This window comes from Balearica regulorum, chromosome 3 (genome assembly GCF_011004875.1).
Source record: "Balearica regulorum gibbericeps isolate bBalReg1 chromosome 3, bBalReg1.pri, whole genome shotgun sequence".
NCBI classification, from domain to species: Eukaryota; Metazoa; Chordata; class Aves; order Gruiformes; family Gruidae; genus Balearica; species Balearica regulorum.
The window spans coordinates 868,820-1,150,082 of record NC_046186.1 but is presented as its reverse complement, the minus strand read 5'-3'; the positions used below and the strand labels follow the sequence as shown (position 1 = coordinate 1,150,082).

The following is a 281,263-nucleotide window of genomic DNA, read 5'->3' as shown; positions in this document are numbered from 1 at the left end:
ATAAACATGTAAAGGAAAACTCAGCTATAAATCAGCAGAGGTTGTTGGTGCGACGGGGCGAAAAGAGAACTGGCCTTTCTTGAAACCATTAAAATTTAAGCTGGGAAAACAGTGGGTAACACATCAATTTTTGTACATGCCCAAATGTCCATTGCCTTTATTGGGACAAAGTTTATTAAGCAAATTAGATGCACAAATAATTTTTAAAGATGGAGAAATTAGATTACTAATACCAGAATCAAAAGCCATAGAGGCGAGAGTGTTTATGTTACAGGATTCCGCCAAGGAGGAACAGATTCCAGAAGCGGTGGACAATGCAGTAACCCCTTTAGTATGGACAAGTGAAGTTCCAGGACGATCCAAACTGGCAGAACCGGTAAAGGTGACTTTAAAACCTGGAGCCAAGCCGGTAAGACAAATCCAGTATCCTATTAAGTGGGAGGCTCGAAAGGGATTAGAGGAAATAATTACAAAATTTTTAGAATATGGGCTGTTAGCAGAATGTGAATCAGAATACAATACCCCGGTATTACCAGTAAGGAAATCAGGAGGTAAGGAATACCGATTGGTTCAGGACCTGAGGGCTGTAAATCAAATAGTTCAAGATATACACCCAGTAGTGGCCAATCCATACACTTTACTGACATCTTTGAAAGAGGAACATAAATGGTTTACTGTACTGGATTTAAAGGATGCCTTCTTTTGCATACCTCTGGATACAAAAAGTCAAAGCATGTTTGCTTTTGAGTGGAAAAGTCCTGCTACAGGACGAAAAATGCAACTAACATGGAGTGTACTTCCGCAAGGATTTAAAAATAGCCCCACGCTATTTGGAAATCAATTGGCAAAAGAGTTAGAAATGTGGAAGAAACAGAATCAAGGAGAGGGTATATTATTACAGTGGATGACATCCTGATAGCAGCAGAAAGCAAAGAAACATGTTTTAAAATGATTGTCAGTTTATTGAATTTCCTGGGCCAAGGAGGATATAGAGTTTCCAGAAACAAGGCCCAGACAGGGAAAGAAGCAGTGATTTATTTGGGATTTGAGATATCTCAAGGACAGAGACAATTGGGGAACGAAAGAAAAGAAGCCATTTGTCAGATCCCTGAACCTAAGAGCCCAAAGGAACTGAGAGCCCTTCTGGGAATGATTGGGGGGTGTCAACTCTGGATTCTAAATTATGGACTGTATGTGAAACCCCTATATGAAGCCCTGAAGGAATCCAAAGACCAATACTTGACTTGGACACCTGAATGCCAAAAATCATTTAAAGAACTCAAAAGGCATTAATGATGGCCCCAGCATTGGGTTTACCTGATCTAACCAAACCTTTTGAGCTGTTTGTGCACGAAAGGCAACCTCTGGCCCTTGGAGTGCTGGCGCAACAGCTGGGATCCTGGAAGCGGCCAGTGGGGTACTTCTCCAAACAACTTGACACCGTGAGTAAGGGATGGCCGGGATGTTTGCGTGCTGTGGCAGCAACGGTGCTGCTGATTCAGGAAGCCCGAAAATTGACTATGGGCCAAAAGAGAGTGGTATACGTACCGCATATGGTCATAACTGTCTTAGAACAAAAGGGGGGTCACTGGCTATCCCCTAGCAGAATGTTGAAATACCAGGTTGTCCTATTGGAACAAGATGATGTGGAATTAAAAACCACAGCAATTGTAAATCCAGCAATGTTCCTGTCAACAGAAAATCCTACTGAGAAATTGGAACATGATTGTCTGCTAACCGTTGAACAAGTTTATTCCAGCAGACCGGACCTGAAGGACGAACCTTTGAAGGGTCCTGATCTGGAACTGTTTGCGGGTGGAAGCAGTTTCATGCAAGAAGGAAAGCGAATGGCTGGGTATGCTGTTGTCACCATCGACAAGATATTGGAGTCAGGGACGCTACCTGCAAATACATCAGCGCAGAAAGCAGAACTGGTGGCGTTAAAGCAGGCTTTACGGACGGCAGAAGGGAAAAGGGTAAACATATGGACGGATTCCAAATGTGCATTTGGTGTCATCCACGCTCATGGAGCCATCTGGAAAGAAAGAGGACTGTTATCAGCCCAAGGATCACTGATAAGGCATAAGGAGGAAGTTCTTCAACTCCTGCAAGATGTGCAGGAACCGAAGGAGGTGGCCGTAATGCATTGCAAGGCACATCAATTTGGTCAGATGGCTGTAACTATCGATTGGTGGATAAAACTGCAAAGGTGGCTGCAGAACAACGTGTCCTTGCACTAGCACCAGTAAAACAGATGAAAATTCCAAATTTAAAAGCAAGGTACAGTAAACTAGATGAACAATTGGCAGAGCACTTAAAAGCATCTCAGAATATGGAAGGATGGTGGGTAACACCAGAAAATCAGGTAATAGTAACTCCACAAGTTATGTTAGAACTTGCACAAGAGAAACATGAGCAGACAAGCTGGGGTGTAGATGCTATGGTTACAAGTTTCAGAACATCTGTAATGTGTCTAGGATAGGAAAATATGAGTGGAAGTATTGAAAAGTGATTATTTCAAAACTTCCAAAGGGGGGAAATGTAACCGTAGGATAGGGGCTGTGAAACAGAAACTATAGAATCGGGTTGAGATAATTAGTTTGTAACCAAGGTAATAGGTAATGAAGCTAACTGACCATGGCAAGGTACAATGCTGCTACGTTCCTTGGACAGTCCCTCCCCAGCCGGACAATAGGTTCGGGGACATCAATCTTGTGAAGTAAGTTGTTATGGAAGGGTGCACCTGCAAAAAGGATACTGCGCATGCCTGCATGAAGGGAGTCATCCAGCGGACACGGGTGCAAGACCACTGACGACCACCAGAGACCCTTGAGGACCACCGACTCCAATCACTGAGCATGCCTGACAGGGAGGAGCATATGGAAATGGACTCTAAGAAATGATTATCATAGGACTGCCTTTTCTGAGAAAGATGATGAATATGTATGTTTTGATCCTACATAACCTGTGGGTTGGTGATCACCTGTGTCCTGGTTTCAGCTGAGAGGATTGATTTTCTTCATAGTAGCTAGTGTGGGGATACGTTTTGGATTTGTGCTGGAGACAGCATTGATAATATAGAGATGTTTTTGTTCTATGGACTTAGTGTTGAGCAGTGTTTATGTGGGGCCAAGGCCTTTTCTGCTTCTTGCACTGCCCTGCCAGCGGGATGGCTGGGGTGCACAAGAAGTTGGGAGGAGACACAGACAGGACAGGTGACCCAAACTGACCAAAGGGATATTCCACACTATATGACGTCATGCTCAGTTTATAGGGAGCTTGGGGGAAGAGAGAGGGGGGGCGGCGGCGATCGGAGCAATGGCGTTTGTCTTCCCAAGTAACCGTTACGCGTGATAGAGCCCTGCTTTCCTGGAGATGGCTGAACACCTGCCTGCCCATGGGCAGTGGTGAATGAATTCCTTGCTTTGCTTTGCTTGTGCGCGCGGCTTTTGCTTTACCTATTGAACTGTCTTTATCTCAACCCACGAGTTTTCTCACTTTAACTCTTCCAATTCTCTCCCCCATCCCGATGGGGGGGAGTGAACGAGCGGCTGCGTGGTGCTCAGCTGCCGGCTGGGGTAAAACCACCACATCCAGGCTTTGCCGTTGCTTTTCCGTTCTCCTCCCCATCCCGCTGGGGGAGGGGTAAGTGAGCAGCGGTGTGGCGCTCAGCTGCCGGCTGGGCCTAAACCACATCAAGAAGAGAAGGCTGCAGGGAGACCTTGGAGCCCCTTCCAGTCCCTGCAGGGGCTCCAGGAAAGCTGGAGAGGGGCTGGTGCCAAGGGCAGGGAGGGACAGGCCAAGGGGAATGGCCTGAAGCTGCAGGAGGGGAGATGGAGATGGGATGGGAGGCAGCAATCCTTCCCTGGGAGGGTGCTGAGGCCCTGGCCCAGGGTGCCCAGAGAAGCTGTGGCTGCCCCTGGCTCCCTGGCAGTGTTCAAGGCCAGGTTGGATGGGGCTTTGGGCAACCTGGGCTAGTGGAGGGTGTCCCTGCCCATGGCAGGGGTGGCACTGGGTGGGCTGTGGGGTCCCTGCCCACCCAAACCAGTCAGGGGTTCTGGGATCGGGGGTAAGAGCCAAGAGCCCCAAGCACTGCCCGGCCCCTGCTGCCTTTCACCCCGGTCACAGGCAGCAGCTCTGCCAGCACCCCGCCGGAGCTGGATGGGTGCCCAGGGCTGGTGCTGCCTTCTGAACAGCCTGCTCAGCTCCAGCACGGGAAGCAGCTGCCAAGTTTCACTTTCTCACACTGTTCCAGGCAATACCCTGATTTCCAGGAAGGTTTAACTTCTGCTTTATGCTGCTATAAAGAAGCAGCAGCAGCCCACGTAAGAGCTCGGGGACTATAGAGAGAGTTTGGGCTGACACCAGCCCGGGAGCTGCCGAGCACCGGAGGGAGACGGTAGGACCTTCCGGATGAGCGCTGGGGCTGGGGACCAGCACAGAGCAGGGATCTTGTTTGTCTTCTGCTTCATAGTTCATGTGTTTTCCCATCACTTGAGAGATGCCGGGGAAGGAAAAACGGGGTCGTAGGGCAGCAGGTGAATTGTGTCTGCTCCGAGCGTGGGATGGAGGAAGCAGCCTTTGCTCGCCAGCCCCTTTGAGGAGGCTCGGTGGACCTTTGTGTGCTGCAAGGGTTGAACTGGGAGGGTAGGAAGGAAGCGGGAGGGTCAGAGCAGGAGCCGGTGGGGAAGGAGGAGGCATCTGGGGGGATTCAGGGGCGGACTGGTGTCTGCAGAGGGGCGAAGCCGGGGTTCAAGAGCTGGCAGCGGGGCTGGCTGGGGAGGGACCCGCTGCCTGCTCTAGGGACAGACCCCTTGCAGAGCCCCTGCCCTGCTGCCGGCCCGTTCCCGGGTTGGGAACCGCTCCCCCCAGCCAGGGCTGACCCTGTCCCGGGCACCACCAGCCCCGCGGCGGGTCAGGATGGTGCTGGCCTGAAGCCCAGCCGCACCGGGGGCCAGGGCGGCTGCGGAGCTGTGCATGCTCCTGCACCCTGGTGCCGTTTGCTCCCCCGCTCCGGAGACCGGGAACCGGGCTGGGACGTGTCGGAGCGAGACTGCAGGGCCAAAGGGGAGGTGGGAGGGCAGCCCTGCGGGTGCTCCCGTGGCCTCGGAAGCTGAAACGGGTCATTTGGGGAACACGATTGATAACAGCCTTTTCTGCGGCCTGCTCTCTGTCAGCGTTACGGGGGTGCAGAGGCAACGGGTGCTGGGGTGCAGTCCTCGGGCTGGCGGCACGGGCAGCGGGTGGTGGTGCGTACCTCCCGCGCCGCTCGTTAGAGACCGTGGGCAGCAGTGGGTAATGAGCGGCATTCGTGGGACATCCTGCTCTGTGCCCAAGCCGAGGGGAGAGGTTTTCCTTTGCCTTTCTGTGGAGCGATGGTGGGATGCAGCTCCCCCAGCCTCTCCCGCAGTCAGACTTCACCACCCGAAGCGCTCTGGTCCCTGGAGCGGCCCCTCGCAGGCACAAGCCCTTCCAGAGCCCGGTTCCCCGCCGCGGGGCTGGGGAAAACGCTCTCGAGGGGGCTGTGCCCGTGAAACGGGGTGCAGGCAGTGCCACGGCAGCTGCGGGGGGTTGACCCAGGCTGGAGGCCAGGTGCCCCCAAAGCCGCTCTGCCACCCCCCTCCTCAACTGGGCAGGGGAGAGAAAATCTAACGAGAGGCTGGTGGGTCGAGGTAAGGGCAGGGAGAGATCACTCGCCAGTTATCATCATGGGCAAAACAGCCTCAACTTAGAAAGCATTTCATCTAATTTCTTACCAAGCAAAACGGCGTAGAGCAATGAGAAATAAACCCAAATCTTAAACCGCCTCCCCCCACCCCTCCCTTCTTCCTGGGCTTGACTTCACCCCCCTTTCTCTCCCTCCTCCCCCAGCGGCACAGGGGGACGGGGAATGGGGGTTGTGGTCAGTTCATCCCACGGTGTCTCTGCCGCTCCTTCCTCCTCAGGGGAGGACTCCTCACACTCCTCCCCTGCTCCAGCCTGGGGTCCCTCCCACGGCAGACAGTCCTGCACCAACTTCTCCAACGTGAGTCCTTCCCACAGGCTGCAGTTCTTCACCAACTGCTCCAGCGTGGGTCCCCCACGGGGTCACAAGTCCTGCCAGCAAACCTGCCCTGGTGTGGGCTCCTCTCTCCACGGGGCCACAGGTCCTGCCAGGAGCCTGCTCCAGCGTGGGCTTCCCATGGGTCACAGCCTCCTTCAGGTGTGGGGTCCTCCACAGGCTGCTGGGGAATCTCTGCTTCCGGCGCCCGGAGCACCTCCTGCCCCTCCTTCTGCACTGACCTGGGTGTCTGCAGAGTTTCTTACGTCTTCTCACTCCTCTCTCTGGCTGCAAAAGCTCCCACTACGTTTTTTTTCCTTCTTAATTCTGTTCCCCCAGAGGCACTGCCACCATCACTGGTGGGCTCGACCTTGGCCAGTGACGGGTCCTTCTTGGTGCCATCTGGCTTTGGCTCTGTCGGACATGGGGGAAGCTTCTGGCAGCTTCTCGCAGAAGCCACCCCTGTAGTGCCCCCCTCGCTACCAAAACCTGGCCACACAACCCAATACACAGCTCATGCTGCCCTCCTTCACTTCCAAGGAAGAAAGCGATCCCAAGTTACGCCATAAGTATGCTTGGTGGTCCTCTGCGTGCACTAACACAATTGCGTGGGGCTTCTTCCTTATCCTTGAAGAAATCTGAAGCCACGCTGGGACTTCAGAGTGTGCCAGGGTCCGGCTGGGCTGGAGGTAACGTTCTCCATCGCAGCCGTGCGGAGTTTTGGGCATCTGAGACTGAAAGAGGTTGTAACGGGTCAACAGGCGAGAAGTTGGGAGGGGACGGAGCTGGGACCCGAGCGGACCATGCCGCACGGCGTTGTGCTCAGCAATCAAAGCTGGGGGAAGGAGGAGGAAGGGGAGATGCTGGCGGCTGCGGCGTTTGCAGTTGGGCATCTGCCCGCCGATGGGAAGTGGTGAATAAACACCCCGCTTTGCTTTGCGGGCACGCGTGGCTTTCCTTTCCTGAGGAAACTCTCCTTACCTCGACCCAGGAGGTTTTTTCTTGCTTCTCCTTTTCCACTTCTCTCCCCGTCCTGCTGGTGGGGGCTTAGTCGCTGGAGGGAGCCAGCCCCGGCGGTGTTTCTCCCCGTCTCTTCGGGGCTTGAGCTTCACCCACAGCAGCAGATGTGCGATTGTCGTGGTTTAACCCTGTCGTGGTTAAACCCGGCCGGCAGCTAAAACAACCACACAGCCATTTGCTCACCTACCCCACCCCCGCCAGTGGATGGGGGAGAGAATTGGAAAGGAAAAAAACCCCCAAACTTGTGGGATGAGATAAAGAGAGTTTAGTAGGACGGAAAAAAAAAATAAATATACCAAACACGTGATGCACAGCACAATTTCTCACCACCTGAAGCCAATGCTCAGCTAGTTCCCGAGCTGTCCCGCCTCCCCGCCAACCCCCCAGTTATATCTGGAGCATGACATCATATGGTATGGAATATCCCTTGGGCAGGGGGGTCAGCTCTCCTGGCCGTGTCCCCTCCCAGCTTCTTGGGCACCTCCTCGCTGGCAGGGCACGGAAGCTGACAAGTCCTTGACTTAGCACAAGCCTTACTGAGCAACAGCTAAACCGTCAGCGTGTTACCAACGTTATTCCCAGCCTAAATCCGAACCACAGCACTATACCCGCTGCTAGGAAGGACATTAACTCTCCCCCAGCAGGTAGTCGGGTACTGGGGGAGGATCTCTGTGCTGGGGGATCCTTTTAAAATTACAGTCAGATTGAGCTTTGACTTCATGGCCAGGCTTGGTCTGCCTCCCCGTGATGCTGTTGTGGTGTAAGGCATTACAGTCCTGTCCCAAGGCACCTTCTGGGCACCTTTTGCTGCGTGCAGAAGAGACTTCAAGCAGGAGATGGGTACCTTGCAAAACCGTCCCTGGGCTAACGTACACCATGAGTACGTGGGTTTAGGTCCCAGGTGAAACCCTTGTCTGGTCACCACCCCAAATGCCCCGACGAGTCTTTGCTGGCCGGGCAGTCATCAGTGGTGGAGAAGGGACGGCCTCCACTGCCCCCTGGCATGAATCCTCCGTGGTGATGGGTTGCCATCTCCTGACTGTCTGGTCTTCTCCTTTAGGGTTTTGGGCCTTTCCTTCCTGCTGTTCTTCCTCCTGAATTCTTGAGGTGGTCCCCATCTTCCTCTTAACACCCCAGGCTTGTCTACCGTGTGACGGTGTGCTGTCTCAGCTGAGCTGGGGACCTTGGCTGCCTGCGTCCTCGGGAAAGCCAAGCTTCTGACCAAAAGGAGCATCTGCTGTGAGGTGAGATGAATCAGACCCCACATCCATTGAGCATAGTGCCTGAATCTTCACTGACTTTAAAGGCAAAGCTGACACTAAAGGCTCTGAAAGGGTTTGAGAGCCCAGTCACAAGCACCGTGGATCAATACCTGTGTTGGTAAGAGTCTTGTGTCGTTGGTGGGACAAAACCTGAATGCGCAGGAAGGTTTTGTGCACTGAATAAATCTCTTTGGTACCCAACTGAATTGAGACAGAGACAATTGTCAGGTTTGGATGACAGTGTTTAAAAAAAAACAAAACAAAAGGGTGTAAAGGTACATGGACAGTGAGAGCATCAGCTCCATTGAAGTTACCAGTCAAGGACCTTTCCCATGTAGATGGGATAATCAATGACAGGGGAAACGATAAACAAACCCACACAAACTGGAAAGACAGGGGGTCCCGGAGACAATGCCAGAGACCCAAAGTCTCCAGTCACTAATGATGGGCCAACAGGATGCTCCAGGTGCAGCTCTGGACAGGGACAACCCGGAGTTTTTCCCATCCACCAGAGAGAAGCAGCTCCTGGGGTGAACGGGCGTGAGCAGGGCGAGTGAGGGGCTCTGTGCCGGCCGCTGGAGAGGGACCACAGGTCACAGCCCGTGTGCTCGGTGCTCCGTGTTCAGGGTGAGCGTGTCCTGTGAGTGTGGGGTGTCCGTGAGATGAGTGTGTGAGCGCGTGCCTCTGTTTGCTGGTGAGCACCGAGCTGGACCAGCCAGCGAGCAGGAGACGCGTGGGGCTGGTAAGAGGGTGCAGGAATGCCCGCGGCTGTCTGTATGTATGGATTTATGAGTCCTGTTTGGTATACGTGGGTGCTGTTGAAGGCAGCACCTTGTCCATGGCGGTTGTGTGGCCACATCAGAGTGAGGGTGTGTGGTGTCTCTTGGATGCACACTCAGCTTCAGGGTTGAACCTGCAAATGAGAAAGCAGCGGGCACATCCATGTCCTGGATGGAGACCCTCTGGGTCTTGGGGTGTCCCAGGCTGGGCTCCTGCAGCCAGGTAGGAGGAATCCAGCAGCTGCTGGACAGCCCTCTTCTAAGAGGCCATGGCTTCTGATAACATACCTTAAATAAAGTCTGTTTTCCTCTTCCACAGGGATGGATTCCCAGGAGAACATAGTAGAGGATGATGAAAAGGCACAACTTGCTAAAAAACTACTGGCAGAAGCATGTGAGAAGGAAGGATTGGATGATGGATACTGGCTCCCCCAACTGTCGGAGACACTGGGAGTCAAGTCCAGAGAAGCCCTGAAACATCTGCAATATGAAGACTACCTTAAGCTGGAGTGCAAAGTACGGTACGCCTGGGAAAGAAGGGCGCTCCAAAAACTCCTGGAACTAACAGACAACAAAGAAACTTTTGAGGACCTGCAGAAGCAGCGCTTTGGAGATGACAAAGCAGAGACAAGAAGAGGCCAAGCTAGCCCTGGAAGAGCTGCAAAAAATGCACAAAAGCCACAGCCACAACAAGGATGATATAAGACAGAAAGAGGAGGCTCTGTGGCAAGCCATGGAGATTCCCAAAGAGTACTGGGCACCACCACCAGAGAAGTCATTGGTGCATGTGCTGGAGAGCATCCAGAAGCGCCTGGAGCAGCAGGAGCTGTCAGTGGGCAGGGGTGAGAACGTCCCCGACACGGAGGTCCTGAGGCGGGCGTCGGGGGGGCTGGCCCTGCAGGGCATTTACAGAACCAGCAGCCTTGCAGATGTGCTGGCAAAGCGAGATCAGCTCATCAGGGTTCCCGATGGATTCAAGCTCGCTGGTCCAGAGCAAGGGTCGCTGCTTGAGAGGAAGGAGTTCTCCTCCTCTGCAGCAGAAGCCACTTTCACCAAGTCCATGGAGCAGCTGGGGTTCAGCGTCAGCGTTTCTGCCAAAGCCGGGTTCTGGGGGTTTAATGTTGAAGCTGGTGTAGATTACAGAAGCTCCTCGCGGTCGGAGAGCACCCACCAGTCCCGCTCTGAGAAGAGCTACATTTGCACCACCAAGTACCAGTACATCCCTCTGGCCTCCTGCTACTTCCAAAATCATCAGCTTCGCCTCTCGGATGCGGCCCTGCGGGAGCTGCAAGAGATCGAGCATCTTCTGAGCATCACTGAGGAAGCAGACAGGCCCAACATGCTGAAGAGCAGGTGTGCGAGCTTCTTCAACAGGTTTGGGTCCCACGTAAACCAGGGTCCCCTCCACTTTGGGGGGATATTCTGGTGGAAAGCATCTACGGAAGGATTCAGAGCTGAGCAGCGGGAAGAGATGAAGCGACAAGCGTCTGAAGCACTGAACTGCTACATTGGGGCCAGCTTCAGGGGCTTTGGTGTCAGCGTGGGAGTGGACGTGGACGTTTCAAAATCCAGCTCACAGGCTTCTTTTCAGGGAAGAGATGGAAAGAGTGCCCACACAGCGGTTCAGGTCTACGTGACCAACACAGGGGGCCCATCAGAGACGGATTCTCTTCCTCAGTGGAAACTGGGGCTTGTAAGTAATAACACAACCTGGTGTGTTATCGACCGAGGCTTTCAGCTGATCCCAGTGTGGGATATAATCCTGTTCAATCACGTCAGTGATTTTAAGTCCATCTATCAAATGAGCAGCAGCCTCAGGGCTGCGTATGAAGCGCTAACGAATCAAAGCGTTGGCACCATGTTTGGAGAGGAACTGGTCAGTGCGGTGGAAGAGGCCAAAGCTTTCATGGAGTGCGTGAAGGCCTGGGAGGCGACGGCGGATGAAAGAAAACTGCTCACCCTGATAGATTTCAAACAGAATCTGAATGAAAAAACCAAAACCATAGCGTCTGGATCAACATATGCCTGTCGGACAAAGCACTGCAGGAGTTCCTGGTGAATACCGTTCTGTTTTGCACGAGGTCACCTCCGGAAAACACCACCTCTATCAAGTCTCTGTTGAGGTGCCTCCTGGATCCTCATGTCTATTCTGTCAAGGACTTCCCCAGGTCTTCCTTCATTATGCAGTGGATCTTCCATACTGAGCACATGCTTCCCGAAACTCCCAATGTTTTCTGAGCTTGAAGATCTCACCAAGACACTGCTGCAAATGAAGGAGTACATCCAGGAAGTCACCTATGCACCAGAAACCTCTGCATCTGCCATTCATGAAGCAAAGATAAAAGCCACCTTGACTACAAGCCTAGCTGTTTACTCCTTACTCCAGTTTCTCCAGGAAAGGGCGCAGAAAGACATAGAACTGTTGGTGCTCTTAATTACAACCAGCACGGGATACCAGGTGGAAAGCAGCACTTTTCAGTACCTCCTTGGATGGCCAGAAATTAACTTCATGATAAATGAAATGCAAATGACACATAAGGACTATCTGAATCTGAAGGAGCAAGAAGTTTACAGAGCCCAGGCCTTCCTGCTGCTGACGGGTCTAACTGTAACGCCTGAATATAGAGAGGTGGTCGCCTGAGCAGAAGAATGAGCGTTTAGTTTTCATGGAAGATCAGATGAAAAGCTTATGGTCCGCAGAGATAAAAGCTCTCCTCGAAAAGCACAGAGCAGTCAAAGACTGGGAGATGCTGGAAAGTGACTTGCGTGCCTTCATCAGTGGGCGCTTGGAGGACACATGCGACGATCTGAAGAAAAACAGTATAATCAAAGACATGGAAGACACTTTTCAGAGAATGGAGCCTTCAGTCTGTCCCAACCCAAATCAGATGGCGGCGAATCCAGAGCAAATCAAGCCATTGCAAACCAAGATTTCCTCCACTTACTTACACGCCTTGGACTAGAAAGTCACTATCCAAGAAAAATGGGGACGGAAGATTTCCACATCATATATAAGACATCTGTACATGACAGCCAGCCCAGCAAGGACAATGAACTACCTTTTACTTCTTGCAAAAGCTATTGACTGTGGATTATCAGGTGAGGTACCTGACGTGCAAGGACGAGAGCAACCCAGGACTCGCATCTGTGCCAAAAATCACACCGCAAGAGCATGAACCCTTGGATTCCTTTGATGACTTTTTCGCTGATTTGGAGGAAGAAGCCCCTGAACATGCAACCAGGGAGAGTTCTGTGCACCCCATGGACCTCCAGATGGCAATTTTTCATTGCGCTGACGATTTCATGAGACAGTACATTTCAACAAAGCTTGCTTTCTGCCAATTTGCGCTACCTCTCCTGGTACCCAACCCGTGCACTTCACGGATAGAGTTCCCCCTCTGGTCCCTCAGCCAAATAAAAAAGAGCTGGAAAGGGGCTGTGAAGTCAGGAGAGGAGGTCAGAATTAACAGTTACAAAAACAAACTCATTTATCAGGCAGAGACACCCATCGTGTCCTTCATACGGATCGGCAGTTCTCCCTCCTCTTCCAAGTCTCAGATCCTGAATGCTCTGCTGAGCAAACAAAAACACGACACTTTTTTCCACCGACATTGCAAAGGCAGCACCAAAAACTGTCTGCTGATGAAAGGTGTTGTGGAGATCTCCTGGTACTGTCCCCGGGGTAGCGACAATGACAGCTTTGACTGCTGTGTGGCTTTCTGTAACCTGCACGGAGATGCAAGGGATCATGAAGAACAGCTGCAGTTTCTACAGGAGATATCTGCCGTGAACGTGGCTCTCGTAGCCGAGTCTGATCAGAGTGACAAGAAAGGGATGGAAATTTTACGTGACCTGTGGCAGTCGCAAAAGCCTCTGGTTTGTCTTTTCACTGAAAAAGAGAACGTTTTAGCTGGCCGATCTAGCCAAAACATAAGAATAGGTATCAAGAACAGAAACGAAGCAGAATTGATGGGTGAGCTGACAAAAACAATCAGGGATCTCCTAGAAGGGTCTAACACGCTTTTCAGCCTTGACGCCTGCCTGGACAAAGCTCGCAAGCACGGATTCTTAGTCGATGAAGATACAGACGCATGTGTGACAGCCAAAGAAAAGGCACAGGCACTGGTGAAGCTTCTGAAGAAAGAGAAGTTGTTCGAGATCAAATCCCAGCTACTGCCTCTTCAAGGAAAGCTGTGGTCCACATGGTGCAAAAAGGACAAAGAACTCACTCGCTTGCAGGAAAAGAGGAACAAGAGCATAGAGCATCATCGGAGCCAAATTGAATCAGAGAAGTCGGCAATAAGAAGGAAGCAACTGGAGAAAGCGTTCCCCCTCAATCAGCTGATGAAATCAGTCCTCAGTTTTCTCCAGTCACAGCCAGCAGATACCAAGAAATACTTCCTGCAGTGGATGAAGGTCTTTATGGATGACCTGACCTCCGATCGCCTTGACGAACTGAAGAGACAGTATCACCAGTTATGGTCGCAAATCCTGGCAATAAAGAAAAGAAACGAAAAAAAACAATCTGAAACCTCTGTTGCTGCCTAAGTTAGATGCCCTCTCCAACGAAATCAATGATTCGTCCATTGGCCTTGAGCATATTTTGAGAGAGGTAGGGCAGATTTATGAAGCTCTGGAATCAATGAACTCAAAGGAGATATGTTTTGTCAAACTACCTGAAATTGCAGCTGATCTGATGGTTTCAGGGTATCCCATTGAGCTGATGGATGGCGATGCTTCTTACGTACCGTTACGATGGGTTGGCGCAATCTTTGACAGATTAATTGTGAAGCTAGGGGACAAACGAGTATTTGTTCTCTCAGTGCTTGGCATCCAGAGCACAGGGAAGTCAACCCTGTTGAATGCCATGTTTGGTCTTCAGTTTAATGTCAGTGCGGGGAGATGCACCCGGGGAGCGTTCATGCAGCTAATTAAAGTGGACGAGAAGCTGCAACAGGACTTGGGCTTTGATTACATGCTTGTTGTTGACACAGAGGGACTTCGTGCCATAGAGATGGCCAATAAACAGTCCCTTAATCACGACAACGAGCTGGCCACCTTTGTCATTGGCATCGGCAACATGACTCTGATCAATATCTTTGGAGAAAATCCTTCAGAAATGCAAGATGTCCTTCAGATTGCTGTGCAGGCTTTTCTGAGGATGAAGCAAGTCAATCTTTCTCCAAGCTGCCTGTTTGTGCACCAAAATGTGGGCGAGATAACTGCCAAGGAACAGAACATGGAAGGACAAAGACGTCTGCAGGAAAAGCTGGATGAAATGACCGTGACAGCTGCCCAGCAGGAATTCTGTGACGTCTCCTGCTTCAGTGACGTCATCCGCTTTGACGTCAACACCCACATTCATTACTTTGCTCACCTGTGGGAAGGAAACCCCCCGATGGCACCGCCCAACCCCACCTACAGCCGCAACGTCCAGGAATTAAAGAGCAAAATTCTCCAAGCTGCCAAGAAGGAGTCGCAGGGCAGTGTTTTGAGGCTCTCGAGCTTGAAAGTTCGTATTAGTGACCTCTGGAACGCTTTGCTGAATGAAAACTTCATTTTCAGCTTCAAGAATTCAGTGGAGATTGCTGCGTACAAGAAACTGGAAACCGCATTTAGCCAGTGGACCTGGCAGCTGAGGAGTCACATCTTGGACTTGCAAATGAAACTGGACAATAAAATTCGGAATGGGGACTTGCAGAAGGTCACCACAGAACACCTTGAAAACCTAGTGCAAGGGACAAGTGATGCCATCAGGAGAGAGATGGAAAAGTATTTTGCTGAAGACAGAGACTGTGAGATACTGATCCAGTGGAAAGGCAGCACGGAACTGAAGCTGAAAGAACTAAAAGAATCTCTTCTTCTTGAAACTAGAAAGAAGTGTGAGAATCTTATCGAACTAAAGAAGAACCAGTGTAAACTGGATGAAAGGAAGTCAGAGTATGAAAAGCGAGCTCCTGAAAAGGAGCAGGGAGCTGGCTCTGTCTCTAAAAGGCCAGAGTCTAAGTGAAGGGGAACTGAGAGACAACTTTATTTGTCTCTGGACAACCTGGATTGCTGAAGTCTCCTCTGCTGCTCCCCCCTCCGGAACAGGTTGATATCGATGTGGAAATAGAAGATGTCCTTCTAGAGCACTTCCAGGAGCCTAACTTACCTGCACGAATCAGGACATTTCCCAAACACGGAGCATTTTCTGTTGACTTGAAGAAACATGTCACTAAGAAAAAAGGTTGGCTACCCTCTTGGACTACGAATTTTGATCATGCTGAGGTGAGCAACATAGAACGCATTACAGATAACATCATAGAGTGTGTGAAGGCAAACATTGATAAGAAGGAAAGGGAGAAAAGGGATTACAGTCGAAGTTTTATTCATGAAATACTAAATGAAGTACGGAAAGGTGTGAACTCGGTCCCCTAGCGATGCAAATTACAGGTTTAATAAAGACTACAGCATAGATTTATCACTGCATCTGTGCAGAAGGGCAGCAGAAAGGTTTTAAAGCCATGCACACAGCATTCAAAAAAGCAAATGATCCAAGCATCTACCTGGAGAGCAAGAGAGAAGATTTCTTTAAGTGTTTCCAGATTTCCTGCCAGGGAGCCACTTCTATCACAACATTTGCTGTTTTCCTGTGTGACAAGATTGTCCCAGCTCTTCGCGAGGCGGTCTATGAGAGGACAGCTCTTGCCATAGCTCGAGACGTAAAGGGTAAATTCCCAGATTTCAATGGCAGTAGAGCCTCTCTGGAAGTTTGCATACTGAGATACCTGCAGAAGAAGAAAATTTTGAGAAATTCATGCAGTACCTCAAACGCCCACGAGACTTTTTACAGAGATACATTGAGACACGTGTTGAGACGTACTGTTTAGATGGGAACAGGAGGCTGGAGAAGTTTTTAGATGACTCCCTTACTCACTGCTATGAGTGCATCCAGTCAGCTGTTTTTACCTCAACCAGGATTGTCAAAGACAGAAAAGACAGAAATGACAAAATCTCTCTTTGGCTGGATGAATTTTGCAGCGCTCTTGGAGAGGTGCTACGCTTGCCCAGGACGGAGCTGAAGGGCATTGAGCATCAGGAGATAACAGACATAGAGTTCCTGAATAATGCCATGACGGAAGCACTGGCTCCCCTGAAAGATCACCTCAGGGAAGAGTTCGCTAGTGCCAATATGAGCTCATTTGAAAGGCAGCCTCACACAATCCTGGCCGAGCAGTTTGCAGGGTGCTGGGAGCAGTGTCCCTTTTGTGGGGCTGTTTGCACAAACACCATGCCGAATCACGATGGAGACCATCAGGTTGTCTACCATCGTCCGGAAGGTTTGACGGGATACAGGTGGCGTTATACAGACCATCTGGTCATTGATATTTGTTCTAGTTTGGTTGCAAGTGACTGTACATTCAGGATTGGTGAAGACACATGGATCCCCTACAAGGAATACCGGGATGCAGGATCTCCATATAACACTTGGAAAATTACTCCTGATCCATCCATGCAAGCGTACTGGAAATGGTTTGTGTGTCATTTCAGGTCAGAGCTAGAAACATGGCACAACGGGAAATTTCAAGGCAAAGGAGAAATCCCTGCTTTGTGGCACAATATTAAAAAGCAGGAAGCACTTGATGAACTGAAGGCGCTTTAGGCCAAGTCGATATGAAGGAAGAACCGCAACTGCTTTGCATTTTAGAACAGCATAGTACAAGCCTGTCTGCAAAATATTGTTGTAATGACCACGACCTCAAGCCACATGAAGAAAATGGGATCTATCTGCTTAGGAAGTTGGGTGAAATAAGGTGTGCTACTCCTGCCATCGCTCAGAAATTCCCTTGCTTCACGATAAACTTAGAATGCTCTTCCCTTCTTGCCATAAACATTTGCATCTGTTTGGCCTTAGAGCAAAAAACCAAAAACATTCCTGCAGTCATATGGCCAAGATTAAGACCAAGCACCGGATGAAGAGCAAAGGCCAGCATTAGAAAGGACCAATTTTATCATCTACTATGAGACAATAAGTGACAGTGGCAAAAAAATAGTTTTCCTGCAGCAAGTACTTGTCACCCTGTAACAAAAGGGCTGTGGGATCCGAGAGCAGCTCAACACTGGCTGCAAGCTGTGCTGCTTTGCTTTTCGGGATTATCCTTCCCTTGTCGACCCCTTATTGGTAAACTGAGCTAGTCCTCAGACCAGTAGCTGTTCTGTCTGTGATGCTGTTAAAGGTGAGGTGGGTTGAGAACTGGCTGAACGGCAGAGCCCAGAGGGTTGTGATCAGCGGTGCAGAGTCTCGCTGGAGGCCTGTAGTGAGTGGTGTGCCCCAGGGGTCAGTGCTGGGTCCGGTCTTGTTCAACATCTTCATCACTGACCTGGAACAGGGGACAGAGTGTGCCCTCAGCACGTTTGCTGGCGATCCCAGACTGGGAGGAGAGGCCGACAGAGCAGGAGGCTGCGCTGCCATTCAGCCAGACCTGGGCAGGCTGGAGAGTTGGGCGGAGAGGAACCCAATGGAATTCAACAAGGGCAAGTGGAGGGTCCCTGCACCCAGGGAGGAATAACCCCAGCACCAGGACAGGGTGGGGGTGACCTGCTGGGAAGCAGCGCTGCGGAGAAGGGCCTGGATGTCCTGGTGGACAACAAGCTCTCCATGACCAGCAGCGTGCCCTCGTGGCCAAGGCGGCCAACGGTGTCCTGGGGTGCACGGAGAAGAGCGTGGCCAGCAGGTCGAGGGAGGTTCTCCTCCCCCTCTGCTCTGCCCTGGTGAGGCCACATCTGGAGTTGTGTGTCCAGTGCTGGGCTCCCCAGTTCCAGACAGACTGGGAACTACTGGGGAGAGTCCAGCAGAGGGCTACGAGGACGAATTATGTATCTTTGCAGCTTCCTCCAGCAGCGTGTGACATTCGTGTTCATGCTGTCGGGACAGGCTGGTGGCAACGGAGCCATGGTCTGGAGAAACATGACCACCAGTGAGGTGGTTGGTGCTTTTTGCCACGCAGTTCCCTGCAATGCCGCTTGAAACCCAAAGACCAACCCCTCCTGGAGAGCTGGTCAAAGTGGTGATTCACTGTAATCCCTTGTAGTCTTTGCTAAAAACTAAATAAACTAATAAACTAAAACGAGTTGGTCTCTGCATCCTTTATCTCCAGGTGGGCCACAGTTTGTGTGTGACTTCAGCGTTTGTGCTGTGAAGACAGGAAGGTGGCAGCTGGCGAGGGTCTGTGTAAGGGTGTGTGTGTCTGCTCCTTTCAGGGTGTCTGGTCAAGGACCTTCTCCAGTGCCTCAAGGGACAGTAAGAAGGGGAGGAAGCCATAAACAGGAACAGCCAGTTAAACACATCTGACCTGCAAATGATAAGGGAGGCAGTGGTGGGGACCACACTAATTGATGAGTGAGAGGGTGGGAAGGTTTATTCTAGCGAGGTTATCTGATCGGGGAGGTGGTCAACTGGGAAACTAAGGGAAAAAGGGGGAACCAAACTCAAAATATACCAAGACACAGACCTGACAGAACCAGACATGGAGACAACGGCAGGAAAACAAACCTTGCCAGTGTGAGCGTGCGCTGCAAGGACTAAGGGCCGGTTATTGGTGAGACCTGTGCGGGGATTTGGGGCCAGTTACTGGGGTCAGACTGGGCGTGTAGGTGGCCCTGACCCATCGTGTCAGCCACTGGAGTGAGTGGGGGTCTTTAACCTCCAGCCACTGGGGTGGGAATGGTGCGTGTCCTGAAAATGAACTACCTGGGGGAACGGTGTGAAGGTGGGTGAGGGGCTGAGCACCTGCAGCTGGAGCAGGACCGTGGGTCACAGCCCACGTGCCTCGTGCCAGCTGCTGGGCAGGGAGCAAGTGTCTGTATCCCAGCCTGGGTGTGCGTGGAGCGTGTGTGTGAATTCACCACCAAACTTCAAGCTGGACCAGCTGGTGAGTGGGGTGGCCTCAGGCTCGGCTGGGGTATCAGGCGGGTGGAGGGTCTGTGCCGGTACCTTTGTGCCGGTGTGCCTGAAGCACTCTTCCGGGGCTTTTTTCTCCCACGTGTACTGTGCATTGCTTGCAAGCTTTAGGTAATCTTCATCTTTCAGATGTCTCAAGGCCTGTGTGCCAGTAACACCAACTCCTTCTCCAGTCCAGGGAGGCAGTCCTCCTTCCAGTGTGTCTGCCAGTCCGCCCTCAGAGGGATCGTCTGGCACGTCCTTCCTTGCAGGCCTTGCTGTGGGAAGGAATGCAAAGATGCCTTCAAGTCACACAGGGATGCAGCAGCTCTCGCTGTCTGCAAGGTTTGTAATTAATGTTCTCAGTGACTCTCTGAGAAGAGGCCGTTAGGGAAGGCAAAAGGCCTGACGATGGTGGGATGTGACTGTAAAGTTGACCAGGGACTGTCCGGTGGGGTGGGAAAGATGGGGGCTGGAGAGGGCAGGCGACCGGGGCCGGGGGAAGGCCGGGATGGTGCTGGAAGTGGAGATCTCTTGGGGAAGGGGAATGGGGGCTGCACACAGGGAGGGGGGCCGGGAAGGACAGAGCGGGGAGGGTGAGAACAGTTGCCCCTTCCCCACGGGACCCCCAACAGAGCCCTGGCCCCCCCGCCTGTCCCTGGAGCCGGTGGGACACGGGCAGGCTCCTCGCCTGGGACCCCGCCAGCCCAAGCTGCATTGGAAGGTCCCTCTGCTCTGGGCCCCTTGCACCACCGTTCTCTTCCACTTTTCTTTAAGGGAAAACCGATAAAACTGCAGCGAGACGCAGGGGGTCGGCAGCCGCGGGGAGAGGCGGGCCGCCCGGGTTCGGCAGTGCCTGGTCTCCTCAGGGACAGCCGGCCTCCCTCGCCTCCGCGGGCGCCCCTGGCCCGACCTCCTCTGGCCCTTGCGGCGAGATCCACCCCGGCGGGACCTCCCCGGCTCTTTATTTCTTTATTTCTGCCCCCAAAAGAGCCTTTTAGAGGCGGTAGTGCCAGCGGGAAACGTTCCGTCAGCGGGGGGGGGGAGAGCGCGGCGTCCTCCCGCCCGAGAGGCGGCGCCCTCCGGCAGCCGGGCCCCTGGCCTTGCCGTGGGGCGTGGCGCGTGACGTCACGGCCACGCCGGGTGGGCCGATGCGGCGGCGAGAGGCGGGCTACGGCGGCCGGCGGGGGCCTGGGCGGGCGCGGAGCGGCGGGGCCGGGCCGGGCAGCGGGCTGCCATGGAGTACGTGACCGCCGAGCAGCTGGCGGCTTCGGCAAGTACAAGGTACCGGCGCGCCGAGGCGGGACGCGGGGTCGGGGTGTGCTGGTGCTGGCGCTGGTGGGGGCCCGGCCGTGGGGCGCCTCGGGGCCTGTCCGGTGTGAGGGGGTGTCGGGCGGGGGGCTCGGGGGACGCCGTTTGGGAGGGAGCTACACCGGGGGGGTTAGGTGCCGTGGGGCCCGGAGCTGAGGGGAACCCCCCGTGCCGTGCCGTGCCGTGGCGGGGCGGGGCGGCGGGGCTGCCGTAGGTGGTGGCCCCGTGGAGGCCGGTTCGGTGGGGGGGGGGGGGGGGCAGCCGCAGCGGGGCCCGGTGCCGTGGAGGGGGGGGGTGGGTGCGGTGGAAGGGCTGTACGAAGCGTGTGTCCCCCCGGTGCCCCGCCACGGCGGCGGTGAGGTCCGGGTGGGTGCTCGGCTCCGTGCAGGGTCCCCCGTCCCGCCGCACGGGCTGTTCCCGGGTGGGCCGTGCAGAGTGGGGGCCGGGCAATGCGGTGTAACAACGCGCTTTTCCCCTGTCCTTCCCGCCCTGCCCCCCCGGGCTGTTTCACGGTGGGGGGTGCTGAGTGCAGCGAGGACCAGCGCAGTGGAGGTGTGACCGTGTGAGACGTGGGACCCCTCCTTGGGGACGACGACAGGGGGACCGTCATGTGCCCTGCAGGGAGTTAAGGGGTGTCCGCCTGCAAACGGGGCACCCCCAGCCCGTTGCCCAGTGAAGCTAAAAGGTTTCACCTCACCTTCTCCTTTGCTTTGCTCTTGTCCTAGGATCCACCACGTCGGGCCACGTTGCAGTCATCCTTCCAGGGTGGTTCATGGGTTGTCATTTAAGTGTGCAGGACGGTCAGGACGAGTCTGATGCGTTCAGGGAGCGAAGCAGGTGACGTGCTGTCTTGGACAGCTGGGTGAGGCTGTGTGCGCGGGTCTGATCTCCTCCTGGAGCAGTCTGGGGGGGCAGGAGTGGTCAGGGCTTGCTCACATTCTCCTTTGCACGCTCAGAGCTGATCAGGTGGAGATAAATGGACTTGGTAGAGCGAGTTTGACCAATGTGACAGGTTGCACGAGGTTCCCCGTGGAAGATAGATTGTGTGTGGAATTGTGAGTAAACTTTAAGCGTGTTTAGAAAGGCCATGCAAGAGAGTGATTTTGTGTGGGTGCTGCAAAAGGTAAGCAAAGCCGCTCAGCTTTGAGCCAGGCCTCCTGAAGTGACTGATTTTGCTTCTGCGAAGACAAGGCTTTTGCTGAAAGAGGGGGGACTGTTGTGCGTTCAGCCTGTTTCTGGTAGTGCCTGGAGGGATTGTGGTGTTGCTGCCTTCCCTCTCAGTACTCGTGCGGTGGGAAGGGGGTCTCCACCCTTGACGTGGTTTAGGCCCAGCCCATAGCTGAGCGCCACATGGTCGCTCGCTCACCCCTCCCCTGGCGGGATGGTGTGTTGGGTTTGTGTGGCCAGGCTTTGGTAGCAGGGGGGCTACAGGGGTGGCTTCTGTGAGAAGCTGCTAGAAGCTTCCCCTGTGTCTGATAGAGCCAACGCCAGCCGGCTCCAAGACGGACCCGCCGCCAAGCCAATCAGCGCCTCTGTGATAACATATTTAAGAAAGTGGAAAAACAGTTAGAGAGAGCTTTTGCAGCTGGAGAGAGGAGCGAGAAGGTGTAAGAAACTCTGGAGACACCCAGGTCAGTGCAGAAGGAGGGGCAGGAGGTGCTCCAGGTGCCGGAGCAGAGATTCCCCTGCAGCCCGTGGTGAAGACCATGGTGAAGCAGGCTGTCCCCCTGCAGCCCCTGGAGGAAGGATGAGGGGGTGTAGAGATTTCACCTGCAGCCTGTGGAGGACCCACGGTGGAGCAGGTGGAGGCACCTGAAGGAGGCTGTGGCCCCGTGGGAAGCCCAACGCTGGAGCAAGCTCCTGGCAGGACCTGTGGCCCCGTGGAGAGAGGAGCCCACGCCAGGGCAGGTTTGCTGACAGGACTTGTGACCCCGTGGGGAACCCACGCTGGAGCAGTCTTCTCCTGAAGGTCTGCACCCCATGGGAGAGACCCACGCTGGAGCAGTTGGTGAAGGACTGTAGCTTGTGGGAGAGACTCACGTTGGAGAAGGTCGTGAAGGACTGTCTCCTGTGGGAGGGACCCCACGCTGGAGCAGGGGAACGATGAGAGGAGTCCTCCCCCTGAGGATGAAGAAGCGGCAGAAACACCGTGTGATGAACTGACCGTAACCCCCATTCCCCGTCTCCCTGTGCCGCTGAGGGGGAGGAGGTTGAAGCCGGGAGTGAAGTTGAGCCCGGGAAGATGGGAGGGGTTGGGGGTGGTGTTTTAAGATTTGATTTTATTTCTCATTCCTCTATGCTGTTTTACCTAGTAATAAATGAGATGAATTCCCTCTCTAAGTTCGGTCTGTTTTGCTCATGACGATAATTAGTGAGTGATCTCTCCCTGTCCTTATCTCGACCCATAAGCTTTTCGTTGTACTTTTTCTCCCCTGTCTAATGAAGGAGGGGAGTGACAGAGCGGCTCTGGTGGGCACCTGGCCCCCAGCCAGGGTCAGCCCACCACAGATGGGGAGGAGGAAGGGAAAAACAACGGCAAAGCCTCGAGGGTTGGGATAAGGGCAGTTTACTGGGACAGCAAGGGAGAGGGGAAAACAATCAACAACAGTGCTGATAACAGATATTCACAATGGGTGATAACAGAGAACAATTTACCGATCCAACGATCGACGGACCAGACAGACGGACCAGACACTCAGCCCGTCCCAGAACTGCGGAAACCTCCCAGAACTGCAGAAATCGCGTCGCTGCCTGGCCCGACTAGCCCCCTTCTATGGTGAGCATGACTTCACACGGTATGGAATAGCCCCCGGCCAGCTTGGGTCACCTGTCCTGGCTTCTTGGGAAATTAACTCTGTCCTTGCCAGAACCAGGACATTATCCACCCCTTATTCCATACCATCTACGTCATGCCCAGATTGTTTCACTGACACCATTCTCTTACTCCATGGGCCATTGCTCTAAAGCGTCCATCGAGTTCATTTAGTCCATGGCTTTGGGTTCCATCTGCCAGTACAGTCTCTCAGAGCAGGAGCAATGGTGCGTGCTGCCGGATTGTTGCACGCTGCATCCGGAGTTTTTTTGCGGCTGGTGTATCTGCTGTGGTCCATGCTTGCAGTCTGGACGTCAAAGATGTGATTTTTCAATGAAGTTCCTGGGCACCAGTTTGAAGTCAGTTCTAGTTCCAAAGTCCATCCTTCATTAGTTTTGGGTGATTCTTATGGTCCTACCATTGATACAGTATATAGCTATTAACATCATACAATTTAATTTATTGGCTATTTTCATGCATAATCAAATCCCCTTGGGGTACACACCGGACTTCCCCATCCTTTCTCATCACCCACCAAGTGCACCCTGGTCCCTGAGCAAAAAGCAATCCCGCAGATGGGCTTGCCTTTGCCTGAAGCAGGGATAACCCAAACTGTTTTACCCAACATATTCTTCATGCGCACTAGAGGAACTTTATCCCCTTCTACTGGGTGTGGAAATTTTGATTGGGCAGGGCCAGCTCGATTGGCAGATCCCCGAGTGTTAACTAACCAGGTGGCCTTTGCTAAATGTGTGTCCCCAGTGTTTGGAGTCCCACCACCCATTGCTCTCAGGGTAGTTTTTAGCAGTCCACTGTGCCTTTCAAGTTTCCCAGAGGCTGGTGCATGATAGGGGATGTGGTACACCCACTCAATACCATGCTCTTTGGTCCAGGGCTCTGTGAGGTTGTTCGAAAATGAGTCCCGTTGTCTGACTCGGTTCTCTCTGGGGTGCCATGTTGTCACAGGACTTGCTTTTCAAGACCCAGAATAGTGTTCCGGGCAGTGGCATGGGGCACAGGATATGTTTCCAGCCATCCGGTGGTTGCTTCCACCGTTGTAAGAACATAACGCTTGCCTTGGCAACTTTGTGGGAGCGTGATGTAGTCGATTTGCCATGCTTTCCCCATAGTTATATTTCAACCACCGTCCTCCGTACCACAGAGGCTTACCCACTTGGCTTGCTTGATTACAGCGCATGTTTCACATTGGTGGATGAGCTGTGAGATGTTGTCCATGCTCAAGTCCACCCCTTGATCACGGGCCCACCTATATGTCGCATCTCTTCCTTGATGTCCTGAGGTGTCATGGGCCCACCGAGCTAGAAATAATTCACCCTTAACGCTGCCAGTCCAAATCCACCTGAGCCACTTCAATCTTGGCAGCCTGATCCACCTGCTGGTTGTTCTGATGTTCCTCAGTGGCCCGACTCTTGGGTACGTGGGCATGTACATGACGTACCTTTACAACTAGCTTCTGTAGCCGGGCAGCAATATCTTGCCACAGTGGGGCAGCCCAGATGGGTTTGCCTCTACGCTGCCAGTTGCTCCGCTTCCACTGCTGTAAACCACCCCCACAGGGCATTGGCCACTATCCATGAGTCGGTATAGAGGTACAGTGTTGGCCACTTTTCTCTTTTCAGCAATATCTAAAGCCAGCTGGATGGCTTTCACCTCTGCAAACTGGCTCGATTCACCTTCTCCTTCAGCAGCTTGTGCAGCTCACATGTAGGACTCCATACAGCGGCCTTCCACCTTCGATGCTTTCCCATGATGCGACAGGACCCATCAGTGAAGAGGGATATGGTTTCTCATCTTCTGTTAGTTTATGATACGGTGGGCTTCTTCAGCACGTGTCACCTCCTCCTCTGGCGACATTCTGAAATCTTTCCCTTCTGGCCAGTCTGTGATCACTTCCAGAATCCCTGGACGTTTGGGGCTTCCTATTCGAGCCCGCTGTGTAATCAGTGCAACCCACTTACTCCACGTAGCATCGGTTGCATGATGTGTAGAAGGAGCCCTCTCTTTGAACATCCAGCCCAGCACTGGCAGTCGGGGTGCCAAGAGGAGCTGTGCTTCGGTGCAATCACCTCTGAATCAGCTCAAACCCCTTCATAGGCTGCCAATATCTCCTTTTCTGTTGGAGTGTAGCGGGCCTCGGATCCTCTGTATCCCCGGCTCCAAAACCCCAGGGGTCGACCTCGAGTCTCCCCTGGTGCTTTCTGCCAGAGACTCCAGGTAGGGCCATTCTCCCCCGGCTGCGGTGTACAGCACATTTTTTACATCTGGTCCTGCCCGGACTGGCCCAAGAGCTACGGCATGAACTATTTCTTGTTTAATTTGTTCAAAAGCTTGTTGTTGCTCAGGGCCCCATTTGAAATCATTCTTCTTCCGGGTTACGTGGTAGAGAGGGCTTACTATCAGACTGTAATTTGGAATGTGCATTCTCCAGAAACCCCACAACGCCTAAGAAAGCCTGTGTCTCCTTTTTGTTGGTTGGTGGAGACATGGCTGCTATTTTATTGATAATATCCATTGGGATCTGACGCCGCCCATCATGCCACCTTATTCCTAAAAACGAGATTTCCTGCGCAGGCCCCTTCACCTTCGTTTACGGCCGTGATCAATTTCCTCCGCTTCCAAGGCAGCTATTCCAAAAGCCACCGGTAGCCTTTTGGGTCTTTGAAATACCCTTTCTGGAGGTAGTCTATGCCCAGGATGCATGGAGCCTCTGGCCCAGTCACAATGGGGTGCTTTGCCACTCATTCCCAGTTAGACTTACTTCAGCCTCCAACGGAGTCAACTGTTGGGATCCCCCCGTCACACCAGAAATAGAGATCGGTTCCACCCTTCATAGTTCGATGGCATTAGGGTACACTGTGCACCAGTGTCCACTAGGGCCTTGTACTCTTGTGGGTTCGATGTGCCAGGCCATCGGATCCACACAGTCCAATACGCTCTATTGTCCCTTTCTTCCACATGGCTGGAGGCAGGGCCCCTCTAATCCTGCTCATCATAGTCACTACTCACCTCTTGCAAAAAGGACTTAGAAGTCCCTTCAAGAGGGTCATAAGTGCGATCAGGCCTTCCACTTGATCTGGGGGCTGCCCAGTGGAACTGGAGCAGCGTTCTTTCTGGAAGAGTCCCTTTGTACAGCTGTCTTGCCTTGTAGCTCATGTATGCATGCCCACAGGGTTGAGGTAGGCTTCCCATCCCATTTCCTCATGTCTTCTCCGTGGTCCGCAGATAAAACCACAGGATACCTCGTGGTGTGTATGCTCCATATCCCCTCTCCGGAGCAGAAAAATGCTTACTCCTAACAGCTGAAATGCGGGTCTGTGCAGGTGGGGAGTACGATATATCCTCTTTGAGTTGCCGGACGTCCTGGGACAGTTTCTACACAGCCGAGACGAGGGAGGAAGAAAGGCTCTCTTCATATTGCTGGAGTCAGCCAGCCACTTCATCCACTGTGGGTGCCTCTTCACTTTTCCAGTCAATTACTGCCAGTGAGTTGGCGTACGATGATGGTGCACTTTGCACAAATTTTCGCCACATGGGTTGGGTACATCATTGGACTTCATCGGGGTTCTGTGGGCAACTGTTCATTGTCTGGATCATAATACACCATCTCCCGCACAGCTAATTCCCTCAGATATTGGATACCTCTCTCCATGGTAGTACCACTTGCCTGGCCGACATACGACATCTTTGCTGAAAGGATACCTTTCCCTCACACTTGACAGGAGTCGCCTCCAGAGGCTGAGGGCCTGTGCCTTCTTCCAATTGCTTTGTCAATGCCCCCTTCCCTAGACAAGGATCCTAGCTGCTTGGCCTCCCTGCCCTCCAGTTCCAGGCTACTGGCCCCGTTATCCCAGCAGCGGAGCAGCCAGGTAATAATGTGCTCCCCTGGAAGGTGGCTGAAGTCTTTCCGCATATCTGGCAGCTCACTCAGGGGACAGAGATCGAGTGATCACTTCTGGTTCTGGCTCTTCTTCTTGTTCTCGTGATGGTCTCAGTTCATCATCATCTCTCACTAAGCGAACCGATTTTCTTTGTGTATTTCTTTTTGTGTATAGGGGTGACTGATACTGATATGGGTTGATCTTTTGGCTCGGCTACAGTGCCTGTTGTGGGGGCTTGGATAGCTGCAGTGCCTGTGGGTCCGCTCTCTCCCTCTGGATGGTGCTGTCTACTATCAAGCAGTGTTTGATAGACTGTGGCCAGGGCCCAGCAACAGTGCAGTAAGTTGTATCTCCTCAGAATCCCCACAGCATTTTCCTTTCAAATATCCTACCATTTTATCAGGGTCTTGCAATTGTTCAGGAGTGAAGCTCCAAACCATTGGGGGTGAAAAGGTCTCTAGATACCCGCCCATACTCTCCCAGATGCCATGCCAGCCCTGACCATTCAGCCTTGGGGAAGATCCCTGGGTGGTATTCTTGAAACAATTTTGCTAACCCTGAACAGGACTTGCAAAACATGCAGGAGACCTAGCAATAGGAATGTACTGGCCTGAACATTCCAAGGGTATTCAAAATTCTCACAAATTGTTGTGACCAACCAAAAGGAAAAGGGGAGGTGAAAGAGTGGGAGAAGGTATCCCCCCCGTCTTCCCATAGATTGGGTGCAATTATGAATCAATTCTGAAAGATATTGACCGAGGTACGGGCCTGACCGAAATGCTACATACACGTATCCAGCTCAGACCCATGACTGTCGATGATATCTTATCATAAGTCATTATCACTGTCGTGGTTTTACCCCAGCCGGCAGCTGAGTACCACGCAGCCGCTCGTTCACTCTCCCCCATCGGGATGGGAAGAGAATTGGAAGAGTTAAAGTGAGAAAACTCGTGGGTTGAGATAAAGACAGTTCAATAGGTAAAGCAAAAGCCGCACGCACAAGCAAAGCAAAGCAAGGAATTCATTCACCACTGCCCATGGGCAGGCAGGTGTTCAGCCATCTCCAGGAAAGCAGGGCTCTATCACGCGTAACGGTTACTTGGGAAGACAAACGCCATTGCTCTGAACGCCGCCGCCCCCCCCCCTCTCTTCCTCCAAGCTCCCTATAAACTGAGCATGACGTCATATAGCATGGAATATCCCTTTGGTCAGTTTGGGTCACCTGTCCTGTCTGTGTCTCCTCCCAACTTCTTGTGCACCCCCAGCCATCCCGCTGGCAGGGCAGTGCAAGAAGCAGAAAAGGCCTTGGCCCCGTGTAAACACTGCTCAACACTAAGTCCATAGAACAAAAACATCTCTATATTCTCAATGCTGTCTCCAGCACAAATCCAAAACGTATCCCCACACTAGCTACTATGAAGAAAATCAATCCTCTCAGCTGAAACCAGGACAAATCACACAATACAACAACATGAGAACAGGAACCCCTCTCCCAGAGGTGATAAACAGCACCGCAGGGATTGCATAGAGTAAAACACAGGTTTAAAAACCAGAGCCATGTGACCAACCAGAACATCATTATGACCAGCGACTGTTTCAATAACATTATAAATGCTTATAACAACTTTGTTTTAACACACTTGGGTCAGACTTGTCATTATCACAACCCCTCGTGCCCCACGTTGGGCGCCAAAATGACTGACGTGGTTTAGGCCCAGCCGGCAGCTGAGCACCACACGCCGCTCACATCACTCCTCCCCCAGCGGGATGGGGAGGAGAACAGAAAAAACAACGGCAAAGCCTCGAGGGTTGGGATAAGGGCAGTTTTACTGGGACAGCAAGGGAGAGGGAAACAATCAACAACAGTGCTGATAACAGATATTCACAATGGGTGATAACAGAGAACAATTTACCGATCCAAGATCGATCGACGGACCAGACGGACCAGACACTCAGCCCGTCCCAGAACTGCGGAAACCTCCAGAACTGCGGAAACCGCGTCGCTCCCCTGCCCGACTAGCCCCCTTTTATGGTGAGCATGACCGTGACATGGTATGGAGTAGCCCCGGCCAGCTTGGGTCACCTGTCCTGGCTCCTTGTGACATTAACTCTGTCCTTGCCAGAACCAGGACATAGTCCTTGCAGCGCACACCCACACTGGCAAGGTTTGTTTCCTGCCGTTGTCTCCATGTCTGTTCTGTCAGGTCGGTGGTCCTTGGTGTATTTTTGGGTTTGGTTCCCCCTTTTTCCCTTAGTTTCCCAGTTGACCGTCTCCCCCATCAGATAACCTCGCTGGAATAAACCTACCTGGTTTGAGGTAGGGTTTTCACCTCCAAGCACCAAGGAACAGGGGGATGTCCAAGCGCTCCTTGGGAGGAGATGGGGGTTGCCCCTCTCAGGAGGGTCCTCACTTCCATGATGTGGTTTCTGATGCCCCCTCCTCTCCATCCCTTGCAGTCTCCAGGCCACAGACGTCCCCAAGGACCTGAAGGTGTAACCGTAGGATAGGGGCTGTGAAACAGAAACTATAGAATCGGGTTGAGATAATTAGTTTGTAACCAAGGTAATAGGTAATGAAGCTAACTGACCATGGCAAGGTACAATGCTGCTACGTTCCTTGGACAGTCCCTCCCCAGCCGGACAATAGGTTTCGGGGACATCAATCTTGTGAAGTAAGTTGTTATGGAAGGGTGCACCTGCAAAAAGGATACTGCGCATGCCTGCATGAAGGGAGTCATCCAGCGGACACGGGTGCAAGACCACTGACGACCACCAGAGACCCTTGAGGACCACCGACTCCAATCACTGAGCATGCGTGACGGGGAGGAGCATATGGAACATGGACTCTAAGAAATGATTATCATAGGACTGCCTTTTCTGAGAAAGATGATGAATATGTATGTTTTGATCCTACATAACCTGTGTGTTGGTGATCACCTGGCATGCACGTTGGGTGGAGCAATCCCCCGTGCATCCAGCGCTGCAAGAAAGAATGCCTGCCTTTTAACACTACATTGGTGTTACGAGGTTTATTCCCAGATTTCGGTGACAGTTTTTGGCACCCCAGATGGGACTCTGCTCTTGAACCTCGACGGATCCGTGGGATCGCAGGACCTCCAGCCGGCACCGGGGAATTCTCGGGGAGAACCTCCGATCCCCGGACCGAAGAGCTTTGAGCAAGACCCCTGGGAGAGGTAAAGGCATTCTTATTTGATTTAAATATTTGCTCTTTTGAATATTTGCTCTTACCATCGTGGCGGGACAGGCCCGCACCAAGAGCACAAGTTGAAGGCCTTATTCAAGGAGCCCCGTGGCTCTCATCACCGTGGCGGGACAGGCCCGCACCAGGGGCGCACGGGAGGCCTGCTCGTAAGGGCGCGGTGAAAGCTGCGCAGAGTTGGGCTGGGGAGACGTCTCAGGTAAAAGTCTCTGCTAGGCGAAAGCCTGTGGAGCAGGGCCCACTGGGGAGGGGAAGCCTCCAAGGTTGAGATTTCTCTTACCACCGTGGTGGGACAGGCCCACACCGAGAGAAATCCCTGAGGGAGCTCTAACACAGGTTGGGGTCCCTCTGACTAAGTGCTTGTGATAGTGCACAATCACAACCACTGAGTCCCTGGGAAATGGGTACTTTTCCGAGTAAGAAACCAATCCCATGAAAAACACCACTGGGATGTATTTTGGAACATTGGAAAGATCTGGGAAAAATTGATCCTTTGACTCGGAAACAATTGATTGAATATTGTAATCATTGGTGGCCACTGTATAGAGAGTGGGGAAAAGTGGCTGGAAAATGGGACATTGCAGTATAACACAATTTGCAATTGATGTTATTTTGTAAAAGGGAAGGTAAATGGAATGAAATGGCATATGTGGATTTGTTTTTTCACACTGCGAAATCATCTGGAATGGCAAAGGCAATGTGAACTGGTTTCATCTCATTCTGTGGTAATGGCATTAAAGGGGCAGGAACCTGATAAAAATTTGAAAAAGGTTGCTCAGCTTGTGATATTGGTAAACAGTGGTTTAAATGTGAATTTGAAAGACGATGATGTTGAATTATTGGTTGCACCTCGCAGAAGGCTAGGAAATGATCCAGGGGATCAAAATCTGGGGGCTAATAATGCTTCCGCCCCTTCTGTGGAAGGGGAGGCGGAAGGATTCAGCCCAGTTTGTTGGGAGGACAAGGGGAAGAGGGGGAGGAGACGGATTAACTCCCCTCCAGGCCCCTCTTCGACAGGCAGTTGGTAACGAGGGTCCGGTAATGGTCAAAGTTCCCTTCTCAAGAACTGATTTAAGACCAGGGGAAAGAAACTGCAGGCACTTAACGAGATGATCTTAAAGGAGTTGCCAAAGTAGTTGAAACAATAATCAGAACCCAGAACCCCAACTGGAGGATTTCAAAGTAGTATTGGATACTTGTTGGAAGACACTGAAAAGCAAATGGTATTAAATACAGCCAGAAAACAAGTGGAAGGAGCTCATGCTAATGGGATTATACAAGGGACAGTGGACCAGAATTTTCCATCCACAAATCCAGAGTGGGACCCTAATCAACCGGGACCCAGAGGGATGTTTAGGTATCAGGTGGATTTTGTTTGGTGTTAGACATGCAATGCCAAAAGCAAGTAATCGGTCTAAACTTTATGAAGTGAGACAAGAATTAAATGAGTCCCCTTCAGCCTTTATGGAAAGACTGAAGGTGACTACTAGAAAATATACTAATTTGGACCCAGAGGAGAAAAACACAAACAAACCCACAAGCAAACAAACAAAAAACACCACAGAAGAAGCTATACAATTGGCCTCTATATTTATGGGAATATCGGCCCTAGAAAAAAACTCCAGAAACTGGAAGGGGCTGAGTCCAGAGACTTAGGTAAAATGCTTGAAGTAGCCTGGACTGTGTATAACAACAGAGAAAAAGAAGAAGAAGTCAGACAAATGCAAAGGGATGGAAAAATTCTGGCAATCTTGACTGAGAATAATAAACATGTAAAGGAAACTCAGCTATAAATCAGCAGAGGTTGTTGGTGCGACGGGGCGAAAAGAGAACTGGCCTTTCTTGAAACCATTAAAATTTAAGCTGGGAAAACAGTGGGTAACACATCAATTTTTGTACATGCCCAAATGTCCATTGCCTTTATTGGGACAAGTTTATTAAGCAAATTAGATGCACAAATAATTTTTAAAGATGGAGCAAATTAGATTACTAATACCAGAATCAAAAGCCATAGAGGCGAGAGTGTTTATGTTACAGGATTCCGCCAAGGAGGAACAGATTCCAGAAGCGGTGGACAATGCAGTAACCCTTTAGTATGGACAAGTGAAGTTCCAGGACGATCCAAACTGGCAGAACCGGTAAAGGTGACTTTTAAAACCTGGAGCCAAGCCGGTAAGACAAATCCAGTATCCTATTAAGTGGGAGGCTCGAAAGGGATTAGAGGAAATAATTACAAAATTTTTAGAATATGGGCTGTTAGCAGAATGTGAATCAGAATACAATACCCCGGTATTACCAGTAAGGAAATCAGGAGGTAAGGAATACCGATTGGTTCAGGACCTGAGGGCTGTAAATCAAATAGTTCAAGATATACACCCAGTAGTGGCCAATCCATACACTTTACTGACATCTTTGAAAGAGGAACATAAATGGTTTACTGTACTGGATTTAAAGGATGCCTTCTTTTGCATACCTCTGGATACAAAAAGTCAAAGCATGTTTGCTTTTGAGTGGAAAAGTCCTGCTACAGGACGAAAAATGCAACTAACATGGAGTTGTACTTCCGCAAGGATTTAAAAATAGCCCCACGCTATTTGAAATCAATTGGCAAAAGAGTTAGAAATGTGGAAGAAACAGAATCAAGGAGAGGGTATATTATTACAGTGGATGACATCCTGATAGCAGCAGAAGCAAAGAAACATGTTTTAAAATGATTGTCAGTTTATTGAATTTCCTGGGCCAAGGAGGATATAGAGTTTCCAGAAACAAGGCCCAGACAGGGAAAGAAGCAGTGATTTATTTGGGATTTGAGATATCTCAAGGACAGAGACAATTGGGGAACGAAAGAAAAGAAGCCATTTGTCAGATCCCTGAACCTAAGAGCCCAAAGGAACTGAGAGCCCTTCTGGGAATGATTGGGGGTGTCAACTCTGGATTCTAAATTATGGACTGTATGTGAAACCCCTATATGAAGCCCTGAAGGAATCCAAAGACCAATACTTGACTTGGACACCTGAATGCCAAAAATCATTTAAAGAACTCAAAAGGCATTAATGATGGCCCCAGCATTGGGTTTACCTGATCTAACCAAACCTTTTGAGCTGTTTGTGCACGAAAGGCAACCTCTGGCCCTTGGAGTGCTGGCGCAACAGCTGGGATCCTGGAAGCGGCCAGTGGGGTACTTCTCCAAACAACCTTGACACCGTGAGTAAGGGATGGCCGGGATGTTTGCGTGCTGTGGCAGCAACGGTGCTGCTGATTCAGGAAGCCCGAAAATTGACTATGGGCCAAAAGAGAGTGGTATACGTACCGCATATGGTCATAACTGTCTTAGAACAAAAGGGGGGGTCACTGGCTATCCCCTAGCAGAATGTTGAAATACCAGGTTGTCCTATTGGAACAAGATGATGTGGAATTAAAAACCACAGCAATTGTAAATCCAGCAATGTTCCTGTCAACAGAAAATCCTACTGAGAAATTGGAACATGATTGTCTGCTAACCGTTGAACAAGTTTATTCCAGCAGACCGGACCTGAAGGACGAACCTTTGAAGGGTCCTGATCTGGAACTGTTTGCGGGTGGAAGCAGTTTTGTGCAAGAAGGGAGGCGAATGGCCGGGTATGCTGTTGTCACCATCGACAAAATATTGGAGTCAGGGACACTACCTGCAAATACATCAGCGCAGAAAGCAGAACTGGTGGCATTAAAGCAGGCTTTACGGACGGCAGAAGGGAAAAGAGTAAATATATGGACGGATTCCAAATATGCATTTGGTGTGATCCATGCTCATGGAGCTCTCTGGAAAGAAAGAGGACTGTTATCAGCCCAAGGATCACTGATAAGGCATAAGGAGGAAGTTCTTCAACTCCTGCAAGATGTGCAGGAACCGAAGGAGGTGGCCGTAATGCATTGCAAGGCACATCAATTTGGTCAGATGGCTGTAACTATCGATTGGTGGATAAAACTGCAAAGGTGGCTGCAGAACAACGTGTCCTTGCACTAGCACCAGTAAAACAGATGAAAATTCCAAATTTAAAAGCAAGGTACAGTAAACTAGATGAACAATTGGCAGAGCACTTAAAAGCATCTCAGAATATGGAAGGATGGTGGGTAACACCAGAAAATCAGGTAATAGTAACTCCACAAGTTATGTTAGAACTTGCACAAGAGAAACATGAGCAGACAAGCTGGGGTGTAGATGCTATGGTTACAAGTTTCAGAACATCTGTAATGTGTCTAGGATAGGAAAATATGAGTGGAAGTATTGAAAAGTGATTATTTCAAAACTTCCAAAGGGGGGAAATGTAACCGTAGGATAGGGGCTGTGAAACAGAAACTATAGAATCGGGTTGAGATAATTAGTTTGTAACCAAGGTAATAGGTAATGAAGCTAACTGACCATGGCAAGGTACAATGCTGCTACGTTCCTTGGACAGTCCCTCCCCAGCCGGACAATAGGTTCGGGGACATCAATCTTGTGAAGTAAGTTGTTATGGAAGGGTGCACCTGCAAAAAGGATACTGCGCATGCCTGCATGAAGGGAGTCATCCAGCGGACACGGGTGCAAGACCACTGACGACCACCAGAGACCCTTGAGGACCACCGACTCCAATCACTGAGCATGCCTGACAGGGAGGAGCATATGGAAATGGACTCTAAGAAATGATTATCATAGGACTGCCTTTTCTGAGAAAGATGATGAATATGTATGTTTTGATCCTACATAACCTGTGGGTTGGTGATCACCTGTGTCCTGGTTTCAGCTGAGAGGATTGATTTTCTTCATAGTAGCTAGTGTGGGGATACGTTTTGGATTTGTGCTGGAGACAGCATTGATAATATAGAGATGTTTTTGTTCTATGGACTTAGTGTTGAGCAGTGTTTATGTGGGGCCAAGGCCTTTTCTGCTTCTTGCACTGCCCTGCCAGCGGGATGGCTGGGGGTGCACAAGAAGTTGGGAGGAGACACAGACAGGACAGGTGACCCAAACTGACCAAAGGGATATTCCACACTATATGACGTCATGCTCAGTTTATAGGGAGCTTGGGGGAAGAGAGAGGGGGGGCGGCGGCGATCGGAGCAATGGCGTTTGTCTTCCCAAGTAACCGTTACGCGTGATAGAGCCCTGCTTTCCTGGAGATGGCTGAACACCTGCCTGCCCATGGGCAGTGGTGAATGAATTCCTTGCTTTGCTTTGCTTGTGCGCGCGGCTTTTGCTTTACCTATTGAACTGTCTTTATCTCAACCCACGAGTTTTCTCACTTTAACTCTTCCAATTCTCTCCCCCATCCCGATGGGGGGGAGTGAACGAGCGGCTGCGTGGTGCTCAGCTGCCGGCTGGGGTAAAACCACCACATCCAGGCTTTGCCGTTGCTTTTCCGTTCTCCTCCCCATCCCGCTGGGGGAGGGGTAAGTGAGCAGCGGTGTGGCGCTCAGCTGCCGGCTGGGCCTAAACCACATCAAGAAGAGAAGGCTGCAGGGAGACCTTGGAGCCCCTTCCAGTCCCTGCAGGGGCTCCAGGAAAGCTGGAGAGGGGCTGGTGCCAAGGGCAGGGAGGGACAGGCCAAGGGGAATGGCCTGAAGCTGCAGGAGGGGAGATGGAGATGGGATGGGAGGCAGCAATCCTTCCCTGGGAGGGTGCTGAGGCCCTGGCCCAGGGTGCCCAGAGAAGCTGTGGCTGCCCCTGGCTCCCTGGCAGTGTTCAAGGCCAGGTTGGATGGGGCTTTGGGCAACCTGGGCTAGTGGAGGGTGTCCCTGCCCATGGCAGGGGTGGCACTGGGTGGGCTGTGGGGTCCCTGCCCACCCAAACCAGTCAGGGGTTCTGGGATCGGGGGTAAGAGCCAAGAGCCCCAAGCACTGCCCGGCCCCTGCTGCCTTTCACCCCGGTCACAGGCAGCAGCTCTGCCAGCACCCCGCCGGAGCTGGATGGGTGCCCAGGGCTGGTGCTGCCTTCTGAACAGCCTGCTCAGCTCCAGCACGGGAAGCAGCTGCCAAGTTTCACTTTCTCACACTGTTCCAGGCAATACCCTGATTTCCAGGAAGGTTTAACTTCTGCTTTATGCTGCTATAAAGAAGCAGCAGCAGCCCACGTAAGAGCTCGGGGACTATAGAGAGAGTTTGGGCTGACACCAGCCCGGGAGCTGCCGAGCACCGGAGGGAGACGGTAGGACCTTCCGGATGAGCGCTGGGGCTGGGGACCAGCACAGAGCAGGGATCTTGTTTGTCTTCTGCTTCATAGTTCATGTGTTTTCCCATCACTTGAGAGATGCCGGGGAAGGAAAAAACGGGGTCGTAGGGCAGCAGGTGAATTGTGTCTGCTCCGAGCGTGGGATGGAGGAAGCAGCCTTTGCTCGCCAGCCCCTTTGAGGAGGCTCGGTGGACCTTTGTGTGCTGCAAGGGTTGAACTGGGAGGGTAGGAAGGAAGCGGGAGGGTCAGAGCAGGAGCCGGTGGGGAAGGAGGAGGCATCTGGGGGGGATTCAGGGGCGGACTGGTGTCTGCAGAGGGGCGAAGCCGGGGTTCAAGAGCTGGCAGCGGGGCTGGCTGGGGAGGGACCCGCTGCCTGCTCTAGGGACAGACCCCTTGCAGAGCCCCTGCCCTGCTGCCGGCCCGTTCCCGGGTTGGGAACCGCTCCCCCCAGCCAGGGCTGACCCTGTCCCGGGCACCACCAGCCCCGCGGCGGGTCAGGATGGTGCTGGCCTGAAGCCCAGCCGCACCGGGGGCCAGGGCGGCTGCGGAGCTGTGCATGCTCCTGCACCCTGGTGCCGTTTGCTCCCCCGCTCCGGAGACCGGGAACCGGGCTGGGACGTGTCGGAGCGAGACTGCAGGGCCAAAGGGGAGGTGGGAGGGCAGCCCTGCGGGTGCTCCCGTGGCCTCGGAAGCTGAAACGGGTCATTTGGGGAACACGATTGATAACAGCCTTTTCTGCGGCCTGCTCTCTGTCAGCGTTACGGGGGTGCAGAGGCAACGGGTGCTGGGGTGCAGTCCTCGGGCTGGCGGCACGGGCAGCGGGTGGTGGTGCGTACCTCCCGCGCCGCTCGTTAGAGACCGTGGCAGCAGTGGGGTAATGAGCGGCATTCGTGGGACATCCTGCTCTGTGCCCAAGCCGAGGGGGAGAGGTTTTCCTTTGCCTTTCTGTGGAGCGATGGTGGGATGCAGCTCCCCCAGCCTCTCCCGCAGTCAGACTTCACCACCCGAAGCGCTCTGGTCCCTGGAGCGGCCCCTCGCAGGCACAAGCCCTTCCAGAGCCCGGTTCCCCGCCGCGGGGCTGGGGAAAACGCTCTCGAGGGGGCTGTGCCCGTGAAACGGGGTGCAGGCAGTGCCACGGCAGCTGCGGGGGGTTGACCCAGGCTGGAGGCCAGGTGCCCCCCAAAGCCGCTCTGCCACCCCCCTCCTCAACTGGGCAGGGGAGAGAAAATCTAACGAGAGGCTGGTGGGTCGAGGTAAGGGCAGGGAGAGATCACTCGCCAGTTATCATCATGGGCAAAACAGCCTCAACTTAGAAAGCATTTCATCTAATTTCTTACCAAGCAAAACGGCGTAGAGCAATGAGAAATAAACCCAAATCTTAAACCGCCTCCCCCCACCCCTCCCTTCTTCCTGGGCTTGACTTCACCCCCCTTTCTCTCCCTCCTCCCCCCAGCGGCACAGGGGGACGGGGAATGGGGGTTGTGGTCAGTTCATCCCACGGTGTCTCTGCCGCTCCTTCCTCCTCAGGGGAGGACTCCTCACACTCCTCCCCTGCTCCAGCCTGGGGTCCCTCCCACGGCAGACAGTCCTGCACCAACTTCTCCAACGTGAGTCCTTCCCACAGGCTGCAGTTCTTCACCAACTGCTCCAGCGTGGGTCCCCCACGGGGTCACAAGTCCTGCCAGCAAACCTGCCCTGGTGTGGGCTCCTCTCTCCACGGGGCCACAGGTCCTGCCAGGAGCCTGCTCCAGCGTGGGCTTCCCATGGGTCACAGCCTCCTTCAGGTGTGGGGTCCTCCACAGGCTGCTGGGGAATCTCTGCTCCGGCGCCCGGAGCACCTCCTGCCCCTCCTTCTGCACTGACCTGGGTGTCTGCAGAGTTTCTTACGTCTTCTCACTCCTCTCTCTGGCTGCAAAAGCTCCCACTACGTTTTTTTTCCTTCTTAATTCTGTTCCCCCAGAGGCACTGCCACCATCACTGGTGGGCTCGACCTTGGCCAGTGACGGGTCCTTCTTGGTGCCATCTGGCTTTGGCTCTGTCGGACATGGGGGAAGCTTCTGGCAGCTTCTCGCAGAAGCCACCCCTGTAGTGCCCCCCTCGCTACCAAAACCTGGCCACACAACCCAATACACAGCTCATGCTGCCCTCCTTCACTTCCAAGGAAGAAAGCGATCCCAAGTTACGCCATAAGTATGCTTGGTGGTCCTCTGCGTGCACTAACACAATTGCGTGGGGCTTCTTCCTTATCCTTGAAGAAATCTGAAGCCACGCTGGGACTTCAGAGTGTGCCAGGGTCCGGCTGGGCTGGAGGTAACGTTCTCCATCGCAGCCGTGCGGAGTTTTGGGCATCTGAGACTGAAAGAGGTTGGTAACGGGTCAACAGGCGAGAAGTTGGGAGGGGACGGAGCTGGGACCCGAGCGGACCATGCCGCACGGCGTTGTGCTCAGCAATCAAAGCTGGGGGAAGGAGGAGGAAGGGGAGATGCTGGCGGCTGCGGCGTTTGCAGTTGGGCATCTGCCCGCCGATGGGAAGTGGTGAATAAACACCCCGCTTTGCTTTGCGGGCACGCGTGGCTTTCCTTTCCTGAGGAACTCTCCTTACCTCGACCCAGGAGGTTTTTTCTTGCTTCTCCTTTTCCACTTCTCTCCCCGTCCTGCTGGTGGGGGCTTAGTCGCTGGAGGGAGCCAGCCCCGGCGGTGTTTCTCCCCGTCTCTTCGGGGCTTGAGCTTCACCCACAGCAGCAGATGTGCGATTGTCGTGGTTTAACCCTGTCGTGGTTAAACCCGGCCGGCAGCTAAAACAACCACACAGCCATTTGCTCACCTACCCCCACCCCCGCCAGTGGGATGGGGGAGAGAATTGGAAAGGAAAAAAACCCCCAAACTTGTGGGATGAGATAAAGAGAGTTTAGTAGGACGGAAAAAAAAATAAATATACCAAACACGTGATGCACAGCACAATTTCTCACCACCTGAAGCCAATGCTCAGCTAGTTCCCGAGCTGTCCCGCCTCCCCGCCAACCCCCCAGTTATATCTGGAGCATGACATCATATGGTATGGAATATCCCTTGGGCAGGGGGGTCAGCTCTCCTGGCCGTGTCCCCTCCCAGCTTCTTGGGCACCTCCTCGCTGGCAGGGCACGGGAAGCTGACAAGTCCTTGACTTAGCACAAGCCTTACTGAGCAACAGCTAAACCGTCAGCGTGTTACCAACGTTATTCCCAGCCTAAATCCGAACCACAGCACTATACCCGCTGCTAGGAAGGACATTAACTCTCCCCCAGCAGGTAGTCGGGTACTGGGGGAGGATCTCTGTGCTGGGGGATCCTTTTAAAATTACAGTCAGATTGAGCTTTGACTTCATGGCCAGGCTTGGTCTGCCTCCCCGTGATGCTGTTGTGGTGTAAGGCATTACAGTCCTGTCCCAAGGCACCTTCTGGGCACCTTTTGCTGCGTGCAGAAGAGACTTCAAGCAGGAGATGGGTACCTTGCAAACCGTCCCTGGGCTAACGTACACCATGAGTACGTGGGTTTAGGTCCCAGGTGAAACCCTTGTCTGGTCACCACCCCAAATGCCCCGACGAGTCTTTGCTGGCCGGGCAGTCATCAGTGGTGGAGAAGGGACGGCCTCCACTGCCCCCTGGCATGAATCCTCCGTGGTGATGGGTTGCCATCTCCTGACTGTCTGGTCTTCTCCTTTAGGGTTTTGGGCCTTTCCTTCCTGCTGTTCTTCCTCCTGAATTCTTGAGGTGGTCCCCATCTTCCTCTTAACACCCCAGGCTTGTCTACCGTGTGACGGTGTGCTGTCTCAGCTGAGCTGGGGACCTTGGCTGCCTGCGTCCTCGGGAAAGCCAAGCTTCTGACCAAAAGGAGCATCTGCTGTGAGGTGAGATGAATCAGACCCCACATCCATTGAGCATAGTGCCTGAATCTTCACTGACTTTAAAGGCAAAGCTGACACTAAAGGCTCTGAAAGGGTTTGAGAGCCCAGTCACAAGCACCGTGGATCAATACCTGTGTTGGTAAGAGTCTTGTGTCGTTGGTGGGACAAAACCTGAATGCGCAGGAAGGTTTTGTGCACTGAATAAATCTCTTTGGTACCCAACTGAATTGAGACAGAGACAATTGTCAGGTTTGGATGACAGTGTTTAAAAAAAAAACAAAACAAAAGGGTGTAAAGGTACATGGACAGTGAGAGCATCAGCTCCATTGAAGTTACCAGTCAAGGACCTTTCCCATGTAGATGGGATAATCAATGACAGGGGAAACGATAAACAAACCCACACAAACTGGAAAGACAGGGGGTCCCGGAGACAATGCCAGAGACCCAAAGTCTCCAGTCACTAATGATGGGCCAACAGGATGCTCCAGGTGCAGCTCTGGACAGGGACAACCCGGAGTTTTCCCATCCACCAGAGAGAAGCAGCTCCTGGGGTGAACGGGCGTGAGCAGGGCGAGTGAGGGGCTCTGTGCCGGCCGCTGGAGAGGGACCACAGGTCACAGCCCGTGTGCTCGGTGCTCCGTGTTCAGGGTGAGCGTGTCCTGTGAGTGTGGGGTGTCCGTGAGATGAGTGTGTGAGCGCGTGCCTCTGTTTGCTGGTGAGCACCGAGCTGGACCAGCCAGCGAGCAGGAGACGCGTGGGGCTGGTAAGAGGGTGCAGGAATGCCCGCGGCTGTCTGTATGTATGGATTTATGAGTCCTGTTTGGTATACGTGGGTGCTGTTGAAGGCAGCACCTTGTCCATGGCGGTTGTGTGGCCACATCAGAGTGAGGGTGTGTGGTGTCTCTTGGATGCACACTCAGCTTCAGGGTTGAACCTGCAAATGAGAAAGCAGCGGGCACATCCATGTCCTGGATGGAGACCCTCTGGGTCTTGGGGTGTCCCAGGCTGGGCTCCTGCAGCCAGGTAGGAGGAATCCAGCAGCTGCTGGACAGCCCTCTTCTAAGAGGCCATGGCTTCTGATAACATACCTTAAATAAAGTCTGTTTTCCTCTTCCACAGGGATGGATTCCCAGGAGAACATAGTAGAGGATGATGAAAAGGCACAACTTGCTAAAAAACTACTGGCAGAAGCATGTGAGAAGGAAGGATTGGATGATGGATACTGGCTCCCCCAACTGTCGGAGACACTGGGAGTCAAGTCCAGAGAAGCCCTGAAACATCTGCAATATGAAGACTACCTTAAGCTGGAGTGCAAAGTACGGTACGCCTGGGAAAGAAGGGCGCTCCAAAAACTCCTGGAACTAACAGACAACAAAGAAACTTTTGAGGACCTGCAGAAGCAGCGCTTGGAGATGACAAAGCAGAGACAAGAAGAGGCCAAGCTAGCCCTGGAAGAGCTGCAAAAAATGCACAAAAGCCACAGCCACAACAAGGATGATATAAGACAGAAAGAGGAGGCTCTGTGGCAAGCCATGGAGATTCCCAAAGAGTACTGGGCACCACCACCAGAGAAGTCATTGGTGCATGTGCTGGAGAGCATCCAGAAGCGCCTGGAGCAGCAGGAGCTGTCAGTGGGCAGGGGTGAGAACGTCCCCGACACGGAGGTCCTGAGGCGGGCGTCGGGGGGGCTGGCCCTGCAGGGCATTTACAGAACCAGCAGCCTTGCAGATGTGCTGGCAAAGCGAGATCAGCTCATCAGGGTTCCCGATGGATTCAAGCTCGCTGGTCCAGAGCAAGGGTCGCTGCTTGAGAGGAAGGAGTTCTCCTCCTCTGCAGCAGAAGCCACTTTCACCAAGTCCATGGAGCAGCTGGGGTTCAGCGTCAGCGTTTCTGCCAAAGCCGGGTTCTGGGGGTTTAATGTTGAAGCTGGTGTAGATTACAGAAGCTCCTCGCGGTCGGAGAGCACCCACCAGTCCCGCTCTGAGAAGAGCTACATTTGCACCACCAAGTACCAGTACATCCCTCTGGCCTCCTGCTACTTCCAAAATCATCAGCTTCGCCTCTCGGATGCGGCCCTGCGGGAGCTGCAAGAGATCGAGCATCTTCTGAGCATCACTGAGGAAGCAGACAGGCCCAACATGCTGAAGAGCAGGTGTGCGAGCTTCTTCAACAGGTTTGGGTCCCACGTAAACCAGGGTCCCCTCCACTTTGGGGGGATATTCTGGTGGAAAGCATCTACGGAAGGATTCAGAGCTGAGCAGCGGGAAGAGATGAAGCGACAAGCGTCTGAAGCACTGAACTGCTACATTGGGGCCAGCTTCAGGGGCTTTGGTGTCAGCGTGGGAGTGGACGTGGACGTTTCAAAATCCAGCTCACAGGCTTCTTTTCAGGGAAGAGATGGAAAGAGTGCCCACACAGCGGTTCAGGTCTACGTGACCAACACAGGGGGCCCATCAGAGACGGATTCTCTTCCTCAGTGGAAACTGGGGCTTGTAAGTAATAACACAACCTGGTGTGTTATCGACCGAGGCTTTCAGCTGATCCCAGTGTGGGATATAATCCTGTTCAATCACGTCAGTGATTTTAAGTCCATCTATCAAATGAGCAGCAGCCTCAGGGCTGCGTATGAAGCGCTAACGAATCAAAGCGTTGGCACCATGTTTGGAGAGGAACTGGTCAGTGCGGTGGAAGAGGCCAAAGCTTTCATGGAGTGCGTGAAGGCCTGGGAGGCGACGGCGGATGAAAGAAAACTGCTCACCCTGATAGATTTCAAACAGAATCTGAATGAAAAAACCAAAAACCATAGCGTCTGGATCAACATATGCCTGTCGGACAAAGCACTGCAGGAGTTCCTGGTGAATACCGTTCTGTTTTGCACGAGGTCACCTCCGGAAAACACCACCTCTATCAAGTCTCTGTTGAGGTGCCTCCTGGATCCTCATGTCTATTCTGTCAAGGACTTCCCCAGGTCTTCCTTCATTATGCAGTGGATCTTCCATACTGAGCACATGCTTCCCGAAACTCCCAATGTTTCTGAGCTTGAAGATCTCACCAAGACACTGCTGCAAATGAAGGAGTACATCCAGGAAGTCACCTATGCACCAGAAACCTCTGCATCTGCCATTCATGAAGCAAAGATAAAAGCCACCTTGACTACAAGCCTAGCTGTTTACTCCTTACTCCAGTTTCTCCAGGAAAGGGCGCAGAAAGACATAGAACTGTTGGTGCTCTTAATTACAACCAGCACGGGATACCAGGTGGAAAGCAGCACTTTTCAGTACCTCCTTGGATGGCCAGAAATTAACTTCATGATAAATGAAATGCAAATGACACATAAGGACTATCTGAATCTGAAGGAGCAAGAAGTTTACAGAGCCCAGGCCTTCCTGCTGCTGACGGGTCTAACTGTAACGCCTGAATATAGAGAGGTGTCGCCTGAGCAGAAGAATGAGCGTTTAGTTTTCATGGAAGATCAGATGAAAAGCTTATGGTCCGCAGAGATAAAAGCTCTCCTCGAAAAGCACAGAGCAGTCAAAGACTGGGAGATGCTGGAAAGTGACTTGCGTGCCTTCATCAGTGGGCGCTTGGAGGACACATGCGACGATCTGAAGAAAAACAGTATAATCAAAGACATGGAAGACACTTTTCAGAGAATGGAGCCTTCCAGTCTGTCCCAACCCAAATCAGATGGCGGCGAATCCAGAGCAAATCAAGCCATTGCAAACCAAGATTTCCTCCACTTACTTACACGCCTTGGACTAGAAAGTCACTATCCAAGAAAAATGGGGACGGAAGATTTCCACATCATATATAAGACATCTGTACATGACAGCCAGCCCAGCAAGGACAATGAACTACCTTTTTACTTCTTGCAAAAGCTATTGACTGTGGATTATCAGGTGAGGTACCTGACGTGCAAGGACGAGAGCAACCCAGGACTCGCATCTGTGCCAAAAATCACACCGCAAGAGCATGAACCCTTGGATTCCTTTGATGACTTTTTCGCTGATTTGGAGGAAGAAGCCCCTGAACATGCAACCAGGGAGAGTTCTGTGCACCCCATGGACCTCCAGATGGCAATTTTTCATTGCGCTGACGATTTCATGAGACAGTACATTTCAACAAAGCTTGCTTTCTGCCAATTTGCGCTACCTCTCCTGGTACCCAACCCGTGCACTTCACGGATAGAGTTCCCCCTCTGGTCCCTCAGCCAAATAAAAAAGAGCTGGAAAGGGGCTGTGAAGTCAGGAGAGGAGGTCAGAATTAACAGTTACAAAAACAAACTCATTTATCAGGCAGAGACACCCATCGTGTCCTTCATACGGATCGGCAGTTCTCCCTCCTCTTCCAAGTCTCAGATCCTGAATGCTCTGCTGAGCAAACAAAAACACGACACTTTTTTCCACCGACATTGCAAAGGCAGCACCAAAAACTGTCTGCTGATGAAAGGTGTTGTGGAGATCTCCTGGTACTGTCCCCGGGGTAGCGACAATGACAGCTTTGACTGCTGTGTGGCTTTCTGTAACCTGCACGGAGATGCAAGGGATCATGAAGAACAGCTGCAGTTTCTACAGGAGATATCTGCCGTGAACGTGGCTCTCGTAGCCGAGTCTGATCAGAGTGACAAGAAAGGGATGGAAATTTTACGTGACCTGTGGCAGTCGCAAAAGCCTCTGGTTTGTCTTTTCACTGAAAAAGAGAACGTTTTAGCTGGCCGATCTAGCCAAAACATAAGAATAGGTATCAAGAACAGAAACGAAGCAGAATTGATGGGTGAGCTGACAAAAACAATCAGGGATCTCCTAGAAGGGTCTAACACGCTTTTCAGCCTTGACGCCTGCCTGGACAAAGCTCGCAAGCACGGATTCTTAGTCGATGAAGATACAGACGCATGTGTGACAGCCAAAGAAAAGGCACAGGCACTGGTGAAGCTTCTGAAGAAAGAGAAGTTGTTCGAGATCAAATCCCAGCTACTGCCTCTTCAAGGAAAGCTGTGGTCCACATGGTGCAAAAAGGACAAAGAACTCACTCGCTTGCAGGAAAAGAGGAACAAGAGCATAGAGCATCATCGGAGCCAAATTGAATCAGAGAAGTCGGCAATAAGAAGGAAGCAACTGGAGAAAGCGTTCCCCCTCAATCAGCTGATGAAATCAGTCCTCAGTTTTCTCCAGTCACAGCCAGCAGATACCAAGAAATACTTCCTGCAGTGGATGAAGGTCTTTATGGATGACCTGACCTCCGATCGCCTTGACGAACTGAAGAGACAGTATCACCAGTTATGGTCGCAAATCCTGGCAATAAAGAAAAGAAACGAAAAAAACAATCTGAAACCTCTGTTGCTGCCTAAGTTAGATGCCCTCTCCAACGAAATCAATGATTCGTCCATTGGCCTTGAGCATATTTTGAGAGAGGTAGGGCAGATTTATGAAGCTCTGGAATCAATGAACTCAAAGGAGATATGTTTTGTCAAACTACCTGAAATTGCAGCTGATCTGATGGTTTCAGGGTATCCCATTGAGCTGATGGATGGCGATGCTTCTTACGTACCGTTACGATGGGTTGGCGCAATCTTTGACAGATTAATTGTGAAGCTAGGGGACAAACGAGTATTTGTTCTCTCAGTGCTTGGCATCCAGAGCACAGGGAAGTCAACCCTGTTGAATGCCATGTTTGGTCTTCAGTTTAATGTCAGTGCGGGGAGATGCACCCGGGGAGCGTTCATGCAGCTAATTAAAGTGGACGAGAAGCTGCAACAGGACTTGGGCTTTGATTACATGCTTGTTGTTGACACAGAGGGACTTCGTGCCATAGAGATGGCCAATAAACAGTCCCTTAATCACGACAACGAGCTGGCCACCTTTGTCATTGGCATCGGCAACATGACTCTGATCAATATCTTTGGAGAAAATCCTTCAGAAATGCAAGATGTCCTTCAGATTGCTGTGCAGGCTTTTCTGAGGATGAAGCAAGTCAATCTTTCTCCAAGCTGCCTGTTTGTGCACCAAAATGTGGGCGAGATAACTGCCAAGGAACAGAACATGGAAGGACAAAGACGTCTGCAGGAAAAGCTGGATGAAATGACCGTGACAGCTGCCCAGCAGGAATTCTGTGACGTCTCCTGCTTCAGTGACGTCATCCGCTTTGACGTCAACACCCACATTCATTACTTTGCTCACCTGTGGGAAGGAAACCCCCCGATGGCACCGCCCAACCCCACCTACAGCCGCAACGTCCAGGAATTAAAGAGCAAAATTCTCCAAGCTGCCAAGAAGGAGTCGCAGGGCAGTGTTTTGAGGCTCTCGAGCTTGAAAGTTCGTATTAGTGACCTCTGGAACGCTTTGCTGAATGAAAACTTCATTTTCAGCTTCAAGAATTCAGTGGAGATTGCTGCGTACAAGAAACTGGAAACCGCATTTAGCCAGTGGACCTGGCAGCTGAGGAGTCACATCTTGGACTTGCAAATGAAACTGGACAATAAAATTCGGAATGGGGACTTGCAGAAGGTCACCACAGAACACCTTGAAAACCTAGTGCAAGGGACAAGTGATGCCATCAGGAGAGAGATGGAAAAGTATTTTGCTGAAGACAGAGACTGTGAGATACTGATCCAGTGGAAAGGCAGCACGGAACTGAAGCTGAAAGAACTAAAAGAATCTCTTCTTCTTGAAACTAGAAAGAAGTGTGAGAATCTTATCGAACTAAAGAAGAACCAGTGTAAACTGGATGAAAGGAAGTCAGAGTATGAAAGCGAGCTCCTGAAAAGGAGCAGGGAGCTGGCTCTGTCTCTAAAAGGCCAGAGTCTAAGTGAAGGGGAACTGAGAGACAACTTTATTTGTCTCTGGACAACCTGGATTGCTGAAGTCTCCTCTGCTGCTCCCCCTCCGGAACAGGTTGATATCGATGTGGAAATAGAAGATGTCCTTCTAGAGCACTTCCAGGAGCCTAACTTACCTGCACGAATCAGGACATTTCCCAAACACGGAGCATTTTCTGTTGACTTGAAGAAACATGTCACTAAGAAAAAAGGTTGGCTACCCTCTTGGACTACGAATTTTGATCATGCTGAGGTGAGCAACATAGAACGCATTACAGATAACATCATAGAGTGTGTGAAGGCAAACATTGATAAGAAGGAAAGGGAGAAAAGGGATTACAGTCGAAGTTTTATTCATGAAATACTAAATGAAGTACGGAAAGGTGTGAACTCGGTCCCTAGCGATGCAAATTACAGGTTTAATAAAGACTACAGCATAGATTTATCACTGCATCTGTGCAGAAGGGCAGCAGAAAGGTTTAAAGCCATGCACACAGCATTCAAAAAAGCAAATGATCCAAGCATCTACCTGGAGAGCAAGAGAGAAGATTTCTTTAAGTGTTTCCAGATTTCCTGCCAGGGAGCCACTTCTATCACAACATTTGCTGTTTTCCTGTGTGACAAGATTGTCCCAGCTCTTCGCGAGGCGGTCTATGAGAGGACAGCTCTTGCCATAGCTCGAGACGTAAAGGGTAAATTCCCAGATTTCAATGGCAGTAGAGCCTCTCTGGAAGTTTGCATACTGAGATACCTGGCAGAAGAAGAAAATTTTGAGAAATTCATGCAGTACCTCAAACGCCCACGAGACTTTTTACAGAGATACATTGAGACACGTGTTGAGACGTACTGTTTAGATGGGAACAGGAGGCTGGAGAAGTTTTTAGATGACTCCCTTACTCACTGCTATGAGTGCATCCAGTCAGCTGTTTTTACCTCAACCAGGATTGTCAAAGACAGAAAAGACAGAAATGACAAAATCTCTCTTTGGCTGGATGAATTTTGCAGCGCTCTTGGAGAGGTGCTACGCTTGCCCAGGACGGAGCTGAAGGGCATTGAGCATCAGGAGATAACAGACATAGAGTTCCTGAATAATGCCATGACGGAAGCACTGGCTCCCCTGAAAGATCACCTCAGGGAAGAGTTCGCTAGTGCCAATATGAGCTCATTTGAAAGGCAGCCTCACACAATCCTGGCCGAGCAGTTTGCAGGGTGCTGGGAGCAGTGTCCCTTTTGTGGGGCTGTTTGCACAAACACCATGCCGAATCACGATGGAGACCATCAGGTTGTCTACCATCGTCCGGAAGGTTTGACGGGATACAGGTGGCGTTATACAGACCATCTGGTCATTGATATTTGTTCTAGTTTGGTTGCAAGTGACTGTACATTCAGGATTGGTGAAGACACATGGATCCCCTACAAGGAATACCGGGATGCAGGATCTCCATATAACACTTGGAAAATTACTCCTGATCCATCCATGCAAGCGTACTGGAAATGGTTTGTGTGTCATTTCAGGTCAGAGCTAGAAACATGGCACAACGGGAAATTTCAAGGCAAAGGAGAAATCCCTGCTTTGTGGCACAATATTAAAAAGCAGGAAGCACTTGATGAACTGAAGGCGCTTTAGGCCAAGTCGATATGAAGGAAGAACCGCAACTGCTTTGCATTTTAGAACAGCATAGTACAAGCCTGTCTGCAAAATATTGTTGTAATGACCACGACCTCAAGCCACATGAAGAAAATGGGATCTATCTGCTTAGGAAGTTGGGTGAAATAAGGTGTGCTACTCCTGCCATCGCTCAGAAATTCCCTTGCTTCACGATAAACTTAGAATGCTCTTCCCTTCTTGCCATAAACATTTGCATCTGTTTGGCCTTAGAGCAAAAAACCAAAAACATTCCTGCAGTCATATGGCCAAGATTAAGACCAAGCACCGGATGAAGAGCAAAGGCAGCATTAGAAAGGACCAATTTTATCATCTACTATGAGACAATAAGTGACAGTGGCAAAAAAATAGTTTTCCTGCAGCAAGTACTTGTCACCCTGTAACAAAAGGGCTGTGGGATCCGAGAGCAGCTCAACACTGGCTGCAAGCTGTGCTGCTTTGCTTTTCGGGATTATCCTTCCCTTGTCGACCCCTTATTGGTAAACTGAGCTAGTCCTCAGACCAGTAGCTGTTCTGTCTGTGATGCTGTTAAAGGTGAGGTGGGTTGAGAACTGGCTGAACGGCAGAGCCCAGAGGGTTGTGATCAGCGGTGCAGAGTCTCGCTGGAGGCCTGTAGTGAGTGGTGTGCCCCAGGGGTCAGTGCTGGGTCCGGTCTTGTTCAACATCTTCATCACTGACCTGGAACAGGGGACAGAGTGTGCCCTCAGCACGTTTGCTGGCGATCCCAGACTGGGAGGAGAGGCCGACAGAGCAGGAGGCTGCGCTGCCATTCAGCCAGACCTGGGCAGGCTGGAGAGTTGGGCGGAGAGGAACCCAATGGAATTCAACAAGGGCAAGTGGAGGGTCCTGCACCCAGGGAGGAATAACCCCAGCACCAGGACAGGGTGGGGGTGACCTGCTGGGAAGCAGCGCTGCGGAGAAGGGCCTGGATGTCCTGGTGGACAACAAGCTCTCCATGACCAGCAGCGTGCCCTCGTGGCCAAGGCGGCCAACGGTGTCCTGGGGTGCACGGAGAAGAGCGTGGCCAGCAGGTCGAGGGAGGTTCTCCTCCCCCTCTGCTCTGCCCTGGTGAGGCCACATCTGGAGTTGTGTGTCCAGTGCTGGGCTCCCCAGTTCCAGACAGACTGGGAACTACTGGGGAGAGTCCAGCAGAGGGCTACGAGGACGAATTATGTATCTTTGCAGCTTCCTCAGCAGCGTGTGACATTCGTGTTCATGCTGTCGGGACAGGCTGGTGGCAACGGAGCCATGGTCTGGAGAACATGACCACCAGTGAGGTGGTTGGTGCTTTTTGCCACGCAGTTCCTGCAATGCCGCTTGAAACCCAAAGACCAAACCCTCCTGGAGAGCTGGTCAAAGTGGTGATTCACTGTAATCCCTTGTAGTCTTTGCTAAAAACTAATAAACTAATAAACTAAACGAGTTGGTCTCTGCATCCTTTATCTCCAGGTGGGCCACAGTTGTGTGTGACTTCAGCGTTTGTGCTGTGAAGACAGGAAGGTGGCAGCTGGGCGAGGGTCTGTGTAAGGGTGTGTGTGTCTGCTCCTTTCAGGGTGTCTGGTCAAGGACCTTCTCCAGTGCCTCAAGGGACAGTAAGAAGGGGAGGAAGCCATAAACAGGAACAGCCAGTTAAACACATCTGACCTGCAAATGATAAGGGAGGCAGTGGTGGGGACCACACTAATTGATGAGTGAGAGGGTGGGAAGGTTTATTCTAGCGAGGTTATCTGATCGGGGAGGTGGTCAACTGGGAAACTAAGGGAAAAAGGGGGAACCAAACTCAAAAATATACCAAGACACAGACCTGACAGAACAGACATGGAGACAACGGCAGGAAACAAACCTTGCCAGTGTGAGCGTGCGCTGCAAGGACTAAGGGCCGGTTATTGGTGAGACCTGTGCGGGGATTTGGGGCCAGTTACTGGGGTCAGACTGGGCGTGTAGGTGGCCCTGACCCATCGTGTCAGCCACTGGAGTGAGTGGGGGTCTTTAACCTCCAGCCACTGGGGTGGGAATGGTGCGTGTCCTGAAAATGAACTACCTGGGGGAACGGTGTGAAGGTGGGTGAGGGGCTGAGCACCTGCAGCTGGAGCAGGACCGTGGGTCACAGCCCACGTGCCTCGTGCCAGCTGCTGGGCAGGGAGCAAGTGTCTGTATCCCAGCCTGGGTGTGCGTGGAGCGTGTGTGTGAATTCACCACCAAACTTCAAGCTGGACCAGCTGGTGAGTGGGGTGGCCTCAGGCTCGGCTGGGGTATCAGGCGGGTGGAGGGTCTGTGCCGGTACCTTTGTGCCGTGTGCCTGAAGCACTCTTCCGGGGCTTTTTTCTCCCACGTGTACTGTGCATTGCTTGCAAGCTTTAGGTAATCTTCATCTTTCAGATGTCTCAAGGCCTGTGTGCCAGTAACACCAACTCCTTCTCCAGTCCAGGGAGGCAGTCCTCCTTCCAGTGTGTCTGCCAGTCCGCCCTCAGAGGGATCGTCTGGCACGTCCTTCCTTGCAGGCCTTGCTGTGGGAAGGAATGCAAAGATGCCTTCAAGTCACACAGGGATGCAGCAGCTCTCGCTGTCTGCAAGGTTTGTAATTAATGTTCTCAGTGACTCTCTGAGAAGAGGCCGTTAGGGAAGGCAAAAGGCCTGACGATGGTGGGATGTGACTGTAAAGTTGACCAGGGACTGTCCGGTGGGGTGGGAAAGATGGGGGCTGGAGAGGGCAGGCGACCGGGGCCGGGGGAAGGCCGGGATGGTGCTGGAAGTGGAGATCTCTTGGGGAAGGGGAATGGGGGCTGCACACAGGGAGGGGGGCCGGGAAGGACAGAGCGGGGAGGGTGAGAACAGTTGCCCCTTCCCCACGGGACCCCCAACAGAGCCCTGGCCCCCCCGCCTGTCCCTGGAGCCGGTGGGACACGGGCAGGCTCCTCGCCTGGGACCCGCCAGCCCAAGCTGCATTGGGAAGGTCCCTCTGCTCTGGGCCCCTTGCACCACCGTTCTCTTCCACTTTTCTTTAAGGGAAAACCGATAAAACTGCAGCGAGACGCAGGGGGTCGGCAGCCGCGGGGAGAGGCGGGCCGCCCGGGTTCGGCAGTGCCTGGTCTCCTCAGGGACAGCCGGCCTCCCTCGCCTCCGCGGGCGCCCCTGGCCCGCCCTCCTCTGCCCTTGCGGCGAGATCCACCCCGGCGGGACCTCCCCGGCTCTTTATTTCTTTATTTCTGCCCCCAAAAGAGCCTTTTTAGAGGCGGTAGTGCCAGCGGGAAACGTTCCGTCAGCGGGGGGGGGGAGAGCGCGGCGTCCTCCCGCCCGAGAGGCGGCGCCCTCCGGCAGCCGGGCCCCTGGCCTTGCCGTGGGGCGTGGCGCGTGACGTCACGGCCACGCCGGGTGGGCCGATGCGGCGGCGAGAGGCGGGCTACGGCGGCCGGCGGGGGCCTGGGCGGGCGCGGAGCGGCGGGGCCGGGCCGGGCAGCGGGCTGCCATGGAGTACGTGACCGCCGAGCAGCTGGCCGGCTTCGGCAAGTACAAGGTACCGGCGCGCCGAGCGGGACGCGGGGGTCGGGGTGTGCTGGTGCTGGCGCTGGTGGGGGCCCGGCCGTGGGGCGCCTCGGGGCCTGTCGGTGTGAGGGGGTGTCGGGGCGGGGGGGCTCGGGGGACGCCGTTTGGGAGGGAGCTACACCGGGGGGGTTAGGTGCCGTGGGGCCCGGAGCTGAGGGGAACCCCCCGTGCCGTGCCGTGCCGTGGCGGGGCGGCGGGGGCTGCCGTAGGTGGTGGCCCCGTGGAGGCCGGTTCGGTGGGGGGGCGGGGGGCAGCCGCAGCGGGGCCCGGTGCCGTGGAGGGGGGGGTGGGTGCGGTGGAAGGGCTGTACGAAGCGTGTGTCCCCCCGGTGCCCCGCCACGGCGGCGGTGAGGTCCGGGTGGGTGCTCGGCTCCGTGCAGGGTCCCCCGTCCCGCCGCACGGGCTGTTCCCGGGTGGGCCGTGCAGTGGGGGCCGGGCAATGCGGTGTAACAACGCGCTTTTCCCCTGTCCTTCCCGCCCTGCCCCCCCGGGCTGTTTCACGGTGGGGGGTGCTGAGTGCAGCGAGGACCAGCGCAGTGGAGGTGTGACCGTGTGAGACGTGGGACCCCTCCTTGGGGACGACGACAGGGGGACCGTCATGTGCCCTGCAGGGAGTTAAGGGGTGTCCGCCTGCAAACGGGGCACCCCCAGCCCGTTGCCCAGTGAAGCTAAAAGGTTTCACCTCACCTTCTCCTTTGCTTTGCTCTTGTCCTAGGATCCACCACGTCGGGCCACGTTGCAGTCATCCTTCCAGGGTGGTTCATGGGTTGTCATTTAAGTGTGCAGGACGGTCAGGACGAGTCTGATGCGTTCAGGGAGCGAAGCAGGTGACGTGCTGTCTTGGACAGCTGGGTGAGGCTGTGTGCGCGGGTCTGATCTCCTCCTGGAGCAGTCTGGGGGGGCAGGAGTGGTCAGGGCTTGCTCACATTCTCCTTTGCACGCTCAGAGCTGATCAGGTGGAGATAAATGGACTTGGTAGAGCGAGTTTGACCAATGTGACAGGTTGCACGAGGTTCCCCGTGGAAGATAGATTGTGTGTGGAATTGTGAGTAAACTTTAAGCGTGTTTAGAAAGGCCATGCAAGAGAGTGATTTTGTGTGGGTGCTGCAAAAAGGTAAGCAAAGCCGCTCAGCTTTGAGCCAGGCCTCCTGAAGTGACTGATTTTGCTTCTGCGAAGACAAGGCTTTTGCTGAAAGAGGGGGACTGTTGTGCGTTCAGCCTGTTTCTGGTAGTGCCTGGAGGGATTGTGGTGTTGCTGCCTTCCCTCTCAGTACTCGTGCGGTGGGAAGGGGGTCTCCACCCTTGACGTGGTTTAGGCCCAGCCCATAGCTGAGCGCCACATGGTCGCTCGCTCACCCCTCCCCTGGCGGGATGGTGTGTTGGGTTTGTGTGGCCAGGCTTTGGTAGCAGGGGGGCTACAGGGGTGGCTTCTGTGAGAAGCTGCTAGAAGCTTCCCCTGTGTCTGATAGAGCCAACGCCAGCCGGCTCCAAGACGGACCCGCCGCCAAGCCAATCAGCGCCTCTGTGATAACATATTTAAGAAAGTGGAAAAACAGTTAGAGAGAGCTTTTGCAGCTGGAGAGAGGAGCGAGAAGGTGTAAGAAACTCTGGAGACACCCAGGTCAGTGCAGAAGGAGGGGCAGGAGGTGCTCCAGGTGCCGGAGCAGAGATTCCCCTGCAGCCCGTGGTGAAGACCATGGTGAAGCAGGCTGTCCCCCTGCAGCCCCTGGAGGAAGGATGAGGGGGTGTAGAGATTTCACCTGCAGCCTGTGGAGGACCCACGGTGGAGCAGGTGGAGGCACCTGAAGGAGGCTGTGGCCCCGTGGGAAGCCCACGCTGGAGCAAGCTCCTGGCAGGACCTGTGGCCCCGTGGAGAGAGGAGCCCACGCCAGGGCAGGTTTGCTGACAGGACTTGTGACCCCGTGGGGAACCCACGCTGGAGCAGTCTTCTCCTGAAGGTCTGCACCCCATGGGAGAGACCCACGCTGGAGCAGTTGGTGAAGGACTGTAGCTTGTGGGAGAGACTCACGTTGGAGAAGGTCGTGAAGGACTGTCTCCTGTGGGAGGGACCCCACGCTGGAGCAGGGGAACGATGAGAGGAGTCCTCCCCCTGAGGATGAAGAAGCGGCAGAAACACCGTGTGATGAACTGACCGTAACCCCCATTCCCCGTCTCCCTGTGCCGCTGAGGGGGGAGGAGGTTGAAGCCGGGAGTGAAGTTGAGCCCGGGAAGATGGGAGGGGTTGGGGGTGGTGTTTTAAGATTTGATTTTATTTCTCATTCCTCTATGCTGTTTTACCTAGTAATAAATGAGATGAATTCCCTCTCTAAGTTCGGTCTGTTTTGCTCATGACGATAATTAGTGAGTGATCTCTCCCTGTCCTTATCTCGACCCATAAGCTTTTCGTTGTACTTTTTCTCCCCTGTCTAATGAAGGAGGGGAGTGACAGAGCGGCTCTGGTGGGCACCTGGCCCCCAGCCAGGGTCAGCCCACCACAGATGGGGAGGAGAAGGGAAAAACAACGGCAAAGCCTCGAGGGTTGGGATAAGGGCAGTTTACTGGGACAGCAAGGGAGAGGGAAAACAATCAACAACAGTGCTGATAACAGATATTCACAATGGGTGATAACAGAGAACAATTTACCGATCCAACGATCGACGGACCAGACAGACGGACCAGACACTCAGCCCGTCCCAGAACTGCGGAAACCTCCCAGAACTGCAGAAATCGCGTCGCTGCCTGGCCCGACTAGCCCCCTTCTATGGTGAGCATGACTTCACACGGTATGGAATAGCCCCCGGCCAGCTTGGGTCACCTGTCCTGGCTTCTTGGGAAATTAACTCTGTCCTTGCCAGAACCAGGACATTATCCACCCCTTATTCCATACCATCTACGTCATGCCCAGATTGTTTCACTGACACCATTCTCTTACTCCATGGGCCATTGCTCTAAAGCGTCCATCGAGTTCATTTAGTCCATGGCTTTGGGTTCCATCTGCCAGTACAGTCTCTCAGAGCAGGAGCAATGGTGCGTGCTGCCGGATTGTTGCACGCTGCATCCGGAGTTTTTTTGCGGCTGGTGTATCTGCTGTGGTCCATGCTTGCAGTCTGGACGTCAAAGATGTGATTTTTCAATGAAGTTCCTGGGCACCAGTTGAAGTCAGTTCTAGTTCCAAAGTCCATCCTTCATTAGTTTTGGGTGATTCTTATGGTCCTACCATTGATACAGTATATAGCTATTAACATCATACAATTTAATTTATTGGCTATTTTCATGCATAATCAAATCCCCTTGGGGTACACACCGGACTTCCCCATCCTTTCTCATCACCCACCAAGTGCACCCTGGTCCCTGAGCAAAAGCAATCCCGCAGATGGGCTTGCCTTTGCCTGAAGCAGGGATAACCCAAACTGTTTTACCCAACATATTCTTCATGCGCACTAGAGGAACTTTATCCCCTTCTACTGGGTGTGGAAATTTTGATTGGGCAGGGCCAGCTCGATTGGCAGATCCCCGAGTGTTAACTAACCAGGTGGCCTTTGCTAAATGTGTGTCCCAGTGTTTGGAGTCCCACCACCCATTGCTCTCAGGGTAGTTTTTAGCAGTCCACTGTGCCTTTCAAGTTTCCCAGAGGCTGGTGCATGATAGGGGATGTGGTACACCCACTCAATACCATGCTCTTTGGTCCAGGGCTCTGTGAGGTTGTTCCGAAAATGAGTCCCGTTGTCTGACTCGGTTCTCTCTGGGGTGCCATGTTGTCACAGGACTTGCTTTTCAAGACCCAGAATAGTGTTCCGGGCAGTGGCATGGGGCACAGGATATGTTTCCAGCCATCCGGTGGTTGCTTCCACCGTTGTAAGAACATAACGCTTGCCTTGGCAACTTTGTGGGAGCGTGATGTAGTCGATTTGCCATGCTTCCCCATAGTTATATTTCAACCACCGTCCTCCGTACCACAGAGGCTTTACCCACTTGGCTTGCTTGATTACAGCGCATGTTTCACATTGGTGGATGAGCTGTGAGATGTTGTCCATGCTCAAGTCCACCCCTTGATCACGGGCCCACCTATATGTCGCATCTCTTCCTTGATGTCCTGAGGTGTCATGGGCCCACCGAGCTAGAAATAATTCACCCTTACGCTGCCAGTCCAAATCCACCTGAGCCACTTCAATCTTGGCAGCCTGATCCACCTGCTGGTTGTTCTGATGTTCCTCAGTGGCCCGACTCTTGGGTACGTGGGCATGTACATGACGTACCTTTACAACTAGCTTCTGTAGCCGGGCAGCAATATCTTGCCACAGTGGGGCAGCCCAGATGGGTTTGCCTCTACGCTGCCAGTTGCTCCGCTTCCACTGCTGTAACCACCCCCACAGGGCATTGGCCACTATCCATGAGTCGGTATAGAGGTACAGTGTTGGCCACTTTTCTCTTTCAGCAATATCTAAAGCCAGCTGGATGGCTTTCACCTCTGCAAACTGGCTCGATTCACCTTCTCCTTCAGCAGCTTGTGCAGCTCACCATGTAGGACTCCATACAGCGGCCTTCCACCTTCGATGCTTTCCCATGATGCGACAGGACCCATCAGTGAAGAGGGATATGGTTTCTCATCTTCTGTTAGTTTATGATACGGTGGGGCTTCTTCAGCACGTGTCACCTCCTCCTCTGGCGACATTCTGAAATCTTTCCCTTCTGGCCAGTCTGTGATCACTTCCAGAATCCCTGGACGTTTGGGGCTTCCTATTCGAGCCCGCTGTGTAATCAGTGCAACCCACTTACTCCACGTAGCATCGGTTGCATGATGTGTAGAAGGAGCCCTCTCTTTGAACATCCAGCCCAGCACTGGCAGTCGGGGTGCCAAGAGGAGCTGTGCTTCGGTGCCAATCACCTCTGAATCAGCTCAAACCCCTTCATAGGCTGCCAATATCTCCTTTTCTGTTGGAGTGTAGCGGGCCTCGGATCCTCTGTATCCCCGGCTCCAAAACCCCAGGGGTCGACCTCGAGTCTCCCCTGGTGCTTTCTGCCAGAGACTCCAGGTAGGGCCATTCTCCCCGGCTGCGGTGTACAGCACATTTTTTACATCTGGTCCTGCCCGGACTGGCCCAAGAGCTACGGCATGAACTATTTCTTGTTTAATTTGTTCAAAAGCTTGTTGTTGCTCAGGGCCCCATTTGAAATCATTCTTCTTCCGGGTTACGTGGTAGAGAGGGCTTACTATCAGACTGTAATTTGGAATGTGCATTCTCCAGAAACCCACAACGCCTAAGAAAGCCTGTGTCTCCTTTTTGTTGGTTGGTGGAGACATGGCTGCTATTTTATTGATAATATCCATTGGGATCTGACGCCGCCCATCATGCCACCTTATTCCTAAAAACGAGATTTCCTGCGCAGGCCCCTTCACCTTCGTTTACGGCCGTGATCAATTTCCTCCGCTTCCAAGGCAGCTATTCCAAAAGCCCACCGGTAGCCTTTTGGGTCTTTGAAATACCCTTTCTGGAGGTAGTCTATGCCCAGGATGCATGGAGCCTCTGGCCCAGTCACAATGGGGTGCTTTGCCACTCATTCCCAGTTAGACTTACTTCAGCCTCCAACGGAGTCAACTGTTGGGATCCCCCCGTCACACCAGAAATAGAGATCGGTTCCACCCTTCATAGTTCGATGGCATTAGGGTACACTGTGCACCAGTGTCCACTAGGGCCTTGTACTCTTGTGGGTTCGATGTGCCAGGCCATCGGATCCACACAGTCCAATACGCTCTATTGTCCCTTTCTTCCACCTGGCTGGAGGCAGGGCCCCTCTAATCCTGCTCATCATAGTCACTACTCACCTCTTGCAAAAAGGACTTAGAAGTCCCTTCAAGAGGGTCATAAGTGCGATCAGGCCTTCCACTTGATCTGGGGGGCTGCCCAGTGGAAACTGGAGCAGCGTTCTTTCTGGAAGAGTCCCTTTGTACAGCTGTCTTGCCTTGTAGCTCATGTATGCATGCCCACAGGGTTGAGGTAGGCTTCCCATCCCATTTCCTCATGTCTTCTCCGTGGTCCGCAGATAAAACCACAGGATACCTCGTGGTGTGTATGCTCCATATCCCCTCTCCGGAGCAGAAAAATGCTTACTCCTAACAGCTGAAATGCGGGTCTGTGCAGGTGGGGAGTACGATATATCCTCTTTGAGTTGCTGGACGTCCTGGGACAGTTTCTCCACAGCCGAGACGAGGGAGGAAGAAAGGCTCTCTTCATATTGCTGGAGTCAGCCAGCCACTTCATCCACTGTGGGTGCCTCTTCACTCTTCCAGTCGATTACTGCCAGTGAGTTGGCGTACGATGATGGTGCACTTCGCACAAATTTTTGCCACATGGGTCGGGTACATTGGACTTCATCGGGGTCTGTGGGCAACTGTTCATTGTCTGGATCATAATACACCATCTCCCGCACAGCTAATTCCCTCAGATATTGGATACCTCTCTCCATGGTAGTCCACTTGCCTGGCCGACATACGACATCTTTGCTGAAAGGATACCTTTCCCTCACACTTGACAGGAGTCGCCTCCAGAGGCTGAGGGCCTGTGCCTTCTTCCCAATTGCTTTGTCAATGCCCCCTTCCCTAGACAAGGATCCTAGCTGCTTGGCCTCCCTGCCCTCCAGTTCCAGGCTACTGGCCCCGTTATCCCAGCAGCGGAGCAGCCAGGTAATAATGTGCTCCCCTGGAAGGTGGCTGAAGTCTTTCCGCATATCTGGCAGCTCACTCAGGGACAGAGATCGAGTGATCACTTCTGGTTCTGGCTCTTCTTCTTGTTCTCGTGATGGTCTCAGTTCATCATCATCTCTCACTAAGCGAACCGATTTCTTTGTGTATTTCTTTTTGTGTATAGGGGCGACCGATACTGGTATGGGTTGATCTTTTGGCTCGGCTACAGTGCCTGTTGTGGGGGCCTGGGTAGCTGCAGTGCCTGTGGGTTCGCTCTCTCCCTCTGGATGGTGCTGTCTGCTATCAAGCAGTGTTTGATAGATTGTGGCCAGGGCCCAGCACAGCGCAGTAAGTTGTGTCTCCTCAGAATCCCCACAGCATTTTCCTTTCAAATATCCTACCATTTTATCAGGGTCTTGCAATTGTTCAGGAGTGAAGCTCCAAACCATTGGGGGTGAAAAGGTCTCTAGATACCCGCCCATACTCTCCCAGATGCCATGCCAGCCCTGACCATTCAGCCTTGGGGAAGATCCCTGGGTGGTATTCTTGAAACAATTTTTGCTAACCCTGAACAGGACTTGCAAAACATGCAGGAGACCTAGCAATAGGAATGTACTGGCCTGAACATTCCAAGGGTATTCAAAATTCTCACAAATTGTTGTGACCAACCAAAAGGAAAAGGGGAGGTGAAAGAGTGGGAGAAGGTATCCCCCCCGTCTTCCCCATAGATTGGGTGCAATTATGAATCAATTCTGAAAGATATTGACCGAGGTACGGGCCTGACCGAAATGCTACATACACGTACCAGCTCAGACCCATGACTGTCGATGATATCTTATCATAAGTCATTATCACTGTCGTGGTTTTACCCCAGCCGGCAGCTGAGTACCACGCAGCCGCTCGTTCACTCTCCCCCATCGGGATGGGAAAGAGAATTGGAAGAGTTAAAGTGAGAAAACTCGTGGGTTGAGATAAAGACAGTTCAATAGGTAAAGCAAAAGCCGCACGCACAAGCAAAGCAAAGCAAGGAATTCATTCACCACTGCCCATGGGCAGGCAGGTGTTCAGCCATCTCCAGGAAAGCAGGGCTCTATCACGCGTAACGGTTACTTGGGAAGACAAACGCCATTGCTCTGAACGCCGCCGCCCCCCCCCCCTCTCTTCCTCCAAGCTCCCTATAAACTGAGCATGACGTCATATAGCATGGAATATCCCTTTGGTCAGTTTGGGTCACCTGTCCTGTCTGTGTCTCCTCCCAACTTCTTGTGCACCCCCAGCCATCCCGCTGGCAGGGCAGTGCAAGAAGCAGAAAAGGCCTTGGCCCCGTGTAAACACTGCTCAACACTAAGTCCATAGAACAAAAACATCTCTATATTCTCAATGCTGTCTCCAGCACAAATCCAAAACGTATCCCCACACTAGCTACTATGAAGAAAATCAATCCTCTCAGCTGAAACCAGGACAATCACACAATACAACAACATGAGAACAGGAACCCCTCTCCCAGAGGTGATAAACAGCACCGCAGGGATTGCATAGAGTAAACACAGGTTTACAAACCAGAGCCATGTGACCAACCAGAACATCATTATGACCAGCGACTGTTTCAATAACATTATAAATGCTTATAACAACTTTGTTTTAACACACTTGGGTCAGACTTGTCATTATCACAACCCCTCGTGCCCCACGTTGGGCGCCAAAATGACTGACGTGGTTTAGGCCCAGCCGGCAGCTGAGCACCACACGCCGCTCACTCACTCCTCCCCCAGCGGGATGGGGAGGAGAACAGAAAAACAACGGCAAAGCCTCGAGGGTTGGGATAAGGGCAGTTTACTGGGACAGCAAGGGAGAGGGAAACAATCAACAACAGTGCTGATAACAGATATTCACAATGGGTGATAACAGAGAACAATTTACCGATCCAAGATCGATCGACGGACCAGACGGACCAGACACTCAGCCCGTCCCAGAACTGCGGAAACCTCCCAGAACTGCGGAAACCGCGTCGCTCCCCTGCCCGACTAGCCCCCTTTTATGGTGAGCATGACCGTGACATGGTATGGAGTAGCCCCCGGCCAGCTTGGGTCACCTGTCCTGGCTCCTTGTGACATTAACTCTGTCCTTGCCAGAACCAGGACATAGTCCTTGCAGCGCACACCCACACTGGCAAGGTTTGTTTCCTGCCGTTGTCTCCATGTCTGTTCTGTCAGGTCGGTGTCTTGGTGTATTTTTGGGTTTGGTTCCCCCTTTTTCCCTTAGTTTCCCAGTTGACCGTCTCCCCCATCAGATAACCTCGCTGGAATAAACCTACCTGGTTTGAGGTAGGGTTTTCACCTCCAAGCACCAAGGAACAGGGGGATGTCCAAGCGCTCCTTGGGAGGAGATGGGGGTTGCCCCTCTCAGGAGGGTCCTCACTTCCATGATGTGGTTTCTGATGCCCCCTCCTCTCCATCCCTTGCAGTCTCCAGGCCACAGACGTCCCCCAAGGACCTGAAGGTGTAACCGTAGGATAGGGGCTGTGAAACAGAAACTATAGAATCGGGTTGAGATAATTAGTTTGTAACCAAGGTAATAGGTAATGAAGCTAACTGACCATGGCAAGGTACAATGCTGCTACGTTCCTTGGACAGTCCCTCCCCAGCCGGACAATAGGTTCGGGGACATCAATCTTGTGAAGTAAGTTGTTATGGAAGGGTGCACCTGCAAAAAGGATACTGCGCATGCCTGCATGAAGGGAGTCATCCAGCGGACACGGGTGCAAGACCACTGACGACCACCAGAGACCCTTGAGGACCACCGACTCCAATCACTGAGCATGCGTGACGGGGAGGAGCATATGGAAATGGACTCTAAGAAATGATTATCATAGGACTGCCTTTTCTGAGAAAGATGATGAATATGTATGTTTTGATCCTACATAACCTGTGTGTTGGTGATCACCTGGCATGCACGTTGGGTGGAGCAATCCCCCGTGCATCCAGCGCTGCAAGAAAGAATGCCTGCCTTTTAACACTACATTGGTGTTACGAGGTTTATTCCCAGATTTCGGTGACAGTTTTTGGCACCCCAGATGGGACTCTGCTCTTGAACCTCGACGGATCCGTGGGATCGCAGGACCTCCAGCCGGCACCGGGGAATTCTCGGGGAGAACCTCCGATCCCCGGACCGAAGAGCTTTGAGCAAGACCCCTGGGAGAGGTAAAGGCATTCTTATTTGATTTAAATATTTGCTCTTTTGAATATTTGCTCTTACCATCGTGGCGGGACAGGCCCGCACCAAGAGCACAAGTTGAAGGCCTTATTCAAGGAGCCCCGTGGCTCTCATCACCGTGGCGGGACAGGCCCGCACCAGGGGCGCACGGGAGGCCTGCTCGTAAGGCGCGGTGAAAGCTGCGCAGAGTTGGGCTGGGGAGACGTCTCAGGTAAAAGTCTCTGCTAGGCGAAAGCCTGTGGAGCAGGGCCCACTGGGGAGGGGAAGCCTCCAAGGTTGAGATTTCTCTTACCACCGTGGTGGGACAGGCCCACACCGAGAGAAATCCCTGAGGGAGCTCTAACACAGGTTGGGGTCCCTCTGACTAAGTGCTTGTGATAGTGCACAATCACAACCACTGAGTCCCTGGGAAATGGGTACTTTTCCGAGTAAGAAACCAATCCCATGAAAAACACCACTGGGATGTATTTTGGAACATTGGAAAGATCTGGGAAAAATTGATCCTTTGACTCGGAAACAATTGATTGAATATTGTAATCATTGGTGGCCACTGTATAGAGAGTGGGGAAAAGTGGCTGGAAAATGGGACATTGCAGTATAACACAATTTTGCAATTGATGTTATTTTGTAAAAGGGAAGGTAAATGGAATGAAATGGCATATGTGGATTTGTTTTTCACACTGCGAAATCATCTGGAATGGCAAAGGCAATGTGAACTGGTTTCATCTCATTCTGTGGTAATGGCATTAAAGGGGCAGGAACCTGATAAAAATTTGAAAAAGGTTGCTCAGCTTGTGATATTGGTAAACAGTGGTTTAAATGTGAATTTGAAGACGATGATGTTGAATTATTGGTTGCACCTCGCAGAAGGCTAGGAAATGATCCAGGGGATCAAAATCTGGGGGCTAATAATGCTTCCGCCCCTTCTGTGGAAGGGGAGGCGGAAGGATTCAGCCCAGTTGTTGGGAGGACAAGGGGAAGAGGGGGAGGAGACGGATTAACTCCCCTCCAGGCCCCTCTTCGACAGGCAGTTGGTAACGAGGGTCCGGTAATGGTCAAAGTTCCCTTCTCAAGAACTGATTTAAGACCAGGGAAAGAAACTGCAGGCACTTAACGAGATGATCTTAAAGGAGTTGCCAAAGTAGTTGAAACAATAATCAGAACCCAGAACCCCAACTGGGAGGATTTCAAAGTAGTATTGGATACTTTGTTGGAAGACACTGAAAAGAAAATGGTATTAAATACAGCCAGAAAACAAGTGGAAGGAGCTCATGCTAATGGGATTATACAAGGGACAGTGGACCAGAATTTTCCATCCACAAATCCAGAGTGGGACCCTAATCAACCGGGACCCAGAGGGATGTTTAGGTATCAGGTGGATTTTGTTTGGTGTTAGACATGCAATGCCAAAAGCAAGTAATCGGTCTAAACTTTATGAAGTGAGACAAGAATTAAATGAGTCCCCTTCAGCCTTTATGGAAAGACTGAAGGTGACTACTAGAAAATATACTAATTTGGACCCAGAGGAGAAAAACACAAACAAACCCACAAGCAAACAAACAAAAAACACCACAGAAGAAGCTATACAATTGGCCTCTATATTTATGGGAATATCGGCCCTAGAAAAAAACTCCAGAAACTGGAAGGGGCTGAGTCCAGAGACTTAGGTAAAATGCTTGAAGTAGCCTGGACTGTGTATAACAACAGAGAAAAAGAAGAAGAAGTCAGACAAATGCAAAGGGATGGAAAAATTCTGGCAATCTTGACTGAGAATAATAAACATGTAAAGGAAAACTCAGCTATAAATCAGCAGAGGTTGTTGGTGCGACGGGGCGAAAAGAGAACTGGCCTTTCTTGAAACCATTAAAATTTAAGCTGGGAAAACAGTGGGTAACACATCAATTTTTGTACATGCCCAAATGTCCATTGCCTTTATTGGGACAAAGTTTATTAAGCAAATTAGATGCACAAATAATTTTTAAAGATGGAGAAATTAGATTACTAATACCAGAATCAAAAGCCATAGAGGCGAGAGTGTTTATGTTACAGGATTCCGCCAAGGAGGAACAGATTCCAGAAGCGGTGGACAATGCAGTAACCCCTTTAGTATGGACAAGTGAAGTTCCAGGACGATCCAAACTGGCAGAACCGGTAAAGGTGACTTTAAAACCTGGAGCCAAGCCGGTAAGACAAATCCAGTATCCTATTAAGTGGGAGGCTCGAAAGGGATTAGAGGAAATAATTACAAAATTTTTAGAATATGGGCTGTTAGCAGAATGTGAATCAGAATACAATACCCCGGTATTACCAGTAAGGAAATCAGGAGGTAAGGAATACCGATTGGTTCAGGACCTGAGGGCTGTAAATCAAATAGTTCAAGATATACACCCAGTAGTGGCCAATCCATACACTTTACTGACATCTTTGAAAGAGGAACATAAATGGTTTACTGTACTGGATTTAAAGGATGCCTTCTTTTGCATACCTCTGGATACAAAAAGTCAAAGCATGTTTGCTTTTGAGTGGAAAAGTCCTGCTACAGGACGAAAAATGCAACTAACATGGAGTGTACTTCCGCAAGGATTTAAAAATAGCCCCACGCTATTTGGAAATCAATTGGCAAAAGAGTTAGAAATGTGGAAGAAACAGAATCAAGGAGAGGGTATATTATTACAGTGGATGACATCCTGATAGCAGCAGAAAGCAAAGAAACATGTTTTAAAATGATTGTCAGTTTATTGAATTTCCTGGGCCAAGGAGGATATAGAGTTTCCAGAAACAAGGCCCAGACAGGGAAAGAAGCAGTGATTTATTTGGGATTTGAGATATCTCAAGGACAGAGACAATTGGGGAACGAAAGAAAAGAAGCCATTTGTCAGATCCCTGAACCTAAGAGCCCAAAGGAACTGAGAGCCCTTCTGGGAATGATTGGGGGGTGTCAACTCTGGATTCTAAATTATGGACTGTATGTGAAACCCCTATATGAAGCCCTGAAGGAATCCAAAGACCAATACTTGACTTGGACACCTGAATGCCAAAAATCATTTAAAGAACTCAAAAGGCATTAATGATGGCCCCAGCATTGGGTTTACCTGATCTAACCAAACCTTTTGAGCTGTTTGTGCACGAAAGGCAACCTCTGGCCCTTGGAGTGCTGGCGCAACAGCTGGGATCCTGGAAGCGGCCAGTGGGGTACTTCTCCAAACAACTTGACACCGTGAGTAAGGGATGGCCGGGATGTTTGCGTGCTGTGGCAGCAACGGTGCTGCTGATTCAGGAAGCCCGAAAATTGACTATGGGCCAAAAGAGAGTGGTATACGTACCGCATATGGTCATAACTGTCTTAGAACAAAAGGGGGGTCACTGGCTATCCCCTAGCAGAATGTTGAAATACCAGGTTGTCCTATTGGAACAAGATGATGTGGAATTAAAAACCACAGCAATTGTAAATCCAGCAATGTTCCTGTCAACAGAAAATCCTACTGAGAAATTGGAACATGATTGTCTGCTAACCGTTGAACAAGTTTATTCCAGCAGACCGGACCTGAAGGACGAACCTTTGAAGGGTCCTGATCTGGAACTGTTTGCGGGTGGAAGCAGTTTCGTGCAAGAAGGAAAGCGAATGGCTGGGTATGCTGTTGTTACCACCACCAAGATATTGGAGTCAGGGACGCTACCTGCAAATACATCAGCGCAGAAAGCAGAACTGGTGGCGTTAAAGCAGGCTTTACGGACGGCAGAAGGGAAAAGGGTAAACATATGGACGGATTCCAAATGTGCATTTGGTGTCATCCACGCTCATGGAGCCATCTGGAAAGAAAGAGGACTGTTATCAGCCCAAGGATCACCGATAAGGCATAAGGAGGAAGTTCTTCAACTCCTGCAAGATGTGCAGGAACCGAAGGAGGTGGCCGTAATGCATTGCAAGGCACATCAATTTGGTCAGATGGCTGTAACTATCGATTGGTGGATAAAACTGCAAAGGTGGCTGCAGAACAACGTGTCCTTGCACTAGCACCAGTAAAACAGATGAAAATTCCAAATTTAAAAGCAAGGTACAGTAAACTAGATGAACAATTGGCAGAGCACTTAAAAGCATCTCAGAATATGGAAGGATGGTGGGTAACACCAGAAAATCAGGTAATAGTAACTCCACAAGTTATGTTAGAACTTGCACAAGAGAAACATGAGCAGACAAGCTGGGGTGTAGATGCTATGGTTACAAGTTTCAGAACATCTGTAATGTGTCTAGGATAGGAAAATATGAGTGGAAGTATTGAAAAGTGATTATTTCAAAACTTCCAAAGGGGGGAAATGTAACCGTAGGATAGGGGCTGTGAAACAGAAACTATAGAATCGGGTTGAGATAATTAGTTTGTAACCAAGGTAATAGGTAATGAAGCTAACTGACCATGGCAAGGTACAATGCTGCTACGTTCCTTGGACAGTCCCTCCCCAGCCGGACAATAGGTTCGGGGACATCAATCTTGTGAAGTAAGTTGTTATGGAAGGGTGCACCTGCAAAAAGGATACTGCGCATGCCTGCATGAAGGGAGTCATCCAGCGGACACGGGTGCAAGACCACTGACGACCACCAGAGACCCTTGAGGACCACCGACTCCAATCACTGAGCATGCCTGACAGGGAGGAGCATATGGAAATGGACTCTAAGAAATGATTATCATAGGACTGCCTTTTCTGAGAAAGATGATGAATATGTATGTTTTGATCCTACATAACCTGTGGGTTGGTGATCACCTGTGTCCTGGTTTCAGCTGAGAGGATTGATTTTCTTCATAGTAGCTAGTGTGGGGATACGTTTTGGATTTGTGCTGGAGACAGCATTGAGAATATAGAGATGTTTTTGTTCTATGGACTTAGTGTTGAGCAGTGTTTACACGGGGCCAAGGCCTTTTCTGCTTCTTGCACTGCCCTGCCAGCGGGATGGCTGGGGGTGCACAAGAAGTTGGGAGGAGACACAGACAGGACAGGTGACCCAAACTGACCAAAGGGATATTCCACACTATATGACGTCATGCTCAGTTTATAGGGAGCTTGGGGGAAGAGAGAGGGGGGGCGGCGGCGATCAGAGCAATGGCGTTTGTCTTCCCAAGTAACCGTTACGCGTGACGGAGCCCTGCTTTCCTGGAGATGGCTGAACACCTGCCTGCCCATGGGCAGTGGTGAATGAATTCCTTGCTTTGCTTTGCTTGTGCACGCGGCTTTTGCTTTACCTATTGAACTGTCTTTATCTCAACCCACGAGTTTTCTCACTTTAACTCTTCCAATTCTCTCCCCCATCCGGATGGAGGGGAGTGAACGAGCGGCTGCGTGGTGCTCAGCTGCCAGCTGGGGTAAAACCACCACATCCAGGCTTTGCCGTTGCTTTTCCGTTCTCCTCCCCATCCCGCTGGGGGAGGGGTAAGTGAGCAGCGGCGTGGCGCTCAGCTGCCGGCTGGGCCTAAACCACATCAAGAAGAGAAGGCTGCAGGGAGACCTTGGAGCCCCTTCCAGTCCCTGCAGGGGCTCCAGAAAAGCTGGAGAGGGGCTGGTGCCAAGGGCAGGGAGGGACAGGCCAAGGGGAATGGCCTGAAGCTGCAGGAGGGGAGATGGAGATGGGATGGGAGGCAGCAATCCTTCCCTGGGAGGGTGCTGAGGCCCTGGCCCAGGGTGCCCAGAGAAGCTGTGGCTGCCCCTGGCTCCCTGGCAGTGGTCAAGGCCAGGTTGGATGGGGCTTTGGGCAACCTGGGCTAGTGGAGGGTGTCCCTGCCCATGGCAGGGGTGGCACTGGATGGGCTGGGAGGTCTCTACCCACCCAAACCAGTCGGGGGTTCTGGGATCGGGGGTAAGAGCCAAGAGCCCCAAGCACTGCCCGGCCCCTGCTGCCTTTCACCCCGGTCGCAGGCAGCAGCTCTGCCAGCACCCTGCCGGAGCTGGATGGGTGCACCAGACACCGCTGTGCAGAGCCCAGGGCAGGATTTGGGTGCTTGGTGTGGGTGCCCAGGGCTGGTGCTGCCTTCTGAACAGCTTGGTCAGCTCCAGCACGGGAAGCAGCTGCCAAGTTTCACTTTCTCACACTGTTCCAGGCAATACCCTGATTTCCAGGAAGGTTTAACTTCTGCTTTATGCTGCTATAAAGAAGCAGCAGCAGCCCACGTAAGAGCTCGGGGACTATAGAGAGAGTTTGGGCTGACACCAGCCCAGGAGCTGCCGAGCACCGGAGGGAGACGGTAGGACCTTCCGGATGAGCGCTGGGGCTGGGGACCAGCACAGAGCAGGGATCTTGTTTGTCTTCTGCTTCATAGTTCATGTGTTTTCCCATCACTTGAGAGATGCCGGGGAAGGAAAAACGGGGTCGTAGGGCAGCAGGTGAATTGTGTCTGCTCCGAGCGTGGGATGGAGGAAGCAGCCTTTGCTCGCCAGCCCCTTTGAGGAGGCTCGGTGGACCTTTGTGTGCTGCAAGGGTTGAACTGGGAGGGTAGGAAGGAAGCGGGAGGGTCAGAGCAGGAGCCGGTGGGGAAGGAGGAGGCATCTGGGGGGGATTCAGGGGCGGACTGGTGTCTGCAGAGGGGCGAAGCCGGGGTTCAAGAGCTGGCAGCGGGGCTGGCTGGGGAGGGACCCGCTGCCTGCTCTAGGGACAGACCCCTTGCAGAGCCCCTGCCCTGCTGCCGGCCCGTTCCCGGGTTGGGAACCGCTCCCCCCAGCCAGGGCTGACCCTGTCCCGGGCACCACCAGCCCCGCGGCGGGTCAGGATGGTGCTGGCCTGAAGCCCAGCCGCGCCGGGGGCCAGGGCGGCTGCGGAGCTGTGCATGCTCCTGCACCCTGGTGCCGTTTGCTCCCCCGCTCCGGAGACCGGGAACCGGGCTGGGACGTGTCGGAGCGAGACTGCAGGGCCAAAGGGGAGGTGGGAGGGCAGCCCTGCGGGTGCTCCCGTGGCCTCGGAAGCTGAAACGGGTCATTTGGGGAACACGATTGATAACAGCCTTTTCTGCGGCCTGCTCTCTGTCAGCGTTACGGGGGTGCAGAGGCAACGGGTGCTGGGGTGCAGTCCTCGGGCTGGCGGCACGGGCAGCGGGTGGTGGTGCGTACCTCCCACGCCGCTCGTTAGAGACCGTGGCAGCAGTGGGGTAATGAGCGGCATTCGTGGGACATCCTGCTCTGTGCCCAAGCCGAGGGGGAGAGGTTTTCCTTTGCCTTTCTGTGGAGCGATGGTGGGATGCAGCTCCCCCAGCCTCTCCCGCAGTCAGACTTCACCACCCGAAGCGCTCTGGTCCCTGGAGCGGCCCCTCGCAGGCACAAGCCCTTCCAGAGCCCGGTTCCCCGCCGCGGGGCTGGGGAAAACGCTCTCAAGGGGGCTGTGCCCGTGAAACGGGGTGCAGGCAGTGCCACGGCACCTGCGGGGGGTTGACCCAGGCTGGAGGCCAGGTGCCCCCCAAAGCCGCTCTGCCACCCCCCTCCTCAACTGGGCAGGGGAGAGAAAATCTAACGAGAGGCTGGTGGGTCGAGGTAAGGGCAGGGAGAGATCACTCGCCAGTTATCATCATGGGCAAAACAGCCTCAACTTAGAAAGCATTTCATCTAATTTCTTACCAAGCAAAACGGCGTAGAGCAATGAGAAATAAACCCAAATCTTAAACCGCTTCCCCCCACCCCTCCCTTCTTCCTGGGCTCGACTTCACCCCCCTTTCTCTCCCTCCTCCCCCCAGCGGCACAGGGGGACGGGGAATGGGGGTTGTGGTCAGTTCATCCCACGGTGTCTCTGCCGCTCCTTCCTCCTCAGGGGAGGACTCCTCACACTCCTCCCCTGCTCCAGCCTGGGGTCCCTCCCACGGCAGACAGTCCTGCACCAACTTCTCCAACGTGAGTCTCTCCCACAGGCTGCAGTTCTTCACCAACTGCTCCAGCGTGGGTCCCCCACGGGGTCACAAGTCCTGCCAGCAAACCTGCTCTGGCCTGGGCTCCTCTCTCCACGGGGCCACAGGTCCTGCCAGGAGCCTGCTCCAGCGTGGGCTTCCCACGGGGTCACAGCCTCCTTCAGGTGTGGGGTCCTCCACGGGCTGCAGGGGAATCTCTGCTCCGGCGCCTGGAGCACCTCCTGCCCCTCCTTCTGCACTGACCTGGGTGTCTGCAGAGTTTCTCATGTCTTCTCACTCCTCTCTCTGGCTGCAAAAGCTCCCACTACGTTTTTTTTCCTTCTTAACTCTGTTCCCCCAGAGGCACTGCCACCATCACTGGTGGGCTCGACCTTGGCCAGTGACGGGTCCTTCTTGGTGCCATCTGGCTTTGGCTCTGTCGGACATGGGGGAAGCTTCTGGCAGCTTCTTGCAGAAGCCACCCCTGTAGTGCCCCCCTCGCTACCAAAACCTGGCCACGCAACCCAATACACAGCTCATGCTGCCCTCCTTCACTTCCAAGGAAGAAAGCGATCCCAAGTTACGCCATAAGTATGCTTGGTGGTCCTCTGCGTGCACTAACACAATTGCGTGGGGCTTCTTCCTTATCCTTGAAGAAATCTGAAGCCACGCTGGGACTTCAGAGTGTGCCAGGGTCCGGCTGGGCTGGAGGTAACGTTCTCCATCGCAGCCGTGCGGAGTTTTGGGCATCTGAGACTGAAAGAGGTTGGTAACGGGTCAACGGGCGAGAAGTTGGGAGGGGACGGAGCTGGGACCCGAGCGGACCATGCCGCACGGCGTTGTGCTCAGCAATCAAAGCTGGGGGAAGGAGGAGGAAGGGGAGATGCTGGCGGCTGCGGCGTTTGCAGTTGGGCATCTGCCCGCCGATGGGAAGTGGTGAATAAACACCCCGCTTTGCTTTGCGGGCACGCGTGGCTTTCCTTTCCTGAGGAACTCTCCTTACCTCGACCCAGGAGGTTTTTTCTTGCTTCTCCTTTTCCACTTCTCTCCCCGTCCTGCTGGTGGGGGCTTAGTCGCTGGAGGGAGCCAGCCCCGGCGGTGTTTCTCCCCGTCTCTTCAGGGCTTGAGCTTCACCCACAGCAGCAGATGTGCGATTGTCGTGGTTTAACCCTGTCGTGGTTAAACCCGGCCGGCAGCTAAAACAACCACACAGCCATTTGCTCACCTACCCCCACCCCCGCCAGTGGGATGGGGGAGAGAATTGGAAAGGAAAAAAAACCCCAAACTTGTGGGATGAGATAAAGAGAGTTTAGTAGGACGGAAAAAAAATAAATATACCAAACACGTGATGCACAGCACAATTTCTCACCACCTGAAGCCAATGCTCAGCTAGTTCCCGAGCTGTCCCGCCTCCCCGCCAACCCCCAGTTATATCTGAAGCATGACATCATATGGTATGGAATATCCCTTGGGCAGGGGGGTCAGCTCTCCTGGCCGTGTCCCCTCCCAGCTTCTTGGGCACCTCCTCGCTGGCAGGGCACGGGAAGCTGACAAGTCCTTGACTTAGCACAAGCCTTACTGAGCAACAGCTAAACCGTCAGCGTGTTACCAACGTTATTCCCAGCCTAAATCCGAACCACAGCACTATACCCGCTGCTAGGAAGGACATTAACTCTCCCCCAGCAGGTAGTCGGGTACTGGGGGAGGATCTCTGTGCTGGGGGATCCTTTTAAAATTACAGTCAGATTGAGCTTTGACTTCATGGCCAGGCTTGGTCTGCCTCCCCGTGATGCTGTTGTGGTGTAAGGCATTACACTCCTGTCCCAAGGCACCTTCTGGGCACCTTTTGCTGCGTGCAGAAGAGACTTCAAGCAGGAGATGGGTACCTTGCAAACCGTCCCTGGGCTAACGTACACCATGAGTACGTGGGTTTAGGTCCCAGGTGAAACCCTTGTCTGGTCACCACCCCAAATGCCCCGACGAGTCTTTGCTGGCCGGGCAGTCATCAGTGGTGGAGAAGGGACGGCCTCCACTGCCCCCTGGCATGAATCCTCCGTGGTGATGGGTTGCCATCTCCTGACTGTCTGGTCTTCTCCTTTAGGGTTTTGGGCCTTTCCTTCCTGCTGTTTTTCCTCCTGAATTCTTGAGGTGGTCCCCATCTTCTTCTTAACACCCCAGGCTTGTCTACCGTGTGACGGTGTGCTGTCTCAGCTGAGCTGGGGACCTTGGCTGCCTGCGTCCTCGGGAAAGCCAAGCTTCTGACCAAAAGGAGCATCTGCTGTGAGGTGAGATGAATCAGACCCCACATCCATTGAGCATAGTGCCTGAATCTTCACTGACTTTAAAGGCAAAGCTGACACTAAAGGCTCTGAAAAGGTTTGAGAGCCCAGTCACAAGCACCGTGGATCAATACCTGTGTTGGTAAGAGTCTTGTGTCGTTGGTGGGACAAAACCTGAATGCGCAGGAAGGTTTTGTGCACTGAATAAATCTCTTTGGTACCCAACTGAATTGAGACAGAGACAATTGTCAGGTTTGGATGACAGTGTTTAAAAAAAAAACAAAACAAAAGGGTGTAAAGGTACATGGACAGTGAGAGCGTCAGCTCCATTGAAGTTACCAGTCAAGGACCTTTCCCATGTAGATGGGATAATCAATGACAGGGGAAACGATAAACAAACCCACACAAACTGGAAAGACAGGGGGTCCCGGAGACAATGCCAGAGACCCAAAGTCTCCAGTCACTAATGATGGGCCAACAGGATGCTCCAGGTGCAGCTCTGGACAGGGACAACCCGGAGTTTTCCCATCCACCAGAGAGAAGCAGCTCCTGGGGTGAACGGGCGTGAGCAGGGCGAGTGAGGGGCTCTGTGCCGGCCGCTGGAGAGGGACCACAGGTCACAGCCCGTGTGCTCGGTGCTCCGTGTTCAGGGTGAGCGTGTCCTGTGAGTGTGGGGTGTCCGTGAGATGAGTGTGTGAGCGCGTGCCTCTGTTTGCTGGTGAGCACCGAGCTGGACCAGCCAGCGAGCAGGAGACGCGTGGGGCTGGTAAGAGGGTGCAGGAATGCCCGCGGCTGTCTGTATGTATGGATTTATGAGTCCTGTTTGGTATACGTGGGTGCTGTTGAAGGCAGCACCTTGTCCATGGCGGTTGTGTGGCCACATCAGAGTGAGGGTGTGTGGTGTCTCTTGGATGCACACTCAGCTTCAGGGTTGAACCTGCAAATGAGAAAGCAGCGGGCACATCCATGTCCTGGATGGAGACCTGTAAATGAGAAAGCAGCAGGCACATCCATGTCCTGGATGGAGACCCTCTGGGTCTTGGGGTGTCCCAGGCTGGGCTCCTGCAGCCAGGTAGGAGGAATCCAGCAGCTGCTGGACAGCCCTCTTCTTTGGATGGTGGATACTGGCTCCCCCAACTGTTGGAGACACTGGGAGTCAAGTCCAGAGAAGCCCTGAAACATCTGCAATATGAAGACTACCTTAAGCTGGAGTGCAAAGTACGGTACTCCTGGGAAACAAGGGCGCTCCAAAAACTCCTGGAACTAACAGACAACAAAGAAACTTTTGAGGACCTGCAGAAGCAGCGCTTGGAGATGACAAAGCAGAGACAAGAAGCGGCCAAGCTAGCCCTGGAAGAGCTGCAAAAAATGCACAAAAGCCACAGCCACAACAAGGATGATATAAGACAGAAAGAGGAGACTCTGTGGCAAGCCATGGAGATTCCCAAAGAGTACTGGGCACCACCACCAGAGAAGTCATTGGTGCATGTGCTGGAGAGCATCCAGAAGCACCTGGAGCAGCAGGAGTTGTCAGTGGGCAGGGGTGAGAACGTCCCTGACACGGAGGTCCTGAGGCGGGCGTTGGAGGGGCTGGCCCTGCAGGGCATTTACAGAACCAGCAGCCTTGCGGATGTGCTGGCAAAGCGAGATCAGGTGTCCCCTGAGCAGAAGAATGAGCATTTAGTTTTCATGGAAGATCAGATGAAAAGCTTATGGTCCGCAGAGATAAAGTCTCTCCTCGAAAAGCACAGAGCAGTCAAAGACTGGGAGATGCTGGAAAGTGACTTGCGTGCCTTCATCAGTGGGCGCTTGGAGGACACATGTGACGATCTGAAGAAAAACAGTATAATCAAAGACATGGAAGACACTTTTCAGAGAACGGAGCCTTCCAGTCAGTCCCAACCCAAATCAGATGGCAGCGAATCCAGAGCAAATCAAGTGATTGCAAACCAAGATTTCCTCCACTTACTTACACGCCTTGGACTAGAAAGTCACTATCCAAGAAAAATGGGGACAGAAGATTTCCACATCATATATGAGACATCTTTACATGACAGCCAGCCCAGCAAGGACAATGAACTACCTTTTTACTTCTTGCAAAAGCTATTGACTGTGGATTATCAGGTGAGGTACCTGACTTGCAAGGACGAGAGCGACCCAGGACTCGCACCCGTGCCAAAAATCACACCACAAGAGCATGAACCCTTGGATTCCTTTGATGACTTTTTCACTGATTTGGAGGAAGAAGCCCCTGAACGTGCAACCAGGGAGAGTCATGTGCACCCCATGGACCTCCAGATGGCAATTTTTCATTGTGCTGACGATTTCATGAGACAGTACATCTCAACAAAGCTTGCTTTCTGCCAATTTGCGCTACCTCTCCTGGTACCCAACCCGTGCAATTCACAGATAGAGTTCCCCATCTGGTCCCTCAGCCAAATAAAAAAGAGCTGGAAAGGGGCTGTGAAGTCAGGAGAGGAGGTCAGAATTAACAGTTACAAAAACAAACTCATTTATCAGGCAGAGACACCCATCGTGTCCTTCATACGGATCGGCAGTTCTCCCTCCTCTTCCAAGTCTCAGATCCTGAATGCTCTGCTGAGCAAACAAAAACACGACACTTTTTTCCACCGACATTGCAAAGGCAGCACCAAAAACTGTCTGCTGATGAAAGGTGTTGTGGAGATCTCCTGGTACTGTCCCCGGGGTAGCGACGACGACAGCTTTGACTGCTGTGTGGCTTTCTGTAACCTGCACGGAGATGCAAGGGATCATGAAGAACAGCTGCAGTTTCTACAGGAGATATCTGCCGTGAACGTGGCTCTCGTAGCCGAGTCTGATCAGAGTGACAAGAAAGGGATGGAAATTTTACGTGACCTGTGGCAGTCGCAAAAGCCTCTGGTTTGTCTTTTCACTGAAAAAGAGAACGTTTCGGCTGGCCGATCTAGCCAAAACATAAGAATAGGTATCAAGAACAGAAACGAAGCAGAACTGATGGGTGAGCTGACAAAAACAATCAGGGATCTCCTAGAAGGGTCTAACACGCTTTTCAGCCTTGACGCCTGCCTGGACAAAGCTCGCAAGCACGGATTCTTAGTCGATGAAGATACAGACGCGTGTGTGACAGCCAAAGAAAAGGCACAGGCACTGGTGAAGCTTCTGAAGAAAGAGAAGTTGTCTGAGATCAAATCCCAGCTACTGCCTCTTCAAGGAAAGCTGTGGTCCACATGGTGCAAAAAGGACAAAGAACTCGCTCGCTTGGAGGAAAAGAGGAACAAGAGCATAGAGCATCATCGGAGCCAAATTGAATCAGAGAAGTCGGCAATAAGAAGGAAGCAACTGGAGAAAGCGTTCCCCCTCAATCAGCTGATGAAATCAGTCCTCAGTTTTCTCCAGTCACAGCCAGCAGATACCAAGAAATACTTCCTGCAGTGGATGAAGGTCTTTATGGATGACCTGACCTCCGATCGCCTTGACGAACTGAAGAGACAGTATCACCAGTTATGGTCGCAAATCCTGGCAATAAAGAAAAGAAACGAAAAAAACAATCTGAAACCTCTGTTGCTGCCTAAGTTAGATGCCCTCTCCAACGAAATCAATGATTCGTCCATTGGCCTTGAGCATATTTTGAGAGAGGTAGGGCAGATTTATGAAGCTCTGGAATCAATGAACTCAAAGGAGATATGTTTTGTCAAACTACCTGAAATTGCAGCTGATCTGATGGTTTCAGGGTATCCCATTGAGCTGATGGATGGCGATGCTTCTTACGTACCGTTACGATGGGTTGGCGCAATCTTTGACAGATTAATTGTGAAGCTAGGGGACAAACGAGTATTTGTTCTCTCAGTGCTTGGCATCCAGAGCACAGGGAAGTCAACCCTGTTGAATGCCATGTTTGGTCTTCAGTTTAATGTCAGTGCAGGGAGATGCACCCGGGGAGCGTTCATGCAGCTAATTAAAGTGGACGAGAAGCTGCAACAGGACTTGGGCTTTGATTACATGCTTGTTGTTGACACAGAGGGACTTCGTGCCATAGAGATGGCCAATAAACAGTCCCTTAATCACGACAACGAGCTGGCCACCTTTGTCATTGGCATCGGCAACATGACTCTGATCAATATCTTTGGAGAAAATCCTTCAGAAATGCAAGATGTCCTTCAGATTGCTGTGCAGGCTTTTCTGAGGATGAAGCAAGTCAATCTTTCTCCAAGCTGCCTGTTTGTGCACCAAAATGTGGGCGAAATAACTGCCAAGGAACAGAACATGGAAGGACAAAGACGTCTGCAGGAAAAGCTGGATGAAATGACCGTGACAGCTGCCCAGCAGGAATTCTGTGACGTCTCCTGCTTCAGTGACGTCATCCGCTTTGATGTCAACACCCACATTCATTACTTTGCTCACCTGTGGGAAGGAAACCCCCCGATGGCACCGCCCAACCCCACCTACAGCCAGAACGTCCAGGAATTAAAGAGCAAAATTCTCCAAGCTGCCAAGAAGGAGTCGCAGGGCAGTGTTTTGAGGCTCTCGAGCTTGAAAGTTCGTATTAGTGACCTCTGGAACGCTTTGCTGAATGAAAACTTCATTTTCAGCTTCAAGAATTCAGTGGAGATTGCTGCGTACAAGAAACTGGAAACTGCATTTAGCCAGTGGACCTCGCAGCTGAGGAGTCACATCTTGGACTTGCAAATGAAACTGGACAATAAAATTCGGAATGGGGACTTGCAGAAGGTCATCACAGAACACCTTGAAAACCTAGTGCAAGGGACAAGTGATGCCATCAGGAGAGAGATGGAAAAGTATTTCACTGAAGACACAGACTGTGAGATACTGATCCAGTGGAAAGGCAGCACAGAACTGAAGCTGAAAGAACTAAAAGAATCTCTTCTTCTTGAAACTAGAAAGAAGTGTGAGAATCTTATCGAACTAAAGAAGAACCAGTGTAAACTGGATGAAAGGAAGTCAGAGTATGAAAGCGAGCTCCTGAAAAGGAGCAGGGAGCTGGCTCTGTCTCTAAAAGGCCAGAGTCTAAGTGAAAGAGAACTGAGAGACAACTTTATTTCTCTCTGGACAACCTGGATTGCTGAAGTCTCCTCTGCTGCTCCCCCTCCGGAACAGGTTGATATCGATGTGGAAATAGAAGATGTCCTTCTAGAGCACTTCCAGGAGCCTAACTTACCTGCACGAATCAGGACATTTCCCAAACACGGAGCATTTTCTGTTGACTTGAAGAAACATGTCACTAAGAAAAAAGGTTGGCTACCCTCTTGGACTACGAATTTTGATCATGCTGAGGTGAGCAACATAGAACGCATTACAGATAACATCATAGAGTGTGTGAAGGCAAACATTGATAAGAAGGAAAGGGAGAAAAGGGATTACAGTCAAAGTTTTATTCATGAAATACTAAATGAAGTGCGGAAAGGTGTGAACTCGGTCCCTAGCGATGCAAATTACAGGTTTAATAAAGACTACAGCATAGATTTATCACTGCATCTGTGCAGAATGGCAGCAGAAAGGTTTAAAGCCATGCACACAGCATTCAAAAAAGCAAATGATCCAACCATCTACCTGGAGAGCAAGAGAGAAGATTTCTTTAAGTGTTTCCAGATTTCCTGCCAGGGAGCCACTTCTATCACAACATTTGCTGTTTTCCTGTGTGACAAGATTGTCCCAGCTCTTCGTGAAGCGGTCTATGAGAGGACAGCTCTTGCCATAGCTCGAGACATAAAGGGTAAATTCCCAGATTTCAATGGCAGTAGAGCCTCTCTGGAAGTTTGCATACTGAGATACCTGGCAGAAGAAGAAAATTTTGAGAATTTCATGCAGTACCTCAAACGCCCACGAGACTTTTTACAGAGATACATTGAGACACGTGTTGAGACGTACTGTTTAGATGGGAACAGGAGGCTGGAGAAGTTTTTAGATGACTCCCTTACTCACTGCTATGAGTGCATCCAGTCAGCTGTTTTTACCTCAACCAGGATTGTCAAAGACAGAAAAGACAGAAATGACAAAATCTCTCTTTGGCTGGATGAATTTTGCAGCGCTCTTGGAGAGGTGCTACGCTTGCCCAGGACGGAGCTGAAGGGCATTGAGCATCAGGAGATAACAGACATAGAGTTCCTGAATAATGCCATGACGGAAGCACTGGCTCCCCTGAAAGATCACCTCAGGGAAGAGTTTGCTAGTGCCAATATGAGATCATTTGAAAGGCAGCCTCACACAATCCTGGCCGAGCAGTTTGCAGGGTGCTGGGAGCAGTGTCCCTTTTGTAGGGCTGTTTGCACAAACACCATGCCGAATCACGACGGAGACCATCAGCTTGTCTTCCATCGTCCGCAAGGCTTGACAGGAATCAAGTGGTATAAAACAGACGATCTGGTCATTGATATTTGTTCTAGTTTGGTTGCAAGTGACTGTTTTTTGGTGATTGGTGAAGAGACCCAGTACCCCTACAAGAAATACCGGGATGCAGGACCTCCATATAACACTTGGAAAATTACTCCTGATCCATCAATGCAAGTGTACTGGAAATGGTTTGTGTGTCATTTCAGGTCAGAGCTAGAAAAATGCTACAACGGGAAATTTCAAGGCAAAGGAGAAATCCCTGCTTCGTGGCACAATATTAAAAAGCAGGAAGCACTTGATCAACTGAAGGAGTTTTAGGCCAAGTCGATATGAAGGAAGAACCGCAACTGCTTTGCATTTTAGAAGAGCATAGTACAAGCCTGTCTGCAAAATATTGTTGTAATGACCACGACCTCAAGCCACATGAAGAAAATGGGATCTATCTGCTTACAAAGTTGGGTGAAATAAGGTGTGCTACTCCTGCCATCGCTCAGAAATTCCCTTGCTTCACGATAAAGTCAGAATCCTCTTCCCTTCTTGCCATAAACATTTGCATCCGTTTGGTCTTAGAGCAAAAAAAGAAAAACATTCCTGCAGTCATATGGCCAAGATTAAGACCAAGCGCCGGATGAAGAGCAAAGGCAGCATTAGAAAGGACCAATTTTATCATCTACTATGAGACAATAAGTGACAGTGGCAAAAAAATAGTTTTCCTGCAGCAAGCACTTGTCACCCTGTAACAAAATGGCTGCGGGATCCAAGAGCAGCTCAACACTGGCTGCGAGCTGTGCTGCTTTGCTTTTTGGGATTATCCTTCCCTTGTTGACCCCTTATTGGTAAACTGAGCTAGTCCTCAGAGCAGTAGCTGTTCTGTCTGTGATGCTGTTAAAGGTGAGGTGGGTTGACAACTGGCTGAACGGCAGAGCCCAGAGGGTTGTGATCAGCGGTGCAGAGTCTCGCTGGAGGCCTGTAGTGAGTGGTGTGCCCCAGGGGTCAGTGCTGGGTCCGGTCTTGTTCAACATCTTCATCACTGACCTGGAACAGGGGACAGAGTGTGCCCTCAGCACGTTTGCTGGCGATCCCAAACTGGGAGGAGAGGCCGACAGAGCAGGAGGCTGCGCTGCCATTCAGCCAGACCTGGGCAGGCTGGAGAGTTGGGCGGAGAGGAACCCAATGGAATTCAACAAGGGCAAGTGGAGGGTCCTGCACCCAGGGAGGAATAACCCCAGCACCAGGACAGGGTGGGGGTGACCTGCTGGGAAGCAGCGCTGCGGAGAAGGGCCTGGATGTCCTGGTGGACAACAAGCTCTCCATGACCAGCAGCGTGCCCTCGTGGCCAAGGCGGCCAACGGTGTCCTGGGGTGCACGGAGAAGAGCGTGGCCAGCAGGTCGAGGGAGGTTCTCCTCCCCCTCTGCTCTGCCCTGGTGAGGCCACATCTGGAGTTGTGTGTCCAGTGCTGGGCTCCCCAGTTCCAGACAGACTGGGAACTACTGGGGAGAGTCCAGCAGAGGGCTACGAGGACGAATTATGTATCTTTGCAGCTTCCTCAGCAGCGTGTGACATTCGTGTTCATGCTGTCGGGACAGGCTGGTGGCAACGGAGCCATGGTCTGGAGAACATGACCACCAGTGAGGTGGTTTTTGCCACGCAGTTCCTGCAATGCCGCTTGAAACCCAAAGACCAAACCCTCCTGGAGAGCTGATCAAAGTGGTGATTCACTGTAATCCCTTGTAGTCTTTGCTAAAAACTAATAAACTAATAAACTAAACGAGTTGGTCTCTGCATCCTTTATCTCCAGGTGGGCCACAGTTGTGTGTGACTCCAGCGTTTGTGCTGTGAAGACAGGAAGGTGGCAGCTGGGCGAGGGTCTGTGTAAGGGTGTGTGTGTCTGCTCCTTTCAGGGTGTCTGGTCAAGGACCTTCTCCAGTGCCTCAAGGGACAGTAAGAAGGGGAGGAAGCCATAAACAGGAACAGCCAGTTAAACACATCTGACAGACAAATGATAAGGGAGGCAGTGGTGGGGACCACACTAATTGATGAGTGAGAGGGTGGGAAGGTTTATTCCAGCGAGGTTATCTGATTGGGGAGGTGGTCAACTGGGAAACTAAGGGAAAAAGGGGGAACCAAACTCAAAAATATACCAAGACACAGACCTGACAGAACAACGGCAGGAAACAAACCTTGCCAGTGTGAGCGTGCGCTGCAAGGACTAAGGGCCGGTTACTGGTGAGACCTGTGGGAGGATTTGGGGCCAGTTACTGGGGTCAGACTGGGCGTGTAGGTGGCCCTGACCCATCGTGTCAGCCACTGGAGTGAGTGGGGGTCTTTAACCTCCAGCCACCATGCAACCGATGCTACGTGGAGTAAGTGGGTTGCACTGATTACACAGCGGGCTCGAATAGGAAGCCCCAATCGTCCAGGGATTCTGGAAGTGATCGCAGACTGGCCAGAAGGGAAAGATTTCAGAATGTCGCCAGAGGAGGAGGTGACACGTGCTGAAGAAGCCCCACCGTATCATAAACTAACAGAAGATGAGAAACCATATCCCTCTTCACTGATGGGTCCTGTCGCATCGTGGGAAAGCATCGAAGGTGGAAGGCCGCTGTATGGAGTCCTACATGGTGAGCTGCACAAGCTGCTGAAGGAGAAGGTGAATCGAGCCAGTTTGCAGAGGTGAAAGCCATCCAGCTGGCCTTAGATATTGCTGAAAGAGAAAAGTGGCCAACACTGTACCTCTATACCGACTCATGGATAGTGGCCAATGCCCTGTGGGGGTGGTTACAGCAGTGGAAGCGGAGCAACTGGCAGCGTAGAGGCAAACCCATCTGGGCTGCCCCACTGTGGCAAGATATTGCTGCCCGGCTACAGAAGCTAGTTGTAAAGGTACGTCATGTGGATGCCCACGTACCCAAGAGTCGGGCCACTGAGGAACATCAGAACAACCAGCAGGTGGATCAGGCTGCCAAGATTGAAGTGGCTCAGGTGGATTTGGACTGGCAGCATAAGGGTAAATTATTTCCAGCTCGGTGGGCCCATGACACCTCAGGACATCAAGGAAGAGATGCGACATATAGGTGGGCCCGTGATCAAGGGGTGGACTTGAGCATGGACAACATCTCACAGCTCATCCACCAATGTGAAACATGCGCTGTAATCAAGCAAGCCAAGTGGGTAAAGCCTCTGTGGTACGGAGGACGGTGGTTGAAATATAACTATGGGGAAGCATGGCAAATCGACTACATCATGCTCCCACAAAGTCGCCAAGGCAAGCGTTATGTTCTTACAACGGTGGAAGCAACCACCGGATGGCTGGAAACATATCCTGTGCCCCATGCCACTGCCCGGAACACTATTCTGGGTCTTGAAAAGCAAGTCCTGTGACAACATGGCACCCCAGAGAGAACCGAGTCAGACAACGGGACTCATTTTCGGAACAACCTCACAGAGCCCTGGACCAAAGAGCATGGTATTGAGTGGGTGTACCACATCCCCTATCATGCACCAGCCTCTGGGAAACTTGAAAGGCACAGTGGACTGCTAAAAACTACCCTGAGAGCAATGGGTGGTGGGACTCCAAACACTGGGACACACATTTAGCAAAGGCCACCTGGTTAGTTAACACTCGGGGATCTGCCAATCGAGCTGGCCCTGCCCAATCAAAATTTCCACACCCAGTAGAAGGGGATAAAGTTCCTCTAGTGCGCATGAAGAATATGTTGGGTAAAACAGTTTGGGTTATCCCTGCTTCAGGCAAAGGCAAGCCCATCTGCGGGATTGCTTTTGCTCAGGGACCAGGGTGCACTTGGTGGGTGATGAGAAAGGATGGGGAAGTCCGGTGTGTACCCCAAGGGGATTTGATTATGCATGAAAATAGCCAATAAATTAAATTGTATGATGTTAATAGCTATATACTGTATCAATGGTAGGACCATAAGAATCACCCAAAACTAATGAAGGATGGACTTTGGAACTAGAACTGACTTCAACTGGTGCCCAGGAACTTCATTGAAAAATCACATCTTTGACGTCCAGACTGCGAGCATGGACCACAGCAGATACACCAGCCGCAAAAAAACTCCAGATGCAGCGTGCAACAATCCGGCAGCACGCATCATTGCTCCTGCTCTGAGAGACTGTACTGGCAGATGGAACCCAAAGCCATGGACTAAATGAACTCGATGGACGCTTTAGAGCAATGGCCCATGGAGTAAGAGAATGGTGTCAGTGAAACAATCTGGGCATGACGTAGATGGTATGGAATAAGGGGTGGATAATGTCCTGGTTCTGGCAAGGACAGAGTTAATTTCCCAAGAAGCCAGGACAGGTGACCCAAGCTGGCCGGGGGCTATTCCATACCGTGTGAAGTCATGCTCACCATAGAAGGGGGCTAGTCGGGCCAGGCAGCGACGCGATTTCTGCAGTTCTGGGAGGTTTCCGCAGTTCTGGGACGGGCTGAGTGTCTGGTCCGTCTGTCTGGTCCGTCGATCGTTGGATCGGTAAATTGTTCTCTGTTATCACCCATTGTGAATATCTGTTATCAGCACTGTTGTTGATTGTTTTCCCTCTCCCTTGCTGTCCCAGTAAACTGCCCTTATCCCAACCCTCGAGGCTTTGCCGTTGTTTTTCCCTTCTCCTCCCCATCTGTGGTGGGCTGACCCTGGCTGGGGGCCAGGTGCCCACCAGAGCCGCTCTGTCACTCCCCTCCTTCATTAGACAGGGGAGAAAAAGTACAACGAAAAGCTTATGGGTCGAGATAAGGACAGGGAGAGATCACTCACTAATTATCGTCACGAGCAAAACAGACCAAACTTAGAGAGGGAATTCATCTCATTTATTACTAGGTAAAACAGCATAGAGGAATGAGAAATAAAATCAAATCTTAAACCACCACCCCCAACCCCTCCCATCTTCCCGGGCTCAACTTCACTCCCGGCTTCAACCTCCTCCCCCCTCAGCGGCACAGGGAGACGGGGAATGGGGGTTACGGTCAGTTCATCACACGGTGTTTCTGCCGCTTCTTCATCCTCAGGGGGAGGACTCCTCTCATCGTTCCCCTGCTCCAGCGTGGGGTCCCTCCCACAGGAGACAGTCCTTCACGACCTTCTCCAACGTGAGTCTCTCCCACAAGCTACAGTCCTTCACCAACTGCTCCAGCGTGGGTCTCTCCCATGGGGTGCAGACCTTCAGGAGAAGACTGCTCCAGCGTGGGTCCCCCACGGGGTCACAAGTCCTGTCAGCAAACCTGCCCTGGCGTGGGCTCCTCTCTCCACGGGGCCACAGGTCCTGCCAGGAGCTTGCTCCAGCGTGGGCTTCCCACGGGGCCACAGCCTCCTTCAGGTGCCTCCACCTGCTCCACCGTGGGTCCTCCACAGGCTGCAGGTGAAATCTCTACACCCCCTCATCCTTCCTCCAGGGGCTGCAGGGGGACAGCCTGCTTCACCATGGTCTTCACCACGGGCTGCAGGGGAATCTCTGCTCCGGCACCTGGAGCACCTCCTGCCCCTCCTTCTGCACTGACCTGGGTGTCTCCAGAGTTTCTTACACCTTCTCGCTCCTCTCTCCAGCTGCAAAAGCTCTCTCTAACTGTTTTTCCACTTTCTTAAATATGTTATCACAGAGGCGCTGATTGGCTTGGCGGCGGGTCCGTCTTGGAGCCGGCTGGCGTTGGCTCTATCAGACACAGGGGAAGCTTCTAGCAGCTTCTCACAGAAGCCACCCCTGTAGCCCCCCTGCTACCAAAGCCTGGCCACACAAACCCAACACACCATCCCGCCAGGGGAGGGGTGAGCGAGCGACCATGTGGCGCTCAGCTATGGGCTGGGCCTAAACCACGTCAAGGGTGGAGACCCCCTTCCCACCGCACGAGTACTGAGAGGGAAGGCAGCAACACCACAATCCCTCCAGGCACTACCAGAAACAGGCTGAACGCACAACAGTCCCCCTCTTTCAGCAAAAGCCTTGTCTTCGCAGAAGCAAAATCAGTCACTTCAGGAGGCCTGGCTCAAAGCTGAGCGGCTTTGCTTACCTTTTTGCAGCACCCACACAAAATCACTCTCTTGCATGGCCTTTCTAAACACGCTTAAAGTTTACTCACAATTCCACACACAATCTATCTTCCACGGGGAACCTCGTGCAACCTGTCACATTGGTCAAACTCGCTCTACCAAGTCCATTTATCTCCACCTGATCAGCTCTGAGCGTGCAAAGGAGAATGTGAGCAAGCCCTGACCACTCCTGCCCCCCCAGACTGCTCCAGGAGGAGATCAGACCCGCGCACACAGCCTCACCCAGCTGTCCAAGACAGCACGTCACCTGCTTCGCTCCCTGAACGCATCAGACTCGTCCTGACCGTCCTGCACACTTAAATGACAACCCATGAACCACCCTGGAAGGATGACTGCAACGTGGCCCGACGTGGTGGATCCTAGGACAAGAGCAAAGCAAAGGAGAAGGTGAGGTGAAACCTTTTAGCTTCACTGGGCAACGGGCTGGGGGTGCCCCGTTTGCAGGCGGACACCCCTTAACTCCCTGCAGGGCACATGACGGTCCCCCTGTCGTCGTCCCCAAGGAGGGGTCCCACGTCTCACACGGTCACACCTCCACTGCGCTGGTCCTCGCTGCACTCAGCACCCCCCACCGTGAAACAGCCCGGGGGGGCAGGGCGGGAAGGACAGGGGAAAAGCGCGTTGTTACACCGCATTGCCCGGCCCCCACTGCACGGCCCACCCGGGAACAGCCCGTGCGGCGGGACGGGGGACCCTGCACGGAGCCGAGCACCCACCCGGACCTCACCGCCGCCGTGGCGGGGCACCGGGGGGACACACGCTTCGTACAGCCCTTCCACCGCACCCACCCCCCCCTCCACGGCACCGGGCCCCGCTGCGGCTGCCCCCCGCCCCCCCACCGAACCGGCCTCCACGGGGCCACCACCTACGGCAGCCCCCGCCGCCCCGCCACGGCACGGCACGGCACGGGGGGTTCCCCTCAGCTCCGGGCCCCACGGCACCTAACCCCCCCGGTGTAGCTCCCTCCCAAACGGCGTCCCCCGAGCCCCCCCGCCCCGACACCCCCTCACACCGACAGGCCCCGAGGCGCCCCACGGCCGGGCCCCCACCAGCGCCAGCACCAGCACACCCCGACCCCCGCGTCCCGCTCGGCGCGCCGGTACCTTGTACTTGCCGAAGCCGGCCAGCTGCTCGGCGGTCACGTACTCCATGGCAGCCCGCTGCCCGGCCCGGCCCCGCCGCTCCGCGCCCGCCCAGGCCCCCGCCGGCCGCCGTAGCCCGCCTCTCGCCGCCGCATCGGCCCACCCGGCGTGGCCGTGACGTCACGCGCCACGCCCCACGGCCAGGCCAGGGGCCCGGCTGCCGGAGGGCGCCGCCTCTCGGGCGGGAGGACGCCGCGCTCTCAGGGGAGCGCCCCGCCCCCCCCCGCCCCCAGCTGACGGAACGTTTCCCGCTGGCACTACCGCCTCTAAAAAGGCTCTTTTGGGGGCAGAAATAAAGAAATAAAGAGCCGGGGAGGTCCCGCCGGGGTGGACCTCGCCGCAAGGGCAGAGGAGGGCGGGCCAGGGGCGCCCGCGGAGGCGAGGGAGGCCGGCTGTCCCTGAGGAGACCAGGCACTGCCGAACCCGCGCGGCCCGGCTCTCCCCGCGGCTGCCGACCCCCTGCGTCTCGCTGCAGTTTTATCGGTTTTCCCTTAAAGAAAAGTGGAAGAGAACGGTGGTGCAAGGGGCCCAGAGCAGAGGGACCTTCCCAATGCAGCTTGGGCTGGCGGGTCCCAGGCGGGGAGCCTGCCCGTGTCCCACCGGCTCCAGGGACAGGCGGGGGGGCCAGGGCTCTGTTGGGGCTCCCGTGGGGAAGGGGCAACTGTTCTCACCCTCCCCGCTCTGTCCTTCCCGGCCCCCCTCCCTGTGTGCAGCCCCCATTCCCCTTCCCCAAGAGATCTCCACTTCCAGCACCATCCCGGCCTTCCCCCGGCCCCGGTCGCCTGCCCTCTCCAGCCCCCATCTTTCCCACCCCACCGGACAGTCCCTGGTCAGCTTTACAGTCACATCCCACCATCGTCAGGCCTTTTGCCTTCCCTAACGGCCTCTTCTCAGAGAGTCACTGAGAACATTAATTACAAACCTTGCAGACAGCGAGAGCTGCTGCATCCCTGTGTGACTTGAAGGCATCTTTGCATTCCTTCCCACAGCAACGCCTGCAAGGAAGGATGTGCCAGACGATCCCTCTGAGGGCGGACTGGCAGACACACTGAAAGGAGGACTGCCTCCCTGGACTGGAGAAGGAGTTGGTGTTACTGGCACACAGGCCTTGAGACATCTGAAAGATGAAGATTACCTAAAGCTTGCAAGCAATGCACAGTACACGTGGGAGAAAAAAACCCTGGAAGAGTGCTTCAGGCACACGGCACAAAGGTACCGGCACAGACCCTCCACCCGCCTGATACCCCGGCCGAGCCTGAGGCCACCCCACTCACCAGCTGGTCCGGCTTGAAGTTTGGTGGTGAATTCACACACACGCTCCACGCGCACCCGGGCTGGGATACAGACACTTGCTCCCTGCCCAGCAGCTGGCACGAGGCACGTGGGCTGTGACGCACGGTCCTGCTCCAGCTGCAGGTGCTCAGCCCCTCACCCACCTTCACACTGTTCCCCCAGGTAGTTCATTTTCAGGACACGCACCATTCCCACCCCAGTGGCTGGAGGTTAAAGACCCCCACTCACTCCAGTGGCTGACACGATGGGTCAGGGCCACCTACACGCCCAGTCTGACCCCAGTAACTGGCCCCAAATCCCCGCACAGGTCTCACCGGTAACCGGCCCTTAGTCCTTGCAGCGCACGCTCACACTGGCAAGGTTTGTTTCCTGCCGTTGTCTCCATGTCTGTTCTGTCAGGTCTGTGTCTTGGTATATTTTTGGGTTTGGTTCCCCCTTTTTCCCTTAGTTTCCCAGCTGACCACTTCCCTGATCAGATAACCTCACTGGAATAAACCTTCCCACCCTCTCACTCATCAATTAGTGTGGTCCCCACCACTGCCTCCCTTATCATTTGTAGGTCAGATGTGTTTAACTGGCTGTTCCTGTTTATGGCTTCCTCCCCTTCTTACTGTCCCTTGAGGCACTGGAGAAGGTCCTTGACCAGACACCCTGAAAGGAGCAGACACACACACCCTTACACAGACCCTCGCCCAGCTGCCACCTTCCTGTCTTCACAGCACAAACGCTGGAGTCACACACAACTGTGGCCCACCTGGAGATAAAGGATGCAGAGACCAACTCGTTTAGTTTATTAGTTTATTAGTTTTTAGCAAAGACTACAAGGGATTACAGTGAATCACCACTTTGATCAGCTCTCCAGGAGGGTTTGGTCTTTGGGTTTCAAGCGGCATTGCAGGAACTGCGTGGCAAAAAGCACCAACCACCTCACTGGTGGTCACGTTCTCCAGACCATGGCTCCGTTGCTGCCAGCCTGTCCCGACAGCATGAACACCAATGTCACACGCTGCTGAGGAAGCTGCAAAGATACATAATTCGTCCTCGTAGCCCTCTGCTGGACTCTCCCCAGTAGTTCCCAGTCTGTCTGGAACTGGGGAGCCCAGCACTGGACATACAACTCCAGATGTGGCCTCCCCAGGGCAGGGCAGAGCAGAGGGGGAGGAGAACCTCCCTCGACCTGCTGGCCACGCTCTTCTCCGTGCCTTGGCCACGAGGGCACACTGCTGGTCATGGAGAGCTTGTTGTCCACCAGGACGTCCAGGCCCTTCTCCGCAGCGCTGCTTCCCAGCAGGTCACCCCCACCCTGTCCTGGTGCTGGGGTTATTCCTCCCTGGGTGCAGGACCCTCCACTTGCCCTTGTTGGATTCCATTGGGTTCCTCTCCGCCCAACTCTCCAGCCTGTCCAGGTCTGGCTGAATGGCAGCGCAGCCTCCTGCTCTGTCGGCCTCTCCTCCCAGTCTGGGATCGCCAGCAAACGTGCTGAGGGCACACTCTGTCCCCTGTTCCAGGTCAGTGATGAAGATGTTGAACAAGACCGGACCCAGCACTGACCCCTGGGGCACACCACTCACTACAGGCCTCCAGCGAGACTCTGCGCCGCTGATCACAACCCTCTGGGCTCTGCCGTTCAGCCAGTTCTCAACCCACCTCACCTTTGACGACGTCACAGACAGAACAGCTACTGGTCTGAGGACTAGCTCAGTTTATCAATAAGGGGTCAACAAGGGAAGGATAATCCCGAAAAGCAAAGCAGCACAGCTCGCAGCCGCTGTTGAGATGGTCTCAGATCCTGCAGCCCTTTCTTACAGGGTGACAAGTGCTTGCTGCAGGAAAACTATTTTTTTGCCACTGTCACTTATTGTCTCATAGTAGATGATAAAATTGGTCCTTTCTAATGCTGCCTTTGCTCTTCATCCGGCGCTTGGTCTTAATCTTGGCCATATGACTGCAGGAATGTTTTTGGTTTTTTGCTCTAAGACCAAACGGATGCAAATGTTTATGGCAAGAAGGGAAGAGGATTCTGAGTTTATCGTGAAGCAAGGGAATTTCTGAGCGATGGCAAGAGTAGCACACCTTATTTCACCCAACTTTGTAAGCAGATAGATCCCATTTTCTTCATGTGGCTTGAGGTCGTGGTCATTACAACAATATTTTGCAGACAGGCTTGTACTATGCTCTTCTAAAATGCAAAGCAGTTGCGGTTCTTCCTTCATATCGACTTGGCCTAAAACTCCTTCAGTTGATCAAGTGCTTCCTGCTTTTTAATATTGTGCCACGAAGCAGGGATTTCTCCTTTGCCTTGAAATTTCCCGTTGTAGCATTTTTCTAGCTCTGACCTGAAATGACACACAAACCATTTCCAGTACACTTGCATTGATGGATCAGGAGTAATTTTCCAAGTGTTATATGGAGGTCCTGCATCCCGGTATTTCTTGTAGGGGTACTGGGTCTCTTCACCAATCACCAAAAAACAGTCACTTGCAACCAAACTAGAACAAATATCAATGACCAGATCGTCTGTTTTATACCACTTGATTCCTGTCAAGCCTTGCGGACGATGGAAGACAAGCTGATGGTCTCCGTCGTGATTCGGTATGGTGTTTGTGCAAACAGCCCTACAAAAGGGACACTGCTCCCAGCACCCTGCAAACTGCTCGGCCAGGATTGTGTGAGGCTGCCTTTCAAATGATCTCATATTGGCACTAGCAAACTCTTCCCTGAGGTGATCTTTCAGGGGAGCCAGTGCTTCCGTCATGGCATTATTCAGGAACTCTATGTCTGTTATCTCCTGATGCTCAATGCCCTTCAGCTCCGTCCTGGGCAAGCTTAGCACCTCTCCAAGAGCGCTGCAAAATTCATCCAGCCAAAGAGAGATTTTGTCATTTCTGTCTTTTCTGTCTTTGACAATCCTGGTGGATGTAAAAACAGCTGACTGGATGCACTCATAGCAGTGAGTAAGGGAGTCATCTAAAAACTTCTCCAGCCTCCTGTTCCCATCTAAACAGTACGTCTCAACACGTGTCTCAATGTATCTCTGTAAAAAGTCTCGTGGGCGTTTGAGGTACTGCATGAAATTCTCAAAATTTTCTTCTTCTGCCAGGTATCTCAGTATGCAAACTTCCAGAGAGGCTCTACTGCCATTGAAATCTGGGAATTTACCCTTTATGTCTCGAGCTATGGCAAGAGCTGTCCTCTCATAGACCGCCTCGCGAAGAGCTGGGACAATCTTGTCACACAGGAAAACAGCAAATGTTGTGATAGAAGTGGCTCCCTGGCAGGAAATCTGGAAACACTTAAAGAAATCTTCTCTCTTGCTCTCCAGGTAGATGCTTGGATCATTTGCTTTTTTGAATGCTGTGTGCATGGCTTTAAACCTTTCTGCTGCCATTCTGCACAGATGCAGTGATAAATCTATGCTGTAGTCTTTATTAAAACTGTATTTGGCATTGCTAGGGACCGAGTTCACACCTTTCCGTACTTCATTTAGTATTTCATGAATAAAACTTCGACTGTAATCCCTTTTCTCCCTTTCCTTCTTATCAATGTTTGCCTTCACACACTCTATGATGTTATCTGTAATGCGTTCTATGTTGCTCACCTCAGCATGATCAAAATTCATAGTCCAAGAGGGTAGCCAACCTTTTTTTTTCTTACTGACATGTTTCTTCAAGTCAACAGAAAATGCTCCGTGTTTGGGAAATGTCCTGATTCGTGCATGTAAGTTAGGCTCCTTGAAGTGCTCTAGAAGGACATCTTCTATTTCCACATCGATATCAACCTGTTCCGGAGGGGGAGCAGCAGAGGAGACTTCAGTAATCCAGGTTGTCCAGAGAGAAATAAAGTTGTCTCTCAGTTCTCTTTCACTTAGACTCTGGCCTTTTAGAGACAGAGCCAGCTCCCTGCTCCTTTTCAGGAGCTCGTTTTCATACTCTGACTTCCTTTCATCCAGTTTACACTGGTTCTTCTTTAGTTCGATAAGATTCTCACACTTCTTTCTAGTTTCAAGAAGAAGAGATTCTTTTAGTTCTTTCAGCTTCAGTTCTGTGCTGCCTTTCCACTGGATCAGTATCTCACAGTCTCTGTCTTCAGTGAAATACTTTTCCATCTCTCTCCTGATGGCATCACTTGTCTCTTGCACTAATTTTTCAAGGTGTTCTGTGGTGACCTTCTGCAAGTCCCCATTCCGAATTTTATTGTCCAGTTTCATTTGCAAGTCCAAGATGTGACTCCTCAGCTTCCAGGTCCACTGGCTAAATGCGGTTTCCAGTTTCTTGTACGCAGCAATCTCCACTGAATTCTTGAAGCTGAAAATGAAGTTTTCATTCAGCAAAGCGTTCCAGAGGTCACTAATACGAACTTTCAAGCTCGAGAGCCTCAAAACACTGCCCTGCGACTCCTTCTTGGCAGCTTGGAGAATTTTGCTCTTTAATTCCTGGACGTTCTGGCTGTAGGTGGGGTTGGGCGGTGCCATCGGGGGGTTTCCTTCCCACAGGTGAGCAAAGTAATGAATGTGGGTGTTGACGTCAAAGCGGATGACGTCACTGAAGCAGGAGACGTCACAGAATTCCTGCTGGGCAGCTGTCACGGTCATTTCATCCAGCTTTTCCTGCAGACGTCTTTGTCCTTCCATGTTCTGTTCCTTGGCAGTTATCTCGCCCACATTTTGGTGCACAAACAGGCAGCTTGGAGAAAGATTGACTTGCTTCATCCTCAGAAAAGCCTGCACAGCAATCTGAAGGACATCTTGCATTTCTGAAGGATTTTCTCCAAAGATATTGATCAGAGTCATGTTGCCGATGCCAATGACAAAGGTGGCCAGCTCGTTGTCGTGATTAAGGGACTGTTTATTGGCCATCTCTATGGCACGAAGTCCCTCTGTGTCAACAACAAGCATGTAATCAAAGCCCAAGTCCTGTTGCAGCTTCTCGTCCACTTTAATTAGCTGCATGAACGCTCCCCGGGTGCATCTCCCCGCACTGACATTAAACTGAAGACCAAACATGGCATTCAACAGGGTTGACTTCCCTGTGCTCTGGATGCCAAGCACTGAGAGAACAAATACTCGTTTGTCCCCTAGCTTCACAATTAATCTGTCAAAGATTGCGCCAACCCATCATAACGGTACGTAAGAAGCATCGCCATCCATCAGCTCAATGGGATACCCTGAAACCATCAGATCAGCTGCAATTTCAGGTAGTTTGACAAAACATATCTCCTTTGAGTTCATTGATTCCAGAGCTTCATAAATCTGCCCTACCTCTCTCAAAATATGCTCAAGGCCAATGGACGAATCATTGATTTCGTTGGAGAGGGCATCTAACTTACGCAGCAACAGAGGTTTCAGATTGCTTTTTTCATTGCTTTTCTTTATTGCCAGGATTTGAGACCATAACTGGTGATACTGTCTCTTCAGTTCGTCAAGGCGATCGGAGGTCAGGTCATCCATAAAGACCTTCATCCACTGCAGGAAGTATTTCTTGGTATCTGCTGGCTGTGACTGGAGAAAACTGAGGACTGATTTCATCAGCTGATTGAGGGGGAACGCTTTCTCCAGTTGCTTCCTTCTTATTGTCGACTTCTCTGATTCAATTTGGCTCCGATGATGCTCTATGCTCTTGTTCCTCTTTTCCTCCAAGCGAGTGAGTTCTTTGTCCTTTTTGCACCATGTGGACCACAGCTTTCCTTGAAGAGGCAGTAGCTGGGATTTGATCTCAGACAACTTCTCTTTCTTCAGAAGCTTCACCACTGCCTGTGCCTTTTCTTTGGCTGTCACACATGCGTCTGTATCTTCATCGACTAAGAATCCGTGCTTGCGAGCTTTGTCCAGGCAGGCGTCAAGGCTGAAAAGCGTGTTAGACCCTTCTAGGAGATCCCTGATTGTTTTTGTCAGCTCACCCATCAGTTCTGCTTCGTTTCTGTTCTTGATACCTATTCTTATGTTTTGGCTAGATCGGCCAGCTGAAACGTTCTCTTTTTCAGTGAAAAGACAAACCAGAGGCTTTTGCGACTGCCACAGGTCACGTAAAATTTCCATCCCTTTCTTGTCACTCTGATCAGACTCGGCTACGAGAGCCACGTTCACAGCAGATATCTCCTGTAGAAACTGCAGCTGTTCTTCATGATCCCTTGCATCTCCGTGCAGGTTACAGAAAGCCACACAGCAGTCAAAGCTGTCGTCGTCGCTACCCCGGGGACAGTACCAGGAGATCTCCACAACACCTTTCATCAGCAGACAGTTTTTGGTGCTGCCTTTGCAATGTCGGTGGAAAAAAGTGTCGTGTTTTTGTTTGCTCAGCAGAGCATTCAGGATCTGAGACTTGGAAGAGGAGGGAGAACTGCCGATCCGTATGAAGGACACGATGGGTGTCTCTGCCTGATAAATGAGTTTGTTTTTGTAACTGTTAATTCTGACCTCCTCTCCTGACTTCGCAGCCCCTTTCCAGCTCTTTTTTATTTGGCTGAGGGACCAGAGGGGAAACTCTATCTGTGAAGTGCACGGGTTGGGTACCAGGAGAGGTAGCGCAAATTGGCAGAAAGCAAGCTTTGTTGAGATGTACTGTCTCATGAAGTCGTCAGCGCAATGAAAAATTGCCATCTGGAGGTCCATGGGGTGCACAGAACTCTCCCTGGTTGCACATTCAGGGGCTTCTTCCTCCAAATCAGCAAAAAAGTCATCAAAGGAATCTGAGGGTTCATGCTCTTGCGGTGTGATTTTTGGCACGGGTGCGAGTCCTGGGTTGCTCTCGTCCTTGCAAGTCAGGTACCTCACCCGATAATCCACAGTTAATAACTTCTGCAAGAAGTAAAAAGGTAGTTCATTGTCCTTGCTGGGCTGGCTGTCATGTACAGATGTCTTATATATGATGTGGAAATCTTCCGTCCCCATTTTTCTTGGATAGTGACTTTCTAGTCCAAGGCGTGTAAGTAAGTGGACGAAATCTTGGTTTGCAATGGCTTGATTTGCTCTGGATTCGCCGCCATCTGATTTGGGTTGGGACAGACTGGAAGGCTCCATTCTCTGAAAAGTGTCTTCCATGTCTTTGATTATACTGTTTTTCTTCAGATCGTCGCATGTGTCCTCCAAGCGCCCACTGATGAAGGCATGCAAGTCACTTTCCAGCATCTCCCAGTCTTTGACTGCTCTGTGCTTTTCGAGGAGAGTTTTTATCTCTGCGGACCATAAGCTTTTCATCTGATCTTCCATGAAAACTAAACGCTCATTCTTCTGCTCAGGGGACACCTCTCTATATTCGGGCGTTACAGTTAGGCCCGTCAGCAGCAGGAAGGCCTGGGCTCTGTAAACTTCTTGCTCCTTCAGATTCAGATAGTCCTTATGTCCCATTTGCATTTCATTTATCATGAAGTTAATTTCTGGCCATCCAAGGAGGTACTGAAAAGTGCTGCTTTCCACCTGGTATCCCGTGCTGGTTGTAATTAAGAGCACCAACAGTTCTATGTCTTTCTGCGCCCTTTCCTGGAGAAACTGGAGTAAGGAGTAAACAGCTAGGCTTGTAGTCAAGGTGGCTTTTATCTTTGCTTCATGAATGGCAGATGCAGAGGTTTCTGGTGCATAGGTGACTTCCTGGATGTACTCCTTCATTTGCAGCAGTGTCTTGGTGAGATCTTCAAGTTCGGAAACATTGGGAGTTTCGGGAAGCATGTGCTCAGTATGGAAGATCCACTGCATAATGAAGGAAGACCTGGGGAAGTCCTTGACAGAATAGACATGAGGATCCAGGAGGCACCTCAACAGAGACTTGATATAGGTGGTGTTTTCCGGAGGTGACCTCGTGCAAAACAGAACGGTATTCACCAGGAACTCCTGCAGTGCTTTGTCCGACAGGCATATGTTGATCCAGACGCTATGGTTTTTGGTTTTTTCATTCAGATTCTGTTTGAAATCTATCAGGGTGAGCAGTTTTCTTTCATCCGCCGTCGCCTCCCAGGCCTTCACGCACTCCATGAAAGCTTTGGCCTCTTCCACCGCACTGACCAGTTCCTCTCCAAACATGGTGCCAACGCTTTGATTCGTCAGCGCTTCGTACACAGCCCTGAGGCTGCTGCTCATTTGATAGATGGACTTAAAATCACTGACGTGATTGAACAGGATTATATCCCACACTGGGATCAGCTGAAAGCCTCGGTCGATAACACACCAGGTTGTGTTATTACTTACAAGCCCCAGTTTCCACTGAGGAAGAGAATCCGTCTCTGATGGGCCCCCTGTGTTGGTCACGTAGACCTGAACCGCTGTGTGGGCACTCTTTCCATCTCTTCCCTGAAAAGAAGCCTGTGAGCTGGATTTTGAAACGTCCACGTCCACTCCCACGCTGACACCAAAGCCCCTGAAGCTGGCCCCAATGTAGCAGTTCAGTGCTTCAGACGCTTGTCGCTTCATCTCTTCCCGCTGCTCAGCTCTGAATCCTTCCGTAGATGCTTTCCACCAGAATATCCCCCCAAAGTGGAGGGGACCCTGGTTTACATGGGACCCAAACCTGTTGAAGAAGCTCGCACACCTGCTCTTCAGCATGTTGGGCCTGTCTGCTTCCTCAGTGATGCTCAGAAGATGCTCGATCTCTTGCAGCTCCCGCAGGGCTGCATCCGAGAGGCGAAGCTGATGCTTTTGGAAGTAGCAGGAGGCCAGAGGGATGTACTGGTACTTGGTGGTGCAAATGTAGCTCTTCTCAGAGCGGGACTGGTGGGTGCTCTCCGACCGCGAGGAGCTTCTGTAATCTACACCAGCTTCAACATTAAACCCCCAGAACCCGGCTTTGGCAGAAACGCTGACGCTGAACCCCAGCTGCTCCATGGACTTGGTGAAAGTGGCTTCTGCTGCAGAGGAGGAGAACTCCTTCCTCTCAAGCAGCGACCCTTGCTCTGGACCAGCGAGCTTGAATCCATCGGGAACCCTGATGAGCTGATCTCGCTTTGCCAGCACATCTGCAAGGCTGCTGGTTCTGTAAATGCCCTGCAGGGCCAGCCCCCCCGACGCCCGCCTCAGGACCTCCGTGTCGGGGACGTTCTCACCCCTGCCCACTGACAGCTCCTGCTGCTCCAGGCGCTTCTGGATGCTCTCCAGCACATGCACCAATGACTTCTCTGGTGGTGGTGCCCAGTACTCTTTGGGAATCTCCATGGCTTGCCACAGAGCCTCCTCTTTCTGTTTTATATCATCCTTGTTGTGGCTGTGGCTTTTGTGCATTTTTTGCAGCTCTTCCAGGGCTAGCTTGGCCTCTTCTTGTCTCTGCTTTGTCATCTCCAAGCGCTGCTTCTGCAGGTCCTCAAAAGTTTCTTTGCTGTCTGTTAGTTCCAGGAGTTTTCGGAGCGCCTTTGTTTCCCAGGCGTACCGTACTTTGCACTCCAGCTTAAGGTAGTCTTCATATTGCAGATGTTTCAGGGCTTCTCTGGACTTGACTCCCAGTATCTCCGACAGTTTGGGGAGCCAGTATCCACCATCCAATCCTTCCTTCTCACATGCTTCTGCCAGTAGTTTTTTAGCAAGTTGTGCCTTTTCATCATCCTCCACTATGTTCCCCTGGGAATCCATCCCTGTGGAAGAGGAAAACAGACTTTATTTAAGGTATGTTATCAGAAGCCATGGCCTCTTAGAAGAGGGCTGTCCAGCAGCTGCTGGATTCCTCCTACCTGGCTGCAGGAGCCCAGCCTGGGACACCCCAAGACCCAGAGGGTCTCCATCCAGGACATGGATGTGCCTGCTGCTTTCCCATTTGCAGGTTCAACCCTGAAGCTGAGTGTGCATCCAAGACACACCACACACCCTCACTCTGATGTGGCCACACAACCACCATGGACAAGGTGCTGCCTTCAACAGCACCCACGTATACCAAACAGGACTCATAAATCCATACATACAGACAGCCGCGGGCATTCCTGCACCCTCTTACCAGCCCCACGCGTCTCCTGCTCGCTGGCTGGTCCAGCTCGGTGCTCACCAGCAAACAGAGGCACGCGCTCACACACTCATCTCATGGACACCCCACACTCACAGGACACGCTCACCCTGAACACGGAGCACCGAGCACACGGGCTGTGACCTGTGGTCCCTCTCCAGCGGCCGGCACAGAGCCCCTCACTCGCCCTGCTCACGCCCGTTCACCCCAGGAGCTGCTTCTCTCTGGTGGATGGGAAAACTCCGGGTTGTCCCTGTCCAGAGCTGCACCTGGAGCATCCTGTTGGCCCATCATTAGTGACTGGAGACTTTGGGTCTCTGGCATTGTCTCCGGGCCCCCGTCTTTCCAGTTTGTGTGGTTTTGTTTATCATTTCCCCTGTCATTGATTATCCCATCTACATGGGAAAGGTCCTTGACTGGTAACTTCAATGGAGCTGACGCTCTCACTGTCCATGTGCCTTTACACCCTTTTGTTTTGTTTTTTTTTTAAACACCGTCATCCAAACCTGACAATTGTCTCTGTCTCAATTCAGTTGGGTACCAAAGAGATTTATTCAGTGCACAAAACCTTCCCGCGCATTCAGGTTTTGTCCCACCAACGACACAAGACTCTTACCAACACAGGTATTGATCCACGGTGCTTGTGACTGGGCTCTCAAACCCTTTCAGAGCCTTTAGTGTCAGCTTTGCCTTTAAAGTCAGTGAAGATTCAGGCACTATGCTCAATGGATGTGGGGTCTGATTCATCTCACCTCACAGCAGATGCTCCTTTTGGTCAGATGCTTGGCTTTCCCGAGGACGCAGGCAGCCAAGGTCCCCAGCTCAGCTGAGACAGCACACCGTCACACGGTAGACAAGCCTGGGGTGTTAAGAAGAAGATGGGGACCACCTCAAGAATTCAGGAGGACAAACAGCAGGAAGGAAAGGCCCAAAATCCTAAAGGAGAAGACCAGACAGTCAGGAGATGGCAACCCAACACCACGGAGGATTCATGCCAGGGGGCAGTGGAGGCCGTCCCTTCTCCACCACTGATGACTGCCCGGCCAGCAAAGACTCGTCGGGGCATTTGGGGTGGTGACCAGACAAGGGTTTCACCTGGGACCTAAACCCACGTACTCATGGTGTACGTTAGCCCAGGGACGGTTTGCAAGGTACCCATCTCCTGCTTGAAGTCTCTTCTGCACGCAGCAAAAGGTGCCCAGAAGGTGCCTTGGGACAGGACTGTAATGCCTTACACCACAACAGCATCACGGGGAGGCAGACCAAGCCTGGCCATGAAGTCAAAGCTCAATCTGAATGTAATTTTAAAAGGATCCCCCAGCACAGAGATCCTCCCCCAGTACCCGACTACCTGCTGGGAGAGAGTTAATGTCTTTCCTAGCAGCGGGTATAGTGCTGTGGTTGGGATTTAGGCTGGGAATAACGTTGGTAACACACTGACGGTTTAGCTGTTGCTCAGTAAGGCTTGTGCTAAGTCAAGGACTTGTCAGCTTCCCGTGCCCTGGCAGCGAGGAGGTGCCCAAGAAGCTGGGAGGGGACACGGCCAGGAGAGCTGACCCCCCTGCCCAAGGGATATTCCATACCATATGATGTCATGCTCCAGATATAACTGGGGGGTTGGCAGGGAGGCGGGACAGCTCGGGAACTAGCTGAGCATTGGCTTCAGGTGGTGAGAAATTGTGCTGTGCATCACGTGTTTGGTATATTTATTTTTTTTCCGTCCTACTAAACTCTCTTTATCTCATCCCACAAGTTTGGGGGTTTTTTTCCTTTCCAATTCTCTCCCCCATCCCACTGGCGGGGGTGGGGGTAGGTGAGCAAATGGCTGTGTGGTTGTTTTAGCTGCCGGCCGGGTTTAACCACGACAGGGTTAAACCACGACAATCGCACATCTGCTGCTGTGGGTGAAGCTCAAGCCCTGAAGAGACGGGGAGAAACACCGCCGGGGCTGGCTCGCTCCAGCGACTAAGCCCCCACCAGCAGGACGGGGAGAGAAGTGGAAAAGGAGAAGCAAGAAAAAACCTCCTGGGTCGAGGTAAGGAGAGTTCCTCAGGAAAGGAAAGCCACGCGTGCCCGCAAAGCAAAGCGGGGTGTTTATTCACCACTTCCCATCGGCGGGCAGATGCCCAACTGCAAACGCTGCAGCCGCCAGCATCTCCCCTTCCTCCTCCTTCCCCCAGCTTTGATTGCTGAGCACAACGCCGTGCGGCATGGTCCGCTCGGGTCCCAGCTCCGTCCCCTCCCAACTTCTCGCCCGTTGACCCGTTACCAACCTCTTTCAGTCTCAGATGCCCAAAACTCCGCACGGCTGCGATGGAGAACGTTACCTCCAGCCCAGCCGGACCCTGGCACACTCTGAAGTCCCAGCGTGGCTTCAGATTTCTTCAAGGATAAGGAAGAAGCCCCACGCAATTGTGTTAGTGCACGCAGAGGACCACCAAGCATTCTTATGGCGTAACTTGGGATCGCTTTCTTCCTTGGAAGTGAAGGAGGGCAGCATGAGCTGTGTATTGGGTTGCGTGGCCAGGTTTTGGTAGCGAGGGGGGCACTACAGGGGTGGCTTCTGCGAGAAGCTGCCAGAAGCTTCCCCCATGTCCGACAGAGCCAAAGCCAGATGGCACCAAGAAGGACCCGTCACTGGCCAAGGTCGAGCCCACCAGTGATGGTGGCAGTGCCTCTGGGGGAACAGAGTTAAGAAGGAAAAAAAACGTAGTGGGAGCTTTTGCAGCCAGAGAGAGGAGTGAGAAGACGTGAGAAACTCTGCAGACACCCAGGTCAGTGCAGAAGGAGGGGCAGGAGGTGCTCCAGGCGCCGGAGCAGAGATTCCCCCTGCAGCCCGTGGAGGACCCCACACCTGAAGGAGGCTGTGACCCCGTGGGAAGCCCACGCTGGAGCAAGCTCCTGGCAGGACCTGTGGCCCCGTGGAGAGAGGAGCCCACGCCAGAGCAGGTTTGCTGACAGGACTTGTGACCCCGTGGGGGACCCACGCTGGAGCAGTCTGCTCCTGAAGGTCTGCACCCCGTGGGAGGGACCCACGCTGGAGCAGTTGGTGAAGGACTGCAGCCTGTGGGAGAGACTCACGTTGGAGAAGTTGGTGCAGGACTGTCTGCCGAGGGAGGGACCCCAGGCTGGAGCAGGGGAGGAGTGTGAGGAGTCCTCCCCTGAGGAGGAAGGAGCGGCAGAGACACCGTGGGATGAACTGACCACAACCCCCATTCCCCGTCCCCCTGTGCCGCTGGGGGGAGGAGGGAGAGAAAGGGGGGTGAAGTCGAGCCCAGGAAGAAGGGACGCGTGGGGGGAGGCGGTTTAAGATTTGGGTTTATTTCTCATTGCTCTACGCCGTTTTGCTTGGTAAGAAATTAGATGAAATGCTTTCTAAGTTGAGGCTGTTTTGCCCGTGATGATAACTGGCGAGTGATCTCTCCCTGCCCTTACCTCGACCCACCAGCCTCTCGTTAGATTTTCTCTCCCCTGCCCAGTTGAGGAGGGGGGTGGCAGAGCGGCTTTGGGGGGCACCTGGCCTCCAGCCTGGGTCAACCCCCCGCAGCTGCCGTGGCACTGCCTGCACCCCGTTTCACGGGCACAGCCCCCTCGAGAGCATTTTCCCCAGCCCCGCGGCGGGGAACCGGGCTCTGGAAGGGCTTGTGCCTGCGAGGGGCCGCTCCAGGGACCAGAGCGCTTCGGGTGGTGAAGTCTGACTGCGGGAGAGGCTGGGGGAGCTGCATCCCACCATCGCTCCACAGAAAGGCAAAGGAAAACCTCTCCCCCTCGGCTTGGGCACAGAGCAGGATGTCCCACGAATGCCGCTCATTACCCCACTGCTGCCACGGTCTCTAACGAGCGGCGCGGGAGGTACGCACCACCACCCGCTGCCCGTGCCACCAGCCCGAGGACTGCACCCCAGCACCCGTTGCCTCTGCACCCCCGTAACGCTGACAGAGAGCAGGCCGCAGAAAAGGCTGTTATCAATCGTGTTCCCCAAATGACCCGTTTCAGCTTCCGAGGCCACGGGAGCACCCGCAGGGCTGCCCTCCCACCTCCCCTTTGGCCCTGCAGTCTCGCTCCGACACGTCCCAGCCCGGTTCCCGGTCTCCGGAGCGGGGGAGCAAACGGCACCAGGGTGCAGGAGCATGCACAGCTCCGCAGCCGCCCTGGCCCCCGGCGCGGCTGGGCTTCAGGCCAGCACCATCCTGACCCGCCGCGGGGCTGGTGGTGCCCGGGACAGGGTCAGCCCTGGCTGGGGGGAGCGGTTCCCAACCCGGGAACGGGCCGGCAGCAGGGCAGGGGCTCTGCAAGGGGTCTGTCCCTAGAGCAGGCAGCGGGTCCCTCCCCAGCCAGCCCCGCTGCCAGCTCTTGAACCCCGGCTTCGCCCCTCTGCAGACACCAGTCCGCCCCTGAATCCCCCCCAGATGCCTCCTCCTTCCCCACCGGCTCCTGCTCTGACCCTCCCGCTTCCTTCCTACCCTCCCAGTTCAACCCTTGCAGCACACAAAGGTCCACCGAGCCTCCTCAAAGGGGCTGGCGAGCAAAGGCTGCTTCCTCCATCCCACGCTCGGAGCAGACACAATTCACCTGCTGCCCTACGACCCCGTTTTTCCTTCCCCGGCATCTCTCAAGTGATGGGAAAACACATGAACTATGAAGCAGAAGACAAACAAGATCCCTGCTCTGTGCTGGTCCCCAGCCCCAGCGCTCATCCGGAAGGTCCTACCGTCTCCCTCCGGTGCTCGGCAGCTCCCGGGCTGGTGTCAGCCCAAACTCTCTCTATAGTCCCCGAGCTCTTACGTGGGCTGCTGCTGCTTCTTTATAGCAGCATAAAGCAGAAGTTAAACCTTCCTGGAAATCAGGGTATTGCCTGGAACAGTGTGAGAAAGTGAAACTTGGCAGCTGCTTCCCGTGCTGGAGCTGACCAGGCTGTTCAGAAGGCAGCACCAGCCCTGGGCACCCATCCAGCTCCGGCGGGGCGCTGGCAGAGCTGCTTCCTGCGACTGGGGTGAAAGGCAGCAGGGGCCGGGCAGTGCTTGGGGCTCTTGGCTCTTACCCCCGATCCCAGAACCCCTGACTGGTTTGGGTGGGCAGGGACCCCACAGCCCACCCAGTGCCACCCCTGCCATGGGCAGGGACACCCTCCACTAGCCCAGGTTGCCCAAAGCCCCATCCAACCTGGCCTTGACCACTGCCAGGGAGCCAGGGGCAGCCACAGCTTCTCTGGGCACCCTGGGCCAGGGCCTCAGCACCCTCCCAGGGAAGGATTGCTGCCTCACATCCCATCTCCATCTCCCCTCCTGCAGCTTCAGGCCATTCCCCTTGGCCTGTCCCTCCCTGCCCTTGGCACCAGCCCCTCTCCAGCTTTCCTGGAGCCCCTGCAGGGACTGGAAGGGGCTCCAAGGTCTCCCCGCAGCCTTCTCTTCTTGACGTGGTTTAGGCCCAGCCGGCAGCTGAGCACTCACTCACCCCTCCCCCAGCGGGATGGGGAGGAGAACGGAAAAAACCACGGCAAAGCCTCGTGGGTTGGGATAAGGGCAGTTTGCTGGAACAGCAAGGGAGAGGGAAAACAATCAACAACAGCGCTGATAACAGATATTCACAATGGGTGATAACAGAGAACAATTTACCGGTCCAACGACCAACCGACCAGACACTCAGCCCGACCAGACAGCCCGTCCCGGAACCACACAACTGCCAAAACCGGCCCCCCGCTCCCCGGCCCCACTAGCCCCCTTTTATGGTAAGCATGACTTCACACGGTATGGAGTAGCCCCTGGCCAGCTTGGGTCACCTGTCCTGGCTCCTTGTGACATTAACTCTGTCCTTGCCAGAACCAGGAGACTTCTCCAGGCTGAACCAGCCCAGCTCTCTCAGCCTGAGGTCTCCAGAGCAGAGGTGCTCCAGCCCTCGCAGCATCTCCGTGGCCTCCTCTGGACTCGCTCCAACTGGGATTACGGCTCGCTCAGGCTGTTGAAGTCTGGCAGTGTTCAAGGCCAGGTTGGATGGGCAGGGGAGATGGAGGAGCCTTGGCAGAGCTACTTCACCGGCTCTGGGCACGACAGCGCCCGGCTCTGCTCTCCTCCGACCCGGCCTGGGTCTGACCCTCGGCCCCCTGAAATGGCCGGGGGGTCCCTGGCAGCCTGGGGGTGCTGCGTGTTGGGGTGTCGGGGTGTGCCCGGGGCTGTGCCCGCGGAGGCACGGCCGGGGCAAAGGTTTCTTTCGTTCTCCCGGTGCTGGCACCGACCCGAGCGGAGGTGGGGAGGAGGGGGTCGGGCCGGGGAAAGGGTCCCGGCTGGCTGGGGAAGCCATGCCGTGACGGTGGCCCCCCCGGGCTCACGGAGGCGGCGGGCACGGGCGAGCCGGGGCTGATCTCAGCTCCTGGGTGTGCCGGGCTCTGCACGCCCACGTGGCGGGACGGGCAGTGGGGCCCCACTGCAGCCCCCCGTCGGAGTTGGATGGGTAGCAGTGGGTGTGTCAAGGCAAAGGGAGTTTTCTACAGGCGTATCTCCTGCCTGAAGGTCCCAGGTGTCCCAGGGCGAGCAGTGACAACTCTGCAGAACCCAGCTGTGCTCCTGGGTTTGGGTCAAGTTCTTCCCTCCCCTGCTGCACCCCAGCACAGCAAAGGGTGGGCTGCTGAAAACCACTTGCTTAAACAAACCAGATGCTTTCCCACCGTGAGCAAAACTAAAAGCAACCCTGGAAACATCTGTGTTGGGAGCCACCGAGGAAAGGTCTCCCATTTCATCACCCTGCCTTTGCCCCAAGCATCCTCTCCAAAGGGAAGGGGTCCCACACCAATGGCACTGGAGCAAAACTACTGCTGACACGAAATGTCTTGCTTCCCCCACACCGGCTCCAGCACAGCTCGGCTGAGGTCCCCTGTGTGGGGGCAGCTCCGACAACTTCCATCTGCTCTCGGTTTATGGGCACACTGGGAAATAACCCACACTAGGGCCCCACCTCAGCTCTGTTAACCCTGGAAGGGACATGGGAGCTGCCTGCTCGGGGCACCTTGGTGGGGTGGGGGTTGGAGCTGCCCTTCCTCCTTAAAATCAGCTGCTACAGGGCAGCCCCCCAGTCCTCTGCCAAGGTCCTCTCCTCTTCTCTCCTCTCCTCCCTTCCCTTCCCTTCCCTTCCCTTCCCTTCCCTTCCCTTCCCTTCCCTTCCCTTCCCTTCCCTTCCCTTCCCTTCCCTTCCCCCACCTCAGAAAACCATCCCACAGAACATCGGGGAGGTCAAGGGCGTGGACAGGCTAAGAAGGGGACTGAGTTTCATGGAGGGTGACCATGGGCCACAGACAATCTCATCTGCTCTGTCAGAGCTGGAGGCTGGGAGAAAACAGCCAGGGAAGAGACAAGTTGTCCCTTATTCCCTTATCTCCAACACCTGGGGCTACAAACAGGGCTTGGGCATGGCCAGACCCTCGGGCTCATCCTGTTTGCTGCCTCCTAGGTTTTGGCATTCACCCTTCAGCATTATTCCCACAGTGGGAATACCCACCACCTTGTGCTCCATCAGCCACCGGAACATCTCCTCTTGGCTACACCCAGGCAGCTCCATGAGCAGAGATGGGGGGAGCTGGTGGGATGGGACCCAGGCAGCAGCTGGGGCGGAGGATGGAGGAGCACTGGGAGGGGTGACTGGGAGAGGCTGAGCAGCACTGCAGACACCGTGCCAAGCTGGTCCCCACCCCACAGCCTGTGAGCTTTGCACTCGGTAAAAGAAAACCCCAGCCCAGATGCACCCCTGCTTCACCCTCCTGCCTGCACAGGGCTGGGCTGCTCACTGCATCAGCGGAGGAGAAAAACCCTCCAAAACCGTCGGGATGAGGACTGTCGTGACGTGCACAGACCTGACGGCCAGATGGGACCGTTGCAATCACCCCGCCAGACCCGCTGCGAGCCAGTACCTCCCACCCAGTGAGTTGTGCAAGCGGATCCAGGCGGGTGGTGGATCCCGGGCATCCTCCCTCCCGGTGACACCGTTATTTAAGACCCAAAACCCCTCCGTGCTGCGAGGCCAAACCCTCTCCAAGACATGCGAGCTGCTTGGCGATGTCAGCTGCTGGAGACGAGCCTGGGGACCTCCCCAAGCTGCCATCACCAGCAAACAGCCTCAAAAGCCAGAGCCCGGGGTGGCTAAGGTCTCGGGGGAAGGAAAATGCACCCCAAAGCAGACAGCCCTGCGTCTCCCAGGACCGGCTCTGCTGGTGCAAATCCAGCTGGGACCACAGCAGATTCATCCGAGGACATTTGGAGCCGGGGTAAAGCTAGTTGGGCTCCTAAAATTCTCCAGCCCCATCGCTGCTGACAGCAAGTGGGCAGGGAGGAGGGATGGGGAGAGAGGGAGGTGGGGGCTGCCAGGAATGTGTCAGAGCAGCGGCTGATAAATCAGGTGCCGGTCCGTTGGGAGGGGATTTGTTTTGCTTTCTGCTCATGTTAATTGGAGTAACATGGTGCACGGGTGGCGGGCTCCGTGACGGATCCCTTCCTCGGTGGCTTCACCCGAGAGAGGGTGACGTCCTCCCCGTGGCAGTGGGGGGAAAGAGAGGGCACCGGGGGTGGGTGGGCAGCTCTGAAAACCTCAAAGCAGCGAGTGCAACGTGGTCCCAGCAGCCCCGAACACAACGTCCCCCAAGGAGCAGGGAGATGACCCCAATGAGCTGCTGGTACTCCAGGGTGATGGTGGGCCTGGATGGGGAGGTGTAGCTGCTGCGGTTCAAACCACATCTGTCCCCTCCCAGCTCAGCAGATGGCCAGAGGGAGCAAATGCCTTGGCGTCGGTCCCTTCCCTCCCCATCTGGTATTTCAGCTGGAAGCACCAGAAATAAAGTTCTGCTTGGAGCTGGGCGTTTCGTAGCAGGGGAACAGCCCGTTGCGTCTCCGCAGGTGCAAAGCGACAGCGTGCAGGTGGGGCAGCAGCTGCTGCCCAACCTCTCGCTCTGCCCCCAAGAGCTTGCACTGGGCTCTTCTGTGTTTCTTCATGGTTTTCCCCCTCCCATGGCCAGTTCATCTGCGTGGCACTGAACAGCCACTGCGATCAGGCCGTGGCATTGAGCAGCTAGGGATGTGTCCCACGTGAATTTGTCCAGCACCTTTTGGACCCACTTGGGTTTCTGCCTCCACAAAGTCCTGCAGCAAGGAGCTCCAGCCAGGTGAGAAGGTGGCACGTGGGAAAGGGCTGCCCTGAGCCTCTCCTGCGTTTGCTGCCCACCATTTCAGAGGGTCCCTCTTGCTCTTGTGCCGTAAATCACGAGGATGCTCATGACTTTGCTGGTTCCCATCACAGCCCTGCTTGGCTGTCCCTGTCCAGATGATCTCGACCCTTTCTCTTCTCCATCACCCTCGAAGCCAAGCTGCTCCCAAGAAGTGCAGCTCCCTTTGTTCCCTCTCCTATTTTAACCTCTAAGATCTTGGAAGCAAAAGCCACCTCTCTCCTGGTGCAGCACAGAGGGACCCTCCTCTTGCTGCTCCCCAGTTGCATCAAGCAACTGGACTGGGGTCCACCCCAGCAGACATGGGTTTCTCCAATGCAGGCACCTCCACCTTGGAGCTGGGCTGTCCTAGGAGATCTAGTGCTGTGGGATGCAGAGAAGCGGGTGATCCCACAGCAGCGAGACAGTAAGACAGGAACCAGCTGGACGTTCCTGATGTCAGAGAGGAAGAAAGGTCCAAGCAGATGGTTAACCCTGGCCATACAGCTACGCGCATGAGATAACAGTGTGACAAATGGCTGGACCTTGCAGACAATTAAGAAAAAAGGAGTAGATGCTTAGCAGACTGAGTGGGGGATTACCGAGGTAACCATATAAATACAAGAAAAAAAAAAAAAAAGGCTATCAGGAAAACTAGGGTCAACGGTCAAGAGTTAGCTGGGACGGGTTGTTTATTTCACCACAATGAGGGTGCTGAGGCCCTGGCACAGGGTGCCCAGAGAAGCTGTGGCTGCCCCTGGCTCCCTGGCAGTGGTCAAGGCCAGGTTGGATGGGGCTTTGGGCAACCTGGGCTAGTGGAGGGTGTCCCTGCCCATGGCAGGCGGGTTGGACTAAATGGGCTTTAACGGTCCCTTCCCACCCCAACCCATCGGGGATTCTGTGATTTGATGATTCAGGAGGGGCTGAGGGTGGTACAGGAGGAGAAGACAGGAGGAGGAAAATGGAGTAAAGGGCATGTACGGTAAAGCGAGTGAAGTGATTGACGATGACTGAGGGTAGCTGCTGGCCAGCCCTCTGCTTGATCACTGCAGTACGAAGCAGGATGAAACCCCGCCGTCTCTGTCATGCTTAGTCTGGCTCATTTTCATGGTCAGGAGGGACCTGGCAGAGTTTCCCCAGCCATCGTTGAGGGAGCCTTGGGAGCTTTCTTCCTAACATGGATGGGGGAGCATTTGGAGTAGAGTCCAAGGTGATGGAGACATCTGAACACTGCAGACACCTAAACAGTGGTGTCTGATGGGTTTGATACACCCAGAGACATCCCCACAGGACATCCCCATGCCACAGGGACCATTTCCACCACCCTCCAAAGCACTGAGGACACCCCCCTCCTCATGACAGCTTCATGCACCAGCAGGGGAGCTGCTTACGAAGAGCTTTTCAGCTTACCCCGTATCACGGAGATGTTCTTCAGCGCCGTGGAGTGCTCCCAGTCCTTCAGTCGTAGGTCCTCGGTCACATTGTTGAGGATGGCCAGCTCATGCTTTAGCTGTTCCTCCGTGGCTATGTGGATGAGACGCATCTGCCGGGCATCTGCGGCAGCGTTGCTGATCAGCACCTGCAGGTCCTGGATGCGGGTATGGTGGATGTTCACATCGTAGGAGAAGGTCCTGTTCATGGTGTCCATGGCCCCGCTCACAGTCGTCACCTGGTCACTCAGGCTCTCCACCCTGCTGCTCAGGTGGCTCAGGAGATGGTCATGGTGCTGCAGCAGCAGCCAGCTGCTATTGCCTTCCACGGAGAGCTTGTACATCTCCTGCTGAGCCGCGTCGCTCTGCTGGGTCAAGCTGTCCCAGAGGTTGGACACTGCCTTGTCGGTTTGGCTGGCCTGGGTCTGCAGGCTCCAGAGAAGCCCTTCCAGCTTCTGCAGTGACCCCGTCATGAGGAACAAGGAGTCCGAGTGGTTCTGCAGGAGGTCCTGGAGCCTCCAGATGTGATCCAGCACGTCCCCCTTCAGAGGTAGGTGCAGCAGCTTCAGCTGCATGTCCCGAAAGCTCTCGTTGAGGCGGTTGATGTTCCCCATCAGTGCCTTTGTCACCGAAATCCGGGAATAAACCTTGTAACACCAATGTAGTGTTAAAAGGCAGGCATTCTTTCTTGCAGCGCTGGATGCACGGGGGATTGCTCCACCCAACGTGCATGCCAGGTGATCACCAACACACAGGTTATGTAGGATCAAAACATACATATTCATCATCTTTCTCAGAAAAGGCAGTCCTATGATAATCATTTCTTAGAATCCATTTCCATATGCTCCTCCCCATCACGCATGCTCAGTGATTGGAGTCGGTGGTCCTCAGGGGTCTCTGGTGGTCGTCAGTGGTCTTGCACCCGTGTCCGCTGGGTGACCTCCTTCATGCAGGCATGCGCAGTATCCTTTTTGCAGGTGCACCCTTCCATAACAACTTACTTCACAAGATTGATGTCCCCGAACCTATTGTCCAGTTGGGTAGGGACTGTACATGGAACGTAGCAGCATTGTACCTTGCCATGGTCAGTTAGCTTCATGACCTATTACCTTGGTTACAAACTAATTATCTCAACCTGATTCTACAGTTTCTGTTTCACAGCCCCTATCCTACGGTTACATTTCCCCCCTTTGGAAGTTTTGAAATAATCACTTTTCAATACTTCCACTCATATTTTCCTATCCTAGACACATTACAGATGTTCTGAAACTTGTAACCATAGCATCTACACCCCAGCTTGTCTGCTCATGTTTCTCTTGTGCAAGTTCTAACATAACTTGTGGAGTTACTATTACCTGATTTTCTGGTGTTACCCACCATCCTTCCATATTCTGAGATGCTTTTAAGTGCTCTGCCAATTGTTCATCCAGTTGACTGTATCTTGCTTTTAAATTTGGAATTTTCATCTGTTTTACTGGTACTAGTGCAAGGATACCTTGTTCAGCAGCCTCCTTTGCAGTTTTATCCACCAATCGATAGTTACAGCCATCTGACCAAATTGATGTGCCTTGCAATGCATTACGGCCACCTCCTTCGGTTCCTGCATGTCTTGCAGGAGTTGAAGAACTTCCTCCTTATGCCTTATCGGTGATCCTTGGGCTGATAACAGTCCTCTTTCTTTCCAGATGGCTCCATGAGCGTGGATGACACCAAATGCATATTTGGAATCCGTCCATATGTTTACCGTTTTCCCTTCTGCCGTCCGTAAAGCCTGCTTTAACGCCACCAGTTCTGCTTTCTGCGCTGATGTATTTGCAGGTAGCGTCCCTGACTCCAATATCTTGTCGATGGTGACAACAGCATACCCAGCCATTCGCTTTCCTTCTTGCACGAAACTGCTTCCACCCGCAAACAGTTCCAGATCAGGACCCTTCAAAGGTTCGTCCTTCAGGTCCGGTCTGCTGGAATAAACTTGTTCAATGGTCAGCAGGCAACCATGTTCCAATTTCTCAGTAGGATTTTCTGTTGACAGGAACATTGCTGGATTTACAATTGCTGTGGTTTTTAATTCCACATCATCTTGTTCCAATAGGACAACCTGGTATTTCAACATTCTGCTAGGGGATAGCCAGTGACCCCCCTTTTGTTCTAAGACAGTTATGACCATATGCGGTACGTATACCACTATCTTTTGGCCCATAGTCAATTTTCGACCTTCCTGAATCAGCAGCACCGTTGCTGCCACAGCACGCCAACATCCCGGCCATCCTTTACTCATGGTGTCAAGTTGTTTGGAGAAGTACCCCACCGGTCGCTTCCAAGATCCCAGCTGTTGCGCCAGCACTCCAAGGGCCAGATGTTGGCTTTGTGCACAAACAGCTCAAAAGGTCTGGTTAGATCAGGTAAACCCAATGCTGGGGCCATCATTAATGCCTTTTGAGTTCTTTAAATGATTTTTGGCATTCAGGTGTCCAAGTCAAGCATTGGTCTTTGGATTCCTTCAGGGCTTCATATAGGGGTTTCACATACAGTCCATAATTTAGAATCCAGAGTTGACACCACCCAATCATTCCCAGAAGGGCTCTCAGTTCCTTTGGGCTCTTAGGTTCAGGGATCTGACAAATGGCTTCTTTTCTTTCGTTTCCCAATTGTCTCTGTCCTTGAGATATCTCAAATCCCAAATAAATCACTGCTTCTTTCCCTGTCTGGGCCTTGTTTCTGGAAACTCTATATCCTCCTTGGCCCAGGAAATTCAGTAAACTGACAATCATTTTAAAACATGTTTCTTTGCTTTCTGCTGCTATCAGGATGTCATCCACATACTGTAATAATATACCTTCTCCTTGATTCTGTTTCTTCCACATTTCTAACTCTTTTGCCAATTGATTTCCAAATATCGTGGGGCTATTTTTAAATCCTTGCGGAAGTACACTCCATGTTAGTTGCATTTTTCGTCCTGTAGCAGGACTTTTCCACTCAAAAGCAAACATGCTTTGACTTTTTGTATCCAGAGGTATGCAAAAGAAGGCATCCTTTAAATCCAGTACAGTAAACCATTTATGTTCCTCTTTCAAAGATGTCAGTAAAGTGTATGGATTGGCCACTACTGGGTGTATATCTTGAACTATTTGATTTACAGCCCTCAGGTCCTGAACCAATCGGTATTCCTTACCTCCTGATTTCCTTACTGGTAATACCGGGGTATTGTATTCTGATTCACATTCTGCTAACAGCCCATATTCTAAAAATTTTGTAATTATTTCCTCTAATCCCTTTCGAGCCTCCCACTTAATAGGATAATGGTTTTGTCTTACCAGCTTGGCTCCAGGTTTTAAAGTCACCTTTACCGGTTCTGCCAGTTTGGATCGTCCTGGAACTTCACTTGTCCATACTAAAGGGGTTACTGCATTGTCCACCGCTTCTGAAATCTGTTCCTCCTTGGCGGAATCCTGTAACATAAACACTCTCGCCTCTATGGCTTTTGATTCTGGTATTAGTAATCTAATTTCTCCATCTTTAAAAATTATTTGTGCATCTAATTTGCTTAATAAACTTTGTCCCAATAAAGGCAATGGACATTTGGGCATGTACAAAAATTGATGTGTTACCCACTGTTTTCCCAGCTTAAATTTTAATGGTTTCAAGAAAGGCCAGTTCTCTTTTCGCCCCGTCGCACCAACAACCTCTGCTGATTTATAGCTGAGTTTTCCTTTACATGTTTATTATTCTCAGTCAAGATTGCCAGAATTTTTCCATCCCTTTGCATTTGTCTGACTTCTTTTTCTTTTTCTCTGTTGTTATACACAGTCCAGGCTACTTCAAGCATTTTACCTAAGTCTCTGGACTCAGCCCCTTCCAGTTTCTGGAGTTTTTTTCTAGGGCCGATATTCCCATAAATATAGAGGCCAATTGTATAGCTTCTTCTGTGGTGTTTTTTGTTTGTTTGCTTGTGGGTTTGTTTGTGTTTTTCTCCTCTGGGTCCAAATTAGTATATTTTCTAGTAGTCACCTTCAGTCTTTCCATAAAGGCTGAAGGGGACTCATTTAATTCTTGTCTCACTTCATAAAGTTTAGACCGATTACTTGCTTTTGGCATTGCATGTCTAACACCAAACAAAATCCACCTGATACCTAAACATCCCTCTGGGTCCCGGTTGATTAGGGTCCCACTCAGGATTTGTGGATGGAAAATTCTGGTCCACTGTCCCTTGTATAATCCCATTAGCATGAGCTCCTTCCACTTGTTTTCTGGCCGTATTTAATACCATTTTCTTTTCAGTGTCTTCCAACAAAGTATCCAATATTACTTTGAAATCCTCCCAATCGGGGTTCTGGGTTCTGATTATTGTTTCAACTACTTTGGCAACTCCTTCAAGATCATCTCGATAAGTGCCTGCAGTTTCTTTCCCTGGTCTTAAATCAGTTCTTGAGAAGGGAACTTTGACCATTACCGGACCCTCATTACCAACTGCCTGTCGAAGAGGGGCCTGGAGGGGAGTTAATCCGTCTCCTCCCCCTCTTCCCCTTGTCCTCCCAGCAATCGGGCTGAATCCTTCCGCCTCCCCTTCCACAGGAGGGGCGGAAGCATTATTAGCCCCCAGATTTTGATCCCCTTGATCATTTCCTAGCCTTCTGTGAGGTGCAACCAATAATTCAACATCATCGTCTTCAAATTCACATTTAAACCACTGTTTACCAATATCACAAGCTGAGCAACCTTTTTCAAATTTTTATCGGGTTCCTGCCCCTTTAATGCCATTACCACAGAATGAGATGAAACCAATTCACATTGCCTTTGCCATTCCAGATGATTTCGCAGTGTGAAAAACAAATCCACATATGCCATTTCATTCCATTTACCTTCCCTTTTACAAAATAACATCAATTGCAAAATTGTGTTATACCGCAATGTCCCATTTTCCAGCCACTTTTCCCCACTCTCTATACAGTGGCCACCAATGATTACAATATTCAATCGTTTCCAAGTCAAAGGATCAATTTTTCCCAGATCTTTCCAATGTTCCAAAATACATCCCAGTGGTGTTTTTCGTGGGATTGGTTTCTTACTCGGAAAAGTACCCATTTCCCAGGGACTCAGTGGTTGTGATTGTGCACTATCACAAGCACTAGTCGGAGGGACCCCAACCCGTGTTAGAGCTCCCTCAGGGATTTCTCTCGGTGTGGGCCTGTCCCGCCACAGTGGTAAGAGAAATCTCAACCTTGGAGGCTTCCCCTCCCCGGTGGGCCCTGCTCCACAGGCTTTCGCCTAGCAGAGACTTTTACCTGAGACGTCTCCCCAGCCCAACTCTGCGCAGCTTTCACCGCGCCTTACGAGCAGGCCTCCCGTGCGCCCCTGGTGCGGGCCTGTCCCGCCACGATGGTAAGAGCAAATATTCAAAAGAGCAAATATTTAAATCAAACAAGAATGCCTTTACCTCTCCCAGGGGTCTTGCTCAAAGCTCTTCGGTCCGGGGATCGGAGGTTCTCCCCGAGAATTCCCCGGTGCCAGCTGGAGGTCCTGCGATCCCACGGATCCGTTGAGGTTCAAGAGCAGAGTCCCATCTGGGGTGCCAAAAACTGTCACCGAAATCCGGGAATAAACCTCGTAACACCAATGTAGTGTTAAAAGGCAGGCATTCTTTCTTGCAGCGCTGGATGCACGGGGGATTGCTCCACCCAACGTGCATGCCAGGTGATCACCAACACACAGGTTATGTAGGATCAAAACATACATATTCATCATCTTTCTCAGAAAAGGCAGTCCTATGATAATCATTTCTTAGAGTCCATTTCCATATGCTCCTCCCCGTCACACATGCTCAGTGATTGGAGTCGGTGGTCCTCAAGGGTCTCTGGTGGTCGTCAGTGGTCTTGCACCCGTGTCCGCTGGATGACCTCCTTCATGCAGGCATGCGCAGTATCCTTTTTGCAGGTGCACCCTTCCATAACAACTTACTTCACAAGACTGATGTCCCCGAACCTATTGTCCGGTTGGGTAGGGACTGTACATGGAACATAGCAGCATTGTACCTTGCCATGGTCAGTTAGCTTCATGACCTATTACCTTGGTTACAAACTAATTATCTCAACCTGATTCTATAGTTTCTGTTTCACAGCCCCTATCCTACGGTTACACCTTCAGGTCCTCGGGGGATGTCTGTGGCCTGGAGACTGCAAGGGATGGAGAGGAGGGGGCATCAGAAACCACATCACGGAAGCGAGGAACCTCCTGAGAGGGGCAACCCCCATCTCCTCCCAAGGAGCACTTGGACATCCCCCTGTTCCTTGGTGCTTGGAGGTGAAAACCCTACCTCAAACCAGGTAGGTTTATTCCAGCGAGGTTATCTGATGGGGGAGACGATCAACTGGGAAACTAAGGGAAAAAGGGGGAACCAAACCCAAAAATACACCAAGACACCGACCTGACAGAACAGACATGGAGACAACGGCAGGAAACAAACCTTGCCACTGTGAGTGTGCGCTGCAAGGACTATGTCCTGGTTCTGGCAAGGACAGAGTTAATGTCACAAGGAGCCAGGACAGGTGACCCAAGCTGGCCGGGGGCTACTCCATACCATGTCATGGTCATGCTCACCACAAAAGGGGGCTAGTCGGGCAGGGGAGGGGCGGTGCGGTTTCAGTGTGGTCCAGGCTGAGCACCTGGTGGGTTGGTCGTTGGACCGGTAAATTGTTCTCTGTTATCGCCCATTGTGAATATCTGTTATCAGCACTGCTGTTGATTGTTTCCCTCTCCCTTGCTGTCCCAGTAAACTGCCCTTATCCCAACCCTCGAGGCTTTGCCGTTGTTTTTCTGTTCTCCTCCCCATCCCGCTGGGGGAGGAGTGAGCGAGTGGCGTGTGGTGCTCAGCTGCCGGCTGGGCCTAAACCACGTCAGTCATTTTGGCGCCCAACGTGGGGCACGAGGGGTTGTGATAATGACAAGTCTGACCCAAGTGTGTTAAACCAAAGTTGTTATAAGCATTTATAATGTTATTGAAACAGTCGCTGGTCATAATGATGTTCTGGTTGGTCACATGGCTCTGGTTTGTAAACCTGTGTTTACTCTATGTAATCCCTGCGGTGCTGTTTATCACCTCTGGGAGAGGGGTTCCTGTTCTCATGTTGTTGTATTGTGTGATAATGACTTATGATAAGATATTGTCACCGAAATCCGGGAATAAACCTCGTAACACCAATGTAGTGTTAAAAGGCAGGCATTCTTTCTTGCAGCGCTGGATGCACGGGGGATAGCTCCACCTAATGTGCATGCCAGGTGATCACCAACACACAGGTTATGTAGGATCAAAACATACATATTCATCATCTTTCTCAGAAAAGGCAGTCCTATGATAATCATTTCTTAGAATCCATTTCCATATTCTCCTCCCCGTCACGCATGCTCAGTGATTTGAGTCGGTGGTCCTCAGGGGTCTCTGGTGGTCGTCAGTGGTCTTGCACCCGTGTCCGCTGGATGACCTCCTTCATGCAGGCATGCGCAGTATCCTTGTTGCAGGTGCACCTGCACCTATCCATAGAGGTGCCCCTGCACCTGTCCATAGCAACTTACTTCATAAGATTAATATTCCCGGGCCTATTGTCCGGTTGGGTAGGGACTGTACAAGGAACATAGCAGCATTGTATCTTGCCACGGTCACCTTGCCACTTGCCACGGTTAGCTAGCTTCATTACCTATTACCTTGGTTACAAACCACGGCCCCTATCCTACGGTTACAGTATCATCGACAGTCATGAGTCTGAGCTGGTACGTGTATGTAGCATTTCGGTCAGGCCCGTACCTCAGTCAATATCTTTCAGAATTGATTAATAATTGCACCCGATCTATGGGGAAGATGGGGGGGATACCTTCTCCCACTCTTTCACCTCCCCTTTTCCTTTTGGTTGGTCACAACAATTTGTGAGAATTTTGAATACCCTTGGAATGTTCAGGCCAGTACATTCCTATTGCTAGGTCTCCTGCATGTTTTGCAAGTCCTGTTCAGGGTTAGCAAAAATTGTTTCAAGAGTACCACCCAGGGATCTTCCCCAAGGCTGAATGGTCAGGGCTGGCATGGCATCTGGGAGAGTATGGGCAGGTATCTAGAGACCTTTTCACCCCCAATGGTTTGGAGCTTCACTCCTGAACAATTGCAAGACCCTGATAAAATGGTAGAATATTTGAAAGGAAAATGCTGTGGGGATTCTGAGGAGACACAACTTACTGCGCTGTGCTGGGCCCTGGCCACAATTTATCAAACACTGCTTGACAGTAGACAGCACCATCCAGAGGGAGAGAGCGGACCCACAGGCACTGCAGCTGCCCAGGCCCCCGCAACAGGCACTGCGGTCGAGCCAAAAGATCAACCCACACCAGTATCAGTCGCCCCTATACACAAAAAGAAATACACAAAGAAATCGGTTCACTTAGTGAGAGATGATGATGAACTGGGACCATCACGAGAACAAGAAGAAGAGCCAGAACCAGAAGTGATCACTCGATCCCTGTCCCTGAGTGAGCTGCCAGATATGCGGAAAGACTTCAGCCACCTTCCAGGGGAGCATGTTATTACCTGGCTGCTCCGCTGCTGGGATAACGGGGCCAGTAGCCTGGAACTGGAGGGCAGGGAGGCCAAGCAGCTAGGATCCTTGTCTAGGGAAGGGGGCATTGACAAGGCAATTGGGAAGAAGGCACCGGCCCTCAGCCTCTGGAGGCGACTCCTGTCAAGTGTGAGGGAAAGGTATCCTTTCAGCGAAGATGTCGTATGTCGGCCAGGCAAGTGGACCACCACGGAGAGAGGTATCCAATATCTGAGGGAATTAGCTGTGCGGGAGATGGTTTATCATGATCCAGACAACGAACAGTTGCCCACAGACCCCGATGAAGTCCAATGTACCCGACCCATGTGGCAAAAATTTGTGCGAAGTGCACCATCATCGTACGCCAACTCACTGGCAGTAATCGACTGGAAGAGTGAAGAGGCACCCACAGTGGATGAAGTGGCTGGCTGACTCCAGCAATATGAAGAGAGCCTTTCTTCCTCCCTCGTCTCGGCTGTGGAGAAACTGTCCCAGGACATCCAGCAACTCAAAGAGGATATATCGTACTCCCCACCTGCACAGACCCGCATTTCAGCTGTTAGGAGTAAGCGTTTTTCTGCTCCGGAGAGGGGATATGGAGCATACACACCACGAGGTATCCTGTGGTTTTATCTGCGGACCACGGAGAAGACATGAGGAAATGGGATGGGAAGCCTACCTCAACCCTGTGGGCATGCATACATGAGCTACAAGGCAAGACAGCTGTACAAAGGGACTCTTCCAGAAAGAACGCTGCTCCAGTTTCCACTGGGCAGCCCCCCAGATCAAGTGGAAGGCCTGATCGCACTTATGACCCTCTTGAAGGGACTTCTAAGTCCTTTTTGCAAGAGATGAGTAGTGAATATGATGAGCAGGATTAGAGGGGCCCTGCCTCCAGCCAGGTGGAAGAAAGGGACAATAGAGCGTATTGGACTGTGTGGATCCGATGGCCTGGCACATCGAACCCACAAGAGTACAAGGCCCTAGTGGACACGGGTGCACAGTGTACCCTAATGCCATCGAACTATGAAGGGTGGAACCGATCTCTATTTCTGGTGTGACGGGGGGATCCCAACAGTTGACTCTGTTGGAGGCTGAAGTAAGTCTAACTGGGAATGAGTGGCAAAGCACCCCATTGTGACTGGGCCAGAGGCTCCGTGCATCCTGGGCATAGACTACCTCCGGAAAGGGTATTTCAAAGACCCAAAAGCTACCGGTGGGCTTTTGGAATAGCTGCCTTGGAAGCGGAGGAAATTGATCACGGCCGTAAACGAAGGTGAAGGGGCCTGCGCAGGAAATCTCGTTTTTAGGAATAAGGTGGCATGATGGGCGGCGTCAGATCCCAATGGATATTATCAATAAAATAGCAGCCATGTCTCCACCAACCAACAAAAAGGAGACACAGGCTTTCTTAGGCGTTGTGGGTTTCTGGAGAATGCACATTCCAAATTACAGTCTGATAGTAAGCCCTCTCTACCACGTAACCCGGAAGAAGAATGATTTCAAATGGGGCCCTGAGCAACAACAAGCTTTTGAACAAATTAAACAAGAAATAGTTCATGCTGTAGCTCTTGGGCCAGTCCGGGCAGGACCAGATGTACAAAATGTGCTGTACACCGCAGCCGGGGAGAATGGCCCTACCTGGAGTCTCTGGCAGAAAGCACCAGGGGAGACTCGAGGTCGACCCCTGGGGTTTTGGAGTCGGGGATACAGAGGATCCGAGGCCCGCTACACTCCAACAGAAAAGGAGATATTGGCAGCCTATGAAGGGGTTTGAGCTGATTCAGAGGTGATTGGCACCGAAGCACAGCTCCTCTTGGCACCCCGACTGCCAGTGCTGGGCTGGATGTTCAAAGAGAGGGCTCCTTCTACACATCATGCAACCGATGCTACGTGGAGTAAGTGGGTTGCACTGATTACACAGCGGGCTCGAATAGGAAGCCCCAATCGTCCAGGGATTCTGGAAGTGATCACAGACTGGCCACAAGGGAAAGATTTCGGAATGTCACCAGAGGAGGAGGTGACACATGCTGAAGAAGCCCCACCGTATCATAAACTAACAGAAGATGAGAAACCATATGCCCTCTTCACTGATGGGTCCTGTCGCATTGTGGGAAAGCATCGAAGGTGGAAGGCCGCTGTATGGAGTCCTACATGGTGAGCTGCACAAGCTGCTGAAGGAGAAGGTGAATCGAGCCAGTTTGCAGAGGTGAAAGCCATCCAGCTGGCCTTAGATATTGCTGAAAGAGAAAAGTGGCCAACACTGTACCTCTATACCGACTCATGGATAGTGGCCAATGCCCTGTGGGGGTGGTTACAGCAGTGGAAGCGGAGCAACTGGCAGCGTAGAGGCAAACCCATCTGGGCTGCCCCACTCTGGCAAGATATTGCTGCCCAGCTAGAGAAGCTGGTTGTAAAGGTACGTCATGTGGATGCCCACGTACCCAAGAGTCGGGCCACTGAGGAACATCAGAACAACCAGCAGGTAGATCAGGCTGCCAAGATTGAAGTGGCTCAGGTGGATTTGGACTGGCAGCGTAAGGGGGTGAATTATTTATAGCTCGGTGGGCCCATGACACCTCAGGACATCAAGGAAGAGATGCGACATATAGGTGGGCCCGTGATCGAGGGGTGGACTTGAGCATCGACAACATCTCACAGCTCATCCACCAATGCGAAACATGCGCTGTAATCAAGCAAGCCAAGCGGGTAAAGCCTCTGTGGTACGGAGGACGGTGGTTGAAACATAAATATGGGGAAGCATGGCAAATCGACTACATCACGCTCCCACAAAGTCGCCAAGGCAAGCGTTATGTTCTTACAACGGTGGAAGCAACCACCAGATGGCTGGAAACATATCCTGTGCCCCATGCCACTGCCTGGAACACTATTCTGGGTCTTGAAAAGCAAGTCCTGTGGCAACATGGCACCCCAGAGAGAACTGAGTCAGACAACGGGACTCATTTTCGGAACAACCTCATAGACACCTGGGCCAAAGAGCATGGTATTGAGTGGGTGTACCACATCCCCTATCATGCACCAGCCTCTGGGAAACTTGAAAGGTACAATGGACTGCTAAAAACTACCCTGAGAGCAATGGGTGGTGGGACTCCAAACACTGGGACACACATTTAGCAAAGGCCACCTGGTTAGTTAACACTCGGGGATCTGCCAATTGAGCTGGCCCTGCCCAATCAAAATTTCCACACCCAGTAGAAGGGGATAAAGTTCCTGTAGTGCCCATGAAGAATATGTTGGGTAAAACAGTTTGGGTTATCCCTGCTTCAGGCAAAGGCAAGCCCATCTGCGGGATTGCTTTTGCTCAGGGACCAGGGTGCACTTGGGTGGGTGATGAGGAAGGATGGGGAAGTCCGGTGTGTACCCCAAGGGGATTTGATTATGCATGAAAATAGCCAATAAATTAAATTGTATGATGTTAATAGCTATATACTGTATCAATGGTAGGACCATAAGAATCACCCAAAACTAATGAAGGATGGACTTTGGAACTAGAACTGACTTCAACTGGTGCCCAGGAACTTCATCGAAAAATCACATCTTTGACGTCCAGACTGCGAGCATGGACCACAGCAGATACACCAGCCGCGAAAAAACTCCAGATGCAGCGTGCAACAATCCGGCAGCACGCATCATTGCTCCTGCTCTGAGAGACTGTAATGGCAGATGGAACCCAAAGCCACGGACTAAATGAACTCGATGGACGCTTTAGAGCAATGGCCCATGGAGTAAGAGAATGGTGTCAGTGAAACAATCTGAGCATGACGTAGATGGTATGGAATAAGGGGTGGATAATGTCCTGGTTCTGGCAAGGACAGAGTTAATGTCACAAGGAGCCAGGACAGGTGACCCAAGCTGGCCGGGGGCTATTCCATACCGTGTGAAGTCATGCTCACCATAAAAGGGGGCTAGTCGGGCAGGGGAGCGACGCGATTTCTGCAGTTCTGGGAGGTTTCCGCAGTTCTGGGACAGGCTGAGTGTCTGGTCCGTCTGTCTGGTCCATTGATCGTTGGATCGGTAAATTGTTCTCTGTTATCACCCATTGTGAATATCTGTTATCAGCACTGTTGTTGATTGTTTTCCCTCTCCCTTGCTGTCCCAGTAAACTGCCCTTATCCCAACCCTCGAGGCTTTGCCGTTGTCTTTCCCTTCTCCTCCCCATCTGTGGTGGGCTGACCCTGGCTGGGGGCCAGGTGCCCACCAGAGCCGCTCTGTCACTCCCCTCCTTCATTAGACAGGGGAGAAAAAGTACAACGAAAAGCTTATGGGTCGAGATAAGGACAGGGAGAGATCACTCACTAATTATCGTCACGAGCAAAACAGACCAAACTTAGAGAGGGAATTCATCTCATTTATTACTAGGTAAAACAGCATAGAGGAATGAGAAATAAAATCAAATCTTAAAACACCACCCCCCATCCCTCCCATCTTCCCGGGCTCAACTTCACTCCTGGCTTCAACCTCCTCCCCCCTCAGCGGCACAGGGGGACGGGGAATGGGGGTTACGGTCAGTTCATCACACGGTGTTTCTGCCGCTTCTTCATCCTCAGGGGGAGGACTCCTCTCATCGTTCCCCTGCTCCAGTGTGGGGTCCCTCCCACGGGAGACAGTCCTTCACGACCTTCTCCAACGTGAGTCTCTCCCACAAGCTACAGTCCTTCACCAACTGCTCCAGCGTGGGTCTCCCCCATGGGGTGCAGACCTTCAGGAGAAGACTGCTCCAGCGTGGGTCCCCCACGGGGTCACAAGTCCTGTCAGCAAACCTGCCCTGGCGTGGGCTCCCCTCTCCACGGGGCCACAGGTCCTGCCAGGAGCTTGCTCCAGCGTGGGCTTCCCACGGGGTCACAGCCTCCTTCAGGTGCCTCCACCTGCTCCACCGTTGGTCCTCCACAGGCTACAGGTGGGATCTCTTCACCTCCTCATCCTTCCTCCAGGGGCTGCAGGGGGACAGCCTGCCTCACCATGGTCTTCACCACGGGCTGCAGGGGAATCTCTGCTCCGGCACCTGGAGCACCTCCTGCCCCTCCTTCTGCACTGACCTGGGTGTCTCCAGAGTTTCTTACACCTTCTCGCTCCTCTCTCCAGCTGCAAAAGCTCTCTCTGACTGTTTTTCCTCTTTCTTAAATATGTTATCACAGAGGCGCTGATTGGCTTGGCCTTGGCCAGCGGCAGGACTGTCTTGGAGCCGGCTGGCATTGGCTCTATCAGACACAGGGGAAGCTTCTGGCAGCTTCTCACAGAAGCCACTCCTGTAGCCCCCCTGCTACCAAAGCCTGGCCACACAAACCCAACGCACCATCCCGCCAGGGGAGGGGTGAGCGAGCGACCACGTGGCGCTCAGCTATGGGCTGGGCCTAAACCACGTCAAGGGTGGAGACCCCCTTCCCACCGCACGAGTACTGAGAGGGAAGGCAGCAACACCACAATCCCTCCAGGCACTACCAGAAACAGGCTGAACGCACGACAGTCCCCCTCTTTCAGCAAAAGCCTTGTCTTCGCAGAAGCAAAATCAGTCACTTCAGGAGGCCTGGCTCAAAGCTGAGCGGCTTTGCTTACCTTTTTGCAGCACCCACACAAAATCACTCTCTTTCACGGCCTTTCTAAACACGCTTAAAGTTTACTGACAATTCCACACACAATCTATCTTCCACGGGGAACCTCGTGCAACCTGTCACATTGGTCAAACTCGCTCTACCAAGTCCATTTATCTCCACCTGATCAGCTCTGAGCGTGCAAAGGAGAATGTGAGCAAGCCCTGACCACTCCTGCCCCCCCAGACTGCTCCAGGAGGAGATCAGACCCGCGCACACAGCCTCGCCCAGCTGTCCAAGACAGCACGTCACCTGCTTCGCTCCCTGAACGCATCAGACTCGTCCTGACCGTCCTGCACACTTAAATGACAACCCATGAACCACCCTGGAAGGATGACTGCAACGTGGCCCGACGTGGTGGATCCTAGGACAAGAGCAAAGCAAAGGAGAAGGTGAGGTGAAACCTTTTAGCTTCACTGGGAAACGGGCTGGGGGTGCCCCGTTTGCAGGCGGACACCCCTTAACTCCCTGCAGGGCACATGACGGTCCCCCTGTCGTCCCCCCCAAGGAGGGGTCCCACGTCTCACACGGTCACACCTTCACTGCGCTGGTCCTCGCTGCACCCAGCACCCCCCACCGTGAAACAGCCCGGGGGGACAGGGCGGGAAGGACAGGGGAAAAGCGCGTTGTTACACCGCATTGCCCGGCCCCCACTGCACGGCCCACCCGGGAACAGCCCGTGCGGCGGGACGGGGGACCCTGCACGGAGCCGAGCACCCACCCGGACCTCACCGCCGCCGTGGCGGGGCACCGGGGGGACACACGCTTCGTACAGCCCTTCCACCGCACCCACCCCCCCCTCCACGGCACCGGGCCCCGCTGCGGCTGCCCCCCGCCCCCCCACCGAACCGGCCTCCACGGGGCCACCACCTACGGCAGCCCCCGCCGCCCCGCCACGGCACGGCACGGCACGGGGGGTTCCCCTCAGCTCCGGGCCCCACGGCACCTAACCCCCCCGGTGTAGCTCCCTCCCAAACGGCGTCCCCCGAGCCCCCCCGCCCCGACACCCCCTCACACCGACAGGCCCCGAGGCGCCCCACGGCCGGGCCCCGACCAGCACCAGCGCCAGCACCAGCACCAGCACACCCCGACCCCCGCGTCCCGCTCGGCGCGCCGGTACCTTGTACTTGCCGAAGCCGGCCAGCTGCTCGGCGGTCACGTACTCCATGGCAGCCCGCTGCCCGGCCCGGCCCCGCCGCTCCGCGCCCGCCCAGGCCCCCGCCGGCCGCCGTAGCCCGCCTCTCGCCGCCGCATCGGCCCACCCGGCGTGGCCGTGACGTCACGCGCCACGCCCCACGGCCAGGCCAGGGGCCCGGCTGCCGGAGGGCGCCGCCTCTCGGGCGGGAGGACGCCGCGCTCTCAGGGGAGCGCCCCGCCCCCCCCCGCCCCCAGCTGACGGAACGTTTCCCGCTGGCACTACCGCCTCTAAAAAGGCTCTTTTGGGGGCAGAAATAAAGAAATAAAGAGCCGGGGAGGTCCCGCCGGGGTGGACCTCGCCGCAAGGGCAGAGGAGGGCGGGCCAGGGGCGCCCGCGGAGGCGAGGGAGGCCGGCTGTCCCTGAGGAGACCAGGCACTGCCGAACCCGCGCGGCCCGGCTCTCCCCGCGGCTGCCGACCCCCTGCGTCTCGCTGCAGTTTTATCGGTTTTCCCTTAAAGAAAAGTGGAAGAGAACGGTGGTGCAAGGGGCCCAGAGCAGAGGGAGCTTCCCAATGCAGCTTGGGCTGGCGGGTCCCAGGCGGGGAGCCTGCCCGTGTCCCACCGGCTCCAGGGACAGGCGGGGGGGGGCCAGGGCTCTGTTGGGGGTCCCGTGGGGAAGGGGCAACTGTTCTCACCCTCCCCGCTCTGTCCTTCCCGGCCCCCCTCCCTGTGTGCAGCCCCCATTCCCCTTCCCCAAGAGATCTCCACTTCCAGCACCATCCCGGCCTTCCCCCGGCCCCGGTCGCCTGCCCTCTCCAGCCCCCATCTTTCCCACCCCGCCGGACAGTCCCTGGTCAGCTTTACAGTCACATCCCACCATCGTCAGGCCTTTTGCCTTCCCTAACGGCCTCTTCTCAGAGAGTCACTGAGAACATTAATTACAAACCTTGCAGACAGCGAGAGCTGCTGCATCCCTGTGTGACTTGAAGGCATCTTTGCATTCCTTCCCACAGCAACGCCTGCAAGGAAGGATGTGCCAGACGATCCCTCTGAGGGCGGACTGGCAGACACACTGAAAGGAGGACTGCCTCCCTGGACTGGAGAAGGAGTTGGTGTTACTGGCACACAGGCCTTGAGACATCTGAAAGATGAAGATTACCTAAAGCTTGCAAGCAATGCACAGTACACGTGGGAGAAAAAAACCCTGGAAGAGTGCTTCAGGCACACGGCACAAAGGTACCGGCACAGACCCTCCACCCGCCTGATACCCCGGCCGAGCCTGAGGCCACCCCACTCACCAGCTGGTCCGGCTTGAAGTTTGGTGGTGAATTCACACACACGCTCCACGCACACCCGGGCTGGGATACAGACACTTGCTCCCTGCCCAGCAGCTGGCACGAGGCACGTGGGCTGTGACGCACGGTCCTGCTCCAGCTGCAGGTGCTCAGCCCCTCACCCACCTTCACACTGTTCCCCCAGGTAGTTCATTTTCAGGACACGCACCATTCCCACCCCAGTGGCTGGAGGTTAAAGACCCCCACTCACTCCAGTGGCTGACACGATGGGTCAGGGCCACCTACACGCCCAGTCTGACCCCAGTAACTGGCCCCAAATCCCCGCACAGGTCTCACCAATAACCGGCCCTTAGTCCTTGCAGCGCACGCTCACACTGGCAAGGTTTGTTTCCTGCCGTTGTCTCCATGTCTGTTCTGTCAGGTCTGTGTCTTGGTATATTTTTGGGTTTGGTTCCCCCTTTTTCCCTTAGTTTCCCAGCTGACCACCTCCCCGATCAGATAACGTCGCTGGAATAAACCTTCCCACCCTCTCACTCATCAATTAGTGTGGTCCCCACCACTGCCTCCCTTATCATTTGTAGGTCAGATGTGTTTAACTGGCTGTTCCTGTTTATGGCTTCCTCCCCTTCTTACTGTCCCTTGAGGCACTGGAGAAGGTCCTTGACCAGACACCCTGAAAGGAGCAGACACACACACCCTTACACAGACCCTCGCCCAGCTGCCACCTTCCTGTCTTCACAGCACAAACGCTGAAGTCACACACAACTGTGGCCCACCTGGAGATAAAGGATGCAGAGACCAACTCGTTTAGTTTATTAGTTTATTAGTTTTTAGCAAAGACTACAAGGGATTACAGTGAATCACCACTTTGACCAGCTCTCCAGGAGGGTTTGGTCCTTGGGTTTCAAGCGGCATTGCAGGAACTGCGTGGCAAAAAGCACCAACCACCTCACTGGTGGTCACGTTCTCCAGACCATGGCTCCGTTGCCGCCAGCCTGTCCCGACAGCATGAACACCAATGTCACACGCTGCTGAGGAAGCTGCAAAGATACATAATTCGTCCTCGTAGCCCTCTGCTGGACTCTCCCCAGTAGTTCCCAGTCTGTCTGGAACTGGGCAGCCCAGCACTGGACACACAACTCCAGATGTGGCCTCAGCAGGGCAGAGCAGAGGGGGAGGAGAACCTCCCTCGACCTGCTGGCCATGCTCTTCTCCGTGCCTTGGCCACGAGGGCACACTGCTGGTCATGGAGAGCTTGTTGTCCACCAGGACGTCCAGGCCCTTCTCCGCAGCGCTGCTTCCCAGCAGGTCACCCCCACCCTGTCCTGGTGCTGGGGTTATTCCTCCCTGGGTGCAGGACCCTCCACTTGCCCTTGTTGGATTCCATTGGGTTCCTCTCCGCCCAACTCTCCAGCCTGTCCAGGTCTGGCTGAATGGCAGCGCAGCCTCCTGCTCTGTCGGCCTCTCCTCCCAGTTTGGGATCGCCAGCAAACGTGCTGAGGGCACACTCTGTCCCCTGTTCCAGGTCAGTGATGAAGATGTTGAACAAGAAGGGAAGGAGGATAATAATAATAACAACAACAACAACAACAACAACAACAACAACAACAAGAAGTAGTGAAGGGTAATCCCGAAAAGCAAAGCAGCAGAGCTTGCAGCCAGTGTTGAGCTGTCGGATCCCACAGCCCTTTTGTTACAGGGTGGCAAGTGCTTGCTGCAGGAAAACTATTTTTTTGCCACTGTCACTTACTGTCTCATAGTAGCTGATAAAATCATTCCTTTCTAATGCTGCCTTTGCTCTTCATCTGGCGCTTGGTCTTAATCTTGGCCATATGACTGCAGGAATGTTTTTGGTTTTTTGCTCTAAGACCAAACGGATGCAAATGTTTATGGCAAGAAGGGAAGAGGATTCTGAGTTTATCGTGAAGCAAGGGAATTTCTGAGCGATGGCAGGAGTAGCACACCTTATTTCACCCAACTTCGTAAGCAGTTAGATCCCATTTTCTTCATGTGGCTTGAGGTCGTGGTCATTACAACAATATTTTGCAGACAGATTTGTACTATGCTGTTCTAAAATGCAAAGCAGTTGCGGTTCTTCCTTCATATCGACTTGGCCTAAAGCGCCTTCAGTTCATCAAGTGCTTCCTGCTTTTTAATATTGTGCCACGAAGCAGGGATTTCTCCTTTGCCTTGAAATTTCCCGTTGTGCCATGTTTCTATCTCTGACCTGAAATGACACACAAACCATTTCCAGTACACTTGCATGGATGGATCAGGAGTAATTTTCCAAGTGTTATATGGAGATCCTGCATCCCGGTATTTCTTGTAGGGGATCCATGTGTCTTGACCAATCCCGAATCTACAGTCACTTGCAACGCTACTAGAACAAATATCAATGATCAGATCGTCTGTATAACGCCACCTGTATCCCGTCAAACCTTCCGGACGATGGTAGACAACCTGATGGTCTCCATCGTGATTCGGCATGGTGTTTGTGCAAACAGCCCCACAAAAGGGACACTGCTCCCAGCACCCTGCAAAGTGCTCGGCCAGGATTGTGTGAGGCTGCCTTTCAAATGATCTCATATTGGCACTAGCGAACTCTTCCCTGAGGTGATCTTTCAGGGGAGCCAGTGCTTCCGTCATGGCATTATTCAGGAACTCTATGTCTGTTATCTCCTGATGCTCAATGCCCTTCAGCTCCATCCTGGGCAAGCTTAGCACCTCTCCAAGAGCGCTGCAAAATTCATCCAGCCAAAGAGAGATTTTGTCATTTCTGTCTTTTCTGTCTTTGACAATCCTGGTGGATGTAAAAACAGCTGACTGGATGCACTCATAGCAGTGAGTAAGGGAGTCATCTAAAAACTTCTCCAGCCTCCTGTTCCCATCTAAACAGTACGTCTCAACACGTGTCTCAATGTATCTCTGTAAAAAGTCTCGTGGGTGTTTGAGGTACTGCTTGAAATTCTCAAAATTTTCTTCTTCTGCCAGGTATCTCAGTATGCAAACTTCCAGAGAGGCTCTACTGCCATTGAAATCTGGGAATTTACCCTTTATGTCTCGAGCTATGGCAAGAGCTGTCCTCTCATAGACCGCCTCATGTAGAGCTGGGGCAATCTTGTCACACAGGAAAACAGCAAATGTTGTGATAGAAGTGGCTCCCTGGCAGGAAATCTGGAAACACTTAAAGAAATCTTCTCTCTTGTTCTCCAGGTAGATGGTTGGATCATTTGCTTTTTTGAATGCTGTGTGCATGGCTTTAAACCTTTCTGCTGCCCTTCTGCACAGATGCAGTGATAAATCTATGCTGTAGTCTTTATTAAAACTGTATTTGGCATTGCTAGGGACCGATTTCACACCTTTCCGTACTTCATTTAGTATTTCATGAATAAAACTTCGACTGTAATCCCTTTTCTCCCTTTCCTTCTTATCAATGTTTGCCTTCACACACTCTATGATGTTATCTGTAATGCGTTCTATGTTGCTCACCTCAGCATGATCAAAATTCATAGTCCAAGAGGGTAGCCAACCTTTTTTTTTCTTACTGACATGTTTCTTTAAGTCAACAGAAAATGCTCCGTGTTTGGGAAATGTCCTGATTCGTGCATGTAAGTTAGGCTCCTTGAAGTGCTCTAGAAGGACATCTTCTATTTCCACATCGATATCAACCTGTTCCGGAGGGGGAGCAGCAGAGGAGACTTCAGTAATCCAGGTTGTCCAGAGAGAAATAAAGTTGTCTCTCAGTTCTCTTTCACTTAGACTCTGGCCTTTTAGAGACAGACCTAGCTCCCTGCTCCTTTTCAGGAGCTCGTTTTCATACTCTGACTTCCTTTCATCCAGTTTACACTGGTTCTTCTTTAGTTCGATAAGATTCTCACACTTCTTTCTAGTTTCAAGAAGAAGAGATTCTTTTAGTTCTTTCAGCTTCAGTTCCGTGCTGCCTTTCCACTGGATCAGTATCTCACAGTCTCTGTGTCCAGTGAAATACTTTTCCATCTCTCTCCTGATGGCATCACTTGTCCCTTGCACTAATTTTTCAAGGTGTTCTGTGGTGACCTTCTGCAAGTCCCCATTCCGAATTTTATTGTCCAGTTTCATTTGCAAGTCCAAGATGTGACTCCTCAGCTGCCAGGTCCACTGGCTAAATGCAGTTTCCAGTTTCTTGTACGCAGCAATCTCCACTGAATTCTTGAAGCTGAAAATGAAGTTTTCATTCAGCAAAGCATTCCAGAGGTCACTAATACGAACTTTCAAGCTCGAGAGCCTCAAAACACTGCCCTGCGACTCCTTCTTGGCAGCTTGGAGAATTTTGCTCTTTAATTCCTGGACGTTGCGGCTGTAGGTGGGGTTGGGCGGTGCCATCGGGGGGTTTCCTTCCCACAGGTGAGCAAAGTAATGAATGTGGGTGTTGACGTCAAAGCGGATGACGTCACTGAAGCAGGAGACGTCACAGAATTCCTGCTGGGCAGCTGTCACGGTCATTTCATCCAGCTTTTCCTGCAGACGTCTTTGTCCTTCCATGTTCTGTTCCTTGGCAGTTATTTCGCCCACGTTTTGGTGCACAAACAGGCAGCTTGGAGAAAGATTGACTTGCTTCATCCTCAGAAAAGCCTGCACAGCAATCTGAAGGACATCTTGCATTTCTGAAGGATTTTCTCCAAAGATATTGATCAGAGTCATGTTGCCGATGCCAATGACAAAGGTGGCCAGCTCGTTGTCGTGATTAAGGGACTGTTTATTGGCCATCTCTATGGCACGAAGTCCCTCTGTGTCAACAACAAGCATGTAATCAAAGCCCAAGTCCTGTTGCAGCTTCTTGTCCACTTTAATTAGCTGCATGAACGCTCCCCGGGTGCATCTCCCCGCACTGACATTAAACTGAAGACCAAACATGGCATTCAACAGGGTTGACTTCCCTGTGCTCTGGATGCCAAGCACTGAGAGAACAAATACTCGTTTGTCCCCTAGCTTCACAATTAATCTGTCAAAGATTGCGCCAACCCATCGTAACGGTACGTAAGAAGCATCGCCATCCATCAGCTCAATGGGATACCCTGAAACCATCAGATCAGCTGCAATTTCAGGTAGTTTGACAAAACATATCTCCTTTGAGTTCATTGATTCCAGAGCTTCATAAATCTGCCCTACCTCTCTCAAAATATGCTCAAGGCCAATGGACGAATCATTGATTTCGTTGGAGAGGGCATCTAACTTACGCAGCAACAGAGGTTTCAGATTGCTTTTTTCATTGCTTTTCTTTATTGCCAGGATTTGAGACCATAACTGGTGATACTGTCTCTTCAGTTCGTCAAGGCGATCGGAGGTCAGGTCATCCATAAAGACCTTCATCCACTGCAGGAAGTATTTCTTGGTATCTGCTGGCTGTGACTGGAGAAAACTGAGGACTGATTTCATCAGCTGATTGAGGGGGAACGCTTTCTCCAGTTGCTTCCTTCTTATTGTCGACTTCTCTGATTCAATTTGGCTCCGATGATGCTCTATGCTCTTGTTCCTCTTTTCCTCCAAGCGAGTGAGTTCTTTGTCCTTTTTGCACCATGTGGACCACAGCTTTCCTTGAAGAGGCAGTAGCTGGGATTTGATCTCAGACAACTTCTCTTTCTTCAGAAGCTTCACCACTGCCTGTGCCTTTTCTTTGGCTGTCACACACGCATCTGTATCTTCATCGACTAAGAATCCGTGCTTGCGAGCTTTGTCCAGGCAGGCGTCAAGGCTGAAAAGCGTGTTAGACCCTTCTAGGAGATCCCTGATTGTTCCTGTCAGCTCACCCATCAGTTCTGCTTCGTTTCTGTTCTTGATACCTATTCTTATGTTTTGGCTAGATCGGCCAGCTGAAACGTTCTCTTTTTCAGTGAAAAGACAAACCAGAGGCTTTTGCGACTGCCACAGGTCACGTAAAATTTCCATCCCTTTCTTGTCACTCTGATCAGACTCGGCTACGAGAGCCACGTTCACAGCAGATATCTCCTGTAGAAACTGCAGCTGTTCTTCATGATCCCTTGCATCTCCGTGCAGGTTACAGAAAGCCACACAGCAGTCAAAGCTGTCGTCGTCGCTACCCTGGGGACAGTACCAGGAGATCTCCACAACACCTTTCATCAGCAGACAGTTTTTGGTGCTGCCTTTGCAATGTCGGTGGAAAAAAGTGTCGTGTTTTTGTTTGCTCAGCAGAGCATTCAGGATCTGAGACTTGGAAGAGGAGGGAGAACTGCCGATCCGTATGAAGGACACGATGGGTGTCTCTGCCTGATAAATGAGTTTGTTTTTGTAACTGTTAATTCTGACCTCCCTTCCTGACTTCGCAGCCCCTTTCCAGCTCTTTTTTATTTGGCTGAGGGACCAGAGGGGAAACTCTATCTGTGAAGTGCACGGGTTGGGTACCAGGAGAGGTAGCGCAAATTGGCAGAAAGCAAGCTTTGTTGAGATGTACTGTCTCATGAAGTCGTCAGCGCAATGAAAAATTGCCATCTGGAGGTCCATGGGGTGCACACGACTCTCCCTGGTTGCACATTCAGGGGCTTCTTCCTCCAAATCAGCGAAAAAGTCATCAAAGGAATCCGAGGGTTCATGCTCTTGCGGTGTGATTTTTGGCACGGGTGCGAGTCCTGGGTTGCTCTCATCCTTGCAAGTCAGGTACCTCACCCGATAATCCACAGTCAATAGCTTTTGCAAGAAGTAAAAAGGTAGTTCATTGTCCTTGCTGGGCTGGCTGTCATGTACAGATGTCTTATATATGATGTGGAAATCTTCCGTCCCCATTTTTCTTGGATAGTGACTTTCTAGTCCAAGGCGTGTAAGTAAGTGGAGGAAATCTTGGTTTGCAATGGCTTGATTTGCTCTGGATTCGCCGCCATCTGATTTGGGTTGGGACTGACTGGAAGGCTCCATTCTTTGAAAAGTGTCTTCCATGTCTTTGATTATACTGTTTTTCTTCAGATCGTCGCATGTGTCCTCCAAGCGCCCACTGATGAAGGCACGCAAGTCACTTTCCAGCATCTCCCAGTCTTTGAATGCTCTGTGCTTTTCGAGGAGAGTTTTTATCTCTGCGGACCATAAGCTTTTCATCTGATCTTCCATGAAAACTAAACGCTCATTCTTCTGCTCAGGGGACACCTCTCTATATTCGGGCGTTACAGTTAGGCCCGTCAGCAGCAGGAAGGCCTGGGCACTGTAAACTTCTTGCTCCTTCAGATTCAGATAGTCCTTATGTCTCATTTGCATTTCATTTATCATGAAGTTAATTTCTGGCCATCCAAGGAGGTACTGAAAAGTGCTGCTTTCCACCTGGTATCCCGTGCTGGTTGTAATTAAGAGCACCAACAGTTCTATGTCTTTCTGCGCCCTTTCCTGGAGAAACTGGAGTAAGGAGTAAACAGCTAGGCTTGTAGTCAAGGTGGCTTTTATCTTTGCTTCATGAATGGCAGATGCAGAGGTTTCTGGTGCATAGGTGACTTCCTGGATGTACTCCTTCATTTGCAGCAGTGTCTTGGTGAGATCTTCAAGCTCGGAAACATTGGGAGTTTCGGGAAGCATGTGCTCAGTATGGAAGATCCACTGCATAATGAAGGAAGACCTGGGGAAGTCCTTGACAGAATAGACATGAGGATCCAGGAGGCACCTCAACAGAGACTTGATATAGGTGGTGTTTTCCGGAGGTGACCTCATGCAAAACAGAACGGTATTCACCAGGAACTCCTGCAGTGCTTTGTCCGACAGGCATATGTTGATCCAGACGCTATGGTTTTTGGTTTTTTCATTCAGATTCTGTTTGAAATCTATCAGGGTGAGCAGTTTTCTTTCATCCGCCGTCGCCTCCCAGGCCTTCACGCACTCCATGAAAGCTTTGGCCTCTTCCACCGCACTGACCAGTTCCTCTCCAAACATGGTGCCAACGCTTTGATTCGTTAGCGCTTCATACGCAGCCCTGAGGCTGCTGCTCATTTGATAGATGGACTTAAAATCACTGACGTGATTGAACAGGATTATATCCCACACTGGGATCAGCTGAAAGCCTCGGTCGATAACACACCAGGTTGTGTTATTACTTACAAGCCCCAGTTTCCACTGAGGAAGAGAATCCGTCTCTGATGGGCCCCCTGTGTTGGTCACGTAGACCTGAACTGCTGTGTGGGCACTCTTTCCATCTCTTCCCTGAAAAGAAGCCTGTGAGCTGGATTTTGAAACGTCCACGTCCACTCCCACGCTGACACCAAAGCCCCTGAAGCTGGCCCCAATGTAGCAGTTCAGCGCTTCAGACGCTTGTCGCTTCATCTCTTCCCGCTGCTCAGCTCTGAATCCTTCCGTAGATGCTTTCCACCAGAATATCCCCCCAAAGTGGAGGGGACCCTGGTTTACGTGGGACCCAAACCTGTTGAAGAAGCTCGCACACCTGCTCTTCAGCATGTTGGGCCTGTCTGCTTCCTCAGTGATGCTCAGAAGATGCTCGATCTCTTGCAGCTCCCACAGGGCCGCATCCGAGAGGCGAAGCTGATGCTTTTGGAAGTAGCAGGAGGCCAGAGGGATGTACTGGTACTTGGTGGTGCAAATGTAGCTCTTCTCAGAGCGGGACTGGTGGGTGCTCTCCGACCGCGAGGAGCTTCTGTAATCTACACCAGCTTCAACATTAAACCCCCAGAACCCGGCTTTGGCAGAAACGCTGATGCTGAACCCCAGCTGCTCCATGGACTTGGTGAAAGTGGCTTCTGCTGCAGAGGAGGAGAACTCCTTCCTCTCAAGCAGCGACCCTTGCTCTGGACCAGCGAGCTTGAATCCATCGGGAACCCTGATGAGCTGATCTCGCTTTGCCAGCACATCTGCAAGGCTGCTGGTTCTGTAAATGCCCTGCAGGGCCAGCCCCCCCGACGCCCGCCTCAGGACCTCCGAGTCGGGGACGTTCTCACCCCTGCCCACTGACAGCTCCTGCTGCTCCAGGCGCTTCTGGATGCTCTCCAGCACATGCACCAATGACTTCTCTGGTGGTGGTGCCCAGTACTCTTTGGGAATCTCCATGGCTTGCCACAGAGCCTCCTCTTTCTGTTTTATATCATCCTTGTTGTGGCTGTGGCTTTTGTGCATTTTTTGCAGCTCTTCCAGGGCTAGCTTGGCCACTTCTTGTCTCTGCTTTGTCATCTCCAAGCGCTGCTTCTGCAGGTCCTCAAAAGTTTCTTTGTTGTCTGTTAGTTCCAGGAGTTTTCGGAGCGCCCTTTTTTCCCAGGCGTACCGTACTTTGCACTCCAGCTTAAGGTAGTCTTCATATTGCAGATGTTTCAGGGCTTCTCTGGACTTGACTCCCAGTGTCTCCGACAGTTGGGGGAGCCAGTATCCACCATCCAATCCTTCCTTCTCACATGCTTCTGCCAGTAGTTTTTTAGCAAGTTGTGCCTTTTCATCATCCTCTAGTATGTTCTCCTGGGAATCCATCCCTGTGGAAGAGGAAAACAGACTTTATTTAAGGTATGTTATCAGAAGCCATGGCCTCTTAGAAGAGGGCTGTCCAGCAGCTGCTGGATTCCTCCTACCTGGCTGCAGGAGCCCAGCCTGGGACACCCCAAGACCCAGAGGGTCTCCATCCAGGACATGGATGTGCCCGCTGCTTTCTCATTTGCAGGTTCAACCCTGAAGCTGAGTGTGCATCCGAGAGACACCACACACCCTCACTCTGATGTGGCCACACAACCGCCATGGACAAGGTGCTGCCTTCAACAGCACCCACGTATACCAAACAGGACTCATAAATCCATACATACAGACAGCCGCGGGCATTCCTGCACCCTCTTACCAGCCCCACGCGTCTCCTGCTCGCTGGCTGGTCCAGCTCGGTGCTCACCAGCAAACAGAGGCACGCGCTCACACACTCATCTCACGGACACCCCACACTCACAGGACACGCTCACCCTGAACACGGAGCACCGAGCACACGGGCTGTGACCTGTGGTCCCTCTCCAGCGGCCGGCACAGAGCCCCTCACTCGCCCTGCTCACGCCCGTTCACCCCAGGAGCTGCTTCTCTCTGGTGGATGGGAAAACTCCAGGTTGTCCCTGTCCAGAGCTGCACCTGGAGCATCCTGTTGGCCCATCATTAGTGACTGGAGACTTTGGGTCTCTGGCATTGTCTCCGGGACCCCCTGTCTTTCCAGTTTGTGTGGTTTTGTTTATCGTTTCCCCTGTCATTGATTATCCCATCTACATGGGAAAGGTCCTTGACTGGTAACTTCAATGGAGCTGACGCTCTCACTGTCCATGTGCCTTTACACCCTTTTTTTTTTTTTTTTTAAACACTGTCATCCAAACCTGACAATTGTCTCTGTCTCAATTCAGTTGGGTACCAAAGAGATTTATTCAGTGCACAAAACCTTCCCGCGCATTCAGGTTTTGTCCCACCAACGACACAAGACTCTTACCAACACAGGTATTGATCCACGGTGCTTGTGACTGGGCTCTCAAACCCTTTCAGAGCCTTTAGTGTCAGCTTTGCCTTTAAAGTCAGTGAAGATTCAGGCACTATGCTCAATGGATGTGGGGTCTGATTCATCTCACCTCACAGCAGATGCTCCTTTTGGTCAGATGCTTGGCTTTCCCGAGGACGCAGGCAGCCAAGGTCCCCAGCTCAGCTGAGACAGCACACCGTCACACGGTAGACAAGCCTGGGGTGTTAAGAAGAAGATGGGGACCACCTCAAGAATTCAGGAGGACAAACAGCAGGAAGGAAAGGCCCAAAACCCTAAAGGAGAAGACCAGACAGTCAGGAGATGGCAACCCATCACCACGGAGGATTCATGCCAGGGGGCAGTGGAGGCCGTCCCTTCTCCACCACTGATGACTGCCCGGCCAGCAAAGACTCGTCAGGGCATTTGGGGTGGTGACCAGACAAGGGTTTCACCTGGGACCTAAACCCACGTACTCATGGTGTACGTTAGCCCAGGGACGGTTTGCAAGGTACCCATCTCCTGCTTGAAGTCTCTTCTGCACGCAGCAAAAGGTGCCCAGAAGGTGCCTTGGGACAGGACTGTAATGCCTTACACCACAACAGCATCACGGGGAGGCAGACCAAGCCTGGCCATGAAGTCAAAGCTCAATCTGAATGTAATTTTAAAAGGATCCCCCAGCACAGAGATCCTCCCCCAGTACCCGACTACCTGCTGGGGGAGAGTTAATGTCCTTCCTAGCAGCGGGTATAGTGCTGTGGTTCGGATTTAGGCTGGGAATAACGTTGGTAACACGCTGACGGTTTAGCTGTTGCTCAGTAAGGCTTGTGCTAAGTCAAGGACTTGTCAGCTTCCCGTGCCCTGCCAGCAAGGAGGTGCCCAAGAAGCTGGGAGGGGACACGGCCAGGAGAGCTGACCCCCCTGCCCAAGGGATATTCCATACCATATGATGTCATGCTCCAGATATAACTGGGGGGTTGGCGGGGAGGCGGGACAGCTTGGGAACTAGCTGAGCATTGGCTTCAGGTGGTGAGAAATTGTGCTGTGCATCACGTGTTTGGTATATTTATTTTTTTTTCCGTCCTACTAAACTCTCTTTATCTCATCCCACAAGTTTGGGGGTTTTTTTCCTTTCCAATTCTCTCCCCCATCCCACTGGCGGGGGTGGGGGTAGGTGAGCAAATGGCTGTGTGGTTGTTTTAGCTGCCGGCCGGGTTTAACCACGACAGGGTTAAACCACGACAATCGCACATCTGCTGCTGTGGGTGAAGCTCAAGCCCTGAAGAGACGGGGAGAAACACCGCCGGGGCTGGCTCGCTCCAGCGACTAAGCCCCCACCAGCAGGACGGGGAGAGAAGTGGAAAAGGAGAAGCAAGAAAAAACCTCCTGGGTCGAGGTAAGGAGAGTTCCTCAGGAAAGGAAAGCCACGCGTGCCCGCAAAGCAAAGCGGGGTGTTTATTCACTCCTTCCCATCGGCGGGCAGATGCCCAACTGCAAACGCCGCAGCCGCCAGCATCTCCCCTTCCTCCTCCTTCCCCCAGCTTTGATTGCTGAGCACAATGCCGTGCGGCATGGTCCGCTCGGGTCCCAGCTCCGTCCCCTCCCAACTTCTCGCCTGTTGACCCGTTACCAACCTCTTTCAGTCTCAGATGCCCAAAACTCCGCACGGCTGCGATGGAGAACGTTACCTCCAGCCCAGCCGGACCCTGGCACACTCTGAAGTCCCAGCGTGGCTTCAGATTTCTTCAAGGATAAGGAAGAAGCCCCACGCAATTGTGTTAGTGCACGCAGAGGACCACCAAGCATTCTTATGGCGTAACTTGGGATCGCTTTCTTCCTTGGAAGTGAAGGAGGGCAGCATGAGCTGTGTATTGGGTTGTGTGGCCAGGTTTTGGTAGCGAGGGGGGCACTACAGGGGTGGCTTCTGCGAGAAGCTGCCAGAAGCTTCCCCCATGTCCGACAGAGCCAAAGCCAGATGGCACCAAGAAGGACCTGTCACTGGCCAAGGTCGAGCCCACCAGTGATGGTGGCAGTGCCTCTGGGGGAACAGAGTTAAGAAGGAAAAAAAACGTAGTGGGAGCTTTTGCAGCCAGAGAGAGGAGTGAGAAGACGTGAGAAACTCTGCAGACACCCAGGTCAGTGCAGAAGGAGGGGCAGGAGGTGCTCCAGGCGCCGGAGCAGAGATTCCCCTGCAGCCCGTGGAGAAGACCATGGTGAGGCAGGCTGTCCCCCTGTGGCCCCGTGGAGAGAGGAGCCCACGCCAGAGCAGGTTTGCTGGCAGGACTTGTGACCCCGTGGGGGACCCACGCTGGAGCAGTCTGCTCCTGAAGGTCTGCACCCCGTGGGAGGGACCCACGCTGGAGCAGTTGGTGAAGGACTGCAGCCTGTGGGAGAGACTCACGTTGGAGAAGTTGGTGCAGGACTGTCTGCCGAGGGAGGGACCCCAGGCTGGAGCAGGGGAGGAGTGTGAGGAGTCCTCCCCTGAGGAGGAAGGAGCGGCAGAGACACCGTGGGATGAACTGACCACAACCCCCATTCCCCGTCCCCCTGTGCCGCTGGGGGGAGGAGGGAGAGAAATTGGGGGTGAAGTCGAGCCCAGGAAGAAGGGAGGGGTGGGGGGAGGCGGTTTAAGATTTGGGTTTATTTCTCATTGCTCTACGCCATTTTGCTTGGTAAGAAATTAGATGAAATGCTTTCTAAGTTGAGGCTGTTTTGCCCGTGATGATAACTGGCGAGTGATCTCTCCCTGCCCTTACCTCGACCCACCAGCCTCTCGTTAGATTTTCTCTCCCCTGCCCAGTTGAGGAGGGGGGTGGCAGAGCGGCTTTGGGGGGCACCTGGCCTCCAGCCTGGGTCAACCCCCCGCAGCTGCCGTGGCACTGCCTGCACCCCGTTTCACGGGCACAGCCCCCTCGAGAGCGTTTTCCCCAGCCCCGCGGCGGGGAACCGGGCTCTGGAAGGGCTTGTGCCTGCGAGGGGCCGCTCCAGGGACCAGAGCGCTTCGGGTGGTGAAGTCTGACTGCGGGAGAGGCTGGGGGAGCTGCATCCCACCATCGCTCCACAGAAAGGCAAAGGAAAACCTCTCCCCCTCGGCTTGGGCACAGAGCAGGATGTCCCACGAATGCCGCTCATTACCCCACTGCTGCCACGGTCTCTAACGAGCGGCGCGGGAGGTACGCACCACCACCCGCTGCCCGTGCCACCAGCCCGAGGACTGCACCCCAGCACCCGTTGCCTCTGCACCCCCGTAACGCTGACAGAGAGCAGGCCGCAGAAAAGGCTGTTATCAATCGTGTTCCCCAAATGACCCGTTTCAGCTTCCGAGGCCACGGGAGCACCCGCAGGGCTGCCCTCCCACCTCCCCTTTGGCCCTGCAGTCTCGCTCCGACACGTCCCAGCCCGGTTCCCGGTCTCCGGAGCGGGGGAGCAAACGGCACCAGGGTGCAGGAGCATGCACAGCTCCGCAGCCGCCCTGGCCCCCGGCGCGGCTGGGCTTCAGGCCAGCACCATCCTGACCCGCCGCGGGGCTGGTGGTGCCCGGGACAGGGTCAGCCCTGGCTGGGGGGAGCGGTTCCCAACCCGGGAACGGGCCGGCAGCAGGGCAGGGGCTCTGCAAGGGGTCTGTCCCTAGAGCAGGCAGCGGGTCCCTCCCCAGCCAGCCCCGCTGCCAGCTCTTGAACCCCGGCTTCGCCCCTCTGCAGACACCAGTCCGCCCCTGAATCCCCCCCAGATGCCTCCTCCTTCCCCACCGGCTCCTGCTCTGACCCTCCCGCTTCCTTCCTACCCTCCCAGTTCAACCCTTGCAGCACACAAAGGTCCACCGAGCCTCCTCAAAGGGGCTGGCGAGCAAAGGCTGCTTCCTCCATCCCACGCTCGGAGCAGACACAATTCACCTGCTGCCCTACGACCCCGTTTTTCCTTCCCCGGCATCTCTCAAGTGATGGGAAAACACATGAACTGTGAAGCAGAAGACAAACAAGATCCCTGCTCTGTGCTGGTCCCCAGCCCCAGCGCTCATCCGGAAGGTCCTACCGTCTCCCTCCGGTGCTCGGCAGCTCCCGGGCTGGTGTCAGCCCAAACTCTCTCTATAGTCCCCGAGCTCTTACGTGGGCTGCTGCTGCTTCTTTATAGCAGCATAAAGCAGAAGTTAAACCCTCTTGGAAATCAGGGTATTGCCTGGAACAGTGTGAGAAAGTGAAACTTGGCAGCTGCTTCCCGTGCTGGAGCTGACCAAGCTGTTCAGAAGGCAGCACCAGCCCTGGGCACCCACACCAAGCACCCAAATCCTGCCCTGGGCTCTGCACAGCGGTGTCTGGTGCACCCATCCAGCTCCGGCAGGGTGCTGGCAGAGCTGCTGCCTGCGACCGGGGTGAAAGGCAGCAGGGGCCGGGCAGTGCTTGGGGCTCTTGGCTCTTACCCCCGATCCCAGAATCCCCGACGGGTTTGGGTGGGCAGAGACCTCCCAGCCCATCCAGTGCCACCCCTGCCATGGGCAGGGACACCCTCCACTAGCCCAGGTTGCCCAAAGCCCCATCCAACCTGGCCTTGACCACTGCCAGGGAGCCAGGGGCAGCCACAGCTTCTCTGGGCACCCTGGGCCAGGGCCTCAGCACCCTCCCAGGGAAGGATTGCTGCCTCCCATCCCATCTCCATCTCCCCTCCTGCAGCTTCAGGCCATTCCCCTTGGCCTGTCCCTCCCTGCCCTTGGCACCAGCCCCTCTCCAGCTTTCCTGGAGCCCCTGCAGGGACTGGAAGGGGCTCCAAGGTCTCCCCGCAGCCTTCTCTTCTCCAGGCTCAACCAGCCCAACTCTCTCAGCCTGAGGTCTCCAGAGCAGAGGTGCTCCAGCCCTCGCAGCATCTCCGTGGCCTCCTCTGGCCTGGCTCCAACAGCTCCATGTCCTTCTTGTGCTGGGGACCCCCGAGCTGGACGCAGCACTGCAGGGGGGTCTCAGCAGAGCGGAGCAGAGGGGCACAATCCCCTCCCTCGACCTGCTGCTCACGCTGCTGGACACGCAGCCCAGGACACGGGTGGCTTTCTGGGCTGCCAGCGCACCTTGCCGGCTCATGGGGAGCTTCTCGTCCCCCAACAGCCCCAGTCCTTCTCCTCAGGGCTGCTCTCCATCCATTCCCTGCCCAGCCTGGAGTTGTGCTTGGGATTGCCCTGACCCACGTGCAGGACCTTGCCCTTGGCCTGGTTGAACTTCATGCAGTTCACACAGTCCCACCTCTCCAGCCTGTCCAGGTCCCTCTGGACGGCATCCCTTCCCTCCAGCGCGTGACCATCCAGCCAATTCCTGATCCACCGAACAGTCCATCCATCAAATCCACCCCGAATCCTCCTTCCCCCCTGCATCACCAGTGCCCTCTCCTCAGAGCCCCCTTTGCATCCGCCATTCCGAAAGCCTCACAGGATTTATTCCTCCTCATCCCAACCAGCCTGCACCCCCTCCACTCCACGCGTTTTGTGCCAGTTTTGCACCGCGGCCCCTCGGGGCGGCCCGGGGGGCTCCGCTGCCTCAGGGCGAGGTCCCTGCAGCGCGGGGGTCCCTCTGCCTCTGCGGGAGAGTAGCTCTGGCCGGCTGCCCCGGGGTGAGCTGCCTCTCGGTCCAGGCTTGGCCCCGGTGGCGGCGGGTACTTTGCTGCATCCCCCCCGGCTGCGGTGCGGGAGATGCTCCGGCCCCGCGGGCGCTGGTGCCAGGCATCACACGAACAGCGGGAGCAGCCGGCTGGCTGGTTCCTGCAGGGAGCCCGGCCGGATCGACACCTCTTGGCATCCTCCATCCTCGGCAGAGCTGTGGAGCATAATCTTTTGACCTGAAAAGAGAGAAACGGGGAGGTTTTGCCTGGAAGCACATGAGCCCGAGGAGCAGTTTCAGTTCCATGAGCTGGCTGAGCCCTCTCCAAGAAGGCCTCTGATTTCTAAGAAACAGAGTGGCAGCTGTGCCAAGCACAAGGCAGGAGGAAAAATGGAAATGATGCTCGAATCCGCCCACAGTCTCTGCAAGTAGCAGCAGCCCAGGAGAGCAGAGAGCGAACTGCTGGTTGGCTGCCCCCGAATTCACGGCTCCAGACCACAGTCTCCCCCATCGACAGTTAATGGGGAGGATGGGGGGTCACTAACATCTCAGGGGGCTCTTGAAGCCTTCCTGCAGACGTGCGTCTCCCTTTTCTCTGCCCCAGGGGAGGCCGGTCCCTGTTATGTGGCTGGAATTGCACGAGGGGAGCCCTAGCCGCACCCCGAAGTGGGAGGTGGGTGCAGGAGAGCTCGGGGCCACAGAGAGGAGCGGGGAAGGGGAAGGGGTAGGGGTAAGGGTAGGGTTAGGGGTAGGGGTAGGGGTAAGGTTAGGGGTAGGGGTAAGGGTAAGGGTAGGGTTAGGGGTAGGGACAGGGTAGGGTTAGGAGTAGGAGTAGGGGAAGGAGTAGGGGTAGGTTTAAGGGTAGGGGTAGGGGTAGTGTTAGGGGTAGGGTTAGGGGTAGGGTAGGGTTAGGGTTAGGGTTAGGGGTAGGGTTAGAGGTAGGGGTAGGGGTAGGGGTAATGGTAGGGTTAGGGGTAGGTGGAGTTCAAGATCCTCAGGGCAGCTCTGTGCCTCTGTAGGGGAAGGCTATAGGGCAGCCAGACCTATAGCCCAGGTACAGGGGATGGAGCCGGGAGGGAAGCGGTGGGGAGGTCTGCTCGTCGGCCGTGCTCAAGTCAGCACGGTGCCTTGAACCAGCCAGGGACGTCGGGGACAATCTCCAAAACACCCCTGAGAGCTGGTGCAGGGCGGGGAAAGCCCCCGCGCTGGAGCAAGGCCAAAAGAAGGGAGATGGGACGCGGGGACTCACAGCCCCCCAGCACAGCTTCCACGGCCAGAGCCAGCGAGCAAACCATCGGACGATCAACTTGCATGCACCCGGGGGATAATAAGGGGAGAAAAAGCAGCCAGGGTGGCTTTGCCAAGCCCAAATACTGTCACGGCACCCTAATTTCTCTCCCCCCAGGGTTCATTGGCCATGGGATGGGGAAGCAGCAGTGGGTGCCCAGCGCAGGAAGCAAGCGCAGACGGTGCCGGCACCCAGGATCCGGCGTGCCGGGCTGCTCCCGAAACGCTGCCTCTCGTTTTGGGGTAGAAGAGTGAGAATGATGCGCTGGGGAGGGGGTTGTCCTGCTCTGCTCAGCACCCCAGGGGTGTTGGGGCGGGGGCAGAGGATGCCTCACATCCCCTGGAACGGGGCACACATGGAGCGGTCGGGGCGCCCAGCAAAGGGCCGGCGTGTGCACACACACCATGCACGTACAACACACACACACACGGACACATGCACCTGTGTGCACACGCAAATACATGCACACACACCTGCGCACATGTGCATATGCACACACATAGGCAAACATACATACGTGCGTGCACACATACACACTCACACGCAGATGCACACACGTATGCAGATGTGCGAGTGCAGGCGTGCGTACGTGTGCACGGGGGGTCTCAGGGCGATACACGCTCCCTCCCATGCCCAGCCCCTCCCTCGGGGGACGCGGAGGGGGCACTGGGCGTCCCCTCCCCAGCACCGGCATCAGTCCGGGCGGTGTGGGCGTTAGTCGTGGGCGTATTTCGGTTGTGTCGATGCGCTGGGGAGGGCAGCGGGGGATCCGGGGCTGAGCCCTAGCTGCAGCCTCAGCTCAGCGTCGGGGCGCTGGATGGGGACGCTGCCTTGGGACGCAGAGGGTCACGAGCCGTGCGGGTCCTGGGGCCGAAGGCTGGCGCTTTGGTGATGTGAAAGGGAGGGGGTCAGCGGGGACCCGCCACCGTGGCCGTGGGGACAGGAGAGCAGCGATGTTGTCCTGCCGCGGTGGCCTTCTGGGGGACGTGTATCACGGGGCCCAAATATTTCTGTCTGTCCGTCTGTCTGTGTGCCCCAGCACGGTTTGTGTTCACAGGTGTATCTGTACCTACCCACTTCGATTGAAGATGCCTTATACCTTATATATAGTTAGTGTGCATCTTGTCATCTTCGAATCTGTAATTAAGTCGCTGTTTTGATCACAATTTATTTTGCTGAATTACTTGTCAATCTTTAAATCAGTCAATCGGTGAGTGCTGCTGAAATTTAACCTTCGATTTAACCCATTCTATTAACACGTTCCGAATTGACTAAACCATAACCGTGCCCAGCACCTCCATCCGCGACAAGGCTGGCACCGCCGACACCCCGTCCCGTGCCCCGTCGCTCCCCGCGGATCCGCCACGCGTCCGCTGGGGACGGGCACACCAGCCCCAAAAGGGTCCATGCCCGTGCCGGGGCTGGAGAGACACCCCCCCTCTGCCAGCCGCCTTCGGATGGGTGCCCCCACCCCAGGGTGCACCCCAAGGCCCTTCCCAGCCCCATCCCCGCAGCCGCCGCGTCCCTTTTGCTGGGAAAGCCGGCGCAGGGGTAAAGCACCAGCCCCGCGGGGTGACGCCGTGGTCCCCGGCCCCCCACCGTCACCTCTGCACCTCGGCCCCGCGAGTCACCCCGGGGAGCTGACGGGGGGGGCACCCCGTGGGCATCGCCCCCCGACCGCAGCCCTGCACCCAGCTCCCCCCGCTGCCGCTGCCCGCCCGGGGACTCCCCCACCTGCCGCCCCCTCCCTCTTTGGGGGAGCCACAGGATCCGGCCGGAGCCCCCCGACCTCTCGGACCACAGGGTGCCGCAGGAGGCTATTGCAGGGGAAGGGGCTCACCCCCCCCACCCCCCCCCCGCGCTTCCTCCTGGGGAATCGGGTCCCGGGGACGGATCCTGCGCGGTGCGGGGGGCCGGCCACCGCCCCTCCGCTGCAGACGGTTGGGGCCAGGCAAACACGCGGGGAGAGGGGGCTGCCGGACGGGGGTGCGGTGGGCTCGGGCTTTCAGCCCCCGCTGCCCCTCGGGAGCCGGGAGCCCTCTGCCAGCAGCGGGCCGGTGTTTGGGGAGGGCAGCGCTGCGCCCGCCCCGGGCACCGCCGGGACCCAGGTCCCCCCCGCAGCAGCGGCTCGGGGACTCGTCGTGTCCGTCCCCCCCGTGCCAACCCCCCTGCCCCACGGACGGACAGACGGACAGGCCACCGTGCCCTGGCGCCGGAGGGTCGTTCCCGGGGCCGGGCTGCCCCGCGCTTGCAGCGGGATCCCGGGGGGCTGCGGGGCCGGCGGGGCTCCCCCCAGCTTGCCGGAGCCGGTGGGACCCCACGGGAGCCAGTGGGCCAGCCGAGCGGGGTGGCGTGAGGGGCGGCCACCCCCAACTTGTGCTCCCCGGAGCCGGCAGCCGCCTCTCCCGGCCTCCCCTGCCAGCACCGGCCGGGTCCGGGCTTCTCGGGGCGGGGGGGACGCGGGGCCCCCGGGGCTCCCTCCGGCATCGCTCCCGCCTCAGGCGCTCGGTCCCAGCCGCCGCCTTGTCCTCCGCGGGCTCCGGGGCGTCCGCAGGGACATGGTGGTCACTCTGGGGAGAGAGGTGACGGTGACCACCCGGGGGGACCGGCCCACGCACACACCCCCCCCACGGGCAGAGCCCACCCTCGACCCACGGCCCCGGCGTGGGGGCTGCTCACCCCCGACGATGCTCAGCAGCTCCTCCAGCTCCTGCCGCAGCCGCAGCCCCAGCAGCTCCCGCAGCAGCTCCCGTCGCCGGCTCCGCGGGGTCACCCCCACGCGTCGCAGGGTCCCCTCCGTCAGCCGCAGCAGGGCCCGGCCCGTCACGGCGTGTTCCCCCGCCAGCTCCGCCAGCTCCCCGGCCCCGCTGCGTGCGCCCAGCCAGGCGCCCACCTCCGCCACCGACCACCGCCCCGCCGGGCGCTGCTCCCACCGGGGCCCCTGCGGCACCTGCGGCGGGAGGAGAGGGGGGTGCTGGGGGGAGCCCTCGGCCCCCGGCCTGGCCCTCCGGCCCCACGGAAGCTGGAGGGTCTGGCTCCCCCGTGCCACGGTCCCCCTGCCCGCCCCGGCCGTCACCCGCGTCCCCGTCCCCTGCCCGTGGGGGTCCCCCATCCTCCGGGGCCCGGCCCCAGTTATCTGTGGGGCGTCTGCGGCCCCCGAGCCCCTGCCCACGCTCACCTGGGCCGACGGGCATCCCTCCTCCGGCGGTGCCTCGGCCCCGTCCTGCGCCCGGGTGTCCATGCAGGGCACGGCGTGGGGACAGCTCTGGCTCTCTGCAAACGGGGCTTCATCATCCGGGGGCCCACGGCTCCCCCCGGAGCAGCCCCAATGCCCTGCCAGCCAAATAACCCCCCGCCATGACAGAGCACCCCACCCCGGGGTCCCTGCCCGCCGCCGTCTCCCGGGGGGGATGCGGGTGGGGGTGGCCGTGCTCCCCGAGGCCCCTGGCCTGTGCCCCCCCAGCAGAAGGGGGCTGCTCACCGGGGCACCAAGCCGGGGGCCGCAGTGGGGCCCCGCTGCCCGTCCCGCCACGTGGGCGTGCAGAGCCCGGCACACCCAGGAGCTGAGATCAGCCCCGGCTCGCCCGTGCCCGCCGCCTCCGTGAGCCCGGGGGGGCCACCGTCACGGCATGGCTTCCCCAGCCAGCCGGGACCCCTTCCCCGGCCCGACCCCCTCCTCCCCACCTCCGCTCGGGTCGGTGCCAGCACCGGGAGAACGAAAGAAACCTTTGCCCCGGCCGTGCCTCCGCGGGCACAGCCCCGGGCACACCGCGACACCCCAACACGCAGCACCCCCAGGCTGCCAGGGACCCCCCGGCCATTTCAGGGGGCCGAGGGTCAGACCCAGGCCGGGTCGGAGGAGAGCAGAGCCGGGCGCTGTCGTGCCCAGAGCCGGTGAAGGAGCTCTGCCAAGGCTCCTCCATCTCCCCTCCCGCTTCGCTGCAGCCAGCCCCCCCGCTCGCCCCGAGCACCTTCCCGGCACCTTCCCGCCACGGGATGCACCGGAGCCGCTTCACCGACGAGGACGAGGACGAGGATGGTGGTGTCGACGGTCCCGGTGGCGGGGACGCGGGAGAGGTGCTGGCAGAGCAGGCGGGAGGAGCAGGATGAGCCTCACGGATGAGTCACGTCCCGAAGGGCCGCGGCCCTGCCCTGCCAGGCGTGTGGGGACCCAACCGCCGCCTGCTGCAGCCCTCCGAGCCCCCGGAGCTGGGGCAAATCCCCCAGATAACTGCGGACACCGTGCACCATGGAACAGGCAGGCCGGGACGGTCCGGCAGGGCCACGGGGCTGCCCCAGGACACCGGCGACACGCACCTCAGCCGTGGAAGCGTTCCACGCCGTATCGGCTCACCCCCCAGACAAACAGCACCGTCCCGGCTCCAAGCACGCCAGCACCAAGCAGTGCACAAACTTCAGCTCCCTCTGGTCCCTGCAGCGAGCCGCGTCCACAGCTCTTCCCCCAGCAGAGCTACAACAGCCCCCGCTGCGAGTGCTCGTGCCCCCGCCGTCCATCCTGCGCTGCAGACGGGGCCGTGCCCGCGCAGGCAGGACAAGCGGGTTTAGCCTCATCGACGAAGCGAGCAGCCACGTGGTTTTGTTGCGTGGTGCTACATCATCTTTAGAGACGGTTTAACTCGAGACATCCTGCAGAGCAGGATCGCACGACGTCACCACGCCGACACGGCCGTGGGAACGGGCTCTCGCACACGTGGGAGCAACGGGAATCGCGGCGGTGGCACTGAAACGTTTGCTGAGGACTTCCACCCGCTGGGAAGCGAGACACCGGGCGCATTCGCACGTGCGTTGGAGCAGGAGATGCAAAGGGTGTTCGTACAAAGAACCACCCCAGGCCCCGTCTCCCCTCACCCAGGCGGTTCCCACCTGCACCCGCAGCCGCCTCCCTGCGCGGCGTTGCCATCTGCACAGAGCAGCAGCGTTGCACAAGATTTCCAACCAAGAGCAAACAGGACCCACCCGCTGTCACACCCGTCCCTTATCTCAGGTTTGCCTCCGAATTGCGGCAGCTGGTGTGGTGCAGAAGCTGTTTGCTTCATACAGAGGAGTCAAAGGTTCTTGCAGGGTGTTTTGGAAGAACCTCTATTCCCTGCAAGTAACACCAGCCACCCCAGCACAGAGTCACAGGCTGCTTTGGGTGGGCAGGGACCTCCGAGCCCACCCAGTGCCACCCCTGCCATGGGCAGGGACACCCTCCACTAGCCCAGGTTGCCCAAAGCCCCATCCAACCTGGCCTTGACCACTGCCAGGGAGCCAGGGGCAGCCAGAGCTTCTCTGGGCACCCTGGGCCAGGGCCTCAGCACCCTCCCAGGGAAGGATTGCTGCCTCCCATCCCATCTCCATCTCCCCTCCTGCAGCTTCAGGCCATTCCCCTTGGCCTGTCCCTCCCTGCCCTTGGCACCAGCCCCTCTCCAGCTTTCCTGGAGCCCCTGCAGGGACTGGAAGGGGCTCCAAGGTCTCCCCGCAGCCTTCTCTTCTCCAGGCTCAACCAGCCCAACTCTCTCAGCCTGAGGTCTCCAGAGCAGAGGTGCTCCAGCCCTCGCAGCATCTCCGTGGCCTCCTCTGGCCTGGCTCCAACAGCTCCATGTCCTTCTTGTGCTGGGGCCCCCCGAGCTGGACGCAGCACTGCAGGGGGGTCTCAGCAGAGCGGAGCAGAGGGGCAGAATCCGCTCCCTCGACCTGCTGCTCACGCTGCTGGACACGCAGCCCAGGACACGGGTGGCTTTCTGGGCTGCCAGCGCACCTTGCCGGCTCATGGGGAGCTTCTCGTCCCCCAACAGCCCCAGTCCTTCTCCTCAGGGCTGCTCTCCATCCATTCCCTGCCCAGCCTGGAGTTGTGCTTGGGATTGCCCTGACCCACAGTTGTGCAGGACCTTGCCCTTGGCCTGGTTGAACTTGATGTGGTTTGCACGGTCCCACCTCTCCAGCCTGCCCAGGTCCCTCTGGATGGCATCCCTTCCCTCCAGCGTGTTGACCCACCACACAGCTTGGTGTCATCAGCAAACTTGCTGAGGGTGCACTCGATCCCGCTATGTCATTGATGAAGACATTAGAGAGTACTGGTCCCAGTACAGACCCCTGAGGGACACCACTCGTCACTGGTCTCCATCTGGCCATTGAGCCGTTGACCACTACCCTCTGGATGCGACCATCCAACCAATTCCTCGCCCACCAAGTTGTCCATCCCTCAAATCCACGTCTCTCCAATTTGCAAGGATGCTGTGCAAGACAAGTGAAGAAAATTCCCAGAACGTTGACCTAAAGGGCAAGAACTCTCTCATCTGCTCAAAATGTTGGGAGAAAGACTCCCGGTCTGCCCCCCTGAAGCGTACCAAGCATTATGCTGCCCCTATTCCTCACTTTTCAAAATGCCAGACACCAAAAGTCTGTAACCAAGGTGCCAGAGAGTAGCAGGAGTTACCAGAACAGTCTCAAAAGCGTGGATTTCGATGACTGATTGGGGCTCTGGAGCTCAAGGCGGGTTCCGGGCAGATTCCAGAGCAGCTCTCTCCCATTTCAGAGAGCAGAGACCTCAGAGCACACAGCCCCCACCACAAACGCCACAGAAACCATCCCCAACATATTTCAGGCCAGGGGAGGGAAAGAAAAAAAGCCAGACTATTATTTTTGTTTCCTGATTTATTGTGACTAACATCAGTGACGCTCATTTGTCAGAAGCAATGTGGTAATTCCTATGCTGTCTGGACATCGTGCAGCAAACCTCCTCCTTCCAAAGCAGGTCGACCAACTTGGTTTGGACCCGTTTCTGAGACCAGTTGTCACACCTAACTCACACCTCAGCCCTCCGACCTCCAGTACACTACCTTGTCCTTATCTCCAAACGTAATTCTCCTTACACAGCCTCGGAATCATTCTTCTTCTCCGGGAGGAGAAATCTTGCTTATTTAAGAGTTCAGTAGAAATCAGGTTACAAGGACCCTGGAGAGACTAAGAGCCACGTTAACTTTTCTCTCCTGGAAGTGGAATATTTCTTAGAGCGCGTTCATGAGTTGAAAATTATCCTCTGAGTAGCTAAAAGGTATTTACAAAGGCCACCAAAACTCCTTTCTGAGAAGGCTGTATGTATGTTTTTATTAGTGCATTGAAATGGCATTGCCAGGCGCGGGACACGTGAATGTCCACTCAGCGGTCCCTTGTCCCGTTACTGAGGGTAAAGCTCCACTATCATCGCGTGCCCCTGAAAGGAGAGAGAGCGAGCGGTGACCGACAGGACTAATATTAAACATCCGCTCAACAGAGGGTGCCCATCTCCCAACCGTCCTCAAATAAAAGATACCCGGTGTAACCGGACGGGATTTCATAGTACCAACAGGAGCAGGAATGCGATTACTGCTCCTCTTGAGAGGGAAGAGTGCCGGACCATACCGCATCATTACCTGCCCTCCTGCAGCACAAGCAGCAACCAGGCCATATTGTCCTCCCTCCTTCTTCAGTCTATGGGCAGCAGTAATTACTAGACGGCAGCCGGTGGCACCGAAAGGATGTCCCAGCGACAGGGAACCACCCCAGGTATTGAACTTCTCCAGCGGAGGGGCTCCAACCTGCAAGAACACAGATTTCACAGACCACTAGGGGTGGGAAGGGACCTCTGGAGATCATCTAGTCCAACCCCCTGCTAGAGCAGGATCACCCACAGCAGGTCACACAGGATGGTGTCCAGGTGGGTTTTGAATCTCTCCAGAGAAGGAGACTCCACAACCTCTCTGGGCAGCCTGTCCCAGGGCTCGGTCACCCTCACAGGGAAGAAGTTTTTCCTCACGTTCAGGTGGAACTTCCCGTGTTCCAGTTTGTGCCCGTTGCCCCTTGTCCTGTCACTGGGCACCACTGAGAAGAGTCTGGCCCCGTCTTCTTGACCCCCACCCTTTAGATATTGGTAAGTGTGGATCAGATCCCCTCTCAGCCTTCTCTTCTCCAGGCTAACCAGCCCCAGCTCTCTCAGCCTTTCCTCACACCAGAGATGCTCCAGGCCCCTCCTCATCCTCGCAGCCCTCCGCTGGACTCTCCCCAGTAGTTCCCAGTCTGTCTGGAACTGGGGAGCCCAGCACTGGACACACACAACTCCAGATGTGGCCTCAGCAGGGCAGAGCAGAGGGGGAGGAGAACCTCCCTCGACCTGCTGGCCACGCTCTTCTCCGTGCACCCCAGGACACCGTTGGCCGCCTTGGCCACGAGGGCACACTGCTGGTCATGGAGAGCTTGTTGTCCACCAGGACGTCCAGGCCCTTCTCCGCAGCGCTGCTTCCCAGCAGGTCACCCCCACCCTGTCCTGGTGCTGGGGTTATTCCTCCCTGGGTGCAGGACCCTCCACTTGCCCTTGTTGGATTCCATTGGGTTCCTCTCCGCCCAACTCTCCAGCCTGTCCAGGTCTGGCTGAATGGCAGCGCAGCCTCCTGCTCTGTCGGCCTCTCCTCCCAGTCTGGGATCATCAGCAAACACACAGAGGGGGACACACAGTCACCTGTGGTCACCACAACACCAAACCTAAATGGCCAGCCCCGACCACCACAAAGCGTTCTTCGGCATGTACCAGTGCCTGATGACAGCACTAAACTGCGCCAAAGGCTTCACTGCTTCCCCTGCAGCCAGACAGGAACACCCCGTGCCGCTAGGAGGCATGCGGAAGGACTGCTTTTAATTCCCTCCTCTCCAACAATTATTATTAAGGCTCTACATCTCCACCTCCTGCTGACAACAGGAATGCCATTGTTCCCAAAGAAACCGCTCCTGCTGGGATGCGCTAACCCAGAGTTCGAGAAACATTGCTTTTCCTCACTGAACGTAACAAAAGCCCTGCTTTGCAGCACTAGCGTGCCCTGCTGCAACGTGGAATTCAATCAGTCCTGAAGTTAAACTAAAGACAAAAGCGTCCTGGCTGTGTCCTACCTTTGACTTTCTGCCCATGTAGTTTTGTGCAAACCAGTCTGAATCCATAGCTTTCAGGTTAGCCAGAATCTGCCCCTGCAAAGGAGGAGAGGGCAACGTTAACAAGGATAACGGCAGACGTCGAGGAAAGCCTACGCACAGGGCTAGCGAACAGGAGATAGCTTGAAATTAGCTACAGCCACAAAGCTAACGCAGCCAACTGAAAAAAGCATTTTACATCATCAGCCTCTTAAATCAACATTAGCTCAACCTTAGCTAGAATGAGATCTTGTCCAATTAACAACTTTCCACAGCAGCACATATCCCCAACTCAGTCAGTAGATGATGAGCAAGCATGGTTTCTATCAGACAAGGGTCTTGGGGAAGTAAAATTATTTTTTTTTACATATTATTTTAGAATAATCTGTACTCCCTTGGTGACTTCAAGCAGTATGAATCACTGTTAGCGTGGACTGTATCAATATAAAAATGTTATATATTTAAAATAGACATAAATGTAGAGTTACACCTATCTACATTTAGCAAAGGTCGTAACGAGAACTTTCACCAACACGAAAACAGACATCTACAGAAAGGCATTTTACAGTTAAGAGGCACCCGTAGCATTCAGAGTACTTACAGCAAAGGCTTCGTGGAATTCAAACACATCGATATCAGCCATGGTTAGCCCAGCCTTCTCCAGCACTTTGGGAGTAGCGTAAGTTGGACTGAAGGAAGAGTTAAGAAACAGAAGCCTTGCATGAAAATGTTTCCTCACATCACTGTCCTCTTTTTCCACAGCAACCCACGTTACATCCCTTCTCTCCAGGGTTCGTGGCACAGCTCCCTGCCTGTCCCGCTCCAACTGAAACATAACCCCAGGTAACTACAGCTAGTACCAACACGCTGCAATGCCCCCCCAGCAAATCAGGGTGAGTATTTCTGCCACAGCTGCTCTCCCACGTTAGCCACCTCCCCCTGCCAAGTCCCACCTCACACATGGGCTCTCACACCTTTGTGAGAAAGCCTGAACAGATGTAATATCTCATGAGATACTTCACAAAAACCAAAGATGTAAGGACAAGTCGAGGCTGTTGTGCTAGCACAGACTGTTAGGGGATGCTCTCAATCATCGTCACCTACCCCAGTAGCAGCTGGTCCTTTGGATCCTGGGACACGTACACAAAGTCCCTGCACAGGAGAAACGCTATTAGTAACAGAAAGAGGAGAAGGAAGCAAGAGCAGACTTCAGAGGCCAGGCAGCGCAGTCTCTTTTTACCTTAGGTAGGCCTTCGGTTTGTATCCCATCGCCAGAGCCTTCTCCTCAGACATGAGCAGCATCGCCGAGGCCCCGTCTGTCTGAAACGGGCAGGCAAAGCAGTGAGGGCGGGCACTGCCTGAAGAGCAAGCGCGCCCTGCGCACAGAACGAGCCTGACAGCCCTCCAGCACAGCAGCTGGCAGGAGGGGACCGGGTAGAACCGGAGCTTCCAGGACATGTTGGCGACATGGACAGCGGGATCAAATGTACCCTCAGCAGGTTTGATGATGATGATGATGAGCTTTAAGTTCCCTTCCAACCCAAACCATTCTGTGATTTGATGATATCCCCCTACAATATGGGACAAAGAGCAGGTCTGCACGATCGAGCGGCCAGATGGATGGACGGATGATCTCCAAATGATGTTAGCACACGCATTGCTGAAGCGCTTCCTTATGGTTCAGCCCTGGAGCTGCCCCTGGTTTCAGAGGACAGAGGTGCCTAACCGCCCTGCCAGTCCTGAGGACACGCTGGTTACCCCGAACACTCACACCTGTCTGCTCAGCTCCATCCCAACACTGCCGTACAATTTGGGGATGACACAAGCCACGGGCTCACCACGCGGCAAAAATGAACATCGTGGCTTTGGCACATGACCACTCGTTTTTGGGGTGATACAGGCCAAGCTGGCCTACAGACCTGCAGCAGAGAGCACTCCAACAGAGTTTCAACTCTTCCTAACACCAAGGCTTTTGCAAGTCCTCAAGAGTGCCAAGGAGCAAACAGCATTCCCGCTCAAAGAGCCCCAGCAGTAGTTTCTTGCTTCCTTTGAGGTGCCGATGACAAACTGTGAAACAGTCTTTTAAGCACACAAGAACCTGTCAGGGCTGCATGCAGGAACAAGACGTCACCTGGAGCCCTCTGCGGGAGACTTTCAGCAGCAGTCACCTTCTACTGAGTCTCAGGAACTGCAGCTCAGACACACCTCACCTAATTTACACAACTACCTTAGTCTTCAGCACCTACAAGAGCTTCCTTTAAAAGCACCAGAGAGAGAGAAAAATGAGCGTATCCAGAAGAGACCTCATCATAGATGTGCCCTCTGTCTTAAAGTGACAAATTTAGACAAAAACTACTAGCTTCCCATTCTGGGACAGAGTTTCTACATTTGCCTTTGAATGCTCAACCTCTTGCTCTTCAAGGGGAAGGTACAGAAGAGCACAACAGATAAGACAGGCCAAAACTTCAGGGGTTTAGTTATAGATGTGAAAATGAAACAGTACCCAAGTTCACCAGATTATAACACAACGCCCAGTTAACCCTTGAAAAACCCGAAAGCACGTGATACCACAAAGGAGACAACTCATTCCCACAGATTACACCAGCTTGATCTACATGCCTACAGGAGGCAGAGGGTGAACCAGACAGTTTCCCCCCCGGCTCATAGCGATGGGAGCGCGCATTACCAGGAAGGAGGAGTTGGCAGCCGTGACAGTTCCGTACGGCTTGACAAAAGCCGGCTTCAGCTTCCCCATCTGCTCCATCGAGGAAGGACGGATCCCATTATCTTTGGTAACTGTATCCTTGCCTGTTGATGAAAAAAGCATATTTAAACTATGAAAGTCAACAACACGCGTGAATTTGCACATCAGGAATCCAGGGGAGAGGAAAAAAAAAAAAATCAGAAAACTGTGCTTTTTATGATAAGTGGGAGGAGGAAAAAAAGAGAAAATCCATTCATGGTATCAGGATATTTAACGTGGCTAAAAAATAGCACTTAAAAAGTGAAGCTACATTACTTTCTCTCTGAAGGCTGCAAAAATGAAGCACTGCAATCTATTTACTGTAAGAAAAAAAAAAAACCCACATGGAAAACCCCGTTGATAAAAGAATTTAAATGCAGATTATAAAGCCTAAACTGGAGAACTGGGCTTAAATCAATCTATGTGCCAAGTTTTGAGGAAGTAAGAGTACTGGGAAGAACCAAATATATGCTGCTTCAACTATACCAACTGCTTAAATAAACCAGTTAACAAAAAGTACCAATTTTAGTATAAAGACCACACGTAACCACGGATCTACAAAAGTAAGGTCTCTTTAGGAAACAAACTACAGCGTAAAAGTGCCCCAAGTGAATCGGTATCACACCAAAGCGTGCCCGCTGGCTGATGTAGGAATCAGGCTGCGGAAAGGACAGCTTAGAGTTTCTCTCCCAACTGTTTCATATCCGAGCAATGACCGTGAGTTCTGATGAACTGGAGTCTACCAAGCAGATCACGTTTCAGCTCTTCCTATGCAGCTCCTGATTTATCAGATCAGGATTTTATAGGCTTTCTGTTTGTTGTTAGTATCTCGGGGTATAAAGACAGGTTCTCTCGTCTGGCTGAAAGAGCAGGGGGATCCCTGGTCCAACCGTTCTGATTTCCCTTGCTCTATCGTCACATTAGCACAGATACGAGGGGGGTTGACAAAATATAGCTGTGGATATGTTTATATATTTAGATATGCATGTTTAGAAACATACTCAACATCTGTTTTCCAGGGAGAAACAGGCAGCATATCGAAGAGTTAAAATCCGTATCAGATACGCAGAACATTATGAATCTGACCCTATTTCTTTATTGAACTAGTGCATGCTAGCAATGAAATGCCACACTTTTACCTGGCACTTTGAAGGGTACCACATCAAATAGCAAACCTCCGTCCTGGGCTTTCTTGGCTAGTGTGTGTGAACGGAGGGCATACTCATCTTGCTCCAAACGGGAAACGGCAAAGGCAGCAGCCAAACGATCGGCAGAGTGCCCCATGGTCTCGCTGGTGGAGAACTCTGCCACAGCTGGGAGCTAACAAAGCAGAAAAATAAAGTCAGCACACACAAACTCCCGTCCCTGGGCAGTCACGTAACGTTCAGAAGCTGGTTAAGCCCTGCACAGTCAGTCAGTGAGACCCTTCTGTTTATTAAGCCGAACAGTTAATAGCAGAGCTGTGCAATTAACACATGGTTAACTGTACTGGAAGTGACTTGTCAAACACAGTAGAGGAACCACTGCTTTCAAAGATTTTACAGAAAAATGGATAAAAATGAGGTCCAGACTGCTGCTTACTCCAGGGGTTCAAGAAATGTATTGCAATTGCACATGCAAAAAGCAGCTGCCTTGTGCATTTAACAAGGAATCTCCTAGGAAGGGTCACTGGACTTTTTGGGCCAAGGTGAAACACCACGTCCTGGGACCTGAAAACACCTTGTCAAATACCTCCTCGAGCAAAACCAGAGACAGCAGGTGTGTTCAGCTTCGCTTTTATCCTTCCAGCAGCACACAGGAAATCCCCGCATGCATTTAAGTCTGCAATTTTCCTTATCTTATTTGGACTTTGGATCTCATCTCTGCTGTACGTACACTATGCTTCCCTGCAGTCCTGCTCAAGGCAGCCAGCAGAGGCACAGACACACACCGCTTCCTTGTGAGGAGCTGGCGGGGTAAGGAGGGAAGTGTTTTTCCTTCCCATCTCCACCATGTCGTAATCCATCGTGACCTCAGAGACAGAAGAGTGTCTCCCTCTACAGCAGAGTCCAGACATTAACCAGCAGACTGCCGATTCTCACTGGGGTCCAAACAACAGGAGCTGAACACGTTCAGCACCTGGCAGGGCTTGGCCAGGAGCAGTAATCATAAGACGTATTTAAGATGTGTTAATCAAACAATTACATTAACACACTGAGGAGGAGGTTCCTCTCTGATATTAAGCATGTTACTTCTATGATTTAAGAAACAAAAATTCTTCTGACCCTTTAGACCCTTGCAGAAGTTTTATATTGACAGGAAAAAAGCTTCTACTTTGTCGCTTCCAGCACAGTTTGTCTAGGAGTTGCAGAAGGAGAGGGCGGTTTTGAAATAAGTTAGGTTTACTGAAGCCCAACATGTAAGAAAACAAAGCAGAGTCATGAATGCTATGAGATGCATTAATCAACTGCAGTTTTAACCAGAAGCACAGGACAGGGATCCAATAAAAGCGAGCCACAGGCAGCCAGCTCTCCCTTTTTAAATCTCCTCCACTGAGGCTAAAAAAATTTCCTAAGCTATCTTGTTTTACAACAGTTTTAACTTAAATATCTAAATGCCTGAAAAAAAATTACCTCAGGAGCAAAGTAGTCAGGGCGGATTTTGGAAATCAGGGAGAGCTTTTGGCCCAAGGTCTTGGCTCGGTTAAGAGTCAGCATAGTCTTCCTCATCTTCCTACTGTGACGAATGGGAACATCTGACATTAACTCCACACCCCCCGCTACGACGACGTCGCACTGTCCAGCCGCAATCATACCCACGCCTGCAGAACGAGACAGAGTTTCCCATGAGCTGCGGGGAGAAGCGACACTTACTGCCTATTACTGCCTTGGACATTACTATGTTTTATTTCCTTCTCCTGCCTCTGGCTTTATATAACATGTGCTTAACAGAGACTGAGCAGGTTGAACAGCCATTTTCTGAATCATACTAGTTTTGTAACTTTGCTTCCACTTCTCTTTGTCACACATAGCAGTTGGGAGAAGAATATCGCCAGCAATTTGAGACAGTAACCGGGTCTCCTTTTTTTTTTTTTTTTCCTCCTGTTTAGGCTAAGTCAAAGACCAAAGCAGCCTGAAAGGCAGCAACTCCCAGGCTAACAGGGACACTGAGCAGAGACTATCGCTGAATGCAAATGGTGTCCAGCTGCTGGCAGGTCTACAGCAAACACCATTCATGTTGTATTTTGTTGGTTCGAAAATTTCCTTCTGTTCCAGGATTTCTTCAGATGCTTACTTCTATTCACTAAGCAGTGCGAGTTAGACGAGGGATGTAGGGGAGTTGCTAAGCTCGGTCTCAAACCCACATCTTGTTCTTCCAGCCACATACCTGTGGTCATAGCCTGGTTTGAAGAAATGCAAGCCATGGTGACGGTATGGGCTGGAGTTTTGTCAGAGAAACCCGCTCCCAAGGCAGCCTACGAGCAACAAAGAATGACTGTTAAAACCGACACCTTTTGCTCCACAGGGTCAGAGCTACCTTCTGCCCAGCAACACACCTCTGCAGACTAAGCTGAAAACAAGTACATCGAGTTTTCATTTGGCTAATTACTGCAGCAGCTCTTCCCTTCCCAGGACTCTGGGAACAGGAGGAGACTGCCCAGCTGCCAGGGCTCTCAACACTGTTGTGTGGACAGTCACTGGCCCCCCATTAATAAGGGCCAGACTAATCACACACCTCACAATTTCAGAAGAACTTCCAGCTACTTGGCATCATCTTCGCTTCACCTTATTTGCAAAGGCAACACGTGAAAGGAATTATTTAGACCCATCAGTACAAGGCATCGTGACTTGCTTTACAGAGAGCAGCAAATATTTCCTGCAGTTCAGAAAGCGGCGTCTCATTTGACCCATCTGAGAACGCAGCCTCCCGTCACAGGAGAACTGCTCACAGCAAGACCTTCCCTAGTTGAGACGTGGCCAACTAGTTTAAAGTTCAGCAGTTGTTCCCAAGTTAAAATTACACCACAGCCCCATCTGACTGGCACGTGACCAAAGCAAGTATTTGCATACACAAGGCTAAAACCGCTGATGGAACAGGAGAGCCTCAGAACCTCCAAAGTCCTTCCAACCCAGGTTACGTCATGTTTTAGTCCAGTTGCAGAGAACAACAGCAGAGACTCCAGGTTACAGAAAATCACATGCTGCCTCTGTAACATTACTTCAGTGGACCAGCTTCTTTCCATGTATAATATGCCAATTGTGTTTTCTGACTGCCAGAAAAAAAAGGGCAGCTAAGCTACGCTATTTCAAATCATTCATTGGCATCTGATCAGCCGACTAAAATAAATAAATACCACAGTATTTAATCTATCACAGTATGCTCTGGTTCTCTCTGGTACTTTGGACCAGCCAACACTTGAGTCCAACTGGCAGTTAAGAGCTGAGTGATCAGCAATAGTTAACAAAAGCTTCCCTTTCAGAGAAGAATCAAGCAGAGGCTGCACAGCATCAAAACGCACTCCATCTCTGGCAGGTTTCAACAGGAGGCAGAGTCCCATACAGTTATTTGACAGACAATACTGCCCAGCGAGTCCATACTCCCAAAAACCGTTTAAACGAACCGTAACACTGGAAATCTTTTTTGAAGCGTTTGTCACCTTCATACTAGTTGCAGAAATCAGACCCACAGGGGAAACACTGCACATAACCCACCTCTCTGGCAACATTACTCGTTTTCACCTCCTGGATAACTGTGCCATAAACAATGTAATCAACAACATCCCTTGGGACACTGGTCCGGTTCAGCAACCCCCTAAGGAGAAGATCAAAACAAACAAAATTAATTTGCACCGTGCCAGCAATAACCTTACACAGTCCTCAAACACCTTCTTTCCACCAGCTTGGCTGGAGAACAAGGCAGCGATGGAGCCCCATCTTCTGGCCCTAGTTCAGAAAAAATCTTGTCTGCATGTGTACTTAATGAAAAGTGTAGTTGACTACAGACTGCAAATGATCACAGCGATAATAATCACTATAAATGATTATGCAATTTAATGAAACCAGCTACTCCACACCCTCCCCACACTCAGAAGTGGCTGTTAGCATCTTTTCCAATTTGGAGTATTCTGACATCAAAACTAAAGGAGGAGGGCCTTAAGAGATAACAAAGCCTATCACCTTTGGTGTAGGAACACGTAGCACTTCAATAAAGACGCACAGAAAATAAGCAGTGCGTTTTCACAGTTCATTACAAAACATACTGCACAATTTGCCAGAACATCCTGACCAACGCCAACACAGCAAATCCCCCAGCAGGCAGAGATTTAAGGCCATGGGGATTCAAATGCAGCATCATGCACTACAAAGCACCAAATAAAAATGAAAGTAAAGGCACCTCAATCAGTAACTTCTCTTCCGCAGCACACTAAAAGCCCCTCAACGTCCAGGACACAGCCCTCGCGCACGACTAACGCACTGCCTGTCAACCAAATCAGCCTGCCGTGGCTAAACACAGCATTCAGATTTGGCATGACCATACCCAACCTCACAATCTCTTCTCAGGCCTTGAAATCTCCTTCCCACCCCGGAAAAGCCTTCTCTCTTTTCAACAGCACTTTGCCCTGCTTCTTAACAAAACAAACCCACTGCTAATGACCTACAGCTTTTGTCAGATCACTGCAGAATGGAAGGGACAGGCAAGATGACAGAAATAGCTTTGTTATTCTTGCTGCCACGTAGTTTTCTCTGCATTGCCCAGACTGCTTTTCCCCTGAATTGTAAGCACATCTCAACAGTAGCTATGATCTCTGTACTGAGAGAACTACAATCAGAATTCAAATTAACTAAAATTTGTCAAGCAGGACAACAATGCCATCTCTTCATAAAAAAACTCTTTAACACAAGCCTGTTGTAAACCCTACTGCTTAAGCCACCTACTAGGGTGGTGGTGGACCATGAAAAATGAAGCACCTGGATCATATTGTCCAGAGACAAAGCTAGAGCCTTGGCTTTCAAATCTGTTGAATCCACCACGCTCACACTGAGACCTCAGCAGTTCAAGGAGTTTTCTGGGCCCTTCTATTCAAATTACTTACTGCAGCGCTGCTCTTGCTAAGTCATGTGGCATAAGATCTGCGTACCTGGAAGTTAAAGAACAGAGGCAGAATTAGGAGTGTCAGAAACCGATACAGATGTTCTACTTCACCACTGTAAGGGCACGTGTGCAGCAAAGAACTGCTGACATACCAGAAACGCTCCACTGCATTTATAATAAAGTATTCCATACCCCAGGTTGTGAAGACTATCTGTGTACAGGTACACAACCGCTGTACTAAAACCACTGAAAAGCAGCAGTAACAGGATAAAGAAATCCCCTACCCATCCCAAGAGTTAGGTCTGGTCCTAATTCAGCTGCGAATTTGGTGCTAGCAAGAGGAGACTACAGCAGATTCTCTGCACCTGTCCTGCTAGTTTTGTGAAACACTTTGCTCTATGTGCTATAGATCCACCGACAGTTTCCTCTAGACAGGCAGCATAAATCCTCATTCTTCTCAGAATTCATATACATGGGCAATCTTCTTCAAAACACGTTTTTTCACGAGGTGAGCTGGAATAACTGCAGCAGTCTAACTCATTGCCATCTCAGTACTTTCAGGCATTAGAGTAACTACATTAAAATGAACAAGCCAACTTTTTTCACAGAAAGATTCTACTGTTAACCAAGTCAGCATGTATTTTCCTGTTATTTTATACTTACGAGGTGCCAGACTGCAAAAATGGAATACGGACGCCCTCTACCACAACGATATTCTTCACACCGCTTTTGGCTAAGGTCTTCTTACTCTTAGGCTGGACTGCTAAGAGAGAAGTGACTATTAACAGGAATACCAGCAAACTTAAAGTAAGGTTCTGTTCAAACTACTAGTAAAACAGGGAAATTGTTCTCTTTTGGTGTGTAAGTCAAAAGCAGAGTAGGGAGGACACCTGGACGGCAATCTTGTCTCTGTCTGGTTAATTATGTGACCTGTGAAAAATGATTTAACAAGTCAGTGCTTCCCCCATCAGCAGAGATTCACCTATAGCTCCACTGAGGCAACAGCACAGCTGAGAATAAAGGCACATAATTCCCAGTCTCTGCTACCAACTGACAAGAACACTGCAGGAAGAAACACCTCCAAAGCTGCTGCACAGCTTAGAATATGAACGCAGCAGAGAAATTCAAAGCCTGCGCAAGATCTCATACGGTCTCTCACTTGGGGAGCAGCAAGGACTGCAAACAGCAGCCCACCTTCCACAGTAACTGCCTATGTACGTGCTCTTACTGCACAGTAAAGGTGAGAAAATTCAAGGTAAATCAAAAAGTAGTTCAAGAAGTTGACTAACTTGCACTCCTGTAGGAAAGCAGTAGCAAGAAGAGTGCACATTGTTGTTGTGGGTAACTTGCTGCTACTCCAGAAGGTGTCCGAGCGCCTCAGGTTCAAGACAAAGCATGTCGTGATATGTTATCATTCAACAGGGCATTGTCAGAGCTCTTCTGGAGTGATGAGAATTTCCTAATGCAATCAGGCCTGCAAATCTTAACAAGCACATACAGCAGCATGGGGCAGCTCCCTTTACCAGCCAGAAAAGGACAAAGACTCATAAAAGCAGATTAAGTCCAGCTAAATACTGTGCGCAAGCAAGTTGCAGGATGAAACTCCGGCACTGTTCTTGGGTTATGTAAGGCTCTCTGCCCCTAGCTGCTGTCTAGGCCAGTTTCCAAACCCCAGGCTGCTCAAAGCATTACAGTCACTTGAGCAACGTCCCCTACAGTGAATCCCAGATCCCCCCCCCGACCGCTCAGCAAGGGCCAACAGCTAAAAACCCACGTAAACTGCGTGTGCTCAGTGGCTCCACCAAGACCTGAGCCTCTTACTGGTCTCACTGGACTTCAGAGCTAATTCCACAAGCTTCTCCTTGTCCAGGACAATCCCCTCCCCTCTGGGCAAGTGATCTAGCAATGCCCAGACAGCTCATAAACCCTGAGCTCAGCCTCTCTGTTTAGATTCTAGAAATAGCAATCTATCAGGTGACGACGGGGCCTGAGCTCTGGACTGGGCACAGCTGCTGGGAACGAGGGGCACACCGAGGTGGAGAGCACTCTGCTGCAAACAGCGGTTTGCCCCTGTTTTTACTGGTTTGCAACTTCTGAGGGGCACTCAAATTCTGAGATTTACGTCGATTGAGACTCTGGAAAAGGGAGGCGGCTTCAAAAACAGTCTTCAATAGCACAGACCCACTGAGATTCCTGGTGTTTGCACTTTACCTGCGGCTTGTAGCTGTGAAGAGCAGCTGAGCGACCGAGCAACTGAAAAACAAGAAAGGAAAAAATAGGGTCTGTAAACCTGAAACGTTAAAAACATTTCTAGTTTCTGTAAGAACTGTTAAAAAAATAAGATGTCATAGTAAGACAATTGCACCTGAACACCTGTGAGATATTATTTAGTTTAGTCTGTTCATAGAAATGACACAGTTCGTATTTCCCGTTAACATGAGATTCCTCCCACATCCGATGTGGGAAGGGACAAATATGGCAACAATGGAACTAGTTATATAAAAAAAAACACATTGTCATCTTCCTTAAGATGACAATGAAACAGAGATTCAGATACAAGCGTCCATTCCCAACCCAACACTTAAACCAGAACTTTATGACCTACCAATTCAAGCTTTTAATAAACCTAAAGATACTTACAGACCCTGGCAGCCCATGCTGAGGAAGCAGGGAGGTTTCTGATGGCACTGGTCAGCATGGAACTCATTTTGATATCTAGAGAGGTCGAGAAAGACCGATATTAATCCAATCTGGTCTACGCGGAACAATTTCAAGGTAAGCGATCTGCCTGCTTCACACAGAGCCAAAGCAGCAAAGAAACAGAAGACGCTTCAAGGGCACAGAAAATTACTTCCTATGACGCTTTTTGAACAGCATCTAACACACGAGGAGTCTGGCTTATGACTGTGGCCTGCAAACGTTCCTGTAAATAAATACTCAGCTCCCGTGAGCCAGCACTGTACTGATAGCAGCCAGCAGTTTTCAATTCCCCTCCCAATAACTGTTCCACCACGTCCCCACTGGAAAACTGTCCCAGTGCCCAGCCGATCTCGCTGCCAGCGTGACTCTCCTGACACGCTCCCCTTGGCACGCGCAGTGTCATGCCACTACCCCTCGTTTTAACTGTCGATGCTAACCTCAGTAACTTCCGTTGCCTATCCCCACGGGAAGCAGAACAAGGTAGCATCCGCTACCCCAAAAACTTCCTCCGTAGCTTTCCCAAAGCCCACTCCAAAACAGGGTTTCCCTACAAACAAATCCTCATCTGCAGTTTTTATTGATTAGGGAAAAAAATGGCCCCCACAGCTCCAGCTCTTTGGCTGCTTCACAGCAACATTCACCTTATCCTGTCAGGCTTTTAGCGTTCAAGCTAACAGCGTTCTCTCTCCCAAACACACACGTTTGCCCTAGAGGGTTAGAGAAACACTTGCAGTCCCAAGCCCAGCCCACTCGGGTATTGCAGCTCTCTCCAGCTTCTCAAAACTCAGCGTAAGCCGCCAGCCACCCCATTCCACTTCGGCACCTCACAGCTCCGCACCTGCGACACGCCGCGCAGCGCTCCCCATTCCCCAGCCTGCTCCAGCCATGCCGGCGCCCCACAAACCAAACCCAGGCTCCTCCTGTCAGCGAAGGCCCAGCAAACAGCCCTCCGCCCCGGCATCCTCCTCTCTGCAAGACTGCTCGTCCCCCAGCTGTGCCGAGTTCCCCCCGCACCTAACTGAACTTTTTCTCCAGATCTCCCCTGCCCGCCGCACACCCCCCATACTCCACACGGGCTCCTCACCCCACGCACGGCCCACAGACACTGCACACCCACTCCCTGGCCGCACGCACGGCACGGACGACCCCCCCCCCCCCCCCCTCGGGCACACACTCCCAGGGCCGCACGCCCCCCACCAGAACCCCCCTCAAAATGAAGCAACACCCCCCCACACCCCCGCCCCTCACGTACACCGCAGCTCAGCGCCCTCCGTCCCCATCTGGGACCGACCCCCCACACACACACCCACACCCACCCCCCCCCGTAGCACCCCTCGCCCCCAGCCGCCCCCGCTGCCCCCCGGCCCCGCCGCCGTCCCCCCCCAGCCGCCCGCACACCTCCGCCCGCGCCCAGCACCGCCCCGTACTGCCACCGCCCGCCGCGCCGCCACTCAGGAAAGGCCCCGCGCCCTCTCCGCCCGCCGGGCTGTTCCACCGCCCGCCTGAGGGACGCCGCCCGCCCCGTAACCCCCTACCCGCGCCCTCCCGCTCTCCCGCCCGCCGTTCCCGCTCGGAGTAGAACGGGAAATATCTGATCCCCCCGCGCTAATGCGGAGAGGAGCGAAGGAGGCGGGAAGCGGCGGCGGCGGAAAAAACAGGCAGCGCCGCGGATAGCCTCAGGTGGGGAGAGGCGGGCGGGGACGGAGTGACCAAGCCCCCGGGCGGCCTCTCCCTCATTCGACCTCGCGCGCAGCAAAGATGGCGGCCGCGGTACGCGCTATCGGCAGCCTGGGGCGCTTCACGGCCGCCGCCAAGTACGGCCCGTCCCGCCGGCCGCCGCCCGCGGGTGAGACGGGGCCTCCGGGGCGGCGGTTGCTGCCTCCCGCGCCGGGGAAGGGAGGAGGGAATGGGCGCGGTCTCTCGGGGTTGGGTGGGGGATCCTCGCCTGAGCGCTCGCCCCGGGGAGGAGGGGGGTGTGAGCCCACGCGTGAGGGGAGCGCTGCGGCGGGGCCGTGAGGGGCAGCGGGCGGTGTGTCCACGCGTGGGGGTGTTGCTGGGGGGGGGGGGGTGTCACCGGGCGGTGTAGGCTCGGGGGTACGTGTCAGCGTGGGGGCTGTGAGGAACGGGGGGGTTACCGGGGAAGGGTCTCTGAGGAACCGGGCCGTTCCCGGTGTGCGTGTCCCCGGCGGAGCTGTGGGGTGGGGGCTGCCGCCGTGGCGGTGTCCCCGCGTGTGTACGTGTTCTGTGCGAGGGTCTTGTCCCCACGGCCTGCGAGCCGCACGCGTGGATCCCTGGCACGTCCCTAACACCCCCACACACCCCCCAAGGTTTCCTCAGGGCAGGGGTCTGTCCCTCCGTGTGCGTGGGGATGTGTGTGCCCCCACGGCGGGAGATGCTCCCACGCCAGTCCCTGGGGCAGACTGGCCTTCGTGTGCCCGGCCGCGGTCCCAGTGTCCTTGCACGCAGGCACGCTTTGGGGATCCGTGTGTGGCTCTGGGGGGTCCCTGTGACCCTGCACTGGGGAGGAGCCCCTCTGGGCAGGAGTCTCCTCAGCAGGTGAGGAGAGGGTGTCCTTGTGTCCTTACACACGTGCGTGTCCCTGATGCCTGGTGTGCGTGCCTGGGGGGAGAGGGTGTCCCTGTGTCCTTGGATGTCTGGATCCTGGGGCCACCCTCCAAGCACACAGGGGTGTCTGTGGGATGGGGGTGTCCCCACATCCCTGCGTGGGTGGGGAGAATCCCCCAGGCGTGTTTCCATCTTCAGGAGCCCCACGACCCACCTTCGTTTTGGCATGCAGGCGGCTCAGCCGTTGCCTCATGCTCCCTTGTGATCTGTCGAGCCAGGCAGCGTTCACAGCGCTGGGTCGTGGTGATTCCTCGCAGAGCTGCCAAAGGAAGGAATCACCAGGTGCCCCTCGGAAGGCCCGGAGGGCTCAGAGCCATTGGAAACCGGTTCTTATTTCTGCACTTTGAAGGGTCTCAGGGTCTGGTATCAACGTCGAGCTGAAATCTAGCAGCGTTTTTGTTTAAACCTAATACCTGTCTTACATGCAGTGTTGGAGGGAGTTTGTACGTGAGCTGGTTGCTCCAGGAGGAGGGCGCTGCGATTTATAGCAAGCAGAACTGTGGTAACTCCAGCTCAGGTGTCGCTGGTTGGACTTCTTGTTATAACCAGCAATATTCTTCATCACAAACAGGCCTGGAGCCACTGTGAGGATCCTATCACTCACCGTAATTAATAGCGTTGTTAAATTGGATGCAGCCCTCGTCAGGGCAGGCCAAAAAGCACGCACAAGGCAGCAAGCGGGCAGGAGACAGGGTGAGCTCGAGAGCTGGCCGTACCTGCTGAGCCACATGCCATGTGTTAGCAGGTTCCCAGAGGGGATAAGAAAGCTCGGTTTGTCAAAAGTTTCTCGTCTCGCAGTTCGGCGCTCAGTGCCATTGGCTCGCAGGTACGGGCTGAAAGCGTGGGCAGTCCTGAGCTTCGGCTGGCTCGCTCTGCTGGTGCTTGGCTTGGTCCAGGACGGCAAGAAGGCTTTTCTCCTGAACCATCCATGGACGCTGTTCCCACTTCAAGTGGCATGCCACATCTGGGTGAGTGGAAGGGCGGGAAGGGGAAGTGCTGGACAGGGAAACAGCTGAGGAAATGACAGAGTAAAGAGAAAGTGGGAAGAAACAAGTCGCAGCTGGACTGTGCTAAAGGGGCGTTCTCCACTCTCTGCTGTATCCAAGTTCTCGGCGAAGTCCTGAGAGCAACAGCGTGAAGTGTTGGTGTTCCCATCTCTAGACAGCCTTTTAATTGGAGTGAGTGAAATAATGAAAATGGAATTGCTATTCAAGGCTTTTAATTCTAGAGTGAACGTTAATGAAATGGCAGAAGCATGCATCTGGCCTGCTACTGCTGCTTTCAGCGTTTTGAAGGAGGATTTTTCTGGCTCTGATCTTGGCAAGTTACCGCTGTACTGCTGAATGAATCACTGCCTAAAGCAGATGTGCCGTGGCTGTGACCAAGTAAATCTGCTTTGAGCTTTAGACTTGGAAGATGTTTTCCAAAAGCATCTGGGCTCTAAAATAAAATACTGTCAGGCTAAAGAAACCTCACTCAAATACTAAGCAGCTGCTACTCTAATGACAGTTCCTTTCCCAAAAGGCTTTATAGTAAAATGTAGTGAGATTTGTTCAGTCGTGCCCTTGATGTATTTTTTTTTCCCCTATTTCATATCTTTCGTTTTGCTAGAACTGAAAGGCAAAGTGGAACTCAAGGTTTAAGGCTTTCATGGAAGCAGGCTGTTTGGGAACTGATGTGAAGGAGGAAAGCATGTTGGAGGAAAGCATTAATCCATTCACTTTTTGTTTTGAATTGTGACTGCGTGGGGTGTGTGCGATGTAGTTTTTACCACGTAGTCAGTGCATTGCTCTTGGTAAGTGCTGGAGAGTGGTGGCTGCTTACTTTCCCACGGCCCAGCCGTAGCAGACGCCTGACTGAGGGTGTGGAAGGGAAACATTCTCACTTGCCTTGCAGCTGGGATTTGTTTGGTCTGGTTCTCCTTGCTGCTGTGCCTAGCCACGTGCAGCAGTCCGGGGTAGAAGTGAATTAATTCAGTAAGATAGTTCCGTCCTTGCATTCTTTTTAAAGTAGTGTGGCGGCGTGGCTTTTAGCCGGGTAAAATACTGCTTTTAAAAATGCATCATATTCTGCCAAGGAGCATCTGTCAGCAGAGAAGTTGTTGTGGGAAATGAGCATCAGCACTTAGTGTCAGCAGTACCTGGTTTTACCACACAAAAAGTTTAGCGAAATTAGTGTTAGCTACAGCAATCACAATCTGAGTATTGTCCCAGTCCAAAAACACTTTAAAGTAGCTTTGGAGTGGAAACCAGTCTGCTCTCTGTTTATAAACTGGTATCGTGGGCACATGACACACACATGCATGCACAAACCCATCTGCCGGGACAGCCTGCCGCTGAATTCCCATCCCCGCGTTGTCACACCGTGTCTCCTGGGCTCAGGGAATGGAGCGCAAAGGTCAGTCCCTGCTGCCAGCACCGGAGACAAAGTGGAAAGAGGGCCAAAGTGCAGCAGAGCTCCAGCCCTGAGCCCGTGTCACGGGGCTGCGGGGAGGGGGAAGCACCTGCTGGTGAGGTGCAGGCTGAATTTGTTCTCCCTGTACTACATTTTCTGCTGCCTTGGTGCTGGGAATGGGAATGTTTCATCCCTGAACGTTTTAGGAGCGTTGAGCAGTAAACCCCCCCCACAACGGCTGTGTCCCAGCTGGTGGATGTGCCTATGGTGCTTAAGAAGTAACGCTTTTACTAGGTTTCAGACTTAAAGCAGCTTTGGCGGGGATTCAGCCTAGGTCTGCGTTAGAGGATCCTCTCGGTCAAGATCAAGGTCACCTGAATAGAACTGAGATTCATTGGTGTAGAGGGATCTTCAGGCCAAATGCAATTTCTCAGCAGAAAAAGGAGATCTGAGATTTCTGAGTCAGAAAAACCAGCGTTTCACTTGTGGACAGAACTTGTACATACTGTGGTCTGAGTTTTCAGAGTGCTTCGAAACAAGGCAAGCTTGTCTAGGTGCTTCCATGTGTAATTAGTAGAGATGGATCGAGTGTTTTGTTGCTAGATGGAGGCGAGAATAAATATTTTGTGTGCTCTTGTGGCTCGCCAGATGTACAGCCTGTCACCCGTGAAGTAATACTTGGGGTGGCACCATTCACTGGCACAAAAGTGTGTTTTTACAGAAATATTTCTAGGGCAGTTATGTTTGATTTGTGGAGAAGTTAACTTGCAGGCTTGAAAGTCTCTCAAGTGTGGCGAGATCTCTGGTTTAGCGTATAAAGAAATGTTGAAGTGTGCATAGTAAATGCAAAACACCCCTGTGTGCCACCCGCTTCATCTCTTGTCAGCTCTTTGGGAAGAAGGCTTGGATTTTTTTTTTTTTTTTTTTTTTTTTTGCCCTCAGTTTGGCATTGCTGGTATTGGAAGCTGCAGCATGGAATCTGTGCTGTGAAGGTCACTTCAATAGTGTGGAGTCTGCTGAACCCTGGTGGTGGCACAGGTCAAGCCTTAAGAGGAGGAACTGGCTTTTCCAAAACGCTGTACTTGGCAGATGAGGGGAGATGGGAGGATGCCCTAATAAAGGAGAGTTAAGCAGAGACTACTGAGAATTCCTTTAACGTCTGCAACGTCTTTTCCTTAGGTTATGCCTGCCGTAACATCTCCACCTCCACCGCTCTTCAGAGTAAGTGTAAAGCTTTTCTCTGCGAGTTCATTTTCTTTCTTAAAGTCCACTGAGAATAAGCTGATAACGTGTTTCTGTTTGTTTCCAGCTAGAACCCACGTTAGCTGTGATATCAAAGGAGATGTCGCTGTTGTACGCTTCAACACCCCAAATTCAAAGGTACTGTTTCAGCTGGCATATCAGTGGGAATGGCAAGAATAGCAGTCATACGGAGAAGGCATTGAAAATGCTAATTTAAGACTAAAACTTCCGTAATCTGCAGTGTTTCAAAGTTGTGAACAAAGTAGAAATAGGAGAACAAGCATTTAGGTGTTTAAGACATCTGAAAATGCCTCGTGGAAATATTTTATATGTATTAAACTAACTTGTCTCTCTCACTGGCACAAGATATGGCTAAATCTTACTAAGCTGTTGGATTCAAGGTGGTTAAGGGGAGTGTCCATTGGATAGAAAAAACAGCTTAGAAGCTCATAAAATCTGTGTTTGAGGTCACAAACCCACTATTGGTGAGGTTAAGGAAGAAATTATTATTAATAGCTTACTTGATGACCTGCTGCAGGGTTTCCTCTTGGAGTTATTTTCTTGCTGTATTATGACACAGGATGAACTAACTTTTATAGCAAATCTGGGCTCAAATTGAGCGCCCCAGAAGTGTTATAGTTGTGCCAAGCAGTGGTCTGGCTGCTGGGTAAATTCCTGGATGGTCTAGTCCCTCCTTCTGGCTTGGAAAATCCACTCGGACCTACCATTGGCTTTGGCTTTTTGGTGTCAGTCTGTCTTCTATGCAAGTTTTCTGATGATAGAGTCAGTACTTAATCAGAGGTTAAACTCCACTGCCTCCTAGGCTCCCTATTTACAAGGCTTATTTGCTGCTTTCAGGTGAACACTCTATCCAGACAATTGAACTCTGAGTTTACTGATGTAATGAATGAGATTTGGGCCAATGAAGCTGTCAAAAGTGCCGTCCTCATCTCTTCAAAGCCAGGCTCTTTCATCGCTGGAGCAGATATCGAGTAAGTACAGGGGCCTGAGAAGTTACACTGATGGAACTTTCTCTCAAGTCCAGCGGTCCAGTGCGCTGTGAAGTCCGAGCAGTTTGTCACTGACATCTCCCCAGGGGTGAGGCAGAGGCTGGGAATGAAATCTGCGTGCACGGGAGGCCTAACTTGCTCAAACGAAGTTAGGTCCTTGATAAAGAGGAACACGACAAGTCTTCAGACCCCATTTGGCTGTCACACTTGGTCACTCCTTCCTGCGCGCTGGGGTGCAGCCAAGCAAACCCTTCCTGGCACCAGGGAGAGCGTTGTCCTCTGGTCTGGGACATGACAAGAGCAGATAATTTACATGCAGGACTTTGTTTAAGCTAGGTTTGAGTGCCAGGCAGTTTGCCAGCGTGGCCCCTTGATTAGGCAGAATTTGGCTCTCAGCCACGTGGAGCATCTGAGCAGCCTCCCAGGCGATTCAGTGGGGAGTAACTTGTGCAGGGTGTGGGATGACCCGTGTGGGTGCTCCCACTGGGACCTGGAGTGCCATTGGCTCCTAGTCCTGACATTGGGCAGGACAGAAGCGTTGATTAAAGACGTTAAAAGCCAGAAAGCTCTGAGGAAAGAAGGTGACCCTTCAAAACCTTGTTACCTTTCTGGCTGGCCTTATTCAGGGGGCAAAGAGTTGATAGATGTTGTGGTGGAAGGAGGCAGTACGAGAGCTGGTAAGCAGAACGAAAGGACAGGCTGTGTTTAAGAGTTAGTGTCTGCTGGTCTCAACACTATGAGCCTCCTGAATTTCGCCTGCCCGGCAAACGCTGCTCGCCTCCATGCGAATAATTGGCACAGGGAGTCTCTAATTGGCGGAGTGCAACATCAGGGCCCTGGCCATCTGCTCATTTAAAAAGTGATCCTGGGCTTTCCCCTCCACCCTTCCTGGCAAGCGCTTTGAGGCTTCCTATGGCCCTTCCTCCTCTCCCCCAAAGGCTTTCACAGCTCTGACACAAGGAAACTCATTCACTGCCTGCAGGCGCAGCCCAGTGTCAGCATGCAGTGACTTAACCCGCTGAATTTAGTAGTCTTCCTGTGTTGTCTGTTAATCTAAGACTGGGGGACTAAATAGCTCTTGCCTGTCTGTCAGTCACTGGAGCTTTGTGGGAAAAGGGGAACAAACTCCTTGAACCGCTCTCCTTTTACTGCTGTTTTCTCAGTGTTTTTTCCAATTCTGATCGGCCTTTCTGCCTCACTGCAGCATGATTGAAGCCTGCAAGACTTCTCAGGAAGTGACTCAGCTCTCTCAGGAAGGACAGAAGATGCTAGAAAAAATTGAGCAGTCTCCAAAGCCTGTAGTCGCTGCCATCAGTGGCTCCTGCCTGGGAGGAGGACTGGAGGTATCGAACAAGTCTGGGTCTGACAGGCAGCAGTGGGAGTTGATAGCGCTGGTTCTCTAAACTATCCGAATGATGCCTGCGGGACTGCTGAGTGTCAGAGGGATTTGAGACCTGACGTGGGTTCGTTACATCCATTCAAATGAGTTTGTGGCGAGTTAATGGCTTGGTTGTGCTTCAGGGCTCTGCCATGCTAATTTTTCCGCTTCTGGTGAAAGACAGCTGATCAAATATGAATCAGTGTGGGCCAGGCTAATATTTAGATGAGAGCGTCCCAGGGAAAACCGGCTGTTTCCGGCAGGCATTGGATCTGGATAAATGCTGCTGGCAGAGTCCAGACTGGAAATTGCTGCTTTGCAGCTGAACTGTGTCTCGTATCCCAGCAACTTCTGTTCTTTTAAAGGTTGTTGTGAGAGGGATGAGTGTGGGGAACCCGGCCAGGCTCCACCCTGGCCTGCATACTCTGCTCCGTTGCTTGCCGCTTCAGCCGGGTGCAATATTTGCTTCATAATCTCCACTTAGGATTTTGTCAACTGAAAGACTCTGTGGTAACTCCTGGAGCAAAGTTGTTACTAAACCAGAATAACCTTGTAAAAATGGAGTCTCTTCGGTTGCTTGCTGATTCCTCAAGCAGTTGCAGCTTGTTAGAAGCGCTGTGGTGACAGATCTAGACCTGGTGATCCAGGGATAAACCAAGTATCATGGCAGATCTGTAAATGGGACCATGCTGTCAGTGTAGTGGATGAATTTAGCCCTTGATGGTCTAGATGCGATTTAAAACCAGCTCGGATTGGTAGTTTCACGTTCATGTCATAGCTGCTTGCTATCATCTGCCCTGCCTGCGCTTTTCTTGCTGGAAGAAGCCATCAGTTGAGCCCAGAGGGAGTTTGGGGAACTGGGGTGGGGTCAAGAAGAAAGCTGAGGCAGTGTGCAGAGACGACCTTTGTTATGGATGCCCAGTTCTTCTGCGGTCTTGCACAGGGAAACCTTTCATTTTCTCTTCCTTTTTTAAGGTTGCCATTGCCTGTCACTACAGAATAGCGACAAAGGACAAGAAAACGATCTTGGGAACACCTGAAGTGTTACTGGGCCTCCTGCCAGGGGCAGGGGGTACTCAGAGGCTACCAAAGATGGTAAGTGAGAGAAAAACTGTACTCGACAGCCCCTTCTGCTGCATGGCGTGCTCCTGTTCTGAAGTCCCCTTTCTGCCCTTCCAGGTGGGACTGCCTGCTGCCTTTGATATGATGCTGACCGGAAGGAACATCCGTGCTGACAGAGCAAAGAAGATGGGTCTGGTTGACCAGCTGGTGGACCCGCTAGGTCAGACATGATGCCTCTCAGTTTCTTGATCTGCTGCCTGTCCTTACCTCTCCACCTTACTGGAATGAGTGGAGAAGCCATTGATGCAGCCAAGTCTAGTGGGGGTAGAGCATATGGACTGCTAAGTCCTTACGGTGCTGTACAGTCTCCATTCCCACTTTAGAAGCATGTGCACGGGGACCTTGAAATGTCAGGCTGCTGCTGAAGCTAAGTGAAGAGGGAAAGGTTAGTGTAGAGGGCAGGCCTGCTGGCACTCTCGCATGAGCTAATTATACAGATAAGAACCTGCATTCCTCATTTATCATGTCAGAGGGACAGGTTGCAACCCATAACGAAAGGAGAATAGGTGACCGATGTCTACATTCATGCAGCCTGCAGGTGTTAATCTCTGTGACAAGGTCTTGAGAAGAAGCCAACCCCCACAGCTTGGGCACTCTGAATTGCCAAGTGGCTTTCAGTTGGATGCAGAAATTCCTTGCAAACTGCAGATCAAATTGGACTTCCAAATGCTGAGTGGGCTAGTGAATGATTTCTTCTGCTGTTCCTTCACTGGGGAAGGGTTCATGGAGGGTGACTCCATGGAGAGACAAACCCTCCACAGCCTCCTGTGAGAGGTCTGAGCAGCTGCAGCCAGGAGTTAGAATGGAAACCACTGTGCCAGTTGGTACTGCCACACAGTTGTAGTGTGCAGAGCACGCTTCCCCAGGCAGAGCGTGGCCAGACTACCCTGGTGGCCCCTAGCTCCTGAATTCAAAGAAAATAAACAAAAAGTGCTGCTCCCTCACCTGAGAAATGCAAGGGAAGCCCCTGTGTCTGGTCTGTCTTGCGTGCCAGCGTTCAGCTGGATGAGACGTCCTTAGCGTTATTCTCGCTTATAAAACAACCAGTGAGACCCAGGCTTGAGTTAAAATTGCCTGAATGAACTTTACCACTGTCCGCTTGCTTAAATGTGAATTGGCTTTTAAGAGCCAGCAAATGTGGCTTTTTATACCAATGATTACACTGGCTAGCTTAAAGGAAACCTGAACTTTCTGAAGAGCTGTTTGGAATCCTAGCTCAGACCAGATAAGCACGTAGGAGGAACACAAAAAACCAAACTATCTGCAAGCATTAGAGGCATTCCTCATTCATTCAAATAGCAGCCAGCCCCAGAAGGCTTTCTGCTGAGTATTCTCATGTTCATTCTAATGTCTTGGGGAAAGCAGTTTTAACTGGGGTGATGCTTTAACTCATGATAGAAAGCTTTGAAGGAGAGAGTCAGCATTAATCAGGAGGCTATTTCATGGGGTGCAATCTATTCCCCTTCAGCAGGGAGCTCTACAGCATTCTCTTGTTGTATTTACTACTGAGCCCAGATATAATTCTGGCCTGTGCCGTTCAGATGTGAGTCAACAGCTTGGAGCTCCTGGGTTAGGACACTACAAAGTGCTGAGAGGTGACCGCAAGTAAAGTAAACGTACGTGGGTTTGACCATCTTGCCTGAATAGTTCTTATAGCTCAGACTTACAAATAACCAGCTCTCTTCTTCAGCTGTAGTATCAAAGTCCAGCGTTTGTTGGTGTTGAAGACCCAAGCTAATGGAAAGGGGAAATCAGGTATTCACATTTTGTAGCGCATCAGGTCACTAAAGCTTAAGATCTCGGACATGTTGCCTTAAAGTGGTGGGAAGAGAATTTGGAAGCTGGTGAGGTTTGAGCTCTGAAATCCTAAAAGCTCTCAAATTTCCAATAAATTCTCTAAAATCCACTGGGCGGTGCTGAAATGCAGATCATGCGTTAGCTCTGGGTTCAGTTTGCTGAGCTGCCTGTAAGATGAAAAATGTTGTTTTGTTTGGACTGTTTTCCTCTGGAATGGCTCTGACATACTGCCAGGGTACGAGTGTTACTTCTTAACTGTGAGCTTTCATGATCTGGTCAAAATGTGCGTGGTCCTTTATTTGCTTCTTGCTGAGAGAGCCTCCAGCAGGCAGCAGCATTTGGGGTCTGCTGCTCTCAAGTCTTTATGAGAAGAGAGGTGAAACCTTAAAGTTGAAGACCTCTGCTTTTGGTGGAGGGCAAGAGTAGTGGGAGGTGGAGGAGGAGGGGGTTTCTGTTTTGTTCTTTTAAGTGTGTCCCGAGTCAGTCTGTTGTGGTGTTTGCTTAGATCTGAAGGCTCAGTGCAATGTCTGGTGTGGTCGGAGCAGCTTATAGTGAAGGTTAATGGGCTTACAGAGTTGTAACCTCCTCAGGTTTGTTCTGTAGGTCAGAGGCAGCCCAAGGCTGCGGGCTCCCTGTGGTGACTCTGTGCAGGATCATCAGGGATTGCTCTTTCATTAACGACTCATTATATTGGCCTCCAGCAGCTTGACACGACTGCCTTTTCAGCCCTGGGCTCTATCCTCCCGTGCTGCAATACAAGTCCTGTGCAACCCACCCTCAGATTGCTAAAACTCAGTTTGTGGTGGCTTGCTTCATTGTTTGTGGGACAGCTCTAAGTTAGCACGGATGGGCCGGGAGATGGATGGTGCGTAGCCTGGCTAGGGGTTATGGTGTGTGGCACCAGCTAAAGCAAGCGAGAGATTTCCTGCACCTGAGATCAAAGGTGGAGGCTTCACTGGACATCAGCTCCAGCGCAGGTAACTTTCAGGGGCACAGTGCTTTGTAACTGTTGTCTGTGTGTTGGCACAAGTTGGTTGTGCAGACTTACTGTACCACGTAAGGAAGCAGAGGTGCAACAAGAGGGAGGGGAGGCGGAGCACTTACGTTCCGTTGAGATACGGGGATGCCGGCAGTTATGCAAAGTAAAAGGTTGAGGAATAAAGAGTACAATTTGCAAAAAGATGGTCAGGTGCTGGAATGGGGGTCCAGAGAGGTGATGGGACGTCCGTCCTTGGAGGTGTTCAGAGACTGGCAGAATGTGTCCCTGAGCAACCTGATCTGATTCCAGAGCTGGATTTAACTTTGAACTTGACCCCACTTTGAGCAGCGGGTCAGACCAGCTGGCATCCCATGTCCCCTTCGAACCAAAGGTGTTCCATGCTGTCCTGCAAGTAGTGTTTATGTTTGAGTGGCATACTGCTGTCTGCTTCATCGGGAGCTGGCGCTTTGGCATTTCTCTGTAATGCCGTGGATATTAAATGCCTCAGGGCCTTCTCATAGTTGCCTGTTGAGCTTTTCCATCATTGTTCCTAATCAAGAAAAGTCAAACGGGGGGAATAGAGTGGTAGCAATTCAAAGGAACATCATGTTGCTGTCTCGTCCTTGCTTCTCTGTATCATCATCATCCATCAGTGATAACTGCTGCTGCATTTCCTCAAGACTTCTTTTTTATTCACAGGGCCAGGTGTGAAAACTCCAGAAGCACGAACAATTGAGTACTTGGAGGAGGTAGCAATTGGCTTTGCCAGAGGACTAGCCAACAGGACTGTGTCTACCAAAAGATCGAAGGGGCTAATGCAGAGTAAGTCCATGGGCACCATGGCCAAATCCCAAGGGACTGTAGTGAGTATAATCCAGCTGTGCTTCTCAGGGAGATGTTCCTGCTCCTACTTAATTCCATTTGCAAAACAAAGTTATTTCATGTTGTAATTGTCTCTTGAGCCGGGTGGGTTGGTAGAGAAAACATTGCTGTGCAGATCTGATCTTCAAGTGGTGTTGCCAGAGCTGCATGTGGTGGCTCCTGAAGGGAGCCAGGCCTCGGGGAGAGAGCTGCAGTTACCTCCAGAGGACTATCCATCTTCAAAGTTTTAGTAGCAAGTGTTGTACCAAGCTTGTGTAATCAAGCGGGAAGAGGCACATGAGTCTGCTCTGTACTAATCCTCTTCAGCAGCACCCTCATGCAGTTGGCAGAGCCCAAAAATGATGACATTTCTGTGCGAGTCCTACTCCACAGAGCTCAGTCTGCCACCAGCTGTATTAGGAGGATACTTCAGCCCTAAATGAGACTTGTCTGTGGAACGAGCCACAGAAACCCTTCTGAGCAGACCATGTACCTGTGGCTGAGTTTTGGGTGCGCGCTTCTATTGCAGATATGCAACGTGCACATCTGTACTCTAACTTTCAGGCTGATCTTTTACGGGCTGATTGTGCGTATAGCACTGCGCTGAGACATGTTCTGTCCCATCTTGCAGAGATAACAGACTATGCTATGGCTATTCCCTTTGTGAGGCAGCAAGTCTACAAGACGGTGGAAAGCAAAGTTCAGAAGCAAACCAAAGGACTCTACCCTGCTCCGCTAAAGATCATTGAGGTAACTCCCTCTTGCAGGGCCTAAGGCACTGCAGTGAAGGTGGATCTGTGGGGTAGCAGGGCGACAGGAAGGTGGTTCCTTCCTCCAAGTGAAGCTGTACACCCTGATCTTCACAGGAGATCAGTCTGGATGAGTGCTAGCTGTGTAGCGTCTCGAGCAAGCATGGTAAAACGCAACTTCCCAGAATGTGATCACCAATTTGTGTGGTACTGGTACCAGTAAGGGGAAGGCTTAGCTGGAATTCTTTGTCCATGAAACTTCCAGCTGCAGTTTGTCCAGTTTTCCTATACAGTTTCTAAAGAAATGAGTTAACTCGTTTGAAGCCAGGAAAATACAAATTGCTGTTTTCATAGCACTAACCCCACAGTACTGTAAAAGTTAGTCCCCTGAGTAACACAGGCATTGTATTACTTACAGACATTGTCTGTGGTTGAATCCTTATTTTAAAATGACTTTTTACTATTTAAGTTGTTGTCAAGACTTGTCTAAAACCTGTGAATGCCCCCCTCTGACTCTGAGAGCGATGACATTACAGGAGCACAGTCCTACTGAAAACAATTCCTGAAACCACAGGGTATGTGTTTAAAAAAAAAAAAAAAAAAAAAAAAATTAACCCGATGGAAAACTCCTTGCCATCATAGCTATTCTGTGCTAGAAGGACAAGGTGATTCATCGCTTTGCTTTGAACAGCATGGACAGGACCCAGAGAGCCTGAAGTGTCCCGTGAATATTGGGGAGAGTACACTGATGAAAACAGGAGGTGCAGCTAAACAAGTAATCTCATTAAAGCATAGCTGGTGGCAGATGTGACTTAACAGCAGTGTATCTTTATTGTTCCCCTTTGACTAGGTTGTAAAGACTGGTCTTGATCAGGGGCGTGATGCTGGATACCTCACTGAATCCCAGGTAAGGAGATTAGATCCCTGGTAATAATCAGTAAGTTGTGGAGTTGGGGGGATTTGTGTTTAACCACGCACGGAGGATAATATTCGCCACAGGCTGCTCAGAATGGTGTCTTGCTCCTTGCCCCTTCTTCTGGCAGGGAGGCTGTGAAAAAGGCCTGTCTTGAACTTCAGCGGAGCTCTTTGTCAAGGTTGTTCATCTGTGAAAACAGTTCACGCCTCTTCTCATGCCTGTCTGTTAGCTTTTTGAGTGGGGAATAACCAGACGGAGTTCACCGATCCAGGTCTCCCACACCAGGACTTTGATTTCTCTGTGTGTCTGAGCACTGTTTGCTTTTTGTGATTGTCACTGGGATAGGTGACCTGGAGGTGTGGGTGTAGTGCTCTGTCCCATTGGTGTTTCCAGGCAATTTGGTGCAAACAAGTAATTTCTTCCAAGAATTAACTTCCATTTTTACCAGTGTTCTATTGACTGTCACCTTTTTTCACCATCATCTTTGTTCAGGGCGTTGATTCTCTGTTACTGTTGGTTTGCTGTTTGTCCTGTTTCCTGGTCCAGATACTTTGTGCTGGTCCTTTTTCATCCACTGATAGCTTTGGGTACTTCTGAAAATGAGGTGGTTTTTTCAGTAGTGGTTTCTCACCCAGAACAGGGCTTCTCTCTCCATATCACTTGGTCAAACTCACCTGTGTAGTAGCCACTCCAGTCAGCATACTGGCTCGTACTGGCTGTCCAGGGGGACCTCAACAGACCAGAGAACTGGGCAGACAGGAACCTCGTGAAGTTCAGCAAAGGGAAATGCCAAGCACTGCTCCTGGGCAGAAATAATGCCATGCTGGGGGCCAGTTGGCTGAGAGAGTCCAGCGAAGGGCTACAAGGATGATTGAAGGCCTGGAACATCTGGCACAGGAGGAGAGGCTGGGAGACCTGGAGCTGTTCAGCCTGGAGAAGAGAAGGCTCAGGGGATCTTACAAATATGTCTAAATACCTGGTAGGAAGCTAGAGAAAGCATAGCTACACTTCTCTCAGTGGTATCCAGGGGCAGAATAAAAAGTAATGGGCAGAAACTGAAATGGGAAATTCCACTTAAATATGCAAAACAACTTTTTTACCATAAAGGTGATTGAATGCTGGAACAGGTTGCCTGCAGAGGTTGTGGAGTCTCCCTCGGTGGCGATACTCAAAACTCAACCAGGCGCAGCCCTAAGTGGCCCGCTCTGGTTGATCCTGCTTTGAGCAGTGGGGTGGGACAGGACAGTCTCCACAGGTCTCTTCCAACCTCAGCTATTCAGTGGATCTGTGATCCTGTGAAATCAGCCTCTATTTCCTCCTTCCTTTCCCTTCAGTTCTTTGGTTTCCTGGCACATCAGCTGAGTTTAGCACCGATAATGGCTGTTAAGGGTAGTCAAGTTTTTTGCATTTTAAGGCCCAGAAGACTTCACCTCTTGTTCTGCTTGCTGCTTTTCCCCTTCATAGGTCCAGCCAGTGGTGAGGCTGAGCAGACATTGCAGCGGTGTGGGTACACACACACATGTGTGTTCACAGAGTACACACGGCCTGGCTGCACAGACAGCGCAGTGCCTCCACTGGTGACACCCACGTACACGCAAACTGCTCGCAGGCGTGTCCAGTGATTGATGCTGATCAGAACTGAAGTTCACATGTGGCAAAAAGCATGCATGTGTGCACACGCACGCCCTTAGTAGCTGGCTGTAGATGTTTCATCTGTCCATTAGCTGGCCGCAGGGCCCAGTCTGGCCGGTTGCTGGCCCATGGACCTCATGTCCTAGATGCTGTCCAGTCCCACTTGAGGTTTTCTAGTGCCACACACAGGGAAATAGGGATGGAGTTTAATATGGAGGTAGGACGGACTGGGCAGGTGCAGGGCTCTGGCAGACACGTTTACTGACTGGCAGCTTGCCTGTGTGCCACCCTTTTATTCCCCCCACACTGTCTCCACTTTCCTATGCTCATTCACCCTCAGCCATCTTGATCGTTCCCTTTCTCTGCCCTTGTCTCTGTCTTAATAAACAACCTGCCTGTAATTAGTTTTTCCTCACTGGTCCCAGTTTTTCTATATCTGTACTCAAATTTGTTATTTCTGATACTGAAGACGTAATTCTGGCTGTGCAGACTATCACTGGTGTGGTTACCTGACTCCCCAGAAGAACCATAACACTCCCATCTGATTATCTCTGTGTTTGGGTCATCTCTCATGTTGCTGCCCCTTAACCGCTGGTGAAATCCATCCGTCCCCCTCAGTACTCCCTGTAACTTTCACCAGCTTCTCACGCTGCTATCTGTCACATCCCGCAGCCTTTCCTGCCATGCTTAGTAGCTCCTTTTGTTGTCTCCTGGTGAGAAGGTCCTGCTCTGAGATGAAGCTGTCTGCCTCCTCCCACCTTAACAGTGACCTCCTGGGTATACCCCATCTGTTCTGGTTATGCATTCCACCCACGTTTGGTCTGGTGCTGAATAAAAGGCTCGGGATACTCTGTTCCTTGCAGAAAAGAATGAATGTTTTTTCCTGAGAATAGCAGCAGGATGGAGATCTTCCCGGAACCCTCTAAAGAATAATGTGTCAGTGTCGTGTCTTTTTTAATGCCACCCTCTTTTCCCTAGGATAGGAGACTTGCAGATTCTCTTCCAGGCTTTGTGTTTCTGATATTTTAACAAGCCTCTAACTCACAGGACAGTGGTGAAGGAAGATACAGCCTGCTCCAAACTACATTGTGTTGGCGGCTTTCCTTAGCTGACTTGGCTCAGACAACTTTAGTTTGCTGTTGCCCCACGCTGTCTTTTGTCTTCCTGACTGCTTTCCCATTTCATGCTGAGTGCTGGGAGGTTATGCAGCCTTTGATTTTTTTGTTGCTTGTCTCTGAAAATCGTATAAAACTACGGCTGTCAGTGAGAATTGGCCTGTTTAAAGATTTTTCTCAAAGCCTGAGGGCAGGACCCTTCCACCTGGAAGCTGCAGGGGCAATGGCCCCAGCTAGTGCAGGATGCGCTTGGGGGAGAAAGGGTCCTGTGTCAGTGAAATAGAGTCCTGCCACGGGGGAAGCGGCTCCTGCATTGATCTCAGGACCCCGCAGCTGCTAGCCGGCCGAGGCAGCCGGCTGGTTTTTGGCTTACCATCACACCAGTGAACTGCTGGGGAACGTTCCTCCCAAAGCTCTGCTGGGAGGGTGGAAACGAGCTGTGAATGATTTGGTGGACAGGAAGGACATGGGCATGGAAATACTATGGCTGCTCTTGTTCCCTGGCAGAACCTCTGCCCCTCCAGACACGGGTGTTAGAGGTATGCACTCTTGCAGATGCTTTTAATTATATTGCTGATGCAAAAAGACATTGAACAAGCCATTTCTATGATTTCCCACTGCTTTCTGTCAGCCCATATGGGAGGTGGTGGTGCAGAGCAGGCTGTATGTAGCACAGAAGGTGCCTCTGGGCAAAGGATACATATGCCTTGTCCATTCTTCCTCTGTGTGGTTACCCAGGTGGCTGTGCTCTCCCCTTGCTGTGGTTTTGATGCGTGTGTGCTGGGAGATGGCTGTTAAATGCCAAACTCTCTGCTTCCCTCTTCCCTTTCTTCCAGAGCTTTGGCCAACTTGCAGTGACTAAGGAATCCAAGGCGCTAATTGGACTTTACCACGGGCAGGTGCGCTGCAAAAAGAACAAGTTTGGAGCACCGCAACGAGAGGTCAAGTAAGTGTGAGTGTGGGATGCCTGAAGGAGCAGCTGGAGGACCTCTGCTAAAAGGCTCTTGGGACCGAGTGGCCCGGAGTCCTGGAAAGCAGTGCAGCAGAGCAGGGGGATTTCTAGCCTCCAGCAGGCTCATCCTCTGCACCTCACCAGCAAGTGATGTCTTCTTGTGTGACCTCACTAAAAATAGTGCCTGAGTGGACAGGTTCTGTGCAAGTCTGATGGAAACAATGGAAATTCAGCTATTTCTAGCCTTGAATGTGTCCCTCTCCCCGTCCCTTTCTGTGCAGGACCCTGGCGGTGCTGGGAGCAGGGCTCATGGGAGCTGGGATCGCACAGGTTTCAGTGGATAAGGGACTGAAGACCATTCTGAAAGACACGGCACAGCAAGGCTTGGACAGAGGACAGCAGCAGGTCTTCAAGGGGTATGTGAGTAAAAAGGAATTTGCTCGGGATGGGATGTGGCTGTCTTTAGTCAAAATACTCCTCCACTGTCAGGCAGTCAGGAACTCCTGACACCTCTGTTCCTTTGGAGTCGTTACCATCAGATGTCACAGAAATGCTTTCTTTTAAGGTTGCCCTATGCAGTGTGCTGGGATATTGCTACGAAATAGGCCCAGACTATTCAGCCTTAGCTCCTTAGGTAGGTAGACGACCTAACAGATGATGGCTTTAGCTTTTAGATTTAGCAGTAGCTTATAGAGCTAAGGGGGGAGGGAGTAATCCTGGTTGCTTAAAGGCCTGTGTCGGGAGAGACATCAGGTCAGACTTCTGAAAAGCTGGATTTCTTTCTCCTGTCCTCCTGGCTCAGCAGTAACAGTGTTCAGCTATGCATCGTCAGGAATGTCAGCGACTGACCTTCAGACCAGCGCCAGCTGAGTTGTGTGAGCATGGCCCTCCTTTTTCCAGAGGGAAGGAGAGGCCAGTACACAGAGTGACAGTCCTGCTGGATTGGAGACGGTGTTTTGGGTCACAGCTCCTGGAGGGAGGGATGCCCTTGGGGTGGTGGCACACCTCCAGCAGTCTGGGCTGGCCTGCCCAGGAGCTGTGACAGAGCTGTCCTTCCCTAGGCTGAACGGCAAGGTGAAGAAGAAGAGTCTGACATCATTTGAGAGGGACTCCATTCTCAGCAACCTGACGGGCCAGCTGGACTACAAGGGCTTTGAGAAGGCAGACATGGTGATCGAGGCTGTGTTTGAGGACATTAACATCAAGCACAAAGTGCTGAAGGAGGTGGAGGCCGTGAGTATCGGTTCTGAGCAGCTTGTGCTAGGTGTGGCCCCTGTACGGTGGAAACCTGGGGTGTCCTGCCCTGCTGGGCTTGGGTCACACCTCCTTTGTGTTGCCACTTGGTGCTTGCTGCAGGTTAGTTATGTCAGTACGTGGATGAGTGTCAAGGCATCCCTCCTGTTCTCTAAGGATACTCACTGTTCAGTGAGGAGTCAGTTCTTAGCTGAAAGAACGGGGCAGTTCTGACATTGCCTGACTCCTGGGAGCCACTCCAAAAAACCTTCCGTTTGTCTGAGCACAGTGATACAACACTAATGTCCTTTGGCATCTCCACAGCTTACAGTCCTTTACTTACTGTCTCTAGCTTGCTGCCACAGCTCTCCTCTGTTCAAGAGCACACTTGGGGAGATAACTGTATGGTGAAGGATCTGGCCTGTGGACCTTTCTGAAGTCCCTCCCTGCAGCGTCTGATGTGGTTGCAGTGGTCTGGAAGAACGGGGGCTCTGAGACTGATATTGCAGACCTGGGGAGAACTCAGGGGAAGTCAGATCTGGCTGACTTGGGCTGCTGCTTTGGAATTAGTTTCTAATGCTGTCTGCCCTGCCAGGGGAGGTCAGGTTTGCCTTTTTGCTAGGGTTACCAGGCACTGGGACTGTTCTCTCAGGGCTCTGCGTGTCACGCTCCGGATCTGACTCCAGAGCCTGTGCATTGACACTGTCTCTTCCACCCCCGTCACAGGTGATCCCTGCTCACTGTATCTTCGCCAGTAACACATCAGCTCTCCCGATCAGCCAAATTGCTGCTGTTAGCAAGAGGCCAGAGAAGGTGAGTACCCAGCGCCACGTGCCTGCTGTGAGTCTCTGCTGAGCTGCCGGTTAGCATAAAACCGGCTTTGCTGTGGGTGAGCGCTGGGATCTTCCGCTTCCTCCTCAGAACATGAAACAGCTCATCTTCTGCCTCCAGTGCGAGCTTTGAACAAAGAGCTTGTGGCCCTTGGAACAGGTAGGAAGGGGATGAAGGTGGACTCGCCCCAAGCATGATGTTAGCGAGGCAGGGAGGTTAGTGCACTTCAGGAAACGTTAATGCACATGAGGGCAGAGAAGCTACGAAGGGCTCAAGCTAAAAGAAAATTCCAGCCAGGAAGACTTCAGTCATTTTGATAACTGACTAGATGTAGGAGTGACTTGCCATGATGGGAAGATGCCTTCTCAGGGAGAAGGCACTAACCCAGCAGCAAAAAGGGAAGAAAAGTCAATGGGTGGAAGCTGAACTCAGAGGTGCTGAAACTGAAGCCTTGGTCAGCCATGGTATCAGCTCCTGAGGGGTGGTGGGGTTTCTCTCTGGCTCCAAACAATCCACGTTAATAGCATACGAAGTGCAGCATAGCTTGTGGCAGAGGTTTGGAGCAGAGGGCTTCTTCATCCCTTTGCTTGAAGTCTAAACAGCGTATAAAGTAGCTGCATCCTCATCCCTCAGCCCAGGCAAGCACAGCTGAATAGGAACACTGCTTCACGTGGAGCAGCCTGCCCTGAGGGACGTGCTCGGTGGAGTTACCACCTGAGGGGTGTGAGTGTGCTGGATTGGAGGGAATCAGCTGTGCACTGGTTTTCTTTGCTGTCTGTGACTGCTGAAGGTAGCTGTGATACCTGCCAGCGTGTGCCTGGCAGATCTGACACAGGCCCTACAGGAGACCAGACATGACACTGCGGTGTCTGAAGTAGCGTTGAGGGACCTGCGTGACCAGGTAGAGTCACCTCCTGAGGGCTAGGCATCGGTCTGGGGCGGTCTTGATAGAAAAAGGGGGAAACACTTCTCCCTCATTTGCCTACCTGGGGCTGCAGAAAATGCAGGGAAGAGTGAGTCGTTCCCCTGTGAGACAATCCCATCTCCCTCTCCCAAACAGGTGGGATGGGGAGGCAGTAGCAGCTTGGGCAGAAGGAGAGGAGAACTCTGGAGATCAGTTGTGAAAAGTGTTACACAAAGGCAAAAGCACAGGTCCCCTTGGCTGGTTCCCTGAACACCTACAAGGGTCTTAAGCCTGCCCAGGGCAGTGCACGGCCTCTGCTGCTTGTCTTCCCGCAGAAGTTCTGCGGACATCCGCAAAGGTCATAGAGGAACGACATGTGTCCCAACTGTCACGGGTTCCTGTGACCTTCGTGAGCCTCTTCTGGTTTCCCATCGGACCAGAGTTGCATCGGAAATGCAAACCGAGTCTTATTTGTTCATACTTGCAAATAACATCCTCTTGGTGAATAAATTGCCTGTGTAATGACTCTTTATGGGGAAACTAATAGGAAATGAGTTAACTAATTAGTGTATTTTCTTTAATTAGTTTTGCAGTCTGCAGCTTGCCTGCAAGGAAGGTGCCTCCGACTTACACAAATCTTAGCGCCAAGCGTAGCTAACAGGAGGCATGAAGGTGACACTGATTACATGGTTGTGTTAAGAAAGTGAGCCACGCAGCCGAATAATCTCCACTTAAATGCTGTTCCCACAGAAAGGCTGCATGTACCTCTGTAATTAGTTTCTGGAAACATGCCTTCTCGGCCTGAAATTCACTTCATCACCAAAAAAACCCAAACCAAAGCATTCACAAGCAGAACAGGGGGAGCGTGCTCAACATCTGTCTCTGTGACGGCTGTTCCGCTCTCAAAGGCCAGAAGCAGCACCGGCCAGGCGTGGGGCTGCCCCGCCAGCTCAGATGGGACCTGCAGATCACGCAACGCCTGTAACTCCCCTGGGGCCTGAGCTTGGCTAAGGCTCCCCGACAGGTTTTGCTGCCAGACTGTTAACAGGTTGTCGTGGTTTTACCCCAGCTGGCAGCTGAGTACCATGCAGCCGCTCATTCACTCCCCCCCATCGGGATGGGGGAGAGAATTGGAAGAGTTAAAGTGAGAAAACTCGTGGGTTGAGATAAAGACAGTTTAATAGGGAAAGCAAAAGCCGCGCGCACAAGCAAAGCAAAGCAAGGAATTCATTCACCACTGCCCATGGGCAGGCAGGTGTTCAGCCATCCCCAGGAAAGCAGGGCTCCATCACGCGTAATGGTTACTTGGGAAGACAAACGCCATTGCTCCGAATGCCACTGCCCCCCCCCCTCTCTTCCCCCAAGCTCCTTATAAACTGAGCATGACGTCATATAGTGTGGAATATCCCTTTGGTCAGTTTGGGTCACCTGTCCTGTCTGTGTCTCCTCCCAACTTCTTGTCCACCCCCAGCCATCCCGCTGGCAGGGCAGTGCAAGAAGCAGAAAAGGCCTTGGCCCCGTGTAAACACTGCTCAACACTAAGTCCATAGAACAAAAACATCTCTATATTATCAATGCTGTCTCCAGCACAAATCCAAAACGTATCCCCACACTAGCTACTATGAAGAAGATCAATCCTCTCAGCTGAAACCAGGACACAGGTACAGAGGGAGCTGAGCAGCACTCTTGGTCCTGTAAGCATTGTACCTAAATCCTCACTGAGGCAAGAGCTCTGAGCGTGTGCTGCGTCCTTGGGAAAGCCCAGGAGGGAAAGGGAGTTGGAGAGTGCTCCCGTCAGAGGAATACAGTGCAGTGTGCGGCTGAACGGGTGGTGCGCTGTGGTGGTGGGTCCTGCAGCGCATACTGGGCTGTTTCCCTCTGCGCTTGGGCACTTGGCTTGCCCGGCACATTACTCTGGGAGCCAAAGCCTGTCTTAAACCTGCTTAACCCTGAGCTCTTCCTTCTGCCTAGGTGATCGGGATGCACTACTTCTCCCCTGTTGACAAAATGCAGCTGCTGGAAATCATCACCACAGACAAAACGTCCCAGGACACGGCCGCTTCTGCTGTTGCTGTTGGCCTCAAACAGGGCAAGGTCGTCATCGTGGTAAAGGTGAGGGAACGCCGTACAAAATACAAGCTGGGATCATAAAGAAAAGGGCACGCTTGTGCACTGAGAGGAGGCTGAAACATGGCCGTGAATACACGGGCATTAGCTACTTGTGCTGAGAAGTAGAAGTGGAGGTTAGAAGGCAGTAGGTGCTCAGGTGATCTCTCAGACGTCCTTTGGAGCAGGCATGAATGGCCAGAAAGCACAGGAACAGTGATGGCCAGCACGAGGAGCTGGCAGTCCTGTTCCACGCAACTTCCAGAAGACTGAAATGTGGACTGGCATCCAAGATGGAGCGGAGTCTGGACAGGACTTTCGCCACCTCTTCTCCCCAGCAAACAGCAAGGATGGAGGGGCCTGTGAGCAGTAACCCTCCTCTTCCTGGTCTTAAATCTTGGGTGAGGGGGTAGAAATATACGTGCTAGTGTATGGCAAGAGCCATACCAAGCAGAGGGAGAAGACTGAGCACAGCGAGGCAGGTTAGAACAAACTGTTGTGATCTGTAGGGAGGAGGCAGCAGAGCCTCAGAAAAGGCATGGGCTGTGAGTGGTCTGTTAGGCTGATGGCTGCTGTTGAACACACAGCCCTCCAAACAGAGCTGGGCTCGTGCTCCATGGTAGGAAGCATCAGCGACGCCGTTTCAGCTGTGTGGGAGGTTCAGCCAGAGGCTCAGGGCAGTTGGAGTGTATTTTTGGATTGGTCTTTTCACTGATGCGTGAGGTTGCTGGCAGTGCTGAGCAGGTCTCTCCTGTGGTGCTGGGAAAACTGGCTTGTCCAAAAGTGCTCACGGCGTCTGAAGGCCAGTGGAGATACAGTGCTGCTCCTCTAACCCTCATCCCACAGCAGAGGCTTCCCTGAATGGCAGCTTGCAGCTAATCTGTTGCTTTCCCAACTTTGTGAGCAATATCAGAGGCGAGACGTCCAGTTTATGCCTGTTTCGCTTGTGTTGATCACCCTTTCCCCAAATCGGCCTTTTGGGCTTGGTGAAGCAAGATGACTTCTGCAGCCTGCCTATTTTCAGTAAAAACTATTTTCAGTACAGACATTCTGATGGGAACTTCCAGGGCGTTAAGTTCATGGAATTCTTCAAACACTGTTGAGCCCTACAGGAAAAAAAACCTATTCTAGCAGGCGATAACATGCTGTTAGAAGTGGAGTTCAGCATGTTTGCCCTCCGCATCAGTGCCTGAACCGCAGCCTGGGTTGTGAGATGCAGTTCTTGTGCTGCCAAGAGAGGTCATGTTCCTGCAGCTGGTACTCACCTGCCAACTCCTCTTTCCTAGGATGGGCCTGGCTTCTACACCACCAGGTGCCTGGGGCCGATGCTGGCAGAAGTGGTCCGAGTTCTCCAGGTGGGTATCCCGGCGGCTACCGAGCGTCTGCCAAATAAGTCGTATAAACTCCGCTTCTTCCTTGCCCCCCGTCAGGGTGACCCCAGCCCAGGCCAAGAAGGGACGTGGTGCCCATGGTGGTCCTCAGCCTGCTCTTGGCTGAGCCGTGGGCTGATGAGACCCGGTGCAGGCAGTGATGAGGCTCTTTCCTCCCCATGCGGCACCAGGGCAGAGTCAGGAGTGACTCAGGCACGATGACACTGCTCCTGTCTGTAATCAAACAGCTAATGGGGCTGGTCGTGGTCTGCGACCCCAGATGAGCAGCAGCTTTCTGCCCCCACACTGGGTTTCCAGGACCCTCACCCAGAGACATCATTGCTTCCCTTTATGTTCCTGCAGGAGGGCATCGACCCAAAGAAAGTAGATGCCATCTCTACAGCCTTTGGCTTTCCCGTGGGTGCTGCCACACTGATCGACGAGGTGGGTGTGGATGTGGCCACGCACGTGGCCGAGGACCTCGGCAAGGCCTTTGGCGAGCGCTTTGGAGGAGGCAACGTTGAGCTGTTCAAGCTCATGGTTGAAAAAGGCTTCTTAGGTGAGACACTAGGCTGTTTTAATCCAACGCGTTTCCCTTTTGTTCAAGGAAAAGCACTAGCATCCATCAGCCTCCTCTTCCTCGGATGAGAACAGTCCTGGGAATGGGTCAGGAATCCCTCCCAGCTGTACCCGGGGTGGACCTTTGGCTGCAGCCAGACCTTCCTTTGCAGAAATGGCAGCAGCAGGTAAAGATGCTGCCTGGAGCAACAGCAGCAGGCAAGATCTCATGAACCTCTGTCTGGCCTGCTCGTTAAACCTGCACAAGTGCTCCAGGACACGGGGAGCAAGTGGCTGGAAATAAATGTGCTCAAATGAAACAAGCCCTGAGCTGAGGTTTAGAAGCTCTATACAAGGAAAAATTCTGTGTGGTAGAAGCTGCACCCCGGTGGTGCTGGGTGCCAGGGGCAGCTGTGCCTCTGAGCACGCCGGGATGGAGCAGCGTCCATCAGTGGGGCCTGCACTTGGGCCGTGACAGCTCTCACCCTCCAACGGCCCTTGCTGTGCCCAGGCCCCTGGCAGTGAGGGTCACTCGGGAGATCTTGTCATCTCTGTCCCTTGCTCCCAAGGACTGTGTTTCCTTTGCTGTAGCCACAGAAATGGCGGTGGTGTTTGACTGTCTGCTGAACCTAGTGAAGGTGTTAGGGCCTGGCACAACGGCAGCGTCTTGCCACGGAGCCAGCTGGACGTGGGTCCCCTTCCCTCTGTCCCTGGTGAGGCAGCAAAGGGGCTCGCTCTGGGGTGCAGGGAAGCTGCCTGTGCCGGCAAGATCTGTCTGTGCTAACAAGCAGAAACGGGAGTAACAGGAAGGTCAGAGGCGAAGGTGTCACTTGCAGACGGGACGCGTGGCAGGATGTGACTGTCTCTTTTATCCCCGGCAGGTCGCAAGGCAGGGAAAGGCTTTTACATTTACCAGGAAGGGGTGAAGAACAGGAACGTGAATTCTGGCATGGATGAGATCTTGGCACGGTTCAAAGTGCCAGCCAGACCTGAAGTGTAAGTAGCTGCGCACGGAGCGGTGGTGCGGGCTGGCTCTCACCCCTGCCCAGCTCCTTCTCCTGCCTCTGAGCAGCGGCACGAGGGCTGTGCCGGGCAGCGCCGGAGGACGTTGCTGATCAGAGTCACTCCAGATGGCATTTGGCTGTTCCCAGCTGGCGTGTAGTGGGGAGGCTGTTGGCTCTGGAGAGCCTGAGCTAGCAGGAATGGGGCATCCTTGAATTTATCAGCATTTACTTGGGCACCTCTGCAGAAAGGTTTTCAGTGGTGGGGCTTGCCAGCGCAGGCGGGTTGGTGCAGCCCCTGCTGTGACCTTCCTGGCATCAGACCTGTGTGCAGCCTGGCACCGAAACATCTCCTGGCGTAGTTCCCATCTGGCCTGATCGAGCCTCTGCCGTTCTTATGTTCCTGCTTCAGGACACGTCCCAGAACTTAGTCCTTACCCTCATGCGGATAGGGACGCTTTCAGTGAGGAACCAGTCTCTCCCCTACCCCAGGCGTGGCTCTGTCCCCCATCTGTGCTGGCTTCACGTGCTCCTCTGTCCAGCTGCAGTGTTACCTGCACAGCCCTCACAGAGTCTTTCCTTGCAGCTGCACCGATGAGGACATCCAGATGCGCTTGGTGACGAGGTTTGTGAACGAGGCAGTCATGTGCCTGCAGGAAGGGATCCTCAGCAACCCCGTGGAGGGAGATATTGGTGCTGTGTTCGGCTTGGGCTTCCCGCCATGCCTGGGAGGTAGGTGGCTTCAGCTGGGCTTTTGGCTGGACTGCATGACTTGGCTTGAAAACTTCATAGCGGGCTCGCCTAGTGGGCTCTAGCTAGCCACAAGAGGGGAGTCAACCATCAAGGCCAGGTTTGAACTGCAGTCTGACAAGCCTGAGTGTCCTTCTCCCACATAAAGCCTGAGCCAGAGGTTGTTCCGGCATTCCCACCCCACGAGAGGTGGCAGTGAGCCTGAGAGCTGCTGTGAGATGTTTCTGCCAGGACCCAGTGGAGTTTCTCTGCTGCACAGCTGTTTCACAGAGCTGTGGCTGGTGAGGATCAGGGTGCTCTCACCAGGCCATGTGCTCTGTCTTCGGGTTTGAATAAGGTGGCAGAGCCACTCTGGGCCCAGCCTCATCAGCGCTTCCGTGGTAACTCCAAAGGAAGAGCTCTTACCATGCCTGATAGTCACGGCGGTGTAGGTGGATTGGGAGATTTGTAAAGGCCCTACATTTTTAAGATATCCCTGGCTTGCTTTTGTGCAGCCGTATGGCACTTGGTGAAAAATGAAGCTCTGGTATCTCGTGTCTTGCCACTGGTACGTGCCTGGGTGGGCAGGAAGGTGTCTTGCAGCACTTCTGGAAACCCGGTCTCACACTGCACACAGAATTGAGGAAAGACCCACCGTTGCCCTCGTGCTCGCACGTGGCACAGCTAAGGCTGGACTGATAGCCTCAGCCATGGTGCACAGCGCTTTTCAGGCCAAGGCAAAGCTCTCCTGGACCTGCCTGCAAGCTGCCTGGGTGGCTGTGGCCTGGGCAGCGGGTGAGGCAGGAGCTCAGGTCTGGGTCACAGCTAAAGGACAGTAAGGGCTCTTGGGCATGAGGTGGTGGTTCTGCCCGGTACCTACCACTTTCCCTCCTTGAGGCAAGCTCAGACTAGAGGAGCAGTCCCAAATATCTGCACCCCAGCTTGTCTCCAGCAGCCCAGTCTGTTCCCTGTTGCCTGCCTCCACGGAGCGGAGGTGAAGTCCTGCATGGCCCTGCCCCCAGACTGGAGATCACTTCTGGGGAAGGGTGGGCTGGCCAAATCCAGTGCTCTCACCTTTCCAGGCACCTTGGTGCTTCTCCCTTCCTTGCCACAACTGTGTGTCTCTGTCCCCGGCAGGTCCCTTCAGGTACGCAGACTCGTATGGAGCCAAGCAGCTGGTGGACAAGCTGCGGAAGTATGAGGCCGTCTACGGCAGCCAGTTCACGCCGTGCCAGCTGCTGCTGGACTACGCCAACAACCCAAGCAAGAAATTCCACCAGTGAGCGTGAGCCGATGCCGCCTGCCCGTGACGCACCGACAGCTCGAGCGGGGGCCGCCGGCTCTCCAGCGACACCCCATTCTCTGTAGGTTAATCTGCAACGCGCCCGGGGGAGGCAGGGAAGGAAGGAGAGGGGCAGCGGCTTGCCTCGGGGCTTCTCGTCATTTCAAGTGCCTTATCAGCTACTGTGTGTTGGGCACATCCGTCCCGTGCCAGCGTGGGCCTGCTGGCTCCGTGCTGGGAGAGAGGATTTCTCCTGCCTTCACCTCCGTGCTCCCACTCTGGCAGGCAGCATCCAGCACACGGCTGGCACTGAGGCCTTGCCTTTCCATAAACCTCCAACAAAATAAATCCCCATCTCCTGGGTTTGGACTCCACGCCTGCTTCTCCCGTCTCCCTGGGGCAGCAGCCTCTCGGCACCAAGGAAGGGAACCGCTCGAGTTGGAAATAAAGCGTTCAGGCAATCCTCTGGGGTCCTCTCTGTGCTCTGCTGCGAGACCCACAAAGGAGCTGCCGGCAGTTGCTGGAGGGTGGGGAAAGGCAGGGGATGGCGGCAGTGCAGAACAAAGACCGGCTCTGTCACCTCTGCCATCAATCAGGGACTGTGAGGAGCCTCCGGCGCTTTTGTCTGGCCCCCGATGCTGCTGCCGGGGTTATCCTGGCAGATGGACCTGCCTGTAATTGCAAATCAAGCAGCCAAAGGCCAGAAGGGTTCCCCGTGGGGAGAGCTCAGTTTAAACTAAAAGGCTTTAAATCTCTCTGCATCTGTCACTAATTTCAGAGCTGGCCTGGCCTCTGCCTCCCCGGGCTCCAGCCTTGTTCCTGTGCCCTGGCAGGGCTTGGGCCGGGACCGGGCTGCTGCTGCTCTGTTCATGTCATGTCTGTGCTTGTCTCTCAAAGCTCCTGGCATAAAATTGGGCTGAGACATCATCTCATCCTGCCTCTGCTGCCGGCTGGGGCAGCACCGGGCTGCCCATGGAGCTGGTAACCGGCCTCCAGCCCTCCCTGGGGGAGGCAGCACCCCCGGGACCTGCCTCCTGCTCTGGAGGAGGGGCTGGGGGCTCTGGTCACCCCCAGAGCGGGGTGGTGGAGGCAGCCCTGAGGGTGCTGTGCCCCTCAAGCAGGGGAGCTTCCTTCCAGCCCCCCGAAATCACCCTGGGGTGCAGGCAGCCCGGGGCAGGTCCCAGAGCAGCGCTGTCCCTTGCCCTGTGCTGGGGATGGGGCACAGCTGTGTGGCCGTGACACGCTGCCCTGGCACGGTGGGGTGTGCAAGGACGGGAGTGACCCCCCGGATCCTGCTTCCCCCTCCTCCCCGAGCAAGGAGCTTCTCCGGTGGCTTGTTTTTCTCCCGTACCTTTATTACGCTAATCCACAAGGATTAAGTTAAACCAGTCAACGCAAACTCCAGTATTTTCCAGCCCGTTTGGGCCAAAATTACTGTCCAGTGTTAAAAGGGAAAGGGGGGAGGGCTGGGCAATAGGGCCGAGCTGCCGGGGAGGAGGGTACCCCACAGCCCGTGACTGCCGCCTCGGGGCCCCCCCAGCGCCGGGCAGGGGACGGGAGCGGGGACAGCCAGAGCCATGGTCCAGGTGGCCGGGGGACCCCCAGAGTCCACGGGGTCCCCAGCGTGCGGCTTAGATCTTGGGGCGCCAGCCCTTGATGAACTGCATGATCTTCTTCACCTGGAGCTTGGTGAGGCGGAAGTCGTCGGCCAGGATCTCCTCGCTGAGCTGCACGAAGATGCTGCCGTCGATGCGCTCGCGGGCGAAGAAGCTGACCACGTCCTCGGAGAGGCCGATGAAGCGCAGGCACTTAGAGACCTCCTCCAGCGAGAGGGCCGAGAGGTCGGCGGGGGGCAGCCAGGGCGAGCCGTCCCCGCTGGGACGGGGGGCGGCCGGCGGGGCCCCCCCATCGCCCCGCGCCGCCGGTGGCACCTCGATGACGCCCTGTGCCAGGTAGAGGCGGGTGACGCCACCCTCGGCCCCGCGCAGGACGGCGGGCGAGAGCGGGGCCGCCCCGCGGATGACGATGCTGTCCCCCTCGAAGGCCTTGGGGGGGCGAGGGGGGGGTGCCGGCTCCAGCCCCTCAACAGGGGCGAAGGGCTCCGGCGAGGAGGAGGAGGAGGGGGCTGCCGGGGCCGAAGGTGGCTTGGGCCACTCTGGGCTCTCCGGCCACTCGGCCGGGCCGGCGAAGGGGTTGAGCGCCCCAAAGGGCGCAAAGCGTTTTTGGGGGTGCAGGGGCTTGAGGCGGGGGCAGCTGCGGTAGGGCTTCAGGGGGGGCTCGGCCCCCGGCAGCGGGGTCGAGCAGCCGCTGCCCGCCCCGGCGCCCGCCTCGGCGTAGGCCCAGGGGTCCGACCAGGAGGTGGGGGCGGGCTGGGCGGCGGGGAGCAGCGCGGCGGGGGGCAGCGGGCGCCCGGGGGCCTCCCCGGCTTTGCAGTCGCCCCAGGTGCAGGGGTAGCAGTACAGTGAGTAGGCGTCCGGTGAGGGCGAGCCGCTGCCGCTCCGCGGGACCGACCTGCCGGAGGAAGGAGAATGTCACCATCACCCCGCGACCATGTCCCCCCCCAGCCCCACGGGGCAGGGGCAGCCCGCCCTGGGGTGTCAACCCGCCGCCCCATGCCCACCAGAGCATCCAGGCCGCGCCGGAGCCACTCACCCGTCGTGGAGCCCCGAGGAGTAGTAGGAGAGGCTGGGGCTGGGCGAGGGAGCGGGAGCCAGCTTCGGGCAGCGCAGGGGGGCCGGGGGGCTGCAGGGTGCCGGGGGGCGGCTGCCCCGGGGCGGCACAGGGGGTGCGTTCAGCAACCGGCACTCCTCCTTCACCTGGAAGGGGGGTGAGGACCGTCAGGTCACCGGTGCCGGGGGATCTGCACCCGGGGCCCCGCGGCTGGAGAGGGCGAGGGGGGGGCTGGGGGGCAGCTCTGGGTACCAACGGGGTGGGGGAGCCTCAGGGAACTGGGTACCCCATGCTGCAGGGATCCCAAAACTTTGGTTCCCCCACGGTGCAGGGGAAGCCCAGAGGATCTGGGTACCCCCACGGTGGTGGGAAACCCAAGAGATTCGGGTGCCCTGTGGTGCAGAGAGCCCTGGGGAACCGGGGACCCGGTGGTACAGGGGTGTCCTGTGGCTTTGGGTACCCCTGGTGATGGGGGACCCTGGGGAACTGGGGCCCCCGTGGTGCTGGGGAGCCCAGAGGATTTGGGTGACCAAGCAGAGCTGGGGAGGGACCCTGGAGCCAGGGGAGGGGGGGTCCCAGCCCCGTGCCACGCTGGGGCTCACCGCCCGGCTCACCCCGTCCATCGCCCCGGCCAGGGCAGCTGGCGCAGGGGGGGCCCCAGGGCCGTCGTTCCCCATCCCCGGGGTCAGCACCGCGGCTCTTACCGCCTCCGACTTGGGTGGCACGGGGGGCGGGGTGTCCCCACGGGTCTCGTCCCCGGGCACGCCAGGACGGTGCGGGGAGCCCAGCGGGGTGACGGCCCCGAAGGAGACGAGGTCCTGCCGGCCGGTGCCGGGCTCGCAGCAGCCCTCTGGGCTGGGGTTGCTCCAGAGCTCCTCGTAGGGGATCTCCAGCGGCTCCTGAGTCCTGAACTCGGGCTCGGCCCAGTCGGGCGTCATGTACTCCCGGTCTGGGTCGGGGAATTCGGGCAGCGGCGGGCGCGGGGTGCCCCCCCCGACGTTCCACGATCCCTGGCAGCGGGCGGTGGGTTCCCGGGGGACCCCGGTGCTGCAGGCGCAGAGGGAGAGGCGCTGGAGGGGCTGGCTGAGCTCCTCGCGGGCGCAGGCAGGCAGGCAGAGCCGCAGGCGCCGGGGGCTGGCGCACTCCTCCGAAAAATCGGGTTTGGCCTCCCGCACGGCCCGCGAGTACTCGTCGGGGTTGAAGCGGTCGTGGCAGTACGCAGCGCTGTCCCGCAGCAGCTTCTCCAGCTGGGGGTCCCCGGCCAGGAGCCCCTCGGGCAGCTGGAAGCGGGGCATGTCTGTCAGCAGGAGGAAGTGGAAGGGGACCAGCTCGTCCCGGCGGAGGATGCAGCACAACACCACCGTCTTGGAGATGATGCTGACCAGCTTGTAGCAGTGGCCCTCACGGATGGCGTGCAGGTCGTAGGGGTTGCGCGCGGGGCGGCTGGGCACGGCCACGTTGACGGGCAGCCGCACCTTCTCGATGATGCTGCGGATGGTGTGCTCGCCCTCCTGCAGCCGCAGCTCGAGGGGACTGCGGGTGCTGAAGCGGCCCTTGCACTGGAAGGGCAGGCTGAGGCTCTCGTTGGTGCGGTGGTTCATGCAGATCAGGCAGGGCATCTTGCCCTTCACCTGCCTGGCCCCCGCCGCCGGCGCCGCCTTGCCCAGTTTCCGCAGGATGGTGTTGAAGCGGGACTTCTCCTTCACCGTCTTGGCGCAGAGGATCTCCGCTTGGCCCATCAGCGTCAGCTCGTCCCCCGCGTGCAGCGTGAAGTTGTACACCTCGCTGTCCTCGCTGAACTCCCCCGACACCACCTGCCCCGGGACAGCCCCACCGTGGGACCCGCTGCCCTGGCACTGTCCCCTGACATCCCACCACCATCCTGTAACGTGCCACCATCACCCTCTGCTGTCCCCCTCTTCCCATGTCCCACCACTGACCCCCCAATGTCCCGTTCCCCCCCCCGATTCCTACCACCTCACCCTGATATCCCACAACCCCCCGATGTCCCACCACCGTCCCCTGATTCCCACCACCATACCCTGCCGTCCCACTGTCCTCTCCTGACGTCCCACCATTGTCCCCATTTCCACCACCATAGCCTGATAATGTCCCACCACTACCCCAATGTCCCACCACCAACCCTTGATCGAAGTCCCACCACCATCCCGTTGGCCCACTGTCCTCTCGTGCTGTCCCACCACTGCCCCGTGATGTCCCCTCACATCCCACTGCCATTCCCTGCTGCCCCACCAGTGTCCCCTGCTGTCCCCGTACCGACCTTCACACTGAAGGTGATGGCCTCCATGACAAAGACACGGTCTGGGAAGATGCTGGCCACCTCCTCCACGCTGTTGAAGTACTGCACGGGCTCGCGGATGTCCCGGTCCTGGTCCAGCAGCTTGAACTTCCCTGCGTGGGGCAGCCAAAGCCACGGTGGTGAGGAGCCCATCTCCAGTGCTTGGCCCCGGCGACCTGCTGGGGTCCCCACCACATTTCGGGGGGGGCATTTCTGTGGGCTTCACTCAGGGTCTCCGGGGGCTGCAAGGGGACACCAGCGCACCCCCCATAGCTGCACCCTACCCAGGCAGCACCACGGGGGGGGGGCTTTGGGTGGGACAGAGCACAACGCCCCGGCACACGGGGTGTCTCGGCAATGCCACACACACACACACACACACACACACACACACCCCCACCCAGAGCTGCGGGGACCACCCCAAAGCGCCCACAGAAATGCTCCGTGGATGGAGGAACCCGCCCGTGGAGCAGCCAAATTGCAGGGACCCCCCCTGCCCCCCCGGGGCCCTGCGACCCCCCCCAATGCCCCACGCCTGGGGTGGGCGAGCCACCGGGGAGGGGACCCGGGGAGGGGCCGGGGGGGCAGCAGCAGAGCCGGTGGCGAAGGCGAAGGCAGGAGCGGGGTGGGGGGGCTGTGGCTGGCAGCAAAACTGCCGCCATTGGCATCGGCTCGGCAGGGACAGACCTGAGGGGAATATTAATCCCCCCGACGTGCCCGCGCCAGCCGGCTCCGCCGCTACCAGCTCCGTGCCAAGCGGTGCTGGGGCCACGGCCGCCCCTCGCCGGGCAGGGCTTCGGGGCCGCAGCACTCGGTGGAGGCCGGAGCCGTGGTGCCTGAGCCGGGGGCAGCCCCACACGCTGGGCTTGGGCACGGCCGAGCCCCCCGAAGCCGGTTAACACACTGCCCGGCCCTCCCCGCCTCGCCCCCCTTGGGACAGGCGATTAGCCCCTCCCCCACTCCATTGCCCATTATTTATTTATTAGCAGGACTCATTACCGACATGGCGAGCACTTAGAGTGGTCATTAAGGCTCTTGCTACGGCCGCCGCCAGCAGCTCAGCACCTTCGTCTCCATCGCCAGCCCCAGCCGGGTCCCCATCCCCACCCTCATGCCCAGCCCCATCCCTGTCCTTGTCCCATCCCATCCCTGTCCTTGTCCCATCCCATCCCTGTCCTTGTCCCCATCCTTGTCCCCATTCCCTCCCTGTCCTCATCCCGTCCCCATCCCATCCTCGTCCTCATTGCATCCCTGTCCCCATCCCCGGTCCCACCCCATCCCATCCCCATTCCTGTCCCCATCCCATCCCCAGTCCCACCCCATCCCATTCCTGTCCCCAGCCCCTGCCCACCCCCCCCAGCCCCCCCCAGCTTTGGGCTGGGCACTGGCAGGGCGGGAGGGGCAGAGAGCAGCCCCCGAACCAGAGCATCTCCTCCCCCAGACTGGGCCGTACTGGAGCAGCCCCAGTTCAGCTCCCAGAGCTGGGGGGGTGGGGGGGTGTCCTCTGATGCCCCAGGGGACGCCGGCACCCTTGTCCTTGTCCCCCCCCACGCCCCGGCCGCCCCCACCTGGGTACTGGAGCGGGATGTCGATTTTGGGGCCGATGACGTAGTGGCCCTCCTCCAGGCTGTGAGCCGTCACCGTCGTCCACTGCCGGCAGGAGTGGACCAGCAGCACGTCCTGAGCGCTCACCCCCTCCACGCGTTCACCTGCCAGGGGACGGGGCTGTCACCACCCCCCCAGGACACCCCCCCGTCCCCGGGGCACCCGGAGGGATGAGCAGGTGCCCGCTGCCAAGAGCCGCCAGTTGCCCAGGGAACAATTTCTTTGTCCCCCCTGAAAAGCTGCAGCCGCCGCAAACAAGAAGTTTATTGAGCCGGGGCCGGCGCAGGGGGCCCCCACTGCCGCTGCACCCCGCGGCCCCGGCACCCACCCCCGGCGTGGGCCTGAGCACCCACCCTGCTCCAGAGGGGTGCACCCTGCTCGGGGGGGGCACACGGGGGACCCTGTTCTGGAGGAGAGGACCCTGCTGTGGGGGGGGGCACCTTGATCTGAGGGGGACACACTGTTCCAGAGGGATGCACCCTGCTCTGGAGGGGGGGGTGTCCCTGATCTGGGGGGGTCACAGCCGGGCACACACCCCCCACACCCCCCCACCCCCCCAGCCAGGCTGTGCCCCGGGGAGGGTGGCGGGGGGGGACACACGGTGGCTCTGAGCCCCCCCCGCCTGGTGCCACCACCTCCAGCGTGTCACCTGGAAAGGGCGAGGGGGCACCCAGGGCCTGGCCCCATGGCTGGGGCAGCCTGCTCCCCCCCCACTGCTCCCCCCCGCCGGTGCTGGTGGAGCCCCAGGGATCGGGGGAGCGGCAGCCCCCGGCCCCCCCGACCCCCCAAACAAAACGGCAGCAGCCACGGACGCGGGACAGCAGCCCGGTCCTGCCTCACCTGGCCTCCCTCCTCTTCCTCACCCCTCCCTCCTCCTCCCTCCAGCCTTCCTTCCTCCTCCTTCTCACCCCTCTAGTCTTCCCCTCTCCCTTCTCCTCATCCTCCAGCCTTCATCCCTCCTCCTCCTCCCTGCTCCAGCCTTCCTCCCTTCTCCTCACTTCTCAAGCCTTCCTCCCTCCCTCCCTCCTCCCCATCCCTCCACCCCCCATCCTCCCCTCCTCCTCAGCCCCCCCAGCTTGCCTTCCTCTTCCTCTCCATCCCTCTAGCCTCCCTCCCTCCCTCCTCCTCCTCCCTCCCTCCTCTCCATCCCTCCAGCGTCTCTCCCTCCTCCTTCCCCATCCCTCCAGCCTTCCTCCCTCCTCCTCCTCCTCCTCGCCCCTCCAGCCTTCCTCCCTCCCTCCTCCCCATCCCTCCGCCCTCCCTCCCTCCCTCCTCTCTCCAGCCTTCCTCCCTCCCTCCCTCCTCCCCATCGCTCCAGCCTCTTTCCCTCCCTCCCCCCGGTGCCTCCAGCCTTCCTCCCTCCTCCTCCTCCTCCTCGTCTCTCCGGCCTCTCTCCCTCCTTCCTCCTCGCCCCTCCAGCCTCCCTCCCTCCCTCCCTCCCTCCTCCGTCGCCCCCCGGCCCCGCCGCGGCTCACCCTGCCCCAGGCAGACGAGGGTGGGCAGCCGGCACTGGCTGACGATCGCATCGAGGGGCAGCGCCGCGGGGCTCCAGCGGAGCCGGGCCAGCCCCGCCGCCAGCTTCTCCATCGCATCGCGGCTCAGGCCGGCCCCGGGCCGCGGGGGGGGGCGGCCGCGCCGGGCTCCATCGCCGCCGCCGGGCCGGGGCAGCGGCGGGGCCGGGGCCGGGGCGGGGGGCGGCGGGGAACGGGGCAGCCGGGAGCCGCCCCCCGCCCGCCCCCGGCCCCTCCTGCCCGCCCGCCCCGACAGGCGGGACCCCCCCCCCCCTCCGCGGCGGGGGCGGGGGGAGGCGGCGGCGGGCGGGGACCCCCCGGTGGGACCCCCCCCCTTGGCCGGGCATCCCCCCCCCCCCGGCGGGGACCCGCGGAGGGAAGGCTGCCCCGGGGGTGGCGGCGGCTCCGCCCGGCCCTCCGGAGGAACGGCCCGGAGCCCCTCGGGGGGTACGGGGGGCTCGGCCCCAACCGCCCGCAGCCTTTCCAGGGGTCCCGGGGGCTCAGCTCCCTTCGGCCGCCGAGGGAAGGGCACCCGGAGCCCGCCCCGTTCCGGGGCCGCGGGGCCGTGCAGGGCGGGGGGGGGGGGGGGGGGCGCGGAGCCGCTGGGACCCGGCCGGGGGTTTCGCACCTGGGGGGGCTGCGGGGGGTGCGGAGGGCCCGGGCGGGGACGGGCGGAGGAGCCCGAAGCCGCCTCACACCCCGCTCCCCGGTGGGGACCCCCCCGCCCCAGCACCCCCACACGGACCCGGCACACGAAGCGGGGACCCCCCCGGCAGGGCCGGCACCACCACGGGGACCCCCGACCGGGACAGGGACGGGGCTGGAGCAGGGGGGGTGCAGCGGCAGGAGGATGGGGAGAGCCTCGGGACTCACTGACGGGGGGGACACGACAAGCGGGACCCCGAGGGCCGCGGGACGGTGTCTGTGGGGAAGGTCCCTGCCGGGTCCCCTCTCCCCCAGCCCCCCGGCACCCCTCGCACCACCAGCAGCGCGATGGCGATGGCGATGGCCGTGCAGAGCTGCCATGCTGCAAGGCCCCTGCTCTGCGCCCTGGCAGCGGCAGCCGAGCCGAACTCTTCCCTCCCCACGGAAGAACACGGACGAGCAGCGTCACGGAGGTGGCGGCGGGCGGCTTTGGCTACGCGAAGCCGGGCAGAGTGGGCCCAGCGGGACGGGAAAGCCGAGGGACGGGGGACAGAAGGCAGCGGCGGTGCCAGGTCATGGCGATTGGGACGGTTCGGCATCGCCGAGCTGCTCCCCACGGCCTCGTCCCCCTGCCAGGGGCTGCAGCCGTGACAAACTCACAGCCTCGACGGCGGCTTTATTACCGACAGCAGCACGAAAACACCCTGTCCCGGTGACGGACACCACGGCAGCGGGAGGGAAGGAGAAGCACGTCCCCTCGCCGTGGGCATGGGGACAGGCCCCTCGCTGGGCTTTGGCTCGGGGGTGACATCCCCGACCCCGGAGTGCCCAAGGGCTGTGGGTGACCCCGGGGCAGGAGCGCTTGTGGAGAGGGGACCGGCCAGCACAAACGGCTCCCGGTCAGCGGGGAGGGACACCGGCCCAGCTGTAAACCCAGCCGGGCGCCGGCACGGCCGTGGGGGCTCTTGGGGAGCTGGAAAACCCGCCCGTCCCTCGCATCCACACTGGGACCTGCGGGTGCAGGGAGCTGCAGCGGCCCCTCTCCTTAAATGCGTTGGCAGAGGAGCTCTGCGAGGAGCCGGGGATTCCCGGGGGACACGGCCAAGAGCCGGCGGTACCCCCACCCACCGAGGCTCCACCAGGCAGACGCCGGCAGCCTTCGACAGGCCGTAGCACGGTCCTGCCTTGGAGAAGAACGGCCTGGGGCTTCTCTGTACGAAGCGACAGCTCTACCCCCGGCCAAATAACTTCTTCACCACCTTGTGCTTTCCAGGTTTTATCGGTAGGTGCAAGCAGTCGCCGTGCGCAGTCTAAGGGCAGCTACAGCCCAGGTGCAGAGCTGTTCCTCGGCCCCAGGGCTGGGGGGGGGGGGGTCTTGTCCCAGCACCCACCTCCTCCGAGGGGCGGCAGGCGCTCAGCCCTCTGCCCCCCCCGGCTGAGGCTTGGCGAGAGGGAAGTTAACCAATGCAAGTTTATAAAAGCTTTTATTTGCTCTTGGTATGACCAAGAATGGGACAGTGATCTTTTATACAATTTGATACAGTAAGTGGTACAAAAGAATGTGTTTTAAATAAAAAGCCAGAGTGGAGTAGCAAAAATATTAAAAGATTAAGTAAAAAATTGTAGGCATGGGAATTAATCCTAGACCTTAAGTTGATGCTGTTTTTCCACCATCCGAGTCCGAGAGCACGAAGCGCCGTTTACCCCTGCCCCGCGCGGCACCAGCAGCTCCCCGGGCAGCGCCGAAGCACCAGAGCGCGGTTCATCGATTCAACCTCGGCTTTTTAGTTTATCGTGACCAATTTAATCAAGTTACTTTTTTTTTTTTTTTTTTTTTTTTTTTGCCATGACAAAAGGTAGCGCAGAGCTTTTTCCTCCGCTGGCCGGGTCGGCTAAAGCCTCCCTGCGGCGGCACCGGGCAAAGCTGGGCACCGGGAAGGCTGCTTTGGCATCCTTTTCCAGGCTGGCCTTAGGCTTTATTCCACGCACGGGGCTGGGGGTGTCTTCCAAGTAGAGGTTTCACAAGCAGTTAGTTTGCTAGCTAGCAGGAAGTTTAGATACCGGCAGAAATAAAGTTACTGCAAATTCCTCCAACATCATTATTATTACTTTTTTTTTTTTTTTTCTTTTAGCATCTGTATCGACTCTTGTTGCTCACTCCTCCTCGGCTGGGCCTTGCACTCCACAACACAAAACAAAGCCAAGCCACGCGGTTAAAATTCACGGGGTTTTATAGGAACAGAAGTAGACGATCTAGAAATATTTCGGTTTATTAACTGGGTAAGAATACGAAATGGCGGTCGGAGCGAGTAGTACCAGCGAGTGGCCTGTTCTCTACCTGTTGGCTTGCAACGAACACAGCGTCTACAAAGGATCCCGAGGGATTTACACAGAGGGAGCCAAGCCCCCGGAAGCAAATAAAAAGCTCACGTTTAAAACAAGGATTATACAAAAAGAACGTTGATGTATACTTCTCCTTTTTTTTTTTTTCCCTTTTTGATCTTGTCAGAAAGTGCAGGTTTAACCAAAGGGTAGCCGTACTCTATTTACAACGCTGAGCGGCAGGCGCGGGACGCGAGAAACGAAGGGTGTCGATCTCTCCGCCGGCCCCGGCCCCCTGCCCGAGCCACTCGACTGGGGAGGGTTAACACACACGGAGACAAAATGCCAAAATACAGAGGGGAAAAGGGAGACACCTCGGTCAAGTTACTACACGGGAAGCCGTTCAAAACTAGAAGTTCAATGTTAAAACACCATCATTTCATTAAAATTAAATCAGCGTTATTTACTACTTTATTTACCGGAGACAGTCCAAAACCCAAGCGGACAAGAGCGAGGCAGAAGCTTGTCCAACTTTAAAGGAGAAGGTGAGGCTCGGGGAGGAAGAAGTGTCTGTTTAAAGTATCTGTTTGTCCTTGGCCGGAGCAGCTCTCCTAGGTGTATCTTACACGCAAGGCAAGCGAAGGGGCAGGGGCTCCTGCGGACGAGGGCCCGGTTGGGCAGGAGCAGCGGACAGAGCCGGGGCAGTCCTTACCCCCTTCCTGTCAGAAACCAGGCGGCCGCGGCATCGGTGACACCGGGGAGCTGCGGGCACAGCGAGGCGGCGAGCGGGGCGAGCAGGGGGGGATCGCCCGCCCCGGGCCCACCGCACCGAGCGAGGGCAAGGCTGACCCAAGTACCGGTGACTCGGCTTTGAACACCGGAAAACGGAAAGTTTTCAGGGAGGTAATAAATTAAAACTGCCAACTTTTCTTTTTCTTTTCCTCCTTTTTTTTTTTTTTTAAAAAGAAAAAAAAAAAAATCTAGTTTCACTCAGCCTTTTGCAGGGCTACCGAACACCTTGTTGGAGCGGCTAACAGTAAGAGGGAACTTCGAAGTTCGTGTTAACTGCTGTCAGTTTGGGAACTGCATGTTATATTCATACACATAAAGTAGACAACCACATCACCCTCCATAGAAAACTAGTGCATGCAAATAACTCTTCCATATCATAAAACCCAACGGCTATGCAGGAGGAGAGAGAAGATATACTAGTGAACTGACATTGGCTAGAGGGAAATTAGTAGGTATCTTCAACATTTTTACCTTGAAAGCTAAATCAGTGCTTTGTATTAAATTTTTGGCAAACATACCAGGTTGCCATCCTTTTAATTAACACATCACACCATGAAGAAATGCAAATAAAAGCAGCATGCAGGCAAAAGGAAAGAGCTGCAAGTGAGAAAAAAAAAAAAAAATGGCAGCAGGAACAGTTCTGAATGGCTAGATCACCAAAAAGGAGACACAGCAGATTAAATGTAGGTTTGTTTTTTTGTTGTTTTTTTTTTTTTTTTTTTTTGCACCACCCTTTGTCCTCGATGCATTACACCAACAATTACAGAAAGCAATCACAAAAGAGTTCAGTATTTTAAAATGGTCAAGTATGGATGGTATGTCTCCTGCACATGCTTCCACCAGAAGAAAAGAAAAGAAAAAAATGAAAACAAAAGTTCCTTTCCACGTAAGGCACAGGACAAAATAAACCCCATTCACAGACTCAAGGCGAAAATGAGTTTTCCTGGCTCTTTTGCTGATGTATCTAGGGAATATGGTGACTCAAGCACATTATCCATGACAGAAAATTCCACTGTTGTACAAAATAAATTGTTAATTCTAACTTTTATTCTTATACAATTTGCAGAATAGAGTTGAATATGATTGCTATATGTTTTAATGTCAGGAGGAACGGGACTATAATACAACCAAAACGTAGTGGTAAGTTGAGCAGGTACATGAAAAAATGAAGTCACCGAGATCATTTTCCTATACATGTTGTTGAGAAAATTATAGTACGCAAGCTGTCCTAAACGGAAAACCAAAGGGAGACAGGAGCTCGTTAAGATGAGGAACAAAACATTGGTTTAAGGTTAAAAACGGGCAGAGTGGTTTGTTTTGCAGCGAGAAAAAAGGGGCGGTGGATGGCGATTGGTGATATAGGAGAAGGTTCAGCAACACTTGCTCTTCCAGCCTGTCACCCCACCTCCACTGCTGATATCTACATTTTCACTGTTGGGCTCTTTTACAGGGGTCTGCAACGAAACAAGTGGAAAGAGTTAGGTGACTCCTGAGACATTCTGAAATAATGTACGCAGAGCTGAAGAGAGAGCGGCTTACAGAAAGACTTACATCACCAAATAATATTGTGAATAAACTACGGACAAAGAGCTCCACAGAAACGTAGGGAATCCTCCCCCCGCCTCCAGCAGAAGTATGCTGAACCAATTTAAGGTTTGTTTTGTTTTAAATAAACAACAACCGGAAAGCTGGAAAAAAAAAAACCCACTTTTGAACTTGGACCACCCCGAAGTAAACTAAAATTAGTTCTAGATCCTGCTCTTAGAACTGACACTTGGACTTTGGCGGAGTAAGTAAATCGCAGCATACAACTAACACAAACTGAAGCTAAATTATGTGAACTAATGACCTTAAAAGACCACAGAGTAATTTATAGATAAAGACGGGTTGTTCAAAAGCATCTGCCTTCCAGTTAACCAGGACGCCAGTTTCCGAGGCAGCGGACAAAACAGGCTCGTCTGCGTCACGGGATGTAAACTTGGTTAGACCAAAGCAAAAATCAAAGTCAAGTGGTTTTGCTCAGATGCTAACATCTACTTCCAGCTGCTTAGAAACCAACCTAAACTTTCATGAGAATCCTGCAGTTTCGTCTCTATAATCCTTTTCTCATTCTCCTTGGCACAGTCTTGCAAAAGCAATCCCTCCCCTTCTTCAGATAGATACATTGAGGCCCAAAATAAAAATTCAAGGTCTAAAGGGTCAGTAAGATTTGCTGACCTCCTGTTTACCAAAGGCCAGAGATTTTCATCCAGTTTCTCACATAGAGCTCACCAAAAACTGATTAAGAAACAATTCGGAACTACAACGGTGAACCAGACATTGTTGAGCAGATGTGTATTTAAAACGGTCGCGAAAAGATTCAGCATTGACCTTGCAGTAGATTTCTACCCAATTAACTCAGATGACGTTATCAATGGCGTTCAGGCAGGAGAGCGGCGGAAGGCAGTGATGAAGGCAGTCTCAACACGGGGCAGGCTCTAGCGCTAAGCTGCAGCACAGAAAACCCCACGTAGGGCGATTCGTTTAGGAGCACGGCACATATACTAGAGTTGGTCAAGCCAAGCATCTCGAGCTCCGCAGAGTTTCGGTGCTGGAGAGGCACGGCCTGATCACACGCAGGAATGGGCTAGCGCAGGCGTAAATCAAGTCCTTGGCTACGGGAGTACCTCAACTGACTGGAACCGGCCCTGGAGCCACCCCCGCACCCAGCCCAGCTCGATCCTGCAACAAAACAGCAGCAACTATTGGAAGCCGATGCGTTTCCTATTCATGACAGACATCAGGGACACAAGTACAGCGCTGGGCATACAAAGATTTGGGTACAGGCCACAGGAAAGACAACTGTCTTTATGGTATGTTTCAGGAAGGGGAGCCAACCACCAGGACGAACTGCTGATCCACGTTCTTCTCTCAGTTGCAATGTAACCGTCCAATACAACCTCCAACGAAACGCAGAGGCTGAGAGGGCTCATCGTTGGGAACAAGGTAGGACATGACAGAGCTCATTCATCTGTTCTGCCAACCACGTCTAAACCCTTCCCAACAGGTGCTTAGGAGTGTTTGGGCAATGTCGTGTATCAATGGAGATGGTGGCAGGGAAAGGACACCAACCAAAACGTTGTAACTCCAAGCACATGTATGACACAACCACAAGTTTAAGGGCCAAACAACTATGAGTTTACATTCCTCAGCTCTTTGATGTATACTACCATCTCTAGATAGTACCCCTACAATAATGAAACTTCAAACAAGCTTTAGAAGCTTCAGCTGTACAATAATCCTCCTTCGGGGACCCATTTGTCTTAGCACAAAGTCAAAAGCTGCAACAATTCAGGTAAACATCGAAAGCAATAGGAGCAGAGATTTTAGGATTTTTTTTTTTTTTCCAAAGGAAAACTGTAAGCACCTACCTTTCGAAGAATGTCTTCTGCTAATGTGAGGAATGCCTTCTCAATGTTTATATTTGCTTTTGCACTAGTTTCGAAAAACCTAATACCGTGCTCCCTAGCAATCTAAACCAAAAAAGAAAGAGGGTGTTAGCATCACTGCAAAGCTATTCAATTGGTGCTGCTGTAACTTCAGGATTAGCGCATTTATGAGCACATAATATTCTTGCAGCCGTAGCAGGCATCAGAAGTACTAGCTAGACCAAGTGTCACAAAAGAAGACTTGGAACTTAATGATTCAGAATGAGCAACTGAAGTATATTAAATCACAAGTGAACATCTGAACACAGGACGACAGATACTTATCACGTGACAGGCTTGTAAGGTAACTTAAAGGATGCCCGAAAAATTTTAGTTATCAAAGCAAGCAGAAACTGCAGCTGAACCCGTTCCACTCACTGCACTCCTTTGCAACGCAGCTTCTCAGAACACATCCCCTAGCCTTACAAACCATTAGTAAATCCAGCTGCCCTGCTCGTTCCCTGACACATCCCGCTGTGGCACCCAACCACCTGGAGATGGTGGGAAGTCTTGGCACTGATTTGCTTACTTTGACAAGCAAGTTTTTGTCCAACACTTACCTGTTCGCCTTTTGCTTTAGGGACAACTCTTTTATCTTCCATGTCACACTTGTTTCCTAACAGCATCCTCTCCACATCTTCATTGGCATGCTGCAACGAGACGAGAGACAGGTTTACACATCTCCCCCAAGAAGCAGTATCCACTTTGCTTTTATATTTCCAGGCTGGCTGAAGTCCAGACTGACATTTTCAGGTCTAGGTGTCCTGCACTTTCCCGAGTCCTAACAAAGACTGCTAGAAACCATTCATCAGACAGCGCCTTTAGACTGAATTGCTCACATACCCTAGAAGTGGAATGAGACAACAGCTACGGGATTGACACAGCTCCATCACCACCCTAACACCAGTTATTTTCCCCCTTCCTTTTTATTTCTGTAGTTTAAGTGTGAATTCTTCCTTTCTGAAAGCAACTAAGTGCTGTTCTGCAATGCAGAACCTTCTAGTTAATGTCACTAGCCTACCAAATCTTTGTTAGTTTGCATTCAGTGATGTGGGAAACGAATCAACTTCCTGCCTGGCACTTAGAGGTGTCAGGTTTTAGGTGTGATAGATAAGCACGTTACAGAAATGATGCTACAAAGCATTACAGGATAAGAACAAGCCCACGTCTACAGCTGCCAACAATCAAGCTTCATGCACTGCAGTGGCTCCAGCTGACACTACTACTTTTTTGGTGTTTAAAGGGTCCTTTGCATAGTTTTATTGTAGACAGGTAAGTCTCCTTAACAATTGCAACTATGCTTTCAACCACTGCAAAGCCAAATAACCAGGAAGTTAGCAAAAACCACCTTTTGCCTGTAATTTTTTTAGAGGTTAGCAAGTTAACTAACAAAGGGAAATTACAGCTCTCTAGCATCATGCTGTTCCTCCGACGTTGCAATCACCACAGCAAGACTGCATGTCGGCTCTGTGCTTTAGCTCTATCTGCTAGAATGCTTCACAGAAGTTGAGAAGCTCGCACAGTGAAATGGCACGCAGACGACACAGCAACCACACACAAACCAGGACATCGCAAAGGGAAAACTGAAGCCAGTGCCATGCTAACGCTCAGGATCCAAAGAAAAGCAGGACCACATAGCTGGGAATCACCTTTGCAAGGCAAAAAGCGAGTGCCAGTGCTTTCTCAAGGAACGCTGAATGAGCAAAAAAATCCCTTGGCTGTTCAGTTATTGAAGTGCTGCCAATATCCATCATAGTAAGGGAAGAACATGCCAAAGATATCCACCAGACTAGCAGACAAGTTTCAGCAGCCGCAGCACAAAGCATCACTTAAGTGGATAACTGAAGCACTTTGAAACCTGCCATGAGAAGCTTCTTGGAAAGTCTAATCTGAATTTACTTTCACTCCAACAGCCTTAATACTACTTTATGGTAGCATTACTAATAGTACTACAGAGGCAAGAGACCCATGTACCCAGTACTCCTGCTTGCAGTAACAACCCATTTCACGCTCCTCAGGAGAATCACCCCCAGTTTCTTCCTTCAGGTCACAAGGAGGAAGAGCAACCAGACAGTAAAGGTAGATTAAGATACTGCATAGAATAAGACACTGAAAACGTTGACTTTTCATGCACGCACACACACAAAACTGCTTACACAGCAACAGACTTCTTGCAAATATAGCCAGCCCCAACGTACAAAACTGGGCACTTGAGCAACTCGACTAATTCCTGCTAGCCCAAAGCAAAAGTGCATGGCATAGCACACCTCTGCAGAATGTGTGAACTTCAAATAATTACGTATTTAGCAAGGATCAAGGTGTAACAACTCTAGTTTCCTAGCTATTTCTAAATCAATGCTTAAGTATCTTGTGGAAGAGCCTCCTTGCACAGAATAACAGTTCAGCTTATTGAAAATTCTCCTGAGAGAATATTCTTGGCAATATTAACTCCTTGTGAAACCAAGGCACTTAGTTACTTCATTCACAACTATCATTTGCGATAGTCCTCTACATGAGTGGGTAATACCTGCTACACGTTTTAGGGAGAAGCCCCAACACTGCATCTGGAACCTCAGAGGATGACTTCACCCATCATTTCAGCCAAACACACTCTGTTAGGAAGCTTTTTTTATTACAGAAGCAGCTCACTAAGGTGTCAAACATCCCTCATAAAACTGCTGTGACCATGCAGCCTTCACAATGCACCTGAAATCAGCTGCAGAAGTTTGTGACACAGATTTAAAAACACGAGATCAGCAAAACCATTCACTTCTCGGACGCAATGGTATGAATGACATCCATTACTCAACTTCCTGGATACTACTAATTTTTTTTTTTAAATAAAGCAACTGCAGAATCTAAAGGCCTTGGCTTCAAGTTTACATTCAGCTCGCTGCTAAGTCTCTTACTTCCCCACCACCACCTCTGTACCCTCCAAAATGTGTACCTTTCCATAAGCAGTGTAGTTTCCCATTTCTTGTGCTAGGAAATGAAAGGCTCAATATCACATTTTTGCTCTGTAAGAACCTGTCACCAGCCTCAATGCTTCACCTAGCAATGCCTGACAGCACCCATCTGCTGACGCTCAGTTCTACAGGGCCATCTTCATGCTTTCTAGGAAAATAACGAAGCTAGAAAATCCAAACATTAATTCCATTTGGGAACAGCATAACAAAAGCAAGAACCAGCAGTTGTGCTGCACTCTAACATCTCAGAACTCCCAGAGAACGAACTCTTGGGGATCTGGGCACTTAATGTTTCCACATCAGTTTCTTCTGCTTCACTTGACCTTGCTTGAAATTTTACCAGCCTCCATGTTCAGCATACTCCTCTAACAAGGACAAAAGTCAGCCCTGCAGGTTTGAGCAGTTTGCTAACATTCAACAACAGCAGTTTGCCATATACCTGCAACAGTCATGATAAACTTGCAAATATTTCATGACTCCAGTTTTGAGGGAGCGGAGGTGATAATATTTAATTATCTCTGAAGATTTACAGAGTCATCCATATACAATAGGTTAGTACTAGCAGTGACATATTCTATAGCTACTCTACAGCTTATGGCTTAGCACTGCTCCTCTGCGCACCACCTCATGGTGGCAGCTCCTCCTGAAAACCACAACTCCTCATTACTGGAAGAAGTATTCCTTACCTCTAAGTATTCTCCAGCACAGAAACAAAGTTTACTCATGGACAAATTTGACATTTTAGGACACCACTAGCCCCTGTGTAGCGTTGCAATCCTTCATGCCATTGCTGAGGGGAGAGCTGAGGGAGGGAACACAGGACATAGGGACCCAAACCCCTGTGGTAATTTACACGCTACACCTTCTGCCAGGGTAGAATCCCCGACGGGTTTGGGTTGGAAGAGACCTCCCAGCCCACCCAGTGCCACCCCTGCCATGGGCAGGGACACCCTCCACTAGCCCAGGTTGCCCAAAGCCCCATCCAACCTGGCCTTGAACACTGCCAGGGAGCCAGGGGCAGCCACAGCTTCTCTGGGCACCCTGGGCCAGGGCCTCAGCACCCTCCCAGGGAAGGATTGCTGCCTCCCATCCCATCTCCATCTCCCCTCCTGCAGCTTCAGGCCATTCCCCTTGGCCTGTCCCTCCCTGCCCTTGGCACCAGCCCCTCTCCAGCTTTCCTGGAGCCCCTGCAGGGACTGGAAGGGGCTCTAAGGCTTCCCCAGAAAAAGAAGCTGCAATCCAGAAGCCGAGTTCTGTGGGACTCATGTGCTCTACCAGTCACAACAAACAGCTCAGTTCCAGAGTATTACAAACATCACTCACCTCATCTATGTTTCTGAGCCACTTGCTGATGTTTTCAAAGCTCTTGGCGTTGGTGATGTCATATACTAGCATGATCCCCATGGCACCTCTGTAATAGGAGGTGGTGATGGTGTGAAATCGCTCCTGTCCCGCTGTGTCCCTGCAGAAAACAGACAAGAGCACACATCAGAGGCAAGCTCTAAAGAAACCAGCACGGTATATCTATTATAGGTATCAGACATATATATATTAAAGAAGCACGCATGGCCCCATACATGCTGTACTGCACCACTACGGAGGGATGCGCAAAGTTTTCAAAGAGGGGCAGGACACAGTCCAATGTGCAGCAGCTTCAAGGAAGGCCCACGCCTCCCCAGACGTAGATGAACACTCCGAGAACAAGGGCAAGCTTCAGTGAGCCAGGCTCAAGAGGGTACAGAAACTCCGGGTTTGAAGTTTCCCTTTTGGATTTTACTTTTAAGGGTATTGTTTTTTCAAAAACACATTTCAGAGTCAACCATGACAGAGAGACAAAAGACACTGGAATGCTTAACTGGGCTTACACGACTACAGTGGCGGAAGACGAAGCTAGCTGTTGAACAGCAAAGTGGTAAGTTGCAGTAGGTCCTCTGGTGTACTGCCACAATAAATCAACCCAGTATCGAGTCACGGTAGAAATTTGGTAATTTTAAACTTTGTAATTTTATTCACCACTTGAAACTTGCACCTAAAAGAAGAAACTTTTATTTCCAAGTCTCATATCTCGGGGAAGCGTCTCAAAGACTTCTGAGCCCCAGTAGCAAACAGGATGAAAACAGGAGCAAGAAATGCTCTACCACCACTTCGACAGGACTGTGAGCTCCAGCAGTGGGAGTGTCTGAACAACCCCAGAAACATCGCTGTCCCAGACACTCTCCCCTGTTACTGACCAGTTCTTCCTAAATGAACCTAAAAATAAGCTGCTTTAAAACTCCACCTACCATTTTTAAGTTACATACCATAACCACTGACCAGCCCGATTAGACACTGCACAACCCCAGCTGACGCAGTACTGAAGTTTCTGTAGGAAGTTCCCAAAATATTGTAGGTTTTAGCCGTGCCGCTGTCAAAGCCAGCAGAGTCTGGAACAGCAATGACCTGGCCCAACTATCCAGTCAAGGCTACCACAATGCCCAAGATCATCCCTTTCCATTTCAGCAGCTGCTCAGCAGCCACAAAGACGATCACTCAACATTTTCTGGAACTCAGACTTAAAACTGAGAAGAATTTTGTTTTCAGATCAATTTTATAAAGCCTTGACATGATCTTACAAATTCATACAACTTCATATTCCTGAAATTACAAATACAAATTCATAGTCCTGAAATTTTAAAGTGTTTGAAAAATAAATCTAGGAGATGGACTGTAACATTACATTGTTGATTTCTATTAGCAATATGCTGAAAATCGATCATGCAAGATTAATGACAGTATGTGTTTTCTCACCTCATTCTGAGATCTCTGATGGAATGCATGAGATTTGGTTAAACAAACCTGCATGCCATTAAGTTGAGAATTAGGAGTTCACTGCCTATTCTACAGTGTTTTTCAGAGGACAAACCTAACAGATTACATGTTTTCAATGACACTATTCACATGAGGAGGACACGGAGCTGCTGGAGCGAGTCCAGAGGAGGCCACGGAGATGCTGCGAGGGCTGGAGCACCTCTGCTCTGGAGACCTCAGGCTGAGAGAGTTGGGCTGGTTCAGCCTGGAGAAGGCTGCAGGGAGACCTTATTGCCACCTTTCAATACTTCAGGCGGGGGTTATAAGAAAGATGGGGACAGACTTTTAGCAGGTCCCTTCCAACCCAAACCATTCTATGATTCTATGACCTGTAGCGATAGGACAAGGGGTAATGGGTTTAGAATAAAAGAGAGGAGATTCAGACTAGATATATAGAAGATATTTATTACACTGAGGGTGGTGAAACACTGGCACAGGTTGCCCAGAGAGGTGGTAGATGCCCCATCCCTGGAAACATCCAAGGTCAGGTTGGACTGGGCTTCGGGGAACCTGATCTAGTTGAAGATACAATCACAGACTGGTTTGGGCTGGAAGGGACCTCAAAGATCATCTAGTTCCAACACCCCTACCATGGGCAGGGACACCGTCCACTAGACCAGGTTACCCAAAGCCTCATCGCAGGGGGTTTAGATGAGCTTTAACGGTCCCTTCCCACCCAAACCATTCTGCAATTCGATGACTCTATGACAAGGTAGAATCAAAGGCGTCTCCAAATTTATACTGGTCTAAATTGAGATGACACATTCCCTAACTGCCTTCAGAAAGGCACAGGGTTTCCCCTGTGACCTACAGACCCACATTTCCTTGCTCACAAACCAGTAACCTCAGAAAAGATCATGGACTGCAGTTGATCTAGTTCAATTAATTTCCCTCTCAACTGTTCCTGAGGTCACAGCAAATGCCTTGGCAGAACGTGGACACCACCGGGCACCAAGTCCCATGAAAACTCGGCTCTCCCCACTGCCCTGTCACCTACAGTTGAACCAACAAATGCTGACTGCTGTTGCCAAATCAATTTATTTGAAGCACACATCAGATTTCTGGCCAAGTATCAGTTGGCAAATGGAGAGTAAATGAAAAGCCTCGAAATCTGAAGATGCCATAGAGGAACAGTTCTGAGATGCAGGGAAATGCTCTACAAAGTTCCTTCTCAAAGAGTCTTATCAGACCCCGGACCACTGTTCTAGCACACACAATAGCTGCTGGAGAGGCTGATTGCTCCTCATCTTTTATCTCCTCCCAGGAGATGACAAATATCAGGAAGAAGGCAAACTGTGGAGGAGGAACAGGGGCAGGTCCTAAACCCAAGCACCACTTTGTTCAGAGACGTTCTAGCAGGCCGTGCTGTGCAGAGGTCTGGCTCACGGGCAGTAGCCTCGAGAGGCAACCTAGTCCATGCCCTGGCTCCTCAAAATGTTGAGGAATACCCACATTATTCCTGAAAGATGCCTGATGTTCTGCTGGAGACATCTGATGATTGTCGGCTTGAACCCTCCTCTCTCATTTCCTCTCTGCCCCATTTGGATGTTTCTTCTCATGGCACACTTTGGTTTTCCTTAGTGCAAATTAGGGCCATCAATCCTTGTGTAACCTTTCATAGGTAACGAGAGGAGTTGATTCCCCTTCTTTCTACAATTATTTTTTACATACGCAAACACAGCTCTTGCACCTTCCTTGAATTTTCCCCAGCCACCTCAAGTTCTTTAGACCTTACTCGCTGGCCAAAGGTCTACGATACGCAGCCTCACTCATTACTCTGGGCTCCCTCCCATTTGCCCATGTCTAAGCAAAAACCAGGACACTACTCCAGCTAAGTCTTCCCAGCCTCACACGGGAATATTTTCTAGAAGACCTGGGCATGCCTGTTTACAAATCCCACTCCCTTCCTTCATGATGAAGCAGGTGACTTTTCTGACATTTGAGTAACGGATGACACGTACTGAAATTGTAACTGTGCATTTGTGTCTAATGAATTTCGCAGGACTTTTTCCAATGACATTTCTCCAATGCAATCTGAATTATAATCCAGTCCTCTACACAATTTATACTTTGCAATTTCACCTTTTCCTGCTTAGCTTAAATACAATAACCATACTCTCTATTGCCTTATCCCAACCATTAAAGAAAACAGTGCCTATCATGAAACACAGGACAGACTCCTGCAAAATATCTCAACAGAACCCTTACTCATGCATCGTTTATTTTCTCTTGCCATGAGTTTTGGATCCACTTGATAGCCCCTTCCCCTGACTCACTTCCCCCTAAACTGCTTATATCAAGCAGGACAGTGTCAGAAAAGCCTTACCAAGAACATCAAGACGTAGGGCATCTGCGATTTCTCCCCTCCTGACAAGGCCTGAGGCCATCACAGTAAGAATTCAGATTGATTTTACACAACTTGGCATCGGCAACACTTAGTTGTTACTCATTGCTTGTCACGTCCTATGCACCTACAACTAACTTGCTTAGTTAACTCCTCCAGTGCTTTTTCTGGCGACCGAAGCTAAGCTAATGGATGAAAAGAAAGCTGGGGAGGGAAAAAGCAAAGAACCTGGAGTGTTTCTTTTTTTTTTTTTTTTTTTAAATAAGTACTATATTTGCCCTTTCCCCTCTTAATGGATTCTCCATTCATTATTCAGAGATAACTCTTAATGGATGTGAGATTAGAGAACTGACTGAGGCAAACAGAGGAAGTGAGTTATGGTTTTCAAACTGCCTACGACTGATGAATCCACCCTGAGCAAACGGCACAAGACAATCGGAGATAGCAATGTCTTATTTACTGCCCTGGCTTTCCATTCTTTTGTTCAAACCTTCAGGATGTAAGAATATGCTCCAAAGCTGTGGGTGTGCAATAAATCCTTGATGTAGGCAAAAACATTTGTGGAAGCTAATGTAGACAAAGACTATTAAGGTAGCCAAGGAAAACGAGGCCCTACTGCACAAGAGGAAATCGAACTTGGCTTGTTTAGCTGCAAAATGAAGACAAAGAAGGTCGTCCTGTGGGACTAGGGAAAGGAGAAGCACAAGGAAAGTGAGAAATCCATTGAAATTATTCTCATGCCAACATTAAAGTATGCATAAGCTATATCGTATTAGAGGTTTAACCAACAGAGAAAAGAATTTCTGGGACAGCTTTCCAGTTGACCTAGCAGAGACTAAAGAAACCTTAAAATGTACTATTATTTGTTTATGAAAGATTTACACGGATGCAACAAGAAGAGATTACATCTGATGATCTGTGAAGATCCTTCCAGTCCACATAGCTCAAAATAAAGGTCTTCAATGTATTAAACTAAATTCTTAGCAACATAATCCTAAGAATTTTATTACAGTCCCACTTTCTTCTTATATTTGTAAAACTACACAGCAGAGTATTGCATCGAAGAAACTGTACTGCTGCCATCATGCACACTCTGGGAGCTTCAGTGACTGGGTCGAAGACTTTCCTTCACGAAGGAGTATCTGTGAGAGACTTCGTGACCGGCAAATTTCAGCTTTTCTGAAAGATATTCAGCCAGGAAAAAAAAAAAATCTGTAATGAGTGAAGTATCCAATTGTTTTACAGGAAGTCAGACTGACACGCCAAAAGAGTCTCTTCCACCCTGAGCTATGCACACAGTGAACAGTCTCAAAAGCTCTCAGCAGCAAGAGTTAACTATTATATCTTCCTAGGGTAATTGCAAAAATTAATGAGACTGGACGTACACCAGTCAGTGGTGCTGTCTGCAGCTTTGGCAGTTGACCACCCTACTTAGTAAATGCAAGAACTTGCATATAACAGGGAATTGCCACACGTGGAACTATTCCGGTTAGCTATGTTGCTGCACACTTCTTTCACTTGGACAGGTCTTCCAGGTCAGATGATTATTTTTGCAACAAGCTCATTGCTGAATAAAACAAAATTCTGAGGACATTTTTCTAGCCACATAAAAGCATTCCCAAAGATGCACTGCTAGAAAAAAGTTTCTTCATGGTCTTCTACACAGTTAAGAGCTGTATACTAAAAAAAAAAAAAATAAGGCTGTTTCTAAAATTTGGAATCGGTCAACAAGACTGTAGGAAAATATGCTGACATACAAGTTTTATGTAAAGACAGGAGGATCAGAGTAGCAGCTAAGTAGGAAAAAAAAATTAGATGTCTTTGAATCTCTGAGTTCAGTGTTTTTCAGTTTACTACACAAGCAATTCTGTCATCGTACTGCTTCCATATTAATACAACACACTCAAGTGTGATTGTTTCATACATCACTGAAAAGAAACAAGTCGCTGTCTTACCCAGCTCTGGAAGCTCTTCAGGATCTAGCCTTTTCGATCTCAACTTTCTGGCCTTGACGCTGCAAGTCACTGCACTGCTACAAGCCTGTGCAGACACTCCCGTGCAGCAGCTCTGCAAACAAGGCTGTCCCAGGCACAAGAAGAATCAAGCGCTTTGCTAACATGTACCTACAGTCATTCACCTCAGTCTATCAGAGATCCTTGTTCTGGCGTGACAGTACACGCTGCCAGGCTGCCAGGAAAGCAACCTGCATGAAATCTGGTAAATGGAAAATTCACAGGGGAGGAATCAACAACCGTTAGTTCCCATGAACCCCTACAAAACGAACTCTTCGTACAGCTCTACCCATGTATTTTGGTTACTCCTTACCGTCAGCTTAAGACTTGTCATGTATACACCATGTGGCTGTTTAAAGAAACCTGGGTTTACTTACTACTCTTAGAAAAGCAAATACGGACCTCTTGAAAAGGCTAATCACTCACCCACTGCTCACATAACCCCACTCTGTTTATAATCCCTAGAAAGCTATTCCTAAATACTGCAGTTATTTCTTGAACAGCTTTCTACCCTACCCCATCCCTCCAGATTCCACAGTCAGCATCAGGGTGTTTGGGGTTTTTGTTTTGAATTCACTCTCCCAATATCAATCACCTGTCAAACCACTTCCAGATTTCCTCTCACAGTTCCTAGTTGTCTCCCCAGACCGCAGAGTCTGTGAACAGAGACACCAAAAAGTGGCTGTACTTTCTGCAACCGATTTTCACAGAATATTCTTGAATCACTGGAAAGAGGGCTCCTGGGGTAAGTTCTTCTGCAATAGCAGAACAGGATGCATCCCGATCCACTTATTTGTCAAGTTCTGTTCCAAAGTACCTGGCCAATCAAGGGGCTTCTCCCCCGTCCACATTCCCCTTTCTCTACTTCATCCCCATTACACTGAACCAGAGCTTCTCCCAGAGTCTCCCACTCCTGCTGGTGGATTTCCAGCAACTTTCATTTCCACAGTCCTTGAGCTCAGAGAGTCCTTCCTTCTCCTCCGTGTCTGCTACCACTATGTATTTTCTGGGCAGTTCAAGGACTTCTGGAGCCAGAGATCCCATCTGTGTGTTTAACAGTCCAAAACAGACTGTTCCTTCGTGAATTCCCTTGCGAACCTGCGTACATCTGCAGCTACCACAACATCTTGTGATGAGGAGTTTCACAGCTTAGCTTCATTTCCTTGTGTTGTGCCCGTGCCACCTTTCAGCCTTGTGCCAGAACTAATGCTCTGGTACTGGAAAAGTCAGTGAGTTACATCAATCTTTGCCTGCCTTTTCCAGTATACTCATGATTTTTAAAAAAATGCACTTTGGTCACTTCTCTGACATGCTGAAGAATCCTAATCTTTCCAGTTGTTCTTCCTAAAATAGCTATTACATCCCTCTGATCATCCTATTTGCCCCTTTCTTCTAGGGCATCAAAACTGTGTATTATGTTAGATTGTGACACTTACTTCCCTGCCCACTGGAAATTATTACACTCACTGTATCGGAAAAATCCCATCTAATTTTTCAATTGCTGCAGTATGCTAATAAGTTTAGTGAATTACAGGATGCCCAAGCCTTTCGGTTTCCATTTCAAAGTGATTCTGTCCGTGTTCCTGCAGTGTATAATATTACACTCTCCATAGCTGAATTTTTAGCTCTATTACTCCATGGGCATGACCCATACTTTGGATGCAAGAAAAGCTACAATAACAGCCTTAGGTTTACAAAGGAAACGTTCCACTAAATGCATCCTTTGCATATAAACTGCTGCAGTGGGAGCGAGGTGGAATTCTGGAAATATGTTACACAACTCCTGGAAGTACAGGGTGAGTTTAAATACAGGAAGCAGTGGTTAAATATAGATGCATTGCACAAAATATCTTCACCAAAAGACACTACTGTTCTAGCCACCAAACCACTGCTGGGCAAAACTTGTACAGGAAAAGCTGGAAACTACAAAGCCTTTTTAAAATTTTATTATTATTATTTTCCATCAAAAGTGCATGCCACAGGAACTTCATTTTCTGCTTTCCAAGTTTCATTTCAAACGTGAAACTTTAAACTGGCAGGAACAAGCAGCAGATCCAGACAACGACCTCCCAACTTTGCAACGTTTAAAAGTTGCAATTTCATAAAACTCAGCTCACCCCAATCCATCTTTGTGTCCCTCAGCCGCTAAAACCCACGAGGCGTACAGCTTCCTTATGGCTTGCTTCTCTATATATGTATCAAACATCCTCCGCATTCCAGATTTTCAGTTTTTACATTTCACAATGACTTCTTCCTAAGTTTAATCTAACAGTTCCTTCAAGTCATCCCAATGCTTTGTTCTCCCTTTCTATCCCACGGTAATGCACAGCACTTACCCTGCTGGGGTAAAAAATATGACAAAACAATTGACAGAAGTTACGGTTTGATCTGGGTTGGAAATCTGAACGTTAACAGTCTGGTGAACTCACACAGCAAGAGCTGCTCAGAAAGTCAGTCAGCAAAGCTGCATGACCCTGAACGTCTCTTCGGCTGACGCTCAGTCCCTTCCTTCCCACTGCCCTGCTCTCGGTTCCCGGCTGATCTATACCCGTCCTTCCACAGACAGCTCCATCCAAAACACTGCCCTTATAAACGCAGTCTCCCTTTGCAGCTCCCCGCTGAAGCATCCCAGCACATCGAGTTACTTCATCGTCCAAGTGCTTCCTTATCCACCAGCTATGCAGTTTATACCAAAAAAATAATAATCAACTTTGACAACTCTTTCCCTTGCAGGGCACAACCCAAAATAACTAAATTGGCCGACTTCTGCTTGTAGGATGGGGATATGAGAAACAACCGAGACATGGTGGATGCTCAGAGCGATGGTAACACGAAGGATTCAGAACACATTTGTTCGGAAAGATAATAATTCAGCCAGAAGAAGATCAGTGCTTCCTTCTAACTGGAACCCATCTGCCTGCACCTACAAGCATAATCATTATCAAGCCATAAAAGATTTTCACTAGTGGGGGACAAAATGGGCAAATTCAAGTTCTGAACTCTCAGTAAAGCTGGAGAATGCACTAGCAATATGTGTACCTGGTTGAGGAGGGAGTATAAACAAAAATATAGGCTAGGAGAAGCCATTAGCTTTCCTGATCTGACTTGTTACAGGGCTACTTAAAAAGAAGAAAAGTCTCCAGTAAAACATGCACAGCAAGCTAAAAGTTAAGTTTTGCCTCATGTTAGGCTTTCCAACAGAAAAGCAGTCGTGTTTTCAGCCAGCTGAGAGACTGTCCGCAGTTTACTATGGAAAAACCTAAGCGCAGGCATGGATTGCACTTCCCTGCTGATGCAAAGCAAGGCTATTGCTCAATTTATAGTCACAGATTCAAGGCAACTCCTCATTTAAAAATTCCAGTTCTAAAACATTTCCCCCTAAATCACAGACTGCAAGGGTCCTGTCGTCACCAACAGATCTGCCAACAGCCTGCCCAAGGCAGCAGCCAGTAACAGCGGTTATAAACGCAACGCACAGATCTCTTCCCCATTTCTTGAAAATTTAGGTGAATACACAGGGCTTTACCGCTACTGAAAATACAAAGCGGTTACAAAATGAGACACCTGAATGTAATCTCAGAAAGAGTAAACTCTTCTCATGAAAACCTGCTTCTGAAAGAAGCCATCCAGAAGGACGTAGCTTCTCGGCATATTACTCACCATATCTGTAGCTTGATCTTCTTTCCTTGTAATTCAACTGTTTTAATCTTGAAGTCTATCCCTAAAATAAACAAACACATAAATAAGTCATTAGTATTTATTTACCAAAAAAAACCAATCCCACATCAACTCAGAATTGCTGCAGACAGAAGAACAGCTTTCTGCTTTTACTGGATCGTCAGGTAAACCAAGGATGTCCAAGTAAGCTGGAATGCAAGAGGAGCACGACGACTGCGGTGGTTTAACCCAGCAGGCAGCCAAACCCCAAGCAGCCACTCGCTCTCCCCCCCACAGTGAGATGGGGGAGAGAATCGGGGTGAAAAGTAGGATTTGTGGGTTGAGATAAAAACAGTTTAACAGGACAGCAAAGGAAGAGAAAAATAATAACAATAATAATGATAAAAGAATATCTAAAACAAGTGACACCATGTCCCCTCCCAGCTTCTTGGGCACCTCCTCGCTGCCAGGGCACGGGAAGCTGACAAGTCCTTGACTTAGCACAAGCCTTACTGAGCAACAGCTAAACCGTCAGCGTGTTACCAACGTTATTCCCAGCCTAAATCCCAACCACAGCGCTATACCCGCTGTTAGGAAGGACATTAACTCTCTCCCAGCTGAAACCAGGACAACGACCAACACAAACAGGGCCTCAAAGGTCTACAACCGGTCCACAGACACCTTCGGGTAACACTGTTCAGATGATTCGGCTTGCAAAAGCTTTTAAGTTTCTTGCTTGTTTTTACAAAAGAACAGTATCAGGATTTTGCAGTTTTTCTGGAGAACTTCCAAAAAGAAGTTTGCATATAAATTTAATCACCCTAAACAAAATAGCAAGCTCTTCTTGTTTTTTAAGACGACACCCCCCCCAAATGATTAAACCACAATGATTTGCATATGCTGAAAAATTATGTGAAATATTGCAGTTTTTCATTTACTTAACTTTTACACCTAATCCTTGTGGTACCACCAATTCAGAAACCTCTCAAAAAACCTGCCTCTTTTTCTCCCAAGATTGACCTTTCCATTCATCTTGTTCAAGTAACCTAGCTGGAAGAATAACAAGAACTACAGAACTCTTAATGCTCGTTACCCATTTAACGTAACTCAAGGCAGTCAGTCTGCGCGAGAGCCTACACCAGAGCATGTGACAAGACTCCAGACTGTTAAAAATAGTCCTCTTGCTTTTTACACCGTTGAAACAAGCAGCAGAAGCCCTGAACTGTCTCTTGAGTTAAACACAAACGCATGTGGTTTACAGTCAGTCAACCTCAAGCTTCAATAATGTAAGCAGAACGGTTTAAGCAAGACGAAGCTTTCAACCAGCAGTAAAAGGCAAAGGTTGGGTTGGCCCCCAACCACCACGTCTCTTCGTCCGGGTCCATCCCCCGGTCCAGCCTCCAAGGTGGTACAAGCAAAGTCACCACTTGACAGAAGCGTGTAACCACGACTCTCAAAACTCACAGAGTATGCAGAAAACATCTTGACAGAGCATGAGTAAGGTTTTACTTTTAATACCAACTAATACCAAATAATTCACATGCTAATTTGTGGCAAAAGCTGAAATGGTATTGCAAGGAAGTTAGTTAACTATGGGATTTGCAAGGACTGACCGAAGAGGAGATGAGGCAGACCTGTCCTGAGACGACTTAGGAAAGAAGAAACTATCAAACTGAAGACAGATCCTTAGCTGAGACCAATGCTGAAACCAGTATTTAATACTTTTTATGATTAATTCTGGTGCAATAGATTGTCCTATCTGAAGTCTACTGCTTACCAAAGCGAGAGGCATTGTACAAAGGATGACTGAAATAAGAAACTGATAATCTTGAAGACAGAATAAAAACAAGGGATGGGTGTCAGCAGTACGAAACACAACATTACTTGCCTGTTACCTAAGAATTTCTTCTGTGAACCAGGAGCTGCTTTCACATGACAAAGAAGAAAGATGAAAGGCTGAGCGATTACCATTTTACTTTCAGGGAGTAACCATAATCCAAAGGAGAGGCAACCCTAGAATAAGCGAATAGTCATGCAGGCAGCTGGTGAGAAATTTCCATCCGAGGCAGGGAAACACGATCACCGTTGTAAAAGGCCTTGGTGAAACCTCATTTGTGCAATAGGTGTACAAACTAATCACTCTTCCCTAGATGAGATGGGCTCAGACCAAAATCGATGCCATGCAAGACAAACCAGGATGAGGACCCCCCCACCAGCTCCTCCATAGCACAAGAGGCTTGAGGACCATGTCTTGTTTCAACCTGTTCTTCCCAAAACTGAAGAAAAGAAGGGGCAGGCAACTCAGGAGGACTACAAAGAGGTCACGAGGCAGGGAGAAAATTAGAAGGGCCAAAGCCCAGCTAGGACTTAATCTGGCTACTGCTGTAAAAGACAGTAAAAAAATGGTTCTATAAATACATTAGCAACAAAAGAGGAGCTAAGGAGAATCTCCTTCCTTTATTGGATGTGGGGGGAAACATAGGGACAAAGGATGAGGATAAAGGCTGAGGTCCTTAATGCTGCCTTTGCCTCAGTCTTTAGCAGTAAGACCGGTTGTTTCCTGGGTACCCACTCCCCTGAGTTGGAAGACAAAGACAGGGAGCAGAATGAAGTCCCCATAATCCAAGGGGAAATGGTTAGCAACCTGCTACACCACTTGAACACACAGGTCTATGGGGCTGGATGGGATCCACCAAAAGGTGCTGAGGGACTTGGCAGAAGTGCTCACCAAGCCACCTTCCATCATTTATCGGCAGCCCTGGCTGACCAGGGAGGTCCCAGTTGATGGGAGGTCTGATGGGAGCGGCTGAGGGAACTGGGGGTGTTGAGCCTGGAGAACAGGAGGCTGAGGGGAGCCCTGGTCACTCTCTACAACTACCTGGAAGGAGGTTGTAGCCAGGTGGGGTCGGTCTCTTCTCCCAAGTAACAAGCGATAGGACAAGAGGGAACGGGCTCAAGTTGTGCCAGGGGAGGTTTAGGTTGGAGATTAGGAGAAATGTCTTCCCCCAAAGGGTTGTCAAGCCCTGGGACAGGCTGCCCAGGGAAGTGGTGGAGTCCCCACCCCTGGAGGGATTGAAAAGACGTGGAGATGTGGTGCTTGGGGACATGGGTTAGTGGTGGGCTTGGCAGGGTGAGGTTAGTGGTTGGACCCTGTGATCTTAAAGGGCTTTTCTAACCTAAATGATTCTGTGAGTCTATCACTCCAGTTTCCCACAAGAATTATTAGCACAGACTACATCCAGTGGAGCAGGAACACTACAAGACATCTTCTCAAAATGCTCCAACACTAATTAGATGCCAGAGCACTGACTTTCTATTCAAATCAGAGAAACACCGCTGATGATTTTTCATGCTTTCCAAAAATCTGTTTATATTTAGACTTTTTAAAAGGCAGCAGCTGCAATCACAAACTTTCCTCCTAAATCTACAAGGTCATTTTATACCAAGTAAGATTAAATAGAATTTATGAAACACTATTATGTAAGAAGTCTACATGGGAAGTCTGCTTTAAACTCCACCACATCCAACTCCTTTCAGTTCCATATACTGCACACACTACTTCATTTTAAAATTGAAATATTAAATTAGTAATTTTTTTACATAAAAATCAGGATACCAGAGCTTCTCTGGGAAAGACTACACAACATTAGATGTGGGGGGAAGAATCCTCCTCCCCTCAGGCCTGCGTCATGCAGGGGGAGGAATGGGGACAGCACTTGCTAGATGGCCACTTACCATATACGCAGCCAAAAAAGGAAAATGGAGAATAACCCTTAAATGAATACCAAATGCAGCTCCTCACAGAGCCTCTTACAGTTACCAAGTATTTCATAAACATGAACTGGAGTGTAAAGTGACAAAATTCCCCATTTCCAAGGATTTAAAGAAGTACAGTGAGTAAAGGCCGAGGTTGTCCGCTCATTCTAGGACGTCAGCTTGGGACCTTCAGACCTGTTTCAGGTCTGTGCTCCATTTTTTTTCCAGTTAGCCAAAGCAGTACTTCATCGCTCAAGTTAAACTTATGAATCAATATAGCTAGTATAATACATATGTGGTTTGAAGAATAAACCTGCTGAATGATTAATAGCCAACATACAAAACTGTCCCAAATACACCTAACTATCACTATGTTTTGTAGCATTTAACCAAGTTGTTTGCTATGATGTAGTGCTCCTCAGCAACCCTATCAAACAAATGAACACAGCATTTGCCAAAAGGTCATAAATAAAAGTATTTCATACAGTGACACTTACTTTTAGGTTCTGCCCAGATAAAGCAGGATGTTTGACAGCCACTTTTTATGCATTAAGATAAAGTAAGCTATTAACCCAGCCGAGGAAATTAACTCTTCTCTGCACTGAGAGGGATTTAGCTAACTCTAGTATTTGGGGATAAAATAAATCTCTAATCCTGTGTTATACTCAGCTTCCATTCCAATTACAATATAATACTAGTTCAGCCTTCATAACAGAAAGATTGTTATAAATAGCAACGACTATTTGCCTCTAAATACTTTCAAAGTAGTTTTAACAGGCTGGAAAAACTAGACTTCTGCATCGCTGTAATGCCCATTCAGTTCTAGGTCTTTCCAAAGAAGTCGCCAACAACATTGTGCTGGCACAAACACAAAGGCTTCAGAGAGCAGAGATTACAGGTAAGGGGAGTTTCCAGCAATATGAAGTTCAGGAGAGTTTAAGAGAGTAAAGGGTATAAAAATTGAATGGTGTGCAGAACGGACACATTACTATCACAGGAGAATAATGACAAACTAATGAATTAAAGATGAGCATGAAATTACTCCCTCATTAAGTGTCGATAAGATACTCATCAACTTCAACAGGGCAAACTGGAATTCACAGAAAAACCTGGAAGTATACTGCCAGCCTATTAAACACTTACTGTAACTCCATACTTTCAAATAAAAAAATTGGAAATGTTTGTTACACTTCAGTATAGCTCACACAGTTTAACAAAGAAGTGTCCTTAGAGGCAGAACACCCCAGGTTTCTGGCTCACTTCTGGGTTTCCTTCCAATTTCTAGTCTTGTACCGGTTGCTTATAGCAATATATGGGGCCAGGTCTGACCAAAAATTGAACTCAGGGCTTTAAAAAAAGACAGAAGCTATTTATAGATTCTTTAGGTTACTGGTCGTCAAGCACCATGGCTTAAGAAGTACCATTAGTCGATCTGATGGTATGTGCAAACAGGATCTGCCCTTACACAAATATTGGAAGTCACTTCTGCCTAGTCACTGTAACCACGCAGGCCAGGAGCGGTTTCCGAAGCTGGACGGTCAGACTTGTGCATGGCACCACTGAAGCCAAGCTCTTCCATCCCTGTATCAGCAGAGGTTATCGTCAACCAGTCCTGACAAAGCATTTTGACTTTATTTGTTTCGCTTTAAATATCTGAATGTCTAGTGAACACAGAACTATTTGCGTTTCCATTGCTCTCCGATGAAATACATTAATGAAGACCCAGGACTTGCGTCAGCAGAACAGCCTGTTTAAATCCATAATCGCTGCATCCAAACGGTTATATATCACTTTACACTTTCTCAAGCCCCTGCCAAGGTTTTGTAAAGATCACCTTTCTGTTGCTAAATCACAAACCAACTGTTCTCGAAAAATGAAAGACAGAATGCCATCAGTACAAGAGGGAGGGAGAAAAAGTTATTTTCCAGTCCATTTTAGAGCTACAAATGATGAGCTAGCCCTTTTCAGACAGCACGAATTTTGTTTGCATTCTTTCCAAACAAAGACAGCATTCAGCTCGGTGAGGACGCTGGGCGGTAGGGAGCGGAATGTAGGGCAAGAGAGGAGCAACGCCGCAGCACTAGGAGCCCGACAGTCAACCTGCACGTCAAAGCACCGTCCACTGTAGACCATAAGCAGCAGATAAATAAGCGCGTTTTGCATTTCATTTGTCAGTAATTGCTCTGCAAACGTACTTTAACAGCACTATGTATTTTCAACTCGGGAAAGAAAAGCAAGCGCGCACAAATTCATACTCAAGTCTCATGTCTTCGAGCTGCCCACCTCTGTGCTACAGGCTCTGGCAACAGCAAGTATTTTTCTCAACAGTGCACTTCAACTGCAGCTATCAACACTCGAATTAACACAGCAGAACTCAGGCCACATTCCAGTTTTCCAATGAGCACCGGGAGCCATCTGGATGGCCCCTTCCACCTGCATCCCTGCCAGCGGTCAGTGATCCCGAGGAAGGCAGAGGTTCCCAGCCTTGGCTTCAGCACTTTCTCCAGGGGTCCGCAGGGGCACCCAAGCACCCCCCCAATCCACTGCAAACAACTAAAGCAAGGTGGAGCTCTTGCGAGTGCTTTAACAGCCACAAAAGGATATAAACCTTATCTTTACTGCCTCGCTTTTTAGAAATTCCAGCATAAGAAAGAGACTGACCAGGCAGAAAGAAATCGCTCTATCTTTCTTTGAAGTAACAACTTAAAATTCACAAAGGCAGAAGGAACGCAGCCTCATGAGGTATGGCACGTTAATGCAGAGTACAGACTGTAACGTACCTTGGTAGCACAAGAACAGCATCACAGAGGTGCAGAAAATCTGTATCCTTCAGGTATGTTTACAGCTTACAGTAGGCCCTAAAATGTTTTTTATTTTAAAAGCAAAAATGCAAGAAAAGAAAACTTACCAACAGCAGGAAAGTACAGCAATAACTACACCTGGAAGCTTTTAAAAATACAGAATTAACTTTGGGGCAGAGACCTTTGTCTAGTGTTTTTACACAGAACTATTTGATCCCGAGATGCCACCATTCCCAAGACAGATTTACTATAAAGTCTTTCTTAAGCTTAACATCTTAATGCAGAAGATGACTTCTAAAGCAAACTCCTAAGCCAGATACTGCTTTAGAAAGTTTATTAATGTCTAGAGCATAACACTAATAAAAAGGTGCTTCCTCAAGCCCTCCCAGTAACAACCTTTCCAAATACATCAAGTATTATAAACTCTCCAAAATCAACCCAAGTCTTGCAAACAAGCTTTAATACTTCAGAATGTTGTTTCACTAAGAACACGCAGGCACTGACATTTGTTATCAGTGAAGTAGTTAAGATCAAATATTTTGCAAGAAAGCTTCGGATGTAAATATACTTTCTCCTTCCAAAGAAAGCCCAACACAAGCATATCAGGCAAGAGATGAGAGTTCTGGTTTTAATTACGCTCTTAGTGATCTCAGTTGCTACTTGGGTCTTTCAAAATATTTATTATACAAGGTTTTCATACCTACCCAGTATGAATATACAACATTCCCAACCACACTCAACATTTTAAGTACAAACGCTATTTTTCAGAGGCTTTATATGAATTAGCTTTCTAAAGTTTCTCTCCCTTTGCACACCTTCGGCACAGAACAAAGTCTCAACTCTGGGTTTTCCAGGTGTCGTACCCTGGACCGGGATCTGGGACTTTGCCGGGACAATGCTTTGCCATTGGGGTGAAAGGTGTTCAAACCACAAGATTCAGGCAGAAGAGTTTATTTCAGAGGAGCCACAGCAAACTCCAGGCCAGGTGATCACTCAGTGCTTAGGCACACTGGCACCACTTGATTCCAGCTCTACAGAGACCGGTGCAAGGGACACATGGATTACACAAACATATACGAACCTGTTTTAAAGAACCTTAACTCCTCATCTTATCAAAAAACCAAACAAAAAACTCCAAACTTGCTTCTGAGCAAAGCTTAAATTGAACTCTCTTTGATACTGCAGTGACTTCTTAAAAAAGCAATTAATCTCTAGCGGACAAACTCAAAGATGCTCCCGGGACGTCTCCTCTCGCTTGTCCTGCAGAGCTAGGAAAGGAACAGGCATCCACCACAGCATGCCACTTGTAAGACTCACAACTTTTTGAGAGTGTTTAAGAAATACTTCGCAAGTCTGCACACTAATCACCATCCAGACAGTTCTGGAAGAGAAACTTGAGCTCTTCATAGCCTCATCCTTTGGCACAAGCTTGAGTGAGAACATAAGTTTTATCAGAGAGTGCAAAATTCAGCTGATGTGGTAAGGAGCAGGAAGCTTTAGGCTAGCTGGAACAAGCCTCTACCATCATGGCAATTATTTCTCAAGTACAGATTCGCTACCTTTGGCAAAAAGCAAGACATTCAACTACAGAGGAGAGAAAACTTAATAACTGGTGTCTAAAAGGAGCTGGAACCTACATTATCCTCCCATATTGCTTATAGCTTAGATCTCACATGGACTTCTCTTACAGGTGGATCTCTGTGTCTATTAATTCTTTGTGAAGTCTTCTTTCTCACATAAAATTGCAATAAAACAATAAAAGGAGTCACTAGACAAAGTCTCAGAACTCTTGCTCAATAAAGCAAGTGTGAACGAGATTATCAGAGACACCAAGACAATGAGGAAACGAAAACTTGGACTACTTGGCTGCTCTTAAGCAGTACTGAGAAACTGCAGATCCAGGTAAGGAACTGATACTTTAGGTCATAACTACTTTCTTTAACAAGACATTTATTCATCAGGCTGAGGGATTACATTGCATTTGAACTTTTCCTTGTCTTTAGCCCTGATCACGTGTAGCATGGTCAGCTACTTGGGAAGAGGGAAAGGCAGCGTGACCAGCAACAAGAAACGAGTGAATGAATCAAAACAAGGAGAAGCCTATCGATGCTTTAGAGTCAATGAGATGCAAACACACAGTGCTCTGTGTTGTGGGCAATACTAATTTGGCTCCTGTTTTTGTAGGAGGATGCGCAGTTACCACAGCAGCTCCGCACCTCTTGGTTTTACAGTACTGAATCCACTCTCCTGTCCAGCTTTCAAATACATTTAATCTCATGAGTAAACAAGATAGTAAATAGGACAGGTAGTCTTCCTCTTCCAGGAGAAAGCTCACTTCACATGCATGCTTATCTGCTGATTTTCTTTTGTGTACATGTACACATACATACACCACATATACGTCCAGCCTCCTATATGTACATACTTGTAAATGTATCAGTACTTCTATGTATATATGTGAGCCTGGATCTTTTCTACACTTAGGCGTGGCAATGAATTCTTTGAAGAAACAGAAAAAAATAGTATTGTCTACCACAAACTTGCACGTAAAACAAACAGGTCCCCTCTTGCTTTGGAAATGTGACTGAATGCAAGCTCTGCAAAAATCACCACGTCCTCAGGGCCCCCTTAGTATCCCAGCCCCATTGACCTCTTTTGTGGCTCTCCTGGAGAGCAGCACCGGGTCACGGATCACCCACCACCAGGCCAACCTACCACTGGATGCACAATCAGCTCGGGCCACGGAGGTCTCGGGACCAGGGTATCTCTCGGTACCTCGAGTCTTACCCCAGTGCTTGCCTGTGCTGTGTTCACCGGCTGCGGGTGGGGAGCTGGGGAAGAGCGGGGTGAAAGGAAGGAGTCGCACTGCCAGAAGCAAAGCTCTACGCAGACACTCAAGTTCTGGTTAGTAGTTACAGCTGCAACCCCAGTGCCAGTTCCTCCCCTTAGAAAAACTGGGGCAAGTTACTTACGTGTCTCAAGCTCACTTTATTATCTTCGTTTCAATAAAAACAGCTAAGACAACAGCTTGAGACTGTTGGTGGAGCAAGCTATGCTCTTCAGCAAGACTTTTCCTTTTGCCTCGTTTTTCTTGACCTCACACCAAAACCTGCAAGTGCACCAACTTTACTGCAGGTGACTCCAAAAGCTAAAGGAACATTACCCACTACAAGCAAACACTGCTGTAAGACAAAGCAAAAATGAGGCACCTAGATTAAAGAAAATTAATAATAAATTTAATAATTATTAGATTAATAGAACTTTTTTCAAAAACTACCAAGATGTTTCTGAACTTGCCTGTTCTGGTTAGCTGAGGAGAAAAACAAAAGGAGAAGAAAACTGTACCAGGTAGCAACCATCAGTCAAGAACCGAGTTATTGTTCTGCCCTCAAGGTAACTTGAGTTTCTCTGCAGAAACAAACCTGGGTATCCTAACACAGCAAGGAGCTTGTGAGTTGCTTTCCAAAACCGAGCAGTGTAATCCAACAGCACCACCAGATGTGGCCGGAGAACAGAGGCAGCAAACGGGCATCCCTCACCATGAATACATGGAGCCAGGCAATCTGACTGCTATTACCCTAAGAAAACTCCTTATAAACTGCTGCGAAACAAAGTTAGTTGTAAATAACACCGGGTACCCATTGCACACAGACGACAGACAACACTTTGCAGTTACGTTACACCATGCTGCAGATTCCCAGTCATTTTAACTAAAGGCTACTACTGCACCGGTCAGACCTGAAATAAATGCTTGCCAAAAAAAGATGACTGCAATTGTTCGCGATAGAAACTTACAGAGGAGTTTCCTTGCAGTCTCCAAAGTTACAATGACTCAGGACTCCTATTCCGCTGCAGGCTAGGGAGCACCCACGCACCTCACGGAGGGAGCAGCCCCACGCCAGGACGGGCGAGCAGAGCCTCAGCACTCGGAGCAAAGAGGCCCCAGAAATGAATCCGGGCAGTGCAGGACTCCCAGAGCCACCCCCTGGAGAGGACTACCAGGAGAACCAGCAGCACCCCCAGGACCAACACAGAGGGCATGAGGAATCACAGAGCAGGTGACGCTGAAATGGCCTCTTGGCTGTCCTTGCTGTCTTCTAAACCTTTCATTCCATCATTTGTGACGTTCAATGACCAGGAGTGTAACGAAGCACTTGAGATATGAGCAGACTATGGATTTATGCAGTAGTAAAACAGAACCTCAATGGATTCAAGTGTTTCAGTGTTTTATCTTCTCTGCGGTAAGTCTTTCCTAGGGCAGAGCGTGCAAACCAGAGCAGCAACAAGAACTCACTCTTCTGGCTCTGCAAGGTTTCAAGTTGTGACAACTCAGCATTTACAGAACACCAGAAGTTGCATCTAAAGTAACACAAATCTTACACGAAACCTTAGGAAACATACACTTAGTTCTAATAGTCTAAGGAAGTTCCACAAGTGGGTAAGAGAAAATGTCCATGAAGGTAAGAGTCCTTTTGAGAGCCCGGTTTTGATCAAGCTAGGCACAGGAGGACAATGGTAACAGAAACAAGTGATTTAATTACTTTAATTCCACCAGCCACCAATGCTGATGTGATTAGCGTTATGTATTTTTCCACTCCTCTTTCCCACACATCCAGTCACTGGTGTCAACCCTCCCACCCTCAGACTGAGTTTATCACCTACCCAGAGACCTCCCCTCTCCCAAAGGACCTTCCCCAAGCGCACTACTAGTCACCCATTCACTGAACAACCCACTGCGAACTTTGTTTTAGTACCCTCATGAACTATCACTTGGGTAAACGTTCATTCCTTTATCTCGAGGTCACCAGCCTCAATCCATGCCACCTAGATAGCAACACCGACGCAGAACTGGTTTTCTTAGGAACACTCAGAGTAACAAGCAGAGAAACTACCAGGGCAATAGCTGTATCCTCCACTGCTAGGGATCCACCACACCTGAAGTATCCTGAAAAATCGGTATTTTTGTAGAGCAGGTATCAAGAACAGTAATTATGACCACACATCCCTCTCCGTAAAGACAAGCTAAACATTCTTAACCAGTGATATCTGCTAGTGTGGTGGTGTGTATCTTCATAAACCGCTCAATTACTTACAGCATCTGTTTTTAGGAATCCAGCAGATTCTCAAACTCCAATCAATTTACCTTTAATCTAGTTTAATCTCTTGTGTTAAAAGCTAGACTAGAGATTCCTTAAAAAAGTGTCTGTCCTCTTCAACAGACTGATCAAGTCCCACCAGTCCCTCCAAACCATCCCCATGGCTCCTTCCCAAATCCTCAGTTTTTCAGTACGATTTTAGAGTATCTTTGTAAAACTGTCCTTACAGGCTGAGTTTCACTACTACTGTATCAATACAGATCAATTCTGGAGATGGTAAGGCTAAGGGAGAACGCAGGACATTAGCAGTAGCACTGTTGCCAGATCATCTCCTACCAATTAATCTATTCTTAACGAAGCAGGTGACAATCCTGTGAGACAGCAGGTTCTTAGCGTGACCTACATTCTTCCATTCTAGATGTCTGTGTTTGTTGTGCTTTCAAATGCCGTCACACATCACGAACAAACAAGCAACTGCAGCAAGACTCAGCTGTGCAGGGATATTTGACTTATGCAAATCTACACTAACTGATACAGGGGACTCGGCTGAATATTCCATTTTGGTGACAAATCCAGTCCTGTGGCTTACATCCCCCCCAAATATCTGGCTTAATCCCTCTCAGACAATAGAGGCCATTGTTATCCAGCCTGACCCCTTATCTGGGAAAGGCCCCATACTGAGAATTCATTCGCATCTTCACTGTTTGCGGCAAGGAGGGATTCTCACACCGCGCTGCTGCTTCCCCATCTGCAATTGCCGGAGCTTTCTGAGCAGTCTGCTTCATATTGCACCCGCGGCCACCAGCCCGTTCAAAGATGAACAGCAACGTTCAGAATGACAAGATTCACAACTACAAGAGTGAAGGGCACTTTCCCAACTTGAAATTCCTTTTGAAGCGTTCCCGTCTCCCTTCAAAGCGGCAGACAAGTTGTAAGCATGCAAGCTTCCTTTGTGCATCAGTTTGTTTCAAGGATGCATATTAAATCTAGGTCAAGGCTACAGCCTTCTAGTGCACAAAAATTTTCCTCTCGCTACTAGTCTCACTTGAAACCTTCTCAACAATCATTCTTCAGAGATTTATATTAAAATCACAAGTTAATACCTACATGCTAACTCTGGAGTAAATCACCACAGAAGTCAATATTGCTACCAGAAATTATTTAAGAGCACTTGGGGGCAGTATTAAAAAAAAATAAAAATCAAGTAATCGAGGGGACAGGGGTGCTGTGCATCAGCTGTTCTCCATACACCAGGCTGTTGTACCTACACAGTAACCGCGACTTTCCACCCCCCTTCACTAACCTTGTCACCCATACTTAAAAAAATGAATCATCTTCAGAAACAAATCTTGAGATCTCTTTTTGTTCCACTTTACTCCCCTCCAATAGAGAGAAGTCCACTACCTTCCTATTACACACCGGATACTTGCAGACATAAATCTTTACACTAGCTGGAACACAAGCAGGAAGACTTTTTTTTTTTTTTAACACAGATTACGTCCACATATTTAGGTCTCAGAAGCCACAAGGCTGTAAGGAAGCAAACAGTATCAACATGTCAAGAATTCCATGAAGCTGCTTCCCCTCAAGTGGCATCATTCAGACGTTTAATAGATTGATTACAATGTGAAGTGCTGTTCATCCCCGTACCTGGAACGAAAACAGCAAATCCAAATAATCAGAAGGTAAGAAAGGCACCATTTCCATTCAGAGCACAGACGCAGTTGAGGCCCCATGGCATGTACCTGCTTGGAAGGCACTTTAACGTGGCGCTGCCTCCTTCAACAGCGACACGGCAGCGACTTACCAAGAATTCTACATACATTTCAAGTTCCAGCTCCCTTACTCCATCTACTGCATACATTTAAATACTAACCTGTACACAAAAAGCTAGTGATGAAGTTTAGTTGCAGAGACTAGTACAAAATACAACATTGCTGTAAAGTGAAGTTAACCTCCTCCAAAGGAGGAACTGGATACCGGAGCTTAAAAACATTAATGAGAGGTGCCTGACTGGACAACTGTAGGGAAAGGCGTCTTAACCAGCTAAAGCTGCACGTGCAAGAGCTCAAAATAATCGGTTTTCTAGCAACCTTTCCTTGAGAGGTGTCATGTCCTCCTCTGCGTTCAAAGGGAGTGACAACGGCACGGGCATTCATGCCTCGGCAATTCAAGCCTCATCTTTGAGTGATTAACAAATGTACCACTGGCGATTTAAACTGATGGAGATGGCTGAGGGAGGACAAAAGAACAACATGGTTTTCTACCTCTGGCAAAGAAACAGCACAGGGGACTCTGGGCGAGCTCTAACTGCCGGAGCTATGCCCATGAACCCTCCAAGGTGCTAGAGGCTGCACAGCACACTATGGCCACAGCCAGCAGTGAGTCAGCTGGTGGCAAGGGAAGTTCCCAGGACCAGAAGAACTTCTGCCAGTAGGCTACACGTGCATGGCACAGTTTGATCTCATGGTTTGGATTTGAGTGCTAGCACTCTCCGTATCAGGGCCTGGGCAAAGTTCAGGAGATAACCAAGGCAAGGACCATTTCCCAATAAAATGGCTGCAGACACTATGTTCTGGGCATCAAGCATCAGCCATTTCCAGCAGTTAAGGATCTGGCACGTTTAACTTAAGCAGCAATTCAGCAGACTTGTTCAAAGCACAGCTGCCATGAATTATGGGTGCAGTGAGTCCACCTGCCGTTCATGCCATGTAGACAAAAACTGAGATCCCAGACAGCGACGAAGGTTCAGAGACTCACACTGTGATGCAAGTAACCTGTCAGGTACAACAGGGACAGGAGCCATTTCTCAGGCCAGAGCCAGTTCTGAAACCTTCTCACCCTCTGCTCCCCAGCTGCCTTCATCGCATTTATAAGCAACTTTTCTCCAGTGAGTCTAACTATTTTCAGCCTCTAACGCCGAGGGTGAGGCAGTCCTCAATACAGGACGCTGTGCAGAAAGATCCAAGGTGGCCGCAGAAAGCAAGCAGATCAACCAGGGAGGGTCCCACAGGATCTCTCTCCACCATATTCCTTCCAGGGAAGGAGTTTCAGAAGTCCTGTGAAAGTACAGTTCAAATTTACATGTAAAAAAATCTCTGCTTAGAAAGAAAACTAAAGCTTCCTGCTGACACCACCTACACTGCCGCTTGGGTCTATGAGACCACGCACGGTTTCAACACAAGCAGTTACTTCTTCCAGAAAAAAGAAACTTTATCATTTCGTTATTCCAGCAGCTAAACCTTACACAAGGCTCCCACAAACAAAACAAAAGAAAATGAACAAAGGAACTATTTTAGTGATGTTTTATGCATACCAAGAGACAAAAGAGACAATAAGGTTTTTATTCACAAGGTAGTAAGGAAAAAAAAAAAAAAGGAAACGAAGCTCTAGCAAGAAACAGTACTTACTTCAGAGCTGTTCCCATGTGGCAATAATCTCTGCTTAGCATCAGTTAATTCCAGGTTTGAGGGCTGATTTAATTCTCTCTCTGCCATTACACCTTTCATTTTCTAATATACTCAATAAACTTCTGGCCCAGGTAGCAGAATTCTGCCAACCACCTTTACCAGCCCGTGGTTTTAACAGACAAAAGCAGCCATCCCTCCCTGTGAATCCCTTTCTCAGCAAAGCTCATCAGGTCCCATACCTAAAATCATGGCCGGGAAAGGTCTGGACTCCAGAAAGTCGACAGTCCGCACACAATTAACAACTAACTGTAATTCTTCTCTAACCCAAACACATGCGCTAGGTATGTTCAAGTTGAATTACAGCCCATTAAATCAGTTTTCAGGCATATCTTTGCCTACTTACGCTATATCTGTTAGCTAGAAAATAAATACGGTACGTGAATCTGCTTTCCACATAAACTGCTTCTATTTATGAAACAGAAAATTTGTCACTACTTGCTGTAACAGTAATTTTGTCCTCAAGTTACATAAAAATAAAATTCAAGTTAACACCTATCCTGGATAATTTATACTCATCAGATTGACCAGACAGATAATAAATAAATGAAGGGAAGGAGATTCATTCAGGAAAAGCACTAGCTTTACCATAGGGGCAGGTACTGGGTCTTGGAGGTCACTAGAAAGATTCGGCCAGTCAACCCGTTATAAATAGTTCAAAGCTCGAGAAGAGTCCAGAAGCTCTCTGCCTTCCCAGCCTCCCTAACTATGACTTACTGCATTGCAGAAACTAAGAACAGTTACTTCTTGTTTCAATAATTAAAACTCCTTTCTGCTAGAACTACCAAAGAAAGGAAGGAGAGACCATCACTTATGGTTTTAGACCAGGCAACTGGCTGGAATAGACACTTTCAGCCGACCTACGCTGGATTAGTTCCAACCACACCAGCAGATCGAAGACAAAGCACGCTAACACCCTCGCAGGTACCACACAAGGATTTCAAACTTGACAGCAAAACAGGAGTCAGAAACTCTCCAATCGTTTCCAAACAGATTTTGATGAGGTTTTGCACAATACAGTCACTACTGGTATTTTAGAAGTGAAAGCTTGTAATGCTTTACACGCTTCACAGGATGTCTGAAGCTTTTCAAAGATTTTAAGTCTTTGAATGCAGTTTTAGGAGGGCCAGGTAGTTACTGCACTTGGACTTCTAAATGTTTTCTCTGGTGGAAGTCTACCAGCTGCCTTTTCCACTGGAAAGAAGGCACGTGCTTGTAAGTGACTTCTTGCTGGAAAACCGGGTTTCTTCCATGACAAACAGAAAATATTACCATTTCTTACGAAAGCACCCTAACTCAAGCTTCCTAGACTACACCACAGCGTCAACTGAAGTTTTGTCATTCTCAGCATTAGATATGCACTGACGTCACTAAAGCCCCGAGCACTGCAGCCTAGAAGCATCAGTCCCATTTATGAGAGGGTTGGAGACAAGCTGTGACCCAGCCCTTCTGTGTAAAATTTTCACTACAGAATTGCTGGTTAAGGACACACCTATTATTTCCTACACAGACTCCAAAGGATGGCGTTGTCTCTAGTGTTAAATACACTATGTTCAACTCCGAAGCTCCATCCGTACAAGTCAACATGTATTTAACTGAAGCAGTTGCTGTATGATTTAGGATGTTTTCAGTTACTGAAGATCAACTTATACATAACTCCATTACCTAAGTTTCATAAAAAGCTTTTGTTTATGAACGCTTTAGCCTCAAAAAACAGACTCTGAAGTCTCTAAGCACAGCAGCAGGTATTTATCTGGTTTAAACCAAGTTCTAGGAACCTGCAAGACAGTTTCCACACCCGGAACTATATGGCACAGCATGACCATGAAAGTTCCTCCAACTCCCTACTGCAGGAGATCAAGTATTATACCACCAGATGTTTCCATCCAACCTCTGTAAGTTCTCTGGTGAGTGAGAAGATGAATGGCAGTGTTGTCAAGCTAATTAGCAGGAAGAAAGTTTGAAGTAAAAAAAAAAAAAAAAAAGGTCAATTGCTGTCATATAACCCAGAAGCATCACATTTATCAGTAAGTTTTATCACCTCTTTTAGCTATTACCGATACTGCGACAGTCAAATTGAACTCATAGAAAGAGCCTGAGAAATAGGAATCACGTACCTTTGAAAGGGTGGAAAAACTGGAAGAACGTCACACGACACGCCTAGAATCAGAAGTGATTGCTACCCCAAAACCTTGGCCTCTCCCAAGGCAGCATTGGAGGCCGTAAGACTTGTTTGGGCTCCCTCGTTTGCTGTACGCTGCAACAAGGTTAGCTACACCGCAGCTGCCAGAAGAAACAAGCCTCAGCCTAGCACCTTGCCAACTCTCAACTTGAGTGAGAAGGCAACGTGCCTCAGGACAGAGGGAAGAGATGCCCACTTGTAAGACAACCAGGGACTCCTGGTTTCAGTTCTCATGGAATCGTCCCATTTCCCCTCGCACGGGAGCCAGGAGCAGTCGCACAGTCAGCCATCCCGCTTCAGCAAAGGACCTGCTCTACATCCCTCTATCCCACATCTATGCTGCAACCAAGCATCCAACTACGATACTGAAAGGGGCTACATAAGAAAATGACATCAGGATTTACACAGAAAGAACTGAGGTTAAATAAGAGTTTTACCAATAGCTAGACCAGCAGCACCGTAAGTTACAGGGTGAGAAACCACAATGCTGATGGCAATTCTGACCGAAGAGGCGTCTGCTCGGAGCTCAGCAGCAGTGCTGAAGCTCCTGCAAAAGCTAGATGAGCACCCGAACCTGCTCTGAACAAGACATCACATGCCTTCTTTATCAAGTGTTTCTTCTACCTCTTAAGAAACTATTTTGTTAGAAGCTCTTTACAAAGCTGGTGGCCATTATCTCACACTCTGAAGATCAAAAGGAGACTTCCAGCAGGAATGTCTCCAGACTGTAGTGCTTTTGATCAGATCCAGCAGCAACTCTGACACACGATGGGAATTTGAACCCCCAACCCAGGTCCTGTCCTGGCACCCAGGACCAACAGCGAGAAGAAGGTGTGGACCATAGAGTGTGCACTTTAACACCTAGAGCAGGGCCATGTGAACTCAGGTTGCCTGGGGTCTCTTACAGAAATATTTCCATTACCCCAGGGATGGCAATCCCACCACCTCTCTGCACTTCCAGTCACAGACCACTTTCATCACAAGGTTTTCGCTAATACCCAGGTTGAACTTTCCCTGTTGTGACTTGTGTTCGCTGCTCCTTGGCCTCAGCAGCAGCCTCAGGCAGCATCACAGCGAGCGCCCAGTACCCAAACCTGGGCAGCCGCATCCTCCTGGTTCTCTGGCCAGGTCAAGGCCTCAAGGACGTGGGGACACGTGCCCTGTGGCCACCATGACTGAGCAGACACTAGCCGTCTAACGCTGTCACAGGTAGAGTTTCTGAGCCTCCTTCCATGCAAACTCACCAGCATTTCTGTTCACCAGTCCTGCTCAGTGAAGTAGGAATAAGAAGCACCAGATTTTCCTCACATTTCTGTTCCCTGCTGTCCCAGACATACCAACGTTGAGTACAAAACCCAAAGAACTAGCCAGTAGTTATCTTTGTTTTTGCCAGAAACTTGAGTAGCTAAAAAAAAAAAAAAATCATTTTGTTGTTTACTGGCAAGATCAAAAAGTTATGTTGAGATGAAAGCGTTTCATAGCATGCTTAAGGAAACAGAAGCGTTGGTGGGATTCATTTAACCAGCAATTAGACAGCTATATTTAAGCTACACATCTAAGCTTCCTCTAAAGTGACAGGCGTACGTCCTGCCACATTCAGATGCAGTTTCTTATTTTCGTTCGCCCCAGTTACAGAAGGAGCCTAGAAAGCTAGCCCAGGCTCACAGTTCTGCTTCTAATGAGCTAGTTATGCTAAAGGAGTCCCATTCCAGAAAAGGGAGGGAAGCAGATAAGACGCAGACTGCAGCAAGCCTTGGAAGGCGTGAAATTAATATTGCTACCTAAGGAACTGGAAACATCTAGATACTGCAACCAACATTTTCAACTTTTTTTAATTATCAAACTTCAAGCATTTTCTATAGATCTGCAATAGTAAAATAGTTTAAGAAATGCAATCAAGTTAGTTACCTATAGAGAAGTCAGCTGCCCATAAGATTCGGTGGTGAGAAGGAAGAGGTAACATGCCCATGGTCAGAAGGGCATGAGGGATGCCACTTGCACGTCAACAGGTTAATTTGTATGTCTGACATTAATAACTGAACATCTGAAGTAAAACATAAAATCACCTTTACTCTAGAAGACTAAAATGCCGGCGAGACCAAGTTAAGACGTAACCATCTCAGAGGGCAGAATAACTTTTTATTGGGGACCAGGTACATACCGTGCAGCGAATGCTGCCATGAAACACACACAAGAGCTCCATCTCATAAGCCACAGATGACACAACTTGACCAGACCAGCTTTAGTGAACCTTCTGATAGCCTTGTAAATCAAAGGACAGGCAACTAAGTGTTACCGTACCCTGACCTAAAATGGGTAAACACCTGACGTTATCACAGTACTACCCACCTTCATAACCACATCTTTGAAGGGTTCTGAAGCTCAGATCTTGGGCCAAGATGGCCTCCCACTGAGGATGATATTTTCATCAATGATAGAGACAGTGGGATCGAGTGCGTCCTTAGCAGATTTGCTGATGACACCGAGCTGGGTGGTGGGTCAACACACTGGAGGGAAGGGATGCCATCCAGAGGGACCTGGACAGGCTGGAGAGACCATGTGAACCACATGAAGTTCAACAAGGCCAAGGGCAAGGTCCTGCACGTGGGTCAGGGCAATCCCAAGCACAACTCCAGGCTGGGCAGGGAATGGATGGAGAGCAGCCCTGAGGAGAAGGACTGGGGCTTTTGGGGGACGAGAAGCTCCCCATGAGCCGGCAAGGTGCGCTGGCAGCCCAGAAAGCCACCCGTGTCCTGGGCTGCGTGTCCAGCAGCGTGAGCAGCAGGTCGAGGGAGCGGATTGTGCCCCTCTGCTCCGCTCTGCTGAGACCCCCCTGCAGTGCTGCGTCCAGCTCGGGGGTCCCCAGCACAAGAAGGACACGGAGCTGTTGGAGCCAGGCCAGAGGAGGCCACGGAGATGCTGCGAGGGCTGGAGCACCTCTGCTCTGGAGACCTCAGGCTGAGAGAGTTGGGCTGGTTCAGCCTGGAGAAGAGAAGGCTGCGGGGAGACCTTGGAGCCCCTTCCAGTCCCTGCAGGGGCTCCAGGAAAGCTGGAGAGGGGCTGGTGCCAAGGGCAGGGAGGGACAGGCCAAGGGGAATGGCCTGAAGCTGCAGGAGGGGAGATGGAGATGGGATGGGAGGCAGCAATCCTTCCCTGGGAGGGTGCTGAGGCCCTGGCCCAGGGTGCCCAGAGAAGCTGTGGCTGCCCCTGGCTCCCTGGCAGTGGTCAAGGCCAGGTTGGATGGGGCTTTGGGCAACCTGGGCTAGTGGAGGGTGTCCCTGCCCATGGCAGGGGATTGGGACTGGATGGGCTCGGAGGTCCCTTTCAACCCAAACCCGTCGGGGATTCGATGATGATGATCACAGCCCTGTCAGACTGTGGTACTACAGGAACTCCCAGTACGTAAAGCAGCACGCCACACCAGACCCACATTATCAGGCAGAGACTGTTTCCAGCACACCCCCCCAATCCAACAACTGCTTCAGTGTATCTGGTATCTGTAGAGCTAATCTAAATATGAAAGAACACGAGTTTGAAAAGCATCCTTGAGGAAAAAGCTGTACTGGTATGGATGTCAGCGTAGGTATTCCATACTTAATGGCAATCAAGCAAGCAGGCCTCTCAGGGAGCATTAAGTCAGATTTTGGAAATGCAAGACACAAATGGGTATTTCTCCAGGTTACAGAGTATAATACAGTCACAATCCCAGTGGGAAAGCAAGCCTTGAGTTGTTTTAGCTACAGAAAAGAACAAAAACACGCATAGACTTCTAGCTGAACCCACGCAGAAAAGAAAAACCCACACAGTTAAGTTGTACCGAAACACTAAACATTCAAGGCTTGCAGCAGCAGCAGCTCCGGCCCCTTTCCTGTTCCCCCAGGGCCAGACAGGGAATTCCCACAGCACAGGGAATCTGACAGGCTCGTTTCCCACAAAGCATTTCTGAAGTACCTTACCCCTCGCAAGGGTTACACAAAATCAACACTGGCTGAAACCCTTCTCCACGTGTCATCGGAAGGTCACATACCAAAACTGGCACCGGCTGCCACTGCCAGGGGAATCTGTGCAACCTGCTCTCATCCAATGTCTTTCCCGGGCGTTTCTGAGCCCCAGGCAGGATGAAGTTTCCTGGCAGGATCAGCCCACTCCCAGTCACCATCCTTCCCGAGATTCTCCGGCTCTTCCCTCCACGACGCTGCTAACAAGCAAGAACACGCTGCCCTTGCACAGCTCCAGAAAGGAGGAGGACAAGAGCAAGCTGTTGCCACCCCAACGGTGGAGGCAGCCCACACCCTGCTCCCGAGGGCTGCCAGGAGCAGGTACAGCCAGCGCGGCCTGCCAAGACAAAACCCCACACATGCAGCACCGCTGGACTACAGGCAGCAACATCTGCTTAGCACAAGCTAAAAAAACTCCTTCAAGTCCAGGTTATTTTTTTTTCCTACCCCTGATGAGGTATTTATCACTAAACTCCCAACCAATCCTCTAATTAAATATTAATATTTAATGGTAGAAAAGATTAAGCATTTTCTCAAGATAAAGAGAGGGGAGTACCAAATTTTTATTTTGAAAGAGGTAGTTCAAGAATTCAAGAGGAAATAATTTCTCTGTACCCCCCGGTTGCACTTATCACGCAACAAGGCACTAAAAAATAGTCCTTGGTTGCTAACATCCCTGCTTACCAGTTCCCGAGCAAGTTTTCTACCAACGTCAACAGGCATTTCATTTGGTCTTGTAAAATTCAAGAGCAGACCATGGATTATTCGGACAGCCTGTCACAAGTGACAGGCCCACGCTCTGAATCTGAAACGCTTTACCCTAGAAAACATTAGCAACTTCATCCTCTCTTTATCTTTGCCACTTACTGTTGAAGCGACAGATGAGTCTCCTCCTGGACACAGCAGCAGCCAACCTCCACGTGCTCCTTCCCATTCGTCTCCACGTCTTCTGATCATACTTAGCACATTTAGGCAACAGCTGCCTATTAGTTTCAGTTGAACATAAATAGCATGTCAGTACAAGGACAAACAGAAAACGGAGCAGCAGGGCTACATGTCCTGTGCTGCCACCGCACAGGTATGTGCCCGAGGAAGGAGTTCAGCAGCGTTCTCACCCTTCGCAACTGTTTTTGCCCTGAGGCAGTGACAGCAGCAGCGCAGGGAGAGAAGCGAGCCCAGTTTAGGGTTTGTTCCAGGGAGGAGGGAACATTAGGCACTGGCACTGCTGCCAAGTGCTTTGTATCGTGGAACTGCAACCCTAAAAGTGAATTTTCAGTATGAGTGCCACCTATTTCGGTGCTTCCATGTCCCCAGATGCCCTATGCACTCTGCCAGTGGAGATTTACATGGTAACATAAGACGCCAGATCAGGGAACTGATCCAGCTCAGCTGAGAAATAGCTGTTTAAAAAAAAAGTTTCCAGCCAGCTCAGTTCCTCAGCTCTTCACCACAGAGCTATCCACACACTTCTCATCCGCACTGCGAGGCATGCACAGGCAAAACTGCTGCTCATCATCCATGGCCCTAGACTAAAAAAAGCCAAAACCCCAAACACCCTCAGCCATACTGTATGACACCCTAAGTCCAACTCGCTCTGTAACCCTTCTCCTGGGCATCCCAGCAGACAGAGGTGAGGAGAACCCTCTCCCCAGGCCAAAGAATACTTGTTCAACCTCTGGCAGCCATGAGCCAAGGGGATTCCCAAGCTCAAGACCACATCCAGAGCATCATGTCTAACAGCCACCCGTGGATCGCTTCAATTTTCTACTTTCATTCTTAACTCATTTATATTTTCCCCTCCAAAACTTCCCGTAACAGCAAGCTTTACAGCTCAATTACCAGCTATATGTAGAAATGATTTTTGCATCTCTTGCTGCCTGATGATTTCTGGACCCCATGTCATGGAAATGAACAGGAGCTGGGGTGGGGTTTTTGTTGGGGGGGCTGGATGGTTGGTTGGGTTTTTTCCTAATTTACCTGCTCCATGCCAGGAGTCAAGCACAGACTGAACCCACAGCCTGGGCACAACATATACAAAACTCAAAGTTGTTCGTTGCTCCTACAAGCCAACAAGCTATAGATACGAGACCAAAAAAAAGAATACAAGGAAAAAGTAAGCCAGTACTCTCAACTGCTGTAGTAATACTCTTTTTTTTCGGACCCCAGAAACTACTTGGTTTTCCACCTTCATTGCAACCACCGTACAGCTAAAAGCGTTTTCACAATTCAAAACATAATTTCTACCCAGCTTGTTTTCCCACAATCAACGAAGTTTTCCCCCACTCTCTATGTGGGACTCCTTCCTTCCCAGTACTAAAATATCACAATCATGGGCAAACAAATCCGCACAAGATGTATGAAGAAACTTGTTATATTTACTATTTTTAGTATCTGAGGACTTCTTTTAAAAAATTTCCACTGCTTAAATGTAACAATATGCAATGACTCCAAAGCAAGTGCTTAGCAACGCAAAATCGCTTCTAATAAAGGCCAAAGAAATTAAAAAAACCCAAACCTGAGAAAAAAGGATTTAGTCAGAAAGTAGTTTTCATATACCTTTGCATTTAAAACAGTACAGTTTTGCACACTCCTAGCACAGCTTTGGCATCAAGACCTTGCTGTGTTCAGAATAAAATATGGGGTAATCAAACCTCAAAAAATCATACTTTTTCTTCCCTCTTCTTGCATTTGCAGAGTTGCAGTCAGCGTGGGTAACAACCAGGAACACGGCACACAACTGCATCTTTGGTACGGGTTTTAAGATCCACGAAAGCTTTACCTACATCGGCAGCATTTAGAGGGAGTCTCACAATGGTTACATACGCGTTGTTCTCTTGAGCACATTACTAGAGGTAGTCAGATTTCATGGGAAAACATTTTTTTTGTGACTCATCTTAATTTGCATTTTACTTAGTCAAACAATAGCAATTATATGCTTGAGTTCAGTTTTGACATTCAAATTTTCAGACAGACATTCCTGCACGAACAGCACTCCCCATTCGCGTATGCCCAGGCAAAGGGCGGCGCTTTCGCTTCCGACCCTGAACAGCTCCCTGCCGCAGAGCTCCGAGAGAGCATGTTTCAGTGGTTCACTTCAAACCGTCATCAACCTGACACACTGAATGCCAATAAAAGAAATTACTAAAGAAAATTAAGATGTCAAGCATACTTTGACTGGAAGTTACTTATACTAACATTTTTAACCTTAAAAATAAAGAAAATCTGCTGGTGGCATGAGTGGCAGCAGAGAAAATACCAAAATTAGTAGTGTCTGGGGAGAGGGGAGACCAGGTAGAAGTCTGTTTAAGAGAAACCACCAGCACTCAGCGCTTAGGAGCACCAGGGAGCAACACCACTGCCCAGAGGAACAGCTACCACCGACAGACCTGACCCAACTGTGGAGCACAACTGAAAAGTCACCGCAATTTCTCCAGAAAGATACCATAAAAATGATTTTTGCACCAGAGAATTACTGAAGAGCTATTAAAAATAAGAATGGTTTGTGATAGACTAAGTCTTCGGTAATTTATTCCCTTTCTACCTGAAAACAGCAACGTAGCATTTGAGGACAAGGCCCCTGCTCTCTGCAGGGAGGTTACGATGACTTAGGGATTCTTGCAGAAGAGCCATCTGGCTTATTTATAGTGCCTCTAGACAGCGTAATGAAATCACTCGCACATGCACCTCATCACATCCAAAAACTTAACTGCTGTTTTAACAGGAAATATTAGATTGAAGTGATTCAAAGTCAAATGTTAGAGAGATTATACTGAATTACATATATAGTAAATTATATCCAGACTTAATCAGTCCTTAAAATGTGTAAAGATTAAAGTAAGTGAATATAAGCTACTAATATGAAGTAGAAATGCATTACTATTGCATCTTCACTTACACATGCAGACAAGCCCTTGGTTTTATGGAATTAAAACACCTCCCACCATAAAAATATATATTTTATATACACGGACTTTGAGACCCACCTTTTCCTATAAAGACCGAACCAGTCCCTGCTTACAGCCAGCAGTACTACTGTATATTTTACATGCTTGACTATCTCAGGTTCTCGGTGGAGTTCAGTGCAAACACAAAAGCATGAATCAGAGCTAACAAGCTACCAAGTGTTACGTTTTTGTTTGGTTTTTTTTAAAATTTAAGGAGAGATTCAGCCAATAAGCCAGTCACCTTCAATGTCATCTGATGTGTACACAAGTGCTTTGGAAATAGTATTTCCTTGTTGCTACAGGTCAAGGACTCCATCTGAGGTTTTTCCTGAAACTCTCCTCTTCCGGCTGCAAAACCAGCCCAAGCTGTGCAGCTACTGCAGCGGGATTTATCGCAGCAGGTACCACCAGGCAAAGCACCTTTCCAGGCTCCGCGTTACGTTCCTGGGTTGCCACCGCTGTCAACACCGCTGCAGCAGAGGAAAACCCGAGAAAGTCTTAATAACTGTAGTTACCAGCGGTAATTTGAGACAACATATTTTCAGACAGATTACTCAATAGCTTTGTTGCAATAATGCGGAGAACAACTAAGCGGACAGGTGTTTTAACCCAGGTCAAGATTCTTCCTTCACGGATGGGCTGCTTTTTAAAGGTGCTAATGCAGAGTCTCCCTTTCAACTGACACCTCTTGCATGGGACACTTTCCCAGGAGGTTTCCTCATTAACCATTTACTTACAGAAGAACTAAGGAAACAATACATTTAAGACATCTTTGGGCCGTTAAGCACCCGGAATTCAGCACCACACAGAAAATCTGTTTGTACCCCAAAACCTGCTAAACTCTACCATGCAGACACAAGTCTGACACACTCTAAGACACCAAGTAGTCATCCAGCGGTGCTCACTGCTACCGTAACTAGACATTTAGTTCAGAATCTAGGAAATAAAACCTGTTTGCCTTCCAGCATACATGTACTACAAACAGTTTATGTACTCCCGAAATAAATACCTACTGGTCTAAATTGGCGTGACTCTTCAGAAACGCTTCCAAACTCTGCACGTGCACACTTGCTACTAAACCTGATGATGCTCGAATGCTCAAAAACTGCAGTTAGACCAAGAACTAATACTAATTACTGAATTACTAATTACTAAAAACCACCAATCACTAAAAGCACAAGTCCTCTGGAGGAAGAGCCACCATATACATGCTGGCTTCTTAACTAAGGCGTTGACTATTTTTAACTTTGAGAATTGAAATAAACCTTCCCAGCAAATTCAGAAAGCAACAAACGCCATGTGATCCAGGCGAGAATTTGCCAAGCAGCGCAGAATTACGCTACAGCCACAGCGGCAAAATAAATACAGCCTTCAATAGTCAAGGTATGCGCCGTTAAGAAAGGAGATAAAGTGACCGTCACACACAGCCCCCAAAAACATTTAAGCAAACCCGAGTTGAGGCTCAAAGAGCTTTTAGACAACAGCTGTGCCTTGACACTTAGTTGTCCCAGATAGGCTTTCTTTCACTTTAAATTACCCAAGGCTTGCTTAAGAGCATCTTTTTATGTCCCGTAGCCTGAGCTGCAATTTTTAGGGCGACGTTTCAACACTGATGAGGAAGTACACAGGAGCGTACTTACACCTAGCACTATAATTTACACTGATACTCTTTGTTCTCCTACCCTTGGTGAACAGCTGTATGGCCAGTCGTTTAAGGGATTTATATCAAGCACAAAAAGCCAGATCCAACTCAACACACACACCCCTTGCAAAGGGTATGTGTTTTCCAGATGTGTGGTAGGTATCTGCACAAGTGACAAGAGTGGGTACTGCAAGAAAGAGTGGAGGCGTGAATTCTCTTAAACTGCCAGAGTCAGTCACCAAGAAGGTTAGAAGCTGCTGACCTGAACTCTTCATCTGCAAAACAAGACAGCGTTGGGGAAAAGAACAATAAAATTCTCTGATAAACCTAGGGAGAAAGGATGTTAGGTACAAGGCCTGTCTTGCAGCGTAGATTAAATAGAAAGAGGAAAACCTGGGAAAATACACGGCTCTCCTTCACGATGTCGAAGGAACTATCGTAGCCAGGAGCCGCACACCAAGGCAGGGCTGAAGTCAGCTTTGCCAGAAGCCCAGCGGCTCACTCACGAACGAGGGAAGGACAGCTTTGTTGGGTGAGAAAACAGACCCCACCCACAAGTGTAATCATTTCTGCTAAGCCACATCAATAGCGGTGAAGGTTCTGTGCAGGGATGGCAACCCCACCTCCCTCCTGCGTGCAGGGCAGACAGAGATTCACCCGTGACGGAAGGAGCCAGGTGGGCTCTGGCTGTGGCTGGCAGAGGCTGGGGGGGGGGACAAGCTGCCAAGGGACCCGCCATGGGAGGGAAGGAGAGGGTCGCTCAGGGTCACCCACAGCGGAGAGAACTGCTGCGCTCAACTGCGGAGAGAAACCCCGTCATTCCTCCCTGCAGCAGAGGCGAAGCCGGTGTCGGGTGTGACCAGGGCGGCCGGTTCCCCGAGGATTTCGCGTCGCCAGCGAGAGCAGAGAGGCGAAAGGAGGGGAGGGGACACGGACACACACAGGGGGTCCCTGGGGGGGCCGCGGGGGCTGACCCGAGGGGACGAAACACGGCCGAAAGCCGCGGGGCAGGGCAGGGAGCGGGGGTGCAGCCAGGGGCCGGGCAGGGCGGCGGAGCCCACCGGAACGGGAGCAGGGGCGGGAGCCGCCTGAGGGGGAGGGCCCGACCCCGGGGGGGGAGCGGGGGAGGCACTGACCGATGGTGGAGATGAAGGTGGTGTTGAAGGCATCGTCGGAGAAGCGGAAGAGCACGCAGGTCTTGCCGACCCCCGAGTCCCCGATGAGCAGCAGCTTGAAGAGCAGGTCGTAGGTTTTCTTCGCCATGGGGAGGCGCGGCGGACACGGCCGCCCGCTCCGGCCCCCTGCTCGCCCCCCCCGCTGCCGCCGCCCTCGCTCACCGGGCGCCCCCGCCGCGGGTCCGCCCGCCCACCCCGGCCGGCAGCACCGGCCGCGCCGCTCGCGAGGGCGGCGGCGAAAGAGGAGGAGGAGGAGGAGGAGGAGGAGGAGGAGGAGGAAGAGGGGGCCCACAAAATGGCTTCCTGGCGCGGGGCGGCCCCGGCGCCTCGCGCGCTCCCCGCGCCGCCACGGGCCCGCTGCTCCTCACGGGGAGGCGGCGGCACCCGGCCGCATAACCCCTCGGCTCGGCGCTGCCCTGCCCGGCCCGGCGCTGCCCGGCGCGGCTTCCCCCGGACGGCGGCGGCGGCGGCGGCTCCTCACAGGCGCTGCCGAGGCTGCGCGCGCCGCTCAGCTAACCGCGCAGGCCTCCAGGCGGGGGCGCGCACGCCCTGACGTCACCGCGCGCGCGCCCCTGGCGGCAACGGGGCTGCAAGGGGGATGGCGGCGCGCGCGCCCGCGGCCCGCCGCAGAACCCCGGCGTGGTGACGCCACCGGGCGCTCGCGGCCGCGCGCCGGGGCGGGGCCTGAGGGGGCGGCGGCTCCGCCTTCCCACCCTTGCTCCGGCCGGCCGCCGCCGGAAGGCCCGCCTCCCCGCCGTGCTCGCCGGGCTCCCATTGGGTGCCCTCGCCTGCCAGTCTCGCCTCCTCCGGGGTGACGTCACGGCGGGGCAGGGCACGAGCACGACCCTCGGCGGGGGGGCGGGGCCGGGCGGGGCCGAGGCTGCCCCCTGGCGGCTGGGCGGGGTGGGGGGGCGCCGGGCCCTGAGGCGGGGGGGGGGGTCTCGGCCCGGCCGCGGTGCAAGTGCCCGGGCCCGGCAGCCCCTCCGCGGTGTGCCCAGGCCCGCCGGCCCCCGCAGGGACCCTCCTCTGCAGCCGGCGGCCTCCCCGGGCCCGGGAGCGCCCGCCCCGGCCGAGCCCCACGGGGCCGCCTGCGGCTCAGGCTGCAGCCTCCGGGCCCGGCCCGGCAGGCCTGGGCCCCGGCCCCCCGGGAAGGCGAGGGGCGGTAAGCACAGCCCCACAGCGGCCGCCCAGCGCCGGCTGGGGACGGGCACCGCCGGGGGCCCCAGGCCGTAGCGAGACCCGGAGCTGACAGCCTGGCAGCTCCCGCGAGCGGCTGGAGCACAGGGCCCTGTGCCCGCGGCGTCCCGGGCGGCCTCGTGCGGGCTCTGCCAGAAATCGGGAGCGAGAGCTGGACGAAGCGACGGGCTGGAAGCGGGTGGCACGGGGACTCGAGTCGCGCTGGGAGCCCCGGTGCCTCCTGCACGACCCGTGTTCGCAGCGGGCCCGGGCGGCTGCACGGCGGGCGTGGGGTCAAACTGCCACGGACGTGAGGATAATTCCCGATGGCTGCTCGGGGCGTTCGGCCGCAGCTCCCGCTCTTACCGGGCGGGAGAGGAAACCCTCCGGTAAGAGCCAAGCCGCAGAGTCCCCGCCGAAGCCACCTGAAACGCCCCATCGCGGGGGGCTGCTGGAGACCCCGTCGCTTCCGCGTGGGGAGGAGCAGCCCTTCCCAAACGAGCGAGCGCTCGCACACGGTCGAACCCAAGCTGTCCCGCAGCGCGATCCAGCACGCTGCCAATTGCAATTCGCGTACATAATGAAGCGTTCCGCCATCAGGAATTTCCCACTGTTTGCAGGGTGAGTTACCTCAAAAGGTTTAATGGAGTGGTAGCCCTCCCACCCGGCCCCTCCCAAAGCACCGCGTAGCACGTCTCTGAAGACAGACGCCGGGGTTTCTTTCCCTTCCATTCTGATTTCTCAGCCTTCACGGTTCCCGCTTGCAGGCATGTTTCCCCCGCGGTGAGTGGGGTTCAAGCCTCTGTCTCTAGAAACCTTGAACTCTCGCGGCAGGTTCTCTCCGGGAGCTGACGCAGCAGATAGGGCAGGAGTTTGCAGCTTCACAAGGCAGGTTTATTTTTAGCGCTTTGCTAGATCAGTGTAAGGGCACAGTACGAAACGCTTCCTGTCTACGACTGAGCAGATAAGGAGAAAAACTTCCATGGAGAGCTCCGCGGCGAAGGCACTGCCACAGATACCGACCGGGGACCCACGGGCAGGCGGCTCCCAGTCGCTCCCCAAGGGTTTATCAGCAGAAGCGCATCGCTAGATGTTTGCCCCCATGTTTAGAATAACCTTTTGTCCTAGAGAGTTTGTTAAGGGACTTCAAAGAAGTTTATCCTTGAGGATCCTAGAGAGGAAGCAATACGAAATCTCGCAAATCCCACTGCAAACAAGACAGAGTATTTTCTGTCTGACACCTAGGACTGACCCTGACGTTAAATGTTACCCCCTGACGGAACCAATCCCGCAGGAGACACCCCACCAAGGATGAGGACACACTTGCTTAGCAAGTCCCTGTCAGGAGACCATCGCTACAGGGCTGGTAGATTCGCGGAAGTCCAGCGAGAGGTGGAGCGGTTCTCACAGCTCTCCCCACCAAATCCTCCCGAGGATCTTCTGTCCTGGTCTCAAGAGGGCACTGATCTGGTGTGACGAGGGGTAGTGCCCGAACGAGGAGGAATGGGGTGGAAGGGGAGAGCCGGCAGGACCTGGCAGCCCCTCCCCGGCTGTCGGACCCCCGCTTGCCAGGAACAGCTGAGCAGCGGGGAGGTTGCAACACCGCGCCACAGATGCATGCCCTCCAGATCTCGCCATGGGGAGGGGAAAAGTGAATCACAAGCAAGTTGTGCAACAGTATTTGAGTTTGCGGAGGTTTGCTTGAGGAGAGCGGCAACATGCTAGGCTTGCTGGTTACTCAAATCCTCTCACAAAGCAGGACCCAGCCCGTGGTGTGCGCAGGGATGGAAGAGATCTTTGTCACCCAGGAGGCAGCCGCAGCGAACAAGCAGCTTTGTTTTCTCCAACTCCTCCCCCAGCCAAGGCATGGACCGGGACTTGGCCGCTCGGCCGCAGGCACGGGTCGGGCCATCTGAGGAGGTTCTGCTCCCACTGTTTCTTGGTTCCTCACCTTGAGGGATGAGCTCCCGCGGAGCCCTCCAGCACAGACCCTCCCAGCCCTCGGCCACCTGCAGCTCCCACCGCTTCAGGAACGGCCGGAACCCAAAACTTGTGTAAGGAGAAGAGCCCCGGCGGAGCTGGTTGTCTGAGGAGGAACAGAAAAGGGGTACAAGTTGCTCCACCTGCTGCCCTACGATGCCGTTCCCCTTAGCAGCGGTGACCGCAGCGTGGTCCGTGCTGCGAGTACCCCTGTGCCAGACCAGAACTCCAGCCACCCCTCCGGCTGCAGGCACATGCGGCACCCAGCTGCCTTTTTGGTTCTGCTGTTTTGTCAGGGGAGCTCAAATGAATACCAAACTATACCTGGGATCTGCGTGAATTTTTTGGAAGACCCCTGGGGAGCCCAATAGAAGAAATACACTTTGTCAGAAAGATGAATTCCCAAGACGGGGAAGTGAAAGAGATGCAAGGAGCGTCCCCCGCACTGCTTTTCTCTTTTGCAGCCACTTGCGTACGTGGTGTTGGGTCTCACCAGGCTTCCCAGCCACCCTCCTGCCTCCAGCTGATCTGCGCAGCCAGAGCGAGCAGCTTCTGAAAAGGCCCCAGGCCGGTGTTTGGGGCAGCTCCTACCACCGCTGCAGCGGGGTCGGGCTTTCACCAGCTTGGATCACACTTCCCAGCCTCTTACCCCATCTGCCTCCCAGGCAGGGCTGTGGTGGACAGCCAGAGGAGAGGAGGAACAAGAACGGCAGCTCCACGTCCGTCCCTGAAACAGGGACCCTCTCCCCCGTTTTCCGTTCCAGCTGGCACCACCCCGTTGGGAGCAGAAGGGCTTGGTCAGCACTTCCAGGCGCAGGGAGGATGTAAAGGTCACGCAGAGCCCGGCGCGCCTTTGGCAGAGGGCTCGGTGTGCCGGGCACGGCTCTTATTTCTGCACAGTCACCTCGGCTCGGCTTCTGGCGAGGCAGTGCCAGCGCGGGCGGCTCGGCAGGGCTCTGCCCAGCAGCGGGCAGCGTGCTTGGACGTGTCCGAGGAGCTTTCTGCCCTCGGCGCTGCCCGGTGCGGCTCTGCGCAATGCGACGGGGCAGACCTTGGCCGTGCTTTTATGGGTTTAATGCTTCAGGCCCTCGGTGTTCCCGTGCCTCTGCCCCCCCCAGGACAGCCGCCCCCCTCGAGAGGTTCAGACCCGTCGTCTGCTGCCAAAAGTTTCTGCCCTCCGGTTGCAGCACCGCTCGCTTATGGCAATGCTGGGTCATGATCCCACGCTGCCGGCGAGCGGGGGAAGAAGCTCCGCATTGTTGTCGTCAGTGCTTTGCAGAGCCAGTCACTGCCTTGTTTTCTAAGGGTTTTCACCAGGGAGCGGAGCAGCGATTAGAACAAGGGACTGAGAAGCGGCGATTGCCGGCTCGCTGCCGCCGCTGAATGATGCTTTGACCTCCGGCAAGCGGCAGCACCGCTTTCCCCCCGGTGCCCGGGGACTCGCCATGTACCTGGCGCGGAGGCAGCGCCGCCTCCCCCCATTCCTTATTCTTTGTGGAGCAGCTTGAGGTCACTGAATGAAGGGCTGCCAAGAAGCGCGTTAACGATAAATAAGTAGTTACCTGCAAAGGAAGATGAATTTATTCTGCTTACGGGGGGGGGTTGGAGGGATCTCGGGGGGAGCGTGGGAACGCCCCAGTGCGTTTGTTCAGCGCTGTACAACCACAGCTCTGCCTCTTTCAATTACATCTTGCCAGCAGATTATTAAATCCTTTAATCTCTGAGCAATGATGCTGATCTAGTTGCCTTACAGACATTGCTCACACCACATCTGTTGAAAACCCGGATCCGAGATAAAAGCCTGGAGCCTCCCACGTGGTTGCCAGCCATCCCTTTTCCCCCCCTTTCAGCTCCCGCGGGACGACAGCAGAGATGGAAAGAGGGACGGTGGGGCACAGCCTGGGGCTGCGGGACCTCGGCAAGCGGCTGTGGAGTTCTCCCAGGTGACGCAGGAGTCGGGGCAGAGCCGGGACACGGCTCGGGGGCTGCGGACGAGGGGCATCGGGCAGGTGTGGGCTCCCGGCCCGCAGCCCCCAAAGCTGGGCAGGGCTGCAGTTCCTTCCAGCCCCCTGTTAGTGTGGCAGGTGATCGGCAAAGCGGCACAGGATACCACTGAGCCATCCAGCCCCGCATCCCAACGGGATTCATCCTCTGGGGCCGTGTCAGAGGGTCTTCTCCTCGAGGGCAGCCACAAGGGCCTGCAGGAGAGGCAGCGCTTTGCAACAGCTTTTGTTCCTCATCTGCCGCTCGTCAGGAGATGCCACTCATCACTCCCCCCCGCTGTTTCAAGCATCTGGGGGTCGTTTGGAAAATTGGTGTTTCCCTTTAACGACACGCCTGTGGATGGGAAGATGTTGGAGCTCTGCGCCCCAAGCTGGCTCCCGTTCCGCCGCTGCCATCTAATTATAGAGGAGTCAGCTGCCGGCAAACTGATCCATCCTAAATCCAGGCTTAGCGTGAGATGCGCTTGCCCCTCCAACTCCCCGCTTCGATATGGGGTGAATCTTGCACCGGAGCGATTCCCTGGCTGCCTCCCCGGGTGGCTGTGGGAGCTCCCCTGTCCCTGCCCTCCCGTGCCGTGCCCGGGCTCGCTCTGCTGCACTACGAACGCTCAGGTCACAGCCCGAAAAAGCCAGAAAACCTCTGATCTCACCCCAAGGGGTGGCTGGAGCCCCAGGCCATGGCTGGTCAGCACCGGGGATGCTCCTGGCTGCCACCTGCGGTCCCCATCAGCAGAGCTTGCCATGCCCTGCTCCTGGCTCCCCCACCCACCCTGCGGTGCCCCTGCCGCTTGCGCTGCCTCTTCCCACGGGTGTCGGGGGGTGGCGGCAGCCTGGTGCTGCCCGCAGGGGCCCGGGGGGATGGCCGGGAGCCGTTTCATCCTCCAAACCCCGTCCGGGGAACCTGGCTTGCTGTGCGTGGGTGTCTGGGGAGGGAAGGAGGCGTTTGCAGCGCAGATCAGGAGGAGCTGAAGGCTCGTTCCCAGATATCTTTCTCAGAAGCGGCGTGACTCTCAAGTCACAGAGAAACAGGAAGGTGTCCCGTGCCGAGAGGGGAGACATGACGGGGGTGGCAGCAGGGCACCCCAGAGCCGGGTGGCCTTTGCTCTCGGAGAGGCTGCGATGGGCGGCCGGAGCAGCTCCAGGTCCTGAGGAGAAGAGACCAGGCAAACATCAGCCGGTTGAAGCACCGGGCAGCCCTTGGGCGAACGGCCGAGCTGCCCCCGGCTCCGGCTGCTTGGCCGCAGAATGGGGCTCAGCCGGGGGTGCTGGGGGGCAGCTCAGCCGGGGATTTGGGACGGGCGGCTCCTTGGGCACCCGCCACGCTCCCCGGCAGCGCCAGGAGGAGAGGAGCAGGCAGAGACTCTGCTGCCTCACAAGTTCCCCCGCCAGTGACCCGGCGTGTTGGAACGGGGACGGCACGAGGGGAGCGGGGAGCACGTGGCGGATGAGGAGTGACGCAAGCAGACGGGGATATGGCCGAACGGAACCGCAAAACTGCCGCAGAGGAGGGAAACGGGGAAATAAATCCGGTGGATCTCTGGGAATGCTGGTGAGCTGGTTTTGGGGGACAGCAGCCAAATGCCTGCTGGACCCCCAGGGTCCCTTTCCCCTGTAGCAGCCAAGAGAAGAAAGCTGAGAGTGAGAAGGGCCATCGGTGGGGGGCAAGAGAGAGGATCCAGCCTCTCAGCTCTGCCCCAGCTGGGGACAGCATCACGCAGGGACGTATCCTGTCCCCGTCAGGGAGGACGGGCTTTTCTCCGGGGCTGGTCCGGCTGAACCCAATACCAGTTAGTCAAACTTGAAGAAAAAGCATAAGGAATGTCAACCCAATGCTGCCAGCACGGAGACGGTTGTTCCTGCTCCCAGCCTGTGTGCTTCTATGGTCCCCGCAGCAGCATCCGCAGAGGGCTGAGGTCCCCCAGGGGACACTGGTGCCTCAGCACCCCGCCGGCTCTGGCAGGACTCTGCCCAGAGGACGTTCGTTGAGCCCCAGCACCATTTTTCTGGCGGCAGTCAGGGTAGGAGGGTTTTGGCCGCCTGGGCGTGCTCCCGCTGCAACCTTGGTTTGTGCAAAGCGACGGCGCGACGGGGCTGGGCAGTGGCAGCGAGCCGCGCTGAATGGCACCGGGACCTGGGAATGAGGGACCGTGAGGATGATGATGAGCCGAGCAAGAGGAGGTGGAGGCCAAGTGCCATCAGCCCTGTTCTGCATCCCAGCCCCAAGCTGAAGCTGCGATCGGAGCAGCTTTGAGACAGCCTGGGACAGGGTTGTGCCCCGGCCGCCTTTCCCCTTGTGCGCGGCCCCAGCAGAGAGCCCGGGGTGGCCCAACCGCCCCAGAGCCCGCGGTGCTGAAGGGGACGGGACGGGGAGCGCAGGGTCCCGCGAGCGGCAGAGCATCACCACCGAGCTGGGGAGGGTCGGCGAGGGGGTCCCTCCCCTCCCACATCTGCCCGGCTCCGGCTGATGCCGCTGCCCGGGCCAGGCAGCCCCGGGAACCCGAGAGGCCAGGGCAGCCCCTGGGAAGGGCATCGCCAGGTCTCCGGCCAGCACCCGGCGCAGGCAGGGCCCTGCTGCCCGTCCGTCCTTGCTGCCCCGCCGTCGCCGCACCACGGGTGTCGAGCTGGAGGCGGCCGGAGGCTGCGGGCTGTCCATCGCTGCCACCCTCATCGGCACGGCCTCCGGCCTCACTACGAGCGACATTGGCATGATTTGGCCGGAGCCGCTGCCGGAAACCTGCCCGGCTTGGCAGGGCTTCCCTCCTGCTCCTCGTTAATTCCATAACGACTCTGGCCCCACGGCTTTGCCAAGCCTGGGCAGCCCTGGACCCCCGGCCCCAGGAGACGCCTCACCCCGGGGGGCTGCCCCAGGGTGGGGGGTGCCAGGTGTCCCAGCGGCTGGGGGGGACGAAGGGTTGCAGCCCTTCCCGCTCCCCCCGGCCACCCCTGAGGGCTGGGAATTGGCTCATTTGGTGTTTTCCAGCATTTTTCCCAGTGTGGAGCGTCTCCCCGGAGCAGAGCTTGGCTGTGTTATCCATGGGAGCGTGGGGGTCTCGGGGGGCCATAGCCCCTTCCTATCCCATGCCGTGCCGACCGCCGGCACGGCCCCTGGCACGGCCAGAGCAGGGTACCAGCCGCCCCTGCTGCGTCCCTGCCGCCGGCCGCGTGGGCAGCCCCTGCCTTGCCCCACGGCGGCACCGGGGACCTGGCACAGGCAGGGCCTGGGGGGGCCTGGGAAGCCGTGGGGTGGGAAGAAATCCAGGGGGAAACTGCCCCCAGCCCCCCTACGCTGAGCACCCCGGGGTGGCTGGGGACCACCAGTGACCAGGATGGGGCAGAGCGTGGGATGGCCAGGGGTGGCACGGTGTCCCAGCGGTGGCTGCGGTGGCCCAGGGGTGCCAAGATGTCCCAGAGATAGCTGTGGTGTCCCAGAGATGGCCGTAGTGTCCCAGGGTCAGCTACGGTGTCCTGGGTGGGGGGCACAGTGTCCCAGAGGTGACTGTGCTGTCCCAAGGACAGCCTTGGTGGCCCAGGGGTGACCACGGTGTCCCAGGGATGGCTATGGTGTCCCGGCAGTGACCGTGGTGTCCTGGGGTGGCCATGGTACCCAAAGTCAGCCAGATTTCCAAGGGATGGGTACGGCCTCTCAGGGGTGTCTGCGCTGTCCCGACAGCAGCCACCATGCCCGAGGGACGGCTGCGATGTCCTGGGGTGTCCGGGGGACGTGGGCACGTGGGAGAGGAACAGAAAAGCGGAGGCTGCAGGAACCAGGACCCCCCCCAGCCCCCTGCAGTGCCAGCAGCATTTTGGGCTGACCCAGGCCCGCAGTCACACCTCAAATGGCATCCCACCCCCGCGTGCCACCCGGACCCTGTCCCCTGTCCCAGCCAGCCCCGGGATGCTCGGCCCCACCTCGGCCGTGGCGCTGATGCCGGTGCGGTACCCGCAGCGGGTGAGGGAGGGGGCAGCATCCCCGGGGGGCCGTAGAGACCCTCAGACCCTGGGGTCTGGGTGGGAGCGGGGCGGTGCTCCCCTCACCCTGCCCGGGGACCCGCGGGGGGACGGCGGGGCCGTGAGTCACCGCGCGGCTCCGGGACTCACCCTGCACCCCACCCCGTGACTCAGGGCCCGGCAATCCACCCCCACGGGCGCGCGGCCGCCCACGCGTCATCCCACACCGCCAGCCGCACCGGGACATCACCGGCCACGCCACCGGGACCCCCGACCCACACCCCCTCCTCGCACATGGACGGGATAAAGCCGGTGAGGGGGGTCCCCTGGGGCCGCGGTGTGGCCCCCGTACGTATCCCCCCACGGAGCACAGGGTGGGGGGCAGCGGGGGGGCTCAGGGCTCTGCCCCGGCTGCTTTGGGGGCTGCCGTGGGGTGGGTGACCCTGTGCCCCACGGTGCCCCTGCCCACGCACCCCGGGGCTGGCCCAGGAGGGGCACGGTGAGGGTCTGCTGTCCCCCCCCAGCCCCATCGCCCTGAAGGTCAGCCCCGAGGCCACCAGCAGCAGGCTCGGTCGGGTGCTGACACCTGCGGGCGAGGAACCATCCCTACATGGCACCCTGCCCTGCGTGGCACCCTGCCCTGCGTGGCACCGTGTCCCCGCAGTCATTCTGCCCCTGCAGGTCACCACATCCCCATGTCACCGTGTCCCTGCGCGTCACCCCCTCCTCACGTGTCACTCTGTCCTTCTGCGTCCCTGTGCCCCTACGTCACGCGCTGCCTAAATATCACCCCGCTTCCTGCGTGTCACCGCAGCCCAGCCCTGGGGGATTTGGGGCAGGGGGACCGTGGCCGGGGGCTGCAGGGCCACGGTGCCCTTGAACCCATCCACCCTGGGGACACCACTTCAGTGCCACAGGCAGAGCCGGGCGGCACCGGGGTCCCTGCCCCACGGCACAGGGATGTGGGAGGGAGCCAGGGCGAGGGGGCTGCAGCAGGGACTGGACGATCAGACCTGTGCCAGCCCCGGGGGGGGCTGACCCCCACCCGACAGCCATGCCCGTGGCGTGGGGCATCTGCAGGGCCCTGTGCGCAGACCCTCGCCCAGGACGGGACAGGAGACGGGGGGTGGCCCTGGTGCAGACCCCTGTCCCGCGGTGGTGCCGTGGGGCAGTGCCAGGTGGTGACGGATGCCGAGGCGGGGGGGGGGGGGGGGCATGGAGCCAGGGGCATGGCTGCCCCGAGTGCCCGAGGGGAGAGGTGGCATCGCAGCCCGGTGGGACCCCCCGGACACACACGTGGGGTACGGTGCTGCCCGGCCCCACTCTGCAGTCCGGTGTGGGGTATGCCCCAGTCCTGTGGTGCCCTGTCCTCGTCCTCGGGGCAGCCCAGGCCCCAGCAATCACCCCCTCCATAGTCTCCACCACCCCTTCCAGTGCCCCCCTTATCCCTCCTCCACCCCCCGACCCACTCTTCCATCCCCCCATTGCCCCCTCCATTCCCCCTCCATCCCCTCCTATTGCCTCCTCCAGCCCCCTTCCATTCTCCTCCACCCTCCCCACCATCTTCTCCCATCCCCCCTCCATCGCTGCTGCATCCATCATCCCCTCCACTGTCGCTTCCATCCCCCACCATCCCCTCTCCATCCCTTCTCCATCCCCCTCCGCCCTCCCCATCATCTCCACCCCCCCGCATTCCCCCTCCATTGTCCCCCCATCCCACCTCCATCCCTTCTCCCTCCCTCCCTCCGCTGCATCCCTCTCCCCCTCCCCATCACACCCTCCTTTATCGCCTCCATCCCCCTCCGTCGCTGGGCTGTGCCTTTGGGGAGGGGACCCCCCCCCCCCCCAAAGCTCCTCCTGGAGACCGAGGACTTGGATTGCACCAGGCAGTCCTGCGTATGGCAGCAAATACCCTAATTAATTAATTATGGGATAATCTCTGGTTCCGGGGAATGGGCGGCTGCCGAGACTCGATTAACCACGAGAATGTTTAATCTCCCACCGAAGCCCCGGGCTGCCTCTCCTGTAAAGCGCCGGGGATTATTCCCAGCGGGCCGCGAGCGAGCCCATGCAGGGCCACGGCAGCCGGGCCGGGGCTGGCAGAGGGACAGGACCGGGGACCGGGACCCAGAGGCCGGGGTTTGCTGCGGGGAGGGGCAGGCACAGCCCGGGGCAGCCCAGCAACCCCGAAACACTGCAGGGACGGCTGGCAGGGGTGATGCTGCCCTGGCCCCGCAGGAGATGGGGTGGGGGGAGATATCCCTGTTCTGGCTGCCAGGCCCGAGGAAAGAGCTTTGTCCCTGCTGGACTGCTGGGGCTGGGCACCTCCCCCTGCCCTCTCCTGCCTCCCCTATCCTCCATCCTGCACCCTGCATCCCAATCCTGCATCCTCATCACACATGAGGTACCCTGCACCCTGCATCCCGCACTCCAGTCCTGCGTCCTGCAACCCCCATCTTGTGCCCTCCATCCCACACCCAATCCTGCGTCCTGCATCCCACCTCAGGTACCCTGCATCCCACATCCCGGTCCATATCCCACGTCCTGTGCCCTCCATGTCCTGCATCCTGCATCCAACATCATGTACCCCGCACCCCAATCCTGCATCCCACAAAATTACTCTGCTTCCTGCGTACAAATCCCGCAACCCACATCCTGCATCGCAGTCCTGCATCCCACATCACGTACCCTGCGTCCTGCATCCCAGTCCTGAACCCGTATTGCACGTTCTGTACCCTCCCTCAGGCATCTCGATCCCGCATCCTGCATCTCACATCCTGCACCCCTCATCCCACATCCCAATCCTGCATCCCACATCCTGCAACCTGCATCCCGCATTCCATCCCTGCACCCCACATCCTGCATCCTGCATCCCAATCCTTCATCCCAGTCCTGCATCCTGCATCCCAATCCTGTGTTCTGTATCTCACATCCTGCACCCTTCATTCTGCATCCCAATCCTGCATCCCACATCCCAGTTCTGCATCCCACATCCCAGTTCTGCATTCTGTATCCTGCATCCCTGTCCTACATCCTGCATCCTGCATCCCAATCCTGCATTCTTTATCCCACATTCTGCATCCTGCATCCTACATTCTGCATCCTGCATCTCACATCCTGCGCCCTTCATTCTGCATCCCAATCCCGCATCCCACATCCCAGTTCTGCATTCTGTATCCTGCATCCCAATCCTGCATCCCAGTCCTGGATCCTGCATCCTGCATCCTGCACCCCAATCCCGCATCCTGCATCCAGTCCTGCATCCTGCATCCCAATTGTGCATCCTGCATCCTGCCCCCCAATCCTGCATCCTCCATCCTGCATCCCCGTCCTGCATCCTGCATCCCAGCCGTGCATCCTGCCCCCTGCCCCCCAATCCTGCATCCTCCATCCTGCATCCCCGTCCTGCATCCTGCATCCCAGCCGTGCATCCTGCCCCCTGCCCCCCAGTCCCGCCCCCTGCCCCCCAGTCCTGCCCCCCAGTCCCGCCCCCTGCCCCCCAGCCCTGCATCCCCCCCGCCCTGCCCCCCGCAGCGCGCTCCCTGCCCGCGCCCCCCGCCCCCGGCGCACACAAAGGCGGGACTACAGCTCCCGGCGTGCCGGGGGGGCGGGCGGGGGCCGGGGCCGGCAGCGCTTCCCCCCCCCCCCCGCGTCCTGCCCGTGCGTGTGCGTGTGCGTGTGCGTGTGCCGGCGCGTGTGCGTGTGTGCAAGGCGGCAGCGAATCAGCCGCGCTGCCCGCCCCCGCCGGCGGCCGCCCTGCCCGCGCTGCCCGCCCTGCCCGCCCTGCCCGTCCCCGCACACGGGCGGGGCGCAGCGGCCGCGCTGCCATGAGCGAACGCCCGGCGGGGCCCCCCCGCCGCCCCCCGGCCCCCCGCACCTTCCGCCCCGGCCGCGCCCGCGGCCCCCGCCCGGCCCCAGCCCCGGCCCCGGCCCCGGCCCGGGGGATGCTGCGGGGGCGGCGCGGCTGAGCCCCCCCCCCCCCCGCCCCGCCCGGCCCCGGCCCCGGCCCCGGCCCCGGCCCCGGCCCCGGCCCCGGCCCCGGCCCCGACCCGCGCCCCGTTCTTCGCCGCCCGCCGCCCGGCCCCGCCCGCCGCCGCCATGGCCGGTAAGTCCCGCAGCGGCTGCGAGGCGCTGAAGGTGGTGGCCCGGTGCCGCCCCATGAGCAGGAAGGAGGAGGCGGCGGGCTACGAGCGCGTCCTGGAGCTGGACGTGAAGCTGGGGCAGGTGAGCATCCGAAACCCCCGCGCCGCCCCGGGCGAGCTGCCCAAGACCTTCACCTTCGACGCCGTCTACGACGCCAGCTCCAAGCAGGCGGACCTCTACGACGAGACGGTCCGGCCGCTGATAGACTCCGTGCTGCAGGGCTTCAACGGCACCATCTTCGCCTACGGCCAGACCGGGACCGGCAAGACCTACACCATGCAGGGGGCCTGGGCGGAGCCGGAGAAGCGGGGCATCATCCCCATCTCCTTCGAGCACATCTTCACCCACATCTCCCGCTCGCAGAACCAGCAGTACCTGGTGAGGGCCTCGTACCTGGAGATCTACCAGGAGGAGATCAGGGACCTCCTCGCCAAGGACCAGAGCAAGAAGCTGGAGCTGAAGGAGAACCCCGAGACGGGGGTGTACATCAAGGACCTCTCCTCCTTCGTGACCAAGAACGTCAAGGAGATCGAGCACGTGATGAACCTGGGGAGCCAGACGCGGTCCGTGGGCAGCACCAACATGAACGAGCACAGCTCCCGCTCCCACGCCATCTTCCTCATCACCATCGAGTGCAGCGAGACGGGGCCGGACGGCGAGGAGCACATCCGCGTGGGCAAGCTCAACCTGGTGGACCTGGCCGGCAGCGAGCGCCAGAGCAAAATGGGGGCCCACGGAGAGCGCCCCAAGGAAGCGTCCAAGATCAACCTCTCCCTCTCCGCCCTGGGCAACGTCATCTCCGCCCTCGTGGACGGCAAAAGCACGCACATCCCCTACCGGGACTCCAAGCTGACCCGCCTGCTGCAGGACTCCCTGGGGGGCAACGCCAAGACAATCATGGTGGCCACCTTGGGCCCGGCCTCTCACAGCTACGACGAGAGCCTCTCCACCCTCAGGTTCGCCAACAGGGCCAAGAACATCAAGAACAAGCCCCGGGTGAACGAGGACCCCAAGGACACCTTGCTGCGGGAGTTTCAGGAGGAGATTGTCCGGCTGAAGGCCCAGCTGGAGAAGCGCGGCATGCTGGGGAAGAAGAGGAGAAGGAGCAGCCGGAGGAAGAAAGCAGTGGATGGAGAAAGCGCCACGGAGAACGAAGGGGAGGACGACAACGAGGACGGCCTGGAGAAGAACATGGAGAATTACTTGAAGGAGCAGAAGGAGAGGCTGGAAGAGGAGAAAGCCGCTATCCAGGACGACCACAGCCTGGTGAGCGAGGAGAAGCAGAAGCTTCTGCAGGAGAAGGAGAAGATGATAGAGGATCTGCGGAAGGAGCAGGAGGCCACGGAGCTGCTGGCCACCAAGTACAAGGTACGTGTCGCCACGCACCATTGCGAGCCACGCTGGGGGAAGACCTGCTTTGCCTCCAGCCCCTCGTGGGGTGCTTGAATGGGGCCCAAGCAGGGTGGGTGCCCACGCAGGGTGGGTGCCCACGCAGGGTGCCCAAGGCAGCCCCGTGCTCCCCTGCAGTGGTGGGGTTGGGGTTGGGGTTGCCCTCAGACGTGGACCTGCACGGGGACCTTGTGTGGGAGCTCCCGGGGCTGCGGGGTGGGAAGGGCCACGGGGTCACTGGTGGCACGAGTGCGCTGCGCTCAGCTCTCGTCCCCCCTCGGCACAACAAAGCAGCTTGCGGCGGGGTGGGGGAGTGATGCTGCAGATTCGTCCCCGGTGGCCCCGGGAACACGCCCAGGGCTGGGGCCAAGAGCGCAGCACCGCCTGCCCCCCCCGCCCCCCGTCCTGCCCAGCCCCCCCAGTCCTGCCCAGCCCCCCCAGTCCTGCCGGGCTCTGCTGGGGACGGGCAGGGCCTGGCAGCTCCGCAGGGACCCCGTTCCCCCTCCCCGCCTCAAATCCTTCCCGGCACCCCCGAGCCGGAGCGGGGGGTGGGTGGGGGCATGTTACTGGCCCCCTCCGAGCCGCCAGCTCGGGGACGCTCAGGGGTGCGGGGCTGAGCACGAGGGGGGCCGCGGCAGCCCCAGCGCAGCCCTGGGCAGCTGTGCCGGGGGTCTGGGGGTGCAGCGCTGCCCCCCCCCCCCGGCCCAGCTCCTGCCCCCGGCGAGGGTGGGGGGTCCTGACCCCCTCCCGCCTGCCCAGGGCTGCTGCGGGGCTGGGGCCAGAGTCACGGCGGTGGGGAAGGAGCCCCGGCACCCCGACCCGCCGCGTCACGCTCCGGCACAGCCCCTCTGTCACCGCGGTGGTCGGGCTGGAGACCTGGCACGGAGCCCTCCAGGCGGGGACGTGCCTGGGGCGTCGGTCCCTGCCGGGGATTTCGGGGGCTGAGCAGGGGGATGCTCTCGTAGCCTCCTCCGTGGCCAGAGCCGTGGGTTTTGCAGCCCCAGGGACGCGGGGCCGTGCACCGAGACCCGTGGGCTCGCACTGGGCCGCGCCGCTGGGGCAGAGCCACGGTGGGGGACACCGGTCGCCGGCCGGCACACCGGATGTGCCATGACGCGCGTTCTGGTGGAGCAGGATGCTCGGCACGGAGGTGGGCTCCTCACAGCCGGTGCCCCCCGCCGCGGTGGAGTGCAGGTTGTCGCTGGCAGCCGTCCCACGCGGTCTCCTTGTCCGGCACGGTGCAGCGGTGCTGGCTCGGGGCCACCGCGGGTCCTGTAACTGCTGAGTAACAAGGCAGGGCCAGAGGCGGGATGACGCCGCATCCCCTTCGGTGGCCTTCGGAGCCACTCCACACGCCGAGACCCTCCGGCCGCAGGGGTACGGGTGCAGTCGCACAGCGAGGTATCGCCCCAGGAGGCAAAAGTTCCCCCTGTGCCAGCGACGGAGGGACGGAGCGACGCTCACCCCACTGGGCACTGCCCGGCGCCTGCCGGGGGGGGACATTGCGGGGGGCACTGGGGGGCTTCCGGCTGCTCGTGGGCAGCTCTGCCACGCAGCGGGGCCGGGCACGGAGGCGCCGGCGTGAGAAGAGCCCTGTGACCCGCTCACCGTTTAACGGCTCGGCAGTGACCGTGGCAAAGGCAGCCGTAGTGCCTGGGGGGACATGGGGTACGCCGCACGCGTGCGGGTGACACGGGCTGGACCCCGTCTCGCCGTCACACTCGTGGACGTGGGCCTGGCCCCACCGTCCGGCTGGGACACCTGGGCAGCGTCGAGCTTGGAGAGCCCAGATGTGCACGTTGGCGCCCAGATGTGCACGTTGGCGCGCGGACGGGCCGTGCCGCAGCGGCAGGCTGCGGGGGACCCTCTGCCAGGCGCTGGGTGCCGCTGCTCCGGACCCCTCGCCCAACGCTCTGCCAGGTGCCGAGGCCAGGGTCAGTGGGCGGGAAAGTGCCGGGGAAGTTATTTGGGTGCCGGAAACGAGTTCCCGTGAGAGGCTTAGCGTTCAATCTGTCCCACGCGCTAAAGAAGATTGGGAGTCGTCTTCGTTAGCGGCAATAAGTGCTTTGGCAGGGAGAAAACGGCAGCCCTAAGGATCCCCTTAATCCCGCGGCGAAGGCGGTAGCCGGCGGGGACCCCCGCGGGGGGGGCTGGCAGCACGGTGCCCTGGCCGAGCATCTTCCCAGCGCCCGCCTGGGCCCCCCGGTCCCCTCCCTGGCCCCCCCAGTCCTGCCGGGAGAGGACGTACCCCGCGGGGCACAGGGGACGCTCGCCGGCACGGGGTGCAAAGCCAAGAGGCGGCTTTGGAGGAGGAGGGGGGCGAGGGGCCCGTAGCACCCCAGTGCCCCCCGGCCCGGCCACCCCCCGGAGCCCTGGCAGGGGACAGCACGGGGCCGGGCAGGGGGGCTGCCCTCGGGGGTCTTGGCCCCCACCTCAACAACCCGGTGCCTTCACCCCACCGGAGCTCTGGGGGTGCAGCAGGGTCGGGGGCTGGATGGGGTACCCCTGGGGGGACGCGCCCCAGAGCACCCCATGGCCACGAGGGTCTCCCGGGGGCGGGGGAAGGTGGGAAGCGGCGGTAGGGACGTGGGGGTTGTCCCACGGGTGCTGTGGGGGCCGCTTACACACCCCTACAGCCCCACGCTGCGCACCCCCACACTGCACACCCCCACAGCCATCCTGCGCGGGGCCGGGAAGGGGAAAAATAGGGGAAAATGGGGGAAAATAGGGAAAACAGAGTCTTGCCCAGAGAGCTGCCGTGTGAACGGGGTCACCGGTTCGCCCGTCCGTGCCCCGCGTGGTGCTGGGGTGCAGCGGGGGGCACAGCACCCCCGGGGAGAGCCCTGCCCAGGGGCACGTGCCAGCGGCGAATGCGGTGTGCACCCCCGCACGTGGTGTGCTCACCTCCTGCACGAGTGTGCACAGACACTCGGCGCTGGTACACGCACCGGCGAGCGCGCGCACACGTATTCAACATGTGCACGTACCTGGCACGTCATGTGCACGCACGTGGGCACGCATGAGTGTGCGTGCATGAGTGTGCTAATGTGTGTGTGCACGAGCACGCAGGGATGCGCATGCATGAGCGTGCTCACGTGTGTGCGCACGGGGGCTGTACACAAGCGTGTGTGTGCATGGGGTAAAGGAGAGCGTGCACGTGGGTGAGCATAAACCTCGGCACTCTTGGGCGTGCACGTAGGAGTGTGTGTGTGTGTGTGTGTGTGCAGGGGGTGTGACTGTGCACAGGCACGTGCATACGTGGGTGTGTGCACGTACACCGATACGGGGGGTGTGCGAGTGCAGCCGTGGGACGGGGAGCCCCCTTCCCCCGGGGAGGCACAACGCAGCCGGGGTGGGGTGTGGGTGACGGGGTGGGATGAGGGGGGTGGAACGGACGGGCGGGGGGCGGTGTCCCTGCAGCGTGTCCCCCGGCAGGTCCCAGGGGCTCGGGACAGAGCCCCCCGCCCGGCTCGGCTCGGCTGGGGCTGGGTCCCCGCTGCCGGCAGCTGCTGCACATCTGCAGCGTCCCGCGGGCTCACAGCTGTGCGGAAGGAAGCGGGACCCGAAACGTCCCGGGCTCTGCGCCAGCGGCCCCGTGCCGCGGCCCTGCGGAGGGGGCACAATGCTTGCTCCCCCCGCTGCGCCCGGCGGTGCTGAGCCGGCCCCGAGCTCGTCGGTGTCCGTGTGCAGCCCCCTCCCCAGCAGCTGGGGGCCGGAGCGTGCGCTGCAGCAGAGTTCCCGCCTCCCTAAAGCCGGGGGTGAGGACGGGGTGCTCGGGGTGAGGATGGGGCGCTCAGGGTGCAGACAGGGTGCCCAGGGTGAGGTTGGGGTGCTCAGGGTGAGGACGGGGTGCCCAGGGTGAGGATGGGGTGCTCGGGGTGCAGACGGGGTGCTCAGGGTGAGGATGGGGTGCCCAAGGTGAGGACGGGGTGCCCAGGGTGAGGATGGGGTGCCCAGGGTGCAGACAGGGTGCTCAGGCTTAGGACGGGGTGCTCAGGCTTAGGACCGGGTGCCCAGGATGAGGACGGGGTGCTCAGGGTGCAGACGGGGTGCCCAAGGTGAGGATGGGGTGCTCAGGGTGGGGACGGGGTGCCCAGGACAGGGGCCAGGGACGGGGGTGACCACCCGGCAAGGATGGCCTGGGGCAAACCCCACGGGGCCGCGCTCTGACCCCCCCATCCCGCCCGGTGCCCCCCCAGGCGATGGAGAGCAAGCTGCTCATCGGCGGCAGGACCATCGTGGACCACACCAACGAGCAGCAGAAGATGCTGGAGCTGAAGCGGCAGGAGATAGCCGAGCAGGTAACGGCGCGGGGAGGGGGGGGGTCTGACCCAGCTTAGGGGGGCGACGGGGGCATCCCGGGGGGCCGGCTGCCCCCTCCCGGCTCCCAGCATTTCCCCTGCGCTGCAGAAACGCCGGGAGCGGGAGATGCAGCAGGAGATGTTGCTGCGGGACGAGGAGACCATGGAGCTGCGGGAGACGTACACCTCCCTGCAGCAGGAGGTGGAGATCAAAACCAAGAAGCTGAAGAAGGTGAGAGCGGGGCAGGGGGGGGACGACCGGAGCCCCGGGGCTTGCCGCACCCCCGAGCCGCGGCGCTGAGGGGCTGCTCCTCTCCCCCAGCTGTACGCCAAGCTGCAGGCCGTGAAGGCGGAGATCCAGGACCAGCACGACGAGTACATCCGCGTGCGCCAGGACCTGGAGGAGGCGCAGAACGAGCAGACGCGGGAGCTGAAGCTCAAGTAGGTGATCACGCGTCCCCCCGCGCCGAGGCGTAGCCGTGCGAGGCAGAATTGGGGTGCAGAGAGCAGAGAGCTGGGTGCAGAGAGCAGAGCTGGGGTGTGCAGGGCAAGGCTGGGGTGCAGAGAGCGGAGCTGGGGTGTGCAGAGAGTGGAGCTGGGGTGTGCAGGGCAAGGCTGGGGTGCAGAGCGGAACTGGGGTGCAGAGAGCAGAGCTGGGGTGCAGAGAGCGGAGCTGGGGTGTGCAGGGCAAGGCTGGGGTGCAGAGCAGAGCTGGGATGCAGAGAACAGAGCTGGGGTGTGCAGGGCAAGGCTGGGGTGCAGAGCGGAGCTGGGGTGCAGAGAGCAGAGCTGGGGTGTGCAGCTGGAGGGAGCAGTGCACCTGCTGACGGGGACAGCTGAGCGTTTCCTACCCTGTCCGCGGTGGCAGGAGGCGTAAAACGTCTTTAAACCTCTTGAGCCGGGTGAGTTGCACCCACGAGTATTAAAAAGTTGTTGAGAAAGGTGAAAAAGGAGAAAATACACGACCAGCAACGGCCGCACAGCAGCAGCGCGGGCTGTGGCCGAGTTACGGAGGTAGGTGTCCCCCGAGGGCACCCGGGGACCTGCTCCGGCCCCAGCACGGGCGGTGGAGGGACAGCGGCTTCGGGGGCGCTCGGGGTGAGCCCCAGCCCCGCGGGAGCTCCCGGCACGACGGTGGCAGCCGGCAAAGCCGGGCGGCGTTTTCCCTCCAGGAAGGTCCCAGCACCTTCAGCGGGTTTGGTCCCGCTTCAGCCCATAATCGTATCCCAAGATCTTTAGAAACCCCCCCAGGTGTAAACAAGCACTTTAGTGTTCTCAGAGTAAAATATTTCTACTTTTGCTAGAAACAAAATTTCATCTCAGATTTCGCTGCCTTTCCCTTGGAACACGATTCAAACGTTTTAAAAGCCGGCAGCTCAGTGGAGCAACGCGTCGGCTCCAAACAATTTCCTGCAGTTGCTCAAATTGCCCCAAAAAACATGGGAAAAAAGATTCCCTGTGGGGTGCCTGCGGCATCTCGGAGCTTTCCTTCGCTTTCCGGGCAGGCAGCGGGGGGAGCGGGCGGGCGCGGGGAGGAGAGGGGGGGTTCTGCCCGGGGGGACGCTCGCGGAGCTGCCGAGTGCCTGGGCTCCTCTCTGATGACCACGTCCCTCTGCCCGCCCTCTGCGGCCTCTCTCGCCTCCCTGTCGGCTGGGTCTATTGCTGCAACTTCTCCCTTTCCACCGTGTTTCCATCTTCCGGATGTTCTCCCGTTCCCCTGTGTCTCCCCCTCTTCCTGACATCCCTCTCCCTTCCCCACCTGTTCTCCGTCACTCGTCCCATTGACTCCTTCCTCTCCTGCTCCTTCCCACCCCTTTGCTCTCGCTCCGTCTCTCTCTTGGCCGGTCACTCCCTCAGGTACTTGATCATCGAGAACTTCATCCCACCAGAAGAGAAGAACAAGATCATGAACCGCCTGTACTTCGACGGTGAGGAGGACCAGTGGAAGTTCCAGCCGCTGGTGCCCACCGGAGGGTACGTCCCGGCCCCGAGCACTGCCGACCCGTGGGCACGCCGCCGCTGCCTGCAGGGCAGGGATGTCCCCGGGGCTGGGGGGGCATCAGGGACCCAGGGGTGCTTGCAGGTGCCTACGGGTGGAAATCATCTCCAGGCCAAGCCCCACCAGGAAGGGCCGCCCTTCGCTCACTGTAGACGAGCTCCGTTCGTCACTGTTCGGATGCGGCTTTGGTAGGTATTTACATTCTCTACTAAATGTTCCTCTTCGTTTATTCCTTAGAAGCAGCAACCAAATGAAGAAGCGGCCTACCTCTGCTGTGGGGTACAAGAGACCCATCAGCCAGTACGCCCGCGTGGCCATGGCCATGGGATCTCATCCTCGGTACCGTGTAAGTGCCTGCCGGCGGGGACAAGAACTCATTGGGATGGAGAAATGGGATGGCTGGGTGGATGGACAGATGGATGGATGGACAGATGGATGAGTGGATGGATGGATGGATGGACAGATGGATGGATAGATGGGTGGACAGATGGATGGATGGATGAGTGGATGGATGAACGGATGGATGGATAGATGGATGGATGGATAGATGGACGGACGGATGGATGGATGAGTGGATGGATGGATGAGTGGATGGATGGATGGATGGATGAACAGTGGGAGAGAAGATGGAGTAAACAAGCTCACGATGATTTGAGATAGGTCAGATCAAGCTGCCAGCTTTATCCTCCCACTTGGCAGGATTGGTGGCCATGCTCTCAGCTGGTCCTTGAGCTGCTGGCTCACTGGCTCTGGCAGCCCCTGCTGTTTGAAAGGACAGGGACGTTCGGCCTTGCCTGCTGACTCAGCCCCAGGAAAGACCAGAAGAGCCTGAGCAGAGCAGGGAGCCTGGGCTCCAGTTTGGAGCTCGCCCCGAGGCTGCAGCAGCTCCCTGGCGTGCCCGTCGGCTTCTCTTGGCAGAGTGGACTTGCCAGAGCTGGTGCTGTGTTCTGCCACGCAGTGACTCCCCGTGTTGGCCTTCCCTTTGCCCTGCTGCAGGCTGAGAACATCATGTTCTTGGAGCTGGACCTCTCCCCTCCTGCCATCTTCGAGTTTGAGCGGAGCAGGGACCCGGCAGAGCAGGACCCCCGGGCTCTCCACCTGGAGAGGCTGATGCACCTGGACAGCCTCCTGGAGCGGCCGGCGGCCTCCCGCGTGAGGAAGTCCCGCTCCTGGTGAGTACCGGTGGGCAGGGGGGACGCGTGGGGGCTGCGGCGCGGCCGGGATGCTCCGTGCGGGGCAGCGGGTGGGCCTGGGGCAGGTGAAGCTGCGAGCCCCCTCTTCCTTTTGGGGTTGAAACTGGCTGTGAGCGGTTGGGGTGTGATATGGCTGACGTTGCCTTGGTGGATGAGTATTAAAAACAGGGTGATGATAAAGTCACAGAATCGTTTTGGTTAGAAAAGACCTTTAACATCATCAAGTCCAACCATTAACCTCACACTGCCAAAAATACAGTGATGTCATGTATCATCATATAGATGATATATACAAGTACAAGACAGGCATGGAGCTGTTGGAGCCAGGCCAGAGGAGGCCACGGAGATGCTGCGAGGGCTGGAGCACCTCTGCTCTGGAGACCTCAGGCTGAGAGAGGTGGGCTGGTTCAGCCTGGAGAAGAGAAGGCTGCGGGGAGACCTTGGAGCCCCTTCCAGTCCCTGCAGGGGCTCCAGGAAAGCTGGAGAGGGGCTGGTGCCAAGGGCAGGGAGGGACAGGCCAAGGGGAATGGCCTGAAGCTGCAGGAGGGGAGATGGAGATGGGATGGGAGGCAGCAATCCTTCCCTGTGAGGGTGCTGAGGCCCTGGCCCAGGGTGCCCAGAGAAGCTCTGGCTGCCCCTGGCTCCCTGGCAGTGGTCAAGGCCAGGTTGGATGGGGCTTTGGGCAACCTGGGCTAGTGGAGGGTGTCCCTGCCCATGGCAGGGGTGGCACTGGATGGGCTGGGAGGTCCCTGCCCGCCCAAACCAGTCGGGGATTCACTGGTACACATCTGTCCCAGGTGGTGGGACACACGGTGTCGTCCTGCCCCACACTGCGTGTCCCTTGGTGCTGCCTGCGCAGCAAACGACTGACACATCGGCTGGATTTTGGGGAGAGCGGGATGCGGGGGAAGGAGAAGGAAACCAGTTTTTCTCTGTTCGCCCCCCCCATCCAGGTGCCAGACGCCGCGGTCACTGCCGTCCTCAACCACGCATGTCTCCCTCGCCTCCAGCTCCCCGCGCGCCGCCACGATGCCAGCTCAGGAGTGACGTCCTGGACCCCCTCGTCCCCCGCACCGCCTCGCAGCGAGGACTGTGCCCCGCCAACGGCTGAGGAGGGGCCCCAGCCGGCAGCATCTCCACCGGTCCCCGTTCGTCTTTGTCTTCAGCTACTTTGTGTGCGCGTGTGTTTGTGCGAGACGCTCACGAACAGCCCCCTGGGGCGAGGGGAGCTGCCTCCTCCTTCCTTCTGCCCCCCCTCCCCGATCCGGATCCGTCACTTTATTTATTTAACGTATTTATTTATGGAGTGGTTGATGCGCAGAGTCAGGAGGCGCGTTCGGACTGGAGGACACCCAAGGCTGGCAGCGGGCACCACGCCGCCGCCGCAGCCCCCGCGCACGGCCGGGGCACGGGGACGCCGCCGGGGTGGGCACCACCGGCGCACTGCTCACCATCGTGCTGCGCGGGGCAGGCAGGAGAGGGCACGTCCCCTCGCTGGTGGCTTTGGCAGAAGGTGAGGCAGCCCTGGACTCTGGTGCTGCGTTTGCTTTGCTGGATGCCCGGGAATTTGGCGGTTTCTGCGAGGATTTGGAGAGTTCGTGGTGGCAGCACCTCGGGCTGGGCTTGTCAGAGCCCCGGAGGGACTCTCCAGCCTGCATCAACGCTGGTGGCAGCAGTGACATCTCATGGACTTCTGGGCACGGCTGTCGCTCCAGGAACGCCGGCTCCGTCCACAGAGAGGGCTTGCCGATGAACCGACCCAAGCGTTCACCTCTGCCACGCTCTGCCCTGCGCAGCTGCCCGGCACCCGGCTCGCTCCCAGCCCAGCTTCAGTGGGGGCTGGACTCCGTACAGCACGAGCAGGAGATGGAGGTCTCCGTCCCCTCCCAAAGGCACTCGTCGCCTGGGGAGCGGTGCCGCCGAGGCGAAAGCAGAGCTGACCGTCCACCATCCTGGCAACTAAAGGCAGTGAGGAAACGCAGGGCCAGACGGTGATGCCCGGAGGAGTGATGTCAACATGGCTCTCCTCTGCGCTGGGTCACACCACGTGGAGGTCACCTCGTAGCTGGGAGAAATTTCCTGGTGATTGCGCGCGTCGTGGAGGGTTGGACGTGAAACGGGTAATGGATAAGGGGGGGTGAGCCGTAAAGCCGCTCTGGCGACCCGAAAGCCATCGCAGGCAGCAGCGCACATAGGTGCCAGCCGTCGCTCGGTGGGATTCAGCCGTCGGCGGCCGGGGCGAGGGAGGGTGGGTGTTGTTGAAGACCATCGCTGGCAGTGCCGGGCTCTGGTTTCCCTGGGATGGCGTGCGGATGTGCGGAGGCGGGGAGAGCTGTTTGTTTGACGAGATCCTGGTGACTGAGGGAGCGACCGCCCGGCTCACGTGGGAGCGTACGGGTGGGCAGAGGGACGGCGCTGAGGCCCGTCCTGGGAAGGCAGATCTGGGAAGACTGCAGGTAGGGACTGTCTTCTGGCCTCTTCCAGCCATGAAGAGATTTTCTTCTGCTGGAGGACTGGTCACTGCTCACCTCGACGACTCCTGCAGACGGGACCTGGGGTGAGGGAGGGAACGAGGCACAGACACGGAGCAGAACCCTCGGGAGCAGAACCCTCAGCAGTGTCTATGTGAGAGCAGTGCGAGTCCCACCCGACAGGAGCGTCCCGTCAGCGTGCTCCACGTGCCCGGGCCGGGGCATCCACGGACCTTCCCACCCAGCTCCCGGCACAGCCCCTGCTCTGCCGCGGCACCTTCTCCCCATCCCCTCTAACGCCGTCCTGCCTCGTCTTCTCGATCGCTGCCCGCTGCCACCACCTTCCCTCCCCGCCTGTGCCCCGTGACACCTTCTGCCTCTCTGAAACCTTTGTCCCCCTCTCCCGCGCCGCAGCTGGCTTGTGGGAGATTTTGGAAGGTGTAGGTCGCTCCCAGGACTGAGCTGACCCTGCGAGCAGCAGCCAGCCCTGGTCTGTCCTCAGCCCGGGGAGGAGGGTGCAGGAGGAAGAAGGGCGTTTTAGGGGTGAGAAGGGGTCCCTCCCACGGCTGGGGTCAGGCCCTTCTGGCCACAGGTACCACCAGCAGCCGGGGGGTTGTCCGTGCGCGTCCCCCAGAGCAGGCTGGCTCTGGCACCGTGAAACACGGTGGAGGAGAGACCCAGCGCTGTATTTGGGATCCATGAAGGCGTCTGGGAGTCAGGGTCAGGAAGCACAGACCACAGGACGGGGAGAAGCTTCTGCGGGGTGGCCTGCAGGGATATATTTTCCTTCCTTCCTCCTTCTCTAATTGCCCCGAGTTCATCTTCAGCCGGATGAGCAGCCCGTGGAGCCCCGAGGTGGTGGACCAGTGGCAGCCTCTTTACCTCCGTTCTCTACCCAGGACACGGGAAACAAAGCTCGAGAGCTGATGGTGTCCTCATTCCCCCGGCTTGCCCCCAGCCGTGGAGCATCACGTCCACGCCGGTCTCCCGCGGCCAACGCGTTGGTCCTCATCCGTGTCCCGGCAAAGGCCAGGTCCAGGTCCAGCAGGACCGTGGTCACGGTGGGATCCACGCGGCAGCCTCTCCAGCAGAGCGCAGGACGGGCTGAGCCGCTCTCGACGCCCAAGTGCCGCTTGTAAACGCATCTGTCGTGCGCGTGGGGCTGGCAACCTCCCGTGCCCTCGGTCCGTCTCTCCGCCGCGGCCTCCTCAGCACAAGCCCCGAGGAGGGCCGGGAGCAGATGCCGCTGACTTGAGCTGAGACCCGGCGAGCTCGTGGCGGCGTTTTCCCCTCCGCCTCGGGTGGCTCCGCAGCCTCTCTGCATCGCTGCAGCAACCTCAGATGTATATTTGTAATGTTCTTTGGTCTTTGTATGTTGGTGCGCGTGTATTTACGTATGAGTGTGCGTAGGTGGGTGTGAGTGTGCGCGCGTGTAGCCAAGGGATCTATTTACCGTCGATGTGACTGTACAGGGGGCAAATCCCAGAGGGGGGACGGGGCTGGGCTGGGGCTTTTTTTTTTTATGTTGTTGTTTCATTGTTTAGTTATTTTGGGTTTCAGGTTTGGACTTTATTTTTTCTCCCCACGAGGGGGTGGGTTCGGGTCTGTTTCGGATCGATTGACGAGGTGAGGGCCTTGATTAGGACCAAATTTTTGTGCCTGTTGCTCTGGTGATTTATTTAGAAATCAAAAGTTTACCGTACGGTGGCCCATCCTTGTCACTATACATATGAATATACAGGACATATTATAAATATATATATATTATACATACCCTATGGAGAGAGGTCGTTAGTCGCCCGCTCCCTCTGGCTTTGGATGGACACCTCTGCAACGTGCTGTACCGTAGCTTTGAGCCAGTGCTGGGACGGACCGGAGAGCGCCAGCACCCGTCGGAAAACTGGCAGTGACACCAATAAAGGAATGAGCATCATCGCAAAGGGGTCTGCAGCCTCCTTCATCGCGGCTCCGGCCGGCTGGGACCCGCTGGCGTCGCGGCGCCGCAGCCGATGACGCGTTAATATAAGCGCGGCTCCGCATCGCCCACCAAGTGACTTGCTTGGGGGGGACACACGACACGACACACCTCACGGGCTGCGCGCGTTTAGAGACAAGGGTTTGGGATTTGGGCTCCCGCTGCTGCGCCGAGGCGGCACCGATGCCAGCCCGCTCGGATTGCGCCACCCGTTTCTCCTGTTTTGTATAAGAGCGTTTGCACCAAAAGGACTGTAATTTGCAGGAAGCGTCGCTAGGACGAGGTCTAAGCAGCAGAAGCTGGTTTTGCTAGGTATGAGAGAGAGATACATATAAAAATGTCAGCGTATGAGCTCTACGAGCGCAGAGGCCCATGTAAAATCAGTAAATTGATTTTGGGGGGAGTTCATTTTACGTGCTCGCCGAGTTGCTTCCAGATTAGAGATAACGACACCCGGAACGGCCGCCAGCGCGGTCCGGTTTATCGGCATTGATCCGGCGAGGTCTGCAGCCAGCATTAGGCGCAGCGCAGGAGGGTGCCAAAGGGGGGGCTGGAGCCGGGCAGGGGGGCTGGCCAGGAGCAGGCGCACGCGTGGCGAGGCTGGCTACCGCCGAGGAAGGAGCCAGGAGCCCAGGGTAAAAGCAAAGGAGGAGAAATGAGGTTGAACGGGGACGGTTACAGCCCCCGGGGAGAGCAAGGAAGGACCCACAGCCATTGAAGTGAGTCGAAGCTGCTGGTGAAACAGGAGTTTGGGTAGCTTCACCGTTTGAGGAGCAGAAATACTGAGCAGGGAAGAGAGTGGTCATCTCCCGAGTGCCGCCGCGTTTTGCCCACGTTGCTGGAGAATGGGGAAATTCCCAGGTCTCCTGCGTTAGAGCAGCTCTTGCTAAGAAAACACTGCAACGGCACCGAACAGTGACAGGCCAAGGGGAATGGCCTGAAGCTGCAGGAGGGGAGATGGAGATGGGATGGGAGGCAGCAATCCTTCCCTGGGAGGGTGCTGAGGCCCTGGCCCAGGGTGCCCAGAGAAGCTGTGGCTGCCCCTGGCTCCCTGGCAGTGGTCAAGGCCAGGTTGGATGGGGCTTTGGGCAACCTGGGCTAGTGGAGGGTGTCCCTGCCCATGGCAGGGGTGGCACTGGGTGGGCTGGGAGGTCCCTGCCCACCCAAACCAGTCGGGGGTTCTGGGATCCCATGAATTCCTACACTTCGAGATTGTCCCCGGCAGTCCGACCTGTCCTGGCACCCACACAGCTCTCCACTGCCCTCGTGAGCTGCCGCCCCACGCTCGTCCCATGGGCACCCTGAGTGCTGTGGGCGCAGGGGCAAGGAGAGGACAGAGCGAGGGACAAGACACACGATGAGAAGGAAAAGGGCAGGGAGCAAGAAGGCAGTCCACAGCTGCGTCAGCAGTAAGAGAAAATTGAAAGAAGGATGCTTCACTACGCGCAGGGAATGAATGATCGTATCAGAGGAAAAAACTAAGCATGCAATCTTTTTTTTTTTTTTTTGCTTCAGTCTTCATTTAAAAGGTCAGTTGCAATCAGATGGCTAACAATAAATGTCAACAAAAAAGGGGCTGAGGACTCAGGCTAAAATAAGAAAATGGTAAGTTAAAGATTTATTATACGTGCTGGATGTTTCCAAATCGGCCAGGTCTGATTTAATTCATAGCGATGTACGTAGGGAGGCTGTAAAGCAACGTTGGAGCTGCGAGTGAGGAGCTTTGGGAACACAGGCAAAATGTCCCGACAGGAACAGGACAAACGCAAAGAATACCTTTAAAATGGGGGAAAGGAGGACTCGGGGAATTAAATACTCAAAGACATTGAATGGGCCGACAAAATCCATCTGTAAGTATCGACAGGAGAACGAGGTGAACAGTAACAGCCAGCGTGGTTTGGTCCAAAGCAGATCACATCAAACCAACCTAATTTTCTGCTAAGAGTAAGAGACCTTGCAGATACGGAGGAGGCACAAACGATGCTATATCGAGAGATTTTGGTGAAACTCTTTGAGGCTGGAGTGGAGCTAATGAGGGCAGATCTTTCCAAAAGAAACAGGTTGTAGGGAGACAGAGATGGAAATGTGGGTGGTTCTTCTTCAGCCCAGCACTTACTTCCAAGGGCGAGCCCCGCCGGGCACCGCTTTTCAACCAAGAACGGGACCATTTGGAAAGATTTTGCAAGAAATCAATGGCAATGAAGTGAAAACATGAAAGACTGAAAGAAACGGGGTAGTTTCCACCAGGGCTAGAAGACCGTGGAGAGAGGTTAGTGGTGATCTTCCAGTACCGCAAAAGGCTGCTGCGAAAGGGAATATCCCGATTCAGCTACCAAAAGGAGACAGGACAAGAATTTCTAGTCTTAAAACACAGCAGGAAATATTTAATTAGAATTTAGGAAACCCGTGGTACGCCCCCCAGGATAAGCCAGCACTAGAATAGTTCACACACGTATGACACAGAGTCGCTGCCACTGGAGGTTTTTAGGAGCAGATTAGACAGGCGGCTGTCAAGAACCGTTTATCAGGCAGTTAATCACGCTGGAGGGCAAAGGATGACGGGGTAACCCCTGAGCATCTCTTCCAATCCTATTCCCGATGATTCTGGGATTTGAAATTACTGCCGGGCCACAGTCTGGGCGCCTGGGAGGAGAGCCGAACCCTGGGCAGAGCTGGCAGAGCTGCAGAGGGATGGGATGGGGAAGGGATAGAGTCAGGGTTTGTCACCTCCGATTGATCTCTCCGCTCAAGCAGCCCCGGAGAGCAAGGGCCCTAGGAAACACGGACAGTAAAAGGGCGGGGGGAATGCCAAATGACAAGCATTCCATCAGTCGGGAGCTCTACGTGTTCCAAGGAGCTCAGAAATCACGCACGAAAGGTGCAGAGAAAGTCAAAGGACTTTTCCACGGCTAGTATAATCACCAAAAGCGTTCTGAAATTTCCGCTTTGACAATGCAGACGGTACATCCCACGGGACGAGAAGGTGACTTCAAGCAGGAAAAAAATGCTCCAGTCACCAACAATAGTCCTTCCTTGCCAGTTCTGCAGCGTCTGGGTTGGGACGGTTCAGTCTTGGGGCTGTTTGGTTCCCCCTGCGCCGGCGGCAGGGGGGCAGCCAGGAGAGGAGCTGCGGGCTTGGCTTAACGAAGACGAACGTTTCCTCCACCTTTGTTTCCCTCTCCTGTCCCATGCACAGGCAACGTCACGAGGGCACGAGCGCCTGGAGAGCGTGCACCGGGGTTGTGCAGTGCTTGGCTGCCCTCAGCTACTGCATTTCATGAATATCGATGATCCAAGTTCATAACATTTGCACTGCAGAAAAAAAACCCCAGGAGTATCTATGTTTTCCAGCTTAGCCTGGGTTTGTGTTGTGATTTGTTTGCTTGTTCTTTGGGGTTGGTTTGTCTTTCTACAAATGCCTGCTGCAGTGTCTTTGACGCCAGCACGCAGTGCATTTAGCAGCGAGGAGGATCTTTCCTCAGATTCAAGATCTCTCCGCTTCCCTGGAACAACCACCCCTTGTAGTCCTACAGGATTGCACAGCACCCTGCAGTTTTTATGAGAATGTTGAACCAGGTTATAGAAACATGATTTCAAAGAGCTATGTCCCATCTACCGACAGTTCAAAAAGGATTATAATTTTTAACTGAAATCTATAAAATTTAAGGTAAGTTCACTATAACAATTTTGGTTTCTTTCTTACTACAATTCATAGGACTTTTTCTGTCATAAATCTAAAATTTATTCCTAACATTTGTATGGCTCTATATGCCAATATTTACATTTTCAACGATGAACATAAGTGGACATTTTAAAGGGGCCAAACGTCTACACTCGGGGTGTTTTCTTTGAAGAAAATTGCCCATGGATGCTCACGGCCCCTCTGTGAGTGCCGTGTCCAGGTACAACGTAGAAAAGTACAAGTGTGAGAGGCCCAAGAGCCACGAGGATGCTGCAAACTGAAGGATCGAGGGAGGTAGAAGCTGAACTAGCAAAGACATAACATAGAATCACAGAATCATTTTGGTTGGCAAAGCCCTTTAAGATCACCGGGTCCAACCACTAACCTCACCCTGCCAAGCCCACCACTAACCCATGTCCCCAAGCACCACATCTCCACGTCTTTTCAATCCCTCCAGGGGTGGGGACTCCACCACTTCCCTGGGCAGCCTGTCCCAGGGCTTGACAACCCTTTGGGGGAAGACATTTCTCCTAATCTCCAACCTAAACCTCCCCTGGCACAACTTGAGCCCGTTCCCTCTTGTCCTGTCGCTTGTTACTTGGGAGAAGAGACCGACCCCACCTGGCTACAACCTCCTTCCAGGTAGTTGCAGAGAGTGACCAGGGCTCCCCTCAGCCTCCTGTTCTCCAGGCTCAACACCCCCAGTTCCCTCAGCCGCTCCCATCGGACTTGTGCTCCAGACCCTGCACCACGTGCTTGCCCTTCTCTGGACACGCTCCAGCACCTCAATGTCCTTCTGGTAGTGAGGGGCCCAACACTGAACTCAGCACTCGAGGTGCGGCCTCAGCAGGGCTGAGTAAAGGGGGACGATCATGGCCCTGGTCCTGCTGGCCACGCTAGTTCTGATACAAGCCAGGATGCTGTTGGCCTTCTTGGCCCCCTGGGCACACTGCTGGCTCACATTCAGCGGGCTGTTGACCAACACCCCCAGGTCCTTCTCCTCCGGGCAGCTTTCCAGCCACTCTTCCCCAAGCCTGTAGCGTTGCCTGGGCTTGGTGTGCCCCAAGTGCAGGACCTGGCACTGAGCCTTGTTAAACCTCAGACGATTGGCCTCAGCCCGTGGATCCAGCCTGTCCAGATCCCTCTGCAGAGCCTTCCTACCCTCCAGCAGATCAACACTCCCCTACAACTTTGCATTGTCTGCAAACCTACTGAGGGTGCACTCGATCCCCTCGTCCAGATCATCGATAAAGATGTAAAAGAGAACTGGCCCCAGAACTGGGCCCTGAGGAACACCACTTGTGACTGACCACCATCTGGATTTAACTCCATTTGCCACAACTCCTTGGGCCCGGCCATCCAGCCCGTTTTTCACGCAAACCATATGCCTGTCCATGCCATATACACTTGGGTGGCCAGTCTGTTGTATTGAACATCAGGGGCCCACAGGAGTAGCTATTTATAACTTAAATGCTGACATAGCACCCAGTGTTCAGATTCTCTTGGAGATGGAAATCCCTTCAAAGACATGGGTTGAAAGAGCTGCAGAGGAACCAGCAGGAAGCCTGTGTGTCTCTAACAGAGGGTGAGGGGGATGAAGGCAGATGGCCACCAAGGCAAGGTCCACAGCCTGGAAGTAGTTACCTCTCCCTGAAGAGCATCCAGCTCTGCTTGCAAACGGTTGGAAGATGGTTTTAGTGGGCCCAGACCCCCTGGGCAGGGGTAATTGATTGGAGAGCCATTACTGCTCCCTGCAGCGTGAGACATGGGTGAGAGGTTTGGAGTGGAGAACTCTGCAAGAAATGCGTTGGGTTACTCCACGGCCGGTGACGGCTGTAACTGGACAGCTGCAGAGCAGTTTCCAGTAGTGCTGGTCTCTGGACCAGATTCACTCGTGGAGCAATGACATTCATGTGGTCAGTGATGTGAATTTAGGACTGTGTACGAAGTGGAACTGGGTGCTAGGGCCAGGAGCATCAAAGCGACATCTGTGCAGGGAAGGACGGAAGAGTGACACGACCACCCCTCAGTTTCCCATGTCATGGACAAAAGGATGTGTTCAGGGGAAATATATACAGCTTCTGGTTCGTCTTCTTGCTCTCCTCTTGTGTGTGAAGAACTAGGCCCCCAGACAGTGACTCGTTGCTGAAACCTCCGAAACATTTGGAGGTGTGGTTGATACGCAAGAGTAGCTCAAAGCGAGGTTTACCTAAAGCTTTCCATCTCAGTTTCAAGAAAGCCGGTAAGATTTGCTGTCGCTGAGCCCTGCTTCTCTTTCAGTCCTACCCTGCCGCTCTTGGTGGTGGTGGTGGTAGGGGTTCTGCTGCTCTCTCACGCCGGCACCAGGAGCACGTACACAGGGGATACAAAGACCATCAGGACTCCTGGCTCTCAGGAGAGCTCATCTCTCCTCTGACCCTGTTCCTGAGTCACAATGAGCAAGCTGCTCTGCATCCCGACTTGCCTATTGCTAAAGCAGTGCTAAAGCTTATTACATCTTTGTAAGGTACTTTGACATTTATTTGTTATAAAAAGTTAGAAAAGAGCTATATCTTTTTACTACTGAGTATATTTTAAAGTATTTCAGCACAAAGGTGACTCCAGCCACTATAAATGTGTTGCATGGGCTTCCCAAGACAAAAGCTACGCAGGAAGCCTTTATTCCAGAAAGGTTTTTTGGGGTTTGGTGTGGGGTTTTTTGCTGTTCCTTGATGCTCTGATGACACCCTGTGGACTTTTCCCTGTACTACTGTAGCTGTGCGAAGACCCAAGAACATTCTTTTTCTCCCCAATGGATCTTCTACTCCGCTTCCCTACATTTTTCTCCAGCGACTTTTTTTTCTTCAGGCTGTTATCTTAGTCTTTAACGGCTTTTAGCAAGGGAACCAT

At 53.3% G+C, this 281,263-nt stretch overlaps 10 protein-coding genes and 1 pseudogene across 16 annotated transcripts; 5 read left to right on the top strand and 6 right to left on the bottom strand.

Annotated features, from left to right (window-relative positions):
• Positions 1–9,422: 9,422 nt before the first annotated feature.
• On the top strand, positions 9,423–16,784 carry LOC142601389 (interferon-induced very large GTPase 1-like; annotated as a pseudogene).
• Positions 16,785–41,456: 24,672 nt separating this feature from the next.
• LOC142601390 (interferon-induced very large GTPase 1-like) lies at positions 41,457–48,814 on the top strand. The gene has a single exon (XM_075750233.1). The coding sequence runs from the start codon at positions 41,457–41,459 to the stop codon at positions 48,774–48,776; it is 7,320 nt and encodes a 2,439-aa protein (XP_075606348.1). The 3' UTR covers positions 48,777–48,814.
• A 3,467-nt stretch (positions 48,815–52,281) lies between these two features.
• On the top strand, positions 52,282–79,518 carry LOC142601134 (interferon-induced very large GTPase 1-like). The gene is made up of 2 exons (XM_075749466.1): positions 52,282–52,329; positions 73,439–79,518. Exons 1-2 carry the CDS (start codon positions 52,282–52,284, stop codon positions 79,049–79,051), a joined length of 5,661 nt encoding a protein of 1,886 aa, XP_075605581.1. The 3' UTR covers positions 79,052–79,518.
• Positions 79,519–89,443: 9,925 nt separating this feature from the next.
• Positions 89,444–96,781, bottom strand: LOC142601388 (interferon-induced very large GTPase 1-like). Its single transcript, XM_075750232.1, is given in 1 exon segment — positions 89,444–96,781. A coding segment is annotated over 1 exon segment (7,323 nt). The 3' UTR covers positions 89,444–89,458.
• A 10,917-nt stretch (positions 96,782–107,698) lies between these two features.
• Positions 107,699–114,029, bottom strand: LOC104642719 (scavenger receptor class A member 5). The gene is made up of 2 exons (XM_075749457.1): positions 113,892–114,029; positions 107,699–108,376 (listed from the first exon to the last, which is right to left on the bottom strand). The coding sequence occupies exons 1-2, from the start codon at positions 114,027–114,029 to the stop codon at positions 107,714–107,716; spliced, it is 801 nt and encodes a 266-aa protein (XP_075605572.1). The 3' UTR covers positions 107,699–107,713.
• Positions 114,030–126,080: 12,051 nt separating this feature from the next.
• LOC142601387 (interferon-induced very large GTPase 1-like) lies at positions 126,081–138,898 on the bottom strand. Its single transcript, XM_075750231.1, has 2 exons — positions 138,844–138,898; positions 126,081–133,810 (listed from the first exon to the last, which is right to left on the bottom strand). The coding sequence occupies exon 2, from the start codon at positions 133,806–133,808 to the stop codon at positions 126,486–126,488; it is 7,323 nt and encodes a 2,440-aa protein (XP_075606346.1). The 5' UTR covers positions 133,809–133,810; positions 138,844–138,898; the 3' UTR covers positions 126,081–126,485.
• Positions 138,899–148,758: 9,860 nt separating this feature from the next.
• On the bottom strand, positions 148,759–163,605 carry HADHB (hydroxyacyl-CoA dehydrogenase trifunctional multienzyme complex subunit beta). Of its 7 annotated transcripts, none has more exons than XM_075750270.1 (16): positions 163,529–163,604; positions 162,071–162,145; positions 161,642–161,683; positions 160,094–160,193; positions 159,432–159,476; positions 158,050–158,149; positions 156,725–156,812; positions 155,971–156,158; positions 154,498–154,678; positions 153,302–153,423; positions 151,856–151,935; positions 151,720–151,767; positions 151,217–151,304; positions 150,598–150,672; positions 149,091–149,255; positions 148,759–148,891 (listed from the first exon to the last, which is right to left on the bottom strand). In XM_075750270.1, the coding sequence occupies exons 2-16, from the start codon at positions 162,135–162,137 to the stop codon at positions 148,856–148,858; spliced, it is 1,425 nt and encodes a 474-aa protein (XP_075606385.1). In that variant the 5' UTR covers positions 162,138–162,145; positions 163,529–163,604; the 3' UTR covers positions 148,759–148,855. The 7 variants fall into 7 exon arrangements, with proteins under 7 accessions (XP_075606385.1, XP_075606388.1, XP_075606386.1 ...); XM_075750273.1 differs by having other exon boundaries at positions 160,094–160,190; XM_075750271.1 differs by lacking the exon at positions 163,529–163,604 and adding an exon at positions 163,244–163,268.
• A 224-nt stretch (positions 163,606–163,829) lies between these two features.
• Positions 163,830–191,379, top strand: HADHA (hydroxyacyl-CoA dehydrogenase trifunctional multienzyme complex subunit alpha). The gene is made up of 20 exons (XM_075750257.1): positions 163,830–163,976; positions 168,329–168,370; positions 168,459–168,529; positions 169,250–169,383; positions 170,606–170,744; positions 171,755–171,874; positions 171,959–172,061; positions 175,377–175,499; positions 176,170–176,288; positions 177,138–177,194; positions 180,787–180,896; positions 181,184–181,318; positions 181,964–182,135; positions 182,862–182,948; positions 185,842–185,982; positions 187,263–187,331; positions 187,710–187,905; positions 188,786–188,900; positions 189,492–189,637; positions 190,772–191,379. Exons 1-20 carry the CDS (start codon positions 163,889–163,891, stop codon positions 190,915–190,917), a joined length of 2,313 nt encoding a protein of 770 aa, XP_075606372.1. The 5' UTR covers positions 163,830–163,888; the 3' UTR covers positions 190,918–191,379.
• An 885-nt stretch (positions 191,380–192,264) lies between these two features.
• GAREM2 (GRB2 associated regulator of MAPK1 subtype 2) lies at positions 192,265–199,219 on the bottom strand. Its single transcript, XM_075750228.1, has 6 exons — positions 198,966–199,219; positions 197,454–197,594; positions 195,868–195,998; positions 194,291–195,400; positions 193,569–193,732; positions 192,265–193,427 (listed from the first exon to the last, which is right to left on the bottom strand). The coding sequence occupies exons 1-6, from the start codon at positions 199,075–199,077 to the stop codon at positions 192,548–192,550; spliced, it is 2,538 nt and encodes an 845-aa protein (XP_075606343.1). The 5' UTR covers positions 199,078–199,219; the 3' UTR covers positions 192,265–192,547.
• Positions 199,220–201,111: 1,892 nt separating this feature from the next.
• RAB10 (RAB10, member RAS oncogene family) lies at positions 201,112–248,668 on the bottom strand. Its single transcript, XM_075750227.1, has 6 exons — positions 248,076–248,668; positions 220,057–220,117; positions 210,517–210,655; positions 206,788–206,877; positions 206,171–206,272; positions 201,112–204,214 (listed from the first exon to the last, which is right to left on the bottom strand). The coding sequence occupies exons 1-6, from the start codon at positions 248,200–248,202 to the stop codon at positions 204,131–204,133; spliced, it is 603 nt and encodes a 200-aa protein (XP_075606342.1). The 5' UTR covers positions 248,203–248,668; the 3' UTR covers positions 201,112–204,130.
• Positions 248,669–261,251: 12,583 nt separating this feature from the next.
• Positions 261,252–274,657, top strand: KIF3C (kinesin family member 3C). The gene is made up of 8 exons (XM_075750226.1): positions 261,252–262,732; positions 266,953–267,054; positions 267,164–267,286; positions 267,377–267,495; positions 268,912–269,028; positions 269,291–269,399; positions 270,050–270,225; positions 271,200–274,657. The coding sequence occupies exons 1-8, from the start codon at positions 261,320–261,322 to the stop codon at positions 271,291–271,293; spliced, it is 2,253 nt and encodes a 750-aa protein (XP_075606341.1). The 5' UTR covers positions 261,252–261,319; the 3' UTR covers positions 271,294–274,657.
• Positions 274,658–281,263: the final 6,606 nt, after the last annotated feature.

Coding starts and splice junctions, on each gene's coding strand:
- HADHA (XM_075750257.1), top strand. CDS start 163,889: ATGGCGGCCGCGGTACGCGCTATCGGCAGCCTGGGGCGCTTCACGGCC. Junction 176,289..177,137: donor CTCCGCTAAAGATCATTGAG/GTAACTCCCTCT, acceptor CCCTTTGACTAG/GTTGTAAAGACTGGTCTTGA. Junction 188,901..189,491: donor GTGCCAGCCAGACCTGAAGT/GTAAGTAGCTGC, acceptor CTTTCCTTGCAG/CTGCACCGATGAGGACATCC.
- LOC104642719 (XM_075749457.1), bottom strand. CDS start 114,029: ATGTCCAAGTGCTCCTTGGGAGGAGATGGGGGTTGCCCCTCTCAGGAG. Junction 108,377..113,891: donor CATCCCCCGAGGACCTGAAG/GTGTAACCGTAG, acceptor TCGGTGACAAAG/GCACTGATGGGGAACATCAA.
- KIF3C (XM_075750226.1), top strand. CDS start 261,320: ATGGCCGGTAAGTCCCGCAGCGGCTGCGAGGCGCTGAAGGTGGTGGCC. Junction 269,029..269,290: donor CCGCTGGTGCCCACCGGAGG/GTACGTCCCGGC, acceptor TTTATTCCTTAG/AAGCAGCAACCAAATGAAGA. Junction 270,226..271,199: donor GTGAGGAAGTCCCGCTCCTG/GTGAGTACCGGT, acceptor CCCCCCATCCAG/GTGCCAGACGCCGCGGTCAC.
- LOC142601390 (XM_075750233.1), top strand. CDS start 41,457: ATGGATTCCCAGGAGAACATAGTAGAGGATGATGAAAAGGCACAACTT.
- HADHB (XM_075750270.1), bottom strand. CDS start 162,137: ATGAGTTCCATGCTGACCAGTGCCATCAGAAACCTCCCTGCTTCCTCA. Junction 159,477..160,093: donor TTTTTGCAGTCTGGCACCTC/GTAAGTATAAAA, acceptor TTTAACTTCCAG/GTACGCAGATCTTATGCCAC. Junction 151,936..153,301: donor CTGCCAACTCCTCCTTCCTG/GTAATGCGCGCT, acceptor TGCCCGTTTCAG/ACAGACGGGGCCTCGGCGAT.
- RAB10 (XM_075750227.1), bottom strand. CDS start 248,202: ATGGCGAAGAAAACCTACGACCTGCTCTTCAAGCTGCTGCTCATCGGG. Junction 220,118..248,075: donor CACCTTCATCTCCACCATCG/GTCAGTGCCTCC, acceptor TGTTTATTTTAG/GGATAGACTTCAAGATTAAA. Junction 204,215..206,170: donor CAGAAGACATTCTTCGAAAG/GTAGGTGCTTAC, acceptor GTTTCGTTGCAG/ACCCCTGTAAAAGAGCCCAA.
- LOC142601387 (XM_075750231.1), bottom strand. CDS start 133,808: ATGGATTCCCAGGAGAACATACTAGAGGATGATGAAAAGGCACAACTT.
- LOC142601134 (XM_075749466.1), top strand. CDS start 52,282: ATGGAGTACGTGACCGCCGAGCAGCTGGCCGGCTTCGGCAAGTACAAG. Junction 52,330..73,438: donor CCGGCTTCGGCAAGTACAAG/GTACCGGCGCGC, acceptor GGGGTGTCCCAG/GCTGGGCTCCTGCAGCCAGG.
- GAREM2 (XM_075750228.1), bottom strand. CDS start 199,077: ATGGAGAAGCTGGCGGCGGGGCTGGCCCGGCTCCGCTGGAGCCCCGCG. Junction 195,401..195,867: donor CCATCACCTTCAGTGTGAAG/GTCGGTACGGGG, acceptor GTCCCGGGGCAG/GTGGTGTCGGGGGAGTTCAG. Junction 193,733..194,290: donor TGCCACCCAAGTCGGAGGCG/GTAAGAGCCGCG, acceptor CCCCCCTTCCAG/GTGAAGGAGGAGTGCCGGTT.